At 38.0% G+C, this 256,374-nt stretch overlaps 4 protein-coding genes across 12 annotated transcripts; 2 read left to right on the top strand and 2 right to left on the bottom strand.

Annotated features, from left to right (window-relative positions):
* Positions 1–6,915: 6,915 nt before the first annotated feature.
* Positions 6,916–35,597, bottom strand: LOC121388457. Of its 2 annotated transcripts, none has more exons than XM_041519792.1 (5): positions 35,548–35,597; positions 28,445–28,618; positions 15,127–15,331; positions 12,843–13,652; positions 6,916–10,851 (listed from the first exon to the last, which is right to left on the bottom strand). In XM_041519792.1, exons 2-5 carry the CDS (start codon positions 28,521–28,523, stop codon positions 8,394–8,396), a joined length of 3,552 nt encoding a protein of 1,183 aa, XP_041375726.1. In that variant the 5' UTR covers positions 28,524–28,618; positions 35,548–35,597; the 3' UTR covers positions 6,916–8,393. The 2 variants fall into 2 exon arrangements, with proteins under 2 accessions (XP_041375726.1, XP_041375725.1); XM_041519791.1 differs by lacking the exon at positions 35,548–35,597 and adding an exon at positions 34,158–34,237.
* LOC121388458 (D-aspartate oxidase-like) lies at positions 34,016–65,299 on the top strand. Of its 7 annotated transcripts, none has more exons than XM_041519795.1 (13): positions 34,028–34,061; positions 37,744–37,884; positions 40,405–40,540; positions 44,583–44,790; positions 46,763–46,874; positions 49,785–49,864; positions 53,086–53,151; positions 55,118–55,172; positions 56,716–56,817; positions 60,248–60,309; positions 61,374–61,491; positions 61,776–61,874; positions 63,182–65,299. In XM_041519795.1, the coding sequence occupies exons 3-13, from the start codon at positions 40,525–40,527 to the stop codon at positions 63,296–63,298; spliced, it is 1,035 nt and encodes a 344-aa protein (XP_041375729.1). In that variant the 5' UTR covers positions 34,028–34,061; positions 37,744–37,884; positions 40,405–40,524; the 3' UTR covers positions 63,299–65,299. The 7 variants fall into 7 exon arrangements, with proteins under 7 accessions (XP_041375732.1, XP_041375731.1, XP_041375729.1 ...); XM_041519794.1 differs by lacking the exon at positions 34,028–34,061 and adding an exon at positions 34,064–34,135; XM_041519793.1 differs by lacking the exon at positions 34,028–34,061 and adding an exon at positions 37,038–37,218.
* An 18,607-nt stretch (positions 65,300–83,906) lies between these two features.
* Positions 83,907–97,352, top strand: LOC121388867 (methyltransferase-like protein 9). Of its 2 annotated transcripts, none has more exons than XM_041520388.1 (6): positions 83,907–84,202; positions 87,693–87,883; positions 90,890–90,990; positions 91,868–91,976; positions 94,464–94,648; positions 96,707–97,352. In XM_041520388.1, the coding sequence occupies exons 1-6, from the start codon at positions 84,029–84,031 to the stop codon at positions 96,916–96,918; spliced, it is 972 nt and encodes a 323-aa protein (XP_041376322.1). In that variant the 5' UTR covers positions 83,907–84,028; the 3' UTR covers positions 96,919–97,352. The 2 variants fall into 2 exon arrangements, with proteins under 2 accessions (XP_041376322.1, XP_041376323.1); XM_041520389.1 differs by lacking the exon at positions 96,707–97,352 and adding an exon at positions 95,291–95,347.
* A 32,019-nt stretch (positions 97,353–129,371) lies between these two features.
* Positions 129,372–245,933, bottom strand: LOC121388097 (zinc finger homeobox protein 3-like). The gene is made up of 8 exons (XM_041519312.1): positions 245,813–245,933; positions 187,588–190,852; positions 154,685–154,843; positions 149,493–149,906; positions 140,049–145,427; positions 139,147–139,266; positions 136,466–136,660; positions 129,372–135,250 (listed from the first exon to the last, which is right to left on the bottom strand). Exons 2-8 carry the CDS (start codon positions 190,790–190,792, stop codon positions 134,607–134,609), a joined length of 10,116 nt encoding a protein of 3,371 aa, XP_041375246.1. The 5' UTR covers positions 190,793–190,852; positions 245,813–245,933; the 3' UTR covers positions 129,372–134,606.
* Between the last annotated feature and the right edge of the window lie 10,441 nt (positions 245,934–256,374).

Genomic DNA, 256,374 nt, shown 5'->3' with positions numbered 1-256,374 from the left:
GCAGAGTCATTGCATGTGCGTTACCATTAAAGTAAATTGTTTTCCTGATTGCCGATAACCACATGTCAGCGAAGTGTAAAATTAAAAAACAACAGGTAAATAAAACAAACACTGAAATTCAAAGCGTGACCGGGATTTACTTGATTGAGATTAACCTGTCGTCGCAATTGGTGATTTCCAAGTTCGTATGTGCGAGATTAACTACCACGTGACGTGTCCAACCAATCAAAACACGCATGTCATTAAACTTATTTCCTGTGCCAGAAACTTGAAAGGGAAAAGTAAACAATGCATGCTGTAACTGTGGCGATGCAGAGATAGCATGTTACTGCAGTTTGCAGACCTAGTTCAAGTGGATTATCGTTATATACTGATGCGTTGTTGATATTATTCGATGACAAACGTCACAATCAAATTTATTAAACGAAATTTCAGCCGAGAGAAAAACAAAAAACCACAAAAAACCCACGATCGAGCGATAAGGAGGGGGGTGGAAACCACTAGCCCTGCGGGCTAGTGGTTTTGCGGTTCTCACTAGCCCGAACTTAAAAACCACTAGCCACGGGCGTCGGGCTAGCGGATTTGTCGAACTCTGCCTTGCTACTAATGGAAAATAGGTATATTTTTAAATTAACATTTAAAAGAGTAAAAATGTAGTAAAAATAAATAAATTAAAAAACCAAAACCAACCTATCCTACCATATTCTTTTGTCTATATTTTCCCTATATTGAGGTGCAGGACGTAGCCCAGTGGTAAAGCGGTCGCTTGATGCGCGGTCGGTCTAAGATCGATTCCCATCGGTTGACCAATTGGGCTATTTCTCGTTCAACCAGTGCTCCAAAACTGGTATATCAAAGGCTGTGTATGTACTATCCTGTCTGTAGAATGGTGCATATAAAAGATCCCTTGCTGCTAATATAGCGGGTTTCCTCTCTCAATATCTATGTGGTCCTTAACCATATGTCTGACACCATATAATTGTAAATAAAATGGGTCGAGTGCATCGTTAAATAACCCCCCCCCCCCATATTGCACTGTAAAAAAGTTTTGGCTTAGTGAGGGGGATAACTACATGAATGAATGAATGTTTAACGACACCCCAGCACGAAAAATAGTGGCTATTGGGTGTCAAACTATGGCAATGCAAACAAATACGGTAATGATCAACATCAATATAAAAATTCAAGATTTAAATAAAAACAGTGTAAAGAACTGCAAAAATACAAATATCACAGATAGATACTGACTTTTACTCAAAATTTTAATTTGTGCTGTATTGGCCATTCTCAAAGAGAATGTTACACCCCTGCACCACGGTGAGGTTACAGCACGCATAGGGCCCCCAAACCCCCACCCACCCACCGGCCTATGGCCATGAACTAATGTTAAAAAGGATACAAAACAACACAAACCACAAACCTGGCATGAACCTGAAAACGGTCAGTGATATTCTTCCATTAGGACTGTTCCAGAATCAATAAAAAAAGTCAGGTGGGGGAGCACGTGAGGGGGGGGGGGGTGTAATTATTTTTTGTCTGGTGGGTCTGCTGCAGTTTCTTTCTCAAAGTATACTTGATTTACTGTCCCCTTCCCAACAATCAAAATAATGCACACCCCCTCCTCTCCTGTTGAAAATCAAATATATAGCATCCCCACCCCACCCCCGCCAATGTGATCAGTTCTGGAACCCACCAAATTCAATTATACACAAAACTTTGTTGAGCTTTAATAAACAGATAACAACATTTTTTTCTTCTTCATGGTTTATGGTTTATTAAGTAAAATGTGCACACAAAGTGGTTAAAAATATACTGAAGTAGACTAACTAATTTAACTAATTTTATTGCTCACAAATATAATCTAAATGAAAATATATTTAAATACTAAAATAAAATTAATTGTAACAAATGTAGACAAAGTTAATTTATTTGGTTCCATCCAATTCTGCCTACAACCCACTTTGCCTACACCCATTTATTTTGCCTAGTCCAGCAAGCCTTCACTCAGTTTGCCCACAGTATGAAAAAGTGACATCCCCAGTTAATAGTGGGACAATCCCAAGTGGTCTCAAACCAATAATAAAACATTGTATTATAAAAACAATTAAGATTACAATGGACAAAAGTAATGTAATTGGGGCTTAGTTGCGCAAATGTGATTTCATGCTTGTTATGGTGATTAGTATTAGTCCAATGAACCCATACTGTGTTTGTGATATTATTTTGTCATGTTATTTGTACACATAGGGACCATACAAGGAATGTTCCACTTTTAACTGGGGATGTCATCTTTTCATACCGAGTGTAGGCAAAATGGGAGGACACCATTTATTTCACTATTTTATATAATGGTGGGTAAAAGTTTTAAGTACCGTAGACTTAATCTTAAACACAAAACACACCAGAGCTGGGTCTGGCGAGTGTATATTGTACAGTTCAAAAAAGAAATGCACTGAATGGAATTTGATAAAAACACACAAATCTGGCAGCAGATGACCTGGAACGTGTACTATATTTTAATGTGTACACTGTACAGTATTTGAAACCCCCCCCCCCCACCAAAAAACCTGTTTTGCTAAGTTGTAGGTTTTTCCATGTGAAAGCTCATTTATATTGTTAATTTTGAATCAAAAGATGTCAAGGATATTAAATTACTCTTTATAATTAATAAAATAAACTACCGAGCCCAACAAATTTTCATATCTCCTAAGTTCAAGGGCCTAAACTGAGTCAAAAATGGGCACATATCCATGAAAGTCAAACAATCTGTAACTCTACATAATAAACATATACACGATATTTCAGTTCAATATCTTGAGGTATTGTGAAAAAAAAGTCCAGACAGACAGACAGACAGACAGACGGGTAGATAAATGGGCAGACAGATACACATATGGACAGAAGGGCGTTTTGGACTAACAAGCTAGAAATTTTACAATAAATTGTTTTTTAATAATAATATGAACACACATGCAGAATCTGCAGAATCTCTTAGTCCTCATGACATTTTGCCACCAAAGCCACCCATATAGTTCTGTGATGCCATATTTTGGCAACAAAATGTTTTTCGTCAGGATTATAACATTCAAGAATACATTTCACACACACACACAGGGTTCATTTTCACAGTTCCTAAGTGCCGTCATTTCTTTGTTAAACTATCCTTAAAAGGGCATCACAAGACATCCGCCAAAGAATTGCAATGAACAGAATTACAGCATCAGAAACACACTTCCATGAGGTAGATGATGGCTGATCAGCACCAATAAATTAAAATATCTCTCATATGCCTTAAGCCATCATGCCGATAAATGATATTACCTACCATATTTTTTGTGGCTTAAATTTGTGACTTAAAACTATACAACAATGGTTGAACAAACCAAACCAAATTTCAATAATTACAACAAAAACAACTAAAATATATACATAAATACATGTCTTAATTAATAAAGAAATACACTACATAACAATATTTTATCATATATTAGCTAGCAGTGTAATCAAAGTATGTGATATTTTTCATTTTCTATAATAAAAGTTTCAGCATTATTCATTACAGTCTTATATTTAAAGTTCATGAGGATTTTTGTTTTTAAAGCAGACAATATTAATGAAAATTTATTGAAATGAAGAGTGCAAACATGTTACTAAAGCCAGGCACATATCTTTGTGATTCCATCACACAACAAATGTTGGGTGTTGGTGCCAATAAATTGGAAAGTGTTGAAATAGTTCTTGTTTATAACAATGTTATTTTTAAAACTAATATTTCTGGATTAAAATTGACATAGGTCTGCTAAGTCGTCTAGACAAGTGTTATTCTGGTATATCTCTGTGACACCGATTTCATTGTGTGATTGATAGGAGTTGTTGGGATGAAAAATCAGACAGGTCAGACTTTTCACTTTATCAATATTCCATGTACAACATCCCTATTAGAGCTGGGCGGTGTACCGTATATATTGCTGGTATCGGTATTATGTCAATACCGATTTACTGTACAGAGCAAATCTCAAAATACCAAAATTTTGGTATTGAAAAATGTTTTACTCCATTTAGTAAAGCACTAAGACTAATGTATGTATCTGACGAAACAAAATAGCTGAAAAGAATAGAGATATGAGGGCCTTGTGCATGTATGGAATTTAATTATATTTAAGATGTAATTAGCAGGTAAGACTTAACTCTGGCATGCATTTAAAGCCGAGTATGCTGAAAATACTGCTCGATACCAAATACCGTACCGATACCGAGGTAAATCACAAAAAAAATATCGATGCTGATACTGAACCTGAAATTTCAATACCGCCCAGCTCTAGTCCCCATCCTGACTCAAATTGGATCGTTTGGTATCTCAAATTATTGAGACATCAGATTGCATAACATTTATTGTCTGAAGGAATTGTAGAGATATGTGACCAGCTTAACGTTTCATTTAATGAAACCTACAGGTTAATTATATGTATTATTTAAATTACAAACATTAAGGCACAGTCATGTTGGACAAACTTATCTTCTTTGTAATTGCATAAAAGTCATAATGTGAACATTTAACATTTGTTGTTAAAAAAACCCCCAAAAAACCCTTGTAAAACCATAGGCAAATAAAAAATATATACCCTCAATATTAACTAAAAGTTGATAAAATGTCTGTTATTGTAATCTAATAATCTTTTACGATTATCATAAACATGATTATCAACTCAATATACCAAATACTGAAACACACTAATTAAATAAAACTAGTTACAATATCTCAACTAGAAGTAAGCATGTAGCATTCACTATACAATATACCTTGTAAGTACATACATGTATGCAACAGAAACCTAGGTTTTTGGAATTTGCCAACCAGCATTACATTTTTTTTGTAAAAACTATTTAAAATATAACTCTGTAAACACAACTGAATTTTAATTGTTCACAATTACTTTACAGGTAATCTCAAAAATAAATCTTTTGATGAGCTTTTAAATAAAAATAAAGTGGTATCATATGAAGCATATTATTAAGTACTACTTAATTAAATAACAATATTAAGTTATACCCTAAAACCAAGTTAATTTTGTGAGGAACACTGCAAAGGAATTAGTAGGCTATTTGAAATGTAAAATCAAATAGTAACTGTTAACTGTAGTTAAAGTTTTGGTTATTATGTAGTACAGTTGAATCCCGTTGGTTCGAACCCTATCGGTGCTCGAGAAAGTGTTCAACCCATCGGGTAGTTCGACCTAACCGTTCGGTCAACATCATGTAAATGTAGCACGTGACTTCGTTTTTGGTTCGAGCGTTGCAGTGTATTTGACTTTCCAAGTTCGATCCAATGAGATTCTACTGTATATACTAATACTAACTAATAAGATTAATTATATACTGTTGGAAAAGATATTTTAAAAAACCACGTAACACTTTAGATAACATTTAATACATTACTGGTGTTGATATGTCTCTATCAAATATAAAGTTTAAATGTGGGGTTGAATGTCGGTAACATGATTAGCTTAGGGAATAACCCTCTAATACTTTTCAACCCCTCCAGATGAATTTAGTCGGGGAAAAAGGTGATCAAATGTTTTTGTTCAAAGAAGTTCAAAGCATGCCAGTTGTGAGTAATGTCATGTGTGAAACGTGTCACTGTAATGAGAAGTCTTATGCTGTGTTTGGGTGTGCTCGGAAACAGGAAAGTTCTGACTTGTCAGACAGTAATTGCCGAGACTAATACTTATACTGTTCATGTGTAGTTCATGAAATTCTTCATGCTACTGTGAAGAAGCAGATGTTTTATTAATATTATGGATGAATGGATGAATTAAGTAACTAGCTAAATTGAAATGATTTTTCAAAACTATAATGTCCATTAAATACTAAGATTTCCATAGCATGCAAAGCAAGGTTATATAATCTGTATGTACTTAATCTGTAGTACGATGTAACAGCTGTCTTTTAAAAAACGTTTTCTTATTAATTAATATACATGAATATTACAGAAGTCCATATTTCCATTAACTTTCACAAACAATGAACTCTATAAAAACCACCCACCCCAAGTACATGTTGACCAGACTAAATTAGCTTACTGGGTACAAAACACCATTTATAAAACAAGAATTAGGAAGAATTAAATATTTCGTATACCATAAACGTTTTCAGTGCACCATGATGAACATCCAGAGGTGCAACTACAAACCAAGTTTCAGCTCACTGTGATGAACATCCAGAGGTGCAACTACAAACCAAGTTTCACTGACCTAGGATTTATAGTTTGTGAGAAACTGATCTAAACGTGAAACATTCAAATTTAAACTTCTGATGATGGAAAAGTAATATCTATATTTCACCTTTTTACTTTGTAAAGACAAGACAAAAACATTGCAAACTGTAAATCAAATTATGAAGTTCTAACAGGAATATGTTTGAGAGGATGCCAAATTACAGTGCAACAAACTACAAAGAGTGCCAAATCACAAAAGGTGAAATAAGTCAAAGTATAAGATGCCAAATTACACACAATTTACCAATTTACTAAACTACAGACAATGCACAAGTGGTGAAGTGGTGGACCAAATTGCAATAACTTGGGAAGTTAATGACAAATAGAACATGTGCCAAATTAAAGCAAATTCTAGATTACAAAGAATATTATACACACATACTACAGAGCATATATACATACAGACATATGACCTGACCACAATACCATAGTTACGATTCTGTTCAGTTGGTGTGTTCGCCATGTTTTCAGTTAGGTTACACGACATGTAGAAGAGTACAATCAGCCAGTTGGCCAGCTAGCCAGCCAGCCAGCCAGGCAGCCTACCTACCAACCAACCAGCCTACCAAGCCAGGTGGACAACCTACTGTGTGTGTTTATTTACTGGGTGTCTGTAAAAGAAAACAGACATTACAAATAAATACACAACATGAACTCAGGTTGAGGTTATTTGTGAAAAATATTTATTACTTAATAGCCCTTTTTTTGAAACATATGACACATAATTCAGCTGATATTTATGTAAATTGTAAAAATGAGACAAAATAATATAACGGATATAATCAAATAAACATATTGCAATACAGAAAAATAAAAATTTAAGTACACTAACAACTTTAAGTATGTTATTCTAAGAAAAAGGCTTGACAATTAGTTTAATTTATTGCCTATGAATTTAACAAAGAATATATTATAAAAATGGACATAGTTAAACTTTTTCAAAAACAGTTACCCTGTTGATCAAAAACAGTTACCCTGTTGATCAAAAACAGTTACCCTGTTGATCAAAAACAGTTACCCTGTTGATCAAAAGTTGTTCAAAATACATATATAAGAACATTTCTAAAATGTATCATTTCATTAGGCCCAGCGCTGGCACACATGAAGTTTTGCATACCATTTTCTTTTATTTTCATTCACGCACACATGAAATTTAGGACATCATATACATGGCTGTAACAGCTTATGCTAACTTTTTGGCAAAACCCCTGAATAATTTAAGGTAATTTTCAATTCTCAGAAACATGACAAAATATCACCCCCGTCTCCCACCCACACCAAAAAAGAAAAGAAAAAAAGATCATTGCACAATGAACGGACTTACATAAACATTAAATAATTACAAATTAAAAGAATATACAGGGCTCACTCTGGCAAATTTTTTGACTTAACCAATTGTCAGATATATTGAATATTTCCTTGAAAATTATTAAATGTGGATAATTTAAGGGATCTTTTATTAGCTAACGACTGAAAGTTGCAGCCACTTTGTATAAAATTAGCAATTGTCTAATTTGGCAATGGACAGGGTGAGCCCTTACTATAACAACAAATCAATTCTGTTTAATATAAACTATATAAGAAGTGTAAATCAACAATAAGCTTAGACAACAGCACTAATTATTATTATTTAATATACCTTTGCCTGTGTTGTGCATTCACAGCAGTTTTAAATTTGCAGCCTCACTCAGTCCACAGAGTAACCCAGTCCAAATGACTTGGGTGTACACTACAGTGTAAACTATGTGTAAACCAGTCCATACAGTAACTTAATTAATTAGTCCAAATGACGGTCTACAGTAACCCGGTAAACCAGTCCATTCAACTCTGTTCAAAAGACACATTTTGTTTGCAAGTTTGAGACAACAAAATAACTAGTTACCAAATAAGTTAATGCCCAGAAAAATCACTAGGAGGAGTTTTATCATCAATACCACGAGGTAAAAGTAATTACTTTTACATATTATAAGCAACCCAAAATTTATGAAATGCAAATAGGCCTAAGGCTATTAAACAGCTTAAATGGAAGTAATTACTTTCCCATTAACAAAAAAAACTTTGGACAAATGAACTTTTACAAGCAACATTGAAATTGAAAAGCGGCCTAAAACGACATACATTATCTTTGAGTGTCCAGCGTTTTGGGTGCATACACAGGGGCAGTGGACTTTGGCAGTGGCTCTTTACCCAGAATCATATCTGCAGCTTTCTCAGCAAGCATGATGGTCGGACCATTGAGATTCCCACTGACGATACTGGGCATGATGGATGCATCAACAATTCTCAGTCCATCGACTCCAATCACTCTCGTCTGGGAATCGACCACCGCCATCGGATCATCTGGACTTCCCATTTTACAGGTGCACGAGGGATGGTAGGCACTGTCGGACTGATCACGAAGGAAGTTATCAATCTGTGCATCGGTGCTGATGGCATCTCCCGGGAAAAGTTCTTTACCTTTGAACGGATCAAACGCCTTCTGTCTGAATATCTCCCTCGACAGATGTATGCAGTCCCTCATCTCCACCACATCCTGCTGGGTGCTGAGGTAGTTGGCAACAATAATTGGATGCTCGTTTGGGTCGGTCGACTTCAGCTTTAGGTAACCTCTGCTGGTTGGTCTCATGGGTCCCACGTGAAGCTGGAAGGCGTGGCAAGGCCCAATCTTCCTGCCGTGGTCGTTGACAGTCGACGGCAGGAAGTGCCACTGTACGTCAGGATGAGGGACTCCGGCTCGACTCCGGACAAAGCCTCCTGCTTCCAGGTGAGATGTTGCTGCATCACCAGTCGACTTCAGGAACCACTCAAGACCGATTCGGATCATGTTGTGCGGGAACTTCCACTGGGCAGAGTACAGAGTGATGGGTTTGGTACAAGCCTGCTGGACATACACCTCAAGGTGGTCCTGTAGGTTGCTGCCCACGCCTGGAAGATGAGCCACTGTGGATATGCCCAGAGGTTTCAGATCATCTGCGTTGCCTATGCCCGACAGCATCAGCAGCTGTGGAGAGTTGATGGCTCCGCCACTGAGGATAACCTCTTTACTAGCTCGCACCTCTTTCATCTCATCTCTGTGCTTGAACTGCACACCAATGACTCTGTTTTTATCAAAGGACAGCCGGTGGCTGAAAGCTCCAGTCAGGGTCTCCAGATTCTGTCGGTACAAGACAGGTTTCAGATAGCCAGCAGCAGAGCTCCATCTGAGGCCCTGGTGAACAGTCATGTCCATCCAGCCAACACCTTCTTGCTGGTAGCCATTCATGTCATCAGTAAAAGGGTAGCCTGCCTGCACTCCAGCATCAATGAAAGCCTGGAACAAGGGGTTAATCGACTTACCTCTGCTGACATGCAACGGACCGGAACCACCCCGATACTCATCCGGACCTAGCTCGTGTGTCTGCGACTTTCTAAAATAGGGAAGACAATCTGCGTAAGACCAGCCCGATGCACCTTCCTTCTGCCAGCGATCATAATCTGAAGCGTGACCTCGGATGTAAACCATAGCATTAAGTGACGAAGACCCGCCCCAAACCCTACCCCGTGGCCAGTACATCACCCGATTATTCATCTCTTTCTCGGGTTGTGTGTGGTAATACCAGTTGTACTTGTCGTCGCACAGGTTGTACATCAGAGCAGCCGGCATGTGTATCTTCCACGTCCTGTCTTCAGGCCCAGCTTCCAGAAGCAGAACCCGCGATTTGGGGTCCTTGCTCAACCTGTTGGCCAGCACACAACCCGCAGACCCAGCGCCCACAATAACATAGTCGTACTCCGGGACATCTTTCTTTACAACACTGACCTGCAACCTGCTCGAGGTACTGAATGTTCTAACAGACTGAACAAAAGATCTGATTGCACCCGGTCTACTACGTACATTGTTACCAGAATGTCCCACCAAGTCCTTGTCTTTGCCATCAAGATCTTCGCCGTTGTCGTCGTGCTTGGGATGCTGGACAATGTGCTGCAACACATCGCTGATGCTCTCCACAATGTGGTCTGCGTGTGGTTTCAGCTCCGACTTAGATCCCACCCCAGTCAGGACTCCAATCTTGGCCTTGACATTCGCCTGCTCGCCCATGTGCAGATCGGCCACAGTGTCGCCAATGACAACGGTCTCCGACGGCTTCACGCCCAGCTGGTCGCAGATGAGCAAGGCGTTGTGGGCGGACGGCTTGGGCTGGCTGTGAGGGTCGTCTCCACAGACCATCATGTCGACGTACTTGAGGACGCCCAGCTCTAAAAGGTCCTTCACCGCGTTCTCCCGCATGTCCTCCGTGCAGACGGCGATCTTCACTCGATTCCTCTTCAGGGTCTGGAAGAACTGCTTCACGTCTGTGTCGAGCAGTTTGGGCGAGGCCCGGAGCACGGACTGACACTCACTCCATGCCTGGTTCACGATCAGGATGGCCTCTTCATAGAACATCCCCTCTGAAATGAGCAGCTCGACAAGGGCCGATTTCACCTGCGGCGGTCGACCCTCCGCTATCAGGCCGCTCTTGATCCGCTTCGAGTCCTGACAGGCGCCAAGCACCGAATGCACCTTCGTACTGAGGTCAAGGCTGGTCATCGTTTCCAGTCTGGAAGTACAGAAAAAGTTATTTTCATATTAACTTTATAAACAAGGTCAACAGAAATTCATTTAAGGAAAGATCACAATTATCAACATTTTCAAAAACATAAAAACAAAATGGTGTGTGATGAGTGTTAATACTAATTATCTTACCTTCATGTAAAAGGGACAGGACGTAGTGGTAAAGTGCATGCCTGATGTGCGGTCGGTTTAGGATCGATTCTCGTCGGTGGCCCATTGGGTTATTTCTTGTTCTAGCCAATGCACCACGAGTGGTATATCAAAGGGCGTCGTATGTGTTATCCTGTCTGTGGGATGGTGTCTATAAAAGATCCCTTGCTGCTAATGGAAAAATGTAGCGGCCTCGGTGGCGCAGTGGTTAAGCCATCGGACTACAGGCTGGTAGGTATAGGGTTCGCAGCCCGGTACCGGCTCCCACCCAGAGCGAGTTCTTAAGGGCTCAATGGGTAGGTGTACGGCCACTACACCCTCTTCTCTCTCACTAACCACTAACCAACTAACAACTAACCCACTGTCCTGGACAGACAGCCCAGATAGCTGAGGTGTGTGCCCAGAACAGCGTGCTTGAACCTTAATTGGATATAAGCACGAAAATAAGTTGAAATGAAAATGAAATGTAGCGGGTTTCCCCTATGACTGTCAAAATTACCATATGTCTGACGTCCAATAGCCGATGATTAATAAATCAATGTGCTCTAGTGGTGTCATTAAACAAAACCAACTTTACTTAACGTAAAATATTTTAATTCCATCGGTTATTTACACTAAGGCAAAACAACCCTTAGATTACACCATAGTCAAGGTTATGAATACTGTGCCCAAAATACATATACAGTATTCTATTAACTGGAATTCCCTAAATACCAGACATGTTTCATGGTCCTTTTTTAAAAATCAGTACAGAACTTAACCTGTCTAAATCTGATACCTCTTGAAACCGGACATTTTACTTGGTCCCGAGGGTGTCTGGTTTAGAGGTGTTTCACTGTATGCCCAAATGAATGATCCACATGCTGATCTCAAAACAGTTCACCTCAAAACCACTGCAATATTAAGCTTTAATTAGATAAAAATACACAGTGGAGGATCTAGAAAATCTATTTAGGGGGGCCCCAATGACATGAGGCGGAATGCCAAGGGAACTTTAGGGGAGGTTTGGAGCGGATTGTAAAAACTTTTTTTTTAAAATTTAATATATAATAAAATTATAACTGTCGCAAAATTTAGCGGGGGCCCCCTAACAACGCTTCTGCAGCTGTTGATAACATTACTGTGTAAAAAGAGCTCACTGTGCGACGAACAGACACAAAATGTTTTGTGCCCAAAATAACGAGATCTAAAGTCCTCCCACGTAGGCAGAGTCATATTCGGACTTAAGACCAAATTAAAATGGACGTAACAAGTTAGGCAAAAGAAAATTTATTTCTGCATACCCATTTATGAGTTACACAAATTTTCAAAGACCTAGCCCTGGTGCTTATAAAACTTTTAAGACTAATAAGAGTCTGAGACACTAATATCATGACAACGCCATACAAATTGTATGTGTGTGACGTCATTAGAACTTTTATAAGCACGGACCCTGATGTATGTAACGACACTTCTTCACACATCACGCGAATGTTCTACCACCAATCTACATCCCACCCATAAAACAAATGTCCACCGTTATATTTACGACCTCATTTACGTGGACATAATGGGTTAAAAAGGAAATGGGGTTACCAGGAGTTGTGCTAATTTTTTGCCCTGGACTCAGTCACAGGCATGCCCAGAGGTTGGGCCCAGGGTGAATGTGCCTGAACCTCGATTGGATATGGGCACGTCAGTAAGAGTTCACATCAAGTCAGAGGCCTGATATACATGTGTATTTAATCCTATGACACATCACACATCAAGGTGAATGTTCTACCACCGATCTACATCCTACCCGTAATTTCTTTTTCTTTTTTCTTGCAAAACCAAGAGATGACCTACCTGTTACAGAGTTTCTCTACCCAGTCCGTGTACCTGGCATGCATACACAACAGCGTTCCGTTCAGATCGACAATAACGGCCGACACGTTCTTCAAATTCTTCTCCTTGATGAGAGCATCATCAAGTGGCTCAACCAGCACACGGTCATCCTTGAAGTAGGCGTAGTAATCCTTCCACCGGTCGTCTGCCAGAATCAGAGGAAGGATGTCCTTCACATCCTTCACCACATGGTCGGCCTCGGGCATCAGGTCTTCCGTGTCGCCTATCCCACTGAGCACGCCGATACTCCAGCCCAGCTTGGCGTTGTAGCCCATCCCGACATCGGCCTGGGTGTCGCCAACCATCACGGCGCTCAGAGGATCCACGTTCAGATGGCCGCAGATCTTCCAGGCATTGTGGGGGTCCGGTTTGGGCAGCGTGTTCGGGTCGTCTCCACACACGATGTAGTCGATGTATTCACAGAGTTTCAGTTTCTCCAGCGTGGCCACAGTGCCCTTCCGGTTATCCGACGTGCAGATGGCTATCTTGATGTTCTCCGATTTTAGGATTCTGAACAGCATGCGGATGTCGGAGACAGCTCTCAGTTTGTCGGGATGTCCCGTGTCTCCCTCGCTACAGCTCTCTTCTATAGTCTGACGAGCCAGAGTCTTCTCCATTCCTTCCTCCACCAGCACTTCGGTCAGCACGTCCTTGATCTGGGGCCCCGTCGACTCAGCCAGGAGACCAGGAAACACGCGCTTCGTGTCCTGGCAGAAACCCAGAGTGTCGAAAATCTTCTCTTCAATGTCAAGGCCACTCTTTGCCGCAATTCTTACATTTTAAAAAAAAAATGAGAGAAAAAAGAATTAAAGAGAGGAAAATTATTATAAGTTCTAAGCAAGTTTTAATTTTATGAAGAGAACCATAGCAAAAACACACCGAAGCTGGGGTTGGTTGTACCAAGAGTGGCAAAGACACCATGTTTGGTGTATTTTAACATCTGGGTCTGCAACTGGTACGTAAGCTCAAACACTGTACAGATGCCAATCTGGTAAAAAATGTAGTGCATATTCTACGTCTTCTGTTTTCAGATCTGTAGTTCATGCAAGCACAGATGAAGTGTTTTGTCACATTCTGTTCAGTGTGTTTATTAATTATCTGGTACCACTCTCTCAAGACCCAGACCTAGACCCAGCTATGGTGTGTTTTGGCTCTTACAAGTGTCATTAGTATAATGGTAATAAACACACAGTTTATTAAGGCGTTGTTGTGGTAACATAATCAGATACTATCATCTACATGATATCCTCCATTTTTTGAGAAAAGGAATACACCTAAGTATTTAAATACTAGTATTTAGATTGAAGACTATATTGCTAAGACATAAAAATATAAAATAAACAAAATAAAATAAATGTATTTCACATTTTCAAAAATCCTATTGCAAATGATCTTGTATGTGCATAGCTAATGGTTGGCCAAAATTTAAGATATGCGTGCAAGACATAACATTCCGTCATGGGAGGAGGGGGTACTGGCAACAGTCCTGATTATAAAAACATGTTTGGATCGACACTAACTTTCAGTGGTTTGCTTCTTGTATTAAAAATTCAAAGTGGATGAGATGTAGCCCAGTGGTAAAGCGCTTGCCTGATGCTCAGTCGGCCTAGGATCAATCCCCTTCAGTGGGCCCATTGGGATATTTCTTGTTCCAGTCAATGCACCACAACTGGTATATCAAAGGCCATGGTATGTGTTCTTTCTGTGGGATGGTGCATATAAAAGATCCCTTGTTACTAATGGAAAAATGTTGAGGGTTTCATCTCTAAGACTCTATGTCAGAATTACCATATGTCTGACATCCAATAGCCGATGATTAATAAATCAATGAGCTCCAGTGGTGTTGTTAAACAAAACACTTTTACAAATTCAAGTATTAATTGTTGTCAATGCAACTAATTTGGATAGCTGGATATTACTTATTTTACGATATTGTTGTTTGCCAATTTTCAATAACATGCATGTGCATGACAGGGTAGTCCATACCACGGACTTTGATATACCAGTCGTGGTGCACTGGCTTGAACGAGAAATAGCCCAATGGGCCCACTAACGGGGATTGATCCCAAACCGACCGTGCATCAAGCGAGCGCTCTACCACCGGGCTACGTCTCACACCCCCGCAGGTGTTCAAGTATTGTAAATGTATATAGTTACACGCGTGTAAGTCCCACAAATTCTGCCCATAATTTGGTATGTTCATAAAAGACGATGCTACTTTAATTACAAGCAGACCGGCACTTACTTTGAGGCAACCTGCTGCATCCATGGAACCCACATGGTGTGGAAACAGATGAGTGTTCCATCCTTGTCGAATATCACGAGCTCAGCATTCGTCTGGCTTCCTTCCACGTCTACACTCTTTACGGTCTCCAAAAGCAGCTCCCGTCGTCGTGGTTTCTCGGTAGCGGTGTGTGAGCTGCATAATGCTACTTGGTGACGCAGAGCACCTTAAAAAAAAAAAAAAAGGTTAAAAGTTTTGATTCATCATTTGATAATCATGTCAGTTTAAGAAACAATGCCCATCACTAGTTGGCAACAAATCTTGATAAGACTGGTGTATCATTTTATTGAATTATACAAAATGTACATGAAATTAAAGCACTTTATAAATTCTAATCATTGAGAATTGGTCTTCGCAATATAGCATGCAACCCCTGCAATTAGGAAAATGTCTATGGTAAATAATTTGCTGCCAAAAAATAGTGTCCATGGCATTTTCCACGGCAATTTTGTTTGAAATTCTGGATTGTACGGAAATTTGAATAATTAGTTTGTTATTTGTGTTGTTTGCCAATATGCTGTATGATTCATGTATACCAGTGGCAGTATTCATCGATTAAAAGTGACATAACAGTTAATGCTGGTAAGTTACATTATTTACGATCATGCCCGATGGTGCTGAGATACAGATACTTAGTAATAACGGTGCAGTTACTGTTTTAATAAAATTTACTTTTAATCTGTTTTTAGTTCACAAACTATATTTTATTTTTAACAATAAGAAAAAAAATACATCTTGAAAAAAAAAATATCCAATAGTCCATGGCAAAACAAATGCTGCAGAGAACGAAAAACTCTGCGGCAATCTCCACGGCATTGCTTACTGCTGCAGGCAATTACAGGGATTGCAATATGAAGATTTTGGCAATATCCATTACTAGTACAGTTTTATCAATAATTTTTCTAGGTTTGGGTGCACAACTTTAGTTTAATGCTTTAACAGCTTATAAAGTAAATGCCATGTAAATTCAAATGGTTTCCCACTTTGTCAAGGCAAGATTGAGAAAAAAGAAAAGAAAAAGAAAAGGCCCCCTTCACCAGGCTTGGTTCCCCAATTTTCATCGGCAAATAACAAATCACAGTGAAAAGTGAAACACTGTCAACTGAGATATCAAGGCAAACACATTATGGTATATTATAATAATGTACCGGTACAACAAGTCCCACAACTTATCTGGCATGACCTTAAGTTAACCAACAAAGATATACATGTATTACTGTTATGATATGCAGTTATTTTAATCATCTCAGACAGCACAATTGCAGAAATCAAGGCTGATCCAAGAATAATTAAAGGACGGGGCCAAGGGAATACAAGTTTGGAATTTTTGGTCAGGGATTGGGGGTCAGATCCACTCGATTCCCTCTCTGGAATCCGCCCTTGGAAATGTATAATATTTTACTACTCTACCAGACTAGAATCCGAAAAATATATATTGCTGCAGTAAAACTTCAAATATTCATTCATTGAAACTAAAACATGTTCTTTTTATAGTGGCAACTTTTATTTGCTTATAATGGTACTTGTTTAAACTGGATGAAAGAAAGGGTACCGTAATAAGCAAAGAAAAACTGGCATCTAGAACCGATCTAAGAATGAATGATACAGTATACATGTATATAAAAACTGGCATCTAGAACCGACCTAAGAATGAATGATACAGTATACATGTACGGGTATATAAAAACTGGCATATAGAACCGATCTAAGAATGAATGATACAGTATACATGTATATAAAAACTGGCATATAGAACCGATCTAAGACAGTTGAAAGAAGAATGATACAGTATACATGTATATAAAAACTGGCATCTAGAACCGATCTAAGAATGAATGATACAGTATACATGTATATAAAAACTGGCATCTAGAACCGATCTAAGAATGAATGATACAGTATACATGTATATAAAAACTGGCATATAGAACCGATCTAAGACAGTTGAAAGAAGAATGATACAGTATACATGTATATAAAAACTGGCATCTAGAACCGATCTAAGAATGAATGATACAGTATACATGTATATAAAAACTGGCATCTAGAACCGATCTAAGAATGAATGATACAGTATACATGTATATAAAAACTGGCATATAGAACCGATCTAAGACAGTTGAAAGAAGAATGATACAGTATACATGTATATAAAAACTGGCATCTAGAACCGATCTAAGAATGAATGATACAGTATACATGTATATAAAAATTGTTTGTCATATTTTTGTGAATTTATTTATGTGTAACAGTCACAAATTGTATAAAATCACATAGCGTAGTGGTGTTATACAGACCCTAATCTAGAATTGAAAAAGTAGGGGAAGTGACTTCTCGCTTCCCAGAAGAAAGGGGAGAAGTTTGAATATTTTGACATAAAATACTACTTCCAGTAATACAATTTAAACAAAAAACTTGTGTTTCATTAAAAACGTGATATTATAAAGCAGGGTTTCTGCCAAATATGGCACCATACCCAAATGTTTTTGCAGATTTCTCTTTTTTTTTAGTCAACCTTTTGAAAAAATTAATTACTCTTATCATTACTGTATGATTTTCTTAACCCTAAGCCTAAACTTAACCCATTTTCTTTCTAGGGGAGTCCCCCCATTCCCCCTGTTGACTGGTTGCATTCAATTCCATAGCACCATACCCAAACATTTCTTACTGGCAGAAACACTGTAAAGTTGTTGATAAGGTGTCGTTGTGTTAAAATTAAAGTATTACCGTAATTAGTATTTTATGGCATTACTGAAATAAATGTGGCCGAGGATTAACAATGCTTGACTGGTGACACGTCACTGTGAAGAAGGTCGACATTAGACTACGACATGTATTTAATCTCTCCACAGCAGAAACTGACATGAGCATTAACATTCATTGGTTGATTTTGATAATAAATTGAACAAGGTAAAACATTATTGCATCAAATCAATCGTATATTACAGTTTGCATGTGGCTGTTCATGATTACTCAAGGATATAGTCTAGCACCAAAGTTAAAACACTGTCCGACATACGGCGATAAGGTGCCAAGTCAGCCATGACAATAAACAAGTTGGGGGTCTTGACATCTGTTGTGTGATTTCGTTTTTGAAATCTGACGAGTCCAGAATATTATGGCGACTTCAACTTCCCACTACTGCTAATAACTCGGCGACTTGAGCTGACTTTTGGCGAAAACTGATTTTGCCGGCAAGATTAGGGCCTCTTTATAGTAAGTTTGTAACTGTTATACATCGACATATTCACAAAAAATTACAAAGTATTTTTATAATTACAAACAACACTTCTATTTAGTTAAAAAGACATGGAAGTTATGTTTCTAACGTCCTTTCCATGACCTGTTTTATGTAATGATGTCCCATTTGACATAATGATGTCATAAAGTCTGGACTACAATGAAACAATGAAAAATAAAAGTTTTATTTGAAAGTTGGGGCGGGATTTAGCACAGTCAATTGAGTGCTCGTTTGAGTTGCTTGCGTTGCAGGATCAAACCACGTAATTATTTTTTTCTCTCGTTCCATCCAGTGCACCACAACTATTCAAAAACCGTGGTATGTGCTTTCCTTTGTATATAAAAGATCCCTTGCTGCATTAGCAAAAATATACCGGGTTTCCTCTTATGACTACAAGTCAGAAACCAAATGTTTAACATCCTATGCACGATGATTATTTAATCAATGTGCTCTAGTGGTGTCGTTTAACATCCTATGCACGATGATTATTTAATCAATGTGCTCTAGTGGTGTCATTAAACAAAACAAACAAACTTTTTATTGAAAGTCAGAAAAAGGAAGATGCCTGATGAAAAGATGGTTATATATTTTAACTTATCCGTCAGCATTTTATTCGGACTTGGCGACCAGACGAGTATTTTTAAAGATCCTGCAACAGTGCACGGATACAGGGTAGTTCACAAACAGTATTCACAATAATCACCACAGTTCGACAGTTTAGACAGCTTCACAAAGCTTGCCTGAGTGTTAATGACCTCTGTTCTGGTTTGATATTTTTTTGACAGCTGTGGTACATGCTGAGAAAAGCATACATGAATCTCAATTAGATACACACATTACTGTACGAGTGGGAGTGCCATACAAAATTTATAGAACAAGTTTAGGAATTATTTTATTCCTGGAGTGAGAGCGAATGTGATAATTTATTTAACTGTAATTTATAATAAAGGAAATGTTTTATTTAACGACGCACTCAACACATTTTATTTACGATTAGTAATTTATAATAAATGCTGAAGTGCGATTGATTGCTACACAATCAATGTTACCATGGTAATAACTTTCAAGGAGGTCAGTTACAAAGATTCTGTATTACACATGAAATAAATAATTTCCATTTATAAGAATGAAATAACACAAAAGTAAAGTTTGTTTTATTTAACGACGCCACTAGAGCACATTGATTTTTTATCTTATCATCGGCTATTGGACGTCAAACATATGGTCATTCTGACACTTTTTTTTATAGAGGAAACCCGCTGTCGCCACATAGGCTACTCTTTTATGACAGGCAGCAAGGGATCTTTTATTTGCACTTCCCACAGGCAGGATAGCACAAACCATGGCCTTTGTTGAACCAGTTATGGATCACTGGTCGGTGCAAGTGGTTTACACCTACCCAATGAGCCTTGCGGAGCACTCACTCAGGGTTTGGAGTTGGTATCTGGATTAAAAATCCCATGCCTCGACTGGGATCCGAACCCAGTACCTACCAGCCTATAGACCGATGGCTTAACCACTACGCCACCGAGGCCGGTCGAAATAACATAAATCCAGCAACCATTTATTTATTTATTCATTCAAGTTAAATTTTACGTTTTTGTTACTCACTGCAATTTTAATACAGTTCATTACAGATTTTTCAAACAATAAATAGAACTTTTTTTTTTTTTTAAATTATCTGTGACCGTGAATAAAATACAAATTATAGTAATATCGTGAAATACCGTAAAGTGGTTTACATCGCTTCTATATACATTTTGTTTATCATTCATTGTTATTGAATTAAAAAAATAAAAGCTTTTAGAGAAAAAAATAGCTACGTTAATAAATAGAATAACAAACTTTATTACAGTTATAACAGTTGTTATCAAATTTATGTCCCATGTCAAATAATTTTCAACTGTCACTCCCTAAAGCTTATGTTATGACAAAATTAAAGTTTGTTTTGTTTAACGACAGCACTAGAGCTATTATTTGGTAATTTTGACATACAATCTTAGAGAGGAAACCTGCTACATTTTTCAATTAGTAGCAAGGGATCTTTTACATGTACCATCCCACAGACACATTAGCACATACCACGGCCTTTCATACAACACGAAATATCCCAATGGACCCACCGACGGGGATCGATCCCAAACTGACCGCACATCAAGCGAGCGCTTTACCACTGGGCTACATCCTGCCCACATTTTATGACAAATAAAAATTATTGCACTCAGGACAAATTTGATAATAACGGGTAACTTGTTTATTAACTTGTTTATTATCTTCTACCGTATGTAACTGCTATAAGCTTACAGCTGCTATACAAATTAATGACATCAGAAATGTACCATAAAGTCAATGCATTATTAAACCCCAAACCATGAAGACAGAGTTGCAGAATATTATATTTATGTAACCATTTATTGTCAACCATGTTGGTAATAAATATATTATGCAACAAAGAAACAAAATCATAAAACAATTTGCAAGTTTAGGGACTGTTCCAAAACATATCACATGGGGGAGGGGGGGGGGGGGGGCGGCAGGTAGTAATGTTTTGTTTTGTTTTGCATACCTTATCACTCACAAAATTCTAATTTAATTCAGTTATGCACAGAAAAAAAGATTGAAGCAGATCCACCAGGCATAAAGAAAAAGAAATTAGGTCATCGCCTGCCTTCCCCATATAATAAATGGAACATTCTGGATCAGCTCTAAATGATTCTAGATGTTCAAAGATATGCTGTGTCATCATAAGCAGCCTGTTTAGTTTAAAATGCTAAAGATAAAGTATGCTACCTCGCAAAAATTAAGCAATATATTATCAACATGATATATTTTAATATACTCAACTAAATTAAATACGGGCCAGTACACTTTTTGATCAGTTTTTTGCTAGTGTTACATTACATTAGCAGGTTTTGATCAGAGATGATTTGTAAAAAAACATTTAACCCTTTTGTGATATCGGCAGCAGATGGCCCATGCATTAAACATACGATTTACACAGCTAGCTTTTTAACATGAATCTCTTATGTATTAAATATCCCCTGCAATTGCCCATAACAATCGGCAATGCCATGCAGATTGCTGTGGAGTTCTTCATTCTCCACAGCACTTTTTTGGCTGTGCACATGGACTATATTAGAATAGTTTTAAAGGCATTTTTTTTTTTACGTGGACATTTCCTTAATTGTAGGGGTTGATAAAGATTAGTTTAGGATATATTAATGCAGTGAAAAGTGGGTTTTTTATTCTTTCTAAATGACTTGTAAATACGGCAAATACATAAAATCACATTATGTAAATCTTCCATGTTTGTCCAGACGCTATATAATGAATTAAATTGTAAAGTGAAAGATTTGACAACACTTAATTATTTATGACAAATAAATGCTAATTATTTTGAAAAACTGGTTAAAAAGCAAAAAAATGATCCATACATGTAAAGAGTTTTAAAATCTTTTAAAAAGTCAGTTTTGAGTATTCTCATATCAAAAATAAGTTGAATGTGTCGTTAAATAAAACAGTTCCTTCCTTCCTTTAATACAGGTGACTGGTTAAAACAGGTTTAACTGTAGTTAGCACACTTCCCTGTCATGGCTCTTACAAAGTGGGTTAGGTAAACAGGTCTCAAATGGGTGCTGAATGATGTACGTTTGCCAGCTCAGCTATTTATTTTTTTCATGTTTTTCATCAGATATAAATAAATAGGTGTACGGTATCTGTGTAGGGACGGGTATAGCCAAGTGGTAAAATGCTCACTTGATGCATGGTTGGTCTAGGAACAATCCCCGTCAATGGGCCCCTTGGGCTATTTCTCGTTTTGCCAGTGCACCGCGACTGGTATATCAAAGGTTGTGGTATGTGAGACATGTTCAACGCGCAAAAAATTAGCATGCAATGGGTTTTTGTTTTTTAAATGTTGCACTAAATATATTTTTAAAAATGCAGAAAAATATCTACTGCCTTTTAATAATTTTGTTCAGTATATTTTAAATTGCAACTACAATGTGATATATGATTACCGGGTATTCTTGTTCACTTTATGGCATTGACATTTTAGGGGCGTTTTGGAACAGAAATGTGTGTATAATATATCACTGATATTGTTAAAATAAAGATGATTTATGAAAACAAAAATTTCAGTTGCTTAACTTTTTTGTGGGGAGTATAATAAAAGTTTTTCACATTTAGTCCTTACGGTATCCCATACACAGATACAAAGTTAAAGTTTGTTTTGTTTAACGACACCACTAGAGCACATTGATTATTGCATATTAAACATTTGGTAATTTTGACATATAGTCTTAGAGAGGAAACCCGCTACATTTTTCCATTAGTAGCAAGGGATCTTTTATATGCACTATCCCACAGACAGGATAGCACATACCACAGCCTTTGATATACCAGTTGCGGTGCACTGGCAAGAATGAGAAATAGTCCAAGGGGCCCACTGACAGGGATTGATCCTAGACCAACCATGTATAAAGTGAGCGTTTTACCACTTGGCTATGTCCCGTTTCAACACAGATAACAAACACCTATTTATTTATATCTGACGAAAAACCACCGAAAAATGTAATAGCTGAGCTGGCAAACATACATCATTCAACACCTATTTATTTAACCCACTTTATAAGAGCCATGACAGGGAAGTGGCCTCAGATTACAGTTATCTTCCCATTTGGTTGTCCAAAATCCGGAAGTTTCACCGTGCAAGTAGTCTGCTGTTTGACTGTGATTATTTCATGGCAGACAGCTATGAAGTGGCAACTGTTTGACTGAAGTGACAGGGGATAGCATATAGTTTGTAAACATGTGTAACTTGTTGACATTGAAGACTTGTTTGTGGTAATTCCGGCCCATGCAAAAGTAGTGCTTTTTGTGTAAAATGGGTGTACTCCGGCCTGGTTTAGAGGGTGTGTCTGTTTAAACCAATATGCTGGGAGAAAGAGCTGGACAACAGGGGTTGTCCTTTTCAGGGTATGTGTCCCCCATGCAGACAAAGGTACATACAAAACTTCACGGGCCTGCTGATATTAATAAAAATGTTATAGCCACTAAGGCTATATAGAAACATATAGCGAAATTAATTGTGGTCTGAGGCCTGATATAGTTCACACATTACACCGGTTAAATGCTTGATTCTGATGAAAGTATTATAACCAGAGAGGTGAAATTACACTGACTGATTGTGCATACCACAAGGAATATGAAAACTAATTTATTTATTTTCTAAATATTTTATTAAATTAAAAAACTTTTTTTTTGAATTTATTAAAAATAAAAATTAAAATGTTCAACTTTTAAATTTCAATATCCTCCAAAATAGCATAAAATGACCTCTGATGTTACTACAGGTTGTTGCAATATTTTTTAACAGTTTTGAGCTAATAATTTAGTAAAAAAGAGCAAAAGTTGGATTTTGTTAGTCAATATTGAGATTTTAATTATTTTTTACATATTGAATTTTAATGAGTTTCTCAATTATTGCAATTGGACAGAAGATCCAAATATAATGAATATATCACTACTAAATGTAATTAAACACTTTAAATAAATAGTATACAGTTTTTAACAAGATTAAGTACTCTAATAATACATTTCACCTACATTTATGTAAATTACACACTTCAGTCATTTTTCAAAAATGGTCTTTTATCCTTAGAAAATCTAATAGGCTAATATTCTATGCTGTCTGAATGTATTTATTGTGTTCAGTAATCAGATGCTGGTATACTTGTCAAGTTTATTGCAGAAAATGTGCCAAAAAGGTTAACATTTGGCTTGTAATACCGTACATATGGCAGAATAATCCATAATGCATATTCAGTGGTCATTACTACAAACATCCTTCCAGTCAAGAAATACTACACTGAGGTATCCCAGACACTGGCACATGACTACACTTGTTAACAGTTATCACTGGAAACTGAAAAATATGGTGCAAGTACCTCTTGGTAGGATTTATATCAGCATTTTGTGACAAAATCTTCATTTTCAAAGTTGTCGTCAACAAAAAACATATTATGGTGTATACCTAAGTAATATCTGTAGGGCATATTCATATTAATATGCCTTTATATGGACTGTTTTGCCTTTTACAAAGTGCCTACATGTCTAATACAGTAAATGAAGTAGATTAAGTAAATACAGCAGGTCAAAATTGAATATGAGGCCTATCATGTCTAATTTTCCCTGAAATTAGTGTGTAAACATTTGTTGCAAATGGCCCCTATTTTGTGACTTTTACCATCCCTCTGACACATTTCTAATAATGTATCATGAATTCAGTCACCATATCTTTACTAAGCCTCCACTTATCATATCTAAAAGGCAAAATTTTACAGTTTTAGATTTTTTTTTTTTTCAAAAATTTTAATTTAAGTTTAATATTTCATTAAAAATGAAGTAAAATCTAATGATTGATTTTTTTTCCTTTAAATATTTCAAAATCTTTCCAAGACAACACTGTGCAGATAGAACATATGTAGAAGAAAAAATAGCTATTCATTGTATGAAGAAATTCCAAAATTTGATAAAGTTATTACATTTTGAAGTTGGTGTCCCTCAAGTTTCCATTGCTAAAATTGGCCATGGCAAGGCACTGTGGTAGGTGTTTTAACACAGCCTCTGTATACTCTCAGTTTAAAGGTAACATACCGATACTTACTGAGCATTGCTTTAATATATATATCATTGGAATGCATTAGTGTGGGCCAGTTTGTAGGGGAAAAAATGGACTGATAGGCCTCAGATTACAGTTATCTTCCCATTTGGTTGTCCAAAATCCGGAAGTTTCACCGCGCAAGTAGTCTGCTGTTTGACTGTGATTATTTCATGGCAGACAGCTATGAAGTGGCAACTGTTTGACTGAAGTGACAGGGAATAGCATGTAGTTTGTAAACATGTGTAACTTGTTGACATTGAAGACTTGTTTGTGGTAATTCCGGCCCATGCAAAAGTAGTGCTTTTTGTGTAAAATGGGTGTACTCCGGCCTGGTTTAGAGGGTGTGTCTGTTTAAACCAATATGCTGGGAGAAAGAGCTGGACAACAGGGGTTGTCCTTTTCAGGGTATGTGTCCCCCATGCAGACAAAGGTACATACAAAACTTCACGGGCCTGCTGATATTAATAAAAATGTTATAGCCACTAAGGCTATATAGAAACATATAGCGAAAATTAATTGTGGTCTGAGGCCAAGTGTGCTAACTACAGTTAAACCTGTTTTAACCAGTCACCTGTATTAAAGGAAGGAAGGAACTGTTTTATTTAACGACACACTCAACACATTTTATTTACAGTTATATGGTTAAGGACCACACAGAGAGGAAACCCACTGTCACCACTTCATGGGCTACTCTTTTCGATTAGCAGCAAGGGATCTTTTATATGCATCATCCCACAGACAGGATAATACATACCATGGCCTTTGTTGCATCAGTTGTAGAGCACTGGCTGAAACGAGAAATAGCCCAATGGGCCCACTGATGGGGATCAATCCTAGATCGATCGCGCATCATGTAAGCATTATACCACTGAGCTACGTCCTGCCCTCTGTATTAAAGGATTAAGGCCTAAAACACACTAGAGCTGAATCTGGATCTGACAAGTATGGTACCAGTTATGTGGCAACAGACAACACAGAACAAAACCCATATTTTTACACAGTCATACTTGCCAAACCTAGACCCAGATTCATTGATCTATAGTATGTTTTGAACCTAACAAAAAACACTGCCCCTTAAAAACAGTTGTTTGGTCAATGTACAGGTCAGTTTCTACTACTGGCCTGGTCCCCGTTCCACGAAGCTATCTTAGCACTACCATCGCCGTAAATACCTACCATTGCGACCTTAATTTTTTTCTACGATCGCCAGCCCGTTACACGACGCGGCGTAGCTTACTATCATCGTAAATTGCTGTGAAAATTTACAATAGGCAGTTGTAAGCCACTAACGTAGATGTAAAATGGCAGTTAAATAATGATTTGATAATTTTCTAAGAAAGATACTAACTTATTGTGTAAAAATAGATCTAATATATACCAAATACCCTTTTATGAAACTCTGCGTTTGATGAAAAACATTCTAGGCCATACGACCTTCACACGAATATACGGGAGATAATTCTCATGTCTTATGCATTCGGCAATTTTCGCTTAGCACACAAACTGACAAAGTTACTTCATGGATGTCCGATACCAATAAATACATCCAAGATGTTCCGAAAAGTCGGTAACCAATTTATTATTTAACTAATTCGCTTTTCTTTGCAAAAATATATCAATCATTAAAAGGGCACTTAAAGGGGACTACCGTAAGGTTGCTTTGTGGAACCGCTGTAAAGTATACAGTGCCAGTTGTAAAACTCACCTTAAATCACTACAATTCTTTCGTGGAACGGGGCTCTGGTGCTTATAAAACGAATCTAGCCTCGAGACTATAATAGAGTCTGAGACAGTAATGTCATGACAACGCCATACAAATAGTATGCATGTGACATCATTAGAGATTTGAGTCTAGACTCTTACACAGTGCCATGGATGATTTGGTGATGTAATATGGCGGCTCCTTAACGCACAGCTGGTGGTTTATATTTTAATTCAGACAAATGGCCTCATAACAAGGTTCGACTGTATTGTTATCAATTTAACCTACTGGCTTTCAGGTTAGGCTCTTAGTGTTACACTCAGACCATAAGGTCAACAATCAGGTGCAAGGGCATTACACAAGATACAGTCATGCCGAGTCAGCAGTTTACACCATTCACAGTATTTTATGTGAATGGTTCTTCTGTTCCAGTGTCAGGTTACGCAACTTTAAATTCACTCACTGCAAGTTGGTTACGTGGTGAACCATTACGCTGGCACAATCTAAAGTATAATATGTAATCAGTTTTGTATATGATGTACAATTATATATAATTATATATAATTATATGTGTTCTATGGATCACTGATCTGAAATAATATGTCATATATTATTACACATTCTGAAACTGAAAATTGCAAACTTCAGCGTATCACTAATTTTAGTGCTAGTTTGTAGTAAACTGATTAAGTTGCACAAATATAATTAGGTAATTTACATAATCAAACAATGGGTTGCCTTGCTTAAAAAAATATGTGCACAGACTAAAATTTTGAACTGCTGTTCCCTTGCATATAATTACTCTGTAATGATATATATTACACCACTCAGGGGCAGATCCAATTTTTTGGGTGAGAGGAGGTCTAATGAAAAAAGGGTACATGGACAAAAGGGAAATGTTTTATTTAACGACGCACTCAACACATTTTAATTACGGTTATAGGGCACCTCAAGAAAAGTTTCAGCATTATCTCCGAAACACATAAAAAAAAAAAAATCATCTAAAATTAAAAAAAAGACACAACATTTTTTTAAGGGGATAGGTCCCCTGTTCCCCCAACCTTACCATTTGCAATGGCTGAATGGCAAGGGCATAGGTTGGGGCAGGGCTTCTAAATTATAGTAGCCCACTCCCATGGCTAGTGGCATTTAATGTTGGGCTAGTAAATAACTACCGGTAATATTGCCATGCCTGACAGCTAGTAAAAACGAAATAGTCAAATGTTGCAGTTAAGTCTATTTTGTAAATATGAATAGCCTGCCCCTCCGCCCCCACCAAAGTTAGTGTTTTTAAGCTCTATCTCCCTCTTTAGGTGACATATCTGATTATTACTATTATTTAGTAAAATTATATTAACTTAAAGTAAAGTAGGGCTAGTGAATTTTTAATCGTGGCTAGTAAAAAAATTTAATCACTAATCCCATGGCTAGTGGATTTTATAAAAAATTCTAGAAGCCCTGCTGGGGTGTGTGGGGCTGACATTAAAACAATTTTACAGTGCAATAATAGGCTATTAGTCTGGTGAAAATGTAGACAAAATTATCTGCTCGATTCCTATTCGAGCACACACTCCCCTGGGCCAGACCATGGCATGGTGCGCCCCCTGAATTCAATGATATACAATTACCCATCAACGCTGGTGACTGGATATGTTGGATTTGAGAGACATACCTGACTGAGATGCTTGCAGTAACAAGGTTCTTCTGTACAGACAGGTCGCCCTGCAGATCATGCTGGTCACATTCCTCATGATGGCACATCGGATGTCACACAGTTCTCATCGGATGTCACACAGTTCTCATCAAATATCACACAGTTCTCATACAAGTATGGCATCCACACCAACTGAAATAACATGTCAACTTTACATAATAATTTTACATAACAACTTTACATAATAATTTGCTCTTGTTTAAAACATCAATGTATTTATATTCAGTAGAATTTGACATTAGTCCACAGGACAAGTACATCTAAAAATCTACTTGTCCACATATAGTTTCACTTGTACAAATGAACTGAACATTTTATTTAAGTGCATGAATAATGTCTTTGTTGCTCAAAATGAAACAGCCTGATACATTTTTACTCGTCTACTGGACAACCATTGAGGTCCATTTTGCTTCTCCGAGCAGATTTTCACTTGTCGGGACAAACGGATAAGTGGTTATTTCAAACACTGTCGAGAAATACCTCTATTTTTTCACACTGTGCTGCCCCTGTAATAATGGTCGTTAAAAAGGCTCTACTAGTTGGGAACATGATACAACAGCAGCAAACTCAGGACAGTCCCGTTAAACAACATATTCAGTACCATGATAAATAAAAAATTTGTTTAATGACACCACTAGAGCACATTGATTTATTAATCATTGGCTACTGGATGTCAAACATTCTGTAATTGCGACATATAGTCTTAGAGAGGTAATTCACTACATTTTTCCATTAGTAGAAAGGTGTCTTTTATATGCATCATCCCAAAGACATGATAATTCATACCACTGACCTTTGATATACCAGTTGTGGTGCACTGGCTGGAACGAGAAATAGCCTAATGGGCCCACCGACGGTTATCGATCCTAAACCAACCTTGCATAAAGCTTGCGCTTTACCACTGGGCTACGTCCCACCCCTTCAGTACCATTTTTGTTACAACTAATTAAAGTGTAAGTGAATTATATTTACATAATCGGCAAGTAACACATGTATTATAAGCTCTAATAATATACTGACAAACAAATGTATTTTAAACTAAATTATTTTGCAATGAGTTGTTTGTTTATGTTTTTGTTACTTATTGCAAGTTATTTATGTCAGTGTTACTTATACATCAATGATGTCAGTTTAAGAAGCTTTATTACCCCAGTGGGCACTCATAACCGTGGAGATAAAAAAACATAATTTCCCAGTGACAAATTATTAGGTGTAACATACAATATTATTGATTCCAGATTGACAGTGTATCAAGCGAGCGCTTTACCACAGGGCTATATCCCTTTCTGCAGTTTAGTAGTGAGGTACAGTGCTCACTAAATTCTAATATGTAATAATCTGATTATTTACTATATCCATGCAAGCATTATAGCAGAGGCTATGGGTTTGAATCCTTATTTATTCTTTTAGTGTTTAAAAGTTATGTAATGCAAATTCATCAAGTTTCACACTATTCTGAGACATTTTTTAATTTCTTGACATTACTTATAAATGTTTTTTTTTAAAAGGTCTCAATATAAAAATAATAAAAACTCAACATGTCTTCTAGATCAATGTCAAAACATACTTTTATAAGCTAATAAATATGTTTATTAACACAAATTTTACATATCTACTAGTACCATACCATGTATGATATCGACATGTGATGACCTCGATAATATGAATAAATATGAATCCGGGTCGTTTCGCCCTAAAACCATTTCTAACTCTCTGCATTGTTTCGCCCTTAGTCCTATTCACCCAGGGTTGGTTCACCCTAAATCTCATCCGTACCGAGTCATTTCACCCCACAAAATAAATATATTTATTATAGTTTTGAAGTATTTTTTTCTTTTATTTATTCATTATTCATTACCAAATATTAGGTAATTTTCTGTCTTTGGATATTAATGCTTTATCAGCTGTTTACTTTCTGTCAGCTGAAGCTAGGCGAAATCAACATACCGTACTCTGCGTTTTAACCTCAGCTGGGTATGTAGTATATTTAATAAGAAACCACAGCACATCAGTAGTATGCAGTGTGACTGTTCATAAATTAATTATTAATGTGAATACATTGTATATTATCTAAGGCCTGTACATATTTCATGTATATGGCTTGAGTAAATGATATTGGAAATAAACTATTATAATATTATTTTTATCTGTAAATATAAACAAGCAAAGTGTGACATCTAAAAATCAATGGATATAGGACAAGTCAATGAATAAATGTACTTTATTAACAAAATAAAATTAGGGCGAATCGAAACATGGGGCGAAACGACTCTGTTAGAGGTACGAATCGACCCTGTTCAAAACGACTCGAGTGAACTAGTAATAAGGGCGAAACGACCTGTTATCATAAAATATCGATACTACCGCTGTGCCGGTAACAAGTTTATGAAAATGTAATCAGGTTACGACGTGCAATAATGAAACGTTACCTTGGGTTTCATTACTGCCACTAGTGTTGACTGAACCAAGTTTTAAATTATATTATTATTAATATATCCTCCCATAATATGTATTCGAACAGATAAGCAAATATTGCAAATTTCTGTAATGAATTCTGAATTAAAAGCTAAATAATCTTCCTTAACTGTTCATTGCAATATAATCCACGAAACAGACATAATTATAGATGTTAAACACAAGAATGGTTGCAGCAGAAACATTTTTCCGACATAGTGTCTGGATATATTGTGAGGAAGTTACGTCATATGCTTTCGAACACATGATAGTTTCTACAAATAAACAATGTTCCGTAGCAGCACAAGAATGTGTATGTATGGTATGCCATGTCTTGGATGTGACCAAGATGTTTTGCTTCCTCATTTTTAGATAAAAAGGTCTGAAGGTCAGATTTGCTACATGACACGTCAATCTCCCTCTACAGCGGTCAGTGTTGTAACTGGGACTGAAAACCTTTTGGCAGCCTTACAGATGTCTACGCGATCGTTTATTACAGCAGAATATGCCTAGAAAGATGTTCTTGGGTGTATTGACATGATCTGGATCTCTCAGTGCGAGAAGTAGTCTAAAAAAGAAAAAGGAACCCTTACCTTCAGAAAAGGAATATTGTAGTCTCGCAGACGTTAATAAGAAATGGTCTAACCAGGCTTCCATATTTTTCTAAAAGAATCAGATTTATTTCCCTTTAAAGTGAAGGACTATTCAATATTTATATAAACAAAGCAGACAGCACATTGAGTGCAGATGTAGTCGATGCAGTAAAGTGCTACGTTTGTATTTACATGATGGTATGTACCCAAAACTTGGACAGCGATTCATTAAAACCGCACACCCTAGTTCCATCCAGCGAAAATAAATTATAATTTGGTTAATCTACAAACCTGTAACACAGTTAGATCACATTTTTATCAAATGGAGTGAAAAAGCAGGTTTTATATCGATAAATACCATGGGAATCTCCATGTCCCAATTGCTTGAAATAATTTTGAAAGTTTGTATTCTGATGTCACCGGTAGATGTTGCTCGAAGCACAACAATGCCTACGTCATGACAAATTTCACAGACTTGGGGTGCGTTCTTTTCACCTCTCCTGGACATGTTCCAACTGTTCTGTCCTGGTTGTATCCCCTCTCCAGATATCGTAGGACTTAGCAAAATTATTGGTTTTAAGGGTTTGTAACGTTTTGTATTGAAATACTTACTTGTCTGAACTTTATTGTTACTGAAAATGTTCACAAACTGTGAAGAAAAATCTCACAAATGAACAACAAATCGGATGTTGATTGCGCGAACCGTGCACGATAAAACAAACCGAACCAAAATGATAACTGTCACGTGGTATACCAATGTCTGTGACATTGAAATGAAATATCCCGTCTAAAAATAGATTAGACCTTGTCTGCTTAACGGTTTTTTCTCAAACATGCGTCCGTTTTTCAGAAATACGAAAAATGCATTTTGTGGTATTACAAACACCAGGATTACCAGGATTACCAAAAAACACTTCAGGTGAATGGAAATGTATATTCTAAATAATAAACGGTAAGTAAAGTGCAATTTTATTTGTGAAAAAATGGGTTTAATAGCGAAAAACAACGCTGTAATGGTTACCAACTAGCCGTAACTAGGGTGTGTCCCTTTAACATTATTTTTCAATTAATTAATTGCCATAATTACACACGGAAGTTTTATACGCAACATTTTTGTAGCGAACAATGCACAACTTCTTCTTGTCAATCTGCGATGTTTGTTGACGTCACACGTTCAGTATGCACGTGGAAAATCGCGTAATACGAGCTGTTCGAAAACATATGATGTTCGAATTTATATGACAGTACGATATTACACTTCACTTAGAACGGCTTTGTCCAAGATAGCCCAAGTACTCTGACTGTAAGAGAGCTAGACGGACATTTGGACATAAACACGCTCTCATTACAGTCAGAGACCAACCTATGTCTTTTTTTGGCAATTCCTGACTACCAAACGGTAGGCAACGAGTCCCGCTCTAATACCACAACAATCCTATGTTTGACGTCAAATACCTTTACATCAATCATTTTCGAGTTAAGTGATACAAAAAAATCCACATATTAATCACTAATACACATACTACAGAAAGAAACCCGACAGCACCCACATTCAGCTACGCTTCGTGACACTCCGTCGCAACAATTGCAAAGCTCGGCGATCTATTTCGAGACTGGGCGATTCCGCCTTGTGCAGCAGTTACAGGGGTCATCTCATAAGAGGAGGCAGTACGTAGCACATACTTTTGCTGTATCCTGTCGATAACACCCCAAATGTATCCTTCAAATTCAAAATGGAATCAATAATGTGTAATTGTTTTGGTTTAATGACGTAATGAAATCCAAATTCATCCAAAACGGCATTAGCCAACTCTTCCATGTTGTAACTTCGCTTGATATGAGACGGCCCCTGTAACTGCTGCACAAGGCGAAATCGCCCAGTGCGCGATCACGTGGTCTACGTCTCGAAATAGATCGCCGAGCTTTGCAATTGTTGCGACGGAGTGTCACGAAGCGTAGCTGAATGTGGGTGCTGTCGGGTTTCTTTCTGTAGTATGTGTATTAGTGATTAATATGTGGATTTTTTTGTATCACTTAACTCGAAAATGATTGATGTAAAGGTATTTGACGTCAAACATAGGATTGTTGTGGTATTAGAGCGGGACTCGTTGCCTACCGTTTGGTAGTCAGGAATTGCCAAAAAAAAGACATAGGTTGGTCTCTGACTGTAATGAGAGCGTGTTTATGTCCAAATGTCCGTCTAGCTCTCTTACAGTCAGAGTACTCGGGCTATGTCCAAGACAACATCATGATCATGCGGGACGGTGCATAACGACGGACGAAAAAAAGAGCAAGAAAAAACAAGATTCCAAAAAGAATGAAAACCCAAATATCACTAGATTATTATTTGAAACGGTTTTTATATAGACATTATGTTTCTTCCCCATGCCAAATTGCCGATGAACCGGCAAGTCGTGTATGGATGGTAAAACGATATGCGATGTTACGTAATATTACGAGGCGCATAATTTGTTTTACACCGGTCATCTATTTTTGCATTCTGCATCGATATCTGCAACAGTAAAACAGTGAGTATAACGTCTCCTGCGTGGACGAATATCAACTTAACTTCGAAGAACTGTTTGCGTGACTGACAGTAAAGGTAGATAAATGTCATCACTTACTTGAATAATGACATCGATCAGCTGTTTTCTCTTCTGACTGACAAGCTTGCGGCCAATGAGCGGAGTAATATTTAGCTTCGGTATTCGGGTTCCTTAGCACCCAATCATCCCTCATTGCCGACAATGTTGACATTTTCTAATAAAAGGGTCCGCTCAATAGTTACGTACAACAAATTTGGCATTTTTATACCACTTGTCTCATGTAACGGTTTTATAATGATACGGCCACTTACTGTCTAAAATTACGTAAAACTTTCATCAATAACCTATCTCCGTTTTCCTGACTAAAAGACCGATTAAAAAAAAAAGGGGGGGGGGGGGGAAGAATTACTCGTGGTACATTGTTTTTGTCGGTATGCTTTTGTTAAGCGCTTGCTGCTAATATGTAATTGTAGGTTTTTTTCTAAATGTGTGCTATTTTATTCTACACATTGTGCCAATGTTGAAATTGGGGAACCTGGGTAGTACCGATTAAAGGGACAGACCCTAGTTTCAAACCGTGAAAATTAACACTAAGTTTAGTTAATCTACAAACCTTTAACACATTTGGATAAAGTTACAACCGAGTGAAACATGAATATGTGAGTTTGAAATGGTAAAATACCCTCTAAAAATAGACTAAAACTCGACTCCATAACTTACTTCTCAGACGCACGTGCGTTTTTAAAAATATGAGAAATGCATTTTGTGATATTAAAAACACCAGGATAACCAAAAACACTTCGAATGTACGGATATGGAAATAAAATCTAAGTAAAGTATTATTTCAGTTATCAAAAACGGCTCTAATAGTAAAAAATATGCCTTAGTGTTTAAAAACTAGGGCATGTCCCTTTTAAAAAAATCATACTCATATATACTTACCTTTGACACCCAATAGCCGTAAAACATTTTTTATATATCTTCATAAAGTTTTAAAATATACTTACCTTGATATTTACATAATTATACAACTTTTATTTTTAATGGAAATAATCCTATTGATGTGCTTACCTTTGTTTGACACCGATCTTTATTTCTGTGCTAGGGTGTCGTTACACATCCATGTATTAATTCATTCCCAATAGCCAATGTGTATTTTGTGCTGGGGTGTAGTTAAACATTCATTCAATCATTCATTCAATTACTGTTGAATATGAAACTGTAGGCTAACACATTTTCTCTCACTAATTTTAGACCTTTTTTTTAGGGGAGGGGTGGGGAGCTCGGGTCATGTTGCCCCAGAAAATGCATTTAAAAAAAAGTCGCTTGGAGCAGGGGGATTTTGATCCCAAGACCCCCCCCCCCAACAAAAAATCCTAGCTACGCCCCTGTATACACTAGTCTCAAATTGCAACTAGACGTGTATTTATCGCATCCCCACCACAACCCATCTAATAAATGATCGTACCTTATAATCTCCATTAAAATCCAATAATTTGACTCCACTCGTGTGTATGAATCATATATAAGGCACAGTATAATTTATGTTATATTATATGATCCACGCACTGTTTAGAAGGGGAAAATTTGTAATGATTATGACCTTGACCGATGTGGAAAATTTATTCCTGTGCAGCTAGGTAGGCATACCAACTTTGTCACATCATCGTGGTCATTTAGAAAAAACGCTTGCGGTACGTGTATGATAGTTCTTGTATAAAACAAAGGCAACTACAGGCACGTGTGCAGGAATTTTAGTAGCGGGGGTCTAGATTGGCAACGAATTTTATAGCAGGGAAGGGTTTCATCCAATGTTGTTTTAAAAATGGGGGGCGGGGGTGAAATTTAATTTTTTATTTTATATTTTGAGGATATTGGATCGAATATCGCACATCGAGCAAACATATTTTGACCGATAATAATAATTTTAAAAAACCGGGGGTGACCCTTTAATCTTTTGCGACGGGATTTAGCTCAGTCGGTTGAGTGTTCGCTTGAGTTGCTTGCGTCGCAGGATCGAACCACCTCGGTGGATCCATTCACCAGGCTGTTTTTTGTTGTTTTTTTTGTTTTGTTTTTATTCCAATAAATTCACCACAACTGGTCAAATGCCGTGGTATGTTCTTTCCTGCCTGTGGGAAAGTGCCTATGAAAGATCCCTTGTTGCAGTGGGGGAAATGTAGCGGGTTTCCTCTGTGGACTACGTGTCAGAATGATCAAATGTTTGACATCCAGTAGCCAATGATTAATTAATCAATGTGCTTTTGTGGTGTCGTTAAACAAAAGAAACTTTAAACTTTAATCTCTGGGCTGGCGTAATGCAGAGATGAGTCTGAGGTAGTTATAGTCTGTTTTGTTCTACGACACCACTAGAGTACATTGATGTATAAATCATCAGCTTTTGAATGTCAAACATTTGATATTTGTGGGGAAATAGTTACGATGGAAGAGGGGAGACGAGTCCATTGATGGCAATCGATCCTGCGACCCATAACACGCCAGGCGAACACTCTACCACTGAGCTACAGCCCGCCTGCTTCTTAAGAAGAAGACTTAAGTCGACGATTATTTTAAATGTCCAGAGCCCGGTAACACAAAGCACTCGTAACAATTACGACAGACGAGCACCACACATTATGTATGGTATACGTCTGTCGTAAGTGCTACGAGTGCTTTATGTTACCGGGCCCAGGCGCGTGTGCGAGGAGGGGGGGGGGGGGGGGGGGGGGGGGGGGGGGGGGGGGGTTGGGGGGACATGATTTTTCTATCATTTTAAATTAGGGTTGGATAGAAATTTTAAGGATATGACCTTTCCATTCAATCCGCGTCAAATATCACAGCACCACCACACTATTTACTAGTAGACAACACTGCTGTTGTAATGGTAATGTGATACCGCCATTAAAAGTAAACAGGATAAATAACACTAGGCCTACGTGATAATAATCACAAAAACTGTTGATTATCCGTTATCTCTGGCAAGGTGATCTACGGGTGTAGGTTACACAGTACACTAGGCCTATTAATATACAGATACTTTCTCGTAGCCTTATGGTGCAAGAAAGAGCTTATTAGGTTATTTGGGTCAGTGTTCTAGGAATACACACATACGTGCATCACTGTAAGCCCCAATTACACGGTAAGTTCATCGACTGTAAAATATATTTTTTGTGAAAATGCTGAATTATCACTGTTTATGACTGATATGCATATGATTGATATGTTTATGATTCACGTTTCGAAATATGAGAGCTACTGGTGGAGGTGGGGCTATATATTAATTTGGTTTTGGCAAAACTAGGTTTACGATGTTTTGTGAAATTGGGCCCAGACTGGCAACTGTAGCCTATGCGAGCCACATTAAAAAACAATTCTTAATAAACAACAGAAAAGATATATGCACTTGACGTAGGAAGCTGGGAGTAGGAGGTGGGGGTGGACAGGGGGATATGTGCCCCCTCTTATTCATCCAGATATATATAGGGAAAGTAAACAAATGTCAGTCACATTCACAGAAATCTTCGTAAAAATAAGGTTAAAACGATCAAAGAAAGCAAGATTGAACTTAAACCACCCATAAACACAGCAGATTTTTAAAATGATTTTCAAAGACTGTCATTTGAAAGAAAACTTTATTTCAGAAACTATTTTTGTCTGTTCTCAGCTGTAGGCTACTGCTAACGTAGCGCTGACGTCGACACGGTCATCTGTAACCGAGACGTAGGCGAAAGTTTCCGTTACAATACCGTAACTAGGCTACTCCTACCTGGTTATTGAAGTCACACGATTGTCACGGCGTCTACTGGTAAAACTCTCTTACAGATACTTGCAAAACATTTACGAGCCTTAGGCCTATATTGTTTAAAATAAATATCTTTCTGGATGTCTGTTTATATATTTATTAAAACTCAAAATGCAGCTTATATTTTTAACCAAACAATTTTACAATTATAACATTTATTTGCTCAACTTATAACACGATTGCAAGACATCAGAATTGTTATATTTGTTTTCCAAAAATGTTGTCTGTTAACATTAGTTCTCGAGGACTCCATTTTGTACTTTGCTTTACACAGAGTTGAGAATTAGCAGTCGCCCGGTCGCCACAGGCGACTTTTATTGGCTAAGGACGACTAAGAAGGTTACAAATGTAGTCCGTTGGGCGACCATCGATTTTAGGGTCTGGCGAGTATACTACCAGTTAAAAATGAAACGCACTGAAACTATAACTGCGTCTGTGCTGGCGCGAACCACACCAGCAGAATATGTCATGTCATGTCATAGGGTTTTACGTGCACATTCAGAACAAGCTGTTGTATCGCACGCCTGTCGTGGGTGCAGGAGCCGGTCTTGGCCGGCTCCTCCGTCCATGACAGGAAAGGTGGGGGGAGGGGAGAGGAGGGACCGCCTGCACTGACAGGTGCAAGGGAGCACCAGCAGCCCGATCAAATCGGTAGCAGGCGGGTGGGGGTGGGGGTGGGGGTGGTGCTATGGAATTTGAATGGAGCAGTTAAATGCCAAAGAGAAAAGGGTGCACAATTTGACTGAGGGAATTTGGCGCAATTTTGAACGGTCGGTCGAAAGGTAATGCAGAATACATAGAACATGCATTATATTTTGACATCGCCAGACTCAGTTTCTGTAGTTTTGGGCCGGGTCTTTCTAAAAATGGAGCTCAAAACGTATTGCAGACATTGCATGTATTTTTAAAATCTGGAAGTCGTCGGCTTATTGGAATGAACTGGATACGCCATAATTATCTAGAAGACAATTGTTATTCAATGAACTATGGTAAAAAATTATCATATTTAATGAGCTTACATGATGACATAACCGTCCAAATATTACTGTAATAAACAATAAGTATGTTCCTCATATGCCATTGTGTAACTGAGCGTAATGAAGTTCTTTTGTTTTTTCAGATTTATTTTTCTTTCGATATTTATTTTATTAGAAGCCTATTACTGTTGCATTCACAATATCCAAACACACACGCACGTATTATTACCTTTTAATGAGGCAGAAAATATTTTTTTTTAGGCTATTGTTCGTTTGCGTCAGTTAGCATGTAACTTCATAATGAATAAACATAAAATTCATATAAAAACATATTAATTTATTATGATTAAAACCCATGCCATCTCAAGTAACATTTGTTTGGGGGGGAAGGTTCTAGGTAAATTAATTTTTTTTTTTTTTTTATAAATTGCCATCAAACTGCATAGGTTAAATCTTCTTTTCTAATTTAGATTTTAAGACAATTGTTAGAACATCCAAGGTAATATGAACGACAAAACTGTAATACATAATCAGAGCCATATCTCTGTACAATGCAGAGTCGAATTGGGATTTGGTAAAATAGTGGATGATTCCATGGATCTCTATGTACTGCCTCGCCTGTAGGAGGACAGCCACTCTCGAGGATATCCTTTACTGGATATTTCACTCCTCTTGCATCGCCACAAAGGTTATGTCATCCCTCTTGCGTTGTCAGAGGACTGCCACTCCCATACTAGTTTATTTAAAACACGCTCAGTTCTACCTTTAGTCTGTGCTGCAATACATTTTACTTCATAGACAATGCAAGTCAAATTGCATACCTTCGCTATTCTAGCATTTTGTCTTCACCCCTGTATTAAAAAATGAGATTTAATCTGCATAATTTAATGGTAATTTGTAAAGAAACATTTTTATTTATATGGGATTTCTTTTTCAGAAAATTTTATTTGAGTTAGTATGGGTTTAAAACTTAATACTAGTAACATGTTTTTATATGAATTTTAACTCTTCATTATTTATCGGTTTACCGTTGAAGCAAACAGACTAGGCCTATATACGGTGAGCACATTGTTATTATTCAACAAAGAACATTCTAGTTTTTATTTTGGCTGTGCAATTAAATTTTAATGTGATAACTGAAGGACTAGTTGAATTTGAGAAGGGCCAATAAGATTTTTCTTCAACTGGCCCTGCTGGCGACCATGATTTTCACGTTAATTTTCAACTCTGTTTACAATAGTTATAATCACTAATGAATTATTATAAGTACATGTTTTGTTGAACAATATGTATAGGCTACATGTTTTGATAAAACATTGAAAGGTTTTGTGTTGGAAAGTTTTGGCTGTAAGCTATACCACTAAACGTTTCACTCGCCGAAACAGGTAACGTACGTAGTTAACAATATTAAATTTTACGGCTGATGCATGCTACGTTTTGACGCACGTTCGATAAACGTTGCTACATAGGGGCCAATTTAGTGCTTTGGAACCGAATGGTTATGCTCTCCAAAACGAGTTCACCCATGATACTTTAATTTAAATAGAACTACACTGTCCAGAGGCTAGGAGGGCAGACAACTCCAGGCGAAAAGTCTTGTAGATCAAGTGAAAATGAAAATTGACAGTTTTGGACGAATGGAAATGGTGTCTGATCGAATCAAAAGATGACTCGGAATGGGGGTGCGACTTACAGTTATGACTGGATGAAACGATATGGGGGTTTTTTTCTTCTTTTTTGTGGTGTTTTTTTTTCTTTCTTTCTTTTTCTTGTTGTCCCTGCCCCTCCCCCGCACTAAAAAAAAAAAGAGAAGACATTAGGGTCTGTGATTAGTTTTGTTGACTTTGGGCCTGCACTTACAGAAATGCAATAAACGAAAATAATTATAAAACGAATGTAATAAGAAAAACATGACATTCATTCGATATATTATAAAAACAAAGTAAAACTTCCCAATGTATTTGATGGTTGTTCGCATTTTAGCATGAACCTTCAGCGTCTTTTGTGCAAGGGGAAGTACTTTTCTTGACCACACTTATTACTCCCTTCGGAGTCTATAGTCCGTTCAACAGGGATTTACAGGAAGTTATTTATTTCTGTGCGGATTTATTCTAAATTAGACATAAGAATAGGGTTTGTTTTTGTTGTTGGGTTGTTGTTGTTTTTTTTTTTTTTTTTTTTTTTTTTTGGGGGGGGGGGGGTTCTTGGTTACTAAATTCCGGGGGGGGGGGGGGCGTTCCCTGTGTTGGGTCGCTGCAATAAAGCATACATTGACTGATTAAAGGGACATTCCTGAGTTTGTTGCATTGTAAGATGTTTCTGAAAAATAAAATATTTCTATGAATTAAACTTACATATTAAATATATTTTCTTGTTTAGAATATCAGTGTCTGTATATTCAATGTGTTTCTGGTCATCATAATATTTGTAAGAAGCTAAAATTGGATTTTGAATTTTGTACGTTCGAAAAAACATATTTTAGGAAATAAAATGAAATTTAACCTCGTACAAATATTAGAACAATCAGAAACACGTTTAATATACAGCCACTAATATTTTATGTAGAAAAATATATTTGATATGTAATTACAATCGTTAAAAAGTCTCTTTTACTCGATAACATCTTTAAAATTGCAGCAAACTCAGGAATGTCCCTTTAATAAAGCTGCTAAAAAGAGCGGCTAGGCTAATCCTTGATAAACCACTGCTAAGTCAATCAGCAGATCTCTTTAAAGGTAGGGTCAACTCCAACAAGAGCCTTATGTGTTGGAAAGATGCATACCTGGACCACCAACACACGCTGACACTTTAACAAATGAAAAACGCGTAATTTTAGAGTTAATGAAAAACCATGATTATTCCTGCTAACTAGGGGCAGCCATTTTGTTTTGTTTTTGTGAAGTCCGATGGTATAGCTTGGGGCGAAGTGACATCAGCTCCATCCATCTTCTCTATGCACAGTGTAAACAAACACTCTAATTTACGACAAGGTGCTTCGCTTTCATCAACCTCACTTGTAAAACAACATAAATGACTTGATAGTATAATAAACTATTTAACTAAATATATTTCAGGTTACATCAATAGAACGAAATGGAGTTATAGTATTTTTATTTTTTAAAGAATCCAAATAATTTTTTTTATACTATTAGGCCTATTGGTAGGGCACGTTCGAGCAAAAACTACCACTCACGATACCGAAGTGATATTTTTCTTTTCTTTGGGACGACGTAATTGGTCAGTTTTGTGGTTTTAGATGGGAAAGTCTACTTAATCAAGGGTTTTACAGAATTACTTACAATAATAAAGCAGGGCGGTTGGTAATGTCCATTACGATTTGAGGTGTATCCGCACTGTTATCACACAATACCCTGTGATCTTCATAAAAGAGGCACATCTTTTTTTAGTCTGTCTAGACACAGTGTCTGGGGACCGTCTGAATATACACCTACCAATCAGGAACCACAGAAAGGCCACAGAAAGAAAAGACCAATTAACCAAGAAAACACACTGATTATTGTTTCAATACGTGGGTTAATTTATGTACGAAACATAATACAGTTATTTCAACACTTTGACAATAGTGGTTTATTTTGTATTGAAAAATAATATATAATTGGTGCTGGCTTACTAGGATGGATATAATTACAGAACATTGCGATGCATCTGCAAAGATCAGGTATGTTTTGTTTCTTCAGTTTGAAGACTAATTCCTGACGTTATACGTTAGGTATTACATAACCACCAGCTCGCTGGAGGGCGTATTCACTGGGATGGTACAAAATGGCTGCGCCTGTTATATATAATAGCCGTCACATTTAACTGTTTTATTAATTAACTATACGATTATACTTGTTGGTATTAAACAATAATGTGCATTATATATCGTTGAATATGCATACCAGGCCAAATGCCTTAATTGTCCCCATCTTTAAGGAATTACAGTGGTTGCCTTTTGATTATACTTTATAGGTGAATATACCATACACAGTGTTTTTGCCAGAAAGAAATTTTTGGGTATGGCCCTAATGGAATTGAATGCAATCACAGTCAACAGGGGGTATGGGGGGCCTCCCCCAGAAAGAAAATGGGTTCGGTTCAGGTTAGGGTTAAGAAAATCATACAATAATGATAAGAACTTTAAAAAATAAAATCTGCCCAAAAATTTGGGTATGGCGCCATACCCGTTTTACCCTCTGGGCAGAAACCCTGCATACAGGTACATTAGTATGTATATAAGGCGTTGAACAATTTGATACCTGCATATATAAGTGATTATTTCATACCATCATCAGGCTCAAATAAATATAACCTGAGATCAGCAACACATAATAATCGATCTTGTATTGCCAAGACCCAACACTGAATTGTATAAACACTCCTTCAGATTACAATCCCAGATTCTATTTTTAAAAAAATGTATCCTTACCTTAATAATAATAATAATAATAATAATAATAATCTTTATTTAAAGAAGGTTACACAAATAGTAGTACACTAATCTCCCTTGTGGCCCTTGTACCACATTCATTACAACATAACGTCATCCCATTAGTCCAGCCGTAGCAATGTGAGTTTGTTCATTTCTCGATTAACCTAAAAAAACGTTGTCAGGGAACGTCATATCTGATAACCTTGTTACTTTATATTGATAGTTTGTCAAACTGAGCGTTATTGTTTAAGAACCAAAAAATTATTTGAAATAAAATATGAACTTGTAGTGCTATTATTAGTAAGTATGTTTCAAATTTAATTATAAGTATTGTCTGTTATTTCTTTTACATTCATCTGGGTATGAAAAAGAAAATCATCAGCAAACTTATGTGAGAATGACGGTTTGCAGATGTACTTTAGTATTTTAAATAATGGATAATTTTAAGTTAATCAATGGAAAATAGAACAACAGTTTTAGAGATAAAAAGTTGCTATTTAATTCCATATTACACTTTAAAAACAAAAACAAATATGATATGTTCATTGTAATTAATTGACCAAATTTGACATTTCTGATTTAATTACACAATTAATTTACGAGGTTAACTTTAGATAGATTGATAAAACGGAGAAATAAAGAGTCTTTAGACTTATGAAGTAGTGGTCAATAAACATTTATTACTATGTAATTACATTACATTTAAGATTATGTTATTAATTTTTTTTTTTAATGAATATTAATTCACATTTATTTTCCTCTGCTTTTATTTTTTTCACTGCATTAATCATGATAAATTATATTTCTTACACACCCTTTGGTGAGAACACCACGTGTTATGATCTCATATGGCAATAACACTTCTATATAACTGATTTAAAAACATACAATTGGCTGCTCGTTATATTATTTAAAGGTGTATTCTCATTGTTAGAAGTTTAATATTTTACTATTTTTGTCTCGCCTAGACAAAATCATTATTAAAAGGTGAAATATAAGTATTATTTTTCTGCAGCAATTTTGATCTTTGGCTTCAATACTTAGTTTTTGCATGTACTACAAGTCCTAGACTAATGAAACTTGGTTTATAGTTGTACCTATGCATGGATCATCACAATACATTTTGATTTTGTTTTTAATTTAAAAAAAAATAATTTAGTTTTAAAATTTTAATTAGTTCATGTTAAATTTTTGCATTGAGGTCTATTTCTTGCAAACCATATAGGTTCTAGATCAATGAAACTTGGTTTATATCTTGTTTTAAATGTTTTTTAACTTAATTCTTTGAACAGAAACCCCACTTACCATGGTGAAAATATGTGTGATTGGAGCAGGGATTGTTGGGTTGAGTTCTGCAACAATCACGCAGGACCGTTTCCCGGAAGCCACAGTGAAAATTATTGCCGATCGCTTCGGTAACGACACCACAAGCTGGGGTGCTGGTGGACTCTTCAGACCATCTTTGAAACACATAACAGGGACAAGTCCACAGACTGTCAGGTAAGAAGATACAGGGCTCGATTGTAACAATTTGTCACCCGTAACAGTAGTGGATCCAGGGGGATGTCCAGGAGTCCGGGACCCCCCCCCCCCCCCCCTCTTTTTTGTAAATTTGAGCATGTGTTCAGCTGTAAGAGGCACACTGTGTAAAAGGAGAGATGAGTCATCACATTTGGACCGACCTTTCAGAAATCCTGCATCGGCACCTGTGTAAGCTTATGAGATTGGTTGGGGGGGAGGGAGGGACAACTATTCCCCCCCAGCTGAAGAAAATCTTCAAATTCAGACAAAAGCGATGGAGATATTTGAGTAAAATGAGCAGGCTTGAAAACTGTTCACGGTGTATTGTCATCATTCTACTAATTGTTTTTACTACAGGTAGATTTGGGAATTGGTTGGAATTTCATCAGCGATAATCTGAACATTATAATTTGGTTTGCACCAACTGATCAGCTTCTGATTATGTTAGAATTACGTGAACGTCAGAAGGATTTGTATTTTTAGTACAGGACCACGTACTTATTGTCACAAGGGTAGACCATTTGATTCGCTTAATTTTCCCTTTAATGTTTATTCATTATCTGTATTGTTTATATACACATAAAAAATAAACCCAAATTTTAGCATATTTACATCAAATTTATCATCTAACCTGTAAGAACAGTTACAGGTAACATTTTAAGTGACAGTCGATTATGAACTATCTGCATTCCTGTGAATTTTCACGAGTAAACATAGTTAGATCTACAAACATTTAAGGGTCCTAGATATTGTTCGGCAAAATTAATGTTCAGCTGTATCAGTGGTTTAGTGGATAAGCTGCTGGACAATCAAGCTGACGACAGTGGTTCAAATCCCTTCAAAGCTGGCTCACACATTCATTCATCTTTCTCATCTATTGCCCTCTGCCTATCATTCTCATTATCTTACCAGTAATATAAAAAAAACTTTCCAATTTCTCCCACAATTTCAATCTGTTTCATCCCTTTCTGTCAGTTTCCTCTGACTCTACCTTCTGAGCTGTCCACACCATCACCTACCTGTCTCAACTTTCTCCACAGGTGCAGTCTCTGTGTATTTCCCTGCACCCACCTGGCATCCTCGTCCTCTGCCACTAATAAAGCTGGTCTGACCCACGGCACTAACTAATGACCACTGGTAGTAGGGATGCATAGTAGGTGGTTACAAGTGCCTCTTAACAATGCCAGAAGTAACTACTGAACACTCCCCGAAGTGGTCAGACTAAGCCCACAGCTAAAAGTTGATGGGGAATGGCAGGTGTGTGACACAGATAGCCACAAGAGACAAGTACCTGTTGCAGTTGGAGAGACAAGGACTGGGATGTGGAGGCGGACAGCGAAAGAAGTTGAAAGATAGGAAGAGTTGCCAGATCGGGAAGAAATGAGATGGAATTCAAAGGAGAGAAAGGAAAGGGGGCACTGGGATAAAAAAAAATTGAAGAAAAAACCCAAGACAATTGTGGGTTGCTAGTTATTGTGCTCCTCCATAGAAAATGTATTTTAAAAAAGATTTCTATAATGAGTTAATGATAGGAACAATATTATTAAGTGTTGGTAGCCCCACTCCCATGGCTAGTGATATTCAATGCTGGGCTAGTAAATAATTACTATTGCCATGCCCGATGGCTAGTGAATTTTTTGTGTGTCAAATGTTGCAGTTAAGTCTATTTTGTAAATATGAATATTCTGCCCCAACCCCAATCCACCAATGTTAGTGTTTTTAAGCTGTATCTTCCTCTTTAGGTGACATATGTGATTATTACTATTATTTAGTAAAATTGTATTAATTTAAAGTAAAGTAGGCCTAGTGAATTTTTAATTGTCGCTAGTAAATTCTTTTAATCACTGATCCCATGGCTAGTGGATTTTATAAAAATTCTAGAAGCCCTGTAATATTATTATTATTATTATTATTTAAATGTATAAATTATAATATTTGTTTTATTACACAGAAAATGGTGCCATGCCTCATGGGATAGATATATTGGACTTGCTCAGTCAAGTCTGGCAAAGGAAACTGGTATCTCTCTAGTGACTGGGTTTGTGGCATCGAGAGAAAACGAGGTTGGTATACAAAGTTACAGTTTGTTTTGTTTAACGACACCACTATAGCACATTGATTTATTAATCATCTGCTATTGGATGTCAAACATTTGTTAATTTTGACATATTGTCTTAGAGAGGAAACCCGCTAAATTTTTGCATTAGTAGCAAGAGATTGTTTATATGTACCATCCCACAGACAGGATAGCACATACAACGGCCAGTCGTGGTGCACTGGCTGGAGTGAGAAATAGCCCAATGGGCCCACCGATGGGGATTGATTCTAAACCAACTGTGCATCAAGCAAGTGTTTTATCACTGGGCTACACCTCGCCCAGGTTGGTATACATACATCTATTGGATTTCAAGTCCTGTAACATGGGATAGGATATTTGATATATCAGTCGTGGTGTGCTGGTTGGAATGAGAAATAGCACAATGAGTCCACCGAAGGGGATCGATCCTAGATTGACCATGCATCAGGCATGTTTTTTTTCCAACACCATATAACCGTAAATAAAATGTGTTGAGTGCCTCATTAAATAAAACATTTCCTTCCTTCAGGCAAGCTTTTTACCACTGGACTACGTCCAACCCCACATGATGACAGATCTGTATGTTGTATGAAAGATAAAAAGTTAGGGCCAAATTTACAAAGCCTGTTTATGTCTTACACGCATTTAATTTACTAACTACATGTACATACATTTACAATGGGTAAACATTCGCATCTAAGAAAAACACATCCGCACAATTCATTAATTGATCATCGGCTACTGGATGTCAAAAATTAGTAAGTCTGACATAATGTTCAGAAGAAGCCCACTACATTTTTCCATTTGCAGCAAGAGATCTTTTGTATGCATTTTTTTTTTACAGACAGGACAGCACATACCACATTGTATGAAAAGTTTGTTTTGTTTAACAACACCACTAGAACACATTGATTAATTTATCAGCGGCTAGTGGATGTCAAACATTTGGTAATGACTTGTAGTCATCATGGGAAACCTGCTATAATTTTCCATTAGCAGAAAGAGATCTTTTATATGCACTTTCTCACAGACAGGAAAGCACATACCACAGCTTTGACCATTTGTGGTGCACTGGTTGGAACAAGAAAAAACCCAATCGGTTGAATGGATCCCTCGAGGTGATTCAATCCTGCGACGCAACCACCTCAGGCAAAAATTGTATGACGGCAGCTGATGAAAGGGGAAAAAGTATTAAATGATGTTCTTATAATATACTAGTGGAAAAAAGTAATTGTGTAACCTAAAAAATCGGATGAAAATAAAACCGCTCAGTATTTTAGCCTGATGTTTTGTACATGTTACCAGTGAATGCACCGCCACACAATAGCTGGGTCAATGCTGTATTTGCACGTGCAGTTTTGCTTCTGGGACATGAACATGTTTTTCCCTTTTTTTTCTCCCAACATGTTACTTTTCAAGTTTTTGTCGACTTTTCAACTGTCGGGTCATTGCATGCCAACCGGGGGTACAGAAAAGCAGGTTATTTCTGTTGAAAATTGTAGCAGAGCAATGCCCAGGCTAAACGAAAATGACCGCCTTCGCGCAATTGGCATGATCCAGGCTGGTATGCGCTGTCGCTACGCAATTTGGTGTACACATAAACAGTATTCAGGCTTTGTGGAGACGTTATCAACATGTTGGTAATGTCAGAGACCAACAACGTGCAGGCCGTCCACGCGTGACGTCACGACAGCAAGACAACCACATCAGACTCATGCACCTCAGGAATCGATTCCAAACGGCAAGTCTGACAGCGCGGACCATTCCTGGATTGCGTGCTATTAATCCCAGAACTGTACGGAATCGATTACGTGAACATGGTATCCTTCCGCGACGCCCGGCTGTCCGTTCAGTTTTGCTAAGACGTCATCGTGTAGCACGTTTGGCTTGGTGTAGAAGACACTTGCACTTTAATCGCCGTGACTGGGCGGGTATACTGTTTACGGACGAGTCCAGGTTTCACTTGGACAGCAGTGACGGTCGTTCAAGAGTGTATCGTCGTGTTGGAGAACGCTTTAGTGACGCCTGTGTTGTGGAGCGACGTGTGGAGCGACGTGCATTTGGTGGAGGCAGTGTCATGGTTTGGGGTGGCATCACGCCAACTGGACGAACACCTCTTGTGGTCATCGATGGCAATTTGAACGCTGTACGCTACCGTGACGACATTATTCAGGCTCACGTCATCCCATTTGTGCAAGGACAGCAACGTCACATCACGCTTCAGCATGACAATGCTAGACCTCACGTCGCCCGGGTGGTAATGGATTTTCTAGCACAGCAGAACATCGATGTGTTGCAGTGGCCTGCGGTCTCACCCGATCTTGCACCAATCGAGCACGTCTGGGATGAGATTCAACGTCGTGTACGTGCACTGCCTAACCAGCCGCTGACGTTGAGAGCGCTTGGTCAGACGTTAGTACAGATCTGGAACGGCATTCCCCAGGTATTCTTCAACAATTTGGTAGGCTCTATGAGGCGACGGTGCCAGGCCTGCATCGACGCAAACGGTGGCCATACGCGCTATTAACTTTGTGAACTGTTTTTTTACCCCCCATGTCTTTCATCCCCAATACCGATGAAATGACGGATGCTGTGACTTTTTAAATGAATTGACGTTTTGCTTAATTGCCTAATAAATAATGCTATATGATCATTTTATCGTTTTATGTCTTGAAATTATGTTTTTATCAACATGATAACCATACACAGTTACTTTTTTCCACTAGTATATATTGAGGCAAGATTGCAGGTTTAATAATGATTTGATTTGATTAACATTCTTAAGTTGGAAATCTTATAAAAAAAATCTTGTTCATAAATCCAAATTGTAATTATTTATACACGTAAAATCTCACTAATTTATATTTTAATTATTTATTTTGTACTTTCTCTACAGGATTTCATGTTCAAAGAGATAACGATTAACGCTCATGACCTGTCAAAGACAGAGTTGAAACGATTACAGCTTCCATACAAGTAAATATACATATTAGTTTACAGTCCTCAAGATAAGTATGTAACCAATATTTCGTTCACGACAAAATTTTACTTCTCAATGCATCGTTTTCACTATTTTCTTAAACGAGGGTGTTTTTGGTAAGAAATAGACAAAAATATGTCTAAACAAAATAACAAATATCATAATGCTTATATGGTAATTAAAAATGTAGTTTAAATCTTGTTAACATTTTGCAGAATTTCATCTTGTGAGAATTCAATGGATCCTACTAAACAGACGCTTTATACTTAAAGGGACATTCCTGAGTTTGCTGCAATTTTTAAGATGTTATCGATTAACAGAGACTTTTTAACGATTGGAATTACTTATCAAATATATTTTTCTGCATACAATATTAGTGGCTGTTTATTAAACATGTTTCTGATTATTCTAATATTTGTACTAGGTTAAATTGCATTTTATTTCCTAAAATATTGTTTTTTCATACGTGTGAAATTATTTGAAGACAAAATCCAGTTTGGGCTTCTTACAAATATTAAGACGACCAGAAACACATTGAATATACAGACACTGATACTCTAAACAAGACAATATACTTAATATGCAAGTTTAATTGTAGAAATATTTTGTTAGTCGGAAATATCTTGCAATGCAGCAAAGTCAGGAATGTCCCTTTAAGTCATTTCTTGCTCTACTTGTATACAGCTCTTCTCATAACTAATTATACAATAAAACTTTTAAAGCCCCTCATGTAGCTCCACACTTTAATCAACCTGAAACACTATTATGTTTGTCACCTGCTTGAAAAAGTATCCAATCAGGATAAAAAGAAACTTAACATAGCAGAGTCCCTTTGGATTCACAGGCTGCATTCAGTTTGGTCACATGGTCTAAATGAAAATCATCCCAGTGGCTTTGGGTAGCCCATGACTCTCCCTTTGTTGTTTTAATCAATCCCAATCATGACCAATTTACCTGATTAGTTCCCTTTGTTTATTTAGCTTGTGTTGTTTTATATTTTGTTCACTTATAGCCAGTCTGTTTTTAACTTCATTTCATTTGTGTTTTATTCCCCTGAGGAAGTTTAAAGTTTTTAGATAGTTTTAAAGACAATTTTATTATATATCTTATAATTATGAATTAATAATCTATAAAAATGTTCTTGTTAAAACTTTGAAAATTGACTGAGCAATATCAGTTTATCACATAATTACCTGCTAATCGGTTATGCTGAATACTGCTTATTTCAAGGGCCGAGTGTATCTGACAAAACTTCAAATAAAATGAGAAATTTAATAGTTAATTATTATGTTTAAAGGGAGAGTAAACTAAAACATGAGCCTTATCTGTTGGAAAGATGCATACCCGGACCACCAACACATACTGACACTTTAACAAATGAAAAACGCGTAATTTTAGTGTTAATAAAAAAACGTGATTATTCCTGCTAACTGGGGGCAACCATTTTCTTTTCGATGCATCCAGTACTCTAGCTTGGGGTGAAGTGATATCAGCTCCTGACTAACTCCTGTATGCACAGTGTCAACAAAAGCAGTAATTTACGACAAGACGCTTCTCTTTGATGTACCTGACTTGTAAAACACCATAAATGACATGATAATATAATAAACTACATGTATTTAACTAAATATATTTCAAGTTGCATTAACGGAACAAAATGGGCTTATAGTATTTTTCTCTGTTAAATAATCCAAAGGACTATTGGTATACTACTTTGGAGCAAAAACGACGACCCACAATAACCAAGTGATAATTTTCTTTTCTTTGGGACTATGTAAATGGTCAGTTCTATAATTTTAGATGGGAAAGTCTACTTAATCAATAGTTTTACAGAACTATTTACAGTAATAAACCATGTCGACTACCGTTTTAGGGGCAACAGGTAATATTATACAATACCGGTATGTATTTTTGTGTCTAGACCGTGTCAATTAATTGGCTCGTCTGGTTACCTGTGAAATACACACATGCCAATCAGGAATCACAGGTAGAGGCAACTAACAGAATAGACCAATTAATTAAGAAAAAACTCAGTGTATCATTTCAGTATGTAGGTTAATGCATGGACAAAACATGGTATAATTATTTTGACTTGTGTAACCACTTTAATAATGGTGATTTAGTTTGTATTGAAAAATAATATATACTTATTGCTGGCTTACTGGGATGTATATTATTACAGAACATTGCAATACATGACTATTTTATCGTCCCGCAAAAACCAGGTAGATTTGTTTCTCTAGTTTTAAGACTCATTCCTGACATTGCGTTAAGTATTACGTAACCACCAGCTCACACGAGAGCGTATTCACTGGAATGGAACAAAATGGCCATGCCCGTTATATATAATAGCCCTCACATTTAACGATTTTATTAATTAAATATAATAATGTACTTGTTGATATTAAGCAATAATGTGCATTATATATTGTTAAATATGCATACCAGTCCAAAAGCCTTGCTTAAACATTCTTTTAATATTAAAGTTTCCTACAGATGATATAGTAATCAAGAGGGGTTAAGGCAACACTGTTGCCTGTCTGTCCGTTCATCCGTCCATCCATCCGTCTCCTCTCTTCCTAAAATCTGTCCTTTCTTTCTTTCTCTCACTCTTTTTTTTTTCTCTACTTTTTCTGACCATCTCTATATCTTTACTCCCCCTATCTCCCTCCTTCCTTTCTCTCTTCCACTCTTTCCCATACTTCCCTCCTCATCCTTTCTTTCTCCCACTTGGTCCATCTCTCTCTCTCTCTCTCGCTCGCTCTCTCTCTCTCTCTCTCTCTCTCTCTCTCTCTCTCTCTCTCTCTCTCTCTGTCCCCCTTTTCTCCCACTCGGTTCATCTCTCTCTCTCTCTCTCTCCCCTTTTCTCCCACTCGGTCCATCTCTCTCTCTCTCTCTCTCTCTCTCTCTCTCTCTCTCTCTCTCTCTCTCTCTCTGTCCCCCTTTTCTCCCACTCGGTTCATCTCTCTCTCTCTCCCCTTTTCTCCCACTCGGTCCATCTCTCTCTCTCTCTCTCTCTCTCTCTCTCTCTCTCTCTCTCTCTCTCTCTCCTTTCTCTGTCTCTGTCTCTCTCTCTCCGTCTCTGTCTCTTTCTCTTTCTCTGTCTCTGTCTGTTTTAGGTTGTTTTTATGGATGTTATCTAGATTTGTCAAGTACAGCAACCATGATAAAGACACAACCACAAGGAATTACTGTTACAATCATTTTCTTATTTCAGTTTTGGAGTCTCATGTACAACTGTGATCACAGAAGTGACCAAATACATGCCATGGTTAATGAAGCGGTAATATACCTGTGTGTGTATGTGTGTCTGTGTCTGTGTTTGTGTGTGTGTCTGTGTGTGTGTGTGTATCTGTGTCTGTGTGTGTGTCTGTGATGTGTGTGTGTGTGTGATGTGTCTGTGTGTGTGTGCATGCGTGCGTGTGTGTCTGTATGTGTGTTTGTGTATCGTGTCTGTGTGGGGGGGGGGGGGGGGCTCAGATTTAATGGTGGCCATGCGGCAAATTTCAACAATGCCCCAGTTATATGCTCCAATGCCCTGAAAATTTAAACAATAGCCAAACTGATTGTGCCTTAGTTGACATGTTATTATTTATAATGGTTTATCATACTCAAACGCGACTACTTTATATGGTGTCAGACATATGGTTAAGGACCACACAAATATTGAGAGAGAAAACCCGCTGCCGTCACTTTATGGGCTACTCTTTCCGATTAGCAGCAATGGATCTTTTATATGCACCATCCCACAGACAGGGTAGTACATACCATGGTCTTTGATATACCAGTCGTGGTGCACTGGCTGGAATGAGAAATAGCTCAATGGGCCCACCGACGGGGATCGATCCCAGACTGACCGCGCTTCGAGTGAGTGCTTTACCACTCAGCTCTTTTTTTCCTGGCTTTTAAAAACCCCAAATTCATTGGATTGCCTTTTTCAAGAGTAGGGCGAGACGTAGCCCAGTGACAAAGCGTTCGCTTGATGCATGGTCGGTCTGGGATCTATCCCCGTCAGTGTGCCCTTGGGCTATTTCTCATTCCAGCCAGTGCACCATGACTGGCACATCAAAGGTCGTGGTATGTGCTATCCTGTCTGTGGGATGGTGCATATAAAAGATCCCTTGCTGCTAATCAAAAAGAGTAGCCCATGAAGTGGCGACAGCGGGTTTCCTCCCACAATATCTGTGTGATCCTTAACCATATATGTCTGACGCCATATAACCGTAAATAAAGCGTGTTGAGTGTGTCGTTAAATAAAACATTTCTTTCTTTCTTTCTTTCATGTGCTCTTTTTCCCTTAATTACTCACCCATCTTGTTTTCCTAGATCCGCCCCTATCTTTCATGTGCTCTTTTTCCCTTAATTACTCACCCATCTTGTTTTCCTTGATCCGCCCCTATCTTTCATGTGCTCTTTTTCCCTTAATTACTCACCCATCTTGTTTTCCTAGATCCGCCCCTATCTTTCATGTGCTCTTTTTCCCTTAATTACTCACCCATCTTGTTTTCCTAGATCCGCCCCTATCTTTCATGTGCTCTTTTTCCCTTAATTACTCACCCATCTTGTTTTCCTTGATCCGCCCCTATCTTTCATGTGCTCTTTTTCCCTTAATTACTCACCCATCTTGTTTTCCTAGATCCGCCCCTATCTTTTTCCCTTAATTACTCACCCATCTTGTTTTCCTTGATCCGCCCCTATCTTTCATGTGCTCTTTTTCCCTTAATTACTCACCCATCTTGTTTTCCTAGATCCGCCCCTATCTTTTTCCCTTAATTACTCACCCATCTTGTTTTCCTTGATCCACCCCTATCTTTTTCCCTTAATTACTCACCCATCTTGTTTTCCTTGATCCGCCCCTATCTTTTTCCCTTAATTACTCACCCATCTTGTTTTCCTTGATCCGCCCCTATCTTTTTCCCTTAATTACTCACCCATCTTGTTTTCCTTGATCCGCCCCTATCTTTGGATGGTCACTTCAGTGTATGTTCAAATATAAAATATAAAATAAAATAAAATATAGTAACAATAACAACACCAAACAAACTATTAATTTTACGTAAAATTTTTATGTTGATATTTTAGTTCCATTTCACACAAACTGTAAATTATATATGAATGGAACTTCACTTACTGCTGCATGTTAAATGAAACTACCAAGTTGACTTTACAGCACAAATTAAAAATAGAGGTGGGTTTTTTTTTTTTAATAGGCAGCATATTTTATTTAATGGAATTTACCTTATTTTTAGGTTTCAAGAGAGGGGAGGAACCCTGGAACAAAGAACGATAAAGAATCTAAATGAGGTATGTGCTGTCTTGTTCACACCAGCAATCAAATGGTGGAAATTATCTTTTTCACTTTATGACTGTCTCCAACAGTCATATTTTCAGATATTATTTTAATAGAAAATTTTACCACTGGAAAGGAAAATACTGTTTGTTTTATCGATACCCCAGCACATTGTCTGATCAGCAGCTGAGTCCAGATTAACAATTAGGAGTCTTTATTTGCTCATTCCCACATACAGGTTGGATTGCGAAATAGTCAAAAAGGTACATTGGAAGAGTTCAATCCTTTGTCATACATAAGATGGATATTCTATCACTAGGGGGCGTGATTTAGCTTAGCCGATAAGAGTGCCCACCTGGGATGCTTGAGTCGTAGGATCAACCCACCTCTGTGCACCCATTCTCTGATTGTTTTTCCCCTCACCTCAACCAGTGCCCGAACACTGCACTATCAAAGGCTGTGGTATGTGCTGTCCTGTCTGTGGGAAAGTGTATATAAAAGATCCCTCGCAGCTAATGGGAAAAAATAAGTGGGTGTCCCTCTAAGACATCATATAAAAAATTATCAAATGATTGACATCCAGTAACTGATGAGTAATAAATGAATGTGCTCTAGTGTTGTCATTAAACAAAACAAACTTTAATTTGTGTCGTCGCTAAGTTGAGTGATCACTCGCACTGACTATCATCTGTATAAATTTAATTGTAGATGAAAACAAAAGTACATTGATGGTTATTTCTATTTCGTATATTCATTAAAGATTTATGATAAACAAAACAAAAACAACAGGAAAAAGAAAAAAACCCCAGCTTGTCTGGTCCATCAAATGTTTATCTATAGGCAGGCTGTTTTTCACTAGCCAACATGTTTTAAAACACAACACCAGTTTAGTTGGCAGATATTAGGTGTCCGTTAACCATACAAATTGTGAAACTTAGTCTAGTCTTGTTGAATAGGGAAGGAAAGGAAAGGAATGTTTGTTTTCAGAACACCCCAGCACATTGTTTAATCAGCAACTATGAAGTGTCCAACATTACAAAACTGATCTACAATTGCTAATGTATATGATCGGTCCACCTTTGGTTACAGTTAAAAAATTTAAATTAAATAGAGGATAATAAACGAGTTACCAGTTATTATCAAATTTATGTCCCGAGTGAAATCATTTTTACTTGTCACGAGCTTTTATTGAATGACAAATGAAAATTATTTCACGAGGGACATAAATTTGATAATAACTGGAACCGAGTTTGTTATTCTATTTATTACCTCAGCTATTTTTTCTGTAAAAACCTTTATTTTCCTCGCACATGCACGAAGGCCAACCTGTATAGAAACGATGTAAACCACTTTAGGCACTGTTCTGAGAATTACTATAACGTTGTAATTTAATCACGTTCTCTTTATTCTGCTTAAAAATCTATAATGAATTGCATTAAAATGACCAATGCAGAATATTTCTCACTGAGAAAATATGGAAAATATTTTCCGTTATGAGTGACCGCTGGGGTAATAATGTGTTATAAATGTTTTACATGTTTGGTTGTTTTTTTTCAGCTAGCAGGTGAATTTGACATCGTCATCAACTGCTGTGGATTTGCTGCCCTGGATCTAGTTGGCGATAAAAAAGTGTATCCAATCAGAGGACAGCTCGTTAAGGTAAAATAGTTTTGTAGAAATATAAATTAAAGGGACTATCGTGACTTTGCTGCCATTTTAGTCTGAACAGGATAAAGCAGATATCCAACATCATTAACTAGTTATTATCTTTATCCTGCAGACCTTAAAAATTAAGGGGAAAGCTATTATTTCTGTTATTTCAGCCACCCTGTACAATGACCAGGAGGGGCTGGACGTAGCACGGTCGGTGTGGGATCGATCCCCATCGGTGAGCCCATTGGGCTATTTCTCGTTCCAGCCAGTACACTACAACTGGTATATCAAAGGCTGTGGTATGTACTACCCTGTCTGCGGGATGGTGCATATAAAAGATCCCTTGCTGCTAATCGAAAAGAGTAGCCCTTGAAGTGGTGGCAGCGGGTTTCCTTTCTCAATACCTGTGTGGTCCTTAACCATATGTCTGACGCCATATAACCGTAAATAAAATGTGTTGAGTGCGTCATTAAAAAAAAAATTCTTTGTTTGTACAATGACCTAGAGTTCAAATGAGTGATTTTGTAATGTAGCTATGCATGTGATGCAAAGTTTCTGCTACTATATCCTGTTACTATATGGATATGACTTTGCTTTATCCGTCGTCATATTATAGAAACAGTGGTTTCCGGATAAAAATACTTTCTTGTTTAGAATACGTTTATTACACCGCGGTGGAAGAGATATCCATGTGATATTTATCATATCTTCACATTGTGGAATATGCTTTTTGAGAGGTCATGACCTCTGATCAGGTCTGTGTCACTCATTACAAATCTGCATAGATGTTCATGCAAAACGTGTGGGAATGGTTCTTTCAATTCATATTTAGAAAAATGCTTGCTGTCAATTCTTATAATTATTGTTAGCAACATAATTTAATAAAATATAGGCCTATATTTAATAATTTTGTTTAATCTTCAATATGATTATAATATTGTTTGTGTAAACTTCATTGATAGATGGGTAGCGTAGGTATGCAAAGTTTCATTAATAAATAACGAAGTGACCACAATATGAAAGTAAAGTAAAGTTTGTTTTATTTAATGACGCCACTAGAGCACATTGATTTTTAATCTTATCATCGGCTATTGGACGTCAAACATATGGTCATTCTGACACTGTTTTTAGAGGAAACCCGCTGTCGCCACATAGGCTACTCTTTTTTACGACAGGCAGCAAGGGATCTTTTATTTGCGCTTCCCACAGGCAGGATAGCACAAACCATGGCCTTTGTTGAACCAGTTATGGATCACTGGTCGGTGCAAGTGGTTTACACCTACCCATTGAGCCTTACCACAATATGACGTCATTTTGCTAAATGACATCATTTGTAAACAACTTCATTTTCTCGGTCTTTAATCAGTGCATTTTTATGTTTTGTTTAGTTATTTTGGAAGTCGTTCTGTGCGATTATTGTTCATAGATGTGCAGGGTAATAAATAAAATACTATACTCGTTCCCATGCGAGACCGTTTATATTTCAACTCATGTGTTTTTAATCATACATCACTCACTTTTGCCTGTGATGTATGATTGAAAATACACTCATTGTAACATTTAGTATTCTCTATGTCCATATAGCCAGCTATATAACCTTGTTACTAAACAAAAGGTTTCTGTGTGGTTATTAACTGGCCTCAGTGGTGTCGTGGTTAAGCCATCAGACATAAGGCCGGTAGGTACAAGGTTCGCATCCCGGTACCAGCTCCAACCCAGAGCAAATTCTTAAAAGGTAGAGTCAACTCAAACAAGAGCCTTATTTGTTGGAAAGACCACCAACACATAATGACACTTTAGCAAATGAAAAACGCATAATTTTAGAGTTAATAAAAAACCACGATTATTCCTGCTAACTGGGGGCATCCATTTTGTTTCGTTTTTGTGACATCCGGTGGGATAGCTTGAGGCGAAGTGACGTCAGCTGCTGACGATCTCCTGTATGTACAGTGTAAACAAAAGCAGTAATTTTCGACATGGCGCTTCTCTTTGATCAACCTCACTTGTAAAACATGATGTAATAATATAATAAACTATTTAACTAAATATATTTCAAGTTGCATTAACGGAACAAAATGGGGTTATAGTATTTTTCTCTGTTTAATAATCCAAAGGAAAAATGTACACTATTAGGCCTATTGATATGCTACACTGGAGCAAAAACGACAACCCACAATACCCAAGAGATAATTTTATTTTATTTGGGACTACGTAATTGGTCAGTTCTGTGGTTTTAGATGGAAAAGTCTACTTAATCAATAGTTTTACATAACTATTTACAGTAATAAACCATGTCCATTACAATTTTAGGGGCGACAGGTAATATTCCACAATACCGGTATGTATTTTTGTGTCTAGACAGCGTCAATTAATTGGCTCGCCTGGTTACCAATCAAATACACACCTGCCAATCAGGAATCACAGGTAGAAGCAACTAACAGCATAGACCAATTAACTAAGAAAACACTGTGTATCATTTCAGTACGTAGATTAATGCATGGGCAAAACATTGTTAATTGTTCCGACTTGTTGTGTAGCCACTTTGACAATGGTATTTTATTTTGTATTGAAAAATAATATATATAGTGCTGGATATACTTATTGCTGGCTTACTGGGATGTGTATTATTACAGAACATTGCAATGTATGACTATTTATCATCCCGCAAAAAACAGGTAGATTGTGTTTCTCTAGTTCTAAGGCTCATTCTTGACGTTACGCATTAAGTATTACGTAACCACCAGCTCGCCAGAGGGTGTACTCACAGAGATGGTACAAAGTGTCTGCGCCCGTTATATATAATAGCCATCACATTTAACCATTTTAGTAATTAACTATACGATTATACTTGTTGATATTAAGCAGTAATGTGCGTTATATATCGTTGAATATGCATACCAGGTCAAATGCCTTAGTTGTCCTCTCCTTTAAGGGCTCAATGGGTAGGTGTAGGCCACTAAACCCTCTTCTCTCTCACTAACCACTAACAATTAATAACTAACCTACTATCCTGGACAGACAGCCCAGATAGCTGAGGTGTGTGCCTAGGACAGCATACTTGAACCTTAATTGGATATAAGCACGAAAATAAAGTTGAAATGAAATGTGGTTATTAACCATACGTCAGACATCGTACAATCTGATTGACATCGTATGACCGTAAATAAGCATTTATTGAGTGTGCATTGTGAAATAAAACATTTCTTTCTGCTATAAAACTACCGGTAATGTATGTAATAATTGGACGAATGAAGTGACTCAGTGTGTGATACTGTGAAGTAAAGTAACAGCTGGTGGCTCAATGTACCAGTCATGTTCTGACCGTATTGTTATATCTGTCCAATTCTTCCACAATGGACAGTTATTAATTATGAAAGGTTTTATTGATTTTTCATATTGCTGGTAACTATTGTTTGCTTGCTTCTCTCTCTCTTAGGTGAAAGCACCATGGATCAAACACTGGTACCTGACATCAGATAATACGTACCTGATTCCACAGTAAGTTTATGGAAAACACTTTGAATTCTTGCATTATACTTTTATATTCATTTCAACTTGTTTTCTTGCTTGCATCCAATTATGGTTCAAGCACGCTGTCCTGGGTACACACCTCAGCTATCATGGCTGTCTGTCCAGGACAGTGGGTTAGTTGTTAGTGGTTAGTGAGAGAGAAGAGGGTGTAGTGCACATGGTCTTACACCTACCCACTGAATCGTTTAAACTCGCTGTGAGTGGGAGCTGGTACCGAGGTGTGAACCCAGTACCTACCAACCTCATGTCCGATGGCTTAACCACAACACCAGTACAGTTTTATAAGCATCAGAATGGAGTTTATGTAAAACAGACAAAACACTTGTTTTTCTCAAAGAGTTTATGTAAAACAAAATGCCCATTTTATTTGTCAGTGAGTTTATGTAAAACAGACAAAATAATTGTTGTTTTTCTCAGAGTTTATGTAAAACAAAGGACCCAGTTTCCTCCGAGTTTATGTGAAACATCCATTTTCCTCAGTGAGTTTGTGTAAAGCAGTCAAAATACTTGGTTATTTTCTTAAAGAGTTTATGTAAAACAAAACACCCATTTCCCTCAGTGAGTTTATGTAAAACAGACAAAACATTTGCTTTTTTCTCAATTTATGTAAAACAAAACACCCATTTCCCTCAGTGAGTTTATGTAAAACCGAACACTTATTTCTCTGTGGGTTTATATGAAATAAAACACTTGTTTCTCTTAATGAGTTCATGTAAAACAAAACGTTTGTTTCTCTTAATGGGTTTGTGTAAAACAAAAAACTTGTTTGTTACAATCAGTTTCTGTAAAAGTAAGCACATTTGTTTTACGATCAGTTTACACACACACACACCTTACGTACAGAAATTAACATAAGGAAGATTAAGTAATACGACATTTAAGCAATTAAATTATTTTTAAAAGTTTTTCGTAGTGTTCTAGTACAATGGGTCTATGAACATTATTTTATGGGGATTTTAAAAATTATTATTATTATTCATTTTCTGTACCATTATCTATTTTATCACCAAATGGGTGTAACTTTATTTCAGTTGTGATTGTGTAATAATTGGTGGGTGTCGGCAGAAGAATAACTTCAGCACGTCTGTGGACCCAGAAATGAGTGCCGACATTATGATGAGGGCTAAAAAACTCTTCCCGCAGCTTGAGGTATCGAGGTCTTTATTTTTTTATGTACCACATTTGTCTTAACTGTCTGTTTGTTTGTGTTTAATTCCTCCTTTTGATCGGTGTCTCTTCTATCCATCCAGCAGACTGTGCTTCCCATCGCAGCCATGTGTGTTCACCTCCTCCCATAGAACCTTGAGTGTTTTGTCTGTCGGTCCATCCATCCTATCCCACTTGTCCGACATTCTTTACAGAAAATTGTACTGTGCACTGTATGCAGTTTGTCAGTATTTTAATAATTATGTAATTGTCTTTTAATTTGACAGGGAGCAGAGGTGATTGGTGAATGGGCCGGTTTAAGACCCTGTAGGTCACCGCCAAGAATTGAAAAAGAGTTCTTGTTTTCTCAAGGAAGAAAACTCAGAGTACGTATATTGGCCATAGTCATAGCATTCAGAAGCCGGGAGGACCTGGCCCCTCTAATTCTGAAGATAATACATTTGTTCCCCCACCCCATTAATAATATAGTACTGGCCCCTCTAGTTGCTGGCATTTTCTTCTCTCTCTCTCTCTCTCTCTCTCTCCCCTCCTTCCCTCTCTCCCCCCCCCCCCCCCCCCCCTCTATCTCCCTCTCGCTCCTTTCCTCCCTCTCTCTGAACCTTGCTAAATGTAATTGATGTGTAAAACTTAACAAGTGTAGTAGGGTTAAACAGCTGGTGGGTGGGATCTAGCTCAGTTGGTAGAGTACTCGCCTGAGGTGCTTGGGTTAAAGGATCGAATCCCCTTGGTGGACCCATTCTCTGATCAAGGTTTTCCCCATCCCAACCAGTGCCCCATGAAAGGCTCTGGTATATGGGAAAATGTATTAGCTATATAAATGATCTCTTGCTGCTAATGGAAAAGTTTGTTTTGTTTAACGACACCACTAGAGCACATTGATTTGGTAATAATCTGTTGTTAGATGTCAAATATTTGGTAATTTTGACATTTAGTCTTAGAGAGGAAACCTACTACATTTTTCCATTAATAGCAAGGGATCTTTTGTATGCACCATCTCACAGACAGGATAGCATATACCACAGACTTAGATATACTGGTCGTGGTGCACTGGTTGGAGTAGGAAATAACCCAATGGGCCAACCGACGGAGATCAATCCTAGACTGACCATGCATCAACCGAGCAGTTTACCACTGGGGCTAATGGAAAAATGCACTGAATTTCATCTAAGAGTATGTGTCAGAATTATCAAATGTTTTGACATTCAATAGCCGATTATTAATAAATCAATGTACTCATTAAACAAACCAAATTTTAACTTTTTAAATAGTTGGTGCATTGACCAAATCAGAGGTTACTAATTCCATTCATAGTATATAAACTAGAAAAATACTTTCTCAGACTGAATTTGTTTTAGTTACTTTGGTTTTAAATTTGTCTGTTTTAGATGACACTTATTTTAAATTTTGTTATAAATTTGTCTTTACTTCATAACTAAATTTAAATTAGTCTGTCTTTATAATATTTACTCGAAAAAACTAGTTTGTTTTAAATAAAAACTAAAAAAGTTTTGATTTTTTTTTTGCAATATTATAATAATTTATAAAATACTTGTTAATTTTTGTTTTATGGTAACATTTTTATTTGAATTACGTTAAATCTAATTATTGATTGTTTTTTGTTTTTTATTGATGGCCTGAAATAAAACCTTTTTCTCTTTATTCTGTTTAAAAGATTGTCCACAACTATGGCCATGGAGCCAATGGCATCACGCTGAGTTGGGGCACGTCCCTGGACGCCGTCGATCTCGTCGAAGAGTGCATGAATGATCTACGAACCTCCAAGCTGTAATCCTGGACGCAGCCAGGCGTGATGTGGGACCCTGTCTTGTCACCCGCCCTAGAAAAATCAGTCAGGAATTAATCCTGAAAAGAGACCTAGTATGGGACCATGTAGTTAGTCAGTCGTAATCAAAATCTAGTAACCAGTTCTCCGTGACTTGTTTCCCGGTGTCAGAGTATGATACGAGTGATAGAGTGATAGATAGTGCGTAGTATATTAAAAAAAAAAAAAAATCCATGAATGGCTTTGATCCAGTGTAGCGGTATTCACTACCATTAATTAAGGCAAACAGGGTACAGCAAAGATGAAGAAAACACTTTGTTTAAAATCAGTTTTGTACATAGGTTTAAAATTAGAATAATTTTGATGAGCAACTTAAAACTGGTACAAATACTCTTTTTTTTTACAAATCAGGTCTGAAGTTTAATTAGCATACTAAGGTAATAAACAATTTTAAAAGCAGGAAACAAAATGCTTATTTAAATCTGTTCTGTACAAATAGTTTAACAAGGCTCATAGTTAACAGCACACTGCTCTAGTTAATAACTCCAATGCTTTGAAAATTAAGTCTCATGGCCAAAGAAACATAAGTCGGATAATATGTTTTAAAACAGTAACTGCATAGTTGTTTTATTTATTCTGCAATCCACAGACAGTGGTCGAAAAAGCTTATTTTAGCAGTGTGTATCATCAGTAAAGCAAGCATTTTGGAGTATGATGTTATACATAGTCAATGTCAAGATGTTTTAGCTATATCAGAAAAGCAATTTTAAAATCTTAAATCATAAATAAATAGGTATGTTTTGTTATCATTATCACAACACAAACTTTATTTGTATTTATCCTGCAACCACTGTTTCTATTGACAGATTATCATGACCGATTCAAGCAAAGTCCTAAACGTATACTAGCAGATTATGACTTTTGACGTCACTCGTATGACGTCACACGCATAGCTACATTACAATGTGGCTGAAATAACAGAAATAATAGCTTTTTCTCTTAATTTTTATGGTCTGCAGGAAAGAGATAATAACTAGCTCATGATGTCGGATATCTGCTTTATACTGTTCAGGCTGAATGAGAAATTCCGCTTGGTAGAGCCTCGCGGATTTTCCCATTCTTACGGTCTCAGGATAAAGCAGATATTCGACGTCATTAACTAGTTATTCTCTATGTATACTATATTGACACCAGTGGCAGATCCAGAAAATCCATATGGGGGGCCTCAATTACATGTGACTGAAGGCCACAAATGGATTCCATGGATTCTCCAACGTAAAAAATTAAAATGTAACTGTCGCAAAATTTAGGGATGCCCCTCTTAGGTCTATCTGCCACTGGACATTTAACATTTAAAACACACTTAGGTTGTTTTTCCCCATTGACAAAAGTGTGCAATAAGTCTGTGTTAACTGTACACTTTTAAATCCCACTTTTCACTGAGACAAACTGCCTTATCTCATCATGCAACATCACTTAGAGGTATGGTACAAGTCAGTTACCACCACATGAGTGATATTCATGGATAAAGGATATTTTCGATGTTTTATTTGACTGCAGGACTATCGGCAGTCATTCAAAACATTGACTATGCATACCATTCGTAAGTTAATGCAGTAACTTTAACAAAGCGTGTGTAATTGAAAATCTACTCTTTAGTAAAGTAATCGAGTGAGGCATACGTCTCTATTAAAAACATAAATTAATTTACTGCAAGCAAAAGTAATAGTTTATGGACATATATTTGTGAATGTTAGTACATTCCTAGTCTCTATAGCAATAAAGTGGGATAAGAATTATAAAAAATATTTTATATATGTGTATAATGTATGTTTAAAATATAGAATATTGTATTTTGTTGCACTTATTATTCAGTTCAAAACCATATATTGTTGTTCATATATTATTATATTGTTCTAAATGTGGAAATTGTAAATTATTAACATTCAATATTTACAAAGCTATATACAGGCCCTCTGTGAGGACAAATAAAATCTTTTTATAGTTTATTTGCAATTTTTAATGTTTGCTTACTGCATGGTATGTTTTTTTTATTACGTGTTAATTTTTTACCATGCTATTTTCTTACTTTTTATTTAGGAAAATACATAATATATGCAACATGAGAGAAAACATTATATATTTATACCTGGTCTGTCCATAATTCTCCATTGGGCCAACAAGTTTGCCTATTGCATAAATAGTCTTGCCCGATATTTTTAGAATTTGTATGCTCCCAAATAACGCTATAAAAGGCAAAGTGTAATTGGTCGATACTTAAATTGTTACTTATAGATGAAATGTCACCTGGACATGGGAGTCCACACAATGCTCTTAGATTTACTGGTAGACCCAGTAGAGCTAATTTTAATCAGATTGAAATACTGCATTGCTACTTTCCCCCTCCCCCACCTGCACAGTTGAAAATCAAATTAAAAAACAGCAGCCCCTCTTCCAACACCCTATGTAGAATACCTGAACAGTTAAGGGGAATGAAAAAATAATTTTAGCTTTTCAAACACCCTAAATAACATTGGTGTACGAGACAGAGGGTTAGGTGGGGTGGGGTGGGGGCAGTGGGGCGTGTGGGTTCAACTGCTGGAGCAAATGTTTTTGGCTTATAACCTTTTCACCATGGATTTCCACCATTCTATTCACAATATTAGTTACCATCAGTGTAGAACTGCATAGTGGTTCGTTTTGAACCATTATATAGCTGTTTGGTAATAATGATAATATATTTATGAATAAATGTTATTCAGATTGTGGCTTTTGGGGGGGGGGGGGGGGGGGGGGGCAAAATTCAGCCTACCCCTACGTATCCTACCAATAGGCCTAATAATATGCATTTTTTCTTTGGATTTTTAAAAGAAAAAAATACTATAACTCCATTTCGTTATATTGATGCAAATTGAAACATATTTAGTTAAATAGTTTATTATACTATCAAGTCATTTATGTTGTTTTACAAGTCAGTTAATGAAAGTGAAGCGCCTTGTCGTAAATTAGAGCATTTGTTTACACTGTGCATACTAGACAAGTTGGACCTGAGCTGACATCACTTCGCCCCAAGCTATACCACCGGACGTCACAAAAACGAAACAAAATGGCTGCCCCCAGTTAGCAGGAATAATCACGTTTTTTTATTAATTCTAAAATTACGCGTTTTTCAATTGTTAAAGTGTCAGTATGTGTCGGTGGTCTGGGTATGCATCTTTCCAACACGTAAGGCTCTTGTTGGAGTTTAGTCTACCTTTAAAATAATATCTATTTCACATGAAATATAAAGTGGACATTGTTTTGAATAATACTAATAATAAACAAACAAAAAAGTCTCGAATATTACAGTATGCACATGTAAGCTAAAACTAAAAATCTCAATATATATTGAATTTAATGTTTATATTTCAATGATATATATACACTAGGTTATGTCTCTGTAAATAATAACAAAAAAAGCATCGTTATTTTCACATTACGCGAGATCGTTGCTTATCTGCGTCAAAACCCATACCGCGAGGATATCACATGGACTAATATGAATGTAAACACCAACATCCCTCACCCAGCCACACACAAAACGGTCATATGCATCCAAACTTTTATAATTCTGGAAGTCCTTCAGCGTATAAAAAGGGCTTGGCTAAAAATCACGTAATTTATCAGATCTGCATACGTAAATGACCTATAGAACTGGGGGTCCTGAAGTCGATTTCCACCATCGATTTTGTACGAATCCTGCATCCCAATATAATTATATATCCAGGTTTTTTTTCATATCTGCACTTTGTCGTCTTATCCAGTGTATCAAAATAATATTGCATGTTATCAAAATAATGCAGTGTCTACTAACAGTAATTTTTTTTTTAAAGGAGTTATGTTATAAATCTAACTGCGAAGCTCGTATTTGTATACAGCAATGAAACGCTATTGTTTGCCTTCCACAATGGCCGGCCGCACAGAGGTATGGGTAATATTGCTATTTTTAGTACATATCGCGGAACCCGCTATAGACAACGTCATAATACAGAACAACGTATCTAATGACGTCATAATACACCCTTGTAAAACGGTATGTGAAAAAGAGAAAGGATTACCCGTAAATTGTTTCATTATTTGGGGTCAAAGTTAACTAAGCACTGTTATACATTAGCTGCGTTAAGGTATGCAGCTCTAAGATCAGAATAATAAAAAAGTTTGTTTTATTTAACAACGCCACTAAAGCACATTGATTTTTTTTATCTTATCGGCTATTGGACGTCAAACATATGGTCATTCTGACAGTTTTGTTTAGAGGAAACCAGCTGTCGCCACATAGGCTACTCTTTTACGACAGTCAGCAAGGTATCTTTTATTTGCGCTTCCGACAGGCAGGATAGCATAAACCATGGCCATTGTTGAACCAGTTATGGATCACTGGTCGGTGCAAGTGGTTTACACCTACCCATTGAGCCTTGCGGAGCACTCACTCAGGGTTTGGAGTCAGTATCTGGATTAAAAATCCTTTTTTCTCCAGCTGTCTCGCGATGCGACTAGACGTGTGTACGTGCGCTCTCGACTTTCCCCCCCACCTGGGGGGACTGATAGCCAGCTTTGGCTCCTTGTTGGAGTTTCGGGTCACCTATACCGGGTCACGGGCGACCGTGTCTCTGGTATATGGAGACTCGCCTCCAAAGAAGAGGACAGGAGGGACTGGAAGAGGAAGGAGAAGGAAGAAACCCGTGCTAGGGACGGCTCAGGAGGGGACAAAGCTGGCGGCTCAACCGCCAGTGGCGGTCCCTTCTGCGTCGCCGCCCCCACCAAGTTCTCCGGAGAGGACGCGACAGCCATCGGCACCCGCATCCCCGGACCCGCCCTACTCGGAGTTGGACATAGCGATGTGCCAGCGGCCCAGTAGGACACCACCGAAATCCACCTCCACCCCTAAAACGACGACTTCGGTGAAGCGGTCAACTTTAACGATCGCTCCCGTTGAGTCGTCACCAGGATTTGTTGCTGTGGCGGCACCAAAGAGGAAGGCGTCATCACCGACCACCCAACCAGCCAAGACCAAGCCGCCGCCGGAAGCCGTGCCCCCGAACGAGGACGAATGGAGCCTGGCCCTAGGTGGACTTCGTCATCAGCTCCACCAGTATATGCAAGGGGACATGCAACAACCGAACAGACTGCGGGGAGGTTTCGCCAACATCGACTGGAAGCCAATGGAGGACGGCAGCAGCTTTGAAGTTCACCACAAGACCTTCAGTGGTACGCCGGGAGTGATCGTCACACATCGAAGGGACCAGACATATAGACAGTGCGTCATGTTTTGGAAGATAGACAACAGGTCTCTTCACAAGATGCTCAGAGCAGTCTGCGGCCCCGGTTACTCCACGGTAGTACAGGCTCTACGCCAGCGACAAGACCAGCTGCCGTCACTCCGAGAAACTCCAGGATCCCCGAAATAACCAACCTTAACTAGGACAGGTAACCTCCTTTTTGGGCTTAGTTGGACTTTAAACATTTTTCGATCGAGCTTCCAAATTCTTATGTTTATTTTTTTATAAATAGTCCAACGCACTTTACTTTGGCGCCCGTTCAATTGCTCAAATCACCTTAAAACCTTTTCGGCCGAGCAGTCAAACTTATTTTTGGGTTTAAATTCTTAGTCCGGACATGATGTTAGGTGCAGTTATTCTCCGTAGACTTAGGTTTTTCTAGTTAGATCCGAAGGAATCGAAATTCAGCCAGTCAGAACACGGCCCATTTTCGGTGTCTACTAGTCGGTCCGCGCAGTCGCTGGACGCTTGTCACGGGGATTCTATAATTCCCGTAACTGAATAAAACACGATTATCAAAATATCTCTCCTAACTGTATATCTATTAGATCTCTCTGTAACAGGCGGTTAAACCCTAGTATGGCTCGTCTAGGTATGATCAGAGATACGATCTTATATAAAGTATATATATTTATAGCAGGGTGGCGAGTGAATTTATATGAGCGTGATTCTGATCAACCAATAACCTTTTTCATGTAATTCTCTCACCATGCGTTTATTCCAATGCCACTGTATATATTACCTATTATTTATTTTGTATCAAGTACTATGTATTATCCATTAATCATTGTGCATTGCCTTTTATGTATTATGTATGTATGATAATCTGTACTGTTCGAACTCTCTACAAGAGGAATAAAGAATATATATATATATATATATATATATCATAACGTTCAACTTCGGGACAGGGCATCAGCGATTACATTGGATGTGCCCTTGATATGTTCAATGGTAATTGGATATTCTTGCAGAAGAAGACTCCACCTCAAAACTCTCTGGTTGGAGGCTTTCATTAGGATGGTCCAGTCCGTCTTCGTCTTCTTGGAACAGCACAGCTCCAGCACCCACGTCACTGGCACCCACAGCTAGCTTGAACGGCATTCGGTAGTCTGGTGCTGCCATCACGGGAGACGAGTAGCGCCTCTGCTTGAGACGGTTGAATGACTTCTCACATTCACCTGACCAATGGAACTTCGTTTCCTTCTTTCTCAGCGTCGCACGTTTTTCCAGGTTTTCTCCGATAGGCATGCTGTCGACGCGGTGTAGCGTTGGGTTCCAAGCGCACATCTTGGCTTAAGGTATTGGTAACCGTTGGAAGGTTCTGACAAATGGAAACATTGTCTTGTTTCAACGTAGTCAACTTTGCTCGCTGGGGGTTCAAGTCTGCTAGAATCTGGCCGTTGGCCAACTTGACCTCTGCAGTCTTGACGTCATCACAGGAAATTGAGTGTCTCTCAATTTGGACCGGTCTCTCTGGAACTATCGGCAGTCTGTCAAAATAACCTTTTAGCAAATTGATGTGACAATACCTACTTTTCGTAACCCTATCAGGAGTGTTTATCACATACCCTGTCTCATTAACCCGTTTGAGCACAACATAGGGCCCGAAATACCTGTTCTGCACAGAACCCCGTTTAATGGGAAGGTACAGCAGCACCTTATCCCCAGGTTTAAATTCCCGACTCTTAGTCTTCCTATCAAACACTTGATTTTATTTTGCTCCGAGCTTGGCTCAGTTGCTTCCTAGCTAGTTCGGTCGCCGGCAACCTCCTATCCCTAACTCTTTTATTCATCAATACTCTCTCAGTTAACAATGTAGTGCGAACTGCCAACAATTTTGGATCAGCCCCCTGCTCTAGAACTAACTCTTGTCTATTACAAGGTAAGGCCCCTCTATCAAACACAACTGGTTCAATTCCCCCCTGCGGGAGATCAACAGGTTCCATCACATTTAATTTGTCAGTTGACTTATCTACCATTTTACTGATAACCTCATCCACTCCAATTTCATGGCTCACACACGTATCGGACAAATCACAAATATCCTCTGCGTCTTGTGCTAACCTACTGGCCATAACCCTAGTCTTTACACACGCAGGATACTTAATCTCATCAACCTCACTCTCTTCTATTGGTAACGTGCTGTCTTTAATTAACAGTTGGTCACATTTCGGCTGACAACACTGACTAGTCAAATCATTTCCCAACAAAACTCCTATGTTTTCAACAGGCAAGTCCTTCACAACACCCATAATGACTGGTCCCGTTACAAACTTCGAACACAAGAAAACCTTATGTAACCTGACAACCATATTTTCTCCAGTAACCGAGGTTAAAACCAAACTATGTCCTATGTCTGAATTTTCAATACCAGCTAAACACTCTTGCGTGATCAAACTCTGACTACACCCGGTATCTCTATAGATTGATATAGCCATTAGGACTCAATTCTTGTTTCACATCACAAACCATACCAGTGGACACATACGGGTTTACTTTCTCTGCCATGGAACTAACCATTAACTCTCTCGCTAACGGAGCTGACCTCACTAAACCGACCACTTGCGCATTATCGCGTTTCCTTTTAAAATAGTCCCCGATAAGATGGTTATCCTTTTTACAGTAACTGCAATGTGGACGAAAAGTTCGTGCATTGGCTGATAATGCAGGTCTATCCTTACTTTGCCCACCAGGTGCATTCCTTGCCTGACTAGCTGACCAACTAGATGACTCTCCCCGATAGTTACCTTCCCGGGAAAAACCTGGCTGAAATTTCTTCTTATCACCCTGTTGTAAAGAGCTACCCGGTACTGCCTGAGCTTTGTGTATTAACACGTAATCATCTGCCACTATGCCTGCCTCCTCTATCTTTTTGACTTCACGATCCTCTAAGTGAATACGTAAGCTAACTGGTAATCCATTTTTAATGTCCTGTAAGATCAACAACTCCCGTAACTCGGTATATGACTCTACCTGATGAGACACCACCCATTTATCAAACATCCCTGCCTTCTTAGCCACAAACTCACTATAAGACTGACCCTGCGTTTTTCTCAACTCGCTATACTGTAAACGATAATCCTCAGGTCGTAATTCATACGCCCTCAACACCGCAGCCTTAACTAGGTCGTACTGACTTGCTCGCTCATCACTCATTGAATTATAAGCTACACTAGCCTTCCCCTTAAACTTAGACACGGCTAACAATGTCCACTTAGACTGCGGCCAATTTAGCTGCTTAGCGGCCCGTTCAAAAAGTTGGAAGAACATGTCTACCTCCTGATCGTCAAATACAGGCACTGATCTATAAGCCTCCGACATGTTAAACCCATTTCCGGCTTCTCGTCTGACTTCTTCAGTATTCAACTTTAACTCATGTTCCACTTTTAATTTTTCTAACTGGAATTCTCTATCCCTCTCTTCTCTTTCTCTCTCTCTCTCTCTCTATCCCTCTCTTCTCTTTCTCTATCGCTATGTCTATCTTCTCTATTTCTCTCTTCTTTCTCTCTCTCTCTCTATCCCTCTCTCTATCTTCTCTATCCCTATCTCTATCTTCTCTCTCCCTCTCTCTATCTTCTCTCTCCCTCTCTTCTCTTTCTCTCTCTTCTCTCTCTCTCTCTCTCTCTCTATCTAATGCACGTTCTTCTCTTTCTCTCTCTTTCTCTTCTCTTTCGTACTCAAGCTTTTTAAAAGCTAATTGTTGTTCCACACTTAACTCATTTATCTCTATCTCTGGAACAATCTCACTGTCTTCCATAACAGGCCTATTACCAAAAACATCCTGGATAATAATTGTCTTTATATCACCTAAGGTTTTAGCTGATGTTAAATCAATTTCTCGCTCACCCGCGATTTCAACTAACTCGGCCTTACGTGCTCGCTTAATCTCCACTACACTGAGCGTAGGCCTATCCAGCAAATTCTTATCCATGTTTAGATATGACGCACTTATTATTAATTAATTTTCTAGTGAACAACGTGCTACTTCTGGTTAATTTGTAAAATTAATTTATAAAGCCCCCATTTACAAACAATACTTTTTTAAATATGCATGTCCCGTTTCAGATCCGGGACGAGCGCCCCAATTTTCTACTCCTGTCACGGGGATTCTATAATTCCCGTAACTGAATAAAACACGATTATCAAATATCTCTCCTAACTGTATATCTATTAGATCTCTCTGTAACAGGCGGTTAAACCCTAGTATGGCTCGTCTAGGTATGATCAGAGATACGATCTTATATAAAGTATATATATTTATAGCACGTTTAGCTCACTAGAAACACAACAAAAACACAATACACTTTGGAATCTGTATTAATCTACGCTGACAAATGTACAGCCGTAGTAGTTAATTAATAACAGCAATAATAACAACCCAGAACTGATCACTTAATTAGTTAATCTCTAGGTGTCTAGTTACACAATATGCAATCACTTCACCGTTACACCACACCCACACGTGTGATAATTGAGAAACGCTTCCAGGAGAAGTTAATTAATAAAGGAATTACAACACCATTCCTAACTGGTTAATTTTTAATTAACCCTTACTACTCGTTCAGTAACGTGTGATAATTTAGAAACGCTTCCAGGGGAACTTAATTAATATAGGAATTACAGCTCTATTCCTAACGGGTTAATTTTTAATTACCCCTAACTACTCATTCAGTAACCTTGTAACACAGAATTAATACTGGTACCGATCACAATAAAGACAATAACCTACAGTGTACCTAGGTCGTCTAGGATGACTGGCTAAGCTTTATATTACCAAATACTCGTATAATGTTAGAACAAAAAGTCTACGATTTACTTCGTCAGATGACCGAAGACACTGTCTAAAGAATATTGGTATAATACAGTATTAAAATATTTAAAGTCACATCAATCACATCAAGGTTATACACAGAGCAGAAAATATATAATTACCAAAGTCCCGTCTGAACTAATATATTTCGTTCAGTGGACGACGTCCGTGATCCCCTGGAGCCTTCCTAATTCGTTCTCCTCGATATCTCTAAAACACTAGCTATTTATTATAAATCAGGATTTTGCCTGGGGGTACAAGGCGGTACCTCACGTATCATCTCATATTCTACATCTACTAGAGTCAGTATATTTCTCTCTGATCGTCAGTCTGGCTGTCGCCAACCGCGAGCAATCTCCTGGCCATAAACAGCACTACCGGAGATATTACGTAACTACTAGCCACATGGCCTCCGCATCTGGCTGGGTGTGTATTAGGCGTACCGATCGAAGACCGTCGCGCAGAAGTATTACGTAACAAGTTGCCCATCTAAACTGCACTCAGCCCTCTAACACAATTAAAATCGCCACAGGCGAAACAAATTTAAGAGAATGTACCGTCACAACGCTACTAAATACTTATTCCAAATTCTGCCCACTTCAAACTCAATTGGATGCAGTGGCGTAGGCAGGATGTTGTATTGGGGGGGGGGGGGGGGGGGGGGGTGGGGGGGGGGGGGGGGGACCTGTGTAGTGGGATATGACACAGGAACCTTTTTAATGTTATTAATAACCAAAAAGGTAAACAATGTTTTATCTTGTTGTTCTTCAGCGTTCGATTGGCTGTGTTATATCCTTTGTCCCGTGAGTAGCAAAATCTTGTTAAATTTATTATCAAAATCAACAAACAAATGTTAATATCCATGCCAGTTTCTGTTGTGAAGAGATTAAATGCATGTCGTTGTCTAATGCTGACATTCTTCAGATACTCCTGTAAACTGGGTATTTGTTTTTTCAAGAGTGACGCGTGTCACATAACGTCACCAAAAGGTGCCCCCACCCCCCACCCCCGACTCGTGAGCCTTTTTTTAACATATTAATGTTTGCCATTGTACACAAAATCTGATATAGAGTTTGTACCCGACCCGTTAGTGCCCCCAGACCCGCCCACACACACTCCCAAAGTTGTTCCTACTGACCTGACTCTGCCGTTCATGAGCTAGACAGACATTTGATCAGACTGCTATGATCATTTTCGAGTTCCCCGATAACAACTATTTCACATATTAACCAATAATACACACACTACCTGACACTAACCTCTTTCAATAATGTTCCGGTTCGGTTAAATACGTAGTTGCTGACGGGTTTCTTCCTGTAGTGTGTATTTGTGATTAATATGTCAAATATCTGTTATCAGCGAAATTGATCAATGTAATGGTAATCGTCAATGGTAAATTTACTAGTATTTAGAAACATGGTGTTATTGTTGTATCAGAGCGGGAATCTTTGCCTACACGGTAGGCAGCAATTTCGTGTTTTCGCTATAGAGATATCTCTGGCTGAGAGAGCGATCATATGTTCCAAATGTCCATCTAGCTCTCGAATGGCAGACTGGTCGGGCTGGATCATATTAAACGTTTGTTTTACAGTTTGTGGATACTAAATATATTATACCATTCGCAATAGTGGCAGACGAAATTTATGAAACTCGTTTAGGAATTATTTTATACCTTCGCTCTCATTCGGGGAATAAAATAATTCCAAAACTCATTTCATAAATGCCGTATAGCACTCCCGCTCATGCAATAACATATATATATATATATATATATATATATATATATATATATATATATATATATATATATATATATATATATAAATATATATATGAACTTTTGCCAGAGGCAGCAGCAACAACAGCAGCAGCAGCAACAACAACAGCAGCAGCAGTCTGCAAGCAAGCGCAGCCAAAACCTGATTCAGGACTGCCAACGTGTGGATTGGTGAAACAAGAACCAATGGCAATGAGCAGAAATTGTGTTCAACCAAAATCAAAATCACACTCCGAGCTGGAATTATTGATGCAGCCAGATTTAGAGCCAGATGCCATAAACTCTAAGAGACGCTGGCAGAAAATAGACTCGGCAACGAGGCGGATATCCTATAGTTGGGTGCATCCCGAGCAGGAGCCCAAGGAGATAATGCACAGCGGGGTGACTTGCGAGTGCGAGCTATGTACATCGGCGATAAATTTCAGTTGGGTGGACCCAAAGACTGTAACCTACTGCTTGTCTAAGCGGAGAACCGACACATCGGAGAGCAGATCCTGCAAATGCTGAAACAGAACTCGTGTTGGGTTATTATGAAAATGTTGCCAGTATACCACAACATGTGTTTGTTGTACGTTATTGGTTTTTAATTTGTTCAATCGTGTTGGGTGACTATGAACATGTTGCCAGTATACCACAACATGTGTTTGCTGTTTTCTACATTGGGTTTTGTTTGTTTTTTCAGTTTTTTTGGTTGTTTTTTTTAATTTGGAGAATCGTGTCAGGTAATTATGAAAATGTTGCCAGTATATCACAACATGTATTTTTTGTACTACATTGTTTCTTTGATTTGGAGAATCGTGTATGGTAATTATGAACATGTTGTCAGTATACCACAACATTTGTTGTACGTTGTTGGTTTTTAATTTGTTCAGTCGTGTTAGGTGACTGAACATGTTGCTAGTATACCACAACATGTGTTGTTATTTTTCTACATTGTGTTTTGTTTGTTTTTTCTGTGTTTAAATTTTTAAAAATTAATTCGGAGAATCGTGTCAGGTAATTATGAAAATGTTGCCAGTATATCACAACATGTATTTTTTGTACTACATTGTTTCTTTGATTTGGAGAATCGTGTATGGTAATTATGAACATGTTGTCAGTATACCACAACATTTGTTGTACGTTGTTGGTTTTTAATTTGTTCAATCGTGTTAGGTGACTATGAACATGTTGCTAGTATACCACAACATGTGTTGTTATTTTTCTACATTGTTTTTTTTTTTTTTTAATTTGTCCAATCGTATCGGGTAATTATAAACAATGTTGCCAGAATATCACATGTTGTTGTTGTTTTTCTACATTTTTTTTTTTTTTTTTTTTTTTTTGGGGGGGGGGGGGGGGGGTGTTTTTAATTTTTAATTTGGAGAATCGTGTCAGGTAATTATGAAAATGTTGCCAGTATATCACAAAATGTATTTTTTGTACTACATTGTTTCTTTGATTTGGAGAATCGTGTATGGTAATTATGAACATGTTGTCAGTATACCACAACATTTGTTGTACGTTGTTGGTTTTTAATTTCTTCAATCGTGTCAAGTAATTATGAACAGTATACCATAACATTGTGTTTGTTGTTGTTTTTGTACATTGTTGTGGTTTTTTATTTCTTCAATCGTGTCACGTATATGATCTGCATAGGCGTGTCTGGAGAACCTTAAAGCAGAGATACAGAGGCGGTTCTAGGGTCTCCACTCCCCCTTAATTTTGCGACAGTTATAATTTTATTAAATATTTAAAAAATGTGTTTTACGATCCCCATCCAAACCTCCCCCAAAGTTCTCTTGGCATTCCGCCTCATGTCATTGCCCCTCCCCCCCCCCTCCCCCAAATGGATTTTCTGGATCTCCGACGTCAACTATACAACACTTGACTCTGACAACGTCAGCCATATCTGACATACCCTCACAAACAAAACATAATACGACTCCAACTGATTCAATTAGCAGTGTTGAATCCACTGATGTGTGGATGTTTTGCCTAGATCACTTCCACAACTCCAAACCTGGAGAAATTTGGATTGAATGTGCACGTTGTCACCTCTGGTGTCATGAGGATTGTGCTGATGTTGGCACTACCAAATACTTCATTTGTGACTTTTGCAAATAAAGTAGCACACAAATTAAACGTTTTGCAAATGACACTCTCACCGAGCCTGAGAACGTGACTCACAGAATACATCAGGGCTCCATACCACAGAACTGTGGTACTTCCAACGTTACCACAAGTTTTTCTTATTTCCAGTAGCTATGATTTCAACCCCTGCAATTGCCCACGGCAATCGGCAATGTCGTGGAGCTTTTAATTCTTCACAGCATTTTTGGCCTTGGACTACAGGGTTTTTTTTTTTCAATGGCATGTTCTTTTTTTTCTTCTTTTTTTTGCCGTAGACATTTTCTTAATTGCAGGGGTTGTGATTAATCAAAGAGACACATCTGACAATTGTCTTGAATTACTTGTTCAAGCAGGAAAGGGTTTCTGTTTTAAATAAGGTCCTAATCTACTGACCCAAGCTTCCCCATAGGGTGACATAACCTGCTCCGAGGCGGGGCAAGTTGGGTCACTTCAAGTTATGTTTTCTTTTAACATTTTCGCAAAGAAAAGTTCCAGACGGATGCTTGTTTTAAGTTTCACTTGTCTCAGTAAAGATTAAAGTTTTAGTTGAAGTTGATTTCAATGCGTTTTAATTGATACAATTTGACTTTAATGGAAATTTTTTTTTTTTGACTCAATCTGCCCCGCCGTCCCTATGTGGGACCGATATTGACCCCTCGGCACCGCCAACGACGTCAACAGTGGGCGCAACAACATCAACAATGGCGACGTGTCCAGTGGCAACAATTTTTGTTTACGGATGAGAGCCGTTACAACCTTTCCAACACTGATGGCGAAATTCGAGTATGGCAACGTCGACATGAACGTTACTCCGACTGCTGCGTTCTGCAGGCCGACCCGCTATAGTTTTCCATTAGCAGCAAGGGATCTTTTATATGCACCATCCCACAGACAGGGTATTACATACCACAGCCTTTGATCCAGTCGGGGTGCACTGCCTAGGCCTAAATCAATGTTCTAAGTCAGTCCCGTGCACAATTTTCTGCATACTAGCCTGTGGCATCTAAAAGAATAAATTCCAAATTCTGGAGGAAATCTTATATTATGTAACCAATATTCCTGTGAAAATCCAGTGATAGTAATATGATACTAGAAGGCAACCAAACTGTTCCCAGTGGAAAAAACCCGAAACACAACAATACAGGGCCGTATCTAGCGGGGTGGGGGAGGGGGGGGCAGAAAAAAAAATCCAGAAGGCATTATAGAAACTTAAAGGAAATTATTTTCTTAACCGTTTAAGGAATTTTAGACTATTAACTACTCAGTTGCCCCCCACCCACACCTCATCCCAACAAAAAATCCTAGCTACGGCCCTGCAATGGCAAAACCATGTTGGCTTGCATGTTATATACACATAAATCAATCCACATAACCAAAAACACAGGCTAACTGCTAAACAGTTTAAACAAATTCCCATATGTAATATTTTGTAATATTACACTCCATAACCTTACGTCATTTACAAATGTAAGGGGCGGGACGTAGTCCTGTGTAGCCGGTCTGGTACCAATCTCTGTAAGTGTACCCATTGGGCTATTTCTCGTTCCACCTAGTGCACCACAACTGGTATATCAAAGGCTGTGGAATGTGGGATGGTGCATATAAAAGATCCCTTACTACTAATGGAAATAAGTAGCGGGTTTCCTCTTTAAGACTCAAAATTACGAAATATTTGACATACAAAGCCGATGATTAATAAATCTATGTGCTCTAGTGTTGTTGCTAAACAAAACACACTTTAACTTTATTATTATTATTATTTGTGTTAACACTGTAATGGGTACTTGTATGGCAGTCTTATTCATTTCCAGAAAATGTTCTCCTAATTATAGACTGTTGGCGACTACTAGTAACCGTTTTGTAGTAATTAGTGTCAGAAGCGGGGGTGCAGGGTACTAACCTACCCACCCATCATCCAACTGAAGTTAGAGAGGCCAGAGTATTCATTGGGTTTATAATAATAAAATAAAAAATATTTTAATAGCAGTTTTTCAGCATTGTGACAACAGACAACTAGCATTTTAAAAACCTACCAGCCTAACAGACTTTACTCTGTTAAAACTAGAATAGAACGTTTTCATAACTTTAATCTATAGTAATGTAACTTTAGCTATCTATATATCACTGTTGTATCCAAGACATACCCTCCAGTTCTGAAGATCATCCAACAAATATGATAAAAGCTACCCTGTGTCATTTAATTTCGTTAATTTTGTAATGAAAAGTTCCTAAATTTTTACATTAAAATTCCTATATGTTATCACACCCATTACACCCAACTGATAGAACGTTCATTGTTTTTTTGTTTTTGTTTTTGTTTTTTTTGCATCTCTATAATGTGTAAAACTGTCGTATATATTAATAAAAATCAAGCATTGTGCGTTTCTTTTTTGGGAGAGTATATTTGGATGGTTCTAACCCCTTTACCTAACCCTAATGTTAAATAATCTGTGCCCAGTATATTGGCTGTAATTAAATGACATGGTTGTCAGTATTATTAAATATTCGTGTCCGATATATATCGCTTCCATGTAATTTTTGAAAGTTATACTGACATTAAAATTCCAAAACGTATAACAAAATAGCCCAGGAAAAGCTTTTGTTTCTCTTTTTTTTTCTTCTTTTTTTTTGCTGATGCATAAATTAAATGAATGCACGGATGCACAACAAAAACAACTGCTGCGCAGTAGACTGTAGTGATTTATTGGTTTTGAAAGGAACATATACTACTCAAAAGAATTTAAGGGTCAGACGATATTTTCGACATTATTTTCTGAATGTCAATTATATTAGCTAGACCATAATGTCACGCATGGTATTGTTCCATTTTGACGAAAGTGGGTCTAAGCAACCCATAAATGAATTAAAATCCACTGTCATTGACACTGTCGACTAGTTCTAATGGCGAAAACATGCTTACATTTGCACGTAAATTAGGGCGAAAGCGAAAGGTCTGCTAAGTGCCCATAACTTGCTTTTTCACAAAGCGCTTCATTTGCACGCTTTGCACGTGTATTCCATGTTCCCAATGCTGAATTTCCGTATAATTGGAGCTTGCGTTCGTGTACGGTGCACACTCCAAATTCGACAATGGTACGACTTCAACTGACTATCGAAGATCGAGGAAGGGCTATTGCTTGGCTTCAGGATGGCAATACGCAAAGAAATGTTGCTCTGAGACTTGGTGTCAGTCAGAGTGTCGTTGGCCGACTATGGCAACGGTACCAAGCAACGAATTCTGTTCGAAATCGTCCACGTTCGGGAAGACCCCGAAGCACTACAAATAGAGAGGACCGCTACATCACCAATATGGCTCTACGTCAACGCACAACCACTGCACGCCGATTACGTGACAATCTGCGGACTGCGACTGGAACTCGAGTGTCTGATCAAACCATACGCAATCGTCTGAGAGCCAATAATCTACGCTGCCGTCGCCAGGCTGTTCGACCACCACTCCTACCACGTCACAGAACGGCCAGACGTCAATGGTGCACGCTTCATCTGCGGTGGCAACGTGTTCAGTGGGGTCGAATGATGTTCACTGATGAGTCCAGGTTTAGTCTCCAGTTCAACGACGGTCGGGTTCGTGTCTACAGACGTCCTGGGGAGCGCTTCGCTGACGTTAACGTTAGACAACGTCACCGGTTCGGTGGTGGCAGCGTCATGGTGTGGGGCGGCATCTCTATCCACCACAGGACCCCCCTCTATGTGGTGGATGGCAATCTGAATGGAATACGCTATCTGAATGAGATTATCCGGCCGTTGGTTCTCCCAGGCCTTCAGCAGATTGGCGGCGGGGCAGTCTGCAGGATGACAATGCCAGACCCCACCGCGCCAGGGTGGTAACGGACTTTCTCAGACAACAAGGTATCGCCAGGATGGATTGGCCAGCATATTCGCCTGACTTGGCCCCAATAGACAACGCCTGGGACGAATTAGGCAGGAGAGTTCGGGATAACCATGCCCCTCCGGCCAACCTTCATGATCTGGGTCAACTTCTTATGGCAGAGTGGCAGGCCATTCCCCAAGAGTTCTTCAGACGTCTGATCAACAGCATGAGGCAACGATGTGTCGAGTGTATTCGCGCCAGGGGTGGATTCACACACTATTAAACGAATGTTCTAATGTGTAAAATCCATGTTTGACAACCTTCAACTTTGACAGCATGTCATGTGACTTTCTTGTATACAGTGACGTTTATTTGTGTTTTTTTGTAAATATGGAACAATAAATAAAAATATTGGTGTAGTTTACATCATCAATCTAATACACTCTGAAACTTATTTGGTTATAAATTTTTGACCCTTAAATTATTTTGAGTAGTATATGTTGCGTATTAACGGGACAGACGCTAGTTTTTAAACACTACAGCATATTTTCCACTATTAGAGCCGTTTATGATCAATGAAATCAAACCGTACTTGTATTTTGTTGTGGATGGAATGGAATGGAATAAGAATTAACGTGTACATTCAGAGCAAGCTGTTGTAGCGCACGCCTATCTTGGGCACAAGAGCCGGCCTCAGCCGGCTCCTCCGTCCAGGACAGGAAAGATTTTATTGTTTAGATTAACCATTTCTGTAGAACCGAAGTGTTTCTTGACATCCTGGTGTTTGTAGTACCAAACATAGCATTTTAAAATATTTCTAAAAACGCACGTGCGTCTGAGAAGTAGCGGTTTATTGATTAGAGTTCTAGTCTATTTTTAAAGATATTTCCTGTTCAGTGGTAAAGCGCTCGCTTGATGTGCGGTCGGTTTGGGATCGATCCCCGTTAGTGGGCCCATTGGACTATTTCTCGCTCCAGCCAGTGTACCACGACTGGTACATCAAAGGCTGTGGTATGTGCCATCCTGTCTATGGGATGATGCATATAAAAAGATTCCTTGCTGCTAATTGAAAAGAGTAGCCTATGAAGTGGCGACAGCGGGTTTCCTCCCTCAATATCTGTGTGGTCCTTAACCATATGTCCAACGCTATATAACCGTAAATAAAATGTGTTGAGTGTGTCATTAAGTAAACCATTTCCTTAACGCCACAGATTTCTTTCACTGTGTTGTAACTATCCAAATGAGTTAGCCTACAGGTTTGTAAATTAAATAAAATTAGTGTCCATTTTTACGGGTTAAAACTAGGTTCTGTGATTATACATTTTTAAACTACTATATATGCATGCATCGTTAAATAAAACATTTTCTTTCTTTCTTTCAATAGAACTGAAGATTTTTTGGAAGATTTATTTAATTTTAACGATATTAGGTTCAAATTTGTTGTGTATTTAGCCATGATAAACTTTAGCCTATTTAGCTGAAAAGTTAAGGATTTATAAATCGGTAAGCTATAGGCCTATCAGAAAGTGACAAACTGCGCCTCATATTACACCAATAAAACGTGTGGCACCTCACATTTAATTTACCTGCAAATAAAACAGGGGAGTAGCGGTATCAGGTCAGGTCAGAGCGTTTAACGTGCACACTCAGAGCAAGCTGTTGTAGCGCACGCCTGTCCTGGGCGCAGGTGTCAGCCTCAGCCGGTTCCTCCGTCCAGGAAAGGGTGGCGGTATCACATATGCCATTTAAAGTTCCACAATCATGGCACATTATTAATTCACAGTATATTAAAAAAAATACATAAAGATTACATTATTAACCAGACCGGCCTCGGTGGCGTCGTGGCAGGCCATCGGTCTACAGGCTGGTAGGTACTGGGTTCGGATCCCAGTCGAGGCATGGTATTTTTAATCGAGATACCGACTCCAAACCCTGAGTGAGTGCTCCGCAAGGCTCAGTGGGTAGGTGTAAACCACTTGCACCGACCAGTGATCCATAACTGGTTCAACAAAGGCCATGGTTTGTGCTATCCTGCTTGTGGGAAGCGCAATTAAAAGATCCCTTGCTGCCTGTCGTAAAAAGAGTAGCCTATGTGGCGACAGCGGGTTTCCTCTAAAAAAAACAGTGTCAGAATGACCATATGTTTGACGTCCAATAGCCGATGATAAGATAAAAAATCAATGTGCTCTAGCGGCGTCGTTAAATAAAACAAACTTTACTTTACTTTGCATTATTAACCATAAAAAAACAAAAATACCACCCCAATTATTAATAAAGCGACTTTTTTGTAAAACTCTCGGGGGGAAAAACACTGATCCAGTCGGTTTGACCCGCATCTGACCTGTGACGTAGCATCAGGTGAATTCCACTCATTCATTAGGTTAATGTTTTTACCAGCCTATGGATTGCTGAAAATCCCATTTGTACCGGGATACCCTGATTTCGTTTCAACCTATTGTGTATACATGTAGGCTACTGCATAACAACTGTATAACAAATAAAAGTGTAGTTAATCAAGATAAACGTCGGGCGCAAGCGTATTCCCTTGATGAACTAATAAAAGTGTATTTATTTATTCGCAACGGATAATAGTATTTCAAGATGCACCTCGAACTTCGATTCACCTCAAACTTTGACAGAAGTCTTCTTTTATTTGGTACAATGCAACCTTTTCGAACTTTGCCTATTACGAACTTTGACCCGGAAATAAGTGAAACAGGAAGTAAATAAAACTCGACCAGCACATGTGTCATTTTCATTTATTGAGTTTACAAAAGTGAACTTTTTTTATGAACTTTATTCCAACAGCTTATTTACACGTACAGTGTATTGTGTCATTATGCAGTGTGTTAGTTCACTTCACTGATTTGTAAAAAGAACCTACATGTTTGATTTTAGAAGCTGTTGTCGGTCCAAATCTTTAGTTTTTGCGTGTTTTGTTGCGTGTGTGAGTGTGTTGTCAGTTATGTCACAGTATCACATCAGAAGTCCGCTTCTGCGTTCCATGTATCACCGGATGTTGGATGATGAAAGGCATCGTGCAGACGATCATGTTTATGTGAGTTCTTAAAAATAGCCGATGTGTATTTTTGTGCTGGGGTGTCGTTAAACATTCATTCATTCATTCATTTTTGGCAATCGCCGACTACCAAAAAGTAGTCAAAGATTTCCGCTGTAATACCACAAGAATCCTACGTCAAATACATTTACATCGACCATTTTCGAGTTCCTTGATTAAAAAAAATTCAGATATTAATCACTAATACAAACACTACAGAAAGAAACATGACAGCACCCACATTCAGCTAAGCTTCGGCACAATCCGGACAGTAGAATTCTAAGTTCACCAATCTATATCGTGACGTTACGTCACATGATCGCCCACTCAGCCATTCCGTCTTCCAGGGGCTGTCTAATACAATAATACGACAAGTGCCCGACAATCATCAAAAAAGTTTGTTTTGTGTAACAACACCACTAGAGCACATTGATTCATTAATAATATTTGGTAATTTTATCATGGTGTTAGAGAGGAAACCGGCTACATTTTATCATTAGTAGCAAGTGATCTTTTATATGCACCATCCCACAGACAGGATAGCACATACCACACCCATTGATATACCAGTCGTGGTGCACTGGGTGAAGCGAGAAATAGCACAATGGACCCACCGACGGGGATTGATCCCAGACCGACCATGCATCAAGTCAGCACTTTACCACTGGGCTGTGGACAATCACCAAAGCGACAGAGAGTGGTACACACATACACACACACAAACAATATTACATTCATGTTTTCTCAAGGTGAAAAAAGTATTTGATCTATGAGTCATATGCCTGCTTGGGATGTGTACCACTCTGGCATATCAAAGGCTGCTGTATGTGCTATCCTGTTTGTGGGATGGTGCATAGGCCTATAAAAGATCAATTGCTACAAATGATAAAATATAGCGGGTTTCCTCTCTAATACTATGATAAAATTACCAAATATTTGACATCCAATAGCCGATGATTAATGAATCAATGTGCTCTAGTGGTGTCATTACACAAAACAAACTTTTTTTGGTGATTGTAAATGTATTTGACGTCAAACATAGGATTGTTGTGGTATTAGAGCGGAAATCTTTGACTACTTTTTGGTGGTCAGTGATTGCCAAAAAATTACATAGCTTCGTCTCTGACTGTAATGAGAGTGTATTTATGTTCAAATGTCCGTCTAGCTCTCTTACAGTCAGAGTACTCGGGATAGCTAGCGTCAAAAAACAGGAATATGATACTTATGGAACAAGTTTTCTACATTTTTCAGTTACAGTACGAGGTCAAGTACTCTGCCAGTTGAGAGCTATAGTCCATGCCATCATTCTATTAAAGGGTCATTCCTGAGTTTGCTGCATTGTAAGATGTTTCCGACTAATAAAATATTTCTACGATTAAACTTACATATTAAATATATTTTTTTGTTTAGAATGTCAGTATCTCTATATTCAATGTGTTTCTGGTCGTCTTAATATTTGTAAGAAGCCCAAACTGGATTTTGTCTTCAAATAATTTCATATGTATGAAAAAAATAAAATTTTAGGAACTAAAATGAAATTTAACCTAGTACAAATATTAGAACGACCAGAAACATGTTTAATATACAGCCATTAATATTTTATGCAAAAAAATGTATTGATATGTAATTACAGTCGCTAAAAAGTCTCTGTTAGTCGATAACATCTTAAAAATTGCAGCAAACTCAGGAATGTCCATTTAACATGTTTTTTGTAAATAATTTCAGTTTGATTTGACGTAAGAAGAAAAGTAAAAGTGTTTTGGAAATAACAAAATATACAATTTGTGTGTGCAAGTAACAAATCAGTCGGCTCAGAAATAAATATCTTGTAGTAAATTACATAGTATGAAAAACATGCAATCCCTGTGGAACGGACTATAGATGGACATTTGGATGGTTATGATCGATCTCTGCTGCCAGAGATAGCTGTATAGTGGCAACATTGAATGGCTGCCTAACACATGGTAGGCAAAGATTCCTACTCTAATACAACAAAAATCCTATATTTTACGCTAAATATCTTTACATTGATAATTTTTTAGCTCATCAATAACAAATATTTCACATAGTAAGCACTAATACCTACACTACAGGAAGAAACCCAACAGCACCACCATTCATTAATGTTCCAGTTAAATACGTAGGTGTTGACGGGTTTCTTCCTTTAGTGTAGGTTATTAGTGGTTAATATTTGAAATAGTTGTTATCAGCGAACTCGAAAATTATCAATGTAAAACATATCGTCAAACATAGGATTTTTGTTGTACATATGTATTACTATTATTAGAGCAGAAATCATTGCCTATTGTGTGGTAGGCAACCATTCCATGTTTCCGCTATAGAGGTATCTCTGGTGGCAGAGAGCGATCATAACAGTCCAAATTTCGGTCTAGCTCTCAAACGGCAGAGTACTCGGGCTATTAGTATTACAGTTTGTGAAATAAAATATATTCCAATCAGTTAACGTAAAAGATAAACAACAAACAACTTTGACATAAAACAAATCCATTCTAGTAAACAAAAGTGCAAGTTGTAACACCATCCAGTAAACAGGAAATAAAGTGTTAGGTTTCTAACTGCATTCAGGCATATCTATTCTCACTGGGTTTCTCCTTTAATAATCAATGTCTCACGACTAGCACATCAAAGACAAGGTATAGGTCTTACTTTTCCAACAGGAGCGGGACGTACACCAGTGGTAAAGAGCTCACTCGATGCGCAGTCGGTGTACAATCGATCCCCGTCAGTGGGCCCATTGGGCTATTTCTCATTCCAGTCAGTGCACCATGACTGGTATATGAAAGGCTCTGGTATGTGCTATCCTGTCTGTGGGATGTTGCATATAAAAGATTTCTTGCTACTAATGGAAAAATGTAATGGGTTTCCTCTCTAAGATTATGTAAAAATTACCAGATGTTTGACATCCAATAGCCGATGATTAATAAATCAATGTGCTGTAGTGGTGTTGTTAAAAAAAACCCACCCTTTTACTTTTCTGACAGCCATGGTAGCGTAGACGGTGTAGACTTTTGAGTTAAAGTTTTACATTAAAGTTTCGTGTTTCTATAAAGATCACTTTCTCATAAACTATACGTCTTATGTCAGTGAAACTTGGTTTATAGTTACACATGGATGTTCATCACAGTGCACCAAAACATTTTACGTTGGTGAGCCCATTGGGCTGTTTCTCATTCCAGCCAGTGCACCACCACTGGTATATGAAAGGCTCTGGTATGTGCTATCCTGTCTATGGGATAGTACATATAAAAGATCCCTTGCTTCTAATGGAGAAATGCAGTAGGTTCCTCTCTAAAGACTATGTCAAAATTACCAAATGTTTGACATCCAATAGCCGATAATTAATAAATCAATGTGCTCTAGTTGTGTCGTTAAACAAAATAAACTTTTATTTTTACAAAACATTTCATGGTAGGTGAGACATTTACTTCTGCAGAATTGTTGTCTGTTAAACTGGAATGTTTATTTTCAGTGGTATCACATAGATTCTTCCAGACTTCCCGCTGACATGTGTGAGAAATTTATTCCACTCAATCAAGATGCAGAAACATCCGAGTTCCTCAACGACTGTTATGAGAAAGCCGATTGGGTGTTCACGCAGATACGGGATGCAGTGCTCAAATACATGTTCAGCTGGTTTCTCACAAGTACGTCTATAAATGGGTAAGATGACACTAAAATCATCACTGATGTTCTGTTGTACGGTACTATAATAGCTCATGGAACTGCTATTCTTCTCCATCATGCTGGGATGGCAATGTTCTCGTGAAGTTTTTCCATGAAAACGGTGAATACAATATGCAATTATCAGTGTCTCTTAAACGTTTTAAGATTAGTGCATTAAAAGCAACAATTTGTAATATGTATACATATATATTTTTTCATCCTATGTAGGTTTTGTTATTGGGATGATCATGGTTTGTTTGTTTGAAAACAACAGCTCTGTACACTCGGGGTTTTGTTATTGGGATGATCATGGTTTGTTTGTTTGAAAACAACAGCTCTGTACACTCGGGGTTTTGTTATTGGGATGATCATGGTTTGTTTGTTTGAAAACAACAGCTCTGTACACTCGGGGTTTTGTTATTGGGATGATCATGGTTTGTTTGTTTGAAAACAACAGCTCTGTACACTCGGGGTTTTGTTATTGGGATGATCATGGTTTGTTTGTTTGAAAACAACAGCTCTGTACACTCGGGGTTTTGTTATTGGGATGATCATGGTTTGTTTGTTTGAAAACAACAGCTCTGTACACTCGGGGTTTTGTTATTGGGATGATCATGGTTTGTTTGTTTGAAAACAACAGCTCTGTACACTCGGGGTTTTGTTATTGGGATGATCATGGTTTGTTTGTTTGAAAACAACAGCTCTGTACACTCGGGGTTTTGTTATTGGGATGATCATGGTTTGTTTGTTTGAAACAACAGCTCTGTACACTCGGGGTTTTGTTATTGGGATGATCATGGTTTGTTTGTTTGAAAACAACAGCTCTGTACACTCGGGGTTTTGTTATTGGGATGATCATGGTTTGTTTGTTTGAAAACAACAGCTCTGTACACTCGGGGTTTTGTTATTGGGATGATCATGGTTTGTTTGTTTGAAAACAACAGCTCTGTACACTCGGGGTTTTGTTATTGGGATGATCATGGTTTGTTTGTTTGAAAACAACAGCTCTGTACACTCGGGGTTTTGTTATTGGGATGATCATGGTTTGTTTGTTTGAAAACAACAGCTCTGTACACTCGGGGTTTTGTTATTGGGATGATCATGGTTTGTTTGTTTGAAAACAACAGCTCTGTACACTCGGGGTTTTGTTATTGGGATGATCATGGTTTGTTTGTTTGAAAACAACAGCTCTGTACACTCGGGGTTTTGTTATTGGGATGATCATGGTTTGTTTGTTTGAAAACAACAGCTCTGTACACTCGGGGTTTTGTTATTGGGATGATCATGGTTTGTTTGTTTGAAAACAACAGCTCTGTACACTCGGGGTTTTGTTATTGGGATGATCATGGTTTGTTTGTTTGAAAACAACAGCTCTGTACACTCGGGGTTTTGTTATTGGGATGATCATGGTTTGTTTGTTTGAAAACAACAGCTCTGTACACTCGGGGTTTTGGCCTGAGTGTAAAACGGATAAAATGCCATCCCCCCAAAATATTATTTAGGTATGGGGCCATACTCAAATTTTTTGCAGATTTTAGTTATTAAGTTGATCTTTTGACAAATTTAATTACCGTTATTTTAACTGTATAATTAATGTTGGATTTAAATTATAATGAAGCAAAGTGAACAGAGATTATCTATATATAAATATATCATTCTATTTCATTGGATTCATCATTTTGTCTTTCTTAGCACTGTATACGAAAATTTAGTTTTGGCAGAAACCCTGACACTATTTCTGAGATTTTACAACAATTTTTGGGCATTCCAAATTTGTCTATTTTATGTTGTGTATGGTTTCATTGATGTTAACTTTGTGATGGATGTCGCAATAGTACATTTTTTAATATAAAAATAAAATAATACAAATTATATATCCATTCCTGTGATTTTAAGCTTAGTGTATATGGTAATTTGACACAGTATTGTACATAAACTGTCATTCCAGGGCTCGACCTTAGCGGTAGCCTGGGGTGTTTTGGCTACCAATTTCTCACTTGGACTACCAGATGTCTGAACCCGGTAGTCTGCTGGGCTACTAAATTTTTCTTGCACCTCCAGTAACTCTGCAATCAACAAGATGCTTAAACACCTAAAAAAACCCCATCCTAAAACATTGTTTAAATAAAAATAAATTATTTTGCTTTTTTTCTCTCCTTTTTAAAAAGTTTATTAAAATTATGGGCTACCAATTTTACTGAGGGCTACCAGATTTCATAACCTGGAAGCCCGGTGGGCTACCACTGAAAAAAGTTAAGGTCAAGGCCTGCATTCTGTCCACATGTTGGTTATGCAGTTTTAAATTTGATTATATGGTAAATTGTTACACTTTCTTAACTTAAAAATTGCAAACTTCAAAAGATAATAAATTTCAGTATATTATGTTTTCAGGTAACTGATTAGGTTATGTAAATATATGTCATGTCAGCAAACAGTTGGTTACCTGGGTGGAAACCATGTGAACTGACACTAGAGTACATCGGATATTGGATGTCAGACATTTGATAATTGTTTACATATAGTCTTAAAAGAAACATGCTACATTTTTTCATTAGCATCAAGGGATTTTTTTTATATGCACTTTTTCACATATAGAACAGCACATACCACAGCCTTTGATATACCATTTGTGGGGCATTAGTTGGGACAAGAGAATAAAACAGTCTGAGAATGTTCATCGTACGACCCAAGCACTATACCTATTGAGCTAAATCTCGTCCTTGAATTTGAAAGTGTGATACCTCAATTATTATTCCACTGCTCATAATTCAAAGGCTGTGGTATGTGCCATCCTGTCTGTGGCGACAGCAGGTTTCCTCTCTCTATATCTGTGTGGTCCTTAACCATAATTATGTCTGATGCCATATAACCGTAAATAAAATATGTTGAGTGCGTCGTTAAATAAAACATTTCCTTTCTAATGGGCGTCATTAAACAGACACAAAATTGATGTTTACAATGTGCTGGGGTGTTGGTTAATGAACATTCCTTTCTTCTGTACAGGTGGTTGAGACGTGGGTCGATGTTCATCTTCTCCCGCGAACAGCTCCAGCTCCTCCTCAACGTCTCGGCACACTGGAGGGCAGAAAACATGCTCGATCTAGGTATTTACAGAAAACATGCTCGATCTAGGTATTTACGGAAAACATGCTCGATCTAGGTATTTACAGAAAACATGCTCGATCTAGGTATTTACGGAAAACATGCTCGATCTAGGTATTTACGGAAAACATGCTCGATCTAGGTATTTACGGAAAACATGTAGGTATTTACGGAAAACATGCTCGATCTAGGTATTTACGGAAAACATGTAGTTATTTACGGAAAACATGCTCGATCTAGGTATTTACGGAAAACATGTAGTTATTTATGGAAAACATGCTCGATCTAGGTATTTACGGAAAACATGCTTGATCTGTCACGATCATTGGAGCTTTTCTGATTCCAATTTGTCCGACATCTGTCTGTCTGTCTGCCCATCTCTCATCTGTCATCTTTTCGTTCGACGTCTTTATCTAAAGTTTTTACTGAATAGTTCTTAAACTTGATATCAACGCAAATTCTCTGGTGAAGTTCTTACAAACAGAGAGATTTAAAAAAAATTAAATTTTAAAGTCGATCTCTTGAGACACTTTTGATTAAATGGAAGAAAATGGGTGGCATCCAACTGGGTTGGTAGAATGCTTGGGTTGAATGAGCTCGGTGCCCCATGATTGGTATATCCAAGGCTGTGGTATGTGCTGTCCAGTTTGGGAGAGGGTTACCTCTGAATACATGTCAGTTGTGTCAGAATTATTAAATGATTGACATCCAATAGCTGATGAATAATCTGTGTGCTCTAGTGGTGTCATTAAACAAAACAAACTTTTAACTTTCAACCCTGAGTTAATGACATTGGCTGTATTAAAATATATTTTTAAAGAAATGAAAATAATTTTGAAATATTACAGTTTTAGTCTTATTAACTGTGGTTGTTTTTAGGTGCTGGTGATGGCATGGTAACAAGTAAAATGGCGCATTACTTCAACAATGTTTTTGTGACAGAGATTTCATCAGTGATGACAACCAGATTGCAAGAAAAAGGCTACATGTAATGTTTCACTTTTTTCTTTCTTTCTTTCAACTTATTTTCATGCTTACGGTTCAAGCACGCTGTCCTGGGCACACACCTCAGCTATCTGGGCTGTCTGTCTAGGACAGTGGGTTAGTTGTTAAAACTCACTTATGGTGGGAGTCGGTACCAGGCTGCGAACCCTGTACCTACCAGCCTTATGTCTGATGGCTTAACCACAACACCACCGAGGTCGGTATGTTTTACTGACTTGCTCACATAAACTCTATGAATCTATGGAAGAGTTCATTTTCTCTTCATACATTTAGCTCACCTCTCCTCCAGTGCATTGACCCCATATACATATGGACTGGTTCTTTTCTTTCCTTTGGAAAATGTACATGTAAATCAGGAAATTATTTGTCTATTTCAGTCACCACAATGCCATTCCTGTGTTGTTACTTTATGTGGCAGCTTAATATAGTTTTGTTTAGGAAAATAGATCTTCATTAAAAAATTTGTAATAAATTGCTGAAATGCCTGTTCAAATCTTTATTTGATGATTACAAGTAAATTGACCTCTGACACTTTTTTGGTTCCGTGCCTTGTGATCATGGGAACCCCATCGGAAACTGTTTTTAAAAAAATAATAATATATATATTATTTTCGTTGAATAGTTCCGTGATTTTACCGACGCTGTACTGTAAACGATAATTTTTGTGAAATTTGAGGGTCTGCTCTGTAGTTTATAAATAATTAATTGGTTTGAAGTTACGTGCCGTTTTTATTACAAAATGATAGTGTGTGCATTTGGTATGCTGCCACTTATACCAGTATAACGTCATAATGACAGAACGTCGTGCTTCTTAGGCTTAATGGTAATTCACTCAAAATATTTGTGGTCAACCTATAGGCTATTGATTTTTTTTACATGGTAGTTACCAAGTGACTGTACACTTTCCTGAAAATAACAGTCACATAGCCCTTTCAGTATTAACTTATATGTCACAGAATATATTCTGAAATTGGTTCCAGATCTTGTGTTCAAATTGTTTGATTAAAAAGCCATATACTACTAAATAACATTTTGAGCTGGGTTGTATGTATACCTTACATACCATATCAATACCGATTTACTGTATCAAGCAAATCTCAAAATACCATAATTTCGGTTTTGAAAAATACCGCTCGATATTGGTATTGTGTCAATACTGAATACCGTACTGAGGTAAATCACACAAAAAGATACCGATACCAATAGCAGTGTTCTCCAACTTTTATGCGACCAGGTTGGCGGACACGTGAGGCCGAAGTCCACGAGCGGGGGGGGGTGAGGGGGCTCGTGAAGGGTTCGCTCCCTCTCGCACAGGAAAATTTCGTAAATCTTAAGTCACAAAAGGTGCTTTTTTTCTGGCATTTAATAGTTGATTTAAATGAAGTTAACCATAATCTATCTCATGATCTGCGGCACTGGTCACGCTGAAGTAGTAGGGCCTAGATGATCATAGGCCTAAATGTGTGCGGCCAGTGGGCTAATCTCACCCGGAAATTTTTGAAAATAAAAGCTCATATAGATGCGATTTCCTGGCATCTGGGGAAAGTATTTTGCCGTCTTTCATTGCATAAAATATTTATGGTTTTCAACATGTCAACAGCCAGCAATAGACAATTCCCCTGCATGAAATTTGCCCGGACCCTTGTCAATTACCTGCAAGGACTAAGATTTACTAAAAATCATAATATGCAAATTGCCAATGATGAAGTGACGGGCGGCTGTCTGTCAAAAATTACCGCTCGCTGATTGGATTAGAGGAGCCAAGCTGTTGAGAGGCAATCTGCGTTGCACCGCTGAGATTGCGCTGCTTGTATTAACGACTCCCGCTTTATCACTGCTGGATATTGAGGAGGCCGGTTTTAATTTTGTTCGACACGTGGACATTTTGCAACCGGTATATTGGTGATTTTACCACCTGAAATTTTTAGCAGGGATCCAATCAGATTTGTTCTTACAAATGTGTTGAATTAGAATATTATTATTATATACTCCAAGTCCAAGTACAGGCTAAATATATCGATAGGTGAATAGAACTGACGGAAGTTTTTTTCGTCATAGCGGACTGATTTTCGACTTGGCGGCATTTTTTATCAGCTTGGCAGACCCGTCTGCGAAAATCTTCAGCTTGGCGGCGCAAATTCTCAGCTTGGCGGGTGTACAAGCCGCTTACTGGGGTTGGAGAACACTGTCCATAGCGAACTTGAAATTTTAATACCGCCCAGCTCTATTAACATTTAAGAATTTTGAAATCGATCTTTGAAACTTGTGTAGTGAATCGCAGCATCAGTTCTGTTGATAGTCTTGGTGACCATCATGTGTTATTTAATGTCTTTGTTGGTCTGTAATGAATAAGGCTTGTTTTTATATAAATCTTATTACTGTATAACATAATTAGATATTTATTCATTTTAATCAATGTTTTTAGAATGAAAGACACTTGAAAATTAAGAATGTTTTGTGATCATTTTAGGTTGTTAGATGTGGACTCCTGGAGTGAGAGTTCTCATGTCTTTGATCTGATTGGGTGTTTAAATTTGCTGGACAGATGCAATCAGCCAATCGCGATGCTGCATTCCATCAAGAAGTCACTACGTCCAGGATCTGGAAGACTGATTGTTGCAGTGGTGCTTCCGTTTAAACCGTATGTAGAAGTTGGTAAGTTTTCAAATAATTATTATATCATAATAATATTTATTCCCCATATGGGCCGAGAAGTGGATAAACAAAAGTTATCTTTCCTTAGGGAAGAGAAAAAAATAAAATTCTTCCCCTAGATATGTTTTGACATCATAATCAGAGTTTCACTTTAGGCAGTTAATCAAGTGTAAGAATAGTTTCCATGGTCAACAACTAATTTACATCATCAGCGATAAGTTCGTCACAGCTATGATGCAACACTGTTCTCAACTTGCAAGTTATTTTCAACAACAGTTTCTTTTGAAAATTTTCCATAACATGATAAAGATTGCTAATGGGTAATAAATAGAATACTCAACTTGCTACTCGGCAATACCGTTTATATTGCACTCGTGAATTGAGAATACCCAACTTGCTACTCAGCACTATAGTTTATCTTGCACTCGTGAAGGACAACATCAATTCACGAGTGCAAGATAAATGGTAATGCCTCATAGCTCATTGAGTATTCTCTAATTATCATATAGCATACCCATAATATCCATGTCATAAACCCATTTGATATTTACCATTATTCACTCAGTTAATGATGTTTTGCCGTCAATGAGGGAAGAAGGAAATGTTTTATTTATTGAAGCACTCAACACATTTTATTTACAGTTATATGGCATCGGACATATGGTTAAGGACCACACAGATATTGAGAGTGGAAACACGCTGTCTCTACTTCATGGGCTACTCTTTTCGATCAGCAGTAAGGGATCTTTTATATACACCATCCCACAGATAGGATAACAAATACTACAGCCTTTGATATACCAGTTGCGGTGCACTGGCTGGAGCAAGAAATAGCCCAATGGGCTATTCACTGATAGCCAATGATTAATGAATATATATGCTCTAGTGTATCAAAGACTGTGGTATGTGCTGTCCTGTCTGAGGGAGGGAAAGAAATTGATTATTAATTAATGAATATGTTCTAGTCATGTGTGTTTTAACAAGACCTTAAAATTCCTACTCTTCGCCACGAGCAAAATCGACGTGAGCTGAAGATCACTCTGCTGAAATGGTGCTAGGCGAGCAATCTCATCAAGGTTCAGACAAAATGGTGCTAGGAGAGCAATCTCATCAAGGTTCAGACAAAATGGTGCTAGGAGAGCAATCTCATCAAGGTTCAGACAAAATGGTGCTAGGCGAGCAATCTCATCAAGGTTCAGACAAAATGGTGCTAGGCGAGCAATCTCATCAAGGTTCAGACAAAATGGTGCTAGGCGAGCAATCTCATCAAGGTTCAGACAAAATGGTGCTAGGAGAGCAATCTCATCAAGGTTCAGACAAAATGGTGCTAGGCGAGCAATCTCATCAAGGTTCAGACAAAATGGTGCTAGGCGAGCAATCTCATCAAGGTTCAGACAAAATGGTGCTAGGCGAGCAATCTCATCAAGGTTCAGACAAAATGTACTGAAAAGTTATTGCAAGATGTTTTTTTCCTGTGGACTATATTATAAATTTCTTTCCACTGCTTGTTTTTTTGCCTGTGGACTATATTATAAATTTCTTTCCACTGCTTGTTTTTTTGCCTGTGGACTATATTATAAATTTGTTTCCACTGCTTGTTTTTTGCCATGGACGTTTTCTTAATTTCGGGGCGGAACGTAGCCCAGTGGTAAAATGTTAGCTTGATGCACGGTTAGTCTGGGATCGATCCCTGTTAGTGGGCCCATTGGGCTATTTTTCACTCCAGCCGTGGTATGTGTTATCCTGTCTGTGGGATGGTGCATATAAAAGATCCCTTGCTGCTAATCGAAAAGAACAGCTCATGAAGTGGCGACAGCTGGTTTCCTCTCTCAATATCTGTGTGGCCCTTAACCATATGTTCGACGTCATATAACCGTAACTAAAATGTGTTGAGTGCGTCGTTAAATAAAACATTTCCTTCCTTTTCCTTTTCTTAATTGCAGGGCTTGGAGTGGGAGTGATCAGGCTTGGAGTGGGAGTGATCACTCATCTTTATGGCGAACTCTGTTTTTCTGTCGTATTTAACTGTGATAGAGTTTCTATTTTCCGTGATTTCAGGCAGTTCCGATCACAAACCGGTGGAGAGGATTCACCTCCAGGGGCTGACGTTTGAAGAGCAGGCTACGAGTCTGGTGAAACATGTCTTCGAACCAGCAGGATTCACGCTGGAAACGTTTACCAAGCTACCGTATTTGTGCGAGGGAGATCTCTTCAAATCATTCTTTGTCTTAACGGACGCTGTTTTTGTATTGAGTGTGACAAAGACATGATAGAAGATACGTACATAACCTATAAGATATTTATTTCTGGTATTTGACATTTAAACAAATGTGTAAGCAAACAGGTTTACAAAATCTGTAACCAGTTGTGACGTTAACTGTAGAAGGTGACAAATGAAAACATTAATAATGAATAATCAAAAGTCATTGATATGCAATGGCCAGGATATAAGGAATAACTAGTTACTGTCTCAAGATATCGGCTTAACCTGCGAAGGTTAGAATGGCAAATGCAGCAAGGCTCTGCCGAGCTGCATTCATCATTCGACTTGAGCAGGATAAAGCCGATATCTTGAGACAGTAACCAGTTATTTCTTTTATCCTGCAATCCTACAGGAATATTCGGAAAATCATTATTTATTCTAGTTTTGTGTACCAAATCGAGCATTGTCAACCTAGCAAGGCTTTTGCCACGTGACGTCATACAAGATGCATGACATCATTATTGTAAGACGCTAGCTACATTCTGTCACATTAAAAAAAAGCGTTTCTAAAATCTAATTCATAAATAAATATACAAGTTTGGTATTGTTATAACAAAACTAAAAGTTATTTGTATTTACTGTACTTCAGCAAATGATTTAAAGAGTATGTTTACTGAAAACTACTCTGAAATACTCGAGTCGAGTACGGCTTATGTCATGTGACCTATATTTTTGGTCAGTGACTGAAAATATAGAGATTTATCTAGTCATCATATCTTCCAATGTATACAGTGATTGCTGGATAAATATACTTTCGAAGCTTTCTTAGGGCTACGATAATGTAAAATCATCATAGGTTATGACATCTCTATGGTACACGTCGTAGCCTATGGCAGTTTTACAATTTATTGTAGCACTAAGATGACTTCAGAAATATTGGCCCAGGGCCACAAATTATGTCAAATAATTGTGGGGGAGTTGGTGGAGGGGGACTGCAAGTAACTTGTTTTGGAAAAAGTGATATAGGGTTTTCTCTAGCTAGGCCAAAAACAGGCACATCCAAACTAAAAGATTTTCTTTTTTTTGTTTCTTTGTGGGTGAGCTGACCCTCCACTAGTTACGGCCCTTAAACACTTAAAAACAAACACATTACACTGGCATAGAAAGTAGGGGGAAAAGGTGGGCATGTGCCCCCTAATCCACCCCCACCCCCACTTTTCCTGATCCAATAGCAGCAGCGATAGTATATATATATATTTATTAATTTGTGTCATCCACTTTTTGTTACCTTCCTGTGCCACTGCATTATTATTAAGATGACCAAAGAAATGTAACAGTTCAGTTTGTTGTAGATCAAGGGAGATAAATCCCAAAATCAAATCTATAAATATAAAGCAAAATAATAGACATATTGTGTAAAATTATTAATGTGAAAATAACCATAATATTTACAACAATTGATATCACTGTAATGCTAAGATGTAAGATATATCATCATCCTTTGTCTCATCCGAATAATCTCAAACTCACCATCATTTCGCTCACTAACCTCATTTCCACTCAATCCTGGGTCTCCGCCACCAACCACAGATGTCTCTGCCTCCTCAGTGGACTCTGTAACATTGTCTTTGGGAACACTGTCATCCACAGTTGGAGGTGAAGGCTGCCTGACAACACAAACATCAGTATCTTCCTTCTGAGTGGACTCCATAACAGTGTCTTTGGGAACACTGTCATCCACGGTTGGAGATGAAGGCTGCCTGACAACACAAACATCAGTATCTACCTCATCCCCCACAACAGACACACTGTTACCAGAATCTATAAGAGAAGCTGGTAAAGGAGTCTCCTTTTGCTTTCTTGGTTTTACTGATGAAACCATTGAAAATTGTGGTACAGATTCTGGAACTTCCCCAGTGGGATGTAATAGATTTCTGTGTAAAGTCCTCTTCTTGCCAGTTCCGTCTTCTCTTGCAACAACATTACCAGTCTCGGTGGCGCAGTGGTTAAATCATCGGACTACAGGCAGGTAGGTACAGTGTTCGCAGCCCGGTACCGGCTCCATCCCAGAGCGAGTTCTTAAGGGCTCAGTGGGTAAGTGTAAGGCCACTACACCCTCTTCTCTCCGACTAACCACTAACCAACTAACAACTAACCCACTGTCATGGACAGACAACCCAGATAGCTGAGGTGAGTGCCCAGGACAGTGTGCTTGAACCTTATTTGGATATAAGCACGAAAATAAGTTGAAATGAAATGTAACGACAAACACTGGTATATCAAAATTTTCTGTCCATTTGTTTTGAAAGCTTGTTTACTGTCGAAAGCCAAGATTTTGACCAAGCCTTACTGGGCTTTAATGTAGCTCCTCCCAACATTTTTGCCATACACCTGTTTTGTTCTTGCTTGTTGGCAATCTAATTAAAATTAGCTCTACTATTACATGTGGATCTAACAGCAGCCCGTTGGAGCTCAAGTCCAGTTGACCTTTCATTCGACCAATCAAAACCTTACTTGCAAAATCATGCCAGTAATTTGAAAAGAATTTGAAAACATTCGGCTTTATGCCAAGGGTATACGAAATGATTCAGGTGAATTACGAAGTATGTCGGAAACTAATTTCAATATAAAATTTTATATAAAATTTGTTTCAAGACAAAAAAAAACCGGTGATGGCATAGCCATAAAATCTGTTTATACTAGTATACAATACAGAGTTTATTACTGCACTTTCCCCCTGTTTTTTCAATGTTGAAATAGACCAACAAGTTCACCTATTGCATAAGTAGTCACGACCGATATTTTTAGAATTTGTATGCTCCCAAATAACGTTATAAAAGGCGAAGTGTAATTGGTCGATATTTAAATTGTTATTTATAGATGAAATGTCACCTGGAAATCGGAATCCACACAATGCTGTTAGATCTACTGGTAGACCAGTAGAGCTAATTTTAATCAGATTGGTTTGTTGGCCTTTTGGCTAAGATCAAAGTGCAATATAAAGAGATTATTATATGAGCTTGTGTGTCATACTGATTTTATGAAATGAGTGTTAGGATTATTGTATTGCCCAAGCGGGAACGAGATTAATACATGAATCCTGACACAAGTTTTGTAAAATCAGTACGACTCGCATGTGAGTGTAATAATTTCTTCATTATTCATATTATTTAGTTATTATTTTTTATGAATAACAAGGCCCATGTCAAAATGTTTCAAACATAACTAGAAGAAAATGATGAACTGACATTTTAAAAAATGACATCATTTTTGAAAAGCGATACAATATTTCACATGCACAGATACAAGACCGTGGAAATCATGTCATGTTATGACGTTACGTCCCAAAATCACATCATTGGTTGGTCACGTGATTACACATGTACTTCATATGATTTTTACTAAGTCATTAAATTAATCTTTATTAATCATATTTTTATACTTACCTCTGTTTGACACCCGCGGGTCAATGTGTATTTTTATACTCGGGTGTTATGCAGCCTTTATTTATTCATTATTCATTAATTTGTTGTTTTTGCTGATTATGCTGCAGCAGAGGCCAGTTCATAAAATTTCTTCTGTTTCTCTTGAAGAGATTCAACACAAGAAGATCAAGTTTGTCTTGGAGTGCTACCTGAAATACCAAATGGGCACATGTGGCTCTCTACCAAGAGGGGTTAGGACATAGCCAAGTGGTAAAATGGGCACATGTGGCTCTCTACCAAGAGGGGGCAGGACGTAACCAAGTGGTAAAATGGGCACATGTGGCTCTACCAAGAGGGGGCAGGACGTAACCAAGAGGGGGCAGGACGTAGCCAAGTAGTAAAATGGGCACATGTGGCTCTCTACCAAGAGGGGGCAGGACGTAGCCAAATGGTAAAATGGGCACATGTGGCTCTCTACCAAGAGGGGGCAGGACGTAGCCAAGTGGTAAAATGCTCACCTGATGTGCGGTTGGTCTGGGATTGATTATTCCCATCGGTGGGCCCATTGGGCTATTTCTCATTCCAGCCAATGCACCATGACTGGTATATCAAAGGCCATGGTATATGTTATCCTGTCTATGGGATGGTGCACATAAAAGATCCCTTGCTACTAATGGAAAAATGTAGTAGTCTCTAAGACTATGTCAAAATTACCAAATGTTTGACATCCAATAATCAGTGATTAGTACATCAATGTGCTCTAGAGGTGTCGTTAAACAAAGCAAACGTCTTCTCTACCAAACATTAAAAAGAAAGGTTTTTGTTGCATGGGATCCTAACAAGTGCTATTGTGAGAGTGGACTAATGGTGCAACATGAGACTTCTAATCATCCTAGTCTCCATCAAATCTTCGGCAGGATTTTAGCTCGCTTGAGGTGCTTGTGTCGCAGGATCGAACCACCTCTGTGGATCCATTCATCTGATTGGGTTTTTTCTCATTCCAACCAGTGCACCACAACTGGTCAAAGGCCGTGGTATGTGCTTTCCTGTCTGTGGGAAAGTGCATATAAAAGATCCCTTGCTGCATTAGGAAAATGTACGGGTTTCCTCTGATGACTACGAGTCAGAATTACTAAATGTCTGACATCCAATAGCTGATGATTAATTAATCAATGTGCTCTATTGGTGTCATTAAACAAAAAACTAACTTTAAAGAAAAACATCAAATGTTCCTAGAATATCTTCAAGTGTGCAGTTGAATCTCTCTGTCGTACCATAACCCATGGGATGATAACAGGTAGCCCAGGGTTTCAGAATTTCTGCTATCTGACATAGACGTTGCATCAACTTACTTTCAAAATACGCTTCTTGGTCACTATGGATTCTCTTTCGAAATGTACCACAAAATTGTGAAAGAAAACTTCCACTGTTGTCCAGCTTCATAATGGCTGACGGTTTGTTTTCATGTGATCTAAATTGCAGACTGAAGCAAATTAATATGGAAGAATAATTGTGAATCAAGGAATGGAAATTGAGATCTGGTCTAAATGTTTAAATAGTAAAAATACACAAGAGATTTCACCTTGAATAATTCTTGTTGACTATGATGTAAAACAGTTTTCTGATTGTATTGTAGGCCTATGGCAGGGCTTCTAGATTATGGTAGCCCCACTCCCATGGCTAGTGATATTCAATGTTGGGCAAGTAAATAACTACTATCGCCTTGCCTCATGGCTAGTGAAAACAAGTTGTCAAATGCTGCATTTACATATTTTGTAAATGTGAATATCCTGCCCCCCTTTAGGTGACATATCCAGTTAGTCCTGTTAGTAAAATTGTATTTACTTAAAGTGGGGCTTGTGAATTTTTAATCGTGGCCAGTAAATTGTATAAATCCCTGACCCCATGGCTAGTGGATCTTTATAACAATTGTAGAATCCCTGCCTATGGCCTTTATACTGAATAAAACATCTAATATCTTGTTCTTACAATTGTTTGTATTTATTAAATTAAACAATAAACATATGTATATCATTTTAAAGGTGTCGATATTTTTTTTAATAAGGAAAACATTGTAATTATCTTATTGTTACTTAGGAAGTGAAATTATTTCTTGCATATTTCTACCTCCACCCATTCCCAAATTAGCTGTAAAAACAAACTTTGAGGCTTGAGGGATCAGCATTCACCTTGGTTATACAACATTCACCCTTAAAGATGCTGTGTCAAAATTACAAGTGCACAAATTATCATGTTCAGTATGACTAGATTCCTGTCTTATCACATATATTTATAATATTTCATGAGGGACATAAACATGATATGAAATGATAGCGAGTTTAATATCCTATTTATTACACATAATCGATCTTAATTTATATCACTCATCTCGTTTTGTTGACGTTCCTGTAAGGTTGTAGTATGCCAATTGATGACGTCATTGTGTGACGTCAATAGAGGTTACTACCAGAGTGTTTTTCGGTATCGTCAATATCATATATTAGGAATAAAAATTGTATTATTGACGATACCGAAATACACGAGGGTAATAATCTCTTTATCATATAATCTCAAGCTTAATACAATGTGTTTTTGTAAACTGTACACGCAACTTTAATTCCAGTCCGCCATTACTAGATATTCAAATGACGTAAGAATATGTGGCGCGGTGTATTTTTGAATGGAAATGACGTCAAACTCGAATGACGTCATTTTGGATGTCCTTACATCAAAATAAAGTTATGCCTAACGTTTTTTGTTTTCTGAACGCTGGACAGCTTTCAGTGTCAAATTGCCATTGAAATGTTTTTATTTGATGACTATGAATGCATACGTCAATCATGGAGTGTCACCCAAGTACGTTTGCTTAAATGTCAATAAACCTAGTGCCGCAACCTCGATTACTTTACATCTAATTTGCAAAGTTATCAAATTCTTAAAGTATGTGATCTGAAAAATATCACATACTTTGATTGCACTGAAAATGTAAGATATTATATGATAAAAAGTGTTACGTCCCTCTTGGCATTCTAGTGGGACGTATCACTTTGATTTGTACCAAGATATGTTTAACCATATGGGTAATAAAAAAAATTATGACTAGCAAAGCCACAAATTCTGGCAAACTGACAGGATAGGATCCTTAGAGACAGGTAAGTTGTACAAAGATGGCAAACGTGTTGGTAATGTCTGCCTAGCATAACACTACAGTGTTCACAATTTGACCATCGTCCAATAACACTTCTAAACAAAAATTGTTCTAGTAGTAAATTAAATTGTTTATTTGTAAATTGTTATGGGTATATAGCTGAAGCAAAAGATAGTATAAATGTTTGGCCATATACCATCATTATGCAATTTTTGTATAACCTGTATGGTTGGAGTGAGTTTCTTCTTGACCAAGAGTTAAAATAACCATGTTGGAGTGTATCCAGGAAATTTAAAAGGGAAGGGAAAGGCTTGGCTTGGGAGGGAAACATTATATATATATATATATATATATATATATATATATATATATATAATGCAACAAAACATTGTGGCTGTATTGCAATATTTGTTTTACCCATTGGTTACTGAAATATGGTCACTCCCATCTCATCCCCAAGCACTATCCCATAAGAATCCACCAGTGACAATTGCTATTACCTATCCGTATCTTGAAATATAAATATAGGTATATGCTCAGAAGTTTAGTATATGACTTCAGTGATGGATACCTTGCTGCTAATGGTAAAATGTTTTCTCTGAAGACATGAGTGAAAACTACCAAATGTTTGACACCCAATAACCGATGGTTAAGAAATACCATGTCATCAAACTGTCATGACAGACTGAGTCGCCGCATTTTCAAAAACTGGTAATGTAAAGATTTAATAGACTGAGTCTTCACGATTCGTTTTTTTTTTTTTTTTTTTTTTTTTATTATTATTTTTTTTTTTTTACTTTATTAATCTATCCTAAGACCAATGACAGTGTCAAAGTTGAAGAACCTTGAATCACTGCCTGACAATACAATGATAATGAGGAAAAGAAAGACAGAGACAGAGAGAGTGGGTTTTTTTGGGGGGGTTGGGTTTGTTTTGTTTGTCGGATTTTTTTGGGAGGGGTGTTTCAGAGTATTTCCAAAACAAGCTTTGTTTTCTTTACAATATATATATATATATATATATATATATATATATATATATATATATATATAAAGTTAACAGTAAAAGAAAAGAAGAGATTTTTACCTTAATATTTAGTTTTTCAGTCCGTTTCTACCAAGGCTAACAAAGGCCAGAACCTTATCGAGTAGGCCACCTCTTTGCCCCCCCCCCCCCCCCATCTTTTATGATTGCCCATAGCTACACAATGTAAAAAAAGAAGAAAGTTTGTTTTGTTTTTGATGACTATTTATCATCCCGCAAAAACCAGGTAGATTGTGTTTCTCTAGTTCTAAGGCTCATTCCTGACGGAGGGCGTACTCACTGAGATGGTACAAAATGGCTGCGCCCGTTATATATAATAGCCGTCACATTTAACCGTTTCATTAAGTAACTATACGATTATACTTGTTGATATTAAGCAATAATGTGCATTATATTTCATTGAATATGCATACCAGGACAAATGCCTTAATTGTCCCTTCCTTTAATCATCGGCTATTGGATGTCAAACATTTGGTAATTCTGACACGTAGTCATCAGAGGAAACCTGCTAAAAAAAGGATATTTTATATGCACTTTCCAACAGACACGACAGACACGGCCTTTGACCAGTTGTTGGGAACTGGTTGGGATGAGAGAAAAAAACAGTCAGTTGAATGAATCCACAGAGGTGAATCGACCTTGCGACGCAACACTTCAAGCGAGTACTCAACCGACTAAGCTAAATCCCGCCTCGCCCCTTTCCCCCCACCCCACACACAATGTAAAAGACAGTGAAGATGGCACCCCCGTCCCCCATCATCAAAATGGCGGTAAGGCATGTGGAAATAAATTTTACATTCGTCAGAACCATTTTAGAGCCCTACTCTCCGTCTTCATCCTTATACAGGGGGGATGCGAAATAGGCCTATGCACTAAGCGGCATTTTGAATGGGGGGGGGGGGGGAAGGCCGAATTCCTTGTGATGGAACCAACAATGTAAAAACAAACAAACACTGTTTATCTAAATTTGATAGAAAATGTGGACCTTTGGTAATCATTGTTTTATGTTGCGTCTTTCCCCTTATATATAAATGATTTCACTAAATTTAATTTTGTGCGCTATGTGTATAATTTAAAAAACATCGTAACTTCAAGGTTGTATCTATTTCACGTTGAAAATTGCGTCAATATATAAATAACAGACTACTCTTTCGGTTTTGTTTTGCGCTGGGTTTTTTTTCCAGTTATCCATATTCCGTAACTATGTAACTTCCTGCATGAAATAGAGACAAAACACGTCAACGTAAAGTTTTGTTAAATATAGGGGAACCCCCCCCCCCCCCCAAAAAAAAAAAACAAAAAAAAAACACCCCAGTGTAATAGAGTACAGTTAATGGTTTGTATGTGCGACTTTATTTCAATATCTACTTAGGGAAATAACATTTGGTTACAGGTGCAACATAACGTACAAGCTAATTAGATGGAACATCTATCAAAGAGAGAGAGTGTATTGATTTTGTAATTAATGCATAAATTCTATTAAATTAATGAGATATGATCCAGCAATGCATCATGTAAATTTGTCATTTTCTAAAAAATGGTATAATAGGAATGGATTAACTTTGTCATGTGTGTAATTAACGCAAAGAATATATTCAGTAAAATCACATTAAACGTATATTAAGAGATCGCATTATTCATATTATATTGGATTTATATATATATGGAAGCACTATCATCATGATTAATTAGTTTCAATTCTGGTCGTTATTGCCATGAGTTGTAAAAAGTCGATGTAGATCAGCATGTTTTGGTTTTAAAAATATTTTAAATTTATACATGTATATACTTTTTTAAAATTTTCTTTCTTTCTTTCGTCTTCAAATGGGCTAAATCAAGCGCAGTCGGTCGAGCTCTCGCCTGACATTCTTAAGTCATAGGATCGAACCCCCTTGGGGGTTTTGATTGTTTTTTCCCCGTCCCAACCAGTTCTCCACGAATGGTATAACAAAGGTTGAGGTTTGTGCTGTCCTGCCTGTGGGAAAATACATATAAAAGATCCCTTGCTGCTAATGGGAAAATGTAGAGAGTTTCTGTTAAGACTATACGTCAGAATTATCATATGTTAGATATTCAATAGCCGATGATCAATAAATCAATGTGCTCTAGTCGTGTCGTTAAAGAAACCCCAAAACTAACTTTTAACTGTCCCTTTTTTCCGTATCTTCTCTCGTTTGCATAAAGTGGTATACCATGATCGACATCCCCCCCCCCCCCCCCCAGTTTGCTTTTCATTTTTTTTCGAGGTTATTGTCGCGTTTCAATTTGTTTTACAAACTAATCAATTCCGTACATAATATTTTTATAACTAAGTCAATAATTTCAAAATTGTAATGTGCTCGGCCTCGGCCGACTCCTCCGTCCAGGACAAGGAAGGGGTGGGGTGGGTGGGAGAAGCGACTGCCTACATTGGCAGGTGCAAGAGAGTACCATCAGCCCGACCGGAGTCGGTAACGGGGGGTTGGGGGGGGGGGGGGGTTGGTACTATGGAATTTGGAATGTTCCGTTGGATTAATGCCAAAGGGAAACGGGTGCGCAATTTGAATGAAGGAAATTGGGTGCATTTTTGACTGGTCCGCCGAATTGAAAAGGGGGAGCTATATGTGTTTTAGTATGCCGAGAGTAGCTCGTTCCGAATGTCTGACCGACCTCGTTATGCATAACACGAACAACTACGGTTGTTACAAACTTCGTTATCTGCAACACCTCGGAGAAAACCGGTATTGTCCGTGGTTACTCCGACAGAAAACTTTTATTTATCACATTGTGTGATCAATGACTGCTGTGTATGACGCAGGCACTTCAAACAACGTCATCAGACATCCCAAGTTTTATGTTTTGTTTTTAATTTCTTTAAATTGATGTTCGTGCTTACATCCAACTAAGGTTCGTGCACACTGTCCTGGACACACGTACAACTCACATACTGTCCAATTTGCCCAAAACAGTGGGTTAAAGGGACATACCCTAGTTTCAGCCCACGAAAACGCACACTACGTTTAGTTAATCTACAAACCTGTAACACATTTGGATAAAGTTACAATTGAGTGAAACATGAGTCTGTGACTTTGAAACGGTGAAATACCCTCTAAAAATAGATTAAAACTCGACTCCATAACTGTTATTTCTCAGACGCACGTGCGTTTTTAAAAATATGAGAAATGCATTTTGTGATATCAAAACACCAGGATGCCTCAAAACACTTCGAATGTACAGAAATGGATAATCTAAACAATAAAATCTAGGTAAAGTATGATTTCAGTAATCATAAACGGCTCTAATAGTCAAAAATATGCCTTAGTGTTTAAAAACTAGGGTATGTCCCTTTAAGGGAACTGTCCTGAGTATGCGATCATTGTATGATGTTTTCGACTAATCGAGTCTTTTTAGAGATTAAAATAACATTAAATACATTCTCTTGTTTAGAATACCAGTGAAGGGCTGTACCCTCCGGGGGGGGGGGGGGGGGGGGCAGTTACCCCCCTTAGATTCTCACTTTTTCTTCTTTTTTTATTCCCGAAAATAGCATACACCTCTCCGGGTTTAATTTTGTATAGCGTTTCATTTGTTTATAAAAAGTAGTGCCCCCCCCCCCCCCTCCCCCGGATTTTGATCAGGGTACGGCCCTACAGTGTCAGTATATCCAGTGTGTTTGCGGTCGTGTGGTAATGTCTGTAGCAGTTATTTTTCATTTTACATCGTAACATTTTTTTTTTTGGTACGTATGAAATTGTTGGAAGGTAAAATTTAGTTTGGGCTACTAGAAACATTAGGACAACAAACACATTATTAATACAGACACTGACATTCTAAACAAGAAAATATCTTTAATATGTGATACTCCGTTCGTTGTAAAGACATTACAGTGACAGTTAATATAGTCCATTTAAAGGGGCAGACCCTAGTTTCAACCCGTGAAAATTAACACTAAGTGTAGTTAATCTACAAACCTATAACACATTTGGATAAAGTTACAACTGAGTGAAACATGAGTCTGTGACTTTGAAATGGTGAATTACCCTCTAAAAATAGACTAAAACTCGACTCCATAACTGTTACTTCTCAGACGCACGTGCGTTTTTAAAATATGGGAAGTGCATTTTGTGATATTAAAAACACCACGATGACCAAAAACATTTGAATGTACGGAAATGGATAATCTACACAATAAAATGTAAGAAAGTATGATTTCAGTTATCAAAAACGGCTCTAATAGTAAAAAAAAAAAAGAGTAAAAAAAATGCCTTATTGTTTAAAAACTAGTGTATGTCCCTTTAAAGCGACATACCTTAGTTTTTAAAAAACGCACGTTCGTCTAAGAAGTAATGGTTAATGAGACAAACTCTAGTTATTTTTAGACGGTAGGCCTATTTCCCTGTTTAAACATCACAGACTTTAGCTTCTCTCTGTTATAACCTTATCCAAATGTGTGTTGCAGGTTTGTAGATGAACTAAAGTTAGTGTCCATTTTTACGGGCTGAAACTAGGGTCTGCGCCTTTAATCGCTTGTTGTTAGTAGTTGGTGGCGGAGGTCTAGTGAGAAAGTGCATATACATTGAGAAAGTGCATATACATTGAGAAAGTGCATATACAGTTTTGTAAACGTTCATTGGGTGTACATAATAGAACTTGTAATTACTTTGTTTATAGAGAATTGAGACGATTTCCACTAGCTATTATAAGAAAGCTGAGAATTTTTAAATATTGGATAAACCTTGGTAGTACCAGTAATTGCATTCTAAAAGCTGTGTACGAGGAAATGTATGAGTATGGAGATATTTGGCTAACGAATATTAAGCAGGAATTAGATACGCTTGGGCTAAGTTATATGTGGAAATCGACCCATACCCATATCGGTTTTTATTACATAATTAAAGAAGAATATTTGATGTATTTAAACAAAAATCCTACAGTTTAATAACAGCGTCACCAAAAGGATCACTATATAAACACTTAATAAAGGAATATCAATTACAAACATATCTGACGAAGCCAATTGATTCACGTAATATAAAAGAAATAACGAAAATGAGAATTTGTGCACACAGGCTAAATATTGAAGCTGGTAGGTACAAAAATATCGAGAGAACACAAAGAGTATATTATGTAATATTAATGAGATTGAGGATGAGTTTCATTTTATTCTTCAGTGTCCACGATACGAAACTTTAAGAAATAGATTTATTAAGAAATACTACTCCAAGAACCCCAGTGTTTTTAAATTAATACAGCTATTGTCAACTACAAACAATAAGGAGATAAATAACCTTGGCAAATACTTAATACAGGCGAACAAAATGAGGGATATGCTATTACTACAAACAACTTAATATATCTATGTTTGTGTAACCCATATTGCCGATCGTTTATATATAGATACAGATGGATTGTTTCATCGGTATATGTGTATCTATTTATGTAAGTCATTCTCCACCATTGTTCCGCACTATTGTACATAATATTGTATTTCATTGTTATAATGCTGATAAGTTGGAAAACTTAACGCAATAAAGAACTTGAACTTGGGAAAAAAAGAAGAAAAAAAAGTGGTCAGATACCTACCCTTTGGTTTGACCTATTACAACTCACTGTGATAGGGCGAGAGTACCTGGACATGAACTCACTATCACCCAGTCGTAAGCCCGATAGTTTTAGCAATACCCGTACTTGAGATATATAATTGTTTGGCAAACAAAACATAACATGCGCATTAAAACTCTGCCACTTAATGAGTAAGATATTTAAGAGTTTATAATGTTGGGCCTGTTTGTAAATAATTATTTCACTGCAACTCCAAATGCGAGGAATTTAGATTGTGAGAATTTAGACTCTGAGATGACAGTTGAAGTTGTGACGGTCGCGCCGAATGCTTATCTGAAAAGTCTACAACTTTACAAGTGTCCTTACAGATTGCTGGTTCAAGCTACCCCCCTCCCCCTCCTCCATGAAGCTAAAACATTTTTATTTTGCTATATTAGGCTATTCATATAGTTTTGTTTTGTTTAACAACACCACTAGAGCACGCTGATTTATTAAGTATCGGCTATTGGATGTCAAACAGTTAGTTATTTTAACATATAGTCTTAGAGAATTAATAGCAAGGGATCTTTATAGGCACCATCACACAGGCAGGATAGCACACACCACATCCTTTGATATACCAGTCGTCGTGTACTGGCTGGAACGAGAAATAGCGCAATGTGCCCACCGATGAGGATCGATTCCAAACCGACCGTGCATCGAGCGAGCACTTTGCCACTGGGCGACGTCCCCCCCCCCCCCCCCCCCCCCCCCCCCCCCCCCCCCAATATTCATATAGATGTCCAGGGAAATTGTAGACAAAAGAGTCCGCTAGGTTCATATTGGAAGAGTCACAGGTTGAAACCGCGATACGCTGTAAGCCTAACAGCGGATACCTTTTGTAATCGTTAGAATTCTTCTTCTACTTCTGTATCTGTATCATTCCAGAAAACCTGTTTTGACTGTATCTCAAAGGCTATTTTCCCCAAACTCTTCACATGGAGCCCGTGCTTATAAAACTTTTAGAGTCAGGACTCGATCTCAAATGATATCACACGCATGCAGTTTGTATGGCGTTGCCATGACGATAAAGTCTCAGACCCTGTTAGAGTCTCGAGTCTATAGACTCTAAAACATTTATAAGCACCAGACCAGGCATCATCTAAAAACTGACATATTAAGATGGATGTGATACGAACTTGCGTATTGCAACCACCTTGTTCTTTTCTTTCTTTCTTTTTTCTTCTTTGTTGTGTGTTCATGTTATTGTTCATCATTGTATCACATTTGGAGGAAGGAGGAAGGAGGAGCACTCAAGCACATTTTAAACTATGGCTATTTTGGTGTCTGACACATGGGCATTTGGTCGATAAAAAGAGAGGAAACACGCTACCGCCACTACGGTACTCCTACCCATAAACAAGTAAGGAATTTTTTTATATATGAACAGTCACCTGGACACAAAATGGCATTGGCTCATGTCAAATCTACTACCAGAGTACAATACGGAATGGCAGTAAGATCTAAGTGTTTTTTTAAATAATAAATAAAAAATTGGAATAAGAGTAGAGGCAAATTCTCCTGTGATGTTGTTTGTTTTGATGTTCGTTTGTTTTAGGAGTAGATTTTAGCAAAAAATGGTCAGTTGTTTTCCCCCCCAAACGTTTATAGGGAGGACCCTCCCCCAGACCAACGCCACAAACTACGCGTCTGTAGATGGCACTCGCCGAGGTCAAACTTTGATTGCCACATTTTGGACCCCGACCTTGTATAGGCAATTATTCCATTTTTTTCATCATTTTCTTTCTTTCTTTCTTTTTTTAATTGTCACCCCAGTTATTTTAGGCTATAGTTATTGCCCATTCAAGGAAACGGTAGTTCCGAGTTTTTGTCCAAAACAGCCAGTAAGACTGTCATTAAAAACCCAGAGAAGATCAATAGAAATTATATACAGTCTTCATATTAACCAACATAGTCCTTCTGGCAATAAAACAAGACATCGTCGGCAAAATGACGTAGGCCTACATTACATCGCGGGTCTCGTTTGGTTTCAGTTAGGTCTAATTACTCAACAAATACTCATTTGCGACATCGATCGTCAGGGGTCCAAAACTAAACATATAATACTTTCTAAACGACACCTGAATTAAAGCCAGAGGCAGTTTGTCGTCTGTCAAACAATCCTTGATTAAAATTGCCCACAGAAACACGGATAATAACACAACGTTGGCGTCACGGCAGAACAAGTCGCGTAATGAATATGTGCCATGTTTAATTGCTATGGCTGTAGAAGTCGATATTTGCGTATAATTGAGTTTGGCCTGTATTTTATAGTAGAGTACATCCTCTCGCTCGGTCTATGGATTAACTGTGAAGTCTGGGATTATGTATCAGTAATTAGTGAATCATTGATTTTGTGCTATTGATCCTACATTCCGTGCATAAGAACATTTAGAAGCAGACGATCATGGTACCGCCATCTTGGAATTAGGCGCGAAATGGGGAGAGAAAAGAAGAAAAGAAAAAAAAAAAAAGGGGGGAAAAAGATATGAAATTTGTCTTTGTTAATAAATAAAGCGTTTTATTTTTATTTCAATTTAAAATCACTTCAATTGTGTTTTAAAGTGATTTCAGTTTTGTATTCAGGCTGGAGTGATTTGATTGAAAGCATTCAGTTTCCTTTGACACCGTGGCCATAATTAATGGCGGAGTTGTAACGTGTGACCCAATGTTAAGCCACGGTGTCGGGGTAATGGCGTCGTTGGCAGAGAGTTGCTTCGAAAATCGATAGACTAATGAGTCAATGTTTGCAGTAATTACCACTGCATACATACCAAATCAAATAATAAGGGGCCATGGCAGCAACACATAAATAAGACAAGACTGTTATAGTTTGACTATCATCATACTCCGTTGGACCAGTGTGACCAAGTCTGACACCCATAAAGGTTGGTGAGGGTCTCTCTCTCCCCTTCTCTCTCCGACTATCTCTGTCCGTCTGTCTCTCTCTCTCTGTCTCTCTATTTGGTGCATCCATTCTCATTCTGGTTATTTTTTTCGTTCCAACCAGTGCGCCACAACTAGTCAAAGGCCGTGGTATGTGCTTTCCTGTCTGTGGACACTTTGACAAATTTAGCGGGTTTTCTCTGACATCCAATAACCGATGATTAATTAATCGATCTGCTCTAGTGATGTCGTTAAAAAAAAAAACATAAAAAACTGTCACTATTTGTCTCTCACTTTCTGTGTGTATGTGGTTTTGAAGGCGCATGTGCAGGACATTGTAGAGGGGGATGTAGACTGTGGTATGCGTAGCTTTTAGGAGGTTGGGCCATGCTTCCCCGAAAAATACATTGTAAAAAAAATTCGTCTGAAGCATAAGGGACCAGTTGTGTGTACTGCACTGCCAATGTGATAATAAACAGGAACTGATTATTATTAAAAAAAATAATAATAATTTGACATCGATAGAGCACATTGATTAATTAATGTTGGATATCAATATTTTTGACACTCAATCTGACGAAAAAGACGGGGCAGCATATTATATACCACGGCATTAATTTGATATACCAGTCGAGGAGCACTGGGTGGGAAAAAACGCCAAATGGGTCCATTAGGGGGTTTGATTCTACGACTCTGGGCCCATATTTTCGAAGCTATTTAAAATCTGTAGCCATAGCCAAGTATAGGCATTTGACAGATTGGTATATATGTAGATACATTTTACATATTTTGATAAATATATCCACAATATTTGCGTTTATTCCTTTCAACTATATTACTTTTATTGTTATCTTTTAAAGTGTTAATACTAGTATTAGATTTACCAAAATATAAAAAATAGCTATATATATATATGTACCTGTCTGTATCAGTTTAAAGGATGTTTTGTTTAATGACACCACTAGAGCACATTGATTTATTTATCATCGACTACTGGATGTCAAACATTTGGCAATTTTGACATATAGTCTTAAAGAGGAAACCCGCTACATTTTTCCATTAGTAGCAAGGGATTTGTTTTATATGCACCATCCCACAGACAGGACGACCTTTGATATACCAGTTGTGGTGCACTGGCTGGAACAGAAATAGCCCAATGGGCCCACCAGCAGGGATCGATCCTAGACCGACCGCGCATCAAGCGAGCACTTTATCACTGGGCTACGTCTCGCTCTCTCTATGTCACGTGCCTTTGCATACAAATACCCCCAAATGGTTACCAAATGTATTTAATATGATATCTGCGATTGTCATCTCCATGTAGTACCCTAACCGTGACATACTGCGGCCAGTAACTTGTGCAGTTGCTCAAGTGTTCTCTAACCCTCCCGTTTATCAGTGTTTTTAACGTGCACATTCAGAACAAGCTGTTGTAGCGCACGCCTGTGCCGGCTCCTCCGTCCAGGACAGAAAAGGGGTGGGGTGGGTTGGAGGGGGACCGCCTGCAATGGCAGGTGCAAGGGAACACCAGCAGTCCGACCGTAGCCGGCAACAGGCGGAGGGTGGTATGGTGCTATAGAATTTGCAGAATGTGTGCGCACTTTTGATGAAGGAATTTAGGCGCAATTTTGAACGGTCAGCCAAAAGATAAAGACAGGGAGCTACGTATAGGTTTAGACATTAGTAAGCCAAGAGTAGCTCCTGTTTATCTGTTGCCGACAGCATATAAACAGGAGAGGGCTAGAGGACACTCGAGTTACTTGTGCACCATCAGTGGCTTTGACTTCACTGCCGCACCAACATTAACCAACGTCAGTGCGGTAGTGAATTCCGACTGAGACCGTAACTACCTAAATTCAAAGTTACACCAACTCACTGATGCTTTCCGGGAATATGCACCATCTTCCATTATTAATGACCTTATATAGAAATAATGATTTTTTTTTTTTTTAGTTAGACGAAAACTGGCCATGATTAGCAACAACACGAGAATTGATGACTGCTGCCATGGTGACCCATAAATTGTTCTGTTGTTCTAAAGCGTATAATAACCTCGGCCATTACTTCGCCCTGACTTGGCAGAGGAAAAACCCGTGTCGCGATCTCGTAATTAGAAAACCCAAGTCGAATTCGGCTTGCGAGAAAGGCGAAAATGAGAAAAAGTACGGACCAGCGACCTCGCAGTAATTATCTCTGATAATAACGCGTAATGATACAAAATATAACTGGTGCCCAACTCATTATACCGCATCACACAAATCACCGAGATGCCCTATTACCGACACAAAGAGTAATTTTGTAGCTCAACTTCTCCAATGGTGTATAATTTTATTGCTTTCAAATTACCACGCGCCAACAAATTGAACACGAAGGATTGTCTTAAAAAGTTCTCAGAATTGCTAATTACACGTAGGAAGAAGCGCACAGCCATGCAGTTCGGTATTAAATATATTAAAGCCGGACTTAGTGACATCTTCCAGATATATACATGCATGTACGAAATGAGTCTTAAAATACCCAGTTAAAATTAAATGACTGAGTTAGTGAAAAAGGAAAGACAGCGTGAAGCAGACAGACAGACAGACAGAAAAAAATATGAGGGAAGCAGACAAAATGAGAGGGATGGAAGGAGGAAAATGGTGATTGAAGGAGAAACAGAATAATGCGAAGAAAAACGGGGAGAGAAAGAAAGATAAAAGAAAACAGAGAAACAGACGAAGAGAGAGAGAGAGGGGGGGGGGGGAGGGAGGAAGATAGAGGGGGGGGAGATAGACAGAGATCGAGAGATATGAAGGTTAATAGGAGTGAATTCCGAATTTGCCAACTTTTCTACCACGTTTAATTTCCTTTCTCAGATATTAGATTTTTTAATATTCCCAAATTATTTATATATCTATTTAAGATTCTTTCACCACCCTATAAATACACTCACATCTACACACAAATATCCTACTATATCTGTCAATGTTTTGGACTGTGCACAACAATCACAAGATAGACTTTAGAGCATATAAGAACTAAAAAAAAAAAAAGATAAGAAAAAGTGATTGAAGCATTGTTATTGTTAATCATCACAATTATTATTTTTATTATATACATTTACAATAGAAATACGATAGGGTTTTTTTCTCCAACGCTTTATGGCTTCTGGTAGCATATCTAAATATGTTGGGAAACCCTTGTCCTTAATATGAGGTCATGACCCGAGCTGAACTACGAAATAGATGCAGAACCGCTCTCCCCGCGAGCAGACGACAATCACATTTCCCGTCCACCTTTCATTCATTATCTTGTATTGTCTGTGTGTGCTCCTCTGCCAATCTTCGGGTGCATTGTGACGGTCAGATACAGTCGTGGGAACTATTGTACCCGCAGTCGCTCTCCATTAATCGACGTCCCAGCTTCCCACCGCCTATTTAGCGCAAATTATTAAGATACTGTCACCCTTCTCAGATTGTTATTGACGCTGTCGTTGGTCAGATGAAGAGGTTAAAAGAACAGGGGACAGATCCGTCTTCTAACAGTTGCATGATGTTGCACCTGGCCTTCCTGACATGTGTGCCGGAATGGACTCCTATTGTCGCAGATTTCCACAGCCATGCCAAATCTCGTATATCAGATTTCGTGCAACATCAATGGGCAGTAGCATAATGAGATGTATTTCCGCGACCTATCTTGTGTTTGCCTAAATACTCTTGCAAATTAATTGCTGTCCGTACCCACGTTTACGACGGGGTCTTATAAATAGTTCTTTAATCGCTGGACAGATGGCGCTTCGACCTTGATAGACGAAAAAACACGACACCATGGGAAAAAATTAAAGAGTGTTAGAAAATGAGTATTTAACTTAAAGCAATTATTAGTTGTCTTTATTTATTTATTTACTTATTTATTTTTAAATAAATATGCATTTGTTTTATAATTTTATTTATTTATTATTAATAATTTAAGTTACTGGTATTTGTTTATTTAAAACTTGTATTAGATATGTATATACTAGTGTATTGCGGGTTGGGTTTTTTGGGTTGTTGTCTTTTTTAAATTTACAAACATGTTATAAATGGTTTAATACCCACCTGACCATAAAAGACACCAGGCACGGATTCAGTGGGGGTGGGGGGTAGTGCTGGGGGTGTACATCCTCTCCCGAATTCTGAAGTGCCCCCAAAATTCAGTCATTGTTTTATTTAACGACGCTCTCAACACATTTCAATTACGCTTATATGACGGCTAAGGGTCATACATATAACGAGAGAGGAAACCCGCTGTCGTCATGCAGTCGGATACTCTTTCCGATTAGCAGTAAGGGATATTTTATCTGCCGTATCTTACAGACAGGATGGTACACACCACGGCCTTTGTTACACTAGTTATGGAGCACCAGACTGGAACCGAGAAATAGCCCAGATGGGAATGAATGTGTATGGATGTGTGTGTATGTGCGTGTGTGTGTGTGCGCGCCCTCCCCCACTTTTTGGCACCTTCTACGTCAGTTATTCAAATTGTTCCTTTAGGCATCCCAAATGGTATACCGACAGCGCACCAGGCGAGCGTTACCACTGGGCTACCCCCCCCACCCCACCCCTCGCTCCAAATTTACTTATTTATTTACTTACTTACTTACTTACTTACTTACTTACTTACTTACTTACTTACTTACTTACTTACTTACTTATTTATTAATTATTATTATTATTTTAATATTCACATACTCGTGAATATAACTGGTTTCATTTCTTTTCAGTGTGAAAGATGTGAAATCTTGATCGGCTGGGTGATTCTGGAGGGGAAATGCCTTTATATAATATATAGTTTACTTTGGATTACTGTTGACGCCATTTTGACGTTAATCGCACCCCCTTTCCTAAAAAATAAAGAATCCTGCAGCCTGTGCCCCCCCCGGACATTGTGAGCATGCCACGTGAGTTTGATTTGGAATGGGTAGAACCCTCCTTCCATGGGACGGGATTCAACTGAATGGTTTCTTTTCCTCATTCCGACCAGTGCACCATAACTGGTCAAAGGCCGTGGTATGTGCTTTCCTGTCTGTGGGAAAGTGCATATAAAAGATCCCTTGCTGCATTAGGACCAATGTAGCGAGTTTCCTCTGATGACTACCTTGCTGCATAAGAAACATGTAGCGAATTTCCTCTGATGACTACGTGTTAGAATTACCAAATGTCTGACATCCAATAGCCGATGATTAATTAATCAATTTGCTCTAGTGGTATCATTAAACAAAACAAACAAACAAACAAACAAACAAACAAACAAACAAACAAAACAAACAAACAAACAAACAAAAACCTCCTTCCATAAGATGTCCTAGATGAATTCTGGTACACATAATGGGCGCGAGTTCAAAACAATTTTCAAACGGTCTATATGCAACTATTTAAATGGAACTTTTAATTACAAGTGACTGCACTTTAAAAATAAATGGTGGTGGTGGTGTGGTGGGGGATTCGTCCAGAAACGTCTTTTTAGGACTAACATGGCTAGATTTGGAAATTCTGACTCGCAGTCGTCAGAGGAAACCCGCTATATTTTCCATTAGCTACAAGCAATGTTTTATATGCACTTTCCCACGGACAGGAACGCGCACACCAAGGCCTTTGACCAATTGTGGTGCACTTGTTGGAACGAGATTGAAAAAGATGCATACTTAACAGGTAAATATACCGAAAAACAAAAGAAACAGGAATATTTTAACAATGTATAAATATTTTCTTCATGATAAAATTAGTTTGGTAAATAGATTGTCAAAATGGGCCTAAAATATTAACATTGTCGTTATGGTGAGGTGCTTAGGTCGAAGGATCGAATTCCCTCAGTGGACAGGTCTATTTTTCTGTCTGTATTTTCCCCGTCCCAACCAGCTAGTGCACTGAACTGATATACCCTGCGCGTGCTGTAACCTCACCGTGGTGCAGGGGTGTAACATTCTCTTTGAGAATGGCCAATACAGCACAAATTGAAATTTTTAGTAAAAGTCAGTATCTATCTGTGATATCTGTGGTGTTTGTGTTTTTGCACAGTTCTTTATACTGTTTTTGTTTGAATCTTGAATTTTTATATTGATGTTGATCATCACCTTATTTGTTTTCATTACCATAGTTTGACACCCAATAGCCGATGTATTTTTCGTGCTTGGGTGTCGTTAAACATTCATTCATTCATTTAAGGATTGTCTGTTGTTTCTTTTACGTTCATCGGGGTATGAACAAAAAAAATCATCCGCAAACTGTGTGAATCGGCGAAGCCGTTCTCACATAAGTTTGCGGATGATTTTTTTTGTTCATACCCAGATGAACGTAAAAGAAATAACAGACAATACTTATAATTAAATTTGAATGATACATGCTAATAATAACACTAAAACGTCATGCTTTATTTTGAATTATTTTTTATCCATAAACAATAACGCTCATTAAGACAATTTGCCCTTATAAAATGACGTCATCACATGACGTTCCCTGACGACATAATTTTTACGTTCATCGAAAAATGAACAAACTCCCGTTGTTACGTCTGGACCAATCGGATGACGTTACGTTGTAATAATTAAATTTCTGTTACATACATTGGTCACACAGTTTGCGGATGATTTTTTTTGTTCATACCCCGATGAACGTAAAAGAAACAACAGACAATCCTTAAATGAATGTAACAGAAATTTAATTATTCATTCATTCATTCGAACTGATATATTAAAGGCTATGGTATGTGCTGTCCGGTTTGTAAGGAAGTGCATATAAAAGATCTCTGTTAATGGAAAATATAGCTGGTTTCCTCAGACAATGACCCAATATGTGACACACAACAGCCGACATTTAATAAATCAGTGTGCTTCAACTTTTAACTATTTCTTTTATTGGCTTAACAGGGACCACCAATATCACATTCAAACTCATGACCAACATAGACCGGGGGCAGATCTAGCATTTTGAACAGTGGAGGTTTATTATCTATGCGTGCTTGCAGATCCACATATCTCACTGAGCGGTGTGTGCGTGTGTGTATGTGTGTGTTTGTGTGTGTGTGTGTGTGTGTTATGTGTGTGTGTTATGTGTGTGTTATGTGTGTGTATGTATGTGTTTGTATGTATGTGTGTGTGTGTTTTTGTGTTATGCGTGTGTGTTATATGTATGTTACGTGTGTGTGTGTTGTGTGTGTGTTATGTATGTGTGTGTTATGTATGTGTGTGCGTGTTATGTGTGCGTGTTATGTGTGTTTATGTGTGTATGTATGTATGTGTGTTATGTGTGTCTCTCTGTCTTGTTTGTTTTTCTCGTTTCTTTATCTGTCTCTGTCACTTTTTTGTTTTGTTTTGTTTTGTTGGGGGGTTTTTAAAAAGAAAGAAAAAATTGTCGCGGCTTTCGGTGCACTTTTTAACCTCTCTGACTTCGCCACATAATACGAAAACTAAGACGTCGGTGCAGAACTCCACCTCTTTCTGTGCTGGAAATATTATCCCCGTCGACAGAGCGCGGCTCCCATATCGTTTTCTAATTAACTCGTCCTATCCACACATTCATCAAAACTGCCATAGCTTCTGGCCTGTGATTGCAGTTCTCATCAACAATCCTCGTTTAAGACATCTCGAGATAGCAATAAATTCTACACTCCCCAAAACCGCACTGCTAGTTCTAATAAGCTAACCTACAATCAGTTGTAATTTTTTTTTTTTAGTTCAGAAATCTGTGCTTATTATTTCGCTTTCTCATCAGCGGTGTAAATTAACAACCTCCCAAAATCGGTTTATCTTTGGCTCCAATCTGTCTAGCAAGACGCTTGGCTCCTTCCATCACATTTTGACATGAATGCTTCGGCGTTTTGAGAAACTTCAGAAATAGGGGGGAACATTCAGAAGACGCGGGGTCAGGGGCGAGGCTGCGATGATGAGCGGTACATATGTTTCTGGAGGCAGTATAATGAACCTGCGTGAATATATCCGCCAATATGCTTTCAAGGCGTGAACTGCTGGTCCTGGCAATAAACACTGGTTTATGAGTTTGGAGCTGGTGCAAGGCGCACCACGCCGCGTGTGTGTGTGCGGTGATGGTGGGAGTCTTCGTAGCTGTGTTATGTTTTACATTGGAAATCAGATTAACCTATCCTCGGGGGTCTTCATGAAAGGAGGGAGGGGTCAGTCCAACCTCAGATTTAAAAACCAAAACATAAACAAATAATAAAAACACCCCCCCCCACTCACACACAAAGGGGGAGGGAGGGAGAAGAACCCCCCCCCATCAACATAAAAACATCAAAGCAAAGCAGAATACCCCCACTCAAAACCCCCCACAAAAACCCCCAAACAACACAAAATCAAACAAAAGAAATAAACTCCAAAAACCAAACCCACCACACAAAACCCACCAACATCAAAACAAACAAAACATCCCTAACCCCCACCAAAGAAATAAACAACCAAACAAACAACCATAGATAGGTCTACATATTCTAAAATGCTACGGTCAGGTCAGTCCACTTCTAAAGTTGAAACCAAAGTGAAAGAAAAAACACACAAAACAAGTACATTTTCTCCCAAACCCCTAAAACAAAGCCCCAATCTAACTAAAGCAACACAATAAACAACATTCACTGAATCCGATTTCGAAAATTATTTATTGTCTTGTTTACCTCCTCACCCCCACCCTCACGTAGATAAGTACATACACACGCACGTAAGGTACTAGTAACTAAATTGTCCCACACCCATATCGTCCCTGCTGGTCTGTATGATATACATACATACATACATATATAGTCTCCCTCCCCCTCTGCCGAGCTGCATTCGCCATTCGACCTGAGCAGGATAAAGCCGATATCTTAAGACAGTAACCAGTTATTTCTTTTATCCTGCAATCCTACAGGAGTACTGGGGCGGATCCAGCTTTTCTGATGACGGGGGGTGGGGGGGGGGGGGGGGGTGGGTGGTGTCCAAGACAAAAAGGGCACCATAACATTATGAAAAGGCACCATTGAAAAATTACACACAGTTCACATGGACCATAATATAACAGTGCTACAACAGGGACGCTGACAGACGTATTCTACAGTGTTCTATACATTGACAGAATAAATAAAAGGGGCACTTCTCAAATTTGAGGGGGGGGGGGGTCCTGAAACCTTGGACACCCCCCCCCCCCAGATCCGCCCCAGGAGTATTCAAAAAAATCATTATTTATTCCAGTTTTGTGTACGCAAATCGAGTATTGTCAACCTAGCAAGGTTTTTGCCGTATAACACGAGCTACATTCTGTCACATTAAAAAAGCGTTTCCAAACTCTAATTCATAAATAAATATACAAGTTTTGTATTGTTATCGCAAAACTTAAGGTTATTTGTATTTACTGTACTTCAACAAATGAGTTAAAGAGTATGTTTATTGAAAATATACTCTGAAATACTCGGGCTTATGTCACGTGACCTACATTTTTGGTCAGTGACCGAAAATATAGAGATTTATCTAGTCATCACATCTTGCCAATGTATACAGTGATTTATATATATACTCTTCAAAAGAAGAAACGCAAAACCACATTGTCGTAACATTTGGAGAATTGATTTAATTATTGAATGGTGAGTCCGATAATTACCAAATGTTGCAGGATTGTTCACAATTCACTCTAGTCCATTGTGAGTAAGTGATAGGACACACCACCAAGGTCAAGGTCATCTGGAGTCAATACCGGGTGTGGCCTCCGCGTGTGTTGACAACTGCCTGGCACCGCCTGCCCATTGAAGCAACCGGAGTACGGATGACGTCCCGGGGGATGGTGGCCCACTCGGCCTGCAAGGCTGCTGCCAGCTCGGGCAGGGTCTGGGGCTGTGGTTGTCGCTGTCGGAGGCGTCGGTCCAACTCGTCCCATAGATGCTCAATTGGGTTCAAATCCGGTGATATCGATGGCCAAGGAAGGACATTAATGTTGTTGTTCTGTAGGAAAGCCGTTGTGAGACGTGCTGTGTGAGGCCTGGCGTTGTCATGTTGGAACACTGCGTTGGCGTTGGCCATAACTGGAACGATGTGTGGCCGGAGGATCTGGTCAATGTAGCCCTGTGCATTCAGGTTGCCCTGCACGTGGACCAGGTCAGTTCTGCCAGTGTGTGAGATGGCTGCCCACACCATGACACCACCCCCGCCGAATCTGTCCACTTCCTGCACGCAGTTTGCCGCATAACGTTCACCACGACGCCTATACACGCGACATCTTCCATCATGACGTCGGAGCAGAAATCGGGACTCGTCACTGAACCACACCTGTCTCCATCGCAGTTGAGGCCATTGTCGATGAATCTGGCACCACTGCAGTCGGAGTCGACGGTGTTGTGGTGTTAAGATGACACCTCGAACTGGATGTCTGGCACGAATTCCTACCTCACGTAGGCGGTTCCGTACGGTCTGGTCGGATATCCTGCGCAAACCTGGTATTGCTGCGGCTGTGGAGGTGGCAGTAGTCAATCGTTCCCGAAGGTGGCGTACCCGGATGTAGCGGTCCTGCCCGGGGGTAGTGACCCGTGGTCGACCGGATCTAGGGAGGTCACGTGTTGATCCATGTTGCTGGTAACGGTCCCACAGTCTGGAGATGGTGCTTGGGGACACATGGAATGCCCTGGCAACGGCCGTTCTGGATTCGCCTGCGTCTAGTCGGCCGATGGCATTGTTTCTCTGCGGTTCACTGAGACGTGGCATGTCCTGGATTGTCAACTGTCGGCCAGATACAGAGGCCAGGCAAGCGAACACCCTGCACTTTTATACTGTCGGTGTTCATGTTGCACGTGCAGACAACGCACGTGCAGTGGTGACATGGTTTGCACGTGGCTGCGTTTTTGCGAATATTAACATTTTGGAACTTTATTGTACAGTAGCTGCGTTTTATCGAATGTAACCGTGGGAATGTGTTTGGGACATGCAATGACCTTATATTCACAAAGCATGAACCGGTAGGAAACATAAAATCGGAGTTATAACCCATTTGTACCCTTTTGCGTTTCTTTTTTTGAAGAGTATATATATATATATATATATATATATATATATATATATATATACACACACACACACAAAGAAAAAAGTTAAGCACCTCTAGATATAATTAGTACTGAATAGCCCCATTCGTAAAAACTGCAAATTACGTGACAAATATGTCAAGAATGGTGTTCCATCGAAATAACAGGAGAGTACAATGTCAACTGTGACTGCCACAAAAGAACGACATGCACGTGCATCATGCCACCCATGCTTTGCTCAAAATGCAGTATCAATACACTGCAATTGTTGACACTTAACTTCACTGTCTTGAATTGTTGAAGTTTAATCGTTGACTATGGCATGTCAACGGTTATCAGAGGACCAAAGATGGCTATTATTGGTATGCATGCTACCGGCATGACCTTTAAAAGTATAGGGGTATCATTACACCGTAATCAGCAGACTGATACGAAAACACGGGCATACCAATGCTGTAAAGGATCTCCCACGGTCAGGGAGACCGCGCATGACGTCACAGCGCGAGGACAGGGCCCTGCTTCGGCTCGTACGTCGTCAACCCTTTGCTACGTCTCCTGTTCGGAACAACCAATGGTTACCCAAATAGACGGATGTCAGCCAGACCAGTGAGGAATCGTATGAAATTTGCGGGATTGAAGGCCAAATCTCGTAAAACAAGTCATTGTGAAAAATACAGGGGTGCTTAACTTGTTTCTTTGTGTGTGTGTGTGTGTGTGTGTGTGTGTGTGTACTTTGCATGTAGAGGACTGCCACTCATAATAACACATCCTTCCTACTTTGTCTAGATGACTGTCACTAATAATACATCAACCCTACTTTGGCTAAAGAGGATAACCAATCTTCAGAATAATACATCCTTCCTACTTCACCCATAGAAAACTGTCACTCACAATAATATACCCTTCCTACTTTTATTAAAGAGGACTGCCACCCAGAATGAAATCCTTCCTAGTTTACCTATAGAGGGCTGCCACTTAGAATGACATCCTTCCTAGTTTGCCCAGAGGTCTGCCACCCAGAATGACATCCTTCCTAGTTTACCCATAGAGGACTGCCACTCAGAATGACATCCTTTCTAGTTTGCCCATAGAGGACTGCCACCCAGAATGACATCCTTCTTAGTTTGCCCATAGAGGACTGCCACCCAGAATGCCATCCTTCCTAGTTTGCCTATCGAGGACTGCCACTCAGAATGACATCCTTCCTAGTTTGCCTATAGAGGTCTGTCACCCAGAATGACATCCTTCCTAGTTGACACCCAATAGACGATGTATTTTTCATGCTTGGGGTGTCGTTAAACATTCATTCATTCTTAGTTTGCTATAGAGGACTGCCACACAGAATGACATCCTTCCTAGTTTGCCATAGAGGACTGCCACTCAGAATGACACCCTTCCTAGTTTGCCTATAGAGGACTTTCCACTCAGAATGACATCCTTCCTAGTTTGCCTATAGAGGTATGTCACCCAGAATGACATCCTTCCTAGTTTGCCTAGAGGACTGCCACCCAGAATGACATCCTTCCTAGTTGACACCCAATATCCAATGTATTTTTCATGCTGGGGTGTCATTAAACATTCATTCATTCTTAGTTTGCCTATAGAGGACTGCCACTCAGAATGACATCCTTCCTTGTTTGCCCACAGAGGAATGCCACTAGAATGAAATCCTTCCTAGTTTGCCATAGAGGACTGCCACTCAGAATGACATCCTTCCTAGTTTACCTATAGAGGACTGCCACTCAGAATGACACCCTTCCTAGTTTGCCCAGAAGACTGCCACTCATGACATCCTTCCTAGCTTGCCTTAGAAAGGACTGCCACTCAGAATGACATACTTCCTAGTTTGCCCAGAGAGGACTGCCACTCAGAATGACATCTTTCCTAGTTCGCCTATAGAGGACTGCCACTCAGAATGACACCCTTCCTAGTTTGCCCAGAAGACTGCCACTCATGACATCCTTCCTAGCTTGCCTTACAAAGGACTGCCACTCAGAATGACATGCTTCCTAGTTTGCCACAGAGGACTGCCACTCAGAATGACATCCTTCCTAGTTTGCCTATAAAGGGATGCCACTTAGAATGACATCCTTCTTAGTTGACACCCAATAGCCGATGTATTTTTCATGCTGGGGTGTCGTTAAACATTCATTCATTCTTAGTTTGCCTATAGAGGACTGCCACTCAGAATGACATCCTTGTTTGTCCAGAGGAATGCCACTCAGAATGACATCCTTCCTAGTTTGCCTATAGAGGAATGCCACTCAGAATGACATCCTTCCTAGTTTGCCTATAGAGGACTGCCACTCAGAATGACATCCTTCTTAGTTGACACCCAATAGCCGATGTATTTTTCATGCTGGGGTGTCGTTAAACATTCATTCATTCTTAGTTTGCCTATAGAGGACTGCCACTCAGAATGACATCCTTGTTTGTCCAGAGGAATGCCACTCAGAATGACATCCTTCCTAGTTTGCCTATAGAGGACTGCCACTCAGAATGACATCCTTCCTAGTTTGCCTATAGAGGACTGCCACTCAGAATGACATCCTTCCTAGTTTGCCTATAGAGGAATGCCACTCAGAATGACATCCTTCCTAGTTTGCCTATAGAGGACTGCCACTCAGAATGACATCCTTCCTAGTTTACCTATAGAGGACTGCCACTTAGAATGACATCCATGTTACTTTGTTTTTATGACTGCCACTCCATGACTGGTTTGGCAAATCTGAAAACTAAGTGTGAAAACTATCATAATATGTCAAAACATCAAATAGCCACGGATGTAAGTGTATTATTGTATATCATTAAACAAATATCCCAATCATTTCCCTCCCACCCCCATCAATGTTTTGTGTTCACATAACCTATTGGTGGTGAACTGTCAATTTGAATGCATCATAATGCCAACAACTGTACACCAATGTTTTGATTATTTGAATGAAAGGACATGAACACCTGAGCACAATTTAAATTATAGCTATGTAATAATAATAATTTTCAACAGTTGGGCAACAGAGGAAACTTGCTGTTATTGCAGGGAATCTTTAACATGCACTTCCCCACAGACAAGATAGTACATACTAATTGGGACTTGAACTGCCTCCCACGAGTTCTTTGAGGACAATAAATCTTATAACCCATCACACAAATGCTCAGTTACTTAGACAGCAGGATCCATCTTAATTGGTAGACTGCTTAATCGAGGTGCATGGAATGTAGGATCGAACCCCCTTGGTGGACATATTGGTGTTTTTGTTCCCCAGTCATAAACAGTGTCCCATGACTGGTATATCAAAGGCTGTGGTATGTACTTTCCAGCCTGTGCAAAAGTCTGTATAAAAGATTCCTCAGTACTAGTAGCTTTCATCTACGATAACATGTTCGAATTATCACGTTTATTAAATATTTAACTGCTTTTGGTATTTTCTCTCGCTACATATACAAAATTAAAAAATAAATTATGCAAATAGATTTTGTGACATACATCTAGATTCATTTTATTCACAATGAATCCATGAGCCATTTTGGCGGACTGTTTATATGCCTTTGTCCGATTCCCAATGACCAGGTTTCCTTTGAATTGGGATGTTGATAAACATTCGTTCATTCCTACGTGTATAAATGTCATATTGCCAAGGAATTCTTATTTAAGAAATCACAATTAAAATTTGTTTTGTTTAAAGACACCCTACAGCCCTTGGTTACATAACCATCGGCTGGACATTAAACATTCAGTAATTCTAACATAGTCTTCAGAGGAAACCCTTTACATTTTTACATTAGGAGAAAGGATCTTTTACATGCACTTACCAACAGACAGGACAGCGCATAAGTGGCTTTCATATACAAACTGTCTGGCACTGGTTGGGATGGGAAAAATGCAATGGATCAGCTGAGGAGATTCGATTTTATGATCCAAACATCTTTGAAGGCAAGTGCTTTACTGAGCTAAACGCTACTGCCATATTGCACAGGAATACTGCTTAGTTAAATCGCAGCACATTGTTTAACAGGTGATCTCTCGAGGTGCTTGCATCGCAGGATCGAACCACCTCAGTGAATCCATTCAACTGACTGGGTTTTTCTTGTTCCAACCAGTGCACCACAATTGGTCAAAGACCATGATGCGTGCTTTCCTGTCTGTGGGAAAGTGCATATAACAGATCCCTTGCTGCATTAGGAAAAATATAGCGGGTTTCCTCTAATGACTACGTGTCACAATTACCAAATGTTTGACATCCAATAGCCGATTATTAGTAAATTAATGTGCTCTAGTGGTGTCGTTAGACACAACAAACTTTTTTGATAAAGTGACACACATGTGGCTTGATCCTGGGACCCACAGCATCTCAAGTCATATTCTCCACCATGGAGTTCATACTGTGAGGATGATAACAATAATAAACTTCAAGAACAAAACAAAAACAAATATAAGTATAGATCATATCATTTTTATTATTGTATATTGTGAAGCAGACTATGTGAATCTCGTTGAAAAAAAAAGAGAGAGAGCCAAAAAAAAAGAGTCTAAAACTGACTTAACAGTACGAAAATAGAACCACTGTGGTTAACATTTTGTCTAAGTGTTGAACAATTGCTACACCACAGACATAACAAAAGGGATGAGAATGCAGCGACATAAATCATCCACAAACATCCCTGATAATAAAATGCAAAGAGAGACTCATATCATGAACACATCTGTACATGAACAAAATGGATAGCTTTAGTATGACCATGAACAACCAGGACAGCATTAGCAAGTGAATGTTCTAGCTCAAATGTCCCAAGACAAAGTAAAGTTTTTTTTGTTTTGTTTTAGTGATGATGAAGATTTTTGGACCCTTCAGCTTCAGTGCATATTCCACTCTAGCTGGAAGGGTGAAGGTACTTAGAGAATAACAGGGTATAAATTTTAAACCAAAGCATCTAGAGACTATGGAAAATACAGCTTTACCCCCCTCCCCCCCCCCCCCCCCAAAAAAAAAAGAAAGAAAAAAAAAGAGTTTAATTCTTAACAGTCATCAGTCAAGTATTTATGAAACTAATGAAAACATTTGGTATATTCATATATTCAGTAGGAAACAATTTTTATCTGCAACTAAAATGATAAATAAGTAAAACTCTGAAGATGTAACATATGTAGAGTCAGTTTCTGGATATAGGATCATTTGGTTTGCCTTGAGCATGGCATTGGAAACATGGGATAACTATGTCATTAGGCTGAGCATCTGCCATGACAGCATTGTTTAGTTCATAGTTAACATTTATTAATTGATTTATTAATCATCTGCTATTGGATGTCAAACATATGGTCATTTTGACACAGTTGTAGAGATGAAACCCGCTACATTTTTCCATTAGTAGCAAGGGTTCTTTTATATACACCATCCCACAGACAGGATAGCACATACCACAGCCTTTGATATACCAGTCATGGTGCACTGGCTAGAGCGAGAAATAGCCCAATAGGCCCACCGACGCGGATCGATCCCAGACCGACCACGCATCAAGTGAACGTTTTCCCACTGGGCTACATCCAGCCATCGATTAATTTTGAAATGCAAAGACTGGAAGAAGGCAGATCATTTTTCTCAGTTTCAGATCATTTTTCTCACTTTCAGAGCTTATCCCAAATGATTCCAGATCCAGAAATGCAACTGAACGAGGAGAGCAAAGGATGAGTTATGATGTATTTTATGTCAAATTAAACAGCAGAATTCAAGACAGATATTACAAAACTTAAAAAAAGAGAAGAAAAAAAGAGAGAAAAAAAAAGAGTCCCAAAATGTATACTTCATATAGCTCTAAAAAATTTTAAACAAAATTCAAGTAATGTAAGTTATGCGGTTTTTAAGCCAGGTTTACGTTTTGGAAACTGTGGAAATTGTTTAAAAAGTGAAACAACTTCCAATACACGTACCAGGCTTTTGTAAACTCTGCAGTATCAACAACATTAGAATATCATTTCACTACTGGTCCATTAAAAATGAATAACATATGGTAGATTAATGCCAACTAAGGTACTCTATAACAACAACTATATCTAACCCAATCCCAGCATCCTCGGTCAGGCTTCCTGTTAATCGTCTTAGTGGCAAATATTTCTCCTGGCTCTTATATAAAAAAGAAGAAAATAGCTAGCTAACAAAAACTTTATGCTGTTTAGAAAATACATAGAGTAAATGAGAACATCTTTGCACACAAAAACCTAAGTGTAAAAAAACCCACTAAATATAAATTTTCAATCACAGAAAGTTGAAATTCATTGGAAGAGTTGTTTGTTGAAATATGTAAAATATACAATTAAAGGTACCGTATATTCACTTTGATATACAATATTGCTGCGAACAGTACATATAAAATTTCTCTTCAATTTCATTATTTGCTAATAGTAAAACACTTAAATACTGAGTGTTCAAATATATATAGATATGTACACACAAAAAACCCAAATCTATCTACACAAATATTTCTCTGTTGCCATGGAGATTACCAGAAAGCCGACACCTTAGAGTGGGTTGAATGTAAAAACCCCATGAAGCACTTCTCAAAAAATAATAAAGAATGAACAAATATACAGTATATAGAAAACATGTCTACAAAAACAGTTATAGATCCAACCTCGGCAAAAACAAAAATTTAAAAATTCTTCTACAGATAATAAAGGATTTCGATATACGTACCTTCGTAGAAACTCAAACTGAGATCTCTAAGAACCAAGAGTTATCTACTCTTTTCTATGTACAGACCATACTAAATGATAAATGCTTTAGCCACATGTATACGCTAGAAAAATAATCATAATCATAATCATCAAGTACTATGCTATGTTTGATAAAATGCTAATATGTCTTTGACAATCAGTCAGCATTAGTGCTTCACTTCATCTATGAAAAACAAATAACAGAAGAAGAAAAACTAAGAACAAATAACTCCATTTCAATAAAAAACCCAGTAAATTTAAGATTGCAGTGAACCATTTACATAATTGTAATTATGGTACAGTTCATTGTACTTAACGTCAGTAAAAACAAAGAGATCTTAAGAATTGAAATCAAAGCACCAACAACGCTGTAATGTCTGTTTCTTTTCTTAACAAGATTTATTTTTATTAATCATGCACCAACATCAGGCCCTATTAGTTAAAGCTGCTCGGTTGCTTCAGATAAAACGTACAAATATAACACAACCCTCAGCTAATCGAATAAAACCTTGTTTTAAATGCTACAGAATTCAAGTAACAAAGTTCATATGTAAATGTCTTTCCAAATATTCATAAAAAAGCAACAAAAATTTTCACACTACAACAACAGATTATTCCCTTCATTTGTTAAGAAAATATATTAACCCCTTCAATGCTAATGATATGCTAAAGCTACAATAGCTAATATTTGTGAAGCACTACGGGGTTAAAAGAAAAAAAACCATCTACACCTTGTTAAAAACTTATCTGCATGTTTCAATACATTAATAAAAAAGAAAATTCAAAAATAAATTTCATGTTAAATGGTCAACAAAGTATTGTTAAATATTTTTTGAAATCAAAGCAGCTAAAAAATAAAAATGAACACACAGAGAAACGAATCATGTAAGAGATTGACATAAAAAATAACAAATCTGTGAAAATGATGGCGAGGTCATCAGAGAGCGACAACTGAAGGAAGTGAATTAAGAACCCTGGGATGAACTTGAGGATGGCGACCCTGTTTGTAAGTAAATTAATCTGGAGACTACACAACAAGCCACTTTCACTTTCACCATGACGAGGCATCCATCTTCAACAGACAGAACAAACAAAACAAAACACAACAAAAACCTCATCACATTGCTTGTGGATGAAGCAATACTATCACCATTCTACTTTTAACTTCCATGTAACATATATCAGGCCCCATGCTTATAAAACCTTTTTTTAAGAGTCCAGACTCGATCTCTAATGACGTGACACTCATACAACTTGTATGGCGCTGTCATGACGTTAGTGTCTCAGACTCTATTATTCTCGAGTTTAGACTCTAAAAGTTTTGTAAGCATCAGCCTGGGCCCGTGCTTATAAAACTACAGTCCAGACTCAATCTCTAATGATGTGACACTCCTACAATTTGTATGGCGTTGCTATGATGTTTATGTCTCGGACTAATATATTAGAGTCTTGGGTCTAGACTCTAAAAGTTTTGTAAGCATCAGGCCTGAAAGAAAGAAGAGAGAAAGAGAGAACAAAAAGAAGAAGACAAACAATCAACAGCAAAGACATCTTTAACAAATTTCACACACCGAACATATCACACCAAAACGTAACGCCATCAGACAGACAAAGGATCATGGGTAGTTTATCATGGCAGTACTCTTTCTGTAGACCGGTTCCGGTCCTTGTGTTAATAAAAACTGACATTCAACTCAGTCAGGGATACCTCTGGCACTCAACAAATTTGTCAAATGCAAATGTTTAAAAAGCAACTAACAATTTTTGTTTTAAAATTGGGTGAAATAATTTCATGTAGTGATAGAAAATATCTGAGGTTCTGCAATTTTTGAAGTATAATCAACTTATTGCTAGTTCAGAGCCTGAAAATAACTTCTGGTGCCTGCAAAAGCACTTGATTAAACCAGATTAAAAGTTTAAAGTATTAATTACAAAAACAAGAAGAAAAAAGAAGAAAAATGAGTCTAGCTGAAACTTGAAATCTAGATTAGTTTCATACAAATACAGCTGAATTCAGACTCTGTAGTTTCATCCACAAGATATATTTATACGAGTATAATGCCTTGAATAAAATATTCAGTCCTCACCTAAATCGACTAGGTTGCCCGATTCTCCTTGAAAACAGACCTGGACCAAAGACTAAGGTTAGAAAATGTATGGAAGAGGATGTTTTTGACTATCCCAAACAAGAATGCAAAAAATAGTCTAATTTTTCCTTGATCCAATGAACAAGGATTGTAATGGCTTATTAATTCTGCCCCAAACATGCATGTTAAAATATGTCCTGTCAATTCAATTAACAAGGATTATAAGTCTCATAACAATGTGTGCCCTGAACCAGCATGTTAAAGCATGTCTGGTCAATTCAGTTAATAAGGATTATAAAGTCTCACACCAGTTTTTCCTAAATAAGCATGCTAAAATGTCTCATCTTAATTCATAAACCATGATTGTGAAGACCTCTTTACCATCTTTTATAAACAGTCGTGTTAAATTTATATATATATATATATATATATATATATATATATCTCTCTTTTAAACCTATTTTATTTACACATCTCCTTGACAATTACATCCAAGACACTCCCAGGGAAGAGTACAGATAACTGGATATTAAATATTCAATTTATCAAGTCTTGATCAAGTGATAAGGATTATGAACTGAACACAAAATATGGATTGAAAAACAACAACCTTACGAATGAGACAACCTGCAATCTTTCTAGTACCGTATATTGCCATGTAAAAGCAGTTTTAAAGTCTATATAAAAGTATTACCGTAGACTGCCACTTATAAGCAGTCTTAAAGTGTAAAAGACGTTTTCTGAAAAGGAGTCTGTTAATGTGTACTGAAGTAAATAAAAGTGATCATCACACAGAGGGAGGGAAGACATCTGAACAACACCCACAACGATATCCACTGTCATGACGATGCCAACTAAGAGACACATGCTTCCGTATTTGTAACTAATACAAAACGTATAATAACATATAACACACACAAGAGTGTATGAATCAGACCACACATATCACATACTCTCACACTCACACACACACACACACACACACACCACACACACACACACACACACACACACACACACACATAGCCTACTGAAACATGACATCAAATTTCCTGTAAGTTTAAAAAAATCCATTGATCCACTTAGCTCAGGCCAGCAGGAACACACACATAACCTCTTCCTCTTCTTTTTGACATCAAAAAAATAAACTCGACCTTGACCTAGTGTCAGAGGTTAAGATATGACCTTGAACTTGGTCCACACCACACACAGTTAACATATAAATCCATGGCACGCTGGAAGGAACACTAAGGTGCCAAACAATATGGCAATACATTTGTTTTGTTTTAGTCCAATAACAATATTGTCTGCATACAACTGAAAATACACAATTTCTAAACTCAAGTTTGTACAATATCACTAAACCATTGTGTTCACATTAAAACTATGATATGCCTCTAGGAGGCTGACTACACCTTTAAAAACTAGTCACTACATATAAATGTGGTTCTGATGCCTTACATTTCAATGGTAAGGCCATATTTAATATGGCCCATCCTATAGCCTTATGAACATGATAAAAAATATGCGGGAAACCGAAAAAATATGGAAGAAATACATGAATTGCCCTTAATAGGCCCCAAGATATGTATACTGAGTACCATATATCCTATAGCATGGAATAGTTTTTGTTTGAAAAAACAGCTCTCACTCTATGCATAAGCATTTTTTTTCAAACCACATTAAAAGTAGTCGAACTCTGTGGTCCAATACTGTGTGTATTTTGTCTCTATATATATATATATATATATATTTATATATAATATATCACTCTCTACTAGTCAGCAACGTAAAAAAAAAAAAAATCATAATAAAAAATCCACAGTAAAAACATGAAACACGAACACTGAATTGACAACATGTCACTCTGTCTTTGGTTTAGAATGGGCGCCATGCCCGTGTTTATTTGACACATCCAACGACGAACTTGGCTTCCTAGACGGAGAACAAGAAGAAGAATTGGTCACGGTTGCCGCCGATGACGCCAACAACAACCCTGCAGCACCAGAGTTATGTTCCGAACGCGACTTGGTGCCGCCGCTGCCGTGCTGAACCTTTCCGACCTTCATCTTGTGCGCGTCCATCTGGCAGTGGATTTTGAACTCGTACAGCGTGGAGAATTTGTCGGAACACGCGCGGCAGCCGTACTGGATCTGCTCCAGCTTAAGCATGGCCTTGACATTGTCGTGGATCTTGCCGCCGGGGAAGCACACCATTCGCTGGTGGTTCACACATGCCTCCTTGGCCGGGTAGACGGTCTGACACTTCTTACAGATGTAGCCCACGTCCACCATCGTCTCGTGGGCGCAGCTGTAGTCCAGGGTGCTCACCAGCGCTTTCAGGTCAGACAGGGACTTGCAGTCCTGTGTGTACTGGGCGAGGGAGGACCGTGGGTCCTCCAGTTGCTCGCTCACCAGCTTGATGGCCTGCTGAGGGATCTGTAGCAGCGGGAGAGGAGTCCCGAACGACAGAGGGTCATACGCCATCATGTGTTCAGCACCAATACCTGAAGGACAATAATACAGGAAAATTGTTATTAACAAAAGCAATTTGTAAAAATTTAAATATATTAACTAAAAAAACTCATATAAAGATACATGTAGGGCAAAACTTACAAAGCAAGTTTTTCTTAAATGTTGTTATTTAAATATTCTTACTTATGTTTTAAAATGTGTCATGTTCTTTGTATTATTCATATATAAAGAAATAAAGATTGATTAATGGTAAGACAACAACAGTACATGTATTTGTAAATTCTGTCTGTAATTTGTAACTGTAATATTGAATTTTTAAACTTGTTTTTTAAAGAAAAGGTTAACAGATATTGAGATTCAGGAGAACATTGATTAATTAATCATCGGCTATTGGATGTCAAACATTTGGTAATTGTGACTTGTAGTCATCAGAAGAAACCCGCTACATTTTTCCTAATGCAGCAAGGGATCTTTTATATGCACTTTCCCACAGACAGAAAAGCACATAATACCACAGCCTGTGTCTAGTTGTGGTGCACTGGTTGGAACGAGAAAACTGAAGTTATGAAGGCTGATGTTCTTAAATGCAGGTGTTTAGGCATTGTCAATATATGTGGTTAAATGCAGGTGTTTAGGCATTGTCAATATATGTGGTTAAATGCAGGTGTTTAGGCATTGTCAATATGTGGTTAAATGCAGGTGTTTAGGCATTGTCAATATGTGGTTAAATGCAGGTGTTTAGGCATTGTCAATATGTGGTTAAATGCAAGTGTTTAGGCATTGTCAATATATGTGGTTAAATGCAGGTGTTTAGGCATTGTCAATATATGTGGTTAAATGCAACTAAGACAAAAACAGCCTTTTCAAATTTGGCCTATAGTGACTGTATCTTGTCTCATCAACTGAATCATAAGCATGAAAAAGCTCATGCAAAGAAAGGAATATTTGTTTAAACACACCTCAAGTTTAAACTACTATACAATCTGTACTGTGCTCATAAAACTTTACAGTCTACATTCAAATCTTTAATGTCTCACTTGTAATTTGTATGCATTGCCATGACATTCAAGTTTCAAGACATTGACTTAAGTCCAGACTTTAAGGGCTGAATTTACAAACTCTGTTTTTCTTAATGCAGGTGTTATTTAGCATTGTAAAGCACATGTTTAAGTTATAAAAAAAACCATGCTTTGTAAATATAGCACTCAACGTTTTCTAAGTACGAAATAAGTGTCATGAACACGAACCTGGGAAGAGTCCTGGCTGCATCATGGGCAGCCCCATCCCGGGGAAGTATCCCGGCAGCCCGGGGTACATGTACTGGAGGAAGGAGGGGTCCATGCCAGGCAGGTATCCCCCCAGAGCCATCATCTGGGCATTCATGGCCATCTCCGCAGACACCATGGCCTGGGCCTGCTCATGCTGCTTCGAGCTGCTGGATGCTGAAACACACAAACATGTAACTCACTGTAGACGTTCATTCAGTACACAAGCTGGTTTATCCTGCAACCACCGTTTCTACCGACAGATTATGATGACCAATTAAAGCGAAGTCATAAATGTATACTAGCAGATTATGACATCTGACGTCACTCATATGACGTCACATAGCAACATACAAGATTGCTTATTTGACCTCTAGGTCATCATACAATGTGGCAGAAATAACAGAAATAATAGCTTTTCCCTTAATTTTTATGGTCTGCAGGATAAAAATAATAACTAGTTACTGACGTCGGATATCTGCTTTATCCTGTGAAGGTAAGAATGAGAAATTCTGTGAGGCTCTGTTTAAAACACTGAGAGGCTTACTCAAGAAACCACCACACTGGGGAAGGCTAAAGTAAAAACACTACCGGTATATACCCATATAGTTAAAAATATCTTGGTACATATCAAAGTGATCAACACGTCCCACTAGAATGCCAAGGGGGACGTAACATTTCGTGATTTCATTGATTGGCTCACTACACCCTTACAGGAACATATTATGGATCTTAAATAGGATATTAAACTCGCTACCATTTCGTATCATGTGTTTATGTCCCTCGTGAAATAATTTGTGACAATCGAAAATTATTTCACTCGGGACATAAACATGATACAAAATGGAAGTTTATTTAATATTCTATAAGGATTAAAGGCATGTGGAGAGTTATTGTGAGATAGTTATCAATGAACAAAGATAGTTTTTAGGTTGTTCTACATTTCATGTTGTTGTTGTTTTTTTTGTTTTTTTTCGTTTTGTTCTTAATCAAATATAATTTATATCATTGGGTGAAGTTTGCAATAACAATTTAAAGCAGTTTAAAGACAAAAAAATCATCAAAAGAATAATTTATATCATTCTATAGAGACTTTGTTTGACAACAAGGTGTTTATTGTTCTGACAAGGGCGGTTGAATTTTGTTTTTCAATTAATTTAAATAATCACTTTTCTATGGTATATATTATTGGTAACAAGTGCAGACCAAGGATAAAGTGTGCACAAACCAACACATGAAAAGGGCACTCCCAAGTATTATAAAATTAGCACTTCAATTTCTTATAGGGTGAAAAGGTACCTTAGATTCCCCCTTGGATTCCCTCATGTGTACCTCCTACAAACAACCCCCACAAGAAAACAAAACTTACAATGAACAAAAGAAAGAAGAGGAAATTGTAAATGATTATACAAAAATCAAAACAATTTAAGCCAGGATAATACTGAAGCTGTTGTACATGGTGTTCTACTCCATGAATATGAAACATTTCGGTATTTCTGCTGCGGAAGTTGATTTATTTGACTATCACTGAAGAGCACTCCCTTTCAGCAGTCATTAACAGAAAGCTGGAATCGAAGAATGACAAACAGAACGAGTCACGTCCAGTCTGTGAAAATTAAAGAGGCGTTCACTACATGTACAGAGGCCTAATTCACAAAGCTCTCTTAGGCTCTGCTAGACAACAAAGCATCCTCTGTCTTTTAGCATTGCACTGCGAGATCTGTCTTCTATAGAGATATGGGGCCTAATTCACAAAGCTCTCTTAGGCTCTGCTAGACAACAAAGCATCCTCTTTGTAAGTCTTTTAGCATTGCACTGTGAGATCTGTCTTCTATAGAGATATGGGGCCTAATTCACAAAGGTCTCTTAGGCTATGCTAGACAACAAAGCATCCTCTTTGTAAGTCTTTTAGCACTGCACTGCGAGATCTGTCTTCTATAGAGATATGGGGCCTAATTCACAAAGGTCTCTTAGGCTATGCTAGACAACAAAGCATCCTCTTTGCAAGTCTTTTAGCATTGCACTGCGAGATCTGTCTTCTATACAGATCTGGGGCCTAATTCACAAAGCTCTTAGGCTCTGCTAGACAACAAAGCATCCTCTTTGTAAGTCTTTTAGCACTGCACTGCGAGATCTGTCTTCTATAGAGATATGGGGCCTAATTCACAAAGCTCTCTTAGGCTCTGCTAGACAACAAAGCATCCTCTTTGTAAGTCTTTTAGCATTGCACTGCGAGATCGCAAAGTTGCAAGAGTTTAGTGAATTAGGTCCCAAGTGTGTAGGCAGGAAATTGTGGGGGTTTAGACTATGACAAGTAACAGTTTTAGGAGAGCTTAGAGCAGAGGGGATTTTGACCCCTAAGACACCCCTTCTGTAAATAGACCTGATGTACTGCATGGAAAGAATGAGTGAATGTTTAATGAAACCCAGCACAAATAAAACAATGGTCTATTAGGTGTCCGAAAACCAAAACCAACCTAAAACATCAAAGAATAATCTAATCCAATAACTTTCAGTTATAAAAATTATTCAGCTGTGCCAGAGATATTTATCTATTTTGATTTAGCAAAAAAAAAAAGTTGCCATATTTTTCTCTTGACCAATTAAAAAATAAATTAAATTAAAAAAATTAAAAATTAAAACAAAGAAAAAAAGTTCAGTACCTTCAACTTTTGCTTCTTTTTTCCTACTTTCTGTTTCCTCTTTACGTGTATCGTGGGTCCTTTTGGGAGTACTCGTGTCTGAACCCGCGTGACCTGTGCCGAGATTCAGGGAACGGCCAACTGCAAAAAAGAAAATAGAAAACAATGTAACTACCACAATGGAGTCGGCACCAAAACACTCAGGGTCAAATTATTAATAACTAATGATAAAAAACATCCATAGTTAATCACAATGGAATCAGCAAAAAAAAAAAGCACCCCCCCAAAAAAAACAACCTCAACCCAATCCCCACAGGGCCAAATTATTGAGTCATAGAGAAGTTGAGAAACCAATCAAAGTTAAAGAGATGAGTTTCCAGCTGGCAAGAGACATTTTTTTTTTTTTTTTTTTTTTTTTTTTAAATTCAATTAAAGTGCGACAAATCTTGACCCTGGATATGTCACACAATAAATAAATAAATAAATAAGCAATAAATGTTAACAAAAAATTTAAATACCTAAAAAAAATACTATCAATGTACTATAAATCTCTCCAAATTTATTAATGCGAGTATGTGTGTGTGTATGTATGTGTGTGTATGTGTGTTTGTGTATGTATGTATGTTTGTGTGTGTTTGTGTGTGTTTGTGTATGTGTGTATGTCTGTATGCGGTGTGTGTGTGATGTGTGCGTGCTGTGTGTGTGTGTGTGTGATGTGTGTGTGTGTGTATGTGTGTGGGTTGTGTCATGCTACCCTGGGAAATATTTGAAAAAACCCTTCAAAAAACAAACCCAAATCAAAATGTACTTGGAATCGCTTAGTAGATAGGTGGTATTTCAAACCCCCGAAAACCCCTCCATACACAAGCACCTAATCACTTAGAGGAAAATGCATTTAAAAAAAATACAACAACAGAACTCACTTCCTACAGTATCTGCAACTCCCATGGCGTTCATGCCAAGGGCCTGCAGCTGTGACAGGTGAGGTGTCGCCGATGATGACGATGTCAGGTCCGGCCACGTCTTCCTGGAGTGTTCGAGATCACGCTGTTGTCTGAGCAGGGTCGACATCCCTGTTGGGTCGGACATCTCACGCTCCGCCTCGGCCTGCGACTGGATGAAGGCCTTCACGTTGCTGATGTGCTTCTTCGTGAAGATGTGGTCCTGCACCGTGAACTTGTGCGAGTACTTGAAGCTGCAGAACGTGCACTCCTCGGGTGGCTTGTTGAAGTCGACGTCTGTGCCGAACGTCTTAGTGTACACCAGCTTTGACTTCTTCTCCTTGGCTCTTGCGTTCTGGAACCAGACCTGCACGACACGCTTCTGTAGCCCGATCTCGCTGCCCAGCATCTCGCACTCCACCATCGTGGGCGTCTTGTAGTCAACGAACAGCAGCTTCATAATCTTCACCTGCTTGCTCGTCATCTGCGTCCGGTACCGCTTGTTCTGGTGGTGGCCATGACCATGGCCCTGGCTCATATTCGTGGGGGATGTGGGGCTGCTCATGCTGTCGTCGCATTCGTCCATGTCCAGGTTCTCTGACTGCGTTTCCGAGAAGGAGTCGTCCACGCTGACGCGTCTGTTGTGGAGGAGGTCGTCACCGCTCCGTTCGCTGAGGTCTGTGGAAGGACCGTCGGAGGATTTGTCCACGTCCGTGCTCACCTTGACGGGCTTGCTCAGATCCAGAGGAGCCTCCTCTTCCACAACGCTCTCGGTCTCCGTGCGTCTGCTGCTCTCTGAGTTGTGTCGGGACTGCGGGGGAACGGGTACGACAGCCGGAGGTGGAGCGGTGCCGCTCAGCTCGGTGATGTACTTCTTGAAGGAATCTTCGTAGATCTGCTTCATCGACAGCTGAAGCGGGTCGGGTGAAAAACTTAAACCGAGGTTCGATGGTGAGGGTAGAAATGGTAAATACTGCTGAATGCTGGGCGACAGGAGCTTGCTGAAGTCTCCGGGATGCCCAGAGCCTGAAGGTGTGGCCGAGTGAGGCTGGGGACTGGTTGGATTCGATCCATCCATGACAGCATCGGGAATGGCATCAACATTGATCTCGTTTTTAGCCATTTCGTCCGGATGCTTTGTAGCAAGATGAGATTCCATGGCGGACTTGGCCCTGAACAGAGCTCGACAAAATGGACACCTCTTGTGGATAAGCTGCTGGTGGGCGCGATACTGTCCTTTCCTTTCTCGTGCTCTGGTGTTTTGGAACCAGACCTGGACAACTCTCTTCTTAAGTCCAACATCGGAAGAAATGGACTCCAGCTGCTTTCTGCTAGGATTGCAGTCTTGCTGATACTTCTGGTACAGGTAGTCCAGTTGTTCGGGGAGGATCGTGGTTCGCAGCCGCTTGTCTCTAGGCTGGTCATCCTGATCATCCTCGCTGTCTATCTTCCTCTTGGCTGCTGCTGCCGCTATCTTGCTGTCCTCCTGCTGTGCCAGTGTCTGCAGCATCCCAAACGCACTGCTGGAGGAGAACGATGGAAACAGACTTGGATTCAGACTGTGCACCTTCTGATGCTCCTGCCAGAGATCCAGCCTGTTGTACGAGGCTTCACACTTGTCACAGTTGAATGTTGGAATGTGTTTGGCGCTGTTTGGCGACGACCCTTTGGCATCACTCATCTGGAAGTCTGTGAAGCTGCCCGACTGGCTGAGATCATCTTGTGACATGCTGGTGGAGTTGCTGTCGTCGTCCGTCTTGTTGCTCATCAGGGACTGAGTGGTGGTGTTGTTGTTCTCTGGCAGACACGGTCGCTTCTGATGCTTGATCAGCTCATAGTAGCGCTGGAACACGGCTTGGCACTTCTTGCACTGGTAGTTGAGACCGGGAGTTCGTTGGTAGGATGACGTGTCATCTTTCGTCTCGGCCGCTGGCTGGTTTTCGTAGACCTTACGCACCTTCTGCCTGGCATTCTGGAACCAGACGACGATCACCCTTGGGCTGAGGTTTAACATTTTGGATAGGTGGTCCAGCTCGTCATCTTTGGGGTAGGCATTTTGATCGAAGTAGTCCTGCAGCATCTTAATCTGGTAGTCGGTAAACCTGGTACGATTGGCACGTTTGCTCATAGACCCAGAGGAGAACTCGTGTCTGAGGAGATCTTCTGTTGTGGGCGTGTTGGGGAGGGAGCAGGTGGGGGTGGAGGTGATGGAAGACGTTATGGAAGGAGTGGAAGCATTAGACGAAGTCTCAAACTCTCTTTTGTCATCAGGAGGCTCCACTTTGAAGGTCTCTAGTTTAACGAGCGACTCCATTTTCTCCTGTTCCTGTTCACGTTCTCGCTCGGGCTCCGATTCATTCCCCTTATCGTTCTTCGTGCTGGGAACATCATTATCATCATCATCGTCATCATCTTCAAAATCATCCTTGGGTTCCTGTTTCACCACCACTGGAGACAGAGCTGGTATTATGCCCGTCTTTTCGTATTCCTCGAGGTCGAGTGATGTCGATGGTGGGTTGTTGAAGTTGTATGGGGAGTCCTTGTTACGCTGCCTCTCTTTAAACAGGGTATTTCGGAACCAGTGCTTAATTACTTTAGGTGGAAGACCAGACTGCTCCGACATCTGCTGTATCTGCTCTTCACTTGGAGAGTTGTTTATGTCAAAGTAACCTCGTAGTATTTTAAGCTGATCATCACTAATCCGAGTCCGGACACGTTTCTGGTTCTGAGCTGCTTGCAGCTGCTGCTGGGTTGCAGTGAAATTAGATTCCATCACAGATACTGGTGGTAACAGACTTTGCATATCCGCTCCTTTAGGCATCATCATCGACACCAGAGGAGACTGCATTGCAAGTCCCATCAGATTCATCGGCATGTGCATGGGCATCATTCCAAACATTGGCATCAGTTGAGACATGTCAAAGGCTGCCTGCATTGGTGGTGGTGGTGGAGGTGGAGGTGGTGGCATCTCTTGGATGACGAGACTGTCAGAGCTGGTGGAATTGGAATAAGGCATTGATGCCACTCCCGATGAAGTTGGTGTCTGGGATTCATCGAGTGGGAGTTTCTTGTCGAAGTCCTCTCGGAACTTTTCACTGAATCCCTCCACTGCGTCGATGGGAACCAGATCCTTATGGACCTCCTCCTGGTGAGCCTTGAGGACCCAGACACTGGAGAAGTCTTTGTTGCAGGAGAGACACGTGCTCTTGTTGATCTCTGGAAGATCTATTTTGTCTTTCTCATCATCTTTCGGCTCCACCTTGACTTCCACACTGACGGCGGCATCATCGCCTTCCTCCTTCTCGGTATTGTCCTTCTTTACCTCAATGTGCTGATTGTATTCGTTGAACTGCATCACACACTCAAAGCCTATGTTTTGTAACAGGCTTCGGTGAAGCTGGGGTTTGAAGCGGCAGATGTATCGGGGTTTGCTAGCAGTACTTGTTGTGATGGGTGGAAAGTTACAGTATATTTGCTGATGGATCTGGAGTGCTTCTTCATTGATGAAAAAGGAATTACAGTTGCCGCAGCGATGGGGCAGGTGCTGGTTTGACAGCTGTTTCTCTATGGGTGATTCTGAATGATGACTGTTTAAGGATTTTGATATATTAAACAACTGTGATTCAGATAATTTGTTTTTCTCACTATACCTAGCTACAGATTCATTCAAGTCTTCTTGTGGTTCCTTCTTCGAAACTGGAAAATGGAAACCGTTATTTTCAGAACATCCTTCTGCCGTACTTCTAGAATGTGAATTATGTTCCTCATTTTTCTTATGAGATGTCTTATGAGATTTACTGGTATCAGTTTCTGAGATAACAGAAATAGCACTGCTACTTGAAGGTGACATCAAGCTGTTTGATGTTGCCACCGGAAGCTGCAGACCCGATAACATGGAGTATCCGGGAATCCCACCGAGAAGCAGTGAGCCGTGCTGCAGAGGACTACCGACGGTCACCTGCGCCTGAGTCTGTGAGATCATGTCGGTCAGCGCCTGCACCTGCTGCGTGGAGGCCTTCGATATGTCAGGCTGCTCAATCAGCATCTGGCTGATGTCGATCTGGCCCGTCATGGCCAACTCGTGGATTTTGGAAGCTCGTGTCTGGTGTGCCACCGATCGGATGTGTATGTCCAGCGTGCTGCCCTGGCTGTATGCAACCTTGCAGATATTGCACCGGTACGGTTTCTGTTCGGACTCCGAGCAGCTGACGGGCAGCTGTAGTGAAGAACAGGTTGTGGGAGGCCCGACCGAGATGGTAGGTGGAAGTGTTCCTTGCTGGGCGGCCTGCTTCAGCTTGTGCAGATGGGACACCGAGTTGTAGTGGACCAAGAGGATGTTCTTCTGTGTGAACGACTCCTTGCAGACATCGCACTTGAACGGACGATTGGGGTCGAGGTATCGCTCCATCGGGTAGCTGATCTTGTCGCCACGGCGATGCTGCAGGGTCTTGTTGTGCGCCGTCAGGTAGTTCTGCTTTGTGAACGCTGCCTTGCATCGGTGACATTTGAACTTGCGGCTGGGATCCTCGTAGCTGCCCTCGGCCATCGCCTGACTGTTGATGAAGTCCTCCATGAACTGCTCCTCGCGATACACACTGGGCTGGTCAGACCTGTCCCCCTCGCCCTCCCGTTCCTCACCCGTGTCCTCCACGTGGTCCTCTGGAGAGTCGCTACACGATGTGTCCAGATCATTGTCATCCTCGTTCATCATCGACGAATCCTGCATCTCCTGATCCGCGGACCCAAACAGTTCCACCGACGCAGACCTATTCAGGGCAGAACTGGCTGCAGAAGCACTTGATTTGGTAGCACTTGATTTGGTGTATGTGATGAGAAACTTTCTATATTCCGAGCTTCCGATGAGAGCGGCGACATTAGCACTTAAGTTCATCTTGTGTTTAGCCAGCTCGCTGGCCTGCACTTCGGGATGAGCCGACTCGTAGTGTTTCCTCAGCATCCCGACGGAGTGGAACGACTGGGTACAGATGCTGCAGGTCGTCACGCTGTTGATGAGGTGATACTGATTATGCATCTGCAGCTTGTCCGCGCTCACGAAGGCCATCGTGCACTGGCTGCACTGGTGGCTGTACTGGCTGCAGTCGGCTGACGAGATGCTGGGCCGCTTGGCGTGAATCTCGCGGAAGTGGATCTGCAGGGCTTGAGCAGTTTTGAAATACTGATTACAGCCTTTCTTCCAGCAGAGGTAGCCGGGTCCGCGGGGAGTCTGCTTCAGCTCGAGGTGGCCCAGCTCGTTCTGGTGGGCGTACAGCTGGTCGATGTTGGTGAACGTCTTCGAACACGTCTGACAGCGGTACTGGGTGTCCAGCTCACTCTTGTCAAGCAGGACCGACATGTCAAAACCTGGAAAACACAAAATCAAGAGTTGTTATTTACCTTTCTGCCGTATTGACAACTGATGCTTTAAACCAAAACCAAATCAACTAGCTCTCTCATGTCATGATACTTCAAACTAAACAAAGCCAGCTAGCCTTCTCAAGCCCTGATACTTCAAACTAAACAAAGCCAGCTAGCCTTCTCATGCCCTGATACTTCAAACTAAACAAAGCCAGCTAGCCTTCTCAAGCCCTGATACTTCAAACTAAACAAAGCCAGCTAGCCTTCTCATGCCCTGATACTTCAAACTAAACAAAGCCAGCTAGCCTTCTCAAGCCCTGATACTTCAAACTAAACAAAGCCAGCTAGCCTTCTCATGCCCTGATACTTCAAACTAAACAAAGCCAGCTAGCCTTCTCATGCCCTGGGCCCATATTTTCAAGACTATCTTAGCACTATCGTAAAACCATTGTAGTCTATGGCGTGTGTTGTAGAGACGTCATAGCATACAACGGTTTTATGATATTGTAGAAGTAAGTTAGCTTTGAAAATCTGTAGACCAATTCTTCTCCCATTTTCAATATTTTGTAACACATCCTTTGACCTACCACTACCAGTTACAACATCTATATCAAGTCAGCATTACGTTATTGATCTAAAACGGACCCAATGTTGTTGTCATTACAAAGGATTTTATTCCAAACGTGGGATACCATAATAAAGATAATCTAAAAAAAACCCACATAATTTTAGACACTATTATAAATGTGTAACAAGTTGTCAACTGTAGCTACGTGTAGCCAGAGTTCCAAGAGTAAAAATAATCTGACCCCGATAGCTCTGATTGGTCAATATGCTACAGAGTACTACCAATCAAATCATGTTCCAGTCACATGGTCTGTGACGTTCTAAAAAACGTATTGAAACATACAAAAATCAAAATAGTCGCCTATGATCAATGATTATTGTTACTATATTTTGTACATATGTACATATATAAATAACAGATGTACATTCATTGACCTCTGGTTGAAATACAAATATTTAAATGAAGTTTTATTATCTTTTATTTTATTTTAAAGATAAAATAAAAAATAGAAAAAAATAGACGTAAAAAGCTACTTTTTTTGTAAATGAGACCTAGGCCTATTCCTACATAAGTATTATCATTTCTTTTCCTCCTTTTTACTATGCGCTCTTTGTTAAGTGTAATGTGCGTAATTTTTCACACTCGCCAGACTGAAATTACGTGTGCTGTATGAGTGCGATCACACTCGCGCACCTTAAAAGACAAGGTCTAAGAGATGTGTGAAAACAACATGTTGATACCACTGAACTACATCTGATTAACACTTCTTCAGTTAATAATTCACCAAGGAATAACAGAACTGGACCACAATAAACTATTAAGAAACACAATATTCATGAATCATTTAAATATCGCATATTCACCAACTTTAGCAATGTTTTTTCCTATGAGCAAACGGATAATACAATAATGAAGAACACCAATCACTGATTAAATGCACAATGACATAAACAAAAATACATATTGAATAATGGACGTCAGACGAAAGTAACCAAAAGGCCAATTCATATCAATATAAAAATTCTGGAAACATTTGAAATTTGAAAATAGCTGTGACAAATATAATGCATTTTTAAAATGAATGAAAACTGTCTATGAATGAAAAGGCTAGATGAACACAAATAATACCTTCATCACTAAACTGGGAATCAAACTCCACATTATTGTCATCCATCCTCAGTGCAGTAATGTTACAAAACAAAGTATTTCACAATGTAGCCAACATATATGCCTGTACATACAGTTGGCTTGACGTCATCATCTGAATAAACTCTGACGGCAATTAACACTTCTCTCTGCCCATATGGGCAATAAGACTGATGCTAGTAAAATTCAGCTGTTATTTGCCAGTTGAACAGGATGTATGATGTAACAATGTGTTTTGCACAATAACCACACTACATCAAGTTTGAGGACTCAAACTTAACAGCACAGGGCTTCTAGAATTGTTTAAAAATCCATTTGCCATGGGATCAGTGATTAAAAAATTTTACTAGCCAGGATTAAAAATTCACTAGCCCTATTTTACTTAATACAATTTTACTAAATTATAGTAATAATCAGATATGTCACCTAAAGAGGGAAATATAGCTTAAAAACACTAACATTGGGGGTTGGGGTGGGGTCAGGATATTCATATTTACAAAATAGACTTAACTGCAACATTTGACTAACAAATTTCACTAGCTGTCGGGCATGGCAATAGTAGTTATTTACTAGCCCAAAACTGAATATCACTAGCCACGGGAGTGGGGCTACCATAATCTAGAAGCCCTGTCTGGCATGGCAATAGCAGTTATTTACTAGCCCAACACTGAATATCACTAGCCATGGGAGTGGGGCTACAGTAATCTAGAAGCCCTGTCTGGCATGGCAATAGTAGTTATTTACTAGCCCAACACTGAATATCACTAGCCATGGGAGTGGGGCTACAGTAATCTAGAAGCCCTGTCTGGCATGGCAATAGTAGTTATTTACTAGCCCAACACTGAATATCACTAGCCATGGGAGTGGGGCTACAGTAATCTAGAAGCCCTGTCTGGCATGGCAATAGTAGTTATTTACTAGCCCAACACTGAATATCACTAGCCATGGGAGTGGGGCTACAGTAATCTAGAAGCCCTGTCTGGCATGGCAATAGTAGTTATTTACTAGCCCAACACTGAATATCACTAGCCATGGGAGTGGGGCTACAGTAATCTAGAAGCCTGTCTGGCATGGCAATAGTAGTTATTTACTAGCCCAACACTGAATATCACTAGCCATGGGAGTGGGGCTACAGTAATCTAGAAGCCCTGTCTGGCATGGCAATAGTAGTTATTTACTAGCCCAACACTGAATATCACTAGCCACGGGAGTGGGGCTACAGTAATCTAGAAGCCCTGTCTGGCATGGCAATAGTAGTTATTTACTAGCCCAACACTGAATATCACTAGCCATGGGAGTGGGGCTACAGTAATCTAGAAGCCCTGTCTGGCATGGCAATAGTAGTTATTTACTAGCCCAACACTGAATATCACTAGCCATGGGAGTGGGGCTACAGTAATCTAGAAGCCCTGTCTGGCATGGCAATAGTAATTATTTACTAGCCCAACACTAGCCATGGGAGTGGGGCTACAGTAATCTAGAAGCCTGTCTGGCATGGCAATAGTAGTTATTTACTAGCCCAACACTGAATATCACTAGCCATGGGAGTTGGGCTACAGTAATCTAGAAGCCCTGTCTGGCATGGCAATAGTAGTTATTTACTAGCCCAACACTGAATATCACTAGCTTCATAAAACGGGATCCTGAAAATTAAACAATGTCTCATGGTCAAACTGGGCGTGCGTTATTTTGCATGTTACTAAACGGTCGTCATACTCGAAAATAACATGTAAAAGTTGTTTTATTACAAAACCATGAAGCCGTTTACACGTCTTGATTTTGAATGGGTGCTGTTTTGTGCTATATTACGACACGTGTTGAAGTCCGTCTTGGTGTCCTGCCTTCTAGTAATTAAAACAAAATCACCCTCAGTTTAATCCAAATGGCCTTGCCCTCATATTTGTCAAAGGAAGGAAGGAAGGAAATGGTTTATTTAACGACGCACTCAACACATTTTATTTACGGTTATAAGGAACGAGAAATAGACCAATGAGTCCACCGACGGGGATTGATCCTAAACCGATCGCGCATCAAGCAAGCTCTTTACCACTGGGCTACATCCTGCCCCTCATTTTCGAAGCAATTTTAGTGCTAAAAAATCTTAAAAACATCGTAGACTATGACGTCACTACAGCACACGCCATAGTGACGTCATAGCTTATGATGATTTTTTACGATTTTGAAATTATGAGACCAGGTGTTTTTCTCAAAATAATAAAAATGGGTTTTGGAAATGAAGTCGTCATTTATTAACCAACTGGAAAAACAATCATAGACAAAAAGACCCCCAGACCACAATTTTTTGTTTGTTTTTATATTGAGAAAAAAAAAAAAAAAAAAAAAAAAAAAAAAATTACCATCTTCTGCCACCATCTTGGTATGGTCTATCTCCAGCAGCTCTAGATCGATATCGGTGTTTTCGTCGATCTCGACACCCTCGGAGCCCGGCTCCCCGGAACCCCCTGCCCCCGACACGTGGTTGTGTGTGCTGGCCGGGCCTGTGATGTCGAGAATGCTGAGAATACGCTGCAGCCCCTCTGGCTTCACATTGTGAGACTTGACTAAGTGCTGCTCGAGATCCGTCTTCTTCTCATACTCATCCTGACATAGCGGGCACGGCAACCGCTTCACCACCAGCGGCAACGCGTGCTGCGCAGACACGTGATCCTCGATCAGCTGCTCCGAGCTGCTGCTGTAGTTGCAGAGGAGACAGGAGAACGCCTGACCTTTGGTAGTGCTGCTGCTGCTGCTGCCATTACTAATGGTGTGGTCTGTGAAGAGAAGAAGAACAGTGTGATGGTGAGGAGTGTGGTTTATAAAGATGACAAAATTAGAAATGGAAAATATACTGAACAACAAAAGAAACATGAATGATACATTATTTTAACATGTATATTTAACAGTGAAACCTGTCCAAATCGGACACTGACAAACCAGAACCCTGTCAAAACCGGGCAAGTTTCATAGTCCTGAATTATCAAAAATTATAAAATGCAACCCTATAAAGATTGGATCCAGTCTAAACTGAATAAATATTAGGTGCCCAACGTGATCTGGTTTAGACAGGTTTCACTGTATATATATATATAAAAAAATTTAAGATAAAATTAAAACCATTAAAATGGGCCTAAAATTGTTTTCATAAAGATGACAAAAGAATCTGACAAAACTAGGTTTATTAGTTTTGTTTTGGCATCATTCTGGACATCAAATGAAATGTAAAATATATATTACACATCCAAAACCACCAAGGTGTGTGAATTTTACATCTCACTGCCCCAGGGGGTGGGGTGAGGTGGGGTAGAGGGAGTGAATTCTGTGATTCACTACACTTTAGATGTTGTAGGTTGTGGGTTGTGGGGAGGGGTTGTGGGTTGTGAGAAGGAGCTTGGATTGTGGAGAGGAGTTGTGGGTTATGGGAAGGGTTGTGGGTTGTAGAGAGGGATTGTAGGGAAGGGTTGTGTGGTTGTGGAGATGGGTTAGGGGATGGGTTCCAATCGTATGACTCATTACAATCAGCGGACCACCCTCTGATGTAGCCAAACTTTTTCAAAAGCATGTGGCCGACTGGTGGTGTGGATCTGACGTGAAAATTATCCGCTCACTGACACTAAGTCAATAACTGAAAGAATTTAATAGCATCAATCAGAACAGAGCTGGGTGGCACGGAATCTTCCAACACAGGAGCAAGGAAGAAAACATAAGAAGACTTTCTCCTGGTATGTGTTTATTATCATTTTCACAGCAAACTATCCCGTGAACAAACAATACAAATATCACAGATCACGGCTAGCTGGGATTACCAGGGAAATGTCACTACACGGGAGAACCGTCTGGAAACCGGGAGAACCGTCTGGAAACCGGATGGAGGGGAAGAGATGAGAAACACTATATATGCCACAATCGGCCAATTGAAAACTATTTTTAACAAATATCAAACACACTGCAGCAATCAATGTGTGCCAGGTTTTTGTTCATCTTCGATGGACAGTTACCGGTAGATATCTAACGTATGTCATGTAACCAGTATCAGGTGTCAAAATTAGTTAACTGAGTATAAAAAGGAAAGGAAGGTTTACCAAAAAACGTTTGTTTAACAACACTACTAGAGCACTTTAATTAATTGCTGGCTAGCAGCAAGGGATCTTTTATATGCACTTTCCCCACAGGCAGGACAACACATACCCCAGCTTTTGAAATACCAGTCTAGAAGAGCTGGTTGGAACTGGAAATCCAATCAGAGAATGGGTGCATGGGGGTTTGATACTTTAGCCTCAAGTAAAGGCTCTACAGACACATCTAAATCTGCCCCCCACCCCACCCCCACCATCAAGCACCAAGAGAGAAAGAAAGAAAGACATGTTTTATTTAACGATGCACTCAACACATTTTATTTACGGTTATATGGCATCAGACATATAGTTAAGGACCACACAGATATTGAGAGAGGAAACCCGCGGTGGCCACTTCATGGGCTACTCTTTCCGATTAGCAGCGAGGGATCTTTTATATGCACCATCCCACAGACAGGGTAGTACATACCACAGCCTTTGATATACCAGTCGTGGTGTACTGGCTGGAACACTGTAGCTACCACTGAGCTACGTCCCACCCAATTTAACTGGCTATTTGGTGTCTAACATATACAATGTATGGTTATGGTTCAACATGAGAGAGACAGAGAGAGGAAACTGGCTATTTGGTGTCTAACATATACAATGTATGGTTATGGTTCAACATGAGAGAGACAGAGAGAGGAAACTGGCTATTTGGTGTCTAACATATACAATGTATGGTTATGGTTCAACATGAGAGAGACAGAGAGAGGAAACTGGCTATTTGGTGTCTAACATATACAATGTATGGTTATGGTTCAACATGAGAGAGACAGAGAGAGGAAACTGGCTATTTGGTGTCTAACATATACAATGTATGGTTATGGTTCAACATGAGAGAGACAGAGAGAGGAAACTGGCTATTTGGTGTCTAACATATACAATGTATGGTTATGGTTCAACATGAGAGAGACAGAGAGAGGAAACTGGCTATTTGGTGTCTAACATATACAATGTATGGTTATGGTTCAACATGAGAGAGACAGAGAGAGAAAACTGGCTATTTGGTGTCTAACATATACAATGTATGGTTATGGTTCAACATGAGATAGACAGAGAGAGGAAACCTGCCGACATAACATGAGCTATTCCTACCAATAACATAGAAAGGGTTTATATGCACTTTTTTTTACAGACATGACATTACATACCATATTATTTGACGTACCAGTAATGTCCATTCCAACCAGTGCCTTACAACTGGAATATCAAAGTCTGTGGTATTTACTGTCCAGTCTGTGTGAAGATGAACGTAACGGTTTCTGTGCTGCTTACTGGTTTGAAGGTGCAGCTACAGCTGTTTGTGCTCATTAGCACTCTGGGCCTACTGTCCCACTTATCATGTCAGGTCGTGACACATCTTGTTCTTAACATTTTCATTAGTCGATGGCAATCAAAATGAAAACTAAAGGAAAGGAATATCTGTTTAACAACTCCTCTTCTCGGCACACTGGTTAATGATGGCTACTTGGTGTCTTAACATATGGGGCTATTTCCATATTCGTTTCATGGAGGGAAAAAAAAGAAAAGAAACCCACTTCTGATATATAGGCTAATCCTACTGAAAAAGCAACAAAGGGATCTTAAAATGATATATACTTTCCAATAAACAGGACTAATAATAAATGCTACATAGTACAAAGGATAAAAGAAAAAGAAAAAATAGAAAGAAAACCTCAAACCTTCTATTTAATGACACACTCAACACATTTTAAGTATGGTTATATGGTGTCGGATATATGGTTAAGGACCACACAGATATAGAGAGAGGAAACCTGCTGTTGACACTTCATGGTCTACTCTTTTCGACTAGCAGCAAGGGATCTTTTATGTACACCATCCTACAGATAGGATTGTACATACTACGGCCTTTGTTACATCAGTTGTGGTGCATGGTAGAACAAGAAATAGCCCAAAGGGTTCACTGAAGAGGATGGATCCTAGACTGCATCAGCTAAGCCCTTTACCAGTGGGCTATGTCCCACTACAGAATACAAAAGTTTAAAATAAAGTACACTGAAGGAAAGATTTTTCAAACAGAGGAGTGATGAGAGTTCTGCTACGGGTGACAAATACGTCCCAAACAGAGGAGAGCTAGGAGCTCTGCTAAGGGAGACAAATACGTCCCAAACAGAGGAGAGCTAGGAGCTCTGCTAAGGGAGACAAATATGTCCCAAACAGAGGAGAGCTAGGAGCTCTGCTAAGGGAGACAAATACATTCCAAACAGAGGAGAGCTAGGAGCTCTGCTACGGGTGACAAATACGTCCCAAACAGAGGAGAGCTAGGAGCTCTGCTAAGGGAGACAAATACGTCCCAAACAGAGGAGAGCTAGGAGCTCTGCTAAGGGAGACAAATACATTCCAAACAGAGGAGAGCTAGGAGCTCTGCTACGGGTGACAAATACGTCCCAAACAGAGGAGAGCTAGGAGCTCTGCTAAGGGAGACAAATACGTCCCAAACAGAGGAGAGCTAGGAGCTCTGCTAAGGGAGACAAATACATTCCAAACAGAGGAGAGCTAGGAGCTCTGCTATGGGTGACAAATACGTTCCAAACAGAGGAGAGCTAGGAGCTCTGCTAAGGGAGACAAATACGTTCCGAACAGAGGAGAGCTAGGAGCTCTGCTATGGGTGACAAATACATTCCAAACAGAGGAGAGCTAGGAGCTCTGCTAAGGGAGACAAATACATTCCAAACAGAGGAGAGCTAGGAGCTCTGCTATGGGTGACAAATACGTTCCAAACAGAGGAGAGCTAGGAGCTCGGCTAAGGGAGACAAATACGTTCCGAACAGAGGAGAGCTAGGAGCTCTGCTAAGGGAGATAAATACGTTCCGAACAGAGGAGAGCTAGGAGCTCTAAGGGAGACAAATACGTTCCGAACAGAGGAGAGCTAGGAGCTCTGCTAAGGGAGACAAATACGTTCCAAACAGAGGAGAGCTAGGAGTTCTGCTAAGGGAGGCAAATACGTTCCAGAGGAGAGCTAGGAGTTCTGCTAAGGGAGACAAATACGTTCCAAACAGAGGAGAGCTAGGAGGTCTGCTAAGGGAGACAAATACGTTCCAAACAGAGGAGAGCTAGAAGGTCTGCTAAGGGAGACAAATATGTTCCAAACAGAGGAGAGCTAGGAGCTTTGTTAAGGGAGACAAATACGTTCCAAACAGAGGAGAGCTAGGAGCTCTGCTAAGGGAGACAAATACGTTCCAAACAGAGGAGAGCTAGGAGCTCTGCTAAGGGAGACAAATACGTTCCAAACAGAGAAGAGCTAGGAGCTCTGCTAAGGGAGACAAATACGTTCCAAACAGAGGAGAGCTAGGAGCTCTGCTAAGGGAGACAAATACGTTCCAAACAGAGGAGAGCTAGTAGCTCTGCTAAGGGAGACAAATATGTTCTAAACAGGAGAGCTAGTAGCTCTACTAAGGGAGACAAATACGTACTGCTAGAGCTGGAAGTAGTGATTGCTGTGTTTGTTGTTGATGATGATGATGAGGCTGTAGTTTTGTTAGATAGCTGGAGGTCTGACTGGAGACTTTTCTCGGCTGTGTCTGTCGGCGTCTCGAGAAGGGCCGCACTCTCCGGGGTCTCCCTGTCCCGATCTGATAAAACACAAAACAATATCACTGTTAGATCACTGGCGAAATATTAGAGTAAGGTGATCACCTGTTAGACAATATCACTGTTACATTACTGGCGAAATATTACTGGCGAGTAAGGTGATCACATATTAGATCATCCAATTAGGCTCCAGAATACCAGGTTTTCTGTCACCTGCAAGTCTACAAGATAACCAACTGTTCCCCTATATGGATCATCTGAAACTGCAGTGTACGTATATTAGGCAATGTACCTGGGATATTCTAAAACATTATTTTTAAATGCCTGTAACTACTAGTATACTGCTAAAGAAAAGAAATACAATACACACAAGATTTTAATACAAAGTAAAAAAAATTAAAAATGGATTTAAACCACATTTTTTTACAATTTAAATAAAATTAATTTGCAGTATTACAGTACTGAGAAATCTTGAAAGATTTCCTTTATGGGAGATAACTCTAAACCAGTTCAGCCATTTTAAAAAAGGTCTTCTTAGGTCACCATTGGAATGTTGTTAATTTATTGTCACTTTTATCACTTGTAATGCTAGAGTAACTGAAAAGTTCTCTTAAAAGGAAGTCGATCAAAGTCAATGAGAAAGTAACCAAAAAAAACACACAACAACATGCAAAATGTTTTTAAAATGATCTAGATTGCTAACATTACTTTCTGTCTAAATTAAACCTTGACATACAACCCCCCTCATAATGAAATAATTAACGCAAATATAGGCACCACTACAGAAATCATGGCAAAACTTGGCAAAATTTCTTTTAATTGGATATACAAAGATCTAGCTATACATTCAGTTAATAAAATTATTACGCCAGTGGAAATATTCTGAACGTTTACATCAATGGGAGGCAACCAAAGGCATGCCAAGGAACGTGACAACAGACAGCTTGATGCAAACACGAGCTAGCACAGCTTGGGAGAACATACCTATTCTTTGTGTAAATCCCACCCAGCAGGCTACGCACTACCAGCCCCAACCGGTCCCAATATGTAGCACCCATTTACCTTATCAAACATTTTAATAAGTGACTTTGTTATCAATGTTAATTTACCCACCCATCAATCACGCTTATCAGAAAACAGGCCATCAGACATTAAGCCCAAGATCCTGCAGGGCCTAATCACAAAACTCTTGACAATGAATTAACATTTTTCATTTGGTGAGAAAAAAATTCTATGCCTGTAACTGATCTGACTTCTGCTTCTCAAAAAAACAAGAGGAGAAGAGGAAAAAAAAAAGAAAGAAAAAGAAAAAGATCCCACAAATCTATGATAAACAAAGCAACTGTTGAATGGTCTTCGTACAGTTCTGGGACAGGCAATATAGTTTTAGTGATAAAGGGCTTGTTGCTTAAAGTGTAATGAATAATAGGGTCAAATCATCCTTGGTGAATTTGTTATTTCTCCCATCTCCCATCCTAACCAGTGCTTGATGATTGGTACATCAAGTTAAAAGTTTGTCTTGTTTAACGACACACCTAGAGCACATTGATTAATCAATCATCGGTTACTGAATGTCGGAACTTTTGGTAATTCTAATATATACTTGTAGTCTTCAGAGGAAACCTGTTACATTTTCCCATTAGCATTAAGGGAATTAAGGGGGGGGGGGGGACGTACAACCCAGTGGTAAACCGCTTACTTGATGTGCTGTCAGTCTAGGATCGATCCCCATCAGTGGGCCCATTGAGCTATTTCTCATTCCAGGCAGTGCACCACAACTGGTATATCAAAGACTGTGGTATATGCTATTCTGTCTATGGGATGGTGCATATAAAAGATCCCTTGCTACTAATAGAAAAATATAGCGGGTTTTCTCTCTAAGTCTATATGTCAAAATTACCAAATGTTTGACATCCAACAGCTGACGATTAATAAATGAATATGCTCTACTGGTGTTGTTAAACAAAACAAACTTTTTTAAGTGATATTTTACATGCACGTTCCCACAGACATGACAGCACATACCACAGCCTTTGATAAACTAGCTGTGAAGCACTCATTGTAATGGGGTAAAAAAAACAGATCAGAGAATGGGTTCACTGAGGGAACTCGATCCTTCGACCCAAGGACCTTTAAGCGAATGCTCTACCAATGAGCTAGATCTTAAATAAGAGGATATTTAAACAAAAATTTAATCACCTCCACAGCCATGACTAATGGCTGAAGATCTCTTGTTTGATGGAATGGACCTGTTTCCACTGGCAGGAATGATGAGTTGGTAACAAAGCCTATTCATAATGACTGCTAGCTTCTGTCTAGGGGAAACATACCTCCCTTATCAGTGCGGGGCTATTTACCATTTCTAATGAAACAGCTATGTATACAAAGTATCCGGTTTTACATACCACTGTAAAAACTATCAGCGAATGTCAGCAAATGTAAGCATCAAAGGCATAGCAGTTCATTTATCAGCCTTTTGTGAATTGCAGGAACGAATAGAGCCAGCAAAAATTAATTTGACGAGTAGCTAGATCTCGTTCAAAGAAATACAGTCATCTAGTTATTAAAAGCAATAACACTTTTAATCAGATTGGCAGATTTTACCAAGCACCACAAGCAGCTTGGCCCCGCACGTTCTATTTATAAAAGCCAGCTCTTTGTCTTCCCGTTTCGACAGAATTAAAATCTCCCAGGAATATCTAATTAAGGTTATCGACTTCTAATTAATGTCATTTAGTTAATTGCAGGGTATAGAGCTTCAAAGTTGTACTGGCATTGATTATTGGTAGTGAGAATAAGAAACGTAATTATCGGCAACAAACTTGATCCATAAACTCATATTAAGTATCCAAAGCCAAGTCCGTAAAATTAACCCTTTAAATGTCGGCAAACAGTGGTTTCTTGGTAAACACAGAATTCTGTTTTATAGATCTAGGACTTTACTTCATGTTAAAATCAAATCTTTAGTCACAGCAATGATAAATCCTTTGTCAGTAACAGAAGAAAAACATTTTCGTTAGTAGTTTTATTGACTACCACAAATTTAAATCATAGTATTTTCCCCCATTGTTTTAGTGACATACATGGACAAACATATATACAGTGAAACCCCTCTAAACCAGACACCCTCGAGACCAAATGAAACGTCTGGTGTTAACTTAAGAGGTATTTGGTTTAGAGAGGTTAAGGTCTGTGCTGAATTTTTAAAAAGGAACCGTGAAAAATGTCTGGTTTTGGGGGGGGGGGGGGGGGGGGGAATTCTGGTTTACAGAGGGTCTGGTTTTGAGAGGTTTCACTGTACTAAACTCCATTAAAAATGCACCGTATTTGAAACTGTAGAAACGATATGAGAAAAACAATAACATTTTACTGACTTTATGTAACTGGATGTATTATGGTAGGCAATGATTAACCCCAAAATTGTATACAAGGGTTATTGTGTTTTATAGCAACCTCACACATGAAATAACAAAAACAACTGAGATTAGGTGCATTTTCTATAAAATTCAGTGTATATATATATATATACATGTATGTATATATATATATGTATATATATGTATATATATGTATATGTATATATATATATATATATATATATATATATATATATATATATATATATATATATATATATATATATATATATATATATATATATATACATATATATATATATATATACTGTTTCTCCCCATTTTTAATGGCATACATGGACAAGAATATATATTGTTAAATGTTTTTCCCCATTGCATAAGTGTCATATGAAAATGTATATCTTTTTGCCAATGTTTTAGTGGCATAAAAGAACATACATTCTTTTTTATTTTGTTTTAATAATATATATTTGCTTTTCCTATTGCTTTGCCTATTGGTGAAACACAAGAGAATGGTTTTCCCATTGTTTCAGTGGCTTATAAGACTATTGCTTTTCCTATTGCTTTGCCTATTGGTGAAACACAAGAGAATGGTTTTCCCATTGTTTCAGTGGCTTATAAGACTATTGCTTTGCCTATTGGTGAAACACAAGAGAATGGTTTTCCCATTGTTTCAGTGGCTTATAAGACTATTGCTTTGCCTATTGGTGAAACACAAGAGAATGGTTTTCCCATTGTTTCAGTGGCTTATAAGACTATTGCTTTGCCTATTGGTGAAACACAAGAGAATGGTTTTCCCATTGTTTCAGTGGCTTATAAGACTATTGCTTTGCCTATTGGTGAAACACAAGAGAATGGTTTTCCCATTGTTTCAGTGGCTTATAAGACTATTGCTTTGCCTATTGGTGAAACACAAGAGAATGGTTTTCCCATTGTTTCAGTGGCTTATAAGACTATTGCTTTATCCTTTGTTTACTGATATATGAAAATGTATATATTATTTTTCAATACAATAGTGACGTGTAATTTTAGCCAACGACTAACATCACCTTAATAACACTGTAACCTAAAAAATAATGCGTGCAAATAAATTTTGAAATTTGAGGTTTAGCATGAATGATGCAAAATTTATATGCACAAAAGTTTTTGTGTTTACTATAGCACATCCCTGTAATGGACGGATGTACCAAACAGTGCATTACTGTTATTAATAATCTTACCTACATCCAATATTAACATCTATCTGTTGAGCTATATAGCTCCTTAATTAAATTAAACCACTTAATCAGAAATCCTGTCATGCACAAACTTTCTGTGTTGATTAATGACATTTAATGATTTCTATTATCTGTGCTTAGGTCTGACACAACATACTGTGCATTGCTAATGTGTTTTATTTTATCAATTCTTATCCGAGTGGACGGAAATATAGATTAAAATTAGAAAAAAAACCCACTTGTTAAATTTTAACTGATCTAAGCAGCCACCTGTGTTAACAGGACACTTTATTGATGTTCCTCAAGTATTCACAGATGTGATACTCATTTAAAAATTATTTTATCCAAAAAGAAAAAGCAAAAAAAAGAAGCAAAAAAAAGCAAAAAAGAAAAAAGTTAAAATAAAAAGGTTTTTAAGAGGTTAAATGTGATGAAAAGGTGGAACAATAACGCCCCTAACTTCAAGAGATGGCAAGTCAACAAACATTTTGACTATACATACAAAACTGAATACTGGTACCTGCCTGGCCTAAAAAACCCTGTATTATAAAATATTACGTTATTATCAAATAATTATTTTAAAAAGGACAACAATTAGAATGCTTACATCTTGCCATGATGACCAATCTAGCAAGCAGAACCTGTTTGCTTAGTGGCTTGTGTTATCTTCGGAATTATATCAAATAACAAGTGCAAACACCCCAATTTGTAGAAAGGTAAACACACCAAGTAAACATACCTACATAAATGTGCTATATATTTTCACAAAGGATGGAATACAACATGAAATCCATTGTTCATATACATTTTTATCTGGAGCACCATGAACACGTGTACCAGGATATATTTCCAGCAAGCAAATCTTGAAATTAATTTTGTTTTCTCTCTGGAGTTTTTAATAGCTTCATTAATAGATAGAAAATCTGTGACTTAAAATAACTGAAAAATAAAATGGAACCTTTAATTGAAAGTAGTTATATTTTTAAGTGAAAAGTAAACATAATTAGTAAGAAAATCTAGAGTTTTTATTTTTTTATGAGTTTTTAAAGTTGATACTGAAATAGTTTAAAAAGACAAAAATGTGTGAATTAAGATAATTTAAAAAATTAAAAACGACAAAATAAAAACATTTAACAAAAACATTTTGAGCTTTCAATCTATTTTAGTTTAGTTAATGGTCTTGTGAGTAAAAGAAAATCTGTAAATTAAGATTAAAAAAAAAAATGTTGCCTAGAATTAGAGAATTTTACTGTTAACTAAAAAATAAACACTAATTATAAAGAAAAAAAATTCCATGGTCTTACATCTATGTTGGGATATGAAGCTAATTTCCATGGCTGTATTTCAAGGTTGTCTTTGAAGCATATTTTCATGGCTATATAGTTCCAGAATCGCCTTTCGGTATGTTTTCATAAGTGTTTCTAGAGTTGCCTTTAAAGTATGTTTTTATAATTTTATTTCTAGTTTGCCTTTAAAGTACATGCTCATAATGGGATTCCATCATTGGAGTTGCCATTAAAAGTATGAATCATGATTATTTTTCTAGTTTCCATTGTTTTTCTAGGGGTCACTTTAAAGTATGTATCATGGTTGTATTTCTGGAGTTGACTTTAAAGTATGTATCATGACTATTTCTAGAGTTGCCATTAAACTAATGTATCATAATTGTATTTCTGGAGTTGCCATTAAAGTATGTACAATGTATCATGGTTGTATTTCTAGAGTTGCCATTAAACTAATGTATCATGGTTGTAATTTAGGGTTGCCTTTAAAGTATGTACAATGTATCATGGTTGTATTTCTGGAGTTGCAATTAAAGTATGTATCATATTTGTATTTCTGGAGTTGCCTTTAAAGTATGTACAATGTATCATGGTTGTATTTTTAGGGTTGTCTTTAAAGTATGCATCATGATTGTATTTCTCGAGTTGCCATTAAAGTAATGTATCATGACTGTATTTCTTGGGGTGCCTTGCCTTTAAACGTATGTTGTGATGGTTGCATGTTTGGGATAGCACAGCTGTTTTACATGCACTCAGCATCAAACTCAGCATTCTCTGTGAAATGTTATGCCCCGCTGGCTCTTCTCACTGCTTTAATCTTCCAGTGTCTGTACACCTGTCAATCAAGTGTATTCAATCTTGTACTATAAATGTCTAGCATCATACACGTACCTTCCATCACCAGCACCACCAGTGGTGCAGCGGTTAAACCATTTTGATTTATTGCTGGCGGGTTCTGGGTTCGAATCATGGTAGCAGCTCCAAACGTTCTTAAATGCTTCAAATTATTGAAACAAGTAAAAAAATTATTTTTTGGCTGTAATATTTTATTCAGATATTCTTTTTCTCTAAAAGTTATTCCAAATTATTTATAGTCCACCATAGTGAACTGATCAGTATAGAGGTTTTAGCCACACTCTTTTTACAAAAAACAAAAACTAACCTCCCAGTAAAAGTAACTTTAATTAAGATTCCTGTCTAATACCATATAACTGTTTAAACATTATTCCAATTTTGTATGAATTTGAAATTTTTAAAAACCCAAACCCAAATAAAGAAGAAACCCATTTTCTGCCCCCCACTATACCATGTGGCTGCTGTAGTAAATATGATGATTATGGAAACTTAATCTTTTTAAAAGACATAAAAAAAAAAAAAAAAAAAAAAAAGAAAAAAAAAAAAGAAGAAGAAATAAAAGAAGTTTAAATTAAGAATTTAGTTAAGCTGTGGTGTCCATGTCTTTTCCCAGTCGGTCATAGATAGCACATATGTTCTTTATTTTACTAATGGCCGGGACATGAACAGTGATAGAAGAAAACAAACCCCACGTGTGATTGCGATGTATATATACTTCATTATCTGAGAATGTCGACTGACAGACATCAAGTAAATTATTACTCAAGTAATCAAGCTGACTGCTAATCTGTTGTCATGGCTACTGGAATGGGTGAGCATTTTAAAAATATTTTTGTTTTACTCACACAGTTATCTAACACGTCAGTCATGTGATATACCAAGAGATACACTAAGTCCCCGGTTATCACACAAACTGAAAACGTTGACAGTTTCTGCCTTCAAACTGATCCAAATTTCAATGCTGTTTCTTTTTTTTCTTCTTTTAATCTGTGTTTTTTGTAGCGTTTTAAACGGATAGCTCTTGGTGAGTAGAACATTTCACCAAATTATCTGTTAAATCTTCAAAAATAGCAGAAATCCAGTTATTTTCATACCAAATATTGATTACTGCATAAAATCATTTCACCAAATTAAAATTAAATTTGCCAATTGTATTTAAATTTTACATTTGGTGAATTTACCAAGTCAAGAATTAGCCCTTTTTAAGGAAAAGCTGTTAGCATATGCTGAAAACAATCCGACCTTTCCTCAGATGAAACATCTTCATTTTAAAAAGTAGCACATAAAGAAAAAAATAGAGGCAATATGTTGAATAGCATTACTTTGTCTGGCTGTTATATAAACACACCTGTCAGGTGTAACACAAAGTCTATTTCAATGTTCATATGTATGGTATTATTTGATATGTGTGTATGTGTGTGTGTGTGTATTGTGTGTGTGTGTGTGTGTGTGTACTCTGTGTGTGTGTGTGTGTGTGTGTGTGTGTATATATATATATTTTATTATTATTTTTTAAAACATTTTTGGTTCATTTATAAAAGACAAACCCTTGATGATAATTATGTCTATAATATATAGTAATAGGTCATATTAATGGTGATCAAGTTTTCAGGTTTTCATTTGAATTTTTTCATGTAATAAGCAAAAAATAAAAAAATAAAAAAATTCAATCCACTCATATCTCCTGAAAACCCCCATCCAACCCCATCCCCACCAAATAAAACAAAACAAAAATATTTGTGTATAATATTGATTAGGACTACATTGATGTATAATACATTTACTGTGGAAAAAAAGCCCAAGATTGTGATCTATTTTCAATTCATCATTATTGAAGTGTGAATTAAAAGAATTCACTGTGAATAAATAAAATTATAAACCTGAATTAAAATTTAAATTAAAAAACAAAACAAACCAAAAAAACAAAACAATAAAAAAACAATGATGATAGAAAAATCCCCCAAAGAATGAGTCTTTAAGACAATATCCATGTATCTAATAAAAAAAAAATCAAATGATTTAATTTGGATCTACTTTTTTTGGATACAAAAATCAAAATCTGTATGTAAGATTATGATTAAAAACTACTTTGAAAAAACCCCTAGATTCTTAAAAAAAAAAAAGCCACCTCTAGTAAGTCTAGGGTGTGGATCATCCGCAAGATTGGGCGTCCTGTCAATGAATTAACATTCACACTTCAACAACTGTATTCATCCCCCGTAACACAACACCATTGAAAAGATGGGCCACTGTGTGCAGGCCACTGGTCAGGGCTTGACCTCTGGGCTGTACACAATAATGCAACAACAAGAAAACCTTTTTTTCCCTTGTCACCAGAGCCACCATATTGAATTCAATAGCCATTTTGTTTTCTTTTTCTTTTCTTTTTTTCTCCCCTCTCTCTCTTGCCCTTCATCTCCGCTATACAGATGAAGCGGGCGAAATTCCTATGGCATTTGATATTAGATAACTGTCTTAATCCCCTAAGAGGAGAGTTCTGTAGCCCGCGTCAAGTCACATCGATCAATAGCGAGCCTGCAATAATGGGGCAATGTAACAAAATCAATCGGATTCGTATATGATGTGTGTATCATATGGTTGGCGGGGGAAATGGGTCAGAGTTGCGTCCATTATTTGGAAGATTTTCGTGACCTGATGCAACACGCCAGTGGTCCCAGCTAACACGAGGGAAAGTCTTTGATTGACTTTTCTGCCCGGTTACTCCGACGACGCCTACTGACAAATTACACAATGCCGGCCCAACTATCCGATCAGCCTCCGTGTGCAGTCATCACCGAGCTCTTAATTTGTCGCAACCCTGTTTTATGCAAAAATTGTTCATTTAGCAGTCAACGCAAAGACATTTCCAAGGAAACAGGGGTAGCTCCAGCGTAATTAGCGGGCGCATTATTGATTGGAGAAAAATGCTTTGGCAGATTAATTTGATGTGGTATTGCACTTGATGGGAGAAATAATACATGCCTCAGAGCATGAGACGGTGGGCTGTGTTTCTCCCAAGTTTAATTACACCAATTAAGAGTGCTTGCTCTGACGAAATCGAGCACCGGGCAGAGGCCGGGGTTCCTAAACCGATCCATAAAATTGCATTGATTCATTAGCCTCTGACACGATGGGCTTACTGGTGAATCCTCGTTAGACCTAGTTCAGACCCTTTTGAATACGACAAATGAGAACATTTCTCAGACATGAATTTATACTGTCAATTACACGTCCACCTAAACCCACAGCCGTTCATTCCTCGGCACAAAGTATTATTGGGAGAAAGAAAGAAAGAAAGAGACAGAGAGAGAGAGAGAGAGAGAGAGAGAGAGAGAGAGAGAGAGAGAGAGAGAGAGAGAGAGAGAGAGAGAGAGAGAGAGAGAGAGAGAGAGAGAGAGAGAGAGAAAAAAATATCCAAAATATTTTTTTTTTTTTTTTTTATCATCAGAAATTGAGTGCAAGTTTTAATAATATTTCATTTCCAAGATAGTGATAGAACAAAAATAAGTGATACCAAGAGAAAGCAGACATATCCCCCCTCCCCCCAGTCTCCAATAAATGGGTTCAGTATAAAATATTTCTTGGTTTCACGATGAACATTTCACAGTCACAACATGTAAGTGCACCTATATATAATTGGGATCGATCCCTGTCGGTGGGCCGTTGGGCCATTTCTCGATCCAGCCAGTGCACCATGACTGGCATATCAAAGACTATGGTTTGTTCTATTCTGTCTGTGGGATGGTGCATATAAAAGATCCCTTGCTACTAATAACAAAACATAGCAAGTTTCCTCTATAAGACTAAATGTCAAAATTACCAAATGTTTGACATCCAATAGCCGATGATTAATAAACCACCGTGCTCTAGTGGTGTCATTAAACAAAACAAATTTTAACCTATATATAAAGGTAAGTTAGAAAACCATTGTAAATATGTGGCACCAAACCAAATTTACATTGATATACCAGTTGTGGTATACTGGTCGGGATGGGGAAAAAAGAACAATCAGAGAATGGGTCCATGGAGAGAATTTGATCGTACAACGAAAGCACATCACACGATTGCTCTACTGACTGAGCTATATCTTACCCAACATATGAATAAACTTTTAAAATTTGTTTTGTTTAATGACACTACTAGAGCACACCGATTAATTGGCTATTTGAAGTCAAGCATTTGGTAATTTTGACATATATCCTAGAGAGGAAAACCACTAATTTCTTCCATTAGTAGCAAGAGGTCTTTTATATGCAGCATCCCAGTCAGGACAGCACATACCACAGCCTTTGATATACCAGTTGTTTTGATATACCAGTTGTGGTGCACTGGATGGAACAAAAAATAGCTCAATGGGCCCACCAATGGGGATCAATCCCAGACTGACTGTGCATCAAGCAAGTGCTTTACGACTGGGCTACGTCTCGCCCAAAATATGACTAAAAGACAATAATATTAATCCTGTGAAACTATCGCGGTATTAAACAGTTGGAGAATGCCTGTATGAACTGCCCGATAGCGGGGTGATCTGATAAGGAAAATATCACATTAACTTGTACCAATGATATGCCAGCCTGCGACCCATCAGTCTGTGGGACAGCCCAGGGGAAATTGAGACAAATCAATATTTGGTTGTTGTATATAAATCAACACGATGGCTGTTCACATACTTGACTGTCATATGAAGCCCCAGAGATAAACCAAACAGGCCAATTTATATCTTCATTAATGCAGCAATAATGTAAACTATGAAGTTATAATTTTAGCAAGCAAGAAAAAAAGAGAAAGAAAGAAAAAGAGGCCATTTTCTGAATTACTGACATATTAGTGGAGATGATGCATTTTTCATCAACAAAATGTAAAAATTGAAAAAAATAATCCAGTGCTCTTCTTCGAAGGTTTAATTGAAAATCGAATATCACACGAGTCAAAATCGTAAATAAATTAAATAAAAGAAAAAGACATTATTTCCTGTATCTTATATTTTCAGCACAATGTCTACAAAGTGTTAAACGTATATTTCATTATTAATTTGACAAAAACTTAATTTGAAAATGACATGCCCTGTGATGAGCTACCATCATTTTGGCTGTATGGCTGACAGAAACTTGAATATGGATACAGATTTCTCGACCAAGTTTATCAAACTGCTAATCAGTTTTGAGGTTGAGCTTAAACTCTACGTTATTATTATGAACCATTATAATTAATTCTAGGTGGGAGCTGGTACCGTGATGTGAACCCAGTACCTATCAACCTTGAGGTTAATGGCTTAACCACTGTGCCATTGAGGACTGTTTAAGGGCAGTTTTCCTTGTGTGTGGTTTCTCACGTGGTGGGGGCATGGTACATGCAATCTACATGACAAATGTATTCCGGTATTACAATACCATACAGAGTTGAAATGGAATATTGAAAACCAAAGAAATAATTTTCTGATGCATCCAATATTCTACGTCCTATGCCTGTTCTGCATCAAAATCTTTGCACATGGAACAGGTCAGTATAAGATGCAAAGAAAAAAAGAAATGTTTTATTTAACGACGCACTCAACACATTTTATTTACGATTATATGGCGTCAGACATATGGTTAAGGACCACACAGAGTTTGAGAGGAAACCCGCTGTCGCCACTACATGGGCTACTCTTTCCGATTAGCAGCAAGGAATCTTTTATTTGCACTTCCCACAAGCAGGATAGCACAAACCATGACCTTTGTTGAACCAGTTATGAATCTCTGGTCGGTGCAAGTGGTTTACACCTACCCATTGAGCCTTGCGGAGCACTCACTCAAGGTTTGGAGTCGGTATCTGGATTAAAAATCCCATGCCTCGACTGGGATATGAACCCAGTACCTACCAGCCTGTAGCCCAATGGCCTAACCACGACACCACCGAGGCTCAATGCAAGGAAACTAGAGTTCTATACACCTACAACCTGTTACACGTCCGGTAACCATTTCTTCTACAACATAACACATCTTGAAAACATGCAATGACTTTTGATGCACCTGGTGTCAGTGCCTGGTCAGACTGGGGGAAAAGAAACCCCCACTTTCCAGCCTTGAATTATACAGATAAATACTTTCCTAAATCCATCCTTTATTTCTTAGTAATAAACTCTATGTGGTGGTATAGACGTGAACCTAAAAATTAATTCAAACCTTGTGCAAACTCGTCAAAAAGAAATTCCATTACACCATCAAAATGCTAAGTACCAAGAAGAGATAACGATGGGGAGAGATAGGTTCTTTTTTCTCCATGTCTTACAACAGGAAGCCAACAAACACTGTCTTATCACCGCGACCTCTGACCGCCAGAGATTTGCAGGACCCCAGGTGACCCCAGCTTCTGCCAGCTTATCAGAAACAGAACACCCACAGCCGGCCTAACATCCAGGCAGCCATAAGACAGAGTTTACTGTTACAACAGATTCATCTCATGGCAGCTGATTCACTTTGGGAAATTCTCTAAACAAGACCTCAGGGTAGATCAGGAAATATTTATGAGGGGATGGGACACAAAGGCAAAAAGATGGCACATTGACCTACTTGTGAAAAGGGCATCCCAAGTAAAGTTCCAACATTCCTCCACCCCCCACCCACTTCCTCCCCCCCCCAATACACACAGAGACAAACCTTATCTGAATAACAATTTAGAAAAATGAAAATTGTAAAACAAAAAGAGAGAGAGAGAGAAAAAAGAAGAAGAGAGAATTATTAGTTACAAACTAGTCCATCTTTTATTAGTTACAAATTAACCGATCTTCCATTAGTTACAAAATTGTCCACCCGTCTTAAATTATAAACTAGTCCATCTTTCATTAATTAATTACAAACTAGTCTCCCGGGTACAAGTACAATCAACCATGGAAGCACAGACATTGTTTAGGGTCAGAATACAGAACAATAAAACATTTTTATTGAAATAAAAAAAAATAAAAAAAATAAAAAGATAAAAAGAAGAAGAATCAGCAGCAGCCAGCGCAACTGGCCGAGCAAGGCAAATTAAGCATCTAAAGAGCAGAGAATCTGAGATGTTTTGTAACCACCATGAACAAATACTCGTCGCTTGTCTTTTCCGAACATCAAAAGCATACTACAACACCTTCGGATTGATTAGTCTCCGGAAAATTTAATCACGGCCCCAGTAAGGTGTTTTTCGATTGGGTCGTGCGCCGGGACAGGCATGTTGCGACTTGGCTTCGGGGATGCCAGCAATTTTTGCGCTGCTCTCGGAATTCTTGCACTGAAATTCCGCCAGTGTTCTAAACACAACAATGCTTTAATCCTGCTCACACACAGGAAGATAGTAGATTTTGCAGGCTCTTTTATTCACCATCTCTGACATTTCTTTAACATATAAAAACATGTTTTCACATTGTCCAAGGGCTCGTCGCCAATAAAACAAATAAAGACACAGAGTTATGCTGGCCAGATTAATGAACGGGGAAGGTATAGACGAGAAATGCAGAAACCGTCTGATGTAAAAATTAACTGAGTAACATTCATTTATAAAACACTTACAGAACTCTACGGCTTCTAGAGTTGTTATAAAAATACACTAGCCATGGGATCAGTGATTTAAAAAATCTACTAGCCATAATTAAAAATTCACTAGCCCTACTTTAAATACAATTTTACTAATAGGAATAATTGAATATGTCACCTAAAGAAGGAGACAGAGCTTAAAAACTCTTACATTTGAGGAGAGGAAGGGCAGGATATTTATATTTACAAAACAGACTTACATGCAGTATTTAACAACTTTGTTTTTCACTAGCCATCGGGCATGGCAATAATAGTTATTTACTAGCCCAACATTGAATATCATTAGACATGGGAGTGGGACTACCATAATCTAGAAGCCTTGAACTCCCAACCCCACATCATTACTAACCGCCTCCCCCACAAAAAATAAACCCGTTTATAATTATTCCAGAAATTATGTACCTATGGTTTGTTTGTTTATCAAAAGAAAATGAATTTTTCTTTAACACAACATCAAGTTATTAAGTCAAAAGATTATTACTAAATACTGAGCAATATTCTTTTATAGTATTTTTATACCGCTGGGTTTTCGTTGCAATTTAATATCAACTGACTAAAAAATTTAATAATTAATATAAATTAAGGGAAATAATTATTAATTAATAGTTATTTAGATATATGTTTGTGCCATACTAGTATAAAATAACAGACATACCAAGTTTTTAACACAAGAAAGAGAAAGAGAAAAAAAAAAGAAAAAAAAAAAGAAAGAAAAAAAGAAAAAGAAATGAAAAGAACTTGTAATATGCTAAAAATTTATGTATAATAATTTCACGAAACAATTAAGGAGTGGTTACCATTCAAGAGACTGGCTAACAACCATCAACAAAGTTTATGATTGCCGTAAATTATCACAACCTACTGTTTGCACAGACGTAAGTGAAAGAAAACAATGTGGCACACCTATACAGCAGACAGAAGGACAAACAATAGCTGATTACGTCAAAGCCAACATGTGACCTAATTAGTTCTGTTTGACAAGGCTTGTCACAGGTGTTGTGTGTTCAGATCGGTGTACACATGCCAAGGTAAATCAGCACACTGACTTACGTTTGAAGTCACAGCTACAAATCATTAGGCTAACCTTCGAGGTATATTTTAAATACAAACACAATGTCCCCCCCCCCCCACCCCTCTCTTTCATGCACGCACACATATATAGACATAAGTTACACACACAACCATTCAGACATACATTACACATACATATATACAAATACACACAGGGTATGTTTTAAATATAAAGCCAAAGCCACAGACACACACACACACCCATACACACACCCATACAGTACACACACACACACACCCACCCATACAGTACACACACACACACACACACACACACACACAGCACAAACACACACACAGCACAAACACACACACAGCACAAACACACCAAGTACACACACACCCATACAGTACACACACACACACACACACGGACACAAACACACACACAAACACACACACAAACACAAACACACACACACAAACACACATACACACGCACGCACGCATGCAGGCAGGCACACACGCACGCACACACACCTAGTTTTGTTTAATGATATCACCAGAGAACATTGATTAATTAATCATCGGCTATTGTATGTCAAACTATTGTTATAATTTTATGAGTCCTCAGAGAAAACCTGTAAATTTTCCCATTACAGGTAACAACAAGGAAGTTTTAATATACCAGTCTTTGATATACCAGTCATGGGGTGCTGGTTGGGATGGGGGGAAAAACCAAACAATCAAAGAATGTGTCCACCAGTGGGGTTCGATCCTATGACCCATGCACCACTGAGCTAGATCCCGCCCCAAGTGGATATATTTAAAGTTTGTTTTGTTTAACGACACCACTAGAACACATTGATTTATTATTAATCATCGGCTATTGGATGTCCAAACACATGGTCATTTTGACCTGTATAGTCTTTGAGAGAAAACCCACTACATTTGTTTTTATTAGCAAGGGATCTTTTATATGCACCATGCCACAGACAGCACATCACATACCACAGACTTTGACGGGAAGGAGGGCATGTGCCCCCTACTTTTCAGATATTTTGCTTTATATTTGCTTTAAAAGTGTGTAAATAAAAAGTGTGACCCCTCACTTTTTGGTACCTTTCTACTCCACTGTTTGATATACCAGTCATGGTGCACTAGCTTCAACGAAAAATAGCCCAATGGGTCCACAGACGGGGATCGATCCTAAACCAACCACACGTCCTACCCCTAGATATATTTAATGCCAGCGACTTGATGCATCACGGCTAATTGTCACCTGTCCGTGAGTCTGTGTGTATGAAAAGGGATTGGTTCTCCAAACTCAGGCTTTTGCACAAAAGCATCCTGTGTAAAGTAAAACATCTTCCCAAGATAGACACTCGAGTATTCGGCCAATGACACAGGAATTAGCAGCTGGCTTTGTGACAAGCAAGAATCCAACTTTCCTTAAGGGATTAACACAGTGTTTGTCGAGAGTAAATCGCGCTGCCCCTTCGCACTCAACTTTCGAAGAGAAATATAAACTTGTAAATTTTTGTGATTGCTCTTACCTTGAAATAAATCCAAACAGAACGAGTAATCTCCTGATAAAGTAAATATGGATCTCTGCCACTGGAATACTTTCCTATTTTACACTGTATTGCATTATTTAACTTGTCTTAAGCTTAATCTACCTTTTTTCTCCCCACTTGTTAAAAAAAAATCCCAGTCTGATTTTTATTTTTTCAAATTTCTTTGCACAAAACATTTTAAAGGTTATCCCACCTTTGAGATTAATCCACATTTCCTTGGAATTTTTCACAAACTATGTTTCTTCATAAATCTTCAGGTACAGTAAAAGAAAAGAAAAGAAAAAAAGTATGTATATTTTGAGGGCTGAATTAATAAATATGAAACTGCAGAAGATAACCAGATAATCCATTTTTTATGTAGGGGCGGGATGTAGCCCAGTGGTAGAGCGCTCGCTTGATGTGCGGTTGGTCTGGGATCGATCCCTGTCCGTGGGCCCACTGGGCTATTTCTCGTTGCAGCCAGTGCACCATGACTGGTATATCAAAGGCCGTGATATGTGCTTTCCTTCCTTCCTTCCATTTTTTTTTATATGTTACTTTTTCGGTATCTGCACTGTTACAGCTAAAGCAATCCATGTCCCCCTACCAGACCAAACTTTTTTTCACATCTCTTAAGTTCAATGGCTATAACTCTTGTCAAAAATACACTCAAGATGTCACTGTTAACTGATGACTTAATCTACCCTCCCACCTTTATTGCTAACAATATTTTGTTTCCAACATTTGTCCTTGAGTGTTACCCCCCCCCCCCCCCAACAACCCTAGGAACTGCCACAAGGCTATTCAACAAGTGGGTTTGGTCCTGTATTAAATATACATACTTGTACAGCTAGCCCAAGATTGTACATGTATTTAGAAATGCTTTGTTTGCGCATTATCTTTTGATACCAGTAATGCCACTTTCAATTCTCTAAACAAGCACACACATGTACATGTACCGAAGAAAAGAATATTTTAGCAGATATCTTTCTTATGTTCAGAGCGCATGAAAAGAATATATCATTATATTAACGTCAGTTTGTGTTAATACTATCTATTAATCAGCACTCATATAATAAAATGGCCGGGATCTAGCTAAGTCAGTAGAGTGCCTGTCTGAGGTGTTTGGGTCCCACAACTGGTATATCAAAGACCATGGTATGTGCTGTCCTGTTTATAGAAAAGTGCCTATAAATGATCCTTTTTCTGCAAATTATAAAATATACTGGATTTCCACTGAAGTCAACGTGTCAAAATTACCAAATGTTTTTCATCCATCAAAAATTTATAAATTTGTACTCTATGGTGTATTTAAACAAAACAAACTAACTTTCACATAATAAAATAAGGGCTGATTCAGAACTGATCACGGAGTTGGGGGAGGTGTGTGTGCAGGAGGCATCATAACTATTTTATGCATGATAATATTGCTGCATATTTTCCCACCAATGCACACATGATTTTAATTTTAAAATTGTACTTAAGATTGCTCCACCCCCCCCCCCCCTCTATTTTATTAAATCTGGACGACCACTAACCATTAAATAAAATCTAATATCTCCTACCTGCCCGCATGCCCCTCCCCTACCAATCACCCTGGAGATTTTTTTTTTTTTTATCAATCCCACTATAGATAATTAAAAAATAGTTCTGCAGTTTTAATAACAATGAGTAAATCAGTTGCGTTTCTTCCACCCCTTTTCGAAACCCCCTCCCCCCACACACACATGTGACAGCCATATAGTTTACCCACCTAAATCCACCCTAATGTGTACATATGTAGCTCTGACACTCGCCAAATTCGCCAATTACAAATTTAAAAACAATTGGCAAATTTTATTTTAATTTGGCGTAATAATTTCATGTAGGAATTGAAATGTTAAAAATACTAGTAATTAGTTTTTTTCTCTCCAATGTTTGAAGTACATGTATAATAGAGAATTTGTTAAAATTGTCTACTCAGCCACTGCTAGCCCTGTGTGAGCTACTTTGAGCACAACACTAATCAATAATGTTCTGTCTTATGTAGTACAATCAGTTAAAAACACCACAACAGCTGTTTTTATTCCTAATGTAGCAAACAGACACTGCACAGTGATAGGTCAGCCCAGTTTAGAAACACATTTTCAACTGATATATATAAAACAAAGATAAACAATAAATACTGATAATTAAAATAACAGCAACCCCCCCCCCCCCAAAAAACACCCCAACAACCCCCAAACAAACAACCCAATCAACCAAAAACCCTCATACTAATAAGTACAGTAAGCCAGAAAACTGTAACATCACAACCCCCCCACCCACCCCCACCCTAATAGGTAATAATTACAGTGCCAGAAAACTGCCATTACACCCTCAAAAAAAAAATCCCACTAAAACCAAAGTACCAGTAATGACACAGCGCAAGAAAACTGTCATTACCCCGCCACCCCCACCAAAACCCCCCCAAACACAAACATATTACCCTTGTAGTCCACACAGTGCTAGAGAACTAACAACAAAAAAACAAAACAATCAATAACAACCCTTATAAATAAAAAAATAAAAAAAGTGCCAAACAACTGCACAATAAATTATTCAATATTTGTTTGATCCCACCCCTCGAGACAGCGGACATAGATAAACGACACAATGGCAATATGGCAGCTTGAGACACACACACACACACACATGCGCGTACACACACACACACACACACACACACACACCACAGCCGAAACTAGAGTAACTAGTCACACGTTATCCACCACAACACCCAAACTCCCATTTAAATTATACTATCAGAGTCGGAACTATCAGTATCAGTATCACTTCACTACCTAGAGCCACGAACAGAACCTAACCTAACCTCTGACAAAACACTTTAAACCCTCCCCGAGGGGGCAGAGTCAACAACCCAGATGACACGAGGCCTCTGCCAGGCACATTGGTGTGATGGAGAAAGAAACCCGTAAACATGTCACCCGATAATGTGGGACTGCTGAAACGCAGATCACAAGATTTCCTATGTGTCTTATTGGCTAGTAAAACCACTGAGGCTGTCGATAAGGCTAGCACAAATAGAAAACACACACAGAGAGAGAGAAAGAAAGACAGAAGAATAAAGAAGAAGAAGAAGAAAAAAACTTGACCCTACCAAGTAAAACGATGTGAAATGCTAACTGAGTATATAAAGACTACGTAAAAATGTCAGTGTCATGGCTTACCGAGTGTCGAGGCTTCATTACCGTGGCGATCCTGCATCCCTCATTACCACATTGATACGAGACTTTCTTATTTTAATTTTTCTTACACACTAACAGTCATCGCCGTCGGTATACAGCACACCTTAAACACCAATACTCGGCTTATTTCTGCGGTAAATGGCCCATTGTCAGTCATGGATCGAGTCACTTTCTGTGCTATGTAAATTCAATTATAGTCTCTCACTGTTGTTTCTTAAAAGACTGTCAAAGTATTCTATTTATTGCAAGCAGCATGGATAAAAAAAAAAGTAATGTAATTTGTTCCCACAAATTCATAAGGTGTCATTGTCTATGTCGTCCTAAAAAGCCGGGCTCCAATCAAAAGCTGTGAGTCACGAAAGGTAAGCAATTCATCTACAGATAAACTCATAAATGTGCTATCTACTAAGGACGCTAGATTAGAATATGAATAGATATAAAAAAAGAAAAAAACTGAGAGAGAAGTGAAACCATTCAGTTAAACATATCAGCACATAAAGTTAAACAAAGGTGCTCTCCGTTGCCACGGGAGACGGGGCATTCCCTTAAAAGAAAAAGATGACCTTTCACTATAGCTGATATCTGGCCCCCATAATGAGGGCTTTCACTGTGGCACAGAATTGATTTAAGAAATTTGACACAGAGCTGTCCTTTACTTGTAAACATACACTGCCTTCCATGTATAGTAATTTTTCTTTTTTAAGGCTTTCAAATCGCCATCCCTGTTGACACTACGGCTTTATTGTTTTCGAGAACATTTCTCCAGTGTTTGTGCCCCTGTTTAGGAAAGGGGAGGGGATGGGGATAACGTGTTGTCTTTTCAAATGATCCCCAAATAAACTGATTGTCTTCCTCGCGCGAGCTGCAATGATTTTATTCCAACTTTTGTCAGCTTTTGTGTATGTGAGAAACTGTCGGATGGCTTTTTGAAATCCTCGGTTTTTTGTTTTCCTGCGGATTGGCCGAAATCTCCCTTTATTTGCAAGGATGTTAACAGAAAAAAATATTTAGATACGTAGATATCTTTAGACTTAAAAAACCCAAACACATTGCACTTTTTTTTCTCTCAGCTATTTCAATTTTGTGGACTTGTTGCAAATGCACTTTATCAATTTTATTTTTAAAAACAGGAATGTAAAATGAAAGAAAAGTTATGGTGCTAAAACTTTATTTTATTTATATACAAAATTATTATTTTTTTTTATAAATACTAGTAGTTCTTTTGTATTGGTACACTAAACATGTTTAAATTACAGTTAAGGTTTTTAGAAAATGAGTCTTAAAATGTTTTTTGTTTTTGTTTTTTTTAATCAATACTTAATTTTAAAACTTATAGTCTGAGCTGAGTTAAAACTCTATTTACATGCTCTTATACCACACAGGTTTCAAGCACACCCATCATGGGCTTAGCCTCTGACATCGCCAGTGACCAAGTCCGGGACAGGGCTACAATCTGAACTACTAGCTGAATATCACATTATCAAAACTCACAAATAATTTTTTTATAATTTTATTAATATTTTTATCATATAGTTGAATAACTTTTGGAACAAATGCTGATAGCACTAAATCACTACACCATAATTTAACTTGATTTCTGTGCTTATATCCAAATACAGTTGAAGTATGCTGCCCTGGACACACACACACACACCTCATCTAACTGATGCCCAATGTACACGAGCAATAAGGTGTGTAAATGAGAAGAGACTCATGAAAACCGGGCAGTATATGCACTGTACACGAGCAATAAGGTGTGTAAATGAGAAGAGACTGATGAAAACCGTGCAGTATATGCACTGTACATGAGCAATAAGGTGTGTAAATGAGAAGAGACTCATGAAAACCGGGCAGTATATGCACTGTACACGAGCAATAAGGTGTGTAAATGAGAAGAGACTGATGAAAACCGTGCAGTATATGCACTGTACACGAGCAATAAGGTGTGTAAATGAGAAGAGACTGATGAAAACCGTGCAGTATATGCACTGTACACGAGCAATAAGGTGTGTAAATGAGTAGACACTGATGAAAACCGTGCAGTATATGCACTGTACACGAGCAATAAGGTGTGTAAATGAGTAGAGACTCATGAAAACCGTGCAGTATATGCACTGTACACGAGCAATAAGGTGTATAAATGAGAAGAGACTGATGAAAACCGTGCAGTATATGCACTGTACACGAGCAATAAGGTGTGTAAATGAGAAGACTGATGAAAACTGTGCAGTATGTGCACTGTACACGAGCAATAAGGTGTGTAAATGAGAAGAGACTGATGAAAACCGTGCAGTATATGCACTGTACATGAGCAATAATGTGTGTAAATGAGAAGAGACTGGTGAAAACCGTGCAGTATATGCACTGTTCACAGTGTGGGGGATCCTTCAGTTGACACTCACCACAGCTCCAATATTTGTCACAAACACAGCCACGCTGATAATGTGCTGCCGACGTACTCAGTGTTGGACGCCAAAGTTAGTCAACCCAGTGCAGACGTCCCAGTGAAAATAACAATTTCGGCAATAGTTTTATTTTTATTTAAACATTTAAAAAAAAATTATAAAGCGACATAAGAATATAATGCATGAATGATACTGACACTGGACAAAAGAATTCTGGGACATTTTTAAGAGTCTTAAGAGGGGGTTGTAATGTGAACTTTTCATCAAAGAAAGTTCAGGAAGTTTTGTTTAATAACACCATCAGAGCACACTGAATAATGAAACATTGGCTATTGAATGGTAAACATTTGGCAATTTTGAATCTTGGTCTTAGCAGCAAGGGATCTTTTATATGCACTTTCCCACAGACAGGACATTTCATATCACAGTCTTTGATATAAAAGTTGTGGGGGCACTGGATGGAATGAGAAAAAAAACCATTCAGCGAAATAGGTCAACCAAGGGGTTTCGAACCTTCAACCCACGCACCACAGGCGAGCACTCTACCAACTGAGCTAGATTCGGCCTCCTCATCAAAGGACAGGAACAGTTTATGGTTGTTGCTAATTTAAAAAGCTGCTAACTGAAAAAATAACACACATGATGACAGCAAATAGTTTTCATTATTTCAACCAAATGTGAGAAACTGTCTGATGGCTTTTTGAAATCCTCCGCTTTTTTGTTTTCCTGCTGACCAAATGTCACAATTACCATATGTTAACAGGACAGCACATACCCCAGCCTTTGACTGATTTACACAGATCACTGAGTGGAACACAAAAAACCTTAACGAGTCTATCCAGAATGGGAGAGGGAGGGGTGGCGGTAATGGTGGGTGGTGGTAATGGTGAAGTATACGACTATTGGAATGTGATAATACACACCGGGATGAGTTGTAGCTTTAGTTTCCCAAGCTTCCGATGGTCTCAGTTTTCGTATCATTAAACGTGACCTGGATTCAATTGTAAGCTTCGGTGACAGACAAAAAGAAGCAAAATTAACCTATTAATTTCATAGCCATGTACCTCATCATTGTTCTCCGATACAGCCAGCTCCTTCTGTTTTTCACTCAATAAAATGCTCGGCGGGATTTTTCCAGCCAAGCATGCAAACATTTATTACATTTATTCTTTTTTATTTTCAAGTGTTGGCGGCCTTTTGATGTTTTATCAGCCAAGCGCAACATCCATTATGAATTGTGGAGAGGAATTTTATGATGAGGCTAAGCAGCGTATTTTAATGAGCTGCTTTCAATTCACTTTATCAGCCTTCATTTGTTTGCCATCTGATATACAATACTTACACAGGCGTCCATCTTGTTGTTTTTTTACCAGGTCTTAAATACCTGTTTTAATAACATCGCAAATACATACCTCACAGATGTATAAAGAAACAGTATATTTGAGGAGAAAGAAAGGTGGAAAAAAAGAAACGATTATTTAAGTTGCAGCAGCTGTTAGTGTTACAAGCAACACTAAGAAGAAGTTATTACTTATACTGGCAGCCATCTTGTTTTTCTTTCTATCATTTCTCAAATACTTATTTAATAATGTGTCAAATTCATACTCCACAATTGCATTCCAAATGTAATTTGCATCAGTTAAGAGTAATCTGAAGAAGAATCTATTACTTATACAGGCAGCCATATTGGTTTTTTAAACCATCTCTTATATACAGGTCTATTTTTATAACATGACAAAAATATACCTTTCAGTAGTAAACAAAAGGATACAGCACAAATATATCAGGCTCCTCTACAGCAAGAATAGTTGTCAAGAGGAATTTAAGAAAGATGAAAGAAAGAAATGTTTTATTTAATGATGCACTCAACATATTATATTTACGGTTATATGGCGTCAGACATATGGTTAAGGACCACAGATATTGAGGGAGGAAACCCGCTGTCGCCACTTCATGGGCTACTCTTTTCGATTAGCAACAAGGGTTCTTTTATATGCACCATCCCACAGACAGGGTAGTACATACCACAGCCTTTGAAATACGATTGGGCTATTTCTCGCTCCAGCCAGTGCACCACGACTGGTATATAAAAGGCCGTGGAAATGTGGTGAGTTTCCTCCCAGACATATGTCTGAATCACCATATGTCTGACATCCAATGGCTGATGATTAATACATCAATGTGCTCTAGTGGTGTTGTTAACCAAAACAAACCCCACCCACCAGCCATGTAATCCACTGTCCAATAGCCCTGCCTCGTAGAAATATGATTTTGCATTCAATAAAACACGTCAAATACTTGTGTTAAGATTCCTGCTATGTATTACCTTCATATAGTATACAATAAATATGTTAAAGACACTGATATGGACATGGGTGGGTTGGGGGGGGGGGGGGGGGGTGAGGGGTGAAGAGAAAAAATAAAGACACGAGATGGCCAACTGTTTTGTAGAAATATAATTTTCAATGTAATAACATGTGTCCAGTTACTTTCCTGGTATGTATTACCCTAATGGTATATAATAAATATGCTAAAGCCATCAATGTGACATATTAATATGTATGAAGGTGGGTTAAAAAAATAAAAATAAAAATGAAAGACACAAGATGGACAACTCATACATCAGAGTGTAGCACAAACGCCCCCTGGTGTAATTATGAATGAGTATTATACATGGGCCACTCACTGGCCTCTGACCTCGGGTCAAGTGGCTTGAGGGCCAAACTTGTCAGTGGACAATACAGGGTCTAAGTATCTATCCAAACAAAAAATACAGCTGGTCAAACCACGGTAAATGATGATATATTAGGAAGGGATAAAAACAGTAGCTGACCCAGCCTTCATGGTGTAGTGGTCAAGCCACCGTCCTTCAGGCTAGTAGGTACTGAGTTCGCATCCCAGTACTGGCTCCCACCCAAAGAATACATTTCACTGATCATCAACAACTAACCACTAACCTCCACCCCACCAAGATTGCCACGGTTGGTGCAGAGGACAGTGTACTTGAACCTTAACTGAATTCTAATGAAATTAACACTAGTGAGATGAATCTCCTTGGCAGACACATTGGATTCAAACCAGTGTCCCATGATTGGTATTTCAAAGACTCTGGTATGTGCTGTGCTGTCTGGGAAAGTGGATATAAAATATTTTTTGTTTAAAGACACCACTAGGACACATTGATTTGTAACTCATTGACTACTGGATGTCAATGGTAATAAGATGATTATCTTGTGATATCCAATCAGCATACTAAAAATGTATTTACTCATGAAAATTAAAGTCCATGGGCCATTCTAGAAGTGCTATGTTGCAACAAGTTGATTATATCACAACATCCAAGAACATACCCTTAAATTTAAAAAAAAGAAAAGAAAGAAGACTAGAAGACATGCATGTACTCATCAAAGTAAAAAGCCCACCGGCCGAATTTTTAACAAACTGATTGTGTCACAATGTCTTAAGAACATAGTCTTAAATTAAATTATAACAAGAAAAACCTATGACTATATGTAACCATCACAAAAATAAAATCCCAAAGGCAGAATTGTGTAATGCAACAAGTTGATTACAAGTGTCATGTCATGTCTAAAATCCATGCTCTTAAATTAAATTGTGACAAGAAAGACTGGGAGACAGTCTATGAATACATGTACATGTACCCATTAAAAAACCCCAAAAAACCCAAAGGCTGAATTGTGTAATGCAACAAGCTGATGTCTCATACAAAGAATATACCTTTAGATTAAATTGTAACAAGAAAGACTGGGAGACAGTCTATAAATATATGTACCCATCAAGAAAATAAAAACCCCTAAGGCTGAATTGTGTAATGCAACAAGCTGATTGTGTCTCGTACAAAGAATATACCTTTAGATTAAATTGTAACAAGAAAGACTGGGAGACAGTCTATAAATATATGTACCCATCAAGAAAATAAAAACCCCTAAGGCTGAATTGTGTAATGCAACAAGCTGATTGTGTCTCGTACAAAGAATATACCTTTAGATTAAATTGTAACAAGAAAGACTGGGAGACAGTCTATAAATATATGTACCCATCAAGAAAATAAAAACCCCTAAGGCTGAATTGTGTAATGCAACAAGCTGATTGTGTCTCGTACAAAGAATATACCTTTAGATTAAATTGTAACAAGAAAGACTGGGAGACAGTCTATAAATATATGTACCCATCAAGAAAATAAAAACCCCTAAGGCTGAATTGTGTAATGCAACAAGCTGATTGTGTCTCGTACAAAGAATATACCTTTAGATTAAATTGTAACAAGAAAGACTGGGAGACAGTCTATAAATATATGTACCCATCAAGAAAATAAAAACCCCTAAGGCTGAATTGTGTAATGCAACAAGCTGATTGTGTCTCGTACAAAGAATATACCTTTAGATTAAATTGTAACAAGAAAGACTGGGAGACAGTCTATAAATATATGTACCCATCAAGAAAATAAAAACCCCTAAGGCTGAATTGTGTAATGCAACAAGCTGATTGTGTCTCGTACAAAGAACATACCTTTAGATTAAATTGTAACAAGAAAGACTGGGAGACAGTCTATAAATATATGTACCCATCAAGAAAATAAAAACCCCTAAGGCTGAATTGTGTAATGCAACAAGCTGATTGTGTCTCGTACAAAGAATATACCTTTAGATTAAATTGTAACAAGAAAGACTGGGAGACAGTCTATAAATATATGTACCCATCAAGAAAATAAAAACCCCTAAGGCTGAATTGTGTAATGCAACAAGCTGATTGTGTCTCGTACAAAGAACATACCTTTAGATTAAATTGTAACAAGAAAGACTGGGAGACAGTCTATAAATATATGTACCCATCAAGAAAATAAAAACCCCTAAGGCTGAATTGTGTAATGCAACAAGCTGATTGTGTCTCGTACAAAGAACATACCTTTAGATTAAACTATAACAACAAAGAAGGAAGGAAAGGTTTTATTTAATGATGCACTCAACACATTTTATTTACGATTATATGGCGTCAGACATATGGTTAAGGACCACACACAGATATTGAGAGAGGAAACCTGCTGTCACCACTTCATGGGCTACTCTTTCTGATTAGCAGCAAGGGATCTTTTATATGCACCATCTCACAGACAGGATAGCACATACCACAGCCTTTGATATACCAGTTGTAGTGCACTGGCTGGAACGAGAAATAGCCCAATAGGCCCACAGATGGAGATCGATCTCAGACCGACCGCGCAGCAAGCGAGCACTGTACCACTGAGCTACGTCCTGCCCCCAATTGTAACAAGAAAGACCAGGAGACAGTCTATGAATATATATACCCATCAAGAAAATTAAACCCCAAAGGCTGAATTGTGTAATGCAAAAAGTCTCGTATAAAGAACATACCTTTAGATAAAATTGTAACAAGAAAGACTGGGAGACAGTCTATGAATATATGTACCCATCAAGAAAATAAAAACCCCTAAGGCTGAATTGTGTAATGCATCAAGTTGATTGTGTCTCATATAAAGAACATACCCTTAAATTAAACTATAACAAGAAAAGAACTGGGAGACAGTCTAGGAATATATGTACCCATCAAAATGAAAGCCCACAGGCAGGAAATCACTTGGTGTTATAAAGCAACAAGTTGATGGTGTCCCAGGATTTCAAAGCGAGATAAAAGGTGAGAGAGAATGAAAATAAACAGTTCAGTGCTGCCAATGAAAAGGAGAGAAACAAAGGCAGATCACGAGACAAAAATAACCCGCTAACACAAGAGGAGCCAAGCGGGAGACGACTGCTCCCGTATATCACCAATCACTCGCTTTAGGATTACCACGGATTTTGTTCTTCAACTTGTAGTTTATAAATACATATAGAACACACTGTGTTCAAATCTCTGGTTAAAAGTCACTGGTTTTGTTGTTGTTTTTACATGGTTTTGTAGTCACAAAATAAAGAATATGATTTTTAAAAATTATTATTATTTTTCACTCTTTTTTCTAATGCGATTACCACTGATTTTGTTCTTCAACTCGTAGTTTATAAATAAATACAAAACTGTGTTCAGATCTTTGGTTAAATGTCACTGGGTTGTTTTTTCTCACAATGTTATGTAGAATAGAATAGATATTTAACGACACCCCAGCACACATTATTTTGTAGTCACAAAATAAGGAATATGATTTTCAATAATAGTTTTTTTAAGCTGATGTCAGGTTTTTTTTTAATCCGATATCAGGTGGTTGACTTTTTGATGTATGAAGTAATTTTCAATAAATAGGCTGGATCTCACCTGAAATGCTGATAAATGACCTTTATTTAAATATGGTATAGAGTTCTCAGCTGTTTGAAGATCATTTCAACTCTTATTTTTAAACACGTATTTCATCCCTGCAATGTATTATGTGTGTGGAAATTAATCTTTACAAAGTTGTATATATTTATACCAGTATATATCATATTATAAAATAAATGTTTTGAGATTTTTTTTTTATTTTTTTTAAAATGCAAAATTGATATACATTTGTTTTCTCTGGTTTACAGTATTTGTAGCTCTAACAACCTTTTGAGTTAATTTTAACCAGCAGCTGACTAAATTACCTCCAAACACCTTGCTAACATGACTACTACTTCTGTGTGGTTGTTTCTTAATGGATTTTATTATTTTTTAAAATTTGATAAATGAAGTTTTAGATCCATTAAAGTCAATACCCCAGTTTCAACCTCTTAAAATGGACACTGACTTTGGTTAATCTACAAACCTATAACACATTTTGGTTAAAATTGCAATAGAGTGAAACCAGAGTCTGTGACGTGGAAACAGGAAAATACCCTTCAAAAATAGACTACAGCTTGTCTCCATAACTGGTACTTCTAAGAGGTACATACATTTTTAAAAATACGAAAAATAAATTTTGTGGTATTACAAACACCAGGATGACTAGAAACACTGCGGATGTTCAAAATGGATAATCTAAACAATAATAATAAAAAAACCGTATATGTCTGATTTTAAATATCAAACAATGATTCTAATACTGGAAAATATGCCATAGTATTTAAAAACTAGGGTCTGTCACTTTAAATTATGCATGACATGGTCATCTTGTCATCCTAATAGCTCAACATACATTTTATGTGATAAAAGGTAACTAAACTCGGGGACTTTAATAAACAAGTAGTAAATTTGTCCTATTTTTTTTTCGTTTATATTTTGTAATAATTATTTTAACATCTCACTTATTGTTTACTTTTGAAAATGAAATAATAATGATATATTAATTACCGGTAAGTTTACTCAATTAATTTTATAATCTGAAAAATCCATTCCTAAGCATTCAATTCTTTTTTTTTTTTTTAATACCATTGCCAACAAAGACTGAAATTTGTGTGGGCGACTTTATTACAAGTTGACATTTATGTAACTGGCTTTCAGTAAGAGTTAATTAAGTAAGAAACACCCATACCAATACGGCTTATTTAAATATATATTTACTGTAAATATACTATGTAGTCAGCCTTTCCGACAGGGCTTGGGATGTAACCCAGTGGTACAGTGCTCGCTCGATGTGCGGTCGGCGTGAGATCAAACCCCGTCGGTGAGCCCATTGGGCTATTTCTCGTTCCAGCCAGTGCACCACGACTGGTATATCAAAGGCTGTGGTATGTACTACCCTGTCTGTGGGATGGTGCATATAAAAGATCCCTTGCTGCTAATCGAAAAGAGTAGCCCATGAAGTGGCGACAGCAGTTTTCCTCTCTCAATATCTTTAATATCTATAATTTAACTTGCTGCCAAATATTTTTTATGCATACTAAGCGACACAAATACCAATAGTGTGATACTGTGAAACATGCGATATCATGGGATGGGAGTATACTTATATTTATAAATAATTCCTTGGTCTATTATCCAGCCTTTTTGTTTTTGCTCATAGTGGTTATTATAAAATGCGATTGTTTTTGTACTTTATAATGAGGATACTTTTTTTAACAATAAGTTAGGGAGGAACATGAAAATGGGTGTGGGGGCTGGTGGTAAGAAATCGAAATCTAATTACAGCAGGCAGGTTAGAAACGAGTAATGTACTTAAATTCACGACAACTGTTTCTTTTGTCCGCAATCTGACACAGCTTCTTGACATATTTCCTTCATTTGGCGAAAATGTCTGCATGTATTCTGAAGCATCGAAAGGTCAAGGTCGGATTAATTCCTTTAAATAATGAACAATGGGCAAATATCTCCATCCCACGAAATTATTACTGTGATAAACACATGTTTCCCATCAACAAATATTGTTTCAAATTTAAAGCTGTTTTTCTGGGAGCACCAGGAAATATTAAACCTGTGAATCAGCCCGCTAACAATGAGCTTCACATCAGAGCCAGTTTCCAGTGGGGGAAGGGGGGAAAGGAGGAAGAGAGGGAGTTGACATTAAAGTATTATTATCAGAGGGAATAAGCTTACATAATTGGTGGATTTAAAAAAGAGAAGTTTTTAACAAATACTGCAAAACATCTCTAAACAATTTGTTGTTGCATTGATTCTACCCCACACCCAGTTTAAGTAGAAGTCTGGATGTCCACACACCCAGTTTATGTAGAAGTCTGGATGTCCCCACACCCAGTTTATGTAGAATTCTGAATGTCCCCACACCCAGTTTATGCAGAAGTCTGAATGTCCCCACACCCAGTTTATGTAGAATTCTGAATGTCCCCACACCCAGTTTATGTAGAATTCTGAATGTCCTTTTTATTACAGCATAAGCTTACATCATTGGTGGATTTTAAAAATAAAGTTCAACAAATACTGCAATAAATTCCCAAACAATTTGTGGTTGCATTGATCACACTATTTATCGTTGCAGCCAGTGCATCATGACTGGTATATTAAAACCAGTGGTATGTGCTATCCTGTATGAATATAACAGATCCCTTGTTACTGATGGAAAAGTGTAGAGGGTTTCCTCTCTGAGACTATATGTTAAAATTACCAAATGTTTGACATCCAATAGTCGATTATTAATAAATCAATGTGCTCTAGTAGTGTTGTTAAAGAAAACACACTTTTTACTTTCATCCCTCCCAAATCTGAAGATAACCCATTGTCACCCAGTTAAAAAAATATACTGTTTTATCACACTTTTCAAACGTAGCAACTCCCACCGAGTATATGCAGAAATCATCTTAACATCCTCAAATTTTAATTTAATATGGGATCACCCTAACTGTGCCCATCATATAGCCAGCTACCTGTAAGAATTTCCTCAGTTATCACTCTTAGGTGTTTGTGTACTTAAAAAAAAAAAGCATTTAAAATGGGGGAAAAGGGCTATTATCTGAGTGGCGGGTTAACTATCTGAATCTGCCCATCACACATCCGGCTTTGAAAATCTTCATTGTTGTCACGATACTGTGATTAGCAAAGCATGCTGAACAAAGCGTCTTCTCCACATGATACAGAGAGCTAAATATATCGGCCATTATCACAGAGATAGTTATGGAAATATTATTTCACTGAGCCTTGCTAAAGCTTTATTCATATTTCGATGTACTGACATTTGTTGTGTCGATATGTGTGAATGTTGAAAGCAAAACCCTTTTGTCTATACAGACAAACCTGTATATAAAAACCACATGTATAACCTATAAATATGGCCTTAATAAGCAGGTGGTCTTATACTGAGGTGAACATATTGTAGTCTCACTGAAGCATCATCAGTAACAAACCAATTGTTTAAAAGTTGCAAAATGGTTTAACATGTACAAAATTAAACGTTTTTTTGTTAACATCACCACTAGAGCCCATTACTTAAACTTTTGCTTAAGTTGCCAATTACATCCAACGGCATGTTGAGAAGGGCTAGAATGGTTTTAGCATCAAATGTTTGAGGAATGTTATGCGAGACAAGACGATGGTACCATTCAAGTAGTCCGTAAGGGCTCGATCTTTTAAACTTGTCATTGGTTTTAGTAGTAGCTTAAAATGTATTTTATTCAAAACACAAAAGGATCATATCTGAAAAGATGGTCAACAACTAAAAGACAAGGCAATACTTAGACTAAGTAGGGTAGCATTAAAAAAAAAAAGTAAGAAAAGAATCAGATAATAAAAGAACTTTTTCAGGTATTAAAAAAATACAGTTTAAATTAACAAGGACACTTTAATATTTTTCTGTTTTTAACTTCAACCACTCTCTCGCCAGGTACATCTGTAAGATGAACTGTAGAGTATCAACTATAGGTCTCTGAAATATTACTTAACAAAGAAGCATCCCCACCACCCCCACAAAACATTATTATCTCACTCACCTTCTTCAAAGTGGACAACCTCCCCATCCTTGAGACCCTTGACGACGAAGACAGTCCCGATTTCCAGCGGCAGTTTGTCCATCTCGTTTTTCTGAGAGGAGACGTTCTCCTTCTGGATGTGTCCCACGGACCGTGCGTGCTGGATCAGCCCCAGCTTCGTCTTGCTGCTGTGCTGGCACAGCGTGCACTGGTAATACTTGTCGTCGTCAGAGTCGGCCCCGGCAGCGGCCCCGAGTCGCGCCTCCTCCAGCTGCAGGTGCAGGAAGAGCTGGGCGCTGCTCTCGTGCTGCAGGCTGCCCGTGTGCATCTGCAGCTTGTGAATACTGTTGGTGTAGTAGTCGCAGGCATTGCAGCGCACCTGCACTGGGTTGCTCACGTTGAGGTACTTGAGGCGCCACTCATTGGCGGCCCCGCCCTCCTTGATGTGGTTCACGAGCTGCACTCGCTGCAGGTGCTTGTCCGTCTTGCAGTGCAGCTGGAAGTTGGCCTTCAGGTTGGTCTTGTAGGTGCACAGGTTGCACAGGTAGGAGCCGCTGGCCACGACGATGTGCTCGTTCTCCCGCTGCTTGGTGCGGTCGTGCTGCAGGTGCTGGTGCAGCGCATCCAGGGAGTCTGTCAGGTACGAGTTGCACACGCAGCAGTGGAAGAGCCGCACCGAGTCGGGAAACTCCCCCCCGGACGACAAGGATGGCGGCACCGGACAACTGGACATCCCATTCTCCGTGGTCAGGTTGACGGGGACCTCGAACCCAGCGGGCATCCCCGAGGCTAGCATCTGCTGGTCGTAGGGAAACATGGCCCCGGCCATCTGCGTGGGGAGGCCGAACAGCACAGGGTCCTGCTGGCCGAGCATCATCAGCTGGTTGATCTGCAGGTGCATGTCGCGCTGCATGTGCTTCATGTTCTGCTGCAGGACCATCATGTTGTGCGTGTGCTTCTCGCTCGTCATGTGGATGCGCAGGTTCCGCGCCACGGCTGTCTCGTAGTTGCAGACGTCGCAACGCCATGTCTGCTTTGGCTTTATCTTCTTGTACACGTCATCGGGGACCGCGGCACCAGCACCACCACTCCCCCCACTGCCGCCACCAATGCTGCTGCTGCTGCTGCTGTTGTTGTAGGTCTCCTGCTGCGTGATCTTCACCTCCTGGCCTCCGTTGGCCAGCTCCTGCATGTTGTTGATGTGCTTGTCCGACTGCATGTGGATGCTGAGGTTGCCCTTGGTGGTGGTCGAATAGTTGCACACCTCGCAGCGGTATGGCTTGTAGCCGCACGAGTATGTCTCGCCACGCGCAAGCCGCGGGTGTGGCTGGTTGGCGATGCAGTAGATGCACTGCTGGTCGCTCTCCGGGTGCTTCTCCTTCATGTGGATCTCCAGCGTCTCCTGGTACTTGTAGTGCCAGTTGCACTTGGGGCACTTCAGCGTCTTGCACGAGTTGCGCGAGTGCATCATTGTCATGTGGCCGCCCAGCGACTGCGACGAGCCGAGGATCATGTCGCACTTGGGGCACTCAGCCCCGTGGGCCCGGCCCTGAGGATGCTCGTCGCACACTCGGAGGAACGCGGGGTACATGGGGGGGTTGTGAATACTGGGCGAGGGCAGCGTGCTGGCTAGAGACAGAGGGTGAGACATTAACATAGATGATGATGACGTGATCGCCAAGCTCTTCGAGTGTGACAGAGATTCCGAGTCCTGGGAAGCGAAACTGTTCGTCACTGCCGTCGAACCTGATGCAGATACCAGCGACGGCAGACCGAGACTGCCGCCGTTTTTACTCGACTGTGAACAGTCCGATTCGGCGTCACTGGCCGAAGTGGCGTCGTCCATGTTTCCCCCATTTTTCACTTCCTCTTTAATGCTAGTGTGACCGATTAAACCGGTTCCCAAATCGATTCGATCGTTCTTTGTCAGACTTTTGGAAGTATGACTGATCGTCTCCATGACAGGTGGTAGTGAGATTTTTGGTTTTGAGTACACGTAACTAACACTGGTAGATTCCTTGCCGAGAAACGTCGTAGACGTCGACGACGTCTTTGCCTGGTAATACGGAAAAACTTTTTTCGACTCCGGGCTGGAGGTGCTCCTGGGAACGGGAGTGATTGCCACGGGTTCGAGGAAAGACATGAGCGCCTGCTTCTCCTTGCCGACACACTGGATTATTGCTGAAGCGTTTCGTTGAGACATCACTGCCTTCTCCTCTTTGCTCAACGTCATGGTGTGTTCGGTGTTCGCATGAGCAACGAAGGACTTTGAGAACCCGAAGGAGAGTTTGCAGATGAAACACATTAGAATGGGTTTGGTTGGGACCGTGAGAGCGGCGACAGGGGCCGAGGTAGATGGGGATATGTGGTTTTCTGCGACGCTCGATGACGTCGATTTGCCTGATCTCAGGTCGTACACGCGGTAGCTGTGCATGATGGGAGCATCGTGGCCGTGTTTCGACGTCTTTGTCGAGTTCGGCGTTGTACAGTAGTTGTTGAGAAAAGACTGTGGATTTCGGGAGAGGAAAAATGCATTGTTAATTTGTGGAAATGATGACGGAACAGCAGTTGAACTGATTTTCTTATCCACAATGATCGCTCCTTCCTGTTTAGGAACGTCCATAGAATCCAAATCGTCAAGGTCACAGCCATCGCACTCGATGATGTACGCCGAACCATCCGGGTTGTACACAATCTTCCCATCGAAACTCTCACCCTCGCTCAACTCGCTTTCGTCGGCCGATCCTGCGGTCCTCGAATTGGATTGAGAACATGGGTGGTCCATGTATTGCTGCAAGGTTGCGAACTCCATATCACAATCACCACATTTAACGGGATCATCATCACCATCGTCATCAACAACGTCGTCCTTGTCGGACAACCCACACACATCTCTGTCCACCACGGGAGGAGAAACACAATTCGTCACTGCCGCACCACTCTTTTCCTTCACCGAATTTGCCAGAATTTTTAATCCCTTTTTCTCGGATAGCACAGAGGAGGTGGAATAGTTGTAAAAGTTCTGATCCGATTCGTCGTTCTTCGAGACGACCATGTTGCCGATAATCGGTTTCAGCGGCGATTGCGATGATGACACCAGAAGCTGTTTGTCGACTGATGATAGCGGTTGCCGCTCGCCCATAGACGTTGCCGTGGTTACCAGGGTACTCTGGCAGCTGCTGAGGGCCTCCCCAGCCCTGTCAGCATTTAGGGACGAGACGTCCATCGTACAAAATCCACTGTCATTGTTATCTCCATGCTATAATGGACTTGAGGTCAAGGCCATCTGAAAAACACAAAGACGTCACAATTAGATGATGATTTAAAATTAAACACAGGTTTTTAAATAGTTGTACCAAATACCTGTTCCACATAATATACAATAGTAATTTCATAAACAAGTCTACATCAACTTGATGAAATCCGAATGCAAATTTACTAGGATTTCGTGCTTTACCAAATCCCTGATTTTGTTTTGGAGGCACATATATATAATTTTTAAGATTTCAGGGGAATCCTAAACAAATCCCCCAAAATCAATGAATTGAAAGTCATAATAATTTCAGATGCAAAAACAAACACTCCCTGAAATTAACTAAAACTGTCTGCACAGATTCAACAATTAATTGTGTACAGAAAGCTGCATGGAAATTTACTACAGCTTATCTGCTAGTCATGGGTCGTTCTGAAACAAAATAAACTAATAGCAGTTAATTGCTAATTTGGGTGCAGACATAACATGCTCTTTTAGTACAAAAGCTGTTTGGATTTAGATTAGTTTTAGTGCAGTTGTTTCTCTGCCCGATTCTATTTACCACACAGCTAATGCTGGCCAAACAAAAGAAAACCTTTTGGACTGCTGCTTAAACCCATTACATATGAGCTGGATAATAAAAAAACTACAAATCAAACATTCTCTCGGCCACAGCCGATAATGATTCTGACACTAATGACCTGGCAAAAAAAAAAAAAAAGAAGAACAAAGGAATATTATCAAGGTTATTAATGGTATGACTGGCCTCATTAAAAATTGAAAAACATGGCGGCAAAGATCATGGCCAACAATTACATGAACCGATGTGATGACACTGCTCTATGCTGTATCAAAGTTGGAGAGAAAGAGAGAGAGAGAGAGAGAGAGAGAGAGAGAGAGAGAGAGAGAGAGAGAGAGAGAGAGAGAGAGAGAGAGAGAGAGAGAGAGAGAGAGAGAGAGAGCAGAGTTTTGTGATAAAATCAATAGAGATATTGAGTTTTCATATAAATTAATTACATGCCCACCATCCATTTAGTCTACACTGGTGAAGCAAACAGATCACAGATTGACCTTGTATAAGGATTAATTATTTATTTCTGTTATAAGGTCAGTTCGAATATTATTTGGTGTTGTGGAATATAGCGAGCAGATTTTGAAAACTTGCATCAATTAAAACTTTAGGCCTACTGGCATTCTTTAAATTATTACTGGGATTGGAGTTTGATGGGGTTAATATTAGAGATGAAAATATCTGCAGTGATCGAGGTATCCCATGATTTTTGGTACACTAATTATGGAACATACATGTAGATGGGAATGGGTAATAATCCACTGAGAGAGAGAGAGAGAGAGAGAGAGAGAGAGAGAGAGAGAGAGAGAGAGAGAGAGAGAGAGAGAGAGAGAGAGAGAGAGAGAGAGAGGGGGGAGAGAGAGGGAGAGAGAGAAACAGAGACAGAGAAAGAAAGGGAGAAAGAAAGGGGGAGAGAGTGGAACATGGGGGGGGAAGAGAGAGAGAGCGAGAGAGAGAGAGAGAGAGAGAGAGAGAGAGAGACAGAGACAGAGAGAAACCTGCCACCACATGAGCTATTCCTACCAGTAACACAGAAAGGGTCTATATGCACTTTTTCACAGACATGACAGTACATACCATATTATTTGGCGTACCAGTTATGTCCATTCCAACCAGTGTCTTACAACTGAATTATCAAAGTCTGTGGTATTTACTGTCCAGTCTGTGTGAAGATGAACATAACGGTTTCTGTGCTGCTTACTGGTTTGAAGGTGCAGCTACAGCTGTTTGTGCTCATTAGCAATCTGGACCTAGTGTCCCACTTATCATGTCAGGTTGCGGCACATTTTTTTCTTAAGAAAACCAACAAAACAAACCAACATACCACCGCCATTAAAAATATATATGAATTTGGGGACTAATGTCATTTTCATAACAAGTGGACATAACCAGTTGTGGTTGTTCCGTCTTGATATTAAATTTTGATACCCCCATAGTATACCAGTAGATCCATGTCAAAAGATGTACCTCCCATTGTTTAGTACGTGCGCAACTCACTTCAATAGTTAATACATGGTAGTAAATATGATAGTACTCCAATATAATATTCAATTTACATCACAGTTTGGAACGAAGATTAAATATGAAGATTATTTATTAATATGCAGAAGGTTCTTGTCCAAACCAGATTAATATGAGACCAACAAAATGTGCTCGTTTACTCAGTGAATGAGTTGAAAGTTATTTGATTTGTTTATTTACTTACTAGTACATGTATTTATTTATTTATTTTATTTTTTATTTACTAGAAAGTTTAGATTGGATATAAGCAATATTTGTCACAATGTGTAGAAGATCCTTGTGAAATGCAGAATTGGGCAAGTACAAAGAAGGTTGTCTGCAGTGCAGATTAAACGTGGAGAAGTGATCAGAATAATCGCAAACTGTTAAAAAGGCCTTGCCTATTGTATTGTTTATTTATTTATTTATTTATTTATTTATTTATTTATTAAGTCAATTTAGGACCTCAACGTTTTATCAAGTTTAGACAGTATGAATGAAGACAACCAAAATGTGTTATAACATTTGTTTTGTTTGTTGGGGTGAGGGATGTTCTTGTTGTGTTTTGTCGTTTTTAATGTTTTTCTGGGTTATTTTGTGTCTTTTTTTCATTCCCAATTTCAATCTAAATATTCCTAGCTTAATATTGTATTTTAAATTTTTTTATAAAAACGTTTATCCCAATTTCATTTTTTTTTCAAAGTGAAAATGAAAATCACAGTTTTATTCAAAACGATTCCAAATTTCACCGAACTGATGCCATGTTAAAACCTAAGAGGTGATTCAAACTGTGTTATAAAATTTTACTTGTTTTAAATTGGGAAGCAAAAACACACTGGATATTTTCAAAACTTGAAACAGCAGTATTAATAACTAACACCATTCTCATCGCTGCACGGATCAATAATGAAAACCTGTTGCACAGCAGTCAGCTTTTGTCTTTCATCTAGAATTCTGTGTATTTTAATCTCTAATCAATCGGCCAATGCAATCACTGAATGACAAAGCAGGCCCGATGGTATGTCGTACCACAGCATACTCCATACATAAAACCCAGCATAACTTATATTAATTCCTAAGTCAATATCACAAAATCTGTTGCCACACCGATGTCTTTTGTCTTTAATGCAATTCATTTATGTGCAGCAGCATTTAATCAATTCTCCCCCCCGTACCCCCTTACTTTACACATCGACAACTGTGACAGTCTTTTCACCTGGATATTAACAATGAAAAATAATGAAAATAAAGCGACTACTACGTTGAGAATTCAATTAATTATTTGCTCTGACTAATGACATCAAGTCTGTTACCACCAGTCTGTTACGGCAATTAATTCATAAACTTAGTCACAAACAAGATGTCTGCAAGCAGCCATATATATATATATATATATATATATATATATATACATATATATATTGATCTTTCATATCAAAACCCTTTTCTTTTTTCTTTTTTAAAAACCCACAAATACTGAAGTATAGTTGTTATTTTAATTTTTATTGCTAAAATATTACTATAAAAAATATCAGAACAGAAAGTTAACTGTTGATGTCTGATTTTGGTTGTTTTTAATTCTATGATGATATAATGTAGGCAATTCAACAAAATCATCATTTAAAAATATCAACAATTTGTGTATATAGAGTCATAAAAGTATAACTTGGATTAACCAAGATTATGGATTTTAACAAAAAATTCTACAATGATAAACTGTAGACAATTAAATAAAATCATCAATTGTAAGTCTAGAAAAATATCAACAATATGTATATATATATATAAAGTGATAAAGGTACAAACCAGTCCTAGGTCCTAGGTTTTGGTTGTGGGGTTATTGTTCAAGATAATATTTTATAATGTACACAAGCAGACAATTAAAGAAAATCGCCAACAGCAAGTAGGAGATATAAAAAATATCAACAATGTGTATATATAAAGTGATAACAGTACATGTATTTAGATCACTCACAAGGATTAAGGTGTTACATTCAGGTTGTTATGTTTTGGAGATGATCATGGTTTCACACAGTAGAAACAGATGATGGGTTATACATGTATAATGTAGACTCTTTAACAAATTTACCAATAAATGTATATAAACACATAAAAATAATATATAGATCAGTTACAACGGACTTGCTAGATTGCTGTTAATGTTGGTTGTTGTTGCTTTTTTATTTTATTTTATTTTATTTTATTTTATTATTATTTATTTTTGGGGGGGGGGGGGAGGAGGGGAATTATGATAATTACACAACACATAAACAGATGAAGGGTTATATAATGTTGACACTTCAACAAATTCACTAACAGCTGAACATAAACTCAAAAATGTATATACATCAGTCACAAGAACCAAGGTGTTAGATTCTGTGGGTTTTTTTGTGTGTTTTTTGGGGTGGGGGGTGAGGGGGGAAACCATGATTCCACACAGTAGAAACAGATGATGGGTTATATAATGCAGACACTTTAACAAATTCACCAATAGGTGGTGTACATAAACTCATAAAAGTATACAAAACAGTTATAAGAACACAGATGTTAAGATTCTGGTTGTGTAATAAAAGTATATAGATCAGTCACAAGAACAGTGGTACTAGATTTTGGTTGTGTGTGTGTGTGTGTTTGTGTGTTTGTGTGTGTCTGTGCGTGTTTGTGTTTGTGTGCCTCTGTGTGTGTGTGTGTGTCTGTGTGTGTGTGTGTGTGTGTGTGTGTGTATGAGTGTGTTGTGAGTGTGTGTGTGTGTGTGTGTATCGGTGTCTGTGTATGTGTGTGTGAGTGTGTATCTGTGTCTGTGTGTGTGTATCTGTGTCTGTGTGTGTGTGTATCTGTGTGTATGTGTGTAAGCGTGTGTAAGTGTGTGTGTGAGGGTGTGTGTCTGTCTGTGTGTGTGTGTGTGGTGTGTGTAAGTATGTGTGTATGTGTGTGTGTGTGTGTGTGTTTTTATCCTGATGATTCTGCACAACACAAACAGCTGATGAGTTTGAAACCATAGATCAGGTTGCAGGCATAAACTGCCAGCCGAGCACTCTTCCGAGTCATAAGTCAGCGCGCTTTTCAACTGGAATCATAACTCACACTGGCTTTCGTGTGAAGTAACAATTTTAATGGCACTTTTTGCCCAGTCGCGGCCATCTGCTCCTGTAGTTCACCGGCGGTTCGGCTCGTTATTAGCTCCGTTGCATTTGGCGGGTGTCAATTTTATTGACCTGATCAGTTAATTTTCATTCCAGATTTTAAAAAATTTCAAACTTAACAAAATAATCTTCAAAAGGGCTTTTGTTTTTCTTTTCCAAAGACATTGGTACTTGGTGAAATTTGAAGAATTTGGAAATTCAAACTTCAAAATGGTTTTTCTTTTTCTTTTTCAAGACATTGGTAGTGGGTGAAATTTGAAGAATTCGGAAATTCAACTTCAAAATAGTCTTCAAAAAGGGTTTTTTGTATTTCTGTTCCAAGGCATTGGTACTTGGTAAAATCTGGAGAATTCAGAAATTCAACTTCAGCACAAAGTCTTCAAAAAGGTTTTTGTTTTTCTTTCACAGACATTGGTACTTGGTAAAATTAAAAAAATTTAAACTTAAAAATAGTCTTCAAAAACGTTTTTGTTTTTCTCTTCCAAGACACTGGTACTTGGTAAAATTTCAAGAATTCAGAATTCAAACTTCAAAATAAAGTTTTCAAAAAGGTTTTTCTTTTTCTTTTCCAAGTCACTGGTAATTTATAAAAAAAAATTAGAATTTGGAAATTCAAACTTCAAAACAATGTCTTCAAAAAGGGTTTTGTGTTTTCTCTCCAAGAAATTGGTACTACTACTTAAATTAGAAGAATTATTAATTTCAAATGGCAAAATAAAGTCTTCAAAAAAAAAAAATATTTAGAGAGAGAGAGAGAGAGAGAGAGAGAGAGAGAGAGAGAGAGGAGAGAGAGACAGAGAGAGACAGACACACACACACAGAGAAAGACAGAGAGAGAGAAACACACACACACACAGAGAGAAAGACAGAGAGAGAGACAGAGACAGAGAGAGAGAGAGAGAGAGAGAGAGAGAGAGAGAGAGAGAGAGAGACACACACACACACACACACACACACACACACACACTCCATGATTTTTTTAGTGCAAATAGGGCCAAGTTATTTAATATTATATAACCACAAACAATATAATTCAAAAAAATAATAATACATTCCTTATAGTATATTATTACTAAGCATGTCTCATCAGCAATAAAATCAAACAGGAACCCACTTTAGTCAGACATTATAAAACATGATTAAAAACCCAGCCAAACCTGTACTCTTAATTTCCAGATTCATTATTCACACGAGACATGCTACAACTAATATGTAAATGTATTTTTTGAAATTACTAAAACATTACGTGACCTAAACCTTTACACTGACTTTACATCTAAAAATAAACTGCTAACTGATGTAACACCACCACCACCACCAGTGTTTGGCACACCAGGGCCCAGCCCCCATTATAACTAATGTATCCAGGTTAGTTGTTTGTAATTAGCAATGATGTGCCTACAGGCTATAGGTTTTATGTTTTTAGGAACTGTGTCAAAGGATTATTAACTGCACTTGGTGGATCTTTGAGACATCCCCCGAAACGGGTGACAAAACAATACAGCAGGGCCTGATCGTGTTTGGTTGGCCGACTTCAACCAGAGGGCACAGGAATGTCTTTTGTTGTTACGATGTGACTCAGATTTGCTTTTATATTACTATAATTAACCTTGGTTAAAAAAAAATAAAAATAAATCCACAAACAATGATTGGTTCAGCGGAACATCGTTTGGATGATTAGAGTAATCCCACCCTCGCATCCTTTGTAAGGTGTAAGTAATGTCTTTAAATGAAGACCAGATTAAATAGTTTCTCAAATTAGAGGGGATATAATTATAGTGGGTAAAATACAAACTAATCAACAAGTACCCTTTTTTAAAAGTGGATTTTACAGTTTAACTGACAAGATACCACTTTTTGTTGTTGTTCTGGGTTATTATTATTATGTTTTTTACAGATCATAGTAGGTGGATTATCGGATAATACAAATGTGTTTTTGTTTTTTCTGTTGATCATGCAAGACTGATATTATTATGGCAGACAATGATGATGATAAAGTCATCTTCGAAAATTCAACATCTTTACCCAGGCATGTACAACTACCCATCTTCTTTAACAATGTGCATGGCAAGTTTTAGAAATAAAACCAAGTGTTTGACAAATGTTTGAGAATGTCACAAGCCATCACAGAAGCTTTGGCTAGTGCCATTAAGTATTATGGTAAAACAGTTAATATTCCACTAGCCCAGATTAAAAATCAACTAGCCGTGACCGAGGGATGGTGGATTTGTTGAACCCTGTGTCAGTATATAAACCATCAGCATATATTATACTTAATGAAGTACAACCATAAATGTACTGTATTGGAATTCACAACCATGTACAACCATCACTGTATCAAAGTACTTTAAAGTACAACAATGTTTGCATTTTAACCATGTACAACATCAGAGTACTGTAAGAGGTACAATCATCACTGAATTTTAACCATGTACAACATCACATTATCAAAGTACTCTTATTAAACATACAACCATCAGTGCATTTATAACCATATAGAACATCACAGTTTTGTGAGATGTACAGCTATACAGCTATATATACTCCAGCAATGTACGTCTATACTACTACTACTACCATCAGTCTCATCCCTCATTCATATGCTCCTGTAAAACCTATACTTCATGCTCGAACTGACTAAACAAGCCTTCCCAGCATGCAACTGCTACACCTGTTTGGACCACCAACAACCCCCAGCTCCAATCACTGGTGTTTACAGTTGCAGTTCTTTGTGCCGTGCACTTGTTTCAGTAACTGAGGATCTCTCCTCTCCCCCCACCCCCCCCACCCTCTCTCCTATCACTGGAGATAGGTTGACCCCCCCACCCCCCCACCCCCACCCTGGGCCATCTCTGAGTCTGCTTTTGCCAGTTGAGCTATAAATGGCAACCAGTTAGTTACCTACTGAGAAGATAGGCAGATAGCAGTGACCTGGCTGGATGGGTCACTTTATCAGACAGGTTTTATATGTCCCGGTGCTCTATGGATAAACTTAGCCACAGTAAAGAGAAGGGAGAAAGAGAAGAGAGACAGAGAGAGAGAGAGACAGAGAGACAGAGAGAGAGAGAGAGAGAGAGAGAGAGAGAGAGAGAGAGAGATGGGGATAAATAAAGTTTAGTTTTGTTTAACAACACCACTAGAGCACATTGATTTATTAATCATCGGCTATTGGATGTCAAACATTTAGTAATTTTGACATATAGTCTTAGAGAGGAAACCCGCTACATTTTTCCATTAGTAGCAAGGGATCCTTTATATGCACTTTCCCACAGACAGGAAAGCACATACCATGGCCTTTGACCAGTTGTGGTGCACTGGTTGGAAAACCCAGTCAGTTAAATGAATCCACCGAGGTGGTTTGATCCTGCGACGCAAGCACTCAACTGACTGAGCTAAATCCTGCCCTTATATTGTAATGAGTTGATATACTGTAGCAATCAGTCAGTCAGTCAATCAATCAATCATTTTGATTGTATAAAAGAATATTAAGAAAATAAAAGTTAACTGTAAAGGTGTCGTCCTTTATATCAATATAATGAGGGGCAACAGATGGATATCTTTCCAGAATACGTACAAGACTATTTTTACCAACTTACAAAAAGTATTTGTCCCTTTGATTGAAAACAAATATTTATAGTATAGAACTTTACTAACTTACTACGCCCTGTTGTATGCAATAGACATGCGTAACTTTCTTAAACAATCACCTATATTTAATAGTTTATTATTTTCAATAGTTGCTTACCCATGCACACACATCTTTTTCCCCCTTGTATTTAAGACTTTAAGCACTTAGGCAAATATGTCTTAATCACCTTTCTTAATTCCGTATTACAATTTCTAGTTACTAATATTGTTTTAAAATTTTTAATTACATATGTACACAATATGTTTAAATTTATGTTAGGACAAATACGTAATATTTTCCAGCACCAGTTTTTTTTTATCCATTGTAATTCATGTTTCTATAAATCTTTATAATTATGATGATTAACATAATTAATGTGAGGTAATTTATAGTATGATGCATTAAAAAATACAATGAAAACCCCTACAAAAAAAACCCCAAACAACAACAAATATTTCACCTCTTAAAATAATGACTAAATAAATGAAATATTTCCCACCTCCATACACAACCTCAGCACATGTGTAAATTTTACGAAATAGCTTTTAAAATAATGAAAATATTTGGAAATATACTGTAGGACATATTTCAAATGGTTAAAAAATTAATAAAGATAATCACCAAAACTCAAGTTTTCCTGGTTTATTATTAAAAATAAAAATAAAAAAATAAAAATTAAATAAAAAATTAACTTTTTAAAAATGACAGAAAATGTAAAAAACATTATTACAGAAAATTACAGAAAACTTTAAATAATAATTTAAAAAAAATTATATCACAAATACAGCCCTATGAATATACCAGTACAACAGTAAAATTAACGACATCAGCTTTTATACATGGCAGCTAAAACAACAGTATTGGATTTATCACAGGAAAACATATCTATAACACCAGCTTCCAGCACCTAGCCGAGAGAGAGAGTGTGAGAGAGAGAGAGAGAGAGAGAGAGAGAGAGAGAGAGAGAGAGAGAGAGAGAGAGAGAGAGAGAGAGAGAGAGAGAGAGAGAGAGAGAGAGAGAGAGAGAGAGAAAGCGAGAAAGCTGATCAAATAGCGAGACAGGCTGAACTGAACTGAGCCCGACAGTTCGCTAGAGTTACGGCCCTGTAACAAGTGTAAAACACAACACTTTAAACCGCCGTCTGCACACGCTTTCTCCAAAGCCGAGGGAGAAGCCAGGCGTTTAGTGGCTGCCTGTCAAATGTTACTATGTACCTGTCTGACATCTTGTTCTAACTCAGCTTCAGATGAACTTTCTCAAGTTACGCACATGAGTAAAGTGCCTAACAGGCATGCACAATCAGATTATGGCCGTTATATAATAGAGCTACTGAAACCAAAACAGGGAAATCAGACGCAAGTGCTCCGCTTGTACAGATAAACACTGCAGTCGGTTTCGCAAAGCTACAGTAAATATCTTCAAGACAATTTTTTTTTTTTAAAGTTAAAAAAAAGAGAATTTTTTTAAAAACAGAAATAAAAGGTGATGGTAAATTAAAAAAAAGAAGAGAAAGATGTCTGTTGATTCTTTCAGCAAAAGGGCTGGGTGGTGGTGTGGTATGTTTCTTGAGCAGATGTTTAACAGTACCACATAACGTATATAAAACACAAAAATCATGAGACGTCATTAATAAAAGTTAACTTTGTTCGGCTGAATGAACCGTGAGCTGTGTGTGACGAGAAGATCACACAGACTGTGTGTGTGTGTGTGTGTATATATAGCCACGTCTGTCGCTCTACGGGAATTAGCCAAGCAGAAAAAAGAAAAGACAGAGAGACACGGAGTAAGTGTGTGTGTGTGTGTGTGTGTGTGTGTGTGTGTGTGTGAGAGAGAGAGAGAGAGAGAGAGAGAGAGAGAGAGAGAGAGAGAGAGAGAGAGAGAGAGAGAGAGAGAGAGAGAGAGAGAGAGAGAGAGAGAGAGAGAGAGAGAGAGAGAGAGAGAGAGAGAGAGAGAGAGAGAGAGAGAGAGAGAGAGAGAGAGAGAGAGAGAGAGAGAGAGAGAGAGAGAGAGAGAGAGAGAGAGAGAGAGAGAGAGAGAGTGAGTGAGTGAGTGAGAGTAACAGAGGCAGAGAAAGACAGACAGACATACACACACACACATGGGATAAAAAAGAATCATTCACTTACCATGTGAAAGGGTGTGAAAAGAAGCCGGCGTACAGACGAGGCGGTGGCGGAGAACACAAGGCATAACAGTACATGATCCCAGCGATCCGGAGATAAATCAAAACTGAATCACTCCCAATGAGTGCCTAATGAAGTTAGCGGAAAGGGGGGACGATTCCATGCTATAACTAGTTAGAGAAACAAGAACTAATCAGACTTCCCTATTTGCTCATTTTCCCCTCTAGTCCAACCAGAGCTCTCCAGTGGAGCGTATCATATGCAAATAACTAATTAGAATCTTGCCAATGACAGAGGCATGGGCCACAGGTGCTGTCTTTATTTCCTATCTGCCTCTCCAAGTTGCGCAGTGCAGGCCAGATAGCTTTGTTAGCAAGGAGAATGACTTTTTGACCTCTTATTTTCACTTTTATTTCTCACACACCATATCTCTCTCTCTCTCGCTCCCTACCCTGTCCAGCCCTTCACCAATCTCCATGTGTTAATGATTTGTTTGCAGATTGTTCGAGAGTAATTTTCCAAAGGTGACGTTGATTACTCCTAGCATAGCTTCACACTTGTAAAAGTGTGTTTTTCATCTCTAGCAGTCGAAATTCCAACAGGTTTTTTTTTTCCTTTTCCCTTTCTTCTCTAAATTAACCTAACCTTTCTTCTTTAATGGGACTTTGTGGTAGTAATTAAATAATATACATGTGTATATATATAAATGTGTAACTTTTGTTTTGTTTTTGTAGATTACAGATATTTCTTGAACTCAAAATAACTTATAATAACTTTAAGTTTAACTATATATTAACTTTAAGTATATTTATACTAAAACATAATTTTGTTCAATAAAATGCTAAAATAATAAAAACTTTTTTATTTACACAATAATTAATTAAAGGAACATTATATTTTTTTTACATACATTATATAATTTTGACAATTTAATTAAAAAAACAAATTTGATATGCTTGCACTAGAAACATACCCCCCACACCCCAAAAAAATATATAAATCTAAACTTCCATACACCTCAATACTAAATTTAATTATGAAGTATGTGTTGTTTTGTGATCACCAAACCCCAATAACAAAATTTAGGAAACTACACCCTCTCCCCCAATTTAGGAAACTACACCCCCTCCCCCAATTTAGGAAACTACACCCCTCCCCAAATTTAGGAAACTACACCCCCTCCCCCAATTTAGGAAATAATTGTGCATACATATAATGGTCACTATGAATTACCTTTTTAAGACTATGCATAACATAATTTTACCTGTAGCCATTCAAATGTTAATCCAATAAAAAATAGTTATAACATTAAGTCTTTATTTTAATTATAATGCCACTTCATTTTCCTAAAACTGTGGCCACTTAATTGAAAAAAAAAATGTCTTTGTTTTAATTCTAAAAACTATTTTAATTACAATTCTTTTTTTTAAACTAAACAATTTTTGAATGAATGTATTAAAAAACAGAAAAGACCAAGCGTTGAATACAAGATAACAAGAAGGTGAGACATTCCTTGATGAATGTAACACATCGTCTGTTTTAAAAAAAACTAATATCAGGAATTTCACTTAATTAATTTAAAAGTCTAGCAGTTGTTACGTGACTCCCATTTTTCACTTGCTGTTTTATTGGAATCAGGTTTTTTTTTTTTGTTTAACCACTGAAATACAAATTAAAATGTAATTTATGTTTTTTTCCTGTCACTGATGTTATTTGTTCACTGTTTAAAAAAGAAAATGCTTGTTCTCCTGTGACTATTTTGACATTTTGCATCCAAATAACCTAATTAATTACCCCCCCCCCCCCCCCAATTTAAAAAAAAAATTTTTACTGCAAAGGAGAGAGTTCTTTTTATAAATAACTTAATAGAAGAAATAATAACATAAAACATTTTGGCTGGGCTTTTTTTCTTTCTCTTTGAAATTAATTTTATCCACAATACTCCATAGTGAAAACTGTTGCCAATAAATAATAAGCATAAAACATTTTGGCATTTTTTTTTTTTCTCTGTATGAAATTAATTTTATCCACAATACTCCATAGTGAAAACTGTTGCCAACAAACCAACTGATGTAGGTGTAGTGTACTTTCAACAAATGAAATGGTTCTCTAAGAATATTAAATTCCAACAGTGTTAAGATATTTATTATTGTTATTATATATTGGCATTTACGCACTTTACAAAACTAAATATGACATCTTTGATTTATAAGTAAAGTGAAACCCCTTCAAACTGGACACCCAGGGGATAAAGTAAAAAGTAGTTTTTAGGCGCAGGGATTATAGATTATGGTAGCCCCACTCCCATGACTAGTGATATTCAGTGTTGGGCTAGTAAATAATTACTATAACTAGCCTCATGGCTAGTGGAAAAAAACCCTTGTCAAATGCTGCATTGACATATTTTGTAAATATGAATATCTTGCCCCCTCTTTCCACCCCAATCTAAGGATTTTTAAGCTCAACCTCCCTCTTTAGGTGACATATCTGATTATTATTAGTAGTAAAATTGTATTTATTTAAAGTAGGGCTAGTGAATTTTTAATAATGGCTAATACATTTTTAAAATCACTGATCCCATGGCAAGTGGATTTTTATAGTCCTGCCCAGGGGTATCCAGTTTAGAGAGATTCCGTTCTGTACTGTTATTTAAAACGAGACTGGTTTTGAGGGAATTCCAGTTTACAGAGGGTTCTCTTTTGAGAGGTTTCATTATATGTATAGATATATATATCAATTTTGTCATTATAAACTAGGATGTTTGTTTTTTATCTTACAATTAAATATATATTCTTGAAGTACAATAATACAACTCACAAAAACTGACAAATTACTCAATTTAGTGAATTTAAAGTAATAATCATTTAAAATAATGATATTTTTGCTGTAATTAATATTTTACAGAATTTTTATATAGTTAATTATTTGCATAGATTTTAAAATTCTCATGTTTTTTGTTTTTGCTGGTTAGTATAATTAAAATGCAATTTAGTGTACTTAGAAAGACTAAGTTGCACTCAGTCAACCCATACTAACTGTAGTACCGTCTACCCTTCTAGGCTGCTGATTTAGACTAAGTCAACCCATACATAGACTGTAAGTTGCACCCAGTCAACTCATACTAACTGTAGTACCATCTACCCTTCCAGACTGCCCACTTCTGCTAATCCCAGATTTTGAGTCAGAAGTGCAAAATTATGATACAGAATCTCAATATGCCTATATTAAATTATGTTTATGGTTCTGGCGGAATCTTAAAAAAAATTAAAATCCCCAAATTCAATGCCTGCCTTCATATTTAAGACTTAATACATATAGTTTTTTTTTTTAAATATATAAAGAATACAGATCTAGCACATTACTACAATGATTTTCTTTTTAAGACATGTAATCCTGTCATTAAATGTTTTCAAACGACCATGTTCACATGTTGAAATGTTGGATAAACTTGATAAATTTGATACCTTCATTTTGTATGTTGAAATGTTAATAAACTTGATAATATACTTTCATTTTGTGTTGAAATGTTAATAAACTTGATATTATACCTTCATTATGTTGAAATGTTGGGTAAACTTGATATTATACCTTCATTTTTGTTGAAATGTTGGGTAAACTTGATAATATACCTTCATTTTATGTGTTGAAATGTTAATAAACTTGATAATATACTTTCATTTTGTGTGTTGAAATGTTAATAAACTTGATATTATACCTTAATTTTTGATGAAATGTTGGGTAAACGTGATAATATACCTTCATTTTGTTTGTTAAAATGTTGGGTAAACTTGATAATATACCTTCATTTTGTGTGTTAAAATGCTGGGTAAACTTGATAATATACCATCATTTTGTTTGTTGACATGTTGGGTAAACTTGATAATATACCTTCATTTTGTTTGTTGAAATGTTGGGAAAACTTGATAATATACCTTCATTTTGTGCATGTTTCCAACACAACAGTCCTGCCTCGAGTAATTAATGTACAGTATCCAAGATATATGAGGAACGGTTGCTGACAAAAAAAAACTTATCTCAAATAAACTACAATGTCAGAAGCAATTTTTATTTCCATCACTTCCACTGTTACAATTTAACACAAGAATGTTTCTTTTATTTTTGCCTACATACATATAAAAAAATAAAAATAAAATGTTCTATGAGCATTAGACAATGGCAATCAATTGTGTCTTCGAAATTATGTTGTATTAGAAATATTTACCAATATCTATGCTTGATTAATGTTCCTCCACTTAATACTGTTAATATATTAATATTTTGTAAACTTTTATTTGCTAGAAACCATTATTACTACAACCACCACCTAAGATATAGGTACATGTATATAAATCATAGAGGATTCGTCACGAGTGTTTTTTAATATGGAAAATAACAACTATGTCTACGTTAATCGGTATTTGTCGAGGCTCTGCCAAGACAAATAGATTAACTAGATGAGCATGATATTTTGTATATTTAAAAAAAACCATGAGTAGCGAATTCTATTTATCCTATTACACTTCTATAATAAAATTTTCATTCAATATGAGTAAATCACAGTACTAAAGTCACCTCCATCGGCAATATGATGTCATCACGATTAGCACAAAATGAGTCTGACGTCATCAATTTTAACTAAATTTTACGAAAACGTTACGCTCAGGTATACAAGTCTTGTTGGTTTGTAAACCCATTGACAGCAACATATTATTACCTAGAGACCTTGCAAATTTGCATATACCTTTATTACACAGGTTAATACACTAAATTATCACATGGGTTTATGAGATGAATATCATGGGTAAGTCATAGGACAAATGTATATATTGGTTGGTAATTAGTATTAGGGTGCTTAGAGGGGTAAATATTTTCCGCTCACTGCCCCAAACCTTACCCATCCTAAATGATATATAACATGGTGTAGTCTATCCTGGTTGGTGGCATAATATATACTGTATATAAATAAAAGAAATCTTGCTGTGAAACAAACAAACTGTGGTACAGCAAACTTATTTGTTTTTAATTTTCTTGTTTCATAGTTTATGAGTATATTATAAAGGCAAACATTCTGGATTTTACCTTTTTCTGTCGAAAGCAGGTAAAAGCATCCTTGCTGTGGAAGTTAAAAAAAAAAAGTAGTTTATCTCAAAGGAAAAAAATTCTTCTTTCATTCGTTTGATGATTTACATACATGTATGTTAACAACTAAAACAACCAAGACTACTTTCCACAACAGAATGCACATAAAAGAAACCTTACTGTTTTAATTAAAAAAACTAAAATAACTTTAATTTGTACTATTTACGTATGTTAACACAGTGTTTACATATTGCTGAGTGTACTTTAGAGTCAGACCGCATGCACATGTAAATAAATGTGATACAGGCGATCAGGTTTATGATGTATAGTGCTGGACTTTTAATTGTTTGTAATCAAAAGATAGGAGCACACGTCAGAATGTCATTATGCACAATTTATATAGTTTACTCGTTTCATTCTCCTAAGTTGAATCATTCTAGACAAATCACTGTTTAAAGTGAAAAAAAAAAAAATAATAAAAAAAACCCCTTCAGATTACTTTATACTTATTTACCTTCGATTTCTTCTGTCAAAATTATTTTTTTAAATCTTCACTTTCATCGGCTAAAACTTTTCTTTATTTGACAAACGTGTGGAAATTCCAGCAATACTGACGTTATGATTTGCTCAGGTTTTACAAATTACAGTTATAAATGGAAATGAAAGGAATGCATGTTTTAATCAGGAGCAGTTACATGTAATAACACATGGTAATTATGATGGATGGGTTGGATATTTTTACACAGAATTTAAAGAATCATACTTCCCACAAAACAAGAGTTTAAGGCAAAGACCAGTTTGTAATAATAACAATCTTTATTTAAAGGATTTATTTATTCAGTCAAAATAGACACTGGTCTCGCTTGTGGGGTGGGACGCAGCCCAGTGGTAAAAGAGGTCAGTTTGGAATCAATTCCCATTGGTAGGCCCATTGGGCTATTTCTCAATCCAGCCAGTGCATCACAACTGGAATATCAAAGGCTTTGGTATGTGCTGTCATGTCTGTGGGATGGTGCATATAAAAGATCCTTTGCTATAAAGGAAAAATGTAGCGGGTTTCCTCTGATAACTGTGAGTCAGAATTACCAAATGTTTGACATCCAGTTGCCAATGATCAATAAATTAATGTGGTCTAGAGGTGTCATTAAAAAAACAACACCTCTTTAACTATAAAGATGACACATTCAGTCAAATAGATTGGCCATATTCCAAGCTATAAAATTTTAGTAGATGGGGATGGGTGTGTGTGTGTGTGTGTGTATGGTTTCATGCAAGTGGTGTGTGTGTGTGTGTGTGTGTGTGTGTATGGTTTCATGCAAGTGGTGTGTGTGTGTGTATGTGTGTGTGTGTGTGTGTGTGTATGTGTGTGTGTGTGTGTGTATGTGTGTGTGTGTGTGTGTGTGTGTATTTAAGTGTCTTTGTGTATGTTTGTTGTTGCTGTTATATATATATAATTTTTTTTTTTTTTTTTAAATGTGACAAAGAAAAAGGCCCCCTCCCACCACCAACACATTAGATCAACATAACATTACTCAATTCCTTACCTGGTACAGACATCACATGAAATATTTACAGCCAAACTTGGAGAAATATACCATACTATCCACGTAGAATTACAACACCGACCATGTTGCTTTCCCCTCCATGGTACGTTAACAACTAAAGCTATACCTTTACTCAGTCCTACCAAACTGTAATCCCACGTTAATGAGTCTGTGCCAATTAATACCATAATATGATAATCAACTCGGACAAAACACCGTTCCAAACAGGCGAACAATGGCTCTCCACAAATAACCCAGCACAAACCGAGGGCCAAGGGCTGAGACAAAAGCTATTTTGCAGGTAATTATCGAGTAATAAAGCTACCTTTGTGATTGCCGATCGGCCGCATGACCAGGTAAGTGTGTCTTAATTTTCAGCGTGCATTCATCGGAGGCAATCAGCAAGAAAAGAATGGGAATTAACAATTACTATGTTAATTTACCCATTACACATCAGGTGTGGTTGGCCAGAAAAAGACTTTTTATGGTCAGGGTTGGTCCAGATTTTATTGCACGGAGTTGGGGGTCGAGGACGAGGATCAAGTGCAATTATTTATTTTTTGGTGTAGCTCTGTCAGAAATTAAAAAAACCAAAAAACATTCAGCCAAAAAATTACACAGTGAAACCCCTCCATGCTTATATCCAATTAAGGTTCAAGCACGCCGTCATGGGCAAACACCTCAGCTATCTGGACCGTTGTTAGTGGTTAATGAGATAGTTGTTAGTAGTTAGTGAGATAGAAGAGGGTGTAGTGGTCTTACACCTATCCACTGAGTTGTTAAAACTCACTCTGGGTTGGAGCTGGTACCGGGCTTCGAACCCTGTACCTACCAGCCTTATGTCTCTAAAACCCCTGTAAAACAGACACCAACAAGAACAAGTAAAAAGTGCAGGTTTTTTTTTTTTTAAAGTTGTTTTGTTCAACGACACCACTAAAGCACATTGATTAATTAATCATCGGCTATTGGATGTCAAACATTTAAGGATATCCAGTTTCGAGAGATTATGAGATTTAAAAAGGGACTAAAAATTTACCAATTGTGAGGGAATTCTAGTTTACAGAGGGTCCAGTTTTGAAGGATTTCACTGTATACTAATTATCATTCTATGAATGGCAATAATAAAAAACCCTGAACCTTCCTATGTAAAGATCTGGAACTGTCCTAATTACTAAACATATTTTTCAATAACAGCTAAGTATTTATTCCGATCTTTCATACACTATTGATTGATGTTTGCTGGACAAATGTACCATATCCTTCCAAACTCCTCCTCCCACACTCCCACCCCCACATGCCAATACGTATTGTTCTTATATTCAAATGCAGTCCAAGGACAACTGTCCTGGGCACATATTCCAACATCATTAGAGACTTGAATCAGGAAACAGATTTAATTAAATCTCACATCGCGATTCACTATATGCAAACAACAACCATATATACAAAACATTTATTCCTTCATTTAAAAAACTTGGCATTGTTGTTTGATTAGTAAACGACAGATGCTCCCTAATCAAACAACAATGCCAAGTTTTTGAAATGCAAGAATAAATGTTTTGCATATAAGGTTGTTGTTTCTTTTGTTATAATTGAGAAAAAACCCCAAACAGATGTTCTCTATTCAATTGAAAATCATAACTTTGTGAATGTCAAATTTATTCTTACTATGTAAATTTTTAATAATTTAATGAAGTTTGTATTTTTTACAAAACAGACACAGAAATATGGAACTTTACTGTTATTTGTCTAATTTATTCATTAATGCTCGGGTCGTAGGTTCAGACCTTCTTAGTACTCATTGATTTCCCCCATTCCACAACTGATATAAAAGGCTGTGGTATGTGCTGTCTTGTATGTGAGAAAGTGTATATGAAAGATTCCTTGCTACTATTGAAAAAATGTGGCACATTTACTCTGAAAACTACACATCAGTAAAACCAAATGTTTGACATCCAATAACTGATAATTAATTAATCAATGCACTCTAGTGGTGTCGTTAAACAAAAGCAATTTTTTTTACTTTTCTTCTGCTCACTGTTTGACTTTAGCACTAAGATGTCAGGATCTACTAATGCCTACAAAAAGCCTGACAGAAACATTAACAAAGAAATTAATGAGAATGTATTAAGATAGGAAAATTAATGAGAATATATTAATGATGTAAATGTCTAACGAGAATCCTAGGTCTCAGGTGGTATTGCTAATTATTATTAAGAGGTTTTCAGTTCACATCAACATTAAAATCTTATTAAGTCTAGACACAGCTGCATTGTAATAAACGAAAAAAAAAAGAAAAAAAAAAATATCTACGTTATTATATCTTTTTTTAAACTGTAGCAAATCCTTAATGCTTCAGACACGTCACATGGTAAATAAAGTAGTCCCTAAGTAATAATGTACTCACTGAAAAAACTAAATTGATTGAAAATCAATTTTATTCTTACATAAAATTTAAAAAGACAAAAAAAGGTAATAAGGTTGTATAGAATGCATTCATTAAGAAAAGTAATTCTAATTTAATGTACAGTATAGTTATAATAGCTCACCTGTTTTATACATTAATTACAATAAATAAATTACTGTTTAATCTATACAGTACCCTTCCATCTTCCTTGGAAGACAGAAAAAAAGAAAGAAAACAAATTACAGTTAGTCAGTGCAAATTCAAACACCAATCAGCTTTCTGTTTAATTTGTCTCAAATAACATAGCAAGCCCCAGTATTACGTAATAGCCATAGAAAAAACAGAACACAAGGCGAAAAAAGAAGAAAAAAGAGAAAAAAAAGTCAAGTATCTTGTTTTGAAGAAGGAAAAACCGAGCTATTTATCAAAACATTTCTTTCTAAAGAGCTCAATACAACCTCCAGCCACGTTGACAAGTTTTGTTTGAAACGAGAAAATAATTACGGATGTTTTAATCCTTTCCTTGTGTAATCTGGAATTAAAACAAAGGCCATTATCTTCACTGGGCTGAGCATACCGCCCCGAGGACGGACCTGCCCAGTAGCGTTACATATGCTTCTGCAACGTGGGTCTCACATGAGTGGTTTTCTTGTATGACTCCGCGGCGGTTAACAACTCTTTTAACAAGTCGAGATGTAGGGGTATTTGTGCTCAACAAAAGAGCCACGGTGATCGCATGGCTAGGGGAGGACAAAAGCGACCAAGCATCGCATCTGATGCGTTAGATCTGCGAATGAAAACGACAACGGCAAAAAAAGAGAAGCTTGAATGAGTGACGGAGCGCGCACACATACACCGACACACACATACACATACACCGACACACACACTCACAGGTTAGACTGAAGCTGATCTCTGCCTATTATTGGTTGACCGCAGGGTCATTGTGTCAAGTCGGAACAGATAGTTGTGGGCAAAGGGGGCAAAAATGCAGGCAGCACTGGCCGGCCATCCGTCCACGGTGTATTTATTATTGATGCTTCTTTCTCACTTGTAAATAATGACGAGGAGGAGAAAATACACGGAGCAGTAATCTATAGCCGAGATGGGTGAATTGCTGCAGGTGTTGTTTTGTCAACGATGACGCCTCAGGATTAACCTACTTAACAAACATCATTACAGAACTGCTCTGCTATACGCTTATGAAAAGGACTTCTTTTTGTGAATTACTCAAATTAATACCCCTTCTTTCTTGGACGCACCTAACTCGTGATGTCAGAGGTTTTGTTATGGACAGCCATATTTCAATCTTTGGTGGATATAAGCACGGAAATTTTTTTAGAATCGGAATATTACTACATTTATGTACAATTATTATATAAACACTGGGAACATTATAAACACTGGCGACATTATTTAATACTATGGTATCCTCACATGCATTAAATGGAAAATGCCTTCGTGTCATATTAACAAAATTTACAACATATAACCTAATATGTACTGCTTATTGTACAACTGCCCAGTTAAAAAAACTTTAAGTTTATAGTTTACAGTCACAAATGTTAACAAAAACATAAAAGCAACGACACTTTTAAAACAATAAAATTACTTTTTCTTGGACACTAAAATTACTTGTTATTGGGTACTTTCAATGTATATATTGCAGATTTAATTACCTAGAATTTCACTAAATTGTTTTTAAAATACACACATTTTATTATTAATTTAAAAAAAAAAAAAAAATCAGAAATTAGTCAATATTTAAAATACTTAAAAAAAATATACACACATTTTTGTTCTTAATAATTTCTTAATGACCATACTAAATTGAAATAAATATATAAGCTTGAATGAGAGACGGAGTGTGCACATACAATATATATATGTATGTATTTACACACGTGTATATAAATGTTTTTCAAATCATTATTCCGGGGGTAATTTGTGCACTGGTTAGCAATTACTCAATAATTAATAATCAGTGACAACATATACCTTCAAATTGTTTTGTTAATAATTTCTTAACATCAACACTATATTTAGATTGTTCAAAAAATATTTCTTACTAATATTAGCCAACTGTTGGCACTTAAAAATCAATTTAAAAAATTATATATATTTTTAATTAATATTTTTTAGCACATTTAAATTTAGCACTGCCATCAATAATTAGTTACCAACAAAAATATGATAGTTTATTTAAAAAAACACTGATGAAATGAGTAATTAATAATTAAACAATTATAATATATATATATATATATATATATATATTTTTTTGACAAAGTTCATATTGGGTTTTTTCCAGCTCATGAAAATAGCTATCAATGATTGGGACTAATTCTTTCAATCTATTGATTTATTAGTTTGACGTCATACTGCTGTAATCTACTTTCCTCCCTGCCTTTCAGCTCACCAGTGATGTCCGTCTGCTAAATTGCAGCAGACATGATGTAGCAGGCGAAATTCAGCAGAAGACATTGTTATCGCTGGGCAATGGTTACTGGCGAGTTAATGAACAGCCAAACAATTAGGTCTGGCCCTCAATCAGAAAAACAACAATAGGAAAAAAACCTTGTGAATTTGGGATAGGAGACCACCTGGTTTGATAAAAAAAAAAAAAAAAAAAAATACTAGGCAGATGTGCCCCACTAACCTATGGTAACAGATTGAGAGAGAGAGAATGAGAGACAACGGGGTTATAATTTGTATTAAAAAAAATAATAATAAAAAAGTCAAAATAAAAAAATCAAATATTTATTAAATATTACCTTGTGTGTGTGTCCAGAAAACACTATAATATGATGGCTGGTTGACATGGGCGACGGTATCCCCCTCCTAAATATATCTCTCCGTCCTGATCCACTCTGACCTAGATCAGTAGCCGACACTGTCCATACTTCCCCGCGACGATAGCCGCCGCCACCACGTAAGGGACACGTTAATTACACATCCTATAGAACCTCCGCGCTGGCGATAATAAATGGCAACTCTTTTGTATTGGCAATGCCTTTTCAAATATTAGCTCAGTCTCCGATGGGGTAATTCCGTTGCACTAGGGTGATACTCTGGGACGCTCCTGTGCCCTAGAGCAGGACACAAACATACACACACACTCACTCACACGCACGCTGGTATGATGAAGAAGAAGAAGAAGAAAAAACACAACAGAGATACACTAAGGAACTTCACACACCCACAGTGGCACAGGCTCGTAAAAGCCTCGGCCAGGGTAAAGCTCTGCTTTGCATATATGGAGCAATTATCTCCCACAGACAAATCACTCATTAAGCAGTACAATATAGGACCGACCGACTGACTGTGCAGCCGGGCTGCTCTCTCCGGCCTGTGAACAGAGGTAGTGTGTACTTTGATCGAATTTCACTCCGGCTGCAGTGTTTAGAGTCGGGGCCTGATTAAAATCCGCTCATTAGTGAAATGTATAACACACACATCAATCTCATAAACACAGCCTTCTGCTTTCAATTAATTGCCTGGCCAAATGCGTCATACGGCTTTACGCCAATACACTTGTCAAAGCCGCTTTTGTCTTGGTCAGAATGGGGGGGAGGGGGAGGGGGAATTTTTAGGGAAGAAAAAAAAAAAAAGAGTAAAAAAATCTGTCTCATGTTATAGAGAAAGGAAAATATATGTATCTAAAATACACTTGTCAAAGTGGCTTTTGTCTTGGTCAGAATGGGGGAAGAGAGACAGGGAGGGAAGGGAGAAGGGTGAAAAATCTATTGAATGCCATAGAGAACGGAAAATATATGTATCTAAAATACACTTGTCAAAGTGGCTTTTGTCTTGGTCAGAATGGGGGAAGAGAGACAGGGAGGGAAGGGAGAAGGGTGAAAAATCTATCGAATGCCATAGAGAAAGGAAAATATATGTATCTAAGAGGCTTGTCTTGGTTGTAATGGGGGGAGGGGGACGGGGAGGGAGAAGCGGGAGGGGGAAGGGAGAAAAAATATCTCGTGTTATGGAAAAAGGAAAATATATGTGTCTAAGATACACTTGTCAAAGTGGCTTTTGTCTTGGTCAGAATGGCGGGAGGGGGAGGGGGAAGGAAAGAATATTTGTTTACAAAGAACAAAAAAAAATCTGTCTATGTTATAGAAAAAATATATATGTAGCTAAGATACACTTGTCAAGCCGGTTTTGTCTTGCATGGTCAGAATGGGGAAGGGAAGAAAAAAATAATCTGTCTGTGTTAACGAGAAATGAAAATAAGATATACTTGTCAAAGTGGCTTTTGTCTTGGTAGAAATGGGGGGGGGGGGGGGGGGGGGGGGGGGGGGGGGGAGGGGGGGGAGAGAGTGGGAGTAAGGGGGAAGAGAATTAAAAAATAATAATAATAAGAAAGGGAAAAAACCCATTCTGTCTCATGTTATAGAGAAAGGAAAATATGTGTAGCTAAGATTGCTTTTAGTGCAATAAAAGAATGGGGTCCGCAAGAAAACACATGACATGGTTTCGCATTAAGAATACTGTAATTATATATTTCTTTCGTTGGCAGCTTGTGTTTAAACAGATGGTTTGGTTTTGGGCATTCGCAGTTATGAGGCTGGATTACTCAAACAACAGGAATTCATATAGTCATAAATAAATAAAAAAAAGTCACAGAAAGCAATTCATCGTTACATAGATACGACCAAGGATTATGATACTTTTTTTTCTGGAGAAAAACAAAAATAAATCCCCAATGCATGCACTGTGTTTGTGTTTTTCAAACATGTATTCTTTATGCATGCAGCTACAAAGGATATGTAAATCAAGCTTAAGTGTGTTGAATGTAATGAAGTACAGAAGTATAATAATGTGGATTTTTTCTATATATACTGAAAAAAAAAAGAAACGCAAAAATTAAAATTAATTTTCTTGAATTTATTTAAAATTAATCAGTTTAAATTTCATTAGGTTTTGTCTATTAAAATTATTAATGTGCTGTGAACATTTGACGCAAGTAGCCGGGTGGTAGAGTTAGAGTTAGACAGTTCATTTTCTAAATTAATTTTATCATTAAAAATAAAAATTAAATATTTAAATGTTTTTAGTGTTATGAATACTTATGCATGATAATTTCTGCAAAGTAAAGTTTGTTTTGTTTAACAACAGCACTAGAGCACATTGATTTATTAATCATTGACTATTGGATGTCAAATATAATTTATACATATAGTCTTAGAGAGGAAACCTGCTATATTTTCTTTTGAGAGAGAGAGAGAGAGAGAGAGAGAGAGAGAGAGAGAGAGAGAGAGAGAGAGAGAGAGAGAGAGAGAGAGAGAGAGAGAGAGAGATTTTTTAAAGGCAACACACTGCTTCCACACAAGTTACTCCTACTAAAAACCATTAAAGAATCTTTTAATTATATGCACTTTTTCATACACAAAAAACAGTACATATGAAGATCTTTGATGTACCACTGAAACTACCTGACAAGACTTCCGACTGTTCCAGCATTCAGTTTCTTCAAGGCTTCGGTTTAGGGTTAGGGTTAGTAATAGTATTGGAATGTTTGGAAGTCCTTCCCATTTTATTAGCCAAAGACTAAATGTTGAAGCCACTTTGTACAAAAATTAGCAATTGGCTAATTTCGCAATGGGCAGGTGAGCCATGCAACTGCACATCAAGCAAGCACTCTACCACCCGGCTACTTGCTTCCCTTGGAAAAACCAATGCATCTTCTTCTTCAAACAGTGGAAATGATGCAGTATAAGATGCTATAAGCACCTGATATATACAACACCTATGACACACTCTCTCTCTGGTCTGAAGAACCATCTGTCTTAAACACTTAACTGTGAAATGAACCAAACCTGCATGGATGGTGCATGGTGTGTCCAGCCTGAACAAGGTACATATTCCTCCCTCCCTCCACCTGCCTCTGATGGTCCCAACAGTTTGTGCTGTTTTAACCCAGGTCATGGACCATGTACAGGTTGTGTGTATGTGTGTGTCTGTGTGTGTCAACACCATCTCAACCGTTACATAACCAACTGTCTCACTAATCATGTTAATTAGATCTCAGTTCTGGCCTTTGGCTGATTAACACAATACAATTTGGAAAACAAAACCTCACACAATACCTTTCATCCTCAGCTGTTCAGCCATACGCAGGGCCCAGGTGGGGGAAACCAATTTAAAAAGAAAAAAAAAACAATGCCAAAAAATCTCACTCAACTGTATTATGTAGGTCCAGTTAAGGTATACAAAATGAAAATGAACAAAAAAGAAAAGTCCCCCCCCCCCCCAACCCCCAAAAATAAAAAATAAAACAAGAAATCCATGGTATTAAATTGTCTAGCCTATCGTAAAGTCTTCAGTGTTGCTGATATTCATCTCAATTTATGAATAAAAAGTTTTAAAAAAACCATATTCTGATATGAACATTCATAGATACAACTATCAACCAAGTTTTACTGATCTAGGACTTAAAGTTGGTGAGAGGAAATAAGGAAATGTTTTATTTAACGACACACTGAACATTTTATTTACATGGTTATATGGTGTCGGACATATGGTTAAGGACCACACAGATATTGAGAGACGAAACCCGCTGTCGCCATATAGCTGGACACAAAAGTTAATACTAACAGAAAAGTAAAACCAATATCTTGCATTTTTACATCGTAAATGCAAGACAAAAAACACTGATGAAGTAAATTCAATTTGGCAAAGCCATTGGTCTTAAGGCTGGTAGGTACTGGGTTCAAATCTTGGTACCAGCTTCAACCCAGAATTCATTCTAATGGCTCAATACAAAGGTGTATAGGCCACAGGACTGACCTCTCTCTCACTCACTACTCATTACCAACTAGCCGGTAACCCTGTTCTGGATAGAAGCTCAGATAACTGAAATGTGTACCCAGGACAGTGTGCTTGAACCTTAATTGAATATATGCATGGAAATAAATTGAAATAAAATTAATGAATGAAATTCATTTGAGTGAAAATCAACAACTTACTGGCATCAAAAGCATGGTCAGCTGCAGCATGGTTTGTATATTGCATATTAAATATAACTAGTTTCATATTAAATATAACTAGTTTCATATTAGATATAACTAGTTTAATATTAGATATAACTAGTTTCATATTAGATATAACTAGTTTAATATTAGATATAACTAGTTTCATATTAGATATAACTAGTTTCATATTAGATATAACTAGTTTCATATTAAATATAACTAGTTTGATATTAGATATAACTAGTTTCATATTAAATATAACTAGTTTCATATTAAATATATAAAAAATGGTATTCTTTTATGATATAAAATGTTGGTGTCAGTATAATATGGCTGAACTCATGAATATTTATGATTTATAGAAATTAAAAATGTCAAATAATGAATTTATTAAACATGTATTAAAAAATACCACGATATAGTTTACTAGTGATTAGCATAAAATTGCTATTAACATATGAATTCTCTTTACTAATTATGCTTGTGGAATATTTGAATTTCATTAACTGCAGTTGGTTTGACAATTTTCCATTGGAGTCGTTTCCTCTTTCCTCATTACATTTAAAACTGAAATTAAAATTTGGAAAAGGGCCAAATACACTCGGAAAATAAAATAAATTTCACATGACTAGACGCAAAAGAGACTATTTTAAGCAAGAAAACAATGTCTCAGGGATTTTTTATATGGATTTTCACACAAACTGGACAGCACATACCACAGCCTTTGATATACGTCAAAGAATGGTTCCACTGAGGTGGTTTGACTGGGGGATTTTTCATTCTAGAAATGATTCCAACTCCAGAGTGAAGGAAGGAAATGTTTTATTTAACAATACACTCAACACATTTTATTTACGGTTATATGGCGTCAGACATATGGTTAAGGACCATACAGATATAGAGGAAACCTGCTGTTGCCACTTCAAAGGCCATGGTATGTACTACCCTGTCTATGGGATGGTGCATATAAAAGATCCCTTGCTGCTAATTGAAAAGAGTAGCCCTTGAGGTGGCGACAGCGGATTTCCTCTCTCAATATCTGTGTGGTCCTTAACCATATGTCTGTCACCATATAACCGTAAATAAAATGTGTTGAGTGCGTCGTTAAATAAAACATTTCTTTCTTTCATTCAATACAACATTCCTTCCTTCCTATACATCTTTGTGATGACCTAACAAGAAATGTCTTTATCCCTGTTATGTTTGTGACATCTTTAAACAAAAAATGAAACAAAAAACAAACAAAAACAAAACAAAAAACAAAACAAAACAAAACAAAACAAAACAAAACAAAACAAAACAAAACAAAACAAAACAAAACAAAACAAAACAAAACAAAACAAAACAAAACAAAACAAAACAAAACAAAAACAAAAACAAAAAAAAATCAAAAATTGAAAACCGTGTTGGCTGTATTAATGACGTCTATAGCGATGAGTGCATTAGCTGATTACACCACCTGGTTGGGAGACACACGATACCCGCTTAATGATGGAACTGCCACTCCCTCCAACTAACGAACTGCAGGTTTGCTAATTAATTACTCGCAACATGCGTGGCTCTGCAACAAATGCTTTTAACTCCCAGCTCATTCCATCAGCCTGTATCAGCTAGCGATAATTGTCTTTAATGTTTTGCAATAGCTAAGTAATACAGTTGTTTTTAACATACATTTAGCTTAGATGTGTGTGTGTGTGTGTGTGTGTGTGTGTGTGTGTGTGTGTGTGTGTGTGTGTGTGTGTGTGATTGTGTGTGTGTATATATATACCTGTTGTGTGGGAAAGTACATTTTATAAACAAAATTAATATCTTGTCGATATCACTGGCCATGGTGGTGTTGTGGTTAACCCATTAGACTTAAGACTGAAAGGTTCTAGGTTCAAATCTTGGTGTCAGATCCCACCGAGATAAAAAAATAAAAATTGTTTTGTTTAATGACACCACTAGAGCACATTGATTTATTAATCATCGGCTACTGGATGTCAAACATTTGGTAATTTTAACATTATAGTCTTAAGTAAGGAAACCTGCTACATTTTTCCATTAGTAGTAATATTAGATCTTTTATCTGCACCATCCCATAGAGAGGATAGCACATACCACAGCCTTTGACATACCAGTCGTGGTGCACTGGCTGAAACCGACGGCGCATCAAAATTAATATATGGCCAATGAAAGTCAAACTTGATCTGTAACAGTACATGATAAAACTATATACAATATTTCATCTCAATATCTTCAGGTATTGCCAACTCGATTCTGGAAAACAAATTTTCTTATCTCTTAAGTTCAATGGTCATAACTCTGTCAAAAAAATTGGTAAATTGCCACGAAAGTCAAACTTGATCTGTAACAGTACATGATAAAGCTATACACATAATCTTGAGTCTTTGTGAAAAAAATGTATGGAAAACTATATGTGGGACAGATGGATAGATGTAGAACTACAATGTATAGTTAGTTCCCTCTGGTTGGATCAGGTTGGGCCGAATTACGAAGCCTGTTTTTTTTAAACGCAGGTGTTTAAGCATTGTAAATGTATGTAGTTACACACATGTAAGTCTAAAACAGGTGTTTAAGCATTGTAAATGTATGTAGTTACACACATGTAAGTCTAAAACAGGTGTTTAAGCATTGTAAATGTATGTAGTTACACACATGTAAGTCTAAAACAGGTGTTTAAGCATTGTAAATGTATGTAGTTACACACATGTAAGTCTAAACCAGGTGTTTAAGCATTGTAAATGTATGTAGTTACACACATGTAAGTCTAAAACAGGTGTTTAAGCATTGTAAATGTATGTAGTTACACACATGTAAGTCTAAACCAGGTGTTTTAAGCATTGTAAATGTATGTAGTTACACACATGTAAGTCTAAACCAGGTGTTTTAAGCATTGTAAATGTATGTAGTTACACACATGTAAGTCTAAACCAGGTGTTTTAAGCATTGTAAATGTATGTAATTACACACATGTAAGTCTAAACCAGGTATTTTAAACATTGTAAATGTATGTAATTACACACATGTAAGTCTAAACCAGGTATTTTAAACATTGTAAATTTATGTAATTACACACATTAAGTCTAAAACGGGCTTTGTAAATTCAGCCCTAGGAGTCTAATAAAATATATTATAAATGAAATTGTTAGCAGATTAAAAAAATAAATTCCTATAATTATATACCCTGACAATTTTGTATTAAAGACCAGCCAGAAAAAATATACAGTATATCAACCAATCAATCAGCACATGCACTCAAACACAAAAGAAAAATGAGAGAAAAATGATTAAAATCTTTTAAGTTTTGGCAGTTTATATTTCTCGTTGCGTTAACATCGACAGGAGAGAGGTGCGTTCACTCTCTTGATGTTCGTGTAACTATCAGCATAATAACGCCATCTGTCATTGTCAAAACTCGGCTGAAAGAATCGGCACAAAATATCACTTTAATTATAAGTAATAGCTCAAACTGGAAATAGAAAAGATTTTTGTTTCGAAGATCATCAAGTAAATGTAAACAGCTTGATAAAAATGTGTACTATACAGTTCGGTTTGTTGGGTCTGTAAACTTTATAAAAAAGAGAAGAGGAAGATATCTTTATTTTCTGTGCATTAACTGGTGGAGATGGTGAAGAATATTAACCAATCATCATTCTATTACCAAAACAGTTTAAGTCTAGACACTGAAATACCCCCTCCTCTACCCTTTCAATCTTCCAATATTTTGTGAATATCTGTTTGTATTTGTTACATTCTCCGCTGTTGTAATAATTTTGTTACACCTTCCACTTGGCATGTACATATATGTTGTATTTTACTTGTGCAACTGATGACCTGTAACAGCTCAAAGTTAAATAAAGAATTGAATATAAAAAAAAGAGAGCTAGAAATAGAAATAGAATAAACATTGTACCTACATTGTTTAAAATTAATATGTGGAACATTCTTTTAAAATAACATCAAAATTATTTTTAATGTTTTTTTTTTCTTTTTGTGTGAATGTTTTATGTTTGTTGTCAATTCTTTCAAGATAAAAAAACTAAGTACATTGTACATGGAGATGAAGCTTCAAATACCTTAAACACTCCAACATATAAATGCATGGCCTCCCCTTTGACCAGTCTAAAAATTAAAAAACCAGTATTTACATATTGGTTAGTATTCATAAATGCATTCACCCCACCCTACCCCACCCCACCCCACCCCACGGATTAATGAACCTGTAGGACAGCTATGTTTGAACCTTGATAGAATATAAACATGTAAAAAAAAGTACCCTATACCCTTGTAATGTTTTTATTTTAATTTAGCTTGTTTCATAACGTACAGCCTCAGAAGAGTTTTTTGGACATAAGAATTAGTCACTGCAAATAGTTTTTTTCTTTCAATGTACTAAGATTGGAAGTTACACAATGGTCACCCATGGGATTTGATTTACCTCACGGTCTCCCATCAGCAATTCCAGTAATGAACAATGTAAACTGTGTAAATCAAACAAGACCGTGTCATCATGTACCGATGGGGGTGATGGGTGGTAAAAGTCACAAGAAACTTGTACTGGGAAGCAACAAACATCAACAGCACATCTGCGTGAATTTGTGAAAAAAAAAAAAAAAAAAAAAAAAAAAAAAAAAAAAAAAAAAAAAAAAGAAAAAAAAAAAGAAGCATTTAAATTTTTTATACCGATGTCAGCGAGAAATTGCCACGGCCGAGAAGCAGATTGAAATGGAAAAATGAGGAAAGTTAATTAAACGCCATCCTCCCCAACCTATGATGCAGGTTTTCACAGCCCTTGTGGGAGAGATTTGGAGACCTCCCTTATTACATCGGCCTGGTTATCATAACCACACAGGATTGCATTTCTTACATGGTGGCAGCAGTTACACACACAAAAAAAAAAAAAAAAACACACACAAAAAAAAAAATGAGGAGAGAAAATTACGAAAGCTGGCACGTTTAAGTACATGAGTACATTTACTACATAATAACAGTGCGCCGCGCCGAGTAAGAAATTAAGACACAGCAGAGAGGAGGAGCTGTGATCTGCTGGTCTTGCAAATTGCCCCTTGACTCGCGGAGGCTGTGGGGTAAATGTTCTGGCCTCGTTATCATCAAAAGCTGGGCTTGATGCAGAAATTGATCGCTACACGTTTGTCGAGAAGCAGAGGGAGCAGGGCAAACCTGTTCAATTATGCAATATTGAGCAATGAATGTCTGTGTGCGTTACCCAACGCATTGATGTATGCCTCGTGTGACCCCGATTGCGGCTCCAGTGACCCCGTGCGACCCCTGCCCAACATTAGAATAATCCATGATTTTTTTTTTTTTTTCTTCTTCACAAAATGAACAGACCAACAGCATGGTGTGGAGGCACAATGCTGTGTCTTATTTTACAAACAGATTTGAGCATTAAAAAAATAAGAGAGAAAAAAAAAAGAGAAAAGAAAACCCACTCGTCAAGCACATTATGGCTTTCTCGACTTGAATAAAGCTCATCAACACCTCGCATATTAAAATAACTCGCCAATGAATGAAGAACGCCCTGGCAACAGGGGAAGTGCGTTTGCAAACAGTTATGGAATTTTTTAGTGGTATCTTGATTTTTCACACACCGCTGCATTCATTTGCAAGCTCTCTTCGCGGTTGAACATCATTTATGATTCAGTCTCAATGCAATACGTTTCTTCCACCCACCCCTACCCCCAGCATCACCCCCAATTTACGCAGAATGTATTAAAATCATCACACTGGATTATGATTCAGTTTTAATGCAATATTTTTTTTCATCTTACTCCCATGCCCATAATGCTCATCTTCCCAGAATATACAAATCATCATAATGAATTATGCTGCAAATTCAATGCTACTTTTATTTCACACCCAATGGCTGATGTGTAGTTTTGTGCTGGGGTGTCATTAAACATTCATTCATTCATTCATTGAGTTTCAAGAAATATAATTTTATCCCCTCTCCCCTACCACTTCCCCGCTTCTTTTGAATTAGGCTTCAGTGTCAATGCTTATTTATTTGATACCCAATGGCTCTGTATTTGTATGCTGGGGTGTTATTAATCATTCATTCATTCAATAATTAATTAATTTATTTTTTCAATCATTCATTAATTCATTCATTTGTTCTTTCATTCAATCATTCATTCATTTTCAATGCAATATATTTCTCGCCCACCCACCCTTCCCTAAACCATCTTGCTCATTTACTCGGAATATACTAATCATCATTCTGAATTATAATTCATGCCTTCATTGCAATATTCCCCCCCCCCCCCCACCACTCCCATCATCCTCAATTATTGGGGGGGGGGGGGAACGTATTAAAAAACCCAACCCAATCAGATTCTGTCACCCGAGCAGAGGTAGGCGACCATCCACCTGAGGGAAATAAAAATACCACCTATCCAGTATTGAATTAGGCCAGCCTGCCTGCCTGCCTATATAGCCCGCCTGGCCCTGGTCTGAAGGACTTCATTACGAGATATTAAAGAGCACAGGAAGAGATTAGGCCCCACACGCTGTGACACAGCGCAGGCCAAAAGCCTCCACCGATCGGCTGCCATGCACCACGGTCTTACACAGGGACCGTTGTCGAAAAGATTATGATAACCAGGATTAGGCGAAGACAATGGTTAAGGCTATGTGTACATAACAAGCAATTAGTGCTTTAGTTACCAAGAGATAGGCGATAAACAGCCCGCTCCGCCACACACTTGAAAAGCCAGTGATTGTCCGCAAACATCAGATATATAGCGTGGCCGATAAAAATGGGGGTCACATTATGCAAGAAAATTTAATTTCAGCTGGCACGACCATACTGTTTAATTACGCTGTGCCTTGGACCTGGAGAGTATTGTTTAGGCTTGGCAAACACTGCCAGAATGTCAGTTAATTGGTATTAATCACACTTCAGCAAACAACGTACCCACGGTTTATTCTACCTTTGTGGTATACAACCACCAAGAAATGACGCATAAGTGAAAGAAAAAAAAAAAACCCAAACCCTACCACCTGTTTTAAAATTCTAAAACAAAAAACTCTCAACAAAACTGTGTGCATTTGTTATTAGCATATAATTATTCTTGTTTATAAGGGTAAGATTTCTTACAGAGATAACATGAATAAATGAATGAATGAATGTTTTAACAACACCCCAGCACAAAACATACACAGGCTATTGAGTGTCAAATAAAGGTAAATATACTACTCAAAAGAATTTAAGGGTCAGACGATATTTTCGACATTATTTTCTGAATGTCAATTATATTAGCTAGACCATAATGTCACGCATGGTATTGTTCCATTTTGACGAAAGTGGGTCTAAGCAACCCATAAATGAATTAAAATCCACTGTCATTGACACTGTCGACTAGTTCTAATGGCGAAAACATGCTTACATTTGCACGTAAATTAGGGCGAAAGCGAAAGGTCTGCTAAGTGCCCATAACTTGCTTTTTCACAAAGCGCTTCATTTGCACGCTTTGCACGTGTATTCCATGTTCCCAATGCTGAATTTCCGTATAATTGGAGCTTGCGTTCGTGTACGGTGCACACTCCAAATTCGACAATGGTACGACTTCAACTGACTATTGAAGATCGAGGAAGGGCTATTGCTTGGCTTCAGGATGGCAATACGCAAAGAAATGTTGCTCTGAGACTTGATGTCAGTCAGAGTGTCGTTGGCCGACTGTGGCAACGGTACCAAGCAACGAATTCTGTTCGAAATCGTCCACGTTCGGGAAGACCCCGAAGCACTACAAATAGAGAGGACCGCTATATCACCAATATGGCTCTACCTCAACGCACAACCACTGCACGCCGATTACGTGACAATCTGCGGACTGCGACTGGAACTCAAGTGTCTGATCAAACCATACGCAATCGTCTGAGAGCCAATAATTTACGCTGCCGTCGCCAGGCTGTTCGACCACCACTCCTACCACGTCACAGAATGGCCAGACGTCACTGGTGCACGCTTCATCTGCGGTGGCAACGTGTTCAGTGGGGTCGAGTGATGTTCACTGATGAGTCCAGGTTTAGTCTCCAGTTCAACGACGTGTCTACAGACGTCCTGGGGAGTGCTTCGCTGACGTTAACGTTAGACAACGTCACCGGTTCTGTGGTGGCAGCGTCATGGTGTGGGGCGGCATCTCTATCCACCACAGGACCCCCCTCTATGTGGTGGATGGCAATCTGAATGGAATCCGCTATCTGAATGAGATTATCCGGCCGTTGGTTCTCCCAGGCCTTCAGCAGATTGGCGGCGGGGCAGTTCTGCAGGATGACAATGCCAGACCCCACCACGCCAGGGTGGTAACGGACTTTCTCAGACAACAAGGTATCGCCAGGATGGATTGGCCAGCATATTCGCCTGACTTGGCCCCAATAGAGAACGTCTGGGACGAATTAGGCAGGAGAGTTCGGGATAACCATGCCCCTATGGCCAACCTTCATGATGTGGGTCAACTTCTTATGGCAGAGTGGCAGGCCATTCCCCAAGAATTCTTCAGACGTCTGATCAACAGCATGAGGCAACTATGTGTCGAGTGTATTTGCGCCAGGGGTGGATTCACACACTATTAAACGAATGTTCTAATGTGTAAAATCCATGTTTGACAACCTTCAACTTTGACAGCATGTCATGTGACTTTCTTGTATACAGTGACGTTTATTTGTGGGTTTTTTGTAAATATGGAACAATAAATAAAAAATTTGGTGTAGTTTACATCATCAATCTAATACACTCTGAAACTTATTTGGTTATAAATTTTTGACCCTTAAATTCTTTTGAGTAGTATATATACAATGTTGACTTCCAACAATATGTTAAGTATAAATATATTTGTTAGGAGTCAAAAATAACCTGCTCAAAATAAACCATTAATATTATGCCCTGAAGCATAACAATAAATCATATGCTGGACTTTATTAATGCAGAACTTCTTTAGAATGTGGTATGTGCTGTGTTGTTTATTGGAAGGGGCTGGATGTTGCCCAGTGGTACAGCGCTCATCTGATGAGCGGTCGGTCTAAGATCGATCCCCGGTGGTAGGCCCATTTCTCGTTCCAGCCAGTGCACCACGACTGGTATATCAAAGACCATGGTATGCAGTGTTCGAGATTAACAGTATCCTGATATCCCGGGGATACCAGAATTTAATTTTGGATACCAGACTTCAAGAACCCAGTATCCCACCAAGATACCAAATAGTACTAAATTCTCAGGTGGGATACCAGATTTTGAAATGTTATTATCCAACTGGGATACTGCCCCAAATGTTTTTATTCTTGAACACTGGTATGTGCTATCCTGTCTGTCAGATGGTATATATAAAAGATTCCTTGCTATAAATAGAAACATTTAGCAGGTTTCCTCTCTAAGACTATATGTCAGAAATGACCAAATGTTTGACATCCAATAGCTGATGTGCTCTAATGGTGTTGTTAAACAAAACTTTAACTTATTGTTTATTGAGAAATGTATGCATGTGAAAGCTGCTGTCTTCGAGTACAGTGAAACCCATCTAAACAGGACACCAATGAACCAACCAAAAAGTCTGGTTTTAAGGTTTATCTGGTTTAGAGAGCTTCTGTTCTATACTGATATTTAAAAAAGGGATCTTGAAAAATGTCACATTTTGAGTGAATTCCGGTTTACAGAGGGTCCAGTTTTTAAGGAATTCAGTGCAGTTTACAAGGGGCCTAAATTTCGAACTTTTACAAAACTTAAACAACCAAAATATCAAAGGCCCTAATATGTGCTGTCCTGTCTGTAGGAAAGAGACCCCTTGCTGCTAAATGAAACATTTAGCAGGTTTCTCCCTCCCATCCCGGAACTGCTCCCTGGCGATGTCAGAGATCAGACCCGGGATGGGCATACCTGAACATCTTTTGAATATAAGCATGTTAAACGAGTTCCCATTCCCATTATGCAGGTTTCTTATCAGAGTATATGTCAGAATTACCAAAATGACTAGCATCCAATAGCTGATGATCAATAAATTAATGTATTCTTAGTGGTGTTGCGACAAACTTTAAAAAAAAAGAAGTTTAAAATATCCTGGAGTGTTGCTTTACGTAATATATTCCTTTTTATTCTGCCTATACGAGGAATTATATAACCGATTTTATAAAAATATAATTATAAGCTGTTGTGTGGAACTTAAATTGATTTAACATTACTGGCATAAATTGTAACTAACAACACTGTGCAGTATCATTTCAAACGTACATGAACAGATGTTGTGCAATAACAAACATAATAATAAATTTATTTTAAATGCTGCAACATATTTTCTAGAAATAATGACAATAAAAATTTCAGACTTGGGTCAGAAATGATATTAAGTTCAAGACGTAAGCTTCTAGTACATAAAAATGAAAATAAAACGTTTTAATGGCTCACAAAAAATTCAATTATACCACCACTCCTGTGTATAAGTGTTTAAGCAAGTGCCGGTCGTAAAATGCATCAATGGCTGGTATAAAACACAGCTCGTTGAAAGAACTAGCATGGACACCCATTAATTGTGAAAATGAATTGCATTAAGTTTTTGTCAATGTCACGGTGTAATAACCGAAACCATAAATCTGATTGTGTTACATACAACCAAAAGACTAAGTATTATATTTTGTATGTACCGTAAATACTTCAATAAATACTCAGGGCAGGATATAAAGTTTGTTTCGGGGGCAGGATGTAGCCCAGTGGTAAAGCACTTGCTTGATGCACTGTCCATTTGTTTTGTTTAACGACACCACTAGAGTACATTAATTTATTAACCATCAGTTATTGAATGTCGAACATTTGGTAATTCTGACATATAGTTATATAGAAACCTGCTACATTATTTTTCCATTAGCACCAAGGGATCTTTTATATGTGCTATCCCACAGACAGGATAGCACATGTGTTGCATGTGTTTAAATATTTTTTTCCTGGCGATGTCAAAATTTAGTTGACAAAACGATGATACATGCACTTTTACCTTATTGTTTTAAACTGTGACTTATTTTTATTATATTTGAATATGTTAGCTCAAAAAAAAAATTCAACTTTTCATTATCATTCATATTAAAAGAAATTAACAAAACAATCCCTAAAATCGGTTAGCTTCACAAAAAAATGTTTTTATGTTTTAAATTATTATTCATATTGATAGAAATTAACAAAACAATCCCTATTTTGTTCATATGCAAAATAAACTATATCGAGTTAACTCGACCTAGTAACAATACATATGCATCTAGTTAACACAATACAGAATGGAGATACAATAGCGATTTAGCATAATTGTTATGTTAAACGGGTAATGCATGAATATTGTAAAATTAGAGAATTAGTCAATTCTGTTTTTTAATGAATTATAATTAAAAAATACTTTCTATACAAATCTACATATCACCAAAACCAAAGATATTAAAAAAATATATATGCCAGTAATAATGTAACATAGAGATCTTCAAAGCATATTTTTTATTAATGTATAAAGAATCTAAAAATTAATATATTTTCTAACAAGTTATCAAATTAATGTTTTTGGAATATATTATAACTCGAAATATATTCTTTTCAAATATATGTAATATGGAATAAAAAAAAACCAAGTTAAAAAAATGTGCTAGAAAAGAATGCCAGTTTAATACTAAATGAGGCCGATATAATAGCATATATTTGAATGAGGATAATGGGTGTTACCATAGGCGTTAAATCTGCATATGTATATGCTAGCTTTGTATGGCTTTTATAAGAGTCGTTAGTTCCAAATATGTACTGCGAGACCTCAGTCATCTCAAATAATGAGACGCTACATTGGAAAGCTGCTATATTATTAACTATCCTGGTGCTGATAATTATTATTTATTTTTATACTCGTATCCAATTCGGGTCCAAAAAAAATTAGGTTACTGGTTTAAAGTATATTTTGTTTAACGGCACAACTAGAACACATTAATATATTAATCATTAGCTACTGGATATCAAACCATTGGCAATTCTGATATATAATCTTTTAGGAAACCTGCTACATTTTTTCCCATTAGCAGCAAGGGATCTTTTACTATTTTCCATTAGCAGCATGGGATCTTGTATATATACTCTTCAAAAAAAGAAACGCAAAAGGGTACAAATGGGTTATAACTTTGTTATGTTTCCTACCGGTTCATGCTTTGTGAATATAAGGTCATTGCATGTCCCAAACACATTCCCACGGTTACATTCGATAAAACGCAGCTACTGTACAATAAAGTTCCAAAATGTGAATATTCGCAAAAACGCAGCCACGTGCAAACCATGTCACCACTGCACGTGCAACATGAACACCGACAGTATAAAAGTGCAGGGTGTTCGCTTGCCTGGCCTCTGTATCTGGCCGACAGTTGACAATCCAGGACATGCCACGTCTCAGTGAACCGCAGAGAAACAATGCCATCGGCCGACTAGACGCAGGCGAATCCAGAACGGCCGTTGCCAGGGCATTCCATGTGTCCCCAAGCACCATCTCCAGACTGTGGGACCGTTACCAGCAACATGGATCAACACGTGACCTCCCTAGATCCGGTCGACCACGGGTCACTACCCCCGGGCAGGACCGCTACATCCGGGTACGCCACCTTCGGGAACGATTGACTACTGCCACCTCCACAGCCGCAGCAATACCAGGTTTGCGCAGGATATCCGACCAGACCGTACGGAACCGCCTACGTGAGGTAGGAATTCGTGCCAGACGTCCAGTTCGAGGTGTCATCTTAACACCACAACACCGTCGACTCCGACTGCAGTGGTGCCAGATTCATCGACAATGGGCTCAACTGCGATGAAGACAGGTGTGGTTCAGTGACGAGTCCCGATTTCTGCTCCGACGTCATGATGGAAGATGTCGCGTGTATAGGCGTCGTGGTGAATGTTATGCGGCAAACTGCGTGCAGGAAGTGGACAGATTCGGCGGGGGTAGTGTCATGGTGTGGGCAGCCATCTCACACACTGGCAGAACTGACCTGGTCCACGTGCAGGGCAACCTGAATGCACAGGGCTACATTGACCAGATCCTCCGGCCACACATCGTTCCAGTTATGGCCAACGCCAACGCAGTGTTCCAACATGACAACGCCAGGCCTCACACAGCACATCTCACAACGGCTTTCCTACAGAACAACAACATTAATGTCCTTCCTTGGCCATCGATATCACCGGATTTGAACCCAATTGAGCATCTATGGGACGAGTTGGACCGACGCCTCCGACAGCGACAACCACAGCCCCAGACCCTGCCCGAGCTGGCAGCAGCCTTGCAGGCCAAGTGGGCCACCATCCCCCGTGACGTCATCCGTACTCTGGTTGCTTCAATGGGCAGGCGGTGCTAGGCAGTTGTCAACACACGCGGAGGCCACACCCGGTATTGACTCCAGATGACCTTGACCTTGGTGGTGTGTCCTATCACTTACTCACAATGGACTAGAGTGAATTGTGAACAATCCTGCAACATTTGGTAATTATCGGACTCACCATTCAATAATTAAATCAATTCTCCAAATGTTACGACAATGTGGTTTTGCGTTTCTTCTTTTGAAGAGTATATGTTCAAGTTCAAACCAGTTTTTACATGCCTATGTCCATATATATGCACTTTTCCCACTGACAGGACAGCACACACCAGTCACGGGCACTGATTAGGATGCAGAAACGGAACATGTTGACGACAAGAGGCAGGATGTAGCTCAGTGGTAAAGTGCACGCCTGAGGTGCAAAGGGTTGCTGGATCAAAAGCCCTCGATAGACTCTGTTTCCTCCTGTTCCAACCATTGCCTAGCTACACGACTGGTACATCAATGGCCATGCTAAGTACTGTCCTGTCTACGAGAAAGTGCATGTAAAAAGATCCCACGCTACTTTATCAATAGGGAATAGCCTATGTGGTGAGAGTGGGTTTCCTCTTTTAAGTAAAATCCCACTAACTTGTGACTAAGACACAGGGGCGACATTTGTTTTAATCAATCTAAGTTAAAAACACACTTTGTTATGCAAATGTTATTCACACACTGACAAAACCACTGTTAAAATTAACTTATAACCTTTGATACTGATGTTTGAGATGTACCAGTTATTCCAGTGGAAATGTTTTTTTACCCAGTGTTATTACCCCCACACACACACCCACACCCAGCCACCACACTAACACTAAATAGCTAATTAAATGGAGAAAGACATAATTAAAGGGAAATAAACTGTTCAGATGTTCTGCATATCAACCTCGCCGGTGTTTTGATTCACTACCTAGGTCTGCCCCCCACCGAGGGGTCCGAGAATCCCAGGACAAACCTGCCACTTAAGATGAGCCTCATTAACATGACCATGCTATAAAGATAATGCTGTGGTCCAGGGAGGCGATCTTATCTTGGAAATCCCCATGGGTATCAAGCAACAAGACTACACCAGATACCACAAGGTGGGCAAGTGATAGACTGGAAATACATTAGGGGGTGGGGGTGGGGGTGGGAGGGTGTGGCAACAAGACTACACCAGATATCACAAGGTGGGCAAGTGATAGACTGGAAATAGATTAGGGGGTGGGGGGGGGGGGGGGGGGGGGGAGGGTGTAGCAACAAGACTATAGCAGATACCACAAGGTGGGCAAGTGATAGACTGGAAATAGACTGGGAATGGGGGTGGGAGGGTGTAGCAATAAGACTATAGCAGATATCACAAGGTGGGCAAGTGATAGACTGGAAATAGACTGGGAGTGGGGGTGGGAGGGTGTAGCAATAAGACTATAGCAGATATCACAAGGTGGGCAAGTGATAGACTGGAAATAGACTGGGAGTGGGGGTGGGAGGGTGTAGCAATAAGACTATAGCAGATATCACAAGGTGGGCAAGTGATAGACTGGAAATTGACTGGGAGTGGGGGTGGGAGGGTGTAGCAACAAGAGTATAGCAGATACCACAAAGTGGGCAAGTGTTCAAATGGAAATAGACTGGGAGTGGGGGTGGGAGGGTGTAGCAACAAGAGTATAGCAGATACCACAAAGTGGGCAAGTGTTCAAATGGAAATAGACTGGGAGTGGGGGTGGGAGGGTGTAGCAACAAAACTATAGCAGATATCACAAGGTGGGCAAGTGATAAACTGGAAATAGACTGGGAGTGGGGGTGGGGGTGGGACGGTGTAGCAACAAGACTATAGCAGATACCACAAGGTGGGCAAGTAATAGACTGGAAATAGACTGGGGGGTGGGGGTGAGAGGGTGTAGCAACAAGACTATAGCAGATACCACAAGGTGGGCAAGTCATAGACTGGAAATAGACTGGGGGTGGGGGGGGGGGGGGGGGTGCATGTGTGTGTGTGTGTGTGTGTGTGTGTGTGTGTAGAGCAGCTATGACAAGGTAGGTAACAGATTGACTGAACATAGATTTGTGGAGGGGATAGCAACAAGACTATAGCAGATATCAGAATGCGGGTAAATGACAGACTGAAAACAGATTGGCAAAGGAAGGGGATTAAAAACACCACGACTATAGTAAATATCACAAGATGGGTACATGATAGGCTGCAAATAGATTGTGTGTGTGTGTGTGGGGGGGGGGGGGGGGTGTGAATAGCAACAAGACTACAGATATGACAATAAGCAAATGATGGACTAAATTATGGATGTTTTTGGGTGTTTAAAAAAATATTTTAAAAAGTATTCTTAGTAAATGATCACCAGTAAAATTAAACTGCTTTAATTCTGTTGTGAAATACCACTGTCATTTATAATTATAACTTAATAGAGATTTCAGTTTTAATATTAAATTGTTTTCTTTCTGCATACATAAGGAATAAAAACAACCCTTAATTCAAAAGCATGTTGCATTTGCCAGACTTACATTTTCTCTTTCAACGATCTTAAAAAAAATATGACAAACATAATTTCTGCTCTATTTGACTCCAGTTTTAAACAGTACGGATGAGAACTTGTGAAGTATGGATGGTATATGATTTAGTGTGTTTCAATCACGGGGGTTCCAGGTGAAAAGGACATTTCACAGTGATCATCGTATTGGGTCCCTGGGGAGTAGTGGTCATAAACACATGACTTGAGCCTTTGTTTAGAGAACATTACGACATTTGTTTCAGTAAGCTTTTGACAACATCCCGGTCTCCGATATTAAACACGGATGAAAGTGGTGTATGAAAACAAAAATCTAGAAAGTTTTAATATTGATGGTCAGGTATTGAGATTGACCCTAGGGTTAGGGTTGTACAGTGGTCTAAAATAGAAAAAAAGAAAGAAAGAAAGAATTTTTTTATTTAACAACACTCTCAAATTTTTTTATTTATGGTTATATGGGGTCGAACATATGGTTACAGACCACACAGATATTGAGAGAGAAAACCTGCTGTCGCCACTTCATAGGCTACTCTTTTCGATTAGCAGCAAGGGATCTTTTATATGCACCATCCTACCATCCTCTGAAGACGTAAGAATTACAAAATTTCTGAAATCCAATAGCCAATGATTAATTAATAATATGCTCTACTGGTGCCAGTTGTTTTTTTAAAAATACAAAACTAATTATCCCCCTGCTCCCCCCCCCCCCCCCCACTCATTCATACACAGACACACACACCACACACAGACACAGACACACACACAGACACATACACACACACACACACACACACACACACACAAATACACAGCCACACACACACACAATATATCAATTGACTTGTACGTGTCTAATACAAAAATCTAAGACACAAGTAAACATGATCATTACCAATATTAGTAAAATGTAAACTGGCAGATAATTACAGATAATTGGTTTGCTAAATACAGTTTTGCTCCAAGTCTCATCTTGCTATAGCCAGTTACAGGTTCGGTAATTCAGTTTGAAAACAAAATGGTTGACCATGGGAAAAGCCAGCAACAGAAGTGGTGAAAATGGCTTCCCCCGTCAAGCTGAGATGAGTCATAACCCAATTAGACAGGCAGCAGGACTGTTAAAATAATCAACAGGTGAATTCTCATGCAGATCACCCCATAAATCCCATTGACTTGCCTGTTGAAAGAGCTGGCCTCACCACAGTAGCAGGCCACTGACCAGTCAACGGACCGAACCACTTTTCACTACAGGGGTGCCAGCTACTGACCAAAGCCTGACTTGCTGTAATTATGTCTTATAATTAACCTATACTATTATGTTATACACTTTAACAATAGTAAACAGTGTTGGTTTTTAAAAGCATATAACAACTGGAATGTAGTTTTGTCATTGTTCTGTCATGGAAACTGATGAATTTAGTCTGTTAAGTAAAAGAAAGGAATAGTTGTTTAACATTCCTCAGCATGTTGTAAACCACTTTACAATCACGGCTGTTTGGTATCTAACATCTGGTGATTTCAACACTTGGTCGAAATGGAGACAGACAGACAGACAGACAGAGAAAAGAGTTACAGACAGACAGAGAAAGAGTTACAGACAGACAAAAAGTTACAGACAGAAATGAGTTAAAATACCATCCATTGATAATTGTTAGTATTTAATATGATAGTTAATTTTGTTTAACACCATCACTAGAACACAATGATTTATTCATCATCGGCTATTGGAATAAATGAATGAATGAACACCCCAGCACAAAAATACACATCGGCTATTGGGTGTCAGAAAAGGTAAGTATATATGGATATATTACATTAAGAATCTGATGTTTAGTCTTAAAGATAAAACCCACTACTTTTTTTCATAAATAGCAAGGGATCTTTTATATGCACCATCCCAGAAAGGATAGCACATATCACGGTCTTTGATATACCAGTATAGTGGTGTACTGGCTGGAATGAGAAATAGACCAATGGCCCCATTGACGGGCATCAATCCTGGATCAAGCGAGCGCTCTACCACTGGGCTACGTCTTGCCCATTAATATGCTAGTGTATTGTTCATGGCTTTTAGAGGAAAAAAACACTATTTTTATTTCAAATTAATTAAGAAAAAGTATGTACATTTTCAAGCAAAACAATTTTTAATTAAAAAGAAAAGTAAGTAAACTTATGGTAGATGGTGAACAATGAACAAATTCTAAAAATAGAACAAATATTAATGATACTGTACAACAAATATTTGTTTTATTAAATAATTTGTCCTTGTCTTCAGTATATGACAAAAATAACAAAAACAGAAAACATTTATATTTTTCAGTACAAGAGTAAATTATAATCAATAAGAAATCTCAACAAAACCCTTGGTAAACAAGATATTTGATCAAGAAGATGATTAGAAATTTTTTGAATTAATAAACTAATTCCATATCCAGCATATCGGGTATATGATGTTTAGAACACATAGTATTTTGTATTCTGTAAAAATATAATAACGAGTGAATTTCTATTTATTTCAAGATCCCTCAGTCAAGTTTAACTTCCTTAAACCTTTGAGTATTTAATAATTTATGAAAAATCAAAAGTGCTCAGTATAATCACACAGTCTTGTGTTGCCTTTATTTAAAATACCTAAAATAACTGCATGATGATCCCTTCTACAATTTCTTCTCATAATATTTTTTGTGTTCTGCTTTAAATGTCTTAAAACAAAGATATGAATATATTACTAAATTAAAATTTGTTCCATGTATTCGGTGTCCAACATTTAATTATTTTGATACTTTGATGTACAGTGTTGTGGGGCACTGACTGGGATAGGGGAAAAAAGAAATAAATAAAAAACAGATGCCAAAAAAACAAGGAGGGAAAAAAAACAGAGAGGAAAAAGAGAGGAAAAAAAAAAAGAAAGTCCATTGATGGTGATTGATCCTACAATCCATGACACCTTAGATGAGCTATATCTACCCCTGAGCTACATCTAACCACACCTTCTTGTTGTATAATGAATGAATGAATGAATGAATGAATGAATGAATGAATGAATGAATGAATGAATGAATGAATGAATGTTTAATTACACCCCAACACAAAAATACACATCAGCTATTGGGTGTCAAACAATAGCTGATGTGTATTTTTGTGCTGGGGTGTCGTTAACCATTCATTCGTTTATTAATTCCTTCTTGTTGTATAATGAATGAATGAATGAATGAATGAATGAATGAATGAATGAATGAATGAATGTTTAATTACACCCCAACACAAAAATACACATCAGCTATTGGGTGTCAAACAATAGCTGATGTGTATTTTTGTGCTGGGGTGTCGTTAACCATTCATTCGTTTATTAATTCATTCATTCATTCATTCATTCATTCAATCATTCATTCGACAACCTGACTGATGGTGGGATGTACCTCGGTGGTAGAGGAGACATTAATAAGATCAGAAATGCTGTATTTTTGGCAAGCAGCATTATAACGCTGCCTGGGGCACAGGATTTGATTGGAAGACCTTTCAAATGAGCTCACCACCCTGGTCAGTCATCAGGCTAAACAAAACAGAATGAAAGGCCAAACAAAACGAAAAGAAAGGCTCCACACAAGGGTGGTTGGCAGCGGTGGACAAACAAATGAGAAACAATAGAAAAACCATTCGCCCGGGGCATCTGAATACCTGTTGAAATTAGCTGAGTTACTTAACGTCTTCAGAGAGTAGCCAACACGGTCTGGTCAACTGTTGATTACAAATCCACTTGGCCAATGTGAACTGGGTCACATTAATTTGCATACATTTGCATGTGTAATTACACAGTTCCAGTTTTTAAATCTGGACAGAACGCATTTGTAGCAGGTAATAATTTTGACTGACAAAAAAAATACATATATTCACATAAGTTGTTTTATTTCAGCTAAATAAAACAATAAAATAATAGTTGTTCATTCAAACATGCTCATTTAGCAATGAGGTCTTTGATGAAAGACATTTTAAATCCTAATAAAAAATTTGAAAACAGAAACGTACTTGTGGAAACTTTCTGATTCAATACAAAGTCAATACAAGACCTAGACCTTTGGGTTTTTCTTTCAAATTCCATTAAGGCAACCCCGAACTACATTTCAAATTCTTTTATAATAACTCCTGAAATCTATTTCAGTTCCGTCATGAGATCCCAAACATCTTTAAAATTACAAAACTAGGACCCAAACCTTTTTCTTCACAAATTCCATTTTAACTTTCTTTTCAAGCTCCTTTTCAAGCGCTAAACTCTTATTTCAAATTCCTTTGTGATAAGCACAAACCTGTTTCAAATTGCAAAAATAGGACCCATACACCCCAACCACAAAAACACCCCAATAAATTCCATTATAAACTTCTTTTCAAGCTCCTTTTTAACCCCTAAACACTATTTCAAATTCCTGTCATAACCCTTAAACTCTATTTCAAAACTCTTTCAATTTTTTTTTCTTTCATAAAATTTCACTACACCTTTATTTCTAATTCCTTTATGAAAAACCCTGAACTCTTATTTCCATTCTGTTATACGAGACCCTAAAACCCTTGCTCAAACTCCCCTGCATAAACCCGTTTTCTTTCAAAACCCCATTATGATTGAGAACTGCTTATCAAACATACACTTGACAAAACAGCTCTCCACAGTTTAGATTAATTCTGGCATACATGATCACAGGGCCTAAAAATACATGATGAAATCAGATCCAGCACACTTTTGAAAAGGAATAAGCTACATGAATTATGCACACCAGCTATGAAATAAACAGCAAATAATTATTCCCTAAAGACGGCTAGCATTCCAGCACACAATGTGCTTCTTGTACATTTCATTGCAAAGATTTTCGAGGACACCAGGTCACCCACTAAGCAAACATCCTAGTCACCATAATAATTAGAGCAGTTCGTAGAAAGGAAATTATTTTTAACGCGACTGACAAGCAAATGAAAGAAAGAAATCAATAGATAGACACACACAGTACAATATTCTAATTACTGAGCTGAATCTCGCACATTTCGCAAATGGCCTCACAAAGGTTAATGGTGTTGTTTAAAAAGAGGTTACGAGGTGGAAGCGAAAAATATGGTTTCATATGTGCATGCACGACATTGGTGGTCATTTATATCAAGTGCTGGAGGCAAGGTGGTGGTGGTGGGATGGTGGACCAGGGGAGGCGAGGGAGAGTTGGGTTATCAGGAAATAAATCAGGGATATACAGAAATGGAATTACAAAAAGAGTTTAATAAGATCTTCTGAGGTGGAGAAAGAAATATGGTTTCATATGTGCATGCACGTCACTGGTGCTTATTTATAGCAAATACTTGGGTGGTGGTGGTGGAATGGGAGGGAGGGAAGGGGAGGTATGTTAGCAAATAAATAATTACAAAAGGATTTTATAAAGATGTTTCAAAATATTGTTTCTTATGTGTATGATTATTTATATTAAATACTTGAAGGTGGGTGGGGTGGGTTGGTGTAATGAAGGAAGGGAGGGAAGAGGAGGTATGTTATTTAATAAATCAGGTATATACAGAAATGGAATTACAAAAATATTTTAATAAAATGTTACGAGGTGGTTAAAAAACATATGGCTTCATATGTTCATGCATGACAGTGGTAGTAATTGGTGGGGTGGGGGGGGGGGGGGGGGAGAGTGGAGAAGGGGAGGGAATGGGAGGTATGTTATGTTAGGAAATAAATTAGGTATATGCAGAAATGGGCTTACAAAAGATTTTAGTAAAATGTTACAAGGTAGAAAAAACCCATAATTTCATTTGTGCATGTACAATACTGGTGGACATTTATATCAAGTTACGGACGGAGGGTAAAATGGAGAAGGGGATGGGGAATAATCAGGGATTGACAGAAAAGGTCTTATAAAAAGATTTTAACAAAATGTTATGAGGTGACGAATAACAAATGGTCTCATATGTGCATGTGTGGTATACCAGTATGTAGGTCACACAATTCACACTGGTTTGGCCAATTTTCGCAAATGTATTTCCTTGAAAATCATTAAAATGTGGTTAATTTTGTATTAGCCAAACTCTAACTTATGTAGCCATTTTGTATAAAAATTAGCAATTGGCTATATACAGGGTGAGCCCTGGTTTAATAATGGAGTGGGGTGATGGGTGGGAAAAGAAGTCACAGAATGAAGATGTACAGAAAACAAATCTGACATTATGGTTAGTAGTGTTATTACAAAGTGAAAGAAGGAAAAAAAAAGAAGAAAAAAGTTTTCATACATGCATGCATGGCAGTGGTGCTTAGTGTTGAAGGAAGGTGAAGATTGCCGTAGTTATGGGGTGGGTGGTAGAATGAGGGTGCAGGTGTTATGAGAAAACAGATAATACTGTACACTGTAATAAAACTGGAAATTTGTACATAAATATAAGCTATCACTAGTACACACCTACAAACCACCACCACCACCACTATATCCCTACAAACCAGCACTAGTAAACCCCCTATAAACCACCCTTATAAGCGACTACTGGCACTCCCCCACAGACCACCAAAGTAGACTAGAAGCCACTGCTAGCAATCAAAATAAATAAACTTCCCATTGGCGGATCTATAAAAAAGTGCCCTTTCTAATTACCTTAAAAAACCCACCTCATCCACTAAATTGTCTAAAACTGTGTCTCCGAGCATCTTTATTAAAAAACATTCTGAAAAAAATGCCTATCACACACACCACCCTGATCTTGTTTTCTTTAAGAGATCAGCTCATTTGCCTTCAGAAAACTAAAATATTTCTTTTAGAATTTTGTGACCCCCCTTATAAAATATTGGATCTGCCCCTGCCTCCTTACATCTCTGTAATTATTTCATCAAAGAAATGCATATGTCGTGATTAAGCACTTATTTATTACAGCTAATCAGCAAGAGAATGAATTACATCATGCAAGTTTTAAACAAACTGGTCTGTCCATCATGGACTACAGACGTACTTGCAGCTTTCCATGCGATGTTCACATAACTACATTGATTTATTTAGTACCCATCTTTTAACCATTTCAAAATCTACTATGCTTCCTAACAGTGGTCTAAATTGATTTATTTAGTACCCATCTTTTAACCATTTCAAAATCAACTATGCTTCCTAACAGTGGTCTAAATTGATTTATTTAGTACCCATCTTTTAACCATTTCAAAATCATCTATGCTTCCTAACAGTGGTCTAAATTGATTTATTTAGTACCCATCTTTTAACCATTTCAAAATCATCTATGCTTCCTAACAGTGGTCTAGGAAATAAAAGGAGTATCTTGGGTGGAACGTAGCTCAGTGGTAAACCGCTCGTCTGATGCATGGTTGGTAGCCCATTGGGCTATTTCTGATTCCAGCCAGTGCACCACAGCTGGTATATCAAAGGTTGTGGTATGTGCTATCCTGTCTGTGGGATGATGTATATAAGATTTCCTGCTACTAATGGAAAAATGTAGTGGGTTTCCTCTCTAAAACTATATGTCAAAATTACCAATGTTTGACATCCAATAGCCGATGATTAATAAATCAATCTGCTCTAGTGGTGTCGTTAAACAAAAAATAAACTTTAAAAAATATCTGTTTAATGAATCAGTGTCTTTTAAATGAATGAATGAATGAATGAATGGATGCTTAATGACACCCCAGCACAAGGAGAATCAGCCATGGCAGGGCTCGAAATAGCAGCCTGCAAAAAGCGAAAAGCTTTCCATTTTTTAGATCTAGCAGGTAAAATAGAAATTCACCTGGTAAAACCACCAAAAATTCACAGGTAATTTTTCAAGAGACAGATGTATGTACAATTATCTCATCTGCTATTTAGCTAGTGATTCTGTTAATGGAATGGAATAATGTTTAATGTGCACATTCAGAGCAAGCTGTTGTAGTGCATGCCTGTCCTGGGCACAGGTGCTGACCTCGGCTGGCTCCACCGTCCAGGACAGGAAAATTCTGTTAAATTCCATAATGCCCTAAAATATATCTCAGATGTTCTAAGATTTTTAATAACCTATCTCAAACTTTCCCTTCACCCAGTGCCACCTTATTTCCAGCAGGGCATATTCCTCTCCCCCTCCCCACCAAGTAGAACATATTTCTTTTGACTTGCTATTTGAAAAAATAAGAGCAGGCCATATTTTACTTCTTGTTTTGAGTCCTGTATTGGGTTTCTGACAAAAGTAAATGAATGAACAAAAATCACAAATGAATGGAACTGTGGTGAATAATGAATGTCTATCAAGTGTGTCACAACTGTAACAACTGGTAGTACAAGAGAAAAGTGAAAAAAAACCCACCCTTCTAAATATAACTACATAAGCTACTAATAGTGCTATCTTTTAATGGTAAGAAAGATCTTTTAAGTATTCTTTTGCTGATAGGACAGCACATACCACAGTCTTTGATGTACCAGTCACAAGACAGGACAGTATATACCAGTCTGATGTACCTGTTACAGGACAGGACAGGACAGGACAGCACAAACATGTACCTCCACCTGATGTGCTAGTTACATGACAGAACAGCACATAACACAGCCTGATGTACCAGTCACTGGGATAGGACAGCACATACCACAGCCTGATGTACCAGTCACAGGGCAGAATAGCACATACTACAGCCTGATGTACCAGTCACAGGGCAGAATAGCACATACTACAGCCTGATGTACCAGACACAGGGATAGGACAGCGCATACCACAGCCTGACGTACCAGTCACAGGGCAGGACAGCACATACCACAGCCTGATGTACCAGTCACAGGGACAGGACAGCACATACCACAGCCTGATGTACCAGTCACAGGGCAGGACAGCACATATCACAGCCTGATATACCAGTCACAGGACAGGACAGCACATACCACAGCCTGATGTACCAGTCACAAGACAGGACAGCACATACCACAGCCTGATGTACCAGTCACGGGACAGAACAGCACAAACATGTACTACAGCCAGATTTACTACTAGTTACATTACAGGACAGCACATACCACATCCTTTAATATAATAATCATGTCTCAACAGGCACCGATTAAAATAGAAAAATATCCCACTGGGTCCACTGATAGGGATTGATCTTACGACCCCTTGCACCTCAGACGATTGCTCAACAACTTGGCTACATCCTGACACCTGTGGTTTAGGAATGAATTTACCTACGTGTGTGTTTGATAAAAGCTGTCAACGAAGACAAGTGGAAATATTTTAAAATACTTTATTTATGCTGGTGTAAGATTTCACAGTGAACAATCGACACGCAAATTGTACCACGAGATGAATCATTACGGTCTGAATATAAGCGAGACTTATTTTTTTATATTATCAAGTGGCTGTAAAAATAGTCCATTTCTTTAACAAATTTCTAATTTGAAAGCTGATATTACCAGTACATGTAAATAAAATAGGCATTTCTGTAGGGTGGATTTAAATAGGGTGTTCTGTGATTTTCTCTTAAGTGGAGCATGTAATTTTTTTTAAATGTTGAGCTCTTTATGTCTTGGTGTCTTCGACCTCTTCATATAAGATTAGGGGTTATTTTACATTTGGGTAAACATTTTTATGACACCCAATAGCTGATGTGTATTTTTGTGCTGGGGTGTCGTTAAAAATTCATTCCTTCATTCCTTCTGGTAAAATTTGGGGTGATCACTGACCCTACTCATATCGGACTGGGGGTTAATTTTGTGGGTGAGGATGCATACATTTACATGATTCTGATCTATTTAGGAGGTTCATTCAAATCCCCTGAAACCCCCACCCTGTGGTCATGATGTCTGTATTTACAGTGAAAATCCCTCTAAACTGGACAACATGGGACCAAGTAGAAAGTGGTGCACTGATTCGAATGGGAGCGGGATCGATCGACATAGCACAGTGGTAAAGTACTCGCCTAAGATCTAGGATCAATTCCCGTCGGTGGCCCCATTGGGCTATTTCTCCTTCCAGCCAGTGCACCATGACTGGTATATTAAAGGCTGTGGTATGTGCTATCCAGTCTGTTAGATGGTGCATAAAAAAAGATCCCTTGCTACTAATGGAAAAGTGCAGTGTTTTTTTTATCTAAGACTATATGTCAAAATTACAAAATGTTTGACATCCAATAGCCGATGATTTATAAATCAATGTGCTCTAGTAGTGTCATTAAACAAAACAAACTTTGCCGCCACTGACGGGATTCGATCCTAAGATCTACTGACTGAGCTAGATCCAGTTTCATGAACCACTGGCTTTATTAACTTGTTACCATAATGGTTTACTTAACTGTGACAATCATTTTTAGATTTAAATAATTTAAACAAAAAAATCTTTAATTAAAAAAAAAAAATCATCCTTAAAAAATGTCAAGTTCTTTATTTTTAAAAGTATACTTCCTTATTTGTGAATCCAATTGTCTCTTATTCATATACATGTACTTGACTTTGTTTGACACCCAACAGCCGATGTATATTATTGTGCTGGGGTGTCGATAAACATAAATTCATTCATTCATTCATTCATTCATTCATTCATTGTCTCAACTTTCTTTTGTTTTAAATTTCTGTCTTGTCATCCTTAAAACTGAAGAGATTAAGTGATAACAATGTAGGTAGCAACAAAAACATTAATTTTACATCAAAAAAGAAAAGAAAAAAAAATGAAAAAAAAGAAAAAGAAAAAAAGAAGAAAAAAAGACCCCCCCCCCCACCAAAAAAAAAACCCTTGTGGGCGAGACATTTCAAAGGGCAGTGGTCTTGTTTTAGACCAGTTTTATTTTTAAATTACAAATTAAATTAGAAATTTTAAAATAATTTAAAATAAATGTTTTCTTTATTATTTTCCTTTTATACTGCATTACCAATTAAGAAAATGTAAAAGGTTATTTACAGTAAAAAAAGCCCAAACTGACAGCAACATAAATCTTTTAATATTTACGAATAAAACAGTGCTTCTTATTATACACTTTTGCACTGCATAACATCAAGTCACCAAAAATCAGCATGGGGTAGGGCGTGAATAATTTTAAATATAAAAATAAAACTACATATTTACTTCTTTAAAAAAAATTGTTGTTGCTTTGAATTTTTCTTTTCTTTTCTTTTATTAATTAAATAAAAAACAAAAAAACAAAAAAAAACCCCAATCCATTCTTTAAAAAATCAACAACCCCTAAAACTAAAATGCATAAAATTACCAATACAACTCTGCTTGAATGAGATGCATTTTATTTTCCACATCAATAGCTCTCAATAGCCAGCAGATTTCATGTCAATGATACACACACACACACACACACACACACACACACACACACACACACAGAGATACAAAAATCTATACAGAGGGCGGAGAAAAGGTGTGGCAACAGGTGACAAGATATGCAGACAGGAAACCACGTGTTGCACTGTCGACACATACCCACACCTCAAGTGGCTGCATCTGTCTATAGCTCTGTGTTACACACTCATATCACCATCACACACACACACACACACACTTAACACTCTCCCCCCTCCCCCCCCACCCCCACCTCCACATCTTGACTACACAGGTATCCCAGTTTGGCAAGTGAGAAGCCGATTGGCCACGGTCAAGCCTGAGTGACCAGGGGCCATCAACCCGAATGTATTGAGAACAAAAGGTGTAATTACCTGCCGTGGCACTCGGCTCATTGTTCCTGTGCGCCCACCGAATGGACCGGCCACGACACACAACGTCACCACGAGCTCGGAAGGTGGAAATTAGCCCGTCCCGGAGACACAATCGCATTCTGTTCATTCCCACACACCCATGGGTACTCTCGGTCCTTTGTCTACCTGTCGAGGTGTTAGTACACCAGTTCAACACAGACAACAAAACCAAAACAAAACAAAAAAAAGAGAGAGAAAAAAAGAAGAAAACCCACCCACCCCGAAAACTCGACAGATTTAATGAAGAAATTTGCATATCTTCGTTCATACTAATCACCAATCTTATTTCCTTCTTTCTCCCCCCCCCCCCCCCCATTTTGTTTTATCTCTCACCCTCTCTCTCATATATATATTTATATATAAAGACTCCATATGTGACCCACTTTCCGTCTCTCTGGCTTTAACGTAGGTCATCGATATCCTACTAATTTTTCTAGCTATATAATCATAAAAGTTCTATTTACCTTTTTTCAGAGCAGTGTGATATCCACCATGGTTGGTGTTGATTGCTGTTACATTTCAGCCATGTAGGTACATTTCACGGTATCTTATTGCATTGACAACGGGAGCACAGGAAAAAGCTACCACTTCTCTCTGCCACCTCTTGTCCCCAACTAATGAAATGATTAATTATTGCCGGCTAAGAAGCCATAGAGAGATAAAAGCTGCAATACCGGTGACCAAGATAAACCGGGCTATTCATACCACAAACAATGCACGATAATTACCAACCAGCCAAGAGGTGGGGCTTGATTATCAAGGGCCGAACACCTTTTCATTGTGTGGTCGGCTGTAAATGATGGAAAATTCTCCTTTTCTTATTGCAGCCAACTTGACTTAATGAGAGATTTATCACATTTGTGTCTTTGCACAACCTTCACTGGTATTCACATGCAAATGGCGTTTTGCTGGTTATGATTAGAGTTTCTGGTTCTCCCAATGTTTTGTTAACAGTGGGGGCTCTTTATCTTAGAAGTTTGGGTTTAACAGTTCATGAAGGATGTACCCGGTAAGACTGTACATAAAATATGTCCAAAAAGTGTTTAAAGATAGGAAAAGAAAGGAATATTTGTTTAACGACACCTCAGCACATTTTAAACTACACTTATCTGGTTTTTTAACATATGGTTGAGAGAAAGAGTTTTGTTTTGTTTAACGACACCACTAGAGTACATTGATGTATTAAACATCAGCTTTTGGATGTCAAACATTTGGTATATATGCTCAATCCTACATACAGTATAGCACACACCACAACCTTTGATATACCAGTCATGGTGCATGGTCATAACAAGACAGCTAGACAGAGACAGAAAAAAGTAGAATGGAAAGAGAGTGGAAGGGAGGGAGAGAGAGAGAGAGAGAGAGAGAGAGAGAGAGAGAGAGAGAGAGAGAGAGAGAGAGAGAGAGAGAGAGAGAGAGAGAGAGAGAGAGAGAGAGAGAAAAAAAGAGAGAGAGAGAGAGAAAAAGAGACAGTAAATGAACTGGTTAAGAATAAAATGTTGACAATGTTATTTATGTTGATGATCCCTAACTTACCCATGTGCTGAATTAGCACAAATAAACAAAACCTATAAAGGGCAGCTTTGAACAAGTATTTCACATATCCATATGTACTGTTTACAAATGAATTACGTTTTTTGCAATGCAGCCATTTTAAACTGCCTTTGTGTTGACAAAACACCTCCATAATTAAAAGAACAAAAAAATGCACATAAAGAAAGGAATGTGTGTTTACGACTTGGCGTGGTGTTTTATCATTAGTTATTAGATGTGTGTGATATCGCAGTTATGAAGTAATCTTCAAACAGAACGGAACATGTACCACAATAAGGTGTCTTTATAACCAGAGCAGTACATACCACTGTCTTTTATAAACTGATCATCTTCAGACAGGTGTAAAGCAACTTGTTTAAAGGTCTTTTCGAACATGTTTTCAAGGATGCCATTCTCAACCAAAATATTACTAGTACAACATTACCTACTTGAGGTTATACATATGACCAGCTTTGGTACTGTCGTGGTTAAAGTTTAAAGATTGTTTTGCTTAATTACACCACTAGAGCACATTGATTTATTAATCATTGGCCATTGTATGTCAAACATTTGGTAATTTTAAACTATAGTCATAAGAGAAAAACCCGCTACATTTTTCCATTAGTAGCAAGGGATCTTTTATATGCACATACCATGGCCTTTGATATACCAGTTGTTGTGCACTGACTGGAATGAGAAATAGCCCAATTGGCCTACCGACGGGGATCAATCCCAAACTGACTGCACATCAAGAAAGCGTTTTACCACTGGGCTATGTGCCGCCCCTGTGTCGTGGTTAAACCATTGGACATAAGGCTGGTAGGTACTGGGTTCACAGCCAGGTACCAGCCTCCGTGGTGTTGTGGTTAAACCATTGGACATAAGGCTGGTAGGTACTGGGTTCACAGCCAGGTACCAGCCTCCGTGGTGTTGTGGTTAAACCATTGGACATAAGGCTGGTAGGTACTGGGTTCACAGCCAGGTACCAGCCTCCGTGGTGTTGTGGTTAAACCATTGGACATAAGGCTGGTAGGTACTGGGTTCACAGCCAGGTACCAGCCTCCGTGGTGTCGTGGTTAAACCATTGGACATAAGGCTGGTAGGTACTGGGTTCACAGCCAGGTACCAGCCTCTGTGGTGTCGTGGTTAAACCATTGGACATAAGGCTGGTAGGTACTGGGTTCACAGCCAGGTTCCAGCCTCCGTGGTGTTGTGGTTAAACCATTGGACATAAGGCTGGTAGGTACTGGGTTCACAGCCAGGTACCAGCCTCCGTGGTGTCGTGGTTAAACCATTGGACATAAGGCTGGTAGGTACTGGGTTCACAGCCAGGTACCAGCCTCCGTGGTGTCGTGGTTAAACTATTGGACATAAGGCTGGTAGGTACTGGGTTCACAGCCAGGTACCAGCTCCCACCCAGGACACGTTTTAATGACTCAATGGTTAAGTGTAAGACCACTACACCGACTTCTCTCTCAGTAACCACTAACAACTAACCACTAACCCACTGTCCTGGACAAACAGCCCAGATAGCTGAGGTGTGTGCCCAGGACCGTGTGCTTGAACCTTAATTGGATATAAGCAAGGAAAAAAGTTGAAATGAATGAATGAAATGTTATACATAAACAAAATAGTGAAACCTTTACAAGTCGGAATTCCCTTAAAACCTGATGTTTTTCAGTCCTTTTTTAAATATCAGTACATAACATAACCTCTCTAAACTGGACACCCTTAAAAATGACCTTTTTACTTGATCCCAATAGATGTCCAGTTTTAGAGGGGTTTCACTGTATACACAAACTTGCCACTCTTGTGAACAGAAATGGCACATGCTCTTTCAATGAATTCTCTTGTGGGTGTGCCATTTCTGGTGGTTGTATAATTGGACACCTGGCAGAACTTGTCTTGTCAGATTTCTAATTTTATGAAAAAATGTTTAGTTTTTTTTAAAATGAAAAGAAAGACAAAGAAATGTGTTAAATTTATTGTTGATTTATCTTCTTTTTGAAATTTAAGGAGGTGGTTGTAAAAATTCAAGCACTTAAAGCATAAATTATAATAAAAAAAAACCTTTTAAAGCATAAAACTCTACTTACAACATATATGCACTTTAAAACCCCCCTAAAAAAACAAAAAACAAACCCCACCCTGGAATTTTCAATTTTCATACAAACTCTACACAGACTGAGTCAGCTAGATCTTAAAAAGAGATATCCTGCAAGTAGGACAGAACATACATGTACCACTTCCTGCCTATGATATCACATACTACACAGACTGAGCCACTAAGATCTAAAAATAGATGTCGTATAAGTAGGACAGAACATACTACTCACTGCCTGTGATAAACTAGTCAGGTGCTACACAGACTGAGCCAATAATGACCCAAAAGCATATGTCCTATAAGTTGGACAGAACATACCACTAACAACCTGTGATAAACTAGTCATGTACTACACAGACTGAGCCAGGAAAAAATTCACTATTTGGTGAACAAAGATTTATTAGCTGAACATCCAAATCAATCTACAAATGGCATGATATTTACAAATTATTATTATAAATTAATGGTAAAATAAATTAATCAAATTCAAGTTTAATTCATATTTGACCATTTGGTACTTGAACTCTGCTGTTGGTAAGACACAACATACCACATTGTATGTTAATTGTGCACTAGTGATTATTACAAAGACTGAGCCAGTAATATTCCATAGTAAAGTTAAAAGTTTGTTTTGCTTAACAACACCACTAGAGCACACTGATTTATTAAACATTGGCTACTGGGTGTCTAACATTTGGTAATTTTAACATATAGTGTTAGTGAGAAAACCCACTACATTTTCCCATTAGTAAAGTTAAAAATTTCTTTTTGTTTAACAACACCACTAGAGCACATTGATTAATTAATCATCAGCTATTGCATGTAAAACATTTGCTAATACTGACATACAGTCTTAGAGACGAAACCCAGCACGTTTTCCTATTAGTAAAAGTTTGTGTTTGTTTAACAACAATATTGATTTATTAATCTGTTACATTTTTTCCATTAGTAGCAATGGATCTTTTATATGCACCATTCAACCGACAGGACAGCACATACCACAGCCTTTGATACAACCCCTGCAATTAAGAAAATGTCCACGGCAAAATGCCATTGAAAAACCCCCCAAAACCCCTGAATAGTCCAAGGCAAAAAAGTGCTGTGGAGAACTAAAAGCTCAACAACATTGCCAGGGGTTGTTAATATACCTGTCGTGGTGCACTGGCTAAAACCTCAACAACATTGCCAGGGGTTGTTAATATACCTGTCGTGGTGCACTGGCTAAAACCTCAACAACATTGCCAGGGGTTGTTAATATACCTGTCGTGGTGCACTGGCTAAAACCTCAACAACATTGCCAGGGGTTGTTAATATACCTGTCGTGGTGCACTGGCTAAAACCTCAACAACATTGCCAGGGGTTGTTAATATACCTGTCGTGGTGCACTGGCTAAAACCTCAACAACATTGCCAGGGGTTGTTAATATACCTGTCGTGGTGCACTGGCTAAAACCTCAACAACATTGCCAGGGGTTGTTAATATACCTGTCGTGGTGCACTGGCTAAAACCTCAACAACATTGCCAGGGGTTGTTAATATACCTGTCGTGGTGCACTGGCTAAAATAAGAAATAGCCCAATGGGCCCACTAACGGGGATCGATCCTAGACCGACCGCACATTAGGTGAGCACTTTACCAGTGGACTATGTCCCGCCCCTTATTCCACAGTATGTCCTATTGGCAGGACAATAATAATCCACAGTATGATGTACAGCAAGACAGCACATACCATAGCCTGTGATAAAGAGTGTTCAGAAACTACTACACAGACTGAGGCAGTAATAATCCACAATGTCCCTTGAATGGCTTTGATCCCATAACCTCTCACACTCCTCCGGTCAGAAGTCTGCTACTAGAGGACCCTGTCCTGCACCATGTAAGAACCATCGGCTCCAGACACCAATTAGTTCTAATTACCACCAATGTTGGTCTGTGGACGTACCCAGTCAATGGCCATTGATTAAATGCAACAATATATTTCCATATTTATGTCGCTGATGACATTTTCTTTTCGGTTTCTTTGCACTTTTCTGGCAGAGATGTGTCGCTATGATGATGTACCATATAATCACTTTATAACGGCAAGTTTTAAAATTATTTTTTTTCTCAGAGATTCTCTCATCAGAGTTTTATGCGATGGCCGGACATACCATAAAGCATATTGTTCTGCGATCTGCCCAAAAGGCATAAATTCCACGATGGTGCCATTGGTGTAATTATGTTCTCGAGATTAACCCACTCGTCTGCCGAAAATTACATCTCATACTTATTACCATCAGTATGGATTCAAGATGGCACCATTATGCTTTCAAAGAAAATATTGATCCCTTACACGCTAATTTCTAATTACTATGCAAACTCATAAATGCATTAGTTGTGGAGTTTTGAAAATTTTTCCCTGTGTGGCACACGCAAAGGAGTCGTGGTGAGGGGTCGAGGGCTAAGAAAAGATAGCCGACTTGTGTCAACAAGAAAATGCACAAGCCGATTGATTGTGTAAGTGACAACTGGTCCACAGCTATGCACAATCAGCTGTGATCGAACATTTACATCGTTTAAGAAATATCATATTTCATTTCGGAGAGAAAACGGGCAAACAGTTCTCAAGTGTGGGTATGTAATGAGAGAGGGGAAGTTCTTAATTGTATGCATTATCAGTAAACTTTAAAAAAGAGAGTAGATTTTAGTTGTGTTTCGATTAAATTCAAACATTCAAAATTGGCCTCAGTGATGTAGTGGTTGAAGTTCTAAGAAGTTTGTTTTTGTTTAACTACACCACTAGAGCACATAGATTTATTAATCATTGGCTATTGGATGTCAAACATTTGGTAATTTTGACATGTAGTCTTAGAATGGAAAACTTGTGTAGTGGTTAAGCCATCAGACATGTGGCCGGTAGGTACTTGGTCTGCATCCCGGTACCGGCTCTCACCCAGAGTAAGTTTAACGACTCAATGGGCAGGTGTAAGGCCACTGTACCCACTTCTCTCTCACTAACAACTAACAACTAACTACTAACAACTGTCCTGGACAGAAGTCCAGATAGCCGAGGTGTGCTCCCAGAACAACATACTTGAACCTTAATTGGATAGCACAAAATTAAGTATAAGCAAGAAAGAAAAAGTAAATGGTATGCAAATAATTTGAATGAACATCAAGTAGATAGACAGAAACGTTATATCTAGTTCAGAATTAACAGAAATGTCAAACAGCCCGAATTATAAGTAGCAAGTGCAAATATTAAGATCCACTTTAAATTTATCTCCAATTCATATCAAATTGTAGATAGTAAATATTACATGCAAGGGTTTATTTGAAGCTCAGTGTTATATGTTAACAACAAATAAACTTTAAGTGGACAGAACATTTAAATCCACTTCAAACTAAAGTTCACTTCAAACAGTAAAATGTTAAATAAAAAACCATACGTGTTGTATATACCAAGTAAAAGGACCAGAAATTTAGATTCAATTAAAACTCAAAGCTATATGCACAAATAGTATATTATTATAAGAAACCCAAAAGTTAAATCCACTTCAAACTCTGGTTTATGGAACACTAGTAATAACTTTTTTTTAACTCCAATGTTGACTGTAACATTTTCTGGTATATGGATCCAGTTTGAACTTTTGTTATGCTCAGCCAATAAACATCATGTACAAATGCTGAAACAAACTGAAGACTGATCCTTACGAGATGATTCTTTAAGTTTGTGAGTGACCTCCCTTGAACAGAGTTCTGCCCCCTGCAAGTGGATTGGAGTGCTCTCCCTTGTGATTACTTCAAAGAGCTATTTCAAAAGACAGTGATCCCTATAGGCTTGTCAGAGATGTCATTTCCCTTAAACCTACTTCTGCAGTAGAGAAGTGCTCTCCCTTATGACTACTTCAGAGAAAGGCTCTCCGTGGATACTTTTTCTGCCATGTGTCAAAGAATGAAAACTTCCATTAAAGGGATCTATCCTGCGTTTTCGGTGACTGTTAAGATCATGTTGACCAACAAAGACTTTATAACGACTGTAATTACATATTAAATATATTTTTCTAAATAAAATACTAGTGGCTATATATTAAATGTGTTTCTGATCATCCTAGTGTTTGTGTATATATATATTTGTTTGTATGTATGAAATTATTGGGATACCAAATCCAGTTCGGGTTAGTTACTTACATTAAGATGATCAGAAACACATTGAATATACAGACAGTGATATTCTAAACAAGAAACTATATTTAATATGTAATACTAGTCGCTACAAAATTTCATGAATTGAAAACATCTTAAAATACAGCAAACTCGGAATAGTCCCTTTAATTGTACAGATGAGAGTGCTCTCCCTTATGACTAAGCCATGGGTAATACTGGTCTCAACTACAGTTACTTTGACAACATGAGCAAGGAATAATCTTCTCTTAATTGGTGGGTGGTGGTGGTAGGACTGGTTGGAATGGGAAAAAGCCCAAATCCACTGATAGTAAATCGATCGAGGTACACCCCACTCTTAGATTTAGTGGTTTCTGGAGTAGACACTGCAATCAGCTTTAATATGGCACTAAAAGATTAGATTCATAAATGTGATGCTGTTGAAATTTCTCATTGAGTTTTTCCTGTTCCAACCAGTGCCCCACAACTAGTATATCAAAGGTCGTGGTATGTGCTATCCTGTCTGTGGGAAAGTGCATATAAATGATCCCTTGCTGCTAATGAAAAAATGTAGTGGATTTCCTCTAAAGACGCCAAGTCAAAATTACCAAATGTCTAACAACCAACAGTCAGTGATATCTAATGGTGTTGTTAACAAAACAAACTTTAATTTAAAAAAAAAAAAAAAAGGATACCAAAATAGAAAATAATAATATTTTTATCGACTTAAAAATTACCACATATTCTGTATATTAAATATAACTTATTTATGTAAAAGACAAAACCGGATTTATAGCTTTAATCCAAGTCTGTATGACTTAAGCCATATGATCGCAAATATCATTAAAATGATGAATTTGAAATTCAGATTTCCACCCAAATGTCAGAGGATTTAGGTGTGTAAGCTGTGTTGTATTTAATCCTGGCAAATAACTATTTACTAAGAAAATGCGCGCTATAAAACACTAATAAAGCAGCTAATTTTGTTTTATGCAAAGTAATTTTCGACCGATAATAAACGCTTACAAAACATGATTCCTGCCAGACTAGCCATCTGACATTAATGGTCGCTTCTGTAATGGTAGGGTGCAGATTTATACAGATCTACCGATAGCTTATGTGTCTGAAACATGTGTCCCGGAGAAGGCACGATAAACATACATGTACATTGCAGGCGGGTTTAATAACTGCCAAGTCTGATCTTCTCGTGCACAATAAAAAACCCACAAGAGCTCCAATGAAACCTGGTCCATAAGGTGGCGGTGACTCCTAACACATACAAATATCATTAGTCCCAGGGATAAGTGAATCTGAAATTCATTTTCATTCATTTTCACCCATTGAGGTTCGGCACTGCATTGATTACAGGGAGAGACAGACCAATGTGGTGGGAGGGGAGTGGGGGGTGGGGGTGGGGGTGTTAGACAGCAGACCCAGTGTTAAGGAAGAAAGAAAACGGGCAAGCAAGTGAGAGACAGAACAAGATTCCATATTTTGGCAATCTGCAAAAACATAGTATGGCTGTGGGCTAATTGTTTCCATAGTTATTGATAAATTCTTGATGCACTCGGAAAATAACCGATCCAAAACATACAATGAAGGCGTCTTGAAATAATATTGTTTTATGTTGTGAGTGTTTTTCTTCAGAATTTCTTGGCTGAATGTATACTTTAATAATAATTTTAAAAATCTGACTGCATAAAATTTGGTAGATTTCCTAACACGAAGGTTTATCTTTGAAATGATTCAGCATATTCTATTAAAAAAAAAAAACATAAAGAAAAGAATAACTTATTTGTTTTAAAAATGTATTTTTAATTAAGATTTAAAAAAATTACATATTAAAAATTATTATTTACCTTTTTAAAGTTACATTAAATTTTTCTTTAAAAATATTTTCAATTTTTGGTATTTCTTTATCAAGCATTGAGATGAAAAACCATAAATTTATCTATAAACCATGTTTCACTGATCTGCAATCAATAGCTTGCTAGACCGTAAAACTTAAGTTAAACTAAATACAAAAGTAGTTTTAATAAAATTAAAAAAATTATAATGTTTTTAAGATTTTGTTTCTGATCGAAGATTTCATGCCGAGTTAAATGCAAAACCTTTTCCCTGTCGGAAAAGTAATACCTACATGTATGTCTTGTCTTTTGACTTTGTTGGGGTGGGTGGGAGGTGGGGGGGGGGGGGGTGGGGATCTAAAGAGAAAAAAAGAGAAAAGAAAAGAAAAGAAAAGAAAAGAAAAGAAAAGAAAAGAAAAAGATTAAAACCCACAAAGTCAGATGCATGTTAAAATGACAGCAAATTCAGAACATGGAGAATAGAAACCATTTTTCTCTCATCCTCAGGTATATGGAACAGAGCTATCCCATGAAAGAAAGCTATGTAAGAAATTTCTATCTTACATGGGATATCACGCGCTTGTGTTTAACATGACGTCGTTGGTAATATATGACGTCATACTAATGTGAGGCGGTGACGTGAGGTTATTAAACAGAGTTTTAATATTTTGTTATTAAAACCTTCATTTTAAAAGCTATCTTGTTAATTCATAGTGTTAAATTTTATTTAACACATGAAACAAACACGGTAAATACGATGGTGTAGATTATTTATGATAAAATGGTCAAATAAAAAAGTTACTTGTTCAGCCATATTTGTTTGTTTGTGCAAAATAATGGTTTATTTACCGAATGAATGAGAGAAAAAGACTCCAACATATGTGGTCATGTGGGATAGAAAAAGTACACCCGAGGTGGTGAAAATTTTGACCTGGGACGAGGCTTGCCGAGTCCCATGGTTGAATTTTTACCACCTTGGTGTACTTTTTTCTATCCCACATGACCACATATGATGGAGTCTTATAATCTTACAATGAGTTGTTTTAAAATGTATCTAACAGGCGAAAATCAGGTTTTAAGCAAATTTTAACATCTCTTTCAACTAAAAGTTATTTGCAGCCTTTGCATCACAGACAAATGATTGTCAGGGTAACTATACATCACAGTTTAATTGATTTTGATTGTGCTGTTTTTTTCATTGGATGCATGACATGTATGACTGTAGCAGCCAGTCGTATGTCTTGAAATTGTTAATACACGTACTGTATATATGTAAACAAGTACCGTATTTTCCCATGTATTATGCGCACCGGTGTATAATGCGCACCCCCCACTTTGAACGTTTATTCCAAGAAAAAAAACATGAACCACAATATAATGCGCACCATTTTTTTAAA

The sequence above is a fragment of the Gigantopelta aegis genome, chromosome 14 (assembly GCF_016097555.1).
Source record: "Gigantopelta aegis isolate Gae_Host chromosome 14, Gae_host_genome, whole genome shotgun sequence".
NCBI classification, from domain to species: domain Eukaryota; kingdom Metazoa; phylum Mollusca; class Gastropoda; order Neomphalida; family Peltospiridae; genus Gigantopelta; species Gigantopelta aegis.
The sequence above is the reverse complement of the archived record's forward strand: the minus strand, read 5'-3'. Positions and strand labels throughout refer to the sequence as shown.

Coding starts and splice junctions, on each gene's coding strand:
- LOC121388457 (XM_041519792.1), bottom strand. CDS start 28,523: ATGAGGAATGTGACCAGCATGATCTGCAGGGCGACCTGTCTGTACAGA. Junction 15,332..28,444: donor ACTGCAAGCATCTCAGTCAG/GTATGTCTCTCA, acceptor TTTTTTTTTAAG/GTGCTCTGCGTCACCAAGTA. Junction 10,852..12,842: donor GTAGAGAAACTCTGTAACAG/GTAGGTCATCTC, acceptor CTGTACTTCCAG/ACTGGAAACGATGACCAGCC.
- LOC121388458 (XM_041519795.1), top strand. Junction 60,310..61,373: donor AATACGTACCTGATTCCACA/GTAAGTTTATGG, acceptor ACTTTATTTCAG/TTGTGATTGTGTAATAATTG. Junction 61,875..63,181: donor CTCAAGGAAGAAAACTCAGA/GTACGTATATTG, acceptor TCTGTTTAAAAG/ATTGTCCACAACTATGGCCA.
- LOC121388867 (XM_041520388.1), top strand. CDS start 84,029: ATGTTTGATTTTAGAAGCTGTTGTCGGTCCAAATCTTTAGTTTTTGCG. Junction 87,884..90,889: donor ACAAGTACGTCTATAAATGG/GTAAGATGACAC, acceptor TCTTCTGTACAG/GTGGTTGAGACGTGGGTCGA. Junction 94,649..96,706: donor TAAACCGTATGTAGAAGTTG/GTAAGTTTTCAA, acceptor CCGTGATTTCAG/GCAGTTCCGATCACAAACCG.
- LOC121388097 (XM_041519312.1), bottom strand. CDS start 190,792: ATGGACGTCTCGTCCCTAAATGCTGACAGGGCTGGGGAGGCCCTCAGC. Junction 145,428..149,492: donor CAAGATGGTGGCAGAAGATG/GTAATTTTTTTT, acceptor TGTGTTTTCCAG/GTTTTGACATGTCGGTCCTG. Junction 135,251..136,465: donor GCAGCCAGGACTCTTCCCAG/GTTCGTGTTCAT, acceptor ATTGTCCTTCAG/GTATTGGTGCTGAACACATG.